Source organism: Globicephala melas, chromosome 1 (genome assembly GCF_963455315.2).
Source record: "Globicephala melas chromosome 1, mGloMel1.2, whole genome shotgun sequence".
Taxonomy (NCBI): domain Eukaryota; kingdom Metazoa; phylum Chordata; class Mammalia; order Artiodactyla; family Delphinidae; genus Globicephala; species Globicephala melas.
The window spans coordinates 140,212,526-140,451,917 of record NC_083314.1 but is presented as its reverse complement, the minus strand read 5'-3'; the positions used below and the strand labels follow the sequence as shown (position 1 = coordinate 140,451,917).

Below are 239,392 nucleotides of genomic sequence, written 5' to 3'. Positions count from 1 at the left end.
TGGACTGGAACCTTGGCCGTGGCTCTGTGCCTTGGTTTCCTCATATGTAAACTGGAGATAATAACTGTTTCTCCTAAATAGAGTAATTGTGAAGACTTAAATAGCTAACCCATGTAACGCCTAGAACGGTGCCAGGTATATAGGTGTTAACTATGACTTTTATTCCTGTTTCCAGGGTGAACGAGTCCCAAGCCCTACAACCCCCTGCTAGTTCAGCTGGCCCCCAGCCTGCTTGTACAACTACGAGGGGTAGTTTTGGGGGCAATCTAATGCTTTGCCTTAGAGGTTGTCATGTGCTTTTAAATTAGTTATTTTATGTGAATTAATTTTTCTTCCAGGTAGACTATAATCATTTCCAAGGCAAGGGCCTTTCCTTCTATCTTCTGTAGTGCCTAGCAGAAAACTGGGCACACAGTACAATAAATAGGTATTTCTTCCAGATGTCTCTTTTTGTACATCCAGAAACAGAAATAGTTGTAGCTTCTTTATATGTTATATTGTTCATGTTCTTTTTTTATCCTGACTTGTTCTGGGGTTCAGTAACCCTATATCCAGCCACCCCCAGCCACTTGACCTTTCTCCAATAGTCCTTTCCCACTCCACACCCCGTCCTCCTTTTCCCTCTGCCTGTAATGTACATCCATCCCTTCTCTAACTAGCAAAATTCTTCTCTTGCTTTAGGGTACTCTGAAATGTCACCTTCTCTCTGAGCCCTTTCTTGATCTCTAGACAGAATTAACTTCACTTTCAACACTCTATTTATAAGACTCTTGTGGCACTCATCACAGTCTGATTTGGCGTTATACTTAGGAAAGACTAGTCCACTCTACAGATTATCAGCTCCAAAGCATCTCCCAGGTACCTCGCACAGAGTCTGATGCCTGCAGAATTAAGCTTAAGTCCAGACTGCACAGCAACCATTGGGCTGGCAAAGAAAGGCAAAATCGCTGTCTTCTGGAAGCAAGAGTAATTGAATCTCTGAGACAGATTTGGAGCTGCAGTATCTAGCGGCAGATCAGACACAGCATTCTCAATCAAATAGCAGCAAGTCAAAGCCAGGGAAACCAGAAGAACAAATTCCTTAGACGGCTTTACCAGGAGAAATACCTTCTCTTGACATGTTAAAATAGCAGAAACAATACAAAACCGATTTCACCATTACTGACATTCTGAAAGGAATTCTGGGCTCCTGGTGTCTTCCCTTTTGCCCACTCAGCACTCCTTGTCATGATAATCACCCTTGAAGTTCTAAGTCACCAAGCCACATCTTTGGAATCCCAAACGAAAAGTAAGAGCAAACCCCTGAAACTTCAGGAGCCCACTCTGATCTTTCCCTCCTTTGAGTTTCAAAAGTCCTAGGGCATCTGTGCCACTGACAGCCACGAATATTCCACTGTAGAGTCCTCTGTTCTATTATTTGAATTTTATAGTCACCTCCCTTTACATTTCCTGTCTGTTTTTCCTTCTCTGTGAAATGACTTTTATTAATTTAAGAACAGGCATTTTTAAAAGCCAGACTTTTACTGTAGTTAAATGGTATTATAACTCAGCAGTCACTGTTGGGCTCTTTAAAGTTACTGGGCAAGATTGATGGTAAACTTCAGCTGGCACTGGATTGAATACTAGGAACCTTTTTGGCTTCAAAGGTTCCCTGGATTAAATTCAGCTACTTATTAAGAAAGATAAAAATCTGTTATTCCAGGAGCGAATAAAAGGGAAAATAAATGGATGTTTAAATAAGAGCTTTATATTTCCATTCACAAGGCACTGGGGGCTATTTTTTTTCATAACAAAAAGATCATAGTGTTAATTGGTGCATGTAGTTGGGTGCAAACAATGATTACATTTGGATAACTCTTCAAGGGAACAGAACACTACAGATACTCATTAAAATGGACTTGAACTAGTCATAAATATAGTGTCAATATCATTCTTTATGTAATAGGAAATAAAACAGCCTCCCCAGATGCATCTGAAGGCCTCTTTGCTTTAAATCCTAAAATTGAAGAGTCCAATTAGCAAGTAAAATGCAACAGAACAGACTGGATAGTTTAGAATGGTGTCATTTCAAAGTAATTACATAATTTAAATTCCTGGTAAACATAGCCCACCAGAATGCACACCTGAAAATGACATCCATTTCACTCAACTAGTCTGTATAAAAACTATAACATCAGCGGGGATAAATGCCTTTTTAAGATTAACTTATTATGTGTGGCAACAACAGCACATCATTCTTAAATAACTGATACCTCCCAAGAGATTTAAAAGGCCTTCATTTCTAAGATCTCTCGTTACCTCATAATTTTATTTCTCTCTCTTTTTAACCCCTAACATTTAATAATTAATCATTTTTTATTTTTTGAAAAGGCATGAATTGGCTCTGGAAATACTTAAGGGAAAGGTAACTGAGTTCCTTTACATAAAATTGTGTAGTCAAAAGGTCAGAGCCCAAATTTCCCAAGCCATTGAAATTCACTTAAAGAAACCTAAGTTTGGCCTAACAAGTACCCACTTATCCAAGTTCTTTAAAAGTGTTCCATTCCATCTCTGGTTTTTACCAAACAAAACTTGTTGGCTTGCTGCTCTAAGTGTTGGATTCAATATCACAAGTGCTCCCACTGGACTGAATAGAGGCCTCCAGAGTAATACTCTGGAGAAAAGGCAGGAAGGAGCAGAAGCTTTGAGCATCTTGATGTGCTGTTTGATCTGAGATATGCTCAACAACCTCTCTGAACCTGAATTGCCTCAACTTTTAAATGGGACTGACATTTTTCTCTGGTTCTGGGGACTAAAACATTAATAATGAAATAATACATTTGAAAATACCTAGTACACAATAGGTAGTTGACAAATGTTAATTGAATGTTAATATTTTAAATGAGCACTTTGTTTCTACAATATACCTGTTTTAAACACAGATATTAAAAGTTATTCAGTATAGATTAAGGATTAAAGTCTTGGTGGTTCTTGTATCAGACTGCCTAGGTTGCAAACAAAGATGTGGCAGAGATCTAAAAAGGTGTTTATCCAGTACCAACTCTGAATGTACCATTTAATTTTATTCATTTTTCCCTAGATGCAAAAACACCTTCAGCATCTCTATATCTATCTTTTTTTGAAATGTGCAATTTCTTGAGAATTCTGAAGGTATTGAATCAAACAAGCTTATTTCTTTTAGACAATTTAGTTACAGATTATTTTCTTCAGGATTGTTTGTGAAACTCAAGAAAAGCTATTTACTTAAACTAATAATCTTGTACAAGTGGGAGTACTTTCATTTTAAAGGCACTTTCACATGTATTATTTTATTCTTACAGTTCACCAAAGTAGGTGGGGGCGGGTTGCTATCGTTAGCCCATTTTATAGATGACAAAACTGAGGCAAGCCCATTTAACTGGATAGAAATGGTTTTCCTTGAAGGTAAAATGGAAATGATTCTAACATTAGCTCATGCGGAGTAAAATAGAACCCTTCACAGTTTATAAAGGCATTTACATTCACTGATCTCATTTCAGGTAGATAAGGCAGAGATTATTATCTTCATTTTAGAAATGAAGGTAATGAATTTTTGAAAGATAAGAGATTTGCTTAAAATTGGAGGTAAGGAGATTCCTGAAGGACTAGAATTCCAGATCTCTTCATTTCTAAACTAAAATTCTTTTCTGTACATCCTCAAAAGTGCTCAGAAATTTCTGCTGCTCAACCATGGTTTCACAGAGTAATTTAGAGGGACTGCAGAATTAGCCTCGCGTCTTTACTAAAAAGACGGAGAAGTTTTATGTTGTTTTGTATTTTCTTATAGACTTGGAAAGGAACAACATTGTTGCACCTTGTGTCACTGAAAAGCAAGAATTGGGTTCATTGTGTGTCAAGCAGTTATTTGTTACAAAAAGGGAGCTTGAGAACACAAAACAGTAGTATTACTGTACAGTAGCCTCAGTTCATGTCAATATGTTTACCTTTCTACAAGCAGTCGTCTTTTCTTTAGCTAGAAATTATAGCAGTTAAGAGCTAACTTTATGATAATTCAAAGAGTGAATGCTGTTCATTAATTTTTTTTTTAAAAAAAAAGCAGTCTAGAATGGACAGAGGAACTTGCAAATAAAGATGTGGCAGTTCGTCTCCAGAATGGGTAATACTGGAGCATGGCTGATAACTCAAAAGGAGACTGATGCTGCCACCTTGTGTCGCTGTAGAAAAATGCTGGGACTCCCAAAGTGAAAATTGTCATGGTTGGGGGATGGGGAATGGCTGTAATGGGAATTCAGAATTTTTATATCATATGTGAAATAATAATAGCCCAGACTTTTTGATATTTTCCTGATCCAGTATTTATCATTCATGTGACAAGTATATATTGAGTATCTGATATGTACCAAATAATTTTAGGAGCTAGGGATATGTCAATGAACAAAGCAGACAAGAATTACTGTTCTCATTGAGGACGGATAATTAGGTCTCTAATTATCTCATATGTATGGACTCATTAAACAACTCTATGAGGAAGGTTTTGCCGTTTTACAGATAAGGTTACTGGGGCACAGGGAAGTTAAGAAACGAGTCTAAGATTATGAGGTTACTGAGTGGTAAAGCCTGGATTTGAACCTGGGCTGTCTGATACAAGAGCCATTGAGACTTTAATCATTAATCCACACTGAATAACTTTGTCCTCTGTCTAAGGTACACAAGGGAAAGATCAGTGGTTTCTCCAAGTGACACTTTAGCTGTGTGTGTCTGGGAAGAAGGGTAGAAGATGTGAACAGTTCTGTGTTTGTGTGTGGGTATACACAAACATACACATTTATGTGCATTTACTGAATTCATATGTATACATATTCTATATACCTATTCACATACATTATGTGTGTATTTATTCACTGTATATACATGGGTGTTTATTCATTCGTTTAATCACTCACACATTTTCATGAGCACCTGTTCTACACTAGAATTCATGCTAGATGCTAGAGATAATCAAATGAAAAGCTTATGGTCCCTTTCCTCAAATGACTCATTTTTAGTAGGAGAAAAACATAACCAAATACTGGCAATATTATCCTGACTCTCATCACATTTTATTATAAAGACTTAATTGATTTCTTCAAAAGCCTGTACTCGGGCTTCCCTGGTGGCGCAGTGGTTGAGAGTCAGCCAGCTGATGCAGGGGACACGGGTTCATGCCCCGGTCCGGGAGGATCCCACATGCTGCAGAGCGGCTGGGCCCGTGAGCCATGGCCGCTGAGCCTGCGCGTCAGGAGCCTGTGCTCCGCAACGGGAGAGGTCACAACAGTGAGAGGCCCGCGTACTGCCAAAAAAAAAACAGCATGTAATCTTCAGACAAAAGCCAAACCTTTGTGCTTAGCATGGTACGTAATAAGTCGTCAAAAAGTAGTTGTTGAATAAAAGGCTAGCAGAGAGTTATAAGTTCCACATAGGGCCATGAGGGAAAGTTTCACAAAGCAGATAAGGCAGGGCTGCATAATAAGGCTGGAAAAGACATGTAATAACTTGAATACATAGAAACAAAAGAGTTAAACCATTCATAAAACTTAATCCCAGAAGGATCATTGATATAAACATGAACGATAAAATACAGCTTTTAGAATCGAACAAAGGAGAACCTATTCATGACTGTGGGGTAAGCAAAGATTTCCTATATGGGAATAAAATACAATAATGACAAAAGAAGAGGTACAAGTTGAAATATTTTAAAATTAAGAACTTATATTTATGAAGTACATCCGAGGTCACCAAACTACGGCCTATAGGTTAAATGCGGCCCACTACACGTCTTTGTACAGCCTGTGAGCTCAAAATGGTTTTTACGTTTTCACATGGTTGAAAAAACTCTAAAGAAGAATGTTTCATGATATGTGAAATGTATATGAAATGCAAAATTTTGGTGCCCATAAATAAAGCTTTACTGGAACACAGCCGTGCTTATTCATTTAATTGTGTGGCTATCTACAGCTGCTTTTGTGCTACAAAGACAGAGTTGAGTAGTTGCAACAGAGATCACATGGCCTACAAAGTCTAAAATATTTTCTATCTGGCCCTTTACGGAAAAAGTTTGATGACAGCCAAAATACACAGGTAAGAAAGTGAAAAGGCAATTAGGACAGATTAGGAAAAGATGTATATCTGCAAACAGGATTTATATCCAGAATGTATAAGGAACTACAAATCAATCAAAAATACAGACAACCCCCCAAATTTTTAAAGGTTCAGGGGAGAGGAGCGAGTCTTGAATAGGCACTTCATGAAGGAGGATGTATGAACGACCAATAAGCATAGGACAAGGTGCTCAACATAATTAGACATTAGGGAAATGCAAATTAAAACCACTGTATTTCTATCAGAATGGCTACAATTAAAAATCCTGACAATATCAAGTGTTGATGAGGATGTGGACCAACAGGAGTGAAAACTGGTATAGTTGCTTTGAAAAATTCTTTGGCAATATCTACTAAAATTAAACATATGCGTATCCTATGACCCAGCAGTCCCACTCCTATGGATATGCCCAACAAAGATAAAGGCATATGTCTATCAAAAGACTTGTACAAGAAGGTTCAAAGCAACTTTATTCATGATAGCTCACAAAGAGAAGCAACACAAATGCCCATCAAAAATAGAATGACTAAATAAATTAGGATATATCATACAGTGGAATACTATGCAGCAGTGAAAAAGAATGACCTGCATCTACACAGAGGAACATGGATGAATCTCTCAGGCATAATGTTGAAAAGGAGAAATTGACACACAGAAGCCCTAAGAAACTAATACCTTGAGTTACTGAGTATATTATTTTCTTCAGTCCAACAAAAACTTTTCTTTCTTTCTTTAAATGTTAGAGGATGGGGAAATGGGATACAGAAAGTAGAGACAGGAAGATGCGGGACCTTTGTACTGAATGTTCCCTCTGTTGTAATGTTCCCCTCCTTCAGCCCTTTATTCACCATGACCACATTTCTCCTGATGCCATTAATTTATTTTTCTCCATAAAATTTATGCATCTTACTTGTTTCTTTCCTGTCTTCCTCCACCAGACTTCAAGCTCTATTAGAATAAGAACTTTTGTCTTTTTTCACCTTGTGTATCCTTAGCACCTGGCACTTCGCAAATATTTGTTGAATTAGTAAATAGTCAACTTAGTAACTAATTGAATTATTAAATAATCAAACAAGTGAGTAAATGAATGAATGACCAGCTGGGATGGCACACACGAACGCTTCGGGAAGAGTTAATGATAAGTTTAGATATTGTCAAGTCAGAGTCCTCACGGGAGGAGGCCTGCTTTATTGATGATATTCATCAGATAAAAGACACAGCTGTGGAGTTTCATCTCTTAGCAGCCAGTGTCCCAGACCAACCCAACTCTCCTTTTCTCAGGAACTATAGTGTCTGCTTCACTGTTTAAGCTGAATTCCAAATTTGCTAATTGCGTTCTATCTTCCCAGCCTGGACTGTGCCTCCTCTCTTAGACATTCCTTTATCCATTGTCCCCTCTTCGGCAATGTTAACCGGGCTTTATCTCCCATCTTACATTGTTGGGCGGTATAGTGGGCTTTCCAGTAAGGGAGGGTGTCTTGGGTTTATCTAATCTAGATAAAAGCTAAAAGTTTGATTAAGACAAAATTCAGGTGGAAAAATAAGGAAAGAAATTTTAGTCCCATTCTTTGAACATCTATTACACACTGGTGTCTTTCATGTATATTATCTCATCTCTTCATGTTAACCCTGTGAGATAATAGTAATAGTTACCACTTATATCGGGCTTAATATGCCAAGCCCAAAGCACTTTGCTTGTATTATCTAATGCAGCAGTCCCCAACTTTTTGGCACCAGGGGCCGGTTTCGTGGAAGACAATTTTCCCACGGACGGGGCTGGGGGGAGATTCAGGTGGTAATGCAAACGATGGGGAGTGGCAAATGAAGCTTCGCCGCTCACCTCCTGCTGTGAAGCCCTGTTCCTAAGAGGCCGTGGACCGATACCAGTCCGCGGCCCAGGGCTTGGGGATCCCTGATCTAATGCATGTACTATTTAATGCCCCTAGGAGATAGGTGCTTTTATTAATGAGATTCAAAGAGGTTAAGTAACTTGCCCAAAGTCACACAACAATAGTCATGGTGGAGCCAGGATCCAAAACAGACAGCTGGGGTCCAAAGTCTGTGCTCTTAACCAACAAGCTGTAATAACCCAATAGGCTATTATTTGACTATTAGAGGGTATTGCTATCTCCTGATGAAGGAATCAGGAAAAAATAATTTTACTCAATGTCACAGTGCTAGTAAATGGCAGAGCCAATATTTGAACCCAATTTAGACTTTATATCAAACTACCTATGTACATAGACGCTTTGTTGTTTTCAGATGCATCTCAAATTTAGCATGTCCGGAAATATACTATCCCAAACCACTCTTCCTCTAGGGGTCTCCACCTTAGTAAATAGAACCTCCATCTACCAATATCCTTCATGCCCTACAACCAACCAGTCACCAACTTTCATTGCTTCTCCCTCCAAAGTAGATCACAAACTCTCTCTCTTATCTCTGCCTCAACATCAACCATCCTTTCTTCCTTATCTATTGCAATAACCTTTTAATTGCTCTGGTTCTACATTTGCCCACTTCTAACTCTCCACACAACAGCCAGAATGATTTTTGAAATGGGAATTTGCTTATGTCACTTACCTGCTTAAATCCTTTTTAAACTTTGAGGCTTATGATAAAATTTAAAATCCTTCATAATGTGGCCCTTAACTAACTCTCCAGCTTATTTCCCACCTTGTTCATATACTCTAGGGACACTGGCTTTCCCTGTATTCCTCAAAGATACTAAGTTCCTTCCCAATTTGGAGTCTTTACATATACTGCTCCTCTTATTATGTTCTTTCCTCCCTTCTATTACCTTCCATTTTTTAACAGCTTTATAAAGATGTAATTCACACACCAAAAAATATGCCCATTTAAAGTGTACAGTTCAATGGTTTTAGTATATTCACAGAGACGAGCAACCATGACCACAATCAATTTTAGAACATTTTATCATCCTCAAAAGAAAGCTGAAAAAATATATATGTATATGTATATATATATAATCAATTTTAGAACATTTTTATCATCCTCAAAAGAAACCTGAAAAAAAAGAATATATATATATAACTGAATCACTTTGCTGTACAGCATAAATTAACACAACATTGTAAATCAACTGTAGTTCAATAAGATAAAATTAAAAAAAAGAAACCTGTACCCATTAGCAGTCACCTCCCTATTTCCTCCAATCCCTCCAGTGCTAAATAGTCACTCACCTATTTTCTGTCTCTGTGGATTTGCTTATTCCGGATATTTCATATAAATGGAGTCGTATAATATATGGTCTTTTTTGACTGGCTTCTTTCAATTGGGTAATGTTTTCAAGGTTCATCCAAGTTGTAGCATGTATTAGTACTTCACTTTTTTTTTCTTACCGAGTATTATTCCACTGTATGGGTACACCACATTTTTGTTTATACACCCATTGGGTGACATTTGGGTTGCTTCCACTTCTTGGTTATTATGACTACAGCTGCTCTAAACATTTGTTCCACGGAGGGACTTTAGCCTTTACTCAGAATGAAGTGGAAGACTATTTCAGAGCTGGGGTCAGAGGAGTGATGATCTGACTTGACTTTTAAAAGAATCATTCTGGATGTTTTGAGAGTAGACTGGATGTGGGCAAAGGTAGAAGCAGGACGTCTAGTTTAGAGACTATTGCAGTAATCCAAGAGAAAGACAGTTGTGGGTCAATTTAAGGCAGTGCTGGTAAAGAAGGTGATGACAGAGGTCAGATTCTGGAGATATTTTGAAGGTAGAACCAACAGGATTTGCTGACAAAATGGATGTGTGGTAGGAGAAAAAGAGAGACGTCAAAGATGACTTGGAGGCTTTTATCCTGGGTAACTAGAAGGACGGAGTTGCCATCCCTAGAGGTAAGAAGAACTGAGAGGGAAGCAGGTATGGGGAGAGAAGATGAGGAGTTCAGTATTGGACATGGAAAATTTGAAATATTTATTAGTTGTTCAGGATGTCAAGTAGACAGATATATATTATAGATATCATTTTATTTGTCCTTGTATCATCAAATAACATACTACTAATTTAATTTTTTACTCATTCAGTGAACAATTAGTGAAAGCCTAGATGTTTAAGGCACACCTGTAGATAGCCAATAAAGATAATCTAACTCTGTTTATGCCTCTGACAGTATTCTACATACTGCCAGTGAAAGCAGCATGGGGTGTGGAGACAAGAATGTTAGTTCTGTCTCAGTTGCAATCGATTATGTGACTTTGGGCAAGTATCTTCATTTGTTTGTGCTTCAATTTCTTCCACTTTAAAATGGGGGGTTGGATTTCCCTGGTGGTCCAGTGGTTAAGAATCCGCCTGCCAATGCAGGGGACACGGGATCCATCCCTGGTTAGGGAAGATGCCACATTGCCACGGAACAACTAAGCCCATGTGCCACAACTACTGAAGCCCGCGCACCTAGACCCCGTGCTCCGCAACGAAGAGTAGCCCCTGCTCGCCGCAACTAGAGAAAGACCCCGTGCAACAATAAAGACCCAGCGCAGCCAAAAATAAATTTTAAAATAATGGGGGGTGTGCAAGATGATAGCCAAGATCCCTCCCCCACCCCAGCCCTAAAAATCCTTCAATTTGCTTACCTTAATTGAAACCTAGTTTTCCCCAGTTTACAACATTTCCTTAAACTTTGCTGAGGAAGGCAGCTACTTTTCCTTCTGTTAATTCACTGAACAAAGAAAAAGAAGTTGGTCTATACATTCCTGACTCTCCATGGCCACTTCCATACCTTTGTTTCTCTTTCATAAATTTAACAATCCCTTCTTTAAAAAATAAACAAATGAATCTTTTTATTCTTATTACAAAAGTAGTACATATTCAATGTAGACAAAAATTTAAATTTATGTTGCATCTTCTTTTCCTTTGCTAATTTCTTTTTTTTTAAAATATTTAAATTTTTATTTTTTTTACATCTTTATTGGAGTATAATTGCTTTACACTGCTGGCTTACTTGCTGCTGTATAACAAAATGAATCTGCTATATGTATACATATATCCCCATATCCTCTCCATCTTGTGTCTCCCTCCCACCCTCCCTATCCCACCCCTCTAGGTGGTCACAAAGCACCGAGCTGATTTCCCTGTGCTATGCGGCTGCTTCCCACTAGCTATCTATTTTACATTTGGTAGTGTATATATGTCAATGCCACTCACTCTCTCACTTCGTCCCTACTTCCCCTTCCCCTTCCCCATGTCCTCAAGTTCATTCTCCACATCTGCGTCTTTATTCCTGTCCTGCCCGTACATTCTTCAGAACCTTTTGTTTTTTTTAGATTCCATATATATGTGTTAGCTATACAGTATTTGTTTTTCTCTTTCTGATTTACTTCACTCTAGGTCCATCCACCTCACTACAAATAACTCAATTTCATTTCTTTTTATGGAGTAATATTCCATTGTATATATGTGCCACATCTTCTTTATCCATTCATCTATTGATGGACACTTCAGTTGCTTCCATGTCCTGGCTATTGTACATAGGACTGCAATGAACATTGTGGTACATGACTCTTTTCGAATTATGGTTTTCTCAGGGTATATGCCCAGTAGTGGGATTGCTGGGTCATATGGTAGTTCCATTTTTAGTTTTTTAAGGAACCTCCATACTGTTCTCCATAGTGGCTGTATCAATTTACATTCCCACCAAGAGTGCAAGAAGGTTCCCTTTTCCCCACACCCTCTCCATCATTTATTGTTCGTAGATTTTTTGATGATGGCCATTCTGACTGGTGTGAGGTGATATCCCATTGTAGTCTGGATCTGCATTTCTCTGATGATTAGTGGTGTTGAGCATCCTTTCATATGTTTGTTGGCAATCTGTATATCTTCTTTGGAGAAATGTCTGTTTAGGTCTTCTGCCCATTTTTGGATTGAGTTGTTTGTTTTTTAATATTGAGGTGCATGAGCTGCTTGTAAATTTTGGAGATTAATCCTTTGTCAGTTGCTTTGTTTGCAAATATTTTCTGCCATTCTGAGGGTTGTCTTTTCATCTTATTTATGGTTTCCTTTGCTGTGCAAAAGCTTTTAAGTTTCAATAGGTCCCATTTGTTTATTTTTGTTTTTATTTCCATTTCTCTAGGAGGTGGGTCAAAAAGGATCTTGCTGTGACTTATGTCATAGAGTGCTCTGCCTATGTTTTCCTCTAAGAGTTTTATAGTGTATGGTCTTATATTTAGTTCTCAAATCCATTTTGAGTTTATTTTTGTGTATGGTGTTAGGGAGTGTTCTAATTTCATTCTTTTACATGTACCTGTCCAGTTTTCCCAGCACCACTTATTGAAGAGGCTGCCTTTTCTCCATTGTGTATTCTTGCTTCCTTTATCAAAGATGAGGTGACCATATATGCGTGGGTTTATCTCTGGGCTTTCTATCCTGGTCCATTGGTCTATATTTCTGTTTTTGTGCCAGTACCATACTATCATGATTACTGTAACTTTGCAGTATAGTCTGAAGTCAGGGAGCCTGATTCCTCCATCTCTGTTTTTCTTTCTCAAGATTGCTTTGGCTATTTGGGGTCTTTTGTGTTTCCATACAAATTCTGAAATTTTTTGTTCTGGTTCTGTGAAAAATGCCATTGGTAGTTTGATAGGGATTGCATTGAATTTGTACATTGCTTTGGGTAGTATAGTCATGTTCACAAAGTTGATTCTTCCAATCCAAGAACATGGTATATCCCTCCATCTGTTTGTATCATCTTTAATTTCTTTCATCAGTGTCTTGTAGTTTTCTGCATACAAGTCTTTTGTCTCCTTAGGTAGGTTTATTCCTAGGTATTTTATTCTTTTTGTTGCAGTGGTAATTGGGAGTGTTTCCTTAATTTCTCTTTTGGATTTCTCATTGTTAGTATATAGGAATGCAAGAGATTTCTGTGCATTAATTTTGTATCCTGCTACTCTACCAAATTCATTGATTAGCTCTAGTAGTTTTCTGGTAGCATCTTTAGGATTCTCTGTGTTTTTTTTCTCTATGTTTTTTTCTTATCATGTCATCTGCAAACAGTGACAGCTTTACTTCTTCTTTCCAATTTGGATTCCTTTTTGTCTCTGCTGTGGCTAAAACTTCCAAAACTATGTTGAATAATAGTGGTGACAGTGGGCAACCTTGTCTTGTTCCTGATCTTAGAGGAAATGCTTTCAGATTTTCACCATTGAGAATGATGTTTGCTGTGGGTTTGTCATATATGTCCTTTATTATGTTGAGGTAAGTTCCTTCTATGCCTAGTTTCTGGAGAGTTTTTATCATAAATGGGTGTTGAATTTTGTTGAAAGCTTTTTCTGCCTCTATGGAGAATATCATATGGTTTTTATTCTTCAATTTGTTAATATGGTGTATCACATTGATTGATTTGCGTATATTGAAGAACTTTGAATTCCTGGGATAAACCCCATTTGATCATGGTGTGTGATCCTTTTAATGTGCTGCTGGATTCTGTTTGCTGTATTTTGTTGAGGATTTTTGCATCTATGTTCATCAGTGATATTGGCCTGTAGTTTTCTCTTTATTGTAACATCTGTGTCTGATTTTGGTATCAGGATGATGGTGGCCTCATAGAACAAGTTTGGGAGTGTTCCTCCCTCTGCTATATTTTGGAAGAGTTTGAGAAGGATAGGTGTTAGCTCTTCTCTGAAAGTTTGATAGAATCGCCTGTGAAGCCATCTGGTCTGGGGCTTTTAGTTGTTGGAAGATTTTTAATCACAGTTTCAATTTCAGTGCTTGTGATTGGTCTGTTTATATTTTCTATTTCTTCCTGGTTCAGTCTCAGAAGGTTGTGCTTTTTTAAGAATTTGTCCATTTCTTCTAGGTTGTCTATTTCATTGGCATATAGTTGCTTGTAGTAATCTCTCATGATCCTTCGTATTTCTGCAATGTCAGTTAATACTTCTCCTTTTTCATTTCTAATTCTGTTGATTTGAGTCTTCTCCCTTTCTTTCTTAATGAGTCTGGCTAACTGTTTATCAATTTTGTTTATCTTCTCAAAGAACCAGCTTTTAGTTTTATTGATCTTTGCTATTGTTTCCTTCATTTCTTTTTCATTTGTTTCTGATCTGATCTTTATGATTTCTTTCCTTCTGCTAACTTTGGGGTTGTTTTGTTCTTCTTTCTCTAATTGCTTTAGGTGTAAGGTTAGGTTGTTTATTTGAGATGTTTCTTGTTTCTTGAGGTATGATTGTATTGCTATAAACTTCCCTCTTAGAACTACTTTCGCTGCATCCCATAGGTTTTGGGTAGTTGTGTTTTCATTGTCATTTGTTCTAGGTATTTTTTAATTTCCTCTTTCATTTCTTCAGTGATCTCTTGGTTATTCAGTAGCATATTGTTTAGCCTCCATATGTTTGTATTTTTTATGGTGTTTTTCCTGTAATTAGTCTTATAGTGTTGTGGTCAGAAAATATATTTGATATGATTTCAATTTTCTTAAATTTACCAAGGCTTGATTTGTGACCCAAGATATGATCTATCCTGGAGAATGTTCTATGAGCCCTTGAGGAGAAAGTATATTCTGTTGTTTTTGGATGGAATGTCCTATAAATATCAATTAAGTCCATCTTGTTTAATGTATCATTTAAAGCTTGTTTTTCCTTATTTATTTCCATTTTCGTTGATCTGTCCATTGGCGAAAGTGGTGTGTCAAAGTCCCCTACTATTATTGTGTTACTGTCGATTTCTCCTTTTACAGCTGTTAGTATTTGCCTTATGCATTGAGGTGCCCCTATGTTGGATGCATAAATATTTACAATTGTTATGTCTTCTTCTTGGATTTATCCCTTGATAACTATGTAGTGTCCTTCTTTGTCTCTTATAATAGTCTTTATTTTAAAGTCTACTTTGTCTGATATGAGAATTGCTACTCCAGCTTTCTCTTGATTTCCATTTGCATGGAATATCTTTTTCCATCCCCTCACTTTCAGTCTGTATGTGTTCCTAGGTCTGAAGTGTGTCTCTTGTAGACAGCATATAGATGGGTCTTGTTTTTGTATCCATTCAGCCAGTCTATGTCTTTTGGTTGGAGCATTTAATCCATTTATACTTAAGGTAGTTATTGATATGTATGTTCCTATTACCATTTTCTTAATTGTTTGGGGTTCGTTTCTGTAGGTTTTTTCTTTTCTTGTGTTTCCTGCCTTGACAACTTCCTTTAGCATTTGTTGTAAAGCTTGTTTGGTGGTGCTGAATTCTCTTAGCTTTTTCTTGTCTGTAAAGGTTTTAATTTCTCTGTCAAATCTGAATGAGATCCTTGCTGGGTAGAGTAATCTTGGTTTTAGGTTTTTCCCTTTCATCACTTTAAATATGTCCTGCCGAGCCACCTCGCGCCCGGTTCCGCGGTCGCAGCTCGAGCCGCAGCCTTCGCGCCGTCGCCTCAGCCCCTCGCTTCGTGGGTCGGTCCTTCCGGCACACGGGCTCCAGCCGCGCCCGCAGCCGCCCTCCGAGCCCTTCAGGCCGCCCTGGTCTCCTCGCCCGGCCCGACCCAGCCCGTGAAGATGGTGGACCGCGAGCAACTGGTGCAGAAAGCCCGGCTGGCGGAGCAGGCGGAGCGCTACGACGACATGGCCGCGGCCATGAAGAACGTGACAGAGCTGAATGAGCCACTGTCCAATGAAGAAAGAAACCTTCTCTCTGTGGCCTACAAGAATGTAGTTGGGGCACGCCGTTCTTCTTGGAGGGTCATCAGTAGCATTGAGCAGAAGACATCTGCAGATGGTAATGAGAAGAAGATAGAGATGGTCCGTGCTTACCGTGAAAAAATAGAGAAGGAATTGGAGGCCGTATGTCAGGATGTGCTGAGCCTGCTGGATAACTACCTGATCAAAAATTGCAGTGAGACCCAGTATGAGAGCAAAGTGTTTTATCTGAAGATGAAAGGGGACTATTACCGCTACCTGGCTGAAGTCGCCACTGGAGAGAAGAGGGCGACCGTCATGGAGTCATCTGAGAAGGCCTACAGCGAAGCCCATGAGATTAGCAAGGAGCACATGCAGCCCACTCACCCCATTAGATTAGGCCTGGCCCTTAACTACTCCATTTTCTACTATGAGATCCAGAACGCCCCAGAGCAAGCCTGCCACTTGGCCAAGACCGCTTTTGATGACGCCATTGCTGAGCTCGACACTCTCAACGAGGACTCCTACAAGGACTCCACGCTCATCATGCAGCTCCTCCGAGACAACCTCACGCTCTGGACAAGCGATCAGCAAGACGACGACGGTGGAGAAGGCAACAATTAAGGCCCCCAGGTGGACTGGCAGCACACGCTGATGCTACTACTGCAGTCTTTATTTTTTTCCCATGAGTTGGGGGTCAGGTGGGGGAGGGAAAGGGAGCGATGACCTTCCTAGGGAGAAACCCACGACCTGTCCTGTCTTTGATCGCCTCTTTGACATTTTTGCCAAAATACCACTAGTGGAAAGTCAGGCTAGCTGTGCTGGTATTGGAATAGCAGCCTCACACTGGCATATGGACTGTTCTGTAGATTAATGCAAGTGGAGCTGTCCTTAATTTAACTTATTGCTAGAAAATAGGGTTTTAAGATGAAAAGAAAACTTAAACGGAATAGCCCTCATTCAATAAGTTCTGTGGTTCCAGTAAGGATTTTTATGTACATATGCTCTTGTCTTTTAAGTTCTGGGTACTTTCTAGCTCATCCGTTTTAGCTGTGCATTTTGTTTTTCAGGGTGTACTCTACCAGACATGGAATAGTTAAAATCCCAAACTGATAGACTTAGAACATAAGGTATATTTATCCTTGTGGTTTAGGCCTTGCCAGTTTTCAGAAGTTTCTGATTAGTTGACAGTATTAACACTAAATTGCAGTTTACAGTATTTCTACATTACAGCCATATGTGACATCAAGCCATTGTGATTGTGTGTTTTTCTTATTTTGGCTTTTACATCCTTATTCAGCCTCATCCAGGTTGGTTTTGCTGTTATCTGTCTCCTAGGCCAAAAGGCTTGCCTGAAGAGAATCAAAGCTACTTTAGGTTTTGTTGAATAGGTGCTTGGCAGATGGCTGTGGGATTTTTGTCCTTCTTTCTTCTTAACTTAAATCCACCACAAAAATGATTAATCACTTTAATAGAAACGTTAAACACCACAAAAATAGAGAAAATTCAGGTCTGTATGTCATTTACTGTGCTGATATTTCCAGAGAAATCCTGATTTTTTTCAGCCGCCATAGCTTCTTCCTCAGGGACTGCACTGCTGTCTCACTCCTCACTTGAGTCTTCCGTACTGTACCTTGTGCCCAGGGCATGCACTCGGGTGGGTTGAAAAGCTGTTGGGTTGTAGAAGTTGGCGGTCGTTTTGAGAAAGTTTGTGGTGCAGTGTGTGAAAATTCAGGTGCTAGGAGCTTACTGGTAGAAAAATCCTAAAGGAAGAGCTCTATTCGTAAACATTCTGTCCAGTTTCAGGAGCCTCGTGTGTCAGTTTTTCCTCCCTGAAAACACTCCTTCCCCAAATAATCATTGTAGGAAAATAAACTAAAATCATTATCAGATAATAAATATTTAACTCCTATTTGACCAAAACTTTTTCTATGTATTTTTTTTCTTTTTAATGAAAGCATAGAATTTGGAAATTCATTTGTGCCATCTGTACACGTTTTAGAGTTGAAGGAAACCACGATGCTATTTCCACAAGTTTGTTTCAGTTAGCCTTAGGTCCTTGGTTCTCATTTTGGTTAAGTCTTAACACACGACCTGTTGCATGTGCATTCAGCCTTTTTTATAAAGTCAGTAACTGTGAACTGCTGAGATAGGTAATGACACCAGACTTGTTTGTTTGTTTTATTTAGGCAGGGAGAGGAATGAGTAGTAATTGAGGAAAACCTGACAGTTGCTTTTGCTAAAACGAAAATGGAGCTTCCAGTTGTGAAATGCACGTGTTGACCAGGATCCAGGTGACAGTGAAGATAGAAGAGTGTGACGATGCTCTGTAATGTGGCACAGTTACCCAGCATGACTTTCCTTAGAAGGCCCCCTCCATATGCTAGAGCGGAAGTCCCAACTAACCAAACCTACCAGAAGAACTAACAGAAGAGAGCTTTATAGCTTCTGTGCCCTAACAGGGGCCTAAGGTCAATGCCACGGATGGGAACAGATTTGCGGGGGTGGGGTGGGGGGTTGGTGGGGTTTTCCTTAATTTATCTTCATGTCCAGTGAGCAGTGCTGTGTCCTTCCTTGTAGCATTTGGAAATGATTTACTGGAATTACAAAACCTATTTTTCTTTTAAATTTTAGCTTTGGCTCTGGCTGCTTTTTAGAATAATGCAAGATAAAACCGTGTCTGAGGGCTAAAAATGAAGGAGGGAATGGGAGACTTGATATTTAAGCAGCTTGAATGGTTTATTTTCTTTTCTTTATTTTTAAAGAAATGCACTTGCCTATGATGCTGTCTCTCCAGTGAAATGATTACTCCTCCATTACTCTATTGATACAATATTGTGCATGCTAGTGTTGTATTTCTATACAGTAGCTTGAAATTTATTAACTTATACTGTAGGTGTTATGTATTCCTATGACAAAAAAGAATTAAGTCTTCAAATTTTCTGAAGTTTTTTTAATTTAATTTTTCCTTTTGGGGGTAAAGTTTGCTCTACCAAATAGTGATCGTAACAAATTGATCTGTTTTGGATGTTGCTATAGTGACATGCAGTTATATATTTTGTTTTTAAGGGTGGGGGGGAAGCAAAAGAAACACCAGTGTTAGCTTAATCTTAATGTCTGGTGTTTGTCATGGTGAAATTATAACTATTACAGTGTAGGAGAACAACGAATATGTTCTCTGAATGAGCCTTTGTGCTTTTTGTCATGTTATGCAGTGAACTATTTTTAAGGTCTAATCGGTGATTATTTTTCCAACTCCGTGTTTCTCTAAGGAATTATTTCACACACGGACCATTCTTAGCAGTTTTCCTCAGTGATGGAATATCATGAATGTGAGTCATTATGTAGCTGTCGTACATTGAGCAAATAAACTTACAGATCTGAAAAAAATAAATAAATAAATAAATAAATAAATAAATAAATAAATAAATATGTCCTGCCACTCCCTTCTGGCTTACAGAGTTTCTGCTGAAAGATCAGCTGTTAACCTTATGGGGATTCCCTTGTATGTTATTTGTTGCTTTTCCCTTGCTGCTTTTAATATTTTTTCTTTGTATTTGATTTTTGATAGTTTGATTAATTTGTGTCTTGGTGTGTTTCTCCTTGGATTTACCCTGTATGGGACTCTCTGCACCTCCTGGACTTCATTGACTATTTCCTTTCCCATATTAGGGAAGTTTTCATGTATAATCTCTTCAAATATTTTCTCAGTCCCTTTCTATTTCTCTTCTTCTTCTGGGACCCCTATAATTCGAATGTTGGTGCATTTAACATTGTCCCAGAGGTGTCTGGGACTGTCCTCAATTCTTTCCATTATTTTTTCTTTATTTGCTCTGTGGTAGTTATTTCCACTCTTTTATCTTCAAGGTCACTTATCCATTCTTCTGCCTCTGTTATTCTGCTATTGATTCCTTCTAGAGAATTTTAAATTTCATTTATTGTATTGTTCATCATTGTTTGTTTGCCCTTTAGTTCTTTTAGGTCCTTGTTAAATGTTTCTTATATTTTCTCCATTCTACTTCCAAGATTCTGGATCATCTTTACTATCATTATTCTGAATTCTTTTTCAGGTAGACTGCCTATTTCCTCTTCATTTGTTTGGTCTGGTGGGTTTTTACCTTGCTCCTTCATCTGCTGCATATTTCTCTGTCTTCTCATTTTGCTTAACTTACTCTGTTTGGGGTCTCCTTTTCCCAGGCTGCAGGTTCATAGTTCCTATTGTTTTTGGTGTCTGCCCCCAATGGTTGAGGTTGGTTCAGTGGGTTGTGTAGGCTTCCTCTTGGAGGAGACTTGTGCCTGTGTTCTGGTGGATGAGGCTGGATCTTGTCTTTCTGGTGGGGTGGACCATGTCCGGTGGTGTGTTTTGGGGTGTCTGTGAATTTAGTATGATTTTAGGCAGCCTCTCTGCTAATTGGTGGGGTTATGTTCCTGTCTTGCTAGTTGTTTGGCATTGGGTGTCCAGCACTGGAGGTTGCTGGTCGTTGAGCATAGCGGGGTCTTAGTGTTGAGATGGAGATTTCTGGGAGAGCTCTTGTCAATTGATATTACATGGGGCCAGGAGGTCTCTGGTGGACCAATGTCCTGAACTTGGCTCTCCCACCTCAGAGGCTCGGGCTTGACACCTGGCCAGAGCACCAAGACCCTGTCAGCCACATGGCACTGTATTAAATTCTCCCAGTGATATCTTATTCTTGAATAGTTGTTTGTTGTACTGCTTCTCTTTCCCAGAAGAGAATGTAAAATCCTTGAGTGATGTTTCCTAGTCTCCCTGATACCTGCTGGTCTTGGAAGGTCTCCTGGGAGGCGAGGAGGCAGCTGTTCATCAATTCACTCAGGCTGGGGAGGAGTACAGCAGCCACGACTGGGGTGTATACAAAGTGCCTGTGGTGGCAGAGACCAGCAGGCAGTTGCAACAGTCTCCTTTGCTAATGTCTTGTAACACTGTGCTCACAGCCTCTGGTAGCATCTGTAACATTTTGTCTGCTATTATAGTTACTTGTGTACTAGGAGATTGTACATCTCATGAGGTCAGTGATTGTGTTATACACATTTTTACAGTTCTCATCGTGTTCAGTTCATTGCCTTGTCGATAACAGACACCCCAAAAATGTATACTGAATTAATGAGCGAGTCAATCAACCAGCTATAACAAAATAAAATTTAAAACATTTAATATACAGGGGCTTCCCTGGTGGTGCAGTGGTTAAGAATCCGCCTGCTAGTGCAGGGAACAGAGGTTCAAGCCCTGGGCTGGGAATATCCCACATGCCACAGAGCAACTAAGCCTGTGCACCACAACTACTGAGCTACCGAGCCTGTGCTCTAGATCCCACAAGCCACAACTACTGAACCCCCGTGCCACAAATACTGAAGCCTGTGCGCCTAGAGCCCGTGCTCCTCAAGAGAAGCCACAGCAGTAAGAAGCCTGCAAACCGCAACAGAGAGTAGCCCCTGCTCACTGCAACTAGAGAAAAGCCCACGCACAGCAACAAAAACCTAACACAGCCAAAAATAAAATAAAATAAATAAAAAACATTTAATATACAATAAATAAAATTTCCCAGAAAGACCATTCTGACATCTGTGGGTAGTTTTTCTGCTCTTTTTGAGTTTTTATGTAATATCATTAAACCCCCTTTGATTTTATATATACCTCTGAGATCACTGGAATTATCTCTGGCACAGGCAAGATATTTCTAATTTTTGAAAAAAGTAGCATAATGGAAATATCACAGCAAGTAGAATCAGCAATTTGAGTTCCAATCAGTCACTAAGTAGCTGTGTGAGTTTGGGCAAGTTGCTGTCTCTTCTTAAGCCTCAGTTCCCAGTGTGAGAAAGCGAGAATTGCAGACCTTATATTCTGGGCTGATGTGGGAATACAATGAGATAATTAATGTGGAAATTCTTTGCAGACTGAAATGACCATATTAAAAAAGTCATCTTTAAAAAAATTAACTTCTGAGAAGATATACTATTATTACATTATTTTTACTGTTAAAAGGATCATAATTCTTCAATGGAATAGGTTAGCTGACTCCTAGTTTAATGCTAAGATTTGATAGGGATTTTACTAGAGAGGCATGTTTTGTAATTTTCAAATAAGGGGACAGAGAAATATGTCCATAAAGATTTTGGAAATGTATAAAATCTTAGGGTCACCACACGTGACTACACAATTCCAGGATCTGCATCCACATGGACATATATGAAGGCCTCTGGTCTTGTATAGATAGCATAGCAGTCCTGGTAGTCAGCCATGTGGTTAAAAAGCATGGAGAGCCTTAGAATGGAGCACCAGATAAATTCTGTGGATATTTTTAGAGATATATTTATAATTTATAGATGTTTAAGCCTCAAGGAAAAAAGGTGGTGGGGGGGAGATAAAGACCATCTCTAATTTTTATGGGGTAAAATCTTGAGGTAAGAAAGACTTAAGACAGCTTGGGGCTCAATATGATCGTTTGACAAGAGGAATTGTTTTAAGCAAGACATTGAATCACTGTCAAATATGTTTCATTCCAGCCAATGGGGAAAAACTTATAAAGCCCTTTGTGAGCCAAATTCAGAGCTATGAATGCTGGAAGGGGAAGACCCTTATCCATTCCCAGTGATACCAGGAAGGGAAGCAGCAGCAGTTTTGCAATGAGCCCAGCAAGTGTCAGAGAAGCAGGGAGACCTGGAGTAGCTGTAGCATCAGAAAGAAAACTTCATCCAGGACCCCATGGGAAAGGCAGCCACTTGGGGGCTTGGGATCCCAGTGACCTCACTGAGAAAGTTTAACAATGTTAAAGGTGGTCCCACAGTAACAAAAAGAAAGGGTTAACACAAAGGGACCTGTCACTCAATCTTTTATAAGAATGATAAGCCTGTTCATCTTTTTTTTTTTTAAGTCTTTTTTTTTTACAGTATTATTTAAATTCAAATTTTCCATTTTTTAACCCAATTCGTAATATAGTCATAAAGAATATATTATCTCACAGTTGAATCTGGGCAAAGTATTTTGTCTATTTCCCTAATCTGTGAGTTGGAGTAAAGGTTAAAGGTCACTGCCTCAAGATAATCACACATAAAAGTTTGTGTTCTTTCCTTGAGTATTCCTTCTAGGTCATAATCAGTAGTTATTCAGGTTTCAGGATTTGATACAGATACTCTCTCTTAAAATAGGGCAGGGGGCTTCCCTGGTGGCGCAGTGGTTGAGAGTCCACCTGCCGATGCAGGGGACACGGGTTCGTGCCCCGGTCCGGGAAGATCCCACGTACCGCGGAGCGGCTGTGCGCGTGAGCCATGGCCGATGAGCCTGTGCTTCCGGAGCCTGTGCTCCGCAGCGGGAGGGGCCACAGCAGTGGGAGGCCCACACACAGCAAAAAAAAAAATAAACTAAAATAAAATAATAAAAAAAAAATTAAATAGGGCAGAAAACAGGAGAAAATATTAGGACTAATGTTTGAGGAAGTGCCTTAACCCTTAATAGGTATGTTTCTGTATTTTTTTTTTTAATTTGGAGGATAATGGATGTCTTCCTTGAATTACCTAAATGATTCATTTGATTGAACTCGATATTATGATAGTACAGAGTCAGGATGAACTATTTACTAGCACGCGTGACCACGGGCAATTGACTTCAGCTCTCTGTCCCTAGAGTTTCCTGATCCGTAGAATGAGGAGACTAGCTCTGCTTTGAAGTGTTCCTGGGCAGACTAAATAAAGAATGTATATAAAGTCCCAAATAACATGCTCCATTCACAGTAAGTGTTTTATATTTCAGCAGTGTAATGGGAGGACTCCCTAGAAACTACATTCTGTCACGAAGGATTAATGCTTCACATTCAGTAACTAACTGAAATTTCTAAAATGTATAGACAAATGAGAAAGGAAACTTAGTATTCTAAACCAGGCAAACAGATTCATCAAAACAGAAAGAGAGCTAAGGAGGAAAACAAGACTGTGAGTTCATGTAGACCAATAAAAATCTTCCTCTGAAAAAGCCTGGGAGGCAGTTGAAATTCTTCCTAGGCTTTGTCATCTGACCTCTAGATTATTTGATTGTATCTAATAGGAAGAAGGGTGATAGAATCTACACTCCTCCCCTCTGCAATTTACAAGTTGCAAAACTGGTCTGTGACCACCTTTGCCACACAAATAAGGTATCTCAGCAGAATTAATTCTTTAATGCATAAACATCATCAAATTTTAGAGCCATAAGAACTCTTAGGAGTTGTTTGGACCTCATTTTATAAGAAGGAAGTTATTTTAGGAAGACTAAGGAACTTGCTTAAAATAGAGAAAGACCAAGATCCCAGATTTGGGGTGATCTGATTTTTGTTCTTCTGTTTTTTTTGTTTTTGTTTTTCAGTTTAAATGAATTGAATTTTTAAAAAATCCCAGATCTTCTCATTCCTGGTCCTGGGCATTTTTCACCACACCACATTGATTTTGTTCCTGTTTTGTTTTGTTTTACATGTAAAGGATTCTGTTTCACCAAAGAAACTGAGGGGAAAAGAGACTTTACATTCATATACCTATTCCTCTGCCTCCTAATCCATAACTCTTATACATGTGGTTTTCAATCAGAGATATTTAGAAACATAGGATGATATGTTTTAGTAGTAGTGCTAAAATAACTTAGCACTCTTTTTAAAAAGACATCAAAATTGATACCTGGCACCATAACATCACAATGTCTAGATTCCAGTGAAAAATTGCAAAGAAGCAAAGAAACGTGCAAAGAAGCAGGAAAATGTGACCCATAACTAGGAGAAAAATAGTATAAACAACTCAGAAATGACAGATGTAGGCAGGAGCTTTAAAACAGTTCAAGAATTTAAAGGAAAATATAAATACAATGCAGGGGAAATTAAAAATTTGAAAAAGAGTAGAATGGAAATTCTACAGTTGAAAAATACAATATCCCAAATTTTAAAAATTCACTGAATGGATTTAACAGCGTAGGTACTACAGAAGAAAAGATGAGTGAATCTGAAGACATAGTAAACTGAAATATCGCTAAGTGAAACACAGAGAAAAAAGACTGAAAAAGAGTGAGCAGTTACAATGGCTTGTGGGATAACACAGACATATCTCGTTTTATTGCACTTTGCTTTATTGTGTTTTGCAGATATGCATATTTTACAAATTGAAGGTTTGTGGCAACCCTGCACCTATTGGTGCCATTTTCCCAACAGCATTTGCTCACTTTGTGTCTCTGTGTCACATTTTGTCAATTCTCCCAGTATTTCAAAACTTTTTCATTATTATTATATTCGTCATGGTAATCTGTGTTCACTCATCTTTGATATTACTTTTGTAATTGTTTTGACATTTATTAGCAATAAAGTATTTTTAATTAAGATATAGACATTGTGTTTTTAGACATAATGTGATTGCACATTTAGTAGGCTACAGTATAGTGTAAACATAACTTTTATATGCACTGGGAAACCAAAACGTTTGTGTGACTCACTTTATTGCAATACTTTATTGCAGTGGTCTGGAACTGAATCTACAGTATCTCAAAAATATGCCTATTTGCCATGTAATATATACGTAATTTGAATCCCAGAAGAGGAATAAAGGCTGAAAAATCTCCAAATTTGATGAAAACTATAAATCCACAGATCCACGAAATTCAACAAATAGCAAACAGAATACACACACACACACACACACACACACACACACACACCCCAAAGGCACATCATAAACAAATTACTGAGCACCAATGTAAAAAGAAAATCTAAATGCAACCAGAGGAAAATAGACATATTACACATACGAGACATTGTCAGAAAAAATTCTAGCCAGAAAAACATATAACAATATACTGAAAGTTTCTTGGGAAGATGTCAATCTGGAATTATATACCCAGGAAAAATATCCTTTAACAATGAAAGTGAAATATAGATTCTTTCAGACAAGAACATGAAATTTATTGCCAACTGACCTGCACTACAAGAAATAATAAAGGAAGTTCTTCAGGCTAAAGGAAACTCATCTCAGTGGATTGGGGCAAGGATTGTCCCTGATCTGTGGCCAATTGCTAAAACCCATAGGTGGTAGCTTGAAAGAATGTTCTGGTGAAGGGGATTCCTTGTTTGGTGTAATGATTCAAGCATGGGAGTGGGAGGTGATGCATACAAAGACAATGTAATTGGCTAGTTGTTACTAAGCTGTATCTTACAGGTTCCCCCTCCTACAGAGGGATAATGAAAAGCTGAGGGCAATTAACAATGGAAAATTAATTGTGAAGGCCAGAGATCCTTTGTGGTATCTTAGAAAGAGTCCTACATCACCTGCAGTGAGAAGCAGAAAAAGTTAAAACCAAAAAGAACTAGAGAGAGTTCCTAACTTCAAAGACAATTGAACACATAACCAAAGAAGGTCCATCATGCCCATGTCAGTGCCCTGGTTGGGAAAGCCTAGGATCCTGACCCATGGAATAGAGATAACTGCATATCCCCTGAAGATTTTTGCTCCCCAGACTTATCTAAACCCTCAGAACCCACAGAGGTGGCCTACCCTTCCTCACTTAGAGCCAGCATGCTCTTCATAGAGGAAGACACTCGAGGGATCTCTTCTTGACGGGGCACCTGGACCCAGCTGCCAAGCCAGTCGCTCCACAGAGTAACGGCATAAGCCAGCTGAGTTCATGTTGAGCCTGGTAAGAGAGGATAAGGTTAGTACTCCAAATGCACTGTGAGAATTCATAAGCATGTTCCAGGTGGAGCCAGGGGTTACCTGTGGTACTGGATTTTAGAACATTTTATCAAAGGAACATAAACCTGAATAAGGGAGAGTTTATTAACTCAGTGGGAACTCTCTTGAGATATTGGATGTAACACCCTTCTAAGACACTCAAGCGACAGTGCAAACTCACTGCATGGGTGGCTGCAGGAAGTAATGGCTTATGCCAAGATAAATAGAAATGCTTGAATTTCTGTGTATATGGTGGGCAGAGAGGATAAAAAGTTCAGGCAAGGGACACGCTGGGGTAGACATACCATGTAAGGCTAAAAGACCCACCAGAAGACTTTGTTCCATGGAAGTCCTAAAGATCATGCAATTTACCAAGGCCATCAGGTATACACCAGTGAGAGAGGCACCTGCATCACCAAGAAGTTTAGTGGTGGCTTTCCTCTAAAGGGCAGGTCTGACAGTAAGAGAGGTATGAGAACTTAGCTCATTGTTAGGAAAGGGGATGAGGCCAACAGGTAGTGTTTAACCACCAGAAGTCAAAGGCTCACAATGATCATAATGGGCAAAGTTGATGTAGCATCTAAGATACTGACCCACAGAATTGTAGAGATGGTTAATAGAACACAGTGTCCCTGGAGGCAAAACAGATGGGCAGTTGAAAAAAGGTACTGCTTTATGCCTCTAATAAAAACAAAGCAAGAATAGATAAACAGGGAGCTGAAAACAGTGGCCTCAATAAAAGTCGATGATTCCTTGATCAGTCTCTGACCTGTGGCAGATACCAAACGTGGAGTCCAATTTTTTCAGTCTGGGTCCAACCAGGAGATAGAAACCACACTGTGATTTAAACAAGGGAAGTTCAATATAAAACATTATCAAGCAATGATAAAAGAGTAAGTATAAGATATAAGTATACCTTGGGGCTGAGGGAGAGTAATCAAGAAAGGACAAACAAGTACAGGAGTTCAGACCTCACTGGAGAATGTGTAGCTGCAGTCCACTAGATGACGAAAAATTCTCTGATTTCCCAGACCACAGCTGGTCCACAGTCGCTGGGAAAGCAGGAGACAACCCTCTGGAACATAGGCAAGCCGAAACCAGTTGGCATGCACAGGTTGTAGGAGAGAGCTACTTCCCTGAGTAAGGGAGCTGAGAGTTAGCTTGAGTTTGTCATTTTTTTCTCTGTTTGTGCTGAAGTGCTCTCAAAAGAATCCATGCCAGGGCTTCCCTGGTGGTGCAGTGGTTAAGAGTCCGCCTGTCGATGCAGGGGACGCGGGCTTGTGCCCCTGTCCGGGAGGATCCCACGTGCCGCGGAGCGGCTGGGCCCATGAGCCATGGCCGCTGAGCCTGCGCGTCCGGAGCCTGTGCTCCGCAACAGGAGAGGCCACAACAGTGAGAGGCCCGCGTACCACAAAAAAAAAAAAAGAATCCACGCCATACCACAGTCCTTAGAGTCGTCTGACAGTCACAGTGGTCAAACACAGTAGACACTCAAGTTTCCAAGGCACATGCTCCATCTGGCATTTTGTCACAATCGACCACAGCTGGATTAATTGTGATGCCATTGCATGTCATGGGTTCCTAGCATCCCATTTCCCATTACCAAGTGCTCAGCACTGCACTCAAGCCCATGAGCTACCCAATCCCCAAATCCTAAATTTCTGGGACCATTCCCATTCTATATCAGTCTAAGTCCAATTAAGAGACGGAAACCACACCATAATTTTAAGAGGGAACGTTCAATATGAAGAATAATTAAGCTATGATAAAAGAGTAAGTACAAGACATTAGTACCCTAAGGCTGAGGGAAGGTACCCAAGAAAAGACAACTTGTAAAGTGGGAGGTCTCTCCTGAAGACTGGGTTCAGATCTTGTTGGAAAAGGTATAGCTGCAACACACTGACTGGCAGGGACATGTGCTGATTTTCCCAGGCCAGGGCTGGACCAGTTTCTGGGCAAGCAGGGAGACGACCCTTTGGGAGTGAGGATGGCCTGCAGGGGGAGTCAGGGTGCCAGTGGAGATGCCATGCCTGGAGAGCACAGCGTCTGTATCAGGAAAGCCACACCATTGCCGGGGATGTAGAAGAAAAACCTCCGGGGGGGAGGGCTGGAGGCCAGCAGGAGGTGGGGTGCTGGTGCAGGCAGTATGCTTTGAGGGTACAGTGTCTGTGTGGAGAGGGCTATGGGAAGACCATCAAGCTAGGCTGGGGCCGTTCATTCATCTTAGTGATGCAGGTGCCTCTCTCACTGGTGTATACCTGATGGCCTTCGTAAATGGAGCGAGGCTGGGGCAGAGGACAGCATTGAGCAGCCAGAAATAGTGAAAGAAGCCCTTTCCTCCAGCGATGCCTCTCTAGCGCTCTCTACTGAGAAAGCTGGAAGGGTGGGATAGGGAGGGTGGGAGGGAGGGAGACGCAAGAGGGAAGAGATATGGGAACATATGTATATGTAGAACTGATTCACTTTGTTATAAACCAGAAATTAACACACCATTGTAAAGCAATTATACTCCATAAAGATGTAAAAAAAAAAAAAGAGAAAGCTTAGCATTTTGCTCACTGTAAAGAACAAATGCTTAAAAGGAAGGATTCCATCCATTTTCATAGAGTACGTATTAATGTGTAAATTTAAAGCTGGAAGGTAATAAGTTGATAACTAGTATACCACTGAATAAAGAGGTGATTGTCTTCAGGAAGAAGGATCCTGAAATACCACACTAAGTATATACTCAGATGTCCCAGACCTTTCCCAAAGGGACCTAGGGCCATTTGCTTGGGTGACTGTACAGTGGGGAAAGAGAAATACCAACACATTTTTTAAACTATTGGAAAAGGGTCTGACTTTTGACATCAATTCTGTGATGGTTAATTTTATGTGTCAGTTTGGCTAGGCTGTGGTGCCCAGATGTTTGTTCAAATACTAGTCTAGATGTTGCTGTGAAGGCATTTTTCAGATGTGACTAACATTCAAATTAGAAGACTTTGAGCAAAGAAGATTACCCTCCAAAGTCTGAATGGGCCTCAGCCAATCAGCTTAGGCCTTAAGAATAAAAAGATAGGTCCTCTGTAGGAAAAAGTAATTCTTCCTCTAGACTGCCTTTGGACTTGATCTACAATAGCAACCCTTGCCTGTGTGTCCAGCCTGCCAGCCTGCCTTGCAGGTTTCAGACTTACCAGTCCCTATAATTACATGAACCAATTCCTTCAAATCTCTCTTTCTCTCCATACACATACACACACACACACACACACACACACACACACACACACACACACACACACCATATTGGTTTTGTTTCTCTGGAAAACTCAGGCTAATATAGATACCTAGATACCCGATGTCATCCTAAACATCTGTACAGTGGATGCGAGAGTGAGCCAAGCAGTAAGTGGATTCTTGGCCAAAGTCTGACTTAAAATCTATATACTAGGCCTGTGCACCCACCCTGTGGTTATTTCCCCCATCCTTGAATGTATAATTGAGATTGACATACTTGGCATTTGGAATAACCCTCAGCCTGTGGGGTAAGGGATATGAAGGTAAGGAAGGCCAAGTGGAAGCCTCTGAAGCTTCCCCATCCCCACCCTTTAATCAAGATAGAAACAACACTGTATCCCAGGGAGGATGGAGTGGATTAGTACCACTCTTAAGGATCTCAAGGATGCAGGGGTGATGATCCCTACGATATCTCCATGTGTCCAGACAGTCTGGCCTCTGCAGAAACCAGATGATAGATTCTAGAGAATGACTACTATGAGCTCAACCAAGTAATAACCCTAATTTCAACTAACAGACTGGACATAAACCTTTATAAGAGCACATTAATTATGGCCTTAGGTGTATGGTATGTGATCATTAACTTGAAGGATGTATTCTTTCCTATTCCAACCAAGAAAAAGGACCAGAATCAGTTCACATGGAATGGACAACTACGTACGTACATTCACAATTTTGTCCCCAGAGCTACCTTACCTCTTCTGCTTTCTGACATTAATACAGTCAAGAGAGATAAGGGCTTTCCTTTCCGGATGTTCCACAAAATATCACGTTGATCCATTGCAGTGATGACATCATGCTGGTTTGGCAGGATGAATAAGAAGTAGCTAGCACACTAGTTATTCATGTTCTCCAGGAGGTGGGAGATATACCCCATGATAATTAAGGGGCCTGCTATTTCGGTAAAGTTTTTTTTTTTTTTTTTAGAAGATGTTGGGGGTAGGAGTTTATTAATTAATTAATTTATTTTTGCTGTGTTGGGTCTTCATATCTGTGCAAGGGCTTTCTCTAGTTGTGGCAAGCGGGGGCCACTCTTCATCGCAGTGCACGGGCCTCTCACTATCACGGCCTCTCTTGTTGCGGAGCACAGGCTCCAGATGCACAGGCTCAGTGGTTGTGGCTCACGGGCCTAGTTGCTCCACGGCATGTGGGATCCTCCCAGACCAGGGCTCGAACTCATGTCCCCTGCATTAGCAGGCAGATTCTCAACCACTGCACCACCAGGGAAGCCCTCGGTAAAGTTTTTAAAGCTCCAGTGGTCAGGTACTTGCCAGAACAACTCTTCCAGAGCAAAAGACAAATTGATGCATCTTGCACCTTTCTATAAAGATGGAAGCACAATGTCTGGTAGGTCTTTAGGTTCTGAAGGTAGTACACTACACACCTAGGAATACCACCCATATGTTGGTGTCATGAAAGTCTGTCAGCCTTGAGTTGGGCCTGGAATACGAAAGGGCTCTGCAGAAGATCCAGGCTGTAGGGCAAGCAGTTCTGCCACTTGGGTCAGACATTTGGTAGATCCTATGTGTTGGAAATAGTGGTGGAAAAAATTTCCGTGTAGAGTTTGTGGAAAGTTCTAGTTGTAGATTCACAATGCAGGCCCTAGGGCTTCTGGAACAAAGATACTCTATTCACAGCAAAGAACTATGTGCCTTTTGAGAAAGAGCTCCTGACATGTTACTGGCTCCTGCTAGATGTGGAATGACTTAGGTCACTAAGGACTTAAGGACCAGGTGTTCAGAACTGCCTGCCATGACTTGGGCTCTGTCAGACCCACCAACTTATAAATTTGAGCAATCCCAATAGTAATCCATCATAAGATGAAAGTGTTACGTCTGAGATCAAGCATAAGCAGAACCAAAGGGCACAAGTAAACTGCATAACTGGGTATCCCAAACATCCAAAGAACCCTGGAGGAGATATTCCCTAGGGACTGCATGACACAAGAGGTGGACTGTAGTGGTCATAGTGGTGCACCACTTAGCTCTCCCTTCAAGAAGGAACTTGTTGTCCAGCCACAGTTGCAAAGAGTGAAGTCAGTTGACAGCTTCCAGTTTCAGTGCCTTCAGGATTCATTTTGGCTTTTGAACTGAGAACTTCCTCTTTCCAGGCGACACCAAGCCAATGACTAAACACAGTGGAGGTGTGTTATGGACTGAATGTTCATGTCCCACTTCTACCAATTCATATGTTGAAGCCCTAACCTTCAATGTGATGATGCTATGGTCTGAATGTTTGTGTGCCTTCCAAATTCATATGTTGAAATACTAATGCCCAGGGTGATGATATTAGTAGGTGGGGCCTCTGGCAGATGCTTCGGTCAAAAAGCAGATGTTCTTTAGTCCTCTGAAGATTAGTGTTCTTATAAAAGAGTTCACTAGCCCCTCCTGCCATGTGAGGACACAGCACAAAGTCTATGACAAAGAAGTGGGCCCTCACGCAACCATGCTGGCACCCTGGCCTCAAGACTTCCATCCTCCAGAACTGTGAGAAATAAATCACTGTTATTTACAAGCTACCCGTTCTGTGGTATGCTGTTAGAGCAGCCAGAACAGACTAAAACAGATGGTACTTGGAGATGGGGACTTTGAAGTTAATTAAGGTTAGATTAGATCATGAGGGTGGGGCCTTGATGGTGTGATTTGTGGCCTTCTAAGAAAAGGAAACTAAAAGGACATGTGAGGATGTTGAGAGAAGGCAGCAGTCTGCAAACCAGAAAGAGAGCTCTCACCAGGGACTGAACCCTGTCCAACTTTGATCTTGGGCTTCCCAACCTCCAGAACTATGAGAAAATAAATGTCTGTTATTTAAGTCACCCAGTCTAATGGCCTTTTGTTATGACAGCCTGAGCAGACTACTGAATCAGAACCCTAAATCTTTGCTCTAGAGCTCCTCATTGGATTGATTAAGACTTTGTCAGCTCTACATTTCAGTCTTATGCCCTGCTTTATTGGTAACTATTCAAGATATATATGGTTTGCAGTTTTGTTTTTTCATATAAGCAAATACTAATATATATAGCTGAATCCTCCCCTCCCATTTTTAGATAAGTGGTAACATACTATATGTTTTCTCCTCCTTGCTTTTTACACTTAACACTATATCCTGAAGGTAACACCATAGTAATATATGTCTTTATTCCTTTCTTTTTACATTTGCTTGGTACTCTATTATATGAATGTGCTATAGCATGCTCATCTAATTCCCTGTTGATGACACTGGGTTGTTTTCAGTATTTTGTCATCAGTTTATCTTTAGGATAGAGTCTCAGAAGCATAATCGCCAAGTCGAAGAGCAAATAAATATGTAATTTTGCAAGATATTAACTGGCATTCATTCTTTAATTTGCCATGAAATCCCTTTCTGCTCTTTAATTTACCATCTTCCCACAAATAACCTCTCTCTATCCAGTCGAGCAAGTCAGACTTTTGGAAATTTCCTCCAACCTTCCTTTTATTCCCTGCCACCGTCAAAATAGGTATAAAATTAAAATAATTTTGCTTTCCAGGGAGGTTTCAAATTGGGTTCTGACTTTGAATCCCTAAAGCCACTGCTTTCATTCAAACCCTTGTAAACTGTTTGGACATGTTGTCTCTTACATCATATTATTGGTGTCTTGGTGCCTAGGATGGAGTGTACAGTAGGCATTTGACTTAGTTGGAAAGTCGGAGAATGCTTGCATTAAAAAGATGATTTCTAAAATTATACCGGAAGACTGAACAGACATTAACTAGAGAAAGGGCATTCTAGGCAGAGGGAAAAGCATATCCTAAGGTACTGTGGTAGGAGGGCGCATAAATATTGTGAGGAACTGAAAGAAAGCCAATGAGTTAGAAGCACAAAGCGAAATAAAATAAACTGAAGAGGTAGGTAGAGGCTAGAACATGCAGAATTTGTAGGCTAGATTATGGATTCCTTGTTTTATTCTAAAATATATAGAAACAATTTAAAGATTTTAAGCAACCGGGTGACTCAATCAGATTTGGAAATTTGAAACATTATTCTGTCTGCTGGGTCAACAAGAACTGGAGTAATCCAGGCAAGAGGTACCAGACTGGTAGCAGTGGTGGCGGCAGAACAGACAGATTCAAGAAGTATTTTTAAATAGATTTAATTGCAATTAAATGAATTAAAATACTTAAAAACTCTACAAATAGACACGCTTACTGATGGACTGGTTAAGGGGGTACTTCCCCCTTAACCATGTTTCTGCTTATATGACTTGATGGTCAGTCACACCAATCACTGAAACAGAGAACACCAAAAGACAACCAGGTTGGGCAGAGTGGAAGGTGGGCTGGAAATAGTGAGTTGCTTTTTTGGACATACTGAGCCTGCAGTGCATTTGAGATTCCAAGATAAGATAGTAAGCACAAAATGGAAATAAGGGTCAGAGGAGAGTTCTTCATTGATGAGATATACTTGTGAGTCATCTGCAAATAACATAATTTGAAATCAGGGGTGTATATGAGAATGCCTAAGTATGTAATGAGGAGGGAAGAGGCCTAGGCCAAGTCCTGAGGACTCACAGCATTAACAACCAGAAAGAGGAGGAGAGCACAAATGTAATAGAAAAATGGTAGCGTGTAAGTGGGGTTAAAAGGAGGCCAGGGAAAGAGAGTGTTTAAAGGAGAGAATGCTGAGTTGTGTTGACTGCTGCTTGAGGCTGAGTTAAAATGAAGCCATCAATAAAGATCATTAGATTGAGCAACAGAGAAGTCCTAGGTAACCTTTATAAGGGCAGTTTTAGTGAAGTGGTAGACGTGGAAGCCCAATTAAAGTGAGTTGAGGGGTGGATAGCAGGTGAGAGAGCAGAGACAGCTTTCCCTGTAGACTGAGAAACGAAGTACAGAAGCAGTAAACGACTACGTGCAGTAAGGGGTTGTCTTTGGAAGATGGGAGAGCATTTTGAATGCAGTCGAGTGAGAGAGATGATGGTTGCAAGGAGGAGGGAGAAATAACAAGGAACCAAGCCTGGGAGAAGGCCAGAGGGAATCAGATCTGTATTGAGGAACTGGCTGCCAACAGGAGAAGGGGCACTTCATCAGATGAAATGGGAGAGAAGGAGGAGATGTGGGCAGGGTTTGTTGACCTAGTGATAAGATTACGACAGAGGGCCCATCTGATGGTTTCTATTTTCCCCATTCAATATGAAGAGAGGTTATCAGTTGAAGGTGATAGCAATGGGGATAGGAAGTTGGAAGGTAGAGATTCTATGAAACAGATATCTCAGAGAATATGAAAGTGAGCTTATGAGAGAAATGTAGCCTTATGGTTGGAAGGTGCTGACAGCTCATTTTACTTGTCAATTGGCAACATTACTGTTCTTCTCAATTTAACTTCCTAGCTTGTAAAATTAATCCAAATTTATCTCTGCAAGAGTTTGGTCTGAATTAACCAGATGATGGTTTCAATTTTCCACTTTATTTATGTCCTAGCCTGGATCTCCCAGAAGCAGAGCCTGAAGCAGAGGGCTTAGGTGCTCTTATTGTGTTAAGGAGTGCAATCCCAAGGAAGAAGAGTGAAGGGCATTCTTAGGAAAGAATGCAGTAGAAGAGAGGAAGATTTTAGCCATTGGCTATAATCTGTGAGATCCTTGGTTCACCCCCTGTGCTTCCAGGTCTTATATGTCTGGATGTCTACACTCTAGTAGGGTCCAGAAGGGGCTGTAACACAAAGAAACCCTGGGATGGGAAGGGAGAGGTACCAGGCAGGGCCAGGAGGTGAAGTGCTTCCAACCTGGGCCTGTGTGAAGTTTGTCAGAGCCCATGCAGAGCTGGTTGGCCCCATAGCAGCTAGAATAAGAGACAGGTACGTCCAAAGAAGTATCTGATACAACTGGGAATATGGCTTCCTTGATTTGACTAAACTCACCTAATACTTTATTTTTTTTAAGATTTATTTATTATTTATTTATTTAATTTATTTATTCTTTTTATTTTTGGCTGCGTCGGGTCTAAGTTGTGGCACGTGGGATCTTTCGTTGCTGGCGCACGGGCTTCTCTCTAGTTGTGGCGTGCAGGTTTTCTCTTCTCTAGTTGTGGTACGCAGCCTCCAGGGCACGCAGTCTCTCTAGTTGTGGCACGCGAGCTCAGTAGTTGTGGCACGTGGGCTTAGTTGCCCCATGGCATGTGGGATCTTATTTCCCTGACCAGGGTTCCAACCCGGGTCCCCTGCATTGTAAGGCGGATACTTTACCACTGGACCACCAGGGAGTCCTTAAACTCACCTAATTCTTTAGAAACACAGACAAAAATGCAAATCAACTAGTCTGTTTCTAAAGTCATGATAAAGTCCTCTAATCCGGATGATGAGCTGACTAGAGATTTTTAAGACACTTTCAACGTAGCAGGAGGATTTCAGATTTGCATTGGGCAGAAAACAACTTTAAAATTGTTATTTTAATAGGACAAAAGAGTCTTATGGATTCTGAAGGCTGACTTTTTCCCCCTTAATCATAAAGCACTCTGTCCTGCCATCTAGCGTTCACTAGCTTATCAGAGGGAAATTTGTAAGGAGTTGCTTATCTGTTTCCCAGTGGCGGCACTACCAGCATTTTGTGGCAGGACAATTTCCAGTTATGAGGGGCCACCCCAGGCATTTAGGAATATTTGTGTCTCTGCCTCCACCCCACCTCCTCACCAAATAGCAATAATCAACCCCAGTTATTGTGAGGACTGAAAACACTCCCACACGCTTTCAAATGTACCACTGCAGGAGGGGGTGACCGTGAGTCCCCACTTTTCAGATGAGGAAACCAGGGCATAGAGAAGCTAAGTGACAAGGTCATGTTACAGAAAAGCAGTGGGGCAGGTGCTCAGTCAACACAAGTCCTTTTCTAACTTCCCCCTTTCCCTCTACAAAGGGTCTTGAAGTAACTTAAGCATTCTTAGTGCATTTGTACAATGACACGATTTATAAAAAAAATTATTTTCACATGGCTGTATTTCATAAAGTGAGGTTCAATTGTAAGATTATCAGGGTAATAAAAATAAGACAGTTGAGAGATCAAAGTCACAAAGTACAAAGATAATTGAAAGTTTGAGAAAGAACTTGTGAGAGGAAATTTTAAGCAAACTTGGCTATTGAGTCTAAAAATTAGAATAAGGATTTGATAATGGCCTTCTGGCATATGAAGGGTTTCACACAGAGAATGGTGTGTTTATGTGACATACTACATAGTCTGAGATAATGAATTCATGGTGATTGTATTGGGGTATTGTTTGTACAGCACTTAAAAGCTTATCGAGCACTTTCATATACATTATCTCATTTAGTCAAGTTAAAATGTCAATGCTACTTATATGTATCTTGTTATGTACATATGTAAAAGACTAGGAAAAAACAAACATTACTGATAAAAATGAGAAAAAGGGCTATAGAATACAAATATATCTAATGACCAGGTTTTAATTAGATAGGAAGATAGGAGTTCATATGAGCCCCTGCCTGACCACCTAATATCTAGGTAATGTAGGGAACTGATTAATTTCATTGAAGGTATAGGTATGCATTACAAGACTTAGCTAGCTGAACAAACTAATAAAACATCAATCAAAGTGAAATCAAGTTCAAAGAGAAAGTATATATGCCTGACATATTGCCAGTTATCTATGAAAAGAAACCAGAAAACAGTTAAATAGGGACACAGAATTACAGGGAATGCATGAGGCACAACAAAAAGACAGGACAAAGAAGACGATATAAGAGAAAAGCCTGAAAAAACAAGAGATTTGAGAACTTATGAGAACAAAACTACATGTAAGCTGCAACCATCTAATTCATTATTCATGAAGAATTGTCCATCCAACTACCCACGTTTGTTAGCCTGAATAACTAGAAATGGGCACCTGGTATGAGGTAAGAATGATTCACTCTGCATTGTGGATATTTGTTTTCATAGTCACAGTATCTGACCAACTTTTAAATCAAGGAATTATCTTCTGTGATGGTGCTGTTACACCTTCCTCCTTGCATTATTCATTCCACAGAGAGAGCACCCACTGTGTGCCAGACACTATTCTAGGCACTGGGAATATAGTAGAGAACAGGATAAATATATTCTTACCCTCATGGCGATTACTTTCTCATGTGTATAAGAAGCAGGGGAGGGGAGAAATAGAAGATAGATACACAAAATAAAGAAGTAAAAGAAGTGCAGCATGTAAATAGTATTACAGAATTAGTAAAGCAGGAAAGGAGGTTAGGGACTATTGGGGCATCAAAGAAAAAACAATATTTGTTGCTTAGGATAATATATTAGATGAAAAGAGCAGGACTGAAAACTGCATGTAAATACATTGCCTATTTTTATGTAAAAATATATTTTAAAAAGATGTATAGAAAACAGAATCAAAGGAAATATTCTTGAATATTAAAGTGATTATCTTTTTGGTTGGTGAATCTCAAAGTGCATCTCTTTATTCTTTGCTATTTTATTAGTTTTTCTATGATTAGCATATATTACTTTTATAAATCAGAAACAATAAAAATTTTAGGATATTTTTCTAAATATCTTTTTTCCATTGCCACTGAATATAATGGTTTATGTTCCAGCATAATATATGTGTTAGATGTATAGAAGAATCATTTACTCAAGGGATAAAATAAAACCTTCCCGAAATGTCCTGTATTATCTATCACTACTCACATTTCTGTTAAAATGTTATTAATTTTTACAGTTCTGAACCATATACCCCTGACTTCTCTCCCCTCATGCACTTACTGCTTAAACCACTCATAAGATGCTTATCATCTATTTTCTTGTATCAGTAGCCTCCCCTTGTGAAGCAGTATGATAATCTCTAGGTCCATCCATGTCGCTGCAAATAGCATTATTTCATTCTATTTTATGGCTGAGTAAAATTCTATTGTGTATATATACCACATCGTATTTATTCATTCATCTGTGGATGGACATTTAGATTGTTTCCATATCTTGGCTATTGTAAATAATGCGGCTAGGAACATTGGGGTGCATGTATCTTTTTGAATTAGAGTTTTTGTCTTTTCCAGATATATGTCCAGCAGTAAGATCGTTGGGTCATATGGCAGCTCCATTTTTAGTTTTGTTTTTTTTTTTTTGCGGTACGTGGGCCTCTCACTGTTGCGGCCTCTCCCGTTGCGGAGCACAGGCTCCGGACGTGCAGGCTCAGCGGCCATGGCTCACGGGCCCAGCTGCTCCACGGCATGTGGGATCTTCCCGGACCAGGGCACGAACCCGTGTTCCCTGCATCGGCAGGCGGACTCTCATCCACGGCGCCACCAGGGAAGCCCCATTTTTAGTTTTTTAAGGAACTTCCATATTGTTTCCCATAGTGGCTGCAGCAATTTACATTCCCACCAACAGTGTAGGAGGGTTCCCTTTTCTCCACACCCTCTCCAGCATGATTTGTAGACTTACTGATCAATGTGAGGTGATACTTCATTGTGGTTTTGATTTGCATTTCTCTAATAATTAGCGATGTTTGGCGTCTTTTCATATGCGTGTTGGCCATCTGTATACCGTTTTTGGAGAAATGTCTATTTAGGTCTTCTGGCCATTTTTTTGATTTGGTTGTTTGTTTTTTCTTGTTTGTTTGTTTTTTTTGCGGTAGGTGGGCCTCTCACTGTCGTGGCCTCTCCCATTGCGGAGGACAGGCTCCGGACGCGCAGGTTCAGCGGCCATGGCTCACGGGCCCAGCCATGTGGGATCCTCCCGGACCAGGGCACGAACCTGTGTCCCCTGCATCGGCAGGCGGACTATCAACCACTGTGCCACCAGGGAAGCCCTGTTTTTTTGATATTGAGTTGTATGAGCTCTTTGTATATTTTGGAAATTAAGCCCTTGTCAGTCACATCCTTTGCAAATATTTTCTCCCAACCCGTAGGATGTCTTTTTGTTTTTTTGATGAATGTTACTCATTATTATTCTAAATGTAATTTTCCAAAAGGCAGGGACCATGTTTTATATTTCTCTATATTCTTAGCTACAGCTAAGCACATGGTAAATGCATCCATCCATTTTATTTCCCTAGGACCTAACATGTGGGGAACAGGTGAGATTTGGGGTGGCAGTGGGGGAGAATTAAATGCCAGTTTTAATTAAAAATTAAATGCAGTTTTATATGTTATGTTTTTAATCCACTCTATTATTTTGTGAGGTAGATAGCAGATATGAAAATGAGGCTCTGAGAATTTAAACAACTTGCCCGAGATCACCCGGCTTTTAAGTGCAAATTAAATCCATGTTTGTTTGACTCTTTCCATTGTACTGTGCGTTTGAAATAAACGCGAAAAACTGGATGAGTGAATATGAGAAGGATCTAGAATTGTCTTTTGGCTCCTCCTGTGTTTATCTCTTTACCACCGTATTCCCAGAACTTCCCACAGTGCCTACCTCACAGGAAGAGTTCCATAATTATTTTTTAAATGAATGAATAAATAAATGAAGAAAAGGACAAAGGAACAAATCAAGGAATGAATGGACAATATAGCCACTCAAAAAGTCTCCTACATCCAGTATATGACATATTTATGACAAATTCTTCTATTCCGTACCTACAGAAAGTGGAGGAAGTAATTCATTACCTATTTGCCACATGTACAAATTCAGACCAACTGGTACACAATCACCTTTGGCTTTATTTTTATAAAATGAAGAAGTAATAAGTGTCCAGCTGTGTCACCATAAGCTTCATTTATTTGTCTGTGGGTTCACTTGGAATAAGCAAAGGAATTCAAATAAATCTGTGTAGTGTATCCCAAACATATTTTTTCTTTCTGATTCAAGGAACTTTGGGAAAACACACATTTGTTTGTACTTTAGATAATTGTGTTCAACTCCCACCCTGCCCCACTCCAAAAAAAAAAAAAAATCAGCCGCAAGCTGGTAAGGGTCTACAGGGACTAGGGACTCCTGGAGGGACTATTACAGATACTTCTTTGGATTGAAAGTAGTCTCCCACTTCCTCTTAATATAAGCATGGGGGAAACACCATAAGCTTAACATAAAATGGATTTGTTTATAATAAGATGTCATCATGATAAAAACACATTAATACATCTGCAGGGTACAATGAAAAACTACTGAAAAAATCAGCTGTAAAAATCATACACATTTCGATGAAAAATACCGGATAGCTCAGGAACGAGCCAATACATGTCTTTGTGAAGGAAGTTTATATCCCACTTGTGCTTATAAAACATTTATCAATTTATAAAAATATGCTTTCTTGCATGATTTTAGAGGCTATAAAAATACTCACACTGGAACTGGCATGATATCACTATGTTTTATATGGTTACATTTTCTCCATTCACACATACAAATCTTCAACATTATAATTAATTTTGGAACGCTGAGGTTGTTCTGAGATAGCCACATAACTCAGAATCACACATACTTTGTAGTGAGAAGAGCAGAAATATAAATGAGTGTTAGTTGTAGATGATTTTCAAGTTTTGTGATGTATTGCTAACGCACAGCATTCAGCAAGAAGTCTTTCTTAGTGTTAGAACTACAACCTTGCTACAAATGAGGAAATTGCTCATGTTTGGTATGATTCTTATTTTTATTATCACACATATTCCAGTGTATAGTTATATGGCATTGTATTCATAAACATGGCTTTTTGATTTTGTTTCCTGTGGCCATTGGTGGATAATGAAAACCGTCTGAAGCATTTAATAAGCCTAAAGTTCTATTTTATTACAGTGAAGCTCCCTTACCTCATGTAATTTTCTGCATTGCATTAGATTAATGGCAATAAACTTTATTGTAAAAATGAATTGCTGTCCTTTTGAATTTTATAATCTAAGGAGAATCGTTACAGATACATAGCTATTAATTATTTATACAATCATACAGATATATAGACATACCTGTAGATTATTGCCTGGCTCCGAATATTTGCATTCTAATATTTACATACACTTTGGTACTAAAAAGTTGACATTCTATTAAGGGTGATCAAATGGAGCATATTCCACAATCTGTATATAACATTAGCTTGTTTTTTTGTATTGAAAATCACTTCAGATATCTTGCCTTTTGTTTTCACATATGTGTGCTCATAAGTTTGACTCTTTTTTTTTTTTTTTTTTGCGGTACGCGGGCCTCTCACTGTTGTGGCCTCTCCCGTTGCAGAGCACAGGCTCCGGACGCGCAGGCTCAGCGGCCATGGCTCACGGGCCCAGCGGCCATGGCTCACGGGCCCAGCCGCTCCGCGGCACGTAGGATCTTCCCGGACCGGGGCATGAGCCCGTGTCCCCTGCATCGGCAGGCAGACTCTCAACCACTGCACCACCAGGGAAGCCCAGTTTGACTCATATTAATCTTATTTGCTGCAGTAACAAACAGCCTCAAATTGCAGTGGCTTATACTAATAAAGGTTTATTTCATACTCATAGGTCTGTGAGTTGCCTACAGCCTTTATGTGCTCTGTGCGTTTTCTCAGTCTAGGACTATCTGAGGAAATCTCTTCTTTTGGCAGAGGTCAGAAGCTCAAGAGGCCTTGTCAAATTGTGCAAGCATACTTAACACCTCTGCAAAGAAGGGGTGTATGTCCCATCTGCCCACGTTCCATTGGCTGAAGCAAGTCACACGGCTAAGTCCCTGGGGAAGTACATTCCTCCCATTGTGAGGGAAGGGGGATTGGAGAGTTAATATTAACACACTCTATCATGACTACCGATTATAAAGTTAAGTCATATCCCTGAGTTACAAAAAGAGTTAAATACTAAAAAATCATTGCAAATGTAAGTAAAAGTTTAATATTTTTTTGAACAGCTACTTACCAAGGACATTATTGTTTGGGAGCCAGAGTGGAAGTTGAGAGAAAAAAGTCCAGTACATTAATTAAATCTAAGAAAGTACAAAACAAAACACATTCATTCCTCTTTGGGGCTTCCTTAGCACCTGTGCTTACCTCTATCATGCTGCTTATCACTGTGCTTTCTGATTGTTCATTTCTAAGACAAGAGCACTACTGATTGTCTTTGTATACCCGAGGCCGAGTAAAATTCCTGGCAGAGTAAGCACTCAATGACTGTTTGTTGAATGACTAAATGAATCCATGCACACATAACCCAGAAGACATTGTTCTATTGTTTCTTTTTTTAAGTGTGAAGTTATTTATATTTTCTGACATGGGAGAACTAACATATTTGCTTTTCTATTCCCCATTTATTTTTCTACCTGGGACTTTTCATGTTTCCTTCCCTCAGTGAGGTTATTTTATTTTACTTTATTTTATCTCTTTTCCTTTTATTTATTTATTTCTTAAATTTAATTTTATTTATTTTTAATACAGTAGGTTCTTATTAGTTATCAATTTTACACATATTACTGTATATATGTCAATCCCAATCTCCCAATTCATCCCACCACCATGCCCACCCCCCACCCCCGCTTTCCCTCCTTGGTGTCCATATGTTCGTTCTCTACATTTGTGTCTCTATTTCTGCCCTGCAAACTGATTCATCTGTACCATTTTTCTAGATTCCACATATATGCGTTAATATAGGATACTTGTTTTTCTCTTTCTGACTTACTTCACTCTGTATGACAGTCTCTAGATTCAACCACATCTCTACAAATGACCCAATGTCGTTCCTTTTTATGGCTGAGTAATATTCCATTGTATATATGTACCATATCTTCTTTATCCATTCATCTGTCGATGGGCATTTAGGTTGCTTCCATGACCTAGCTACTGTAAATAGTGCTGCAATGAACATTGGGGTGCATGTGTCTTTTTGAATTATGGTTTTCTCAGGGTATATGTCCAGTAGTGGGGTTGATGGATCATATGGTAATTCGATTTTTAGTTTTTTAAGGAACCCTCCATATTGTTCTCCAGAGTGGCTGTATCAGTTTACATTCCCACCAACAGTGCAAGAGGGCTCCCTTTTTTCCACACCCTCTCCAGCATTTGTTGTTTATAGATTTTCTGATGATGCCCATTCTAACTGGTATGAGGTGATAACTCATTGTAGTGTTGATTTACATTTCTGTAATAATTAGTGATGCTGAGCAGCTTTTCATGTGCCTCTTGGCCATCTGTATGTCTTCTTTGGAGAAATGGCGATTTAGGTCTTCTGCCCATTTTTGGATTGGGTTGTTTGTTTTCTTATTATTGAACTTCATTAGCTGTTTATATATTTTGGAGGTTAATCCTTTGTCCGTTGATTCATTTGCAAATATTTTCTCCCATTCTGAGGGTTGTTTTCTCATATTGTTTAGAGTTTCCTTTGCTGTGCAAAAGCTTTTAAGTTTCATTAGGCCCCACTTGTTTATTTTTGTTTTTATTTCCATTACTCTAGGAGGTGGGTCAAAAAAGATCTTGCTGTGATTTATGTCAAGGAGTGTTCTTCCTATGTTTTCCTCTAAGAGTTTTATAGTGTCTGGTCTTACATTTAGGTCTCTAATCCATTTTGAGTTTATTTTTGTGTATCATGTTAGGGAGTGTTCTAATTTCATTCTTTTACATGTAGCTGTCCAGTTTTGCCAGCACCACTTATTGAAGAAACTGTCTTTTCTCCATTGTATATCCTTGCCTCCTTTGTCATAGATTAGTTGACAATAGGTGCGTGGGTTTATCTCTGGGCTTTCTATCCTGTTCCATTGATCTATATTTCTGTTTTTGTGCCAGGACCATACTGTCTTGATTACTGTATCTTTGTAGTATACTGTGAAGTCAGGGAGTCTGATTCCTCCACCTCCGTTTTTTTCCCTCAAGATTGCTTTGGCTATTCGGGGTCTTTTGTGTCTCCATAAAAATTTTAAGATTTTTTTTCTAGTTCTGTAAAAACTGCCATTGGTAATTTGATAGAGATTGCATTGAATCTGTAGATTGCTTTGAGTAGTATGGTCATTTTCACAATATTGATTCTTCCAATGCAAGAACATGGTATATCTCTCCATCTGTTTGTGTCATCTTTGATTTCTTTCATGAGTGTCTTATAGTTTTCTGAGTACAGGTCTTTTGTCTCCTTAGGTAGGTTTATTCCTAGGTATTCTATTCTTTCTTGTTGCAATGATGAATGGGATTGTTTCCTTAATTTCTCTTTCTGATTTTTCGTTTCAGTATATAGAAATGCAAGAGATTTCTGTGCATTAATTTTGTAGCCTGCAACTTTACCAAATTCATTGATAAACTCTACTAGTTTTCTGGTGGCATCTTTAGGGTTATCTATGTATAGTATCATGTCATCTGCAAACAGTGACAGTTTTATGTCTTCTTTTCCAATTTGTATCACTTTTATTTCTCTTTCTTCTCTGATTGCTCTAAGAATTCCAAAACTATGTTGAATAATAGTGGTGAGAGCAGACATCCTTGTCTTGTTCCTGATCTTAGAGGAAATGCTTTAAGTTTTCACCATTGAGAATGATGTTTGCTGTGGGTTTGTTGTATATGGCCTTTATTATGTTGAGGTAGGTTCCTTCTATGCCCACTTTATGGAGAGTTTTTATCATAAATGGGTGTTGAATTTTGTCAAAAGCTTTTTCTGCATCTATTGAGATGATCATATGGTTTTTGCTCTTCAATTTGTTAATATGGTGTATCATATTGATTGATTTGTGTATATTGAAGAATCCTTGCATCCCTGGGATAAATCCCACTTGATCATGGTGTATGATCCTTTTAATGTGGATTCTGTTTCCTAGTATTTTTAAAAAAATATTTATTTTATTTATTTATTTTTGAGTCTTCGTTGTTGGGTGCAGGCTTTATCTAGTTGCAGCGAGCAGAGGCTACTCTTTCTTGCAGTGCTCAGGCTTCTCTTTGTGGTGGCTTCTCTTATGGCGGAGCACGGGCTCTAGGCACGCAGGCTTCAGTAGTTACAGATATGGCATGTGGGCTCAGTGGTTATGGCATGCGGGCTCAGTAGTTGTGGCTTGTGGGCTCTAGAGGGCAGGCTCCTGTAGTTGTGGCACACAGGCTTAGTTGCTCCATGGCATGTGGGGTCTTCCTGGACCAGGGCTCAAACCCGTGTCCCCTGCATTGACAGGCAGATTCTTAACCACTGTGTTACCAGGGAAGCCCTGTTTGCTAGTATTTTGTTGAGGATTTTTGCATCTATGTTCATCAGTGATATTGGTCTCTAATTATCTTTTTTTGTAGTATCTTTGTCTGGTTTTGGTATCAGAGTGATGGTGGCCTCGTAGAATGAGTTTGGGAGTGTTCCTTCCTCTGCAATTTTTTGGAAGAGTTTGAGAAGGATGGGTGTTAGCTCTACTCTAAATGTTGGATAGAATTCACCTGTGAAGCCATCTGGTCCTGGACTTTTGTTTGTTGGAAGATTTTAAATCATAGTTTCAATTTCATTACTTGTGGTTGGTCTGTTCATATTTTCTATTTCTTCCTCATTCAGTCTTGGAAGGTTATACCTTTCTAAGAATTTGTCCATTTTTTCCAGGTTGTCCATTTTATTGGCATAGAATTGCTTGTAGTAGTCTCTTATGATGCTTTGTATTTCTGCGGTGTCCATTGTAACTTCTCATTTTTCATTTCTAATTTTACTGATTTAAGTCCTCTCCCTCTTTTTCTTGATGAGTCTGGCTAAAGGTTTATCAATTTAGTTTATCTTCTCAAAGAACCAGCTTTCAGTTTGATTGGTATTTGCTATTGTTGTCTTTGTTTCTATTTCATTTATTTCTGCTCTGATCTTTATGATTTCTTTCCTTCTACTAACTTAGGGTTTTGTTTGTTCTGCGTTCTCTAGTTCTTTTAGGTGTAAGGTTAGATTGTTTACTTGAGATTTTTCTTGTTTCTTGACGTAGGCTTGTATTGCTATAAACTGCCCTCTTAGAACTGCTTTTGCTGCATCCCGTAGGTTTTGGATTGCGTTTTTCATCGTCATTTGTTTCTAGGTATTTTTTTATTTCTTCTTTGATTTCTTCAGTGATCTCTTGGTTATTTAGTAACGTATTGTTTAGTCTCCATGTGTTTGTGTTTTTTACGTGTTTTCCCCGCAACTGATTTCTAATCTCATAGCGTTGTGGTCGGAAAAGATGCTTGATATGACTTCAATTTTCTTAAATTTACCCAGGCTTGATTTGTGACCCAAGATGTGATCTACCCTGGAGACTGTTCCATGTACATTTGAAAAGAAAGTGTAATCTGCTGTTTTTGGATGGAATGTCCTATAAATATCAATTAAATCTATCTGGTCGATTGTGTCATTTAAAGCTTGTGTTTCCTTTTTAATTTTCTGTCTGGATGATCTGTCCATTGGTGTTAGTGAAGTGTTAAAGTCCCCCACTATTATTGTGTTCCTATCAATATCCTCTTTTATAGCTGTTAGCATTTGCCTTGTGTATTGATGTGCTTCTATATTGGGTGCGTATATATTATAATTGTTATATATTCTTCTTGGATTGATCCCTTGATCATTATGTAGTGTCCTTCCTTGTCTCTTATAACATTCTTAATTTTAAAGTCTCTTTTATCTGATGAGTATTGCTACTCCAGCTTTCTTTTGATTTCCATTTGCATGGAATATCTTTTTCCATTCCCTCACTTTCAGTCTGCGTGTGTCCCTAGGTCTGAAGTGGATCTCTTGTAGACAGCATATAAATGGGTCTTGTTTTTGTAGCCTTTCAGTGAGCCTGTGTCTTTTGGTTGCAGCACTTAATCCATTCACATTTAAGGTAATTATCATTTTGTATGTTCCTATTACCATTTTCTTAATTGTTCTGGGTTTGTTTTCGTAGATCCTTTTCTTCTCTGGTGTACCCCACTTAGAGAAGTTCCTTTAGCTTTGTTGTATAGCTGGTTTGGTGGTGCTGCATTCTCTTAGTTTTTTCTTGTCTGTAAAGGTTTTAATTTCTCTGTTGAATCTGAATGAGATCCTTGCTGGGTAGAGTAATCTTGGTTGTAGGTTCTTCCCTTTCATCTCTTTAAATATATCGTGCCACTCCCTTCTGGCTTGCAGAGTTTCTGCTGAGAAATCAGCTGTTAACCTTATGGGAGTTCCCTTGTATGTTATTTGTCGTTTTTCCCTTGCTGTTTTTAATACTTTTTCTTTGTCATCAATTTTTGTCAATTTGATTACTATGTGTCTCAGCATGTTCCTCTTTGGGTTTATCCTGCTTGGGACTCTCTGCACTTCCTGGAGTTGGGTGCCTATTTCCTTTCCCAGATTAGGGAAGTTTTGACTATACTCTCTTTAAATATTTTCTCAGGTGTTTTCTCTCTCTCTTCTCCCTCTAGGATGCCTATAATGTAAATGTTGGTGCATTTAATGTTATCCCAGAGGTCTCTTTATCTTCATTTCTTTTCATTCTTTTTTCTTTATTCTGTTCTGTGGCAGTGAATTCCATCACTCTGTCTTCCAGGTCACTTATCCATTCTTCTTCCTCAGTTATTCTGCTATTGTTTCCTTCTAGTGTATTTTTCATTTCAGTTATTGTATTGTTCATCTCTGTTTGTTTGTTCTTTAATTCTTCTAGGTCTTTTTTCTTTAATTCTTCTAGGTCTTTGTTAAACATTCTTGCATCTTCTCGATCTTTGCCTCCATTCTTTTTCCAAGGTCCTGGATCATCATCACTATCATTATTCTGAATTCTTTTTCTGGAAGGTTACCTATCTCCACTTCATTTAATTGTTTTTCCTGGGGTTTTATCTTGTTCCTTCATCTGGTACATAGTCCTCTGCCTTTTCATTTTGTCTCTCTTTCTTTGAATGTGGTTTTTGTTCCACAGACTGCAGGATTGTAGTTCTTCTTGTTCTGCTGTCTGCCCTCTGGTGGATGAGGCTATCTAAGAGGCTTGTGCAAGCTTCCTGATGGGAGGGACTTGTGGTGGGTAGAGCTGGCTGTTGCTCTGGTGGGCAGAGCTCAGTCAGTGAGGTTATTTTAAATAAAATAAGTTGAACATGCTTGGTTTGATATACCTCAAGTGTGTTCCTGCAGATAAGCTTTGTGAACGCACATGTGTGCACCTGGGTGTGTGTGTGAGTGTGTGTGTGAGAGAGAGAAAGACATCTGTGTTTTTATACATTTAGGAAATATCTTTAGGGTATTCACTATATATTAATGAATATCAGTTCTTGAACTGAGTTCTTGCCACATTTATTTCTTTTGTGATTTGCTTACTGGGAAAACCTTCAGAGAGTCACATTATATAGTTATGAACCTTTCAGAAGGACTATTACCATACTAGCACAGTTAAAAAGATTTCAAGTAGGTTGTATAATGCAGTGCCTTCACAGTAAATATCAGACAACAATAAAGGAATGAGAAAGCTATGATAATTCAAAAGAAATGAAAATGGAAATAGCAGAATGCCAACTGGTTTCTATTACTATTCAACACAAATAATAAACTTTTCAATTTCTATAAAATTATTGTTAAACTCACTTGGCTCAATTGTGTATTTTTAAACTTCACACTGAAGTATTTTCAAATGAAGTTCATAAAAAAATTGCATCTTTGCAAGTCATCAAGAAATAATATAGAGATATCATCTTTACAGTTCCCCACGACTTTCCAATTCTGTGGCTGGTTTTTTATAGACTATGTATGTGGCAAGAGTAGACAATATTTCAATGTAGCTACAGAAAAAGAAACAGAATTTGCTCTTGATTTTTACAAATGCATATCATCTTACTGTGGAAAACTTAATTGCTCATGACAAAACTTTTGACCTCCCAGAGGGATGATTTCTCAGTTCAAGTGACCTTGGGTTTTCTTTCCTTATAGGTTAAAATGTGAGTAACAGTTTAGAGACTAAATGAATAATCCAAAGCACAGAGCAAAGCCAGCTTGCCGCATGAAATATCAGATGTATAAGGAATATTCAGAAGAAAATTTTAATTTTGGAACTTAGACATATCATGGCAGGGATACTAAAGTCATTAAAAATAGTTAACATTTGAAATCTCAAAATCTTTGCTGACTGCTGAGAAATATTAGCAATACAATAAGATTGTCGTTTTTACTTGATGATTGATTCTATTCTAAGGATGTTATCAAATACAGACTCAGCTAAGACTCATGACATAAACCTATGATATACAGCTTCCAACAGCAAAGGAATGAGCATGTACAAATTCTTGTAGGGATTTATTTCTTAATTTATATTTGAAAAATATTTCTAACAGATGGGAAAAAGTAAGGAGCTATTCATAAAACCTTTGGATTATTCCCACTAAAATGCTCCATTTATTGAAGAGGAAACAAGGTGTTGAATGTACTTTTAACCAAACTGAGAATTCATTTCTCCAATTTATAAAAGCTATTCATTCCTTCTACCAATCCAAACATTTCCTCATCTGATACCACTCAATATGCTTGACTTCTTAAATCAAGCTCAGGAAGAGAAAAAAAAAAATTCCTTTCCAAAGTTGATGAATTCTAGTGAGGGACAAGGTTGGGGATTACTTGGTGTGACAAAAAACTTGCCAGATTGGCATGTTCCTGGTTTATTTGATACTATGGCAACCTTTTACTCAGGCAAAAGCCTGGAGCTTGCTAGGGGGTGCCCAAAATTTTTAGAATGAATTTTGGACCTGTGAGGATGAGCCAGATGTTTTTGAGACCTTTAGACTGTGGATGGAACAGAAATGGAAAACAAGAGTAAACATCAAAAATGTAGAATTAACTGGCAAACTAAGAGGGAAAGTAAGGAACCACTGGTGAGCTGGTGAGCATGTATTTACGACCAATGCAGAGAGCCCTTCCAGCAATAACTCGGAGTTGAAGCTGAATTTTGGATTCAAGGAACATAATCAATGTCAGGATTTAGAAGATTTATTACAGACAGGTTTGATTAATTCTGTCTCAAAAAACAAAAAAACCCCCAAAACCTCTTTGCCTTCCAGCTTGTTTTCACTAAGTAATCACCATATCATTTAGTTTTTGTCCTGTGGGCATCATAAAAACATCATTAGATTTTAGAATGAAGAAGTAAAGAAAAGGGTGGAAAAAATGTATAATCACAGTCTCTCTCTGTCTTTTTTTTTTTTTTTACAGGTCTATGTTTCTAAGTGTATTTATGTTAAATGTAATGAAAGTAGGTAACAAAAATTGGGTAACTTCTTTCTTATGTAACTAAAGCGAGTTTTGTGAAAGAAATATAATGAGCCGCCGTTTTCATCCATGAGTTAAAAGATAAGTAACTTGTCTTTAAATTGTTTCCTGGGTATAAGTCTTCTCCTTGAGAAGGTAAGAGCCTTCAGGGCATTGTTCATGAGATAATTCTTTTGTATCTAGCATGGTAGGCATTAAAAAATCCTAGAGGCTTGACTCATACTCTGAAAAATTAGCATTTAACTTACTCCAAAAATTCCTCTAATGATTCAACTTTATAATAAGCCAAATAACTAACTGAAAAAAAGTCATGTTAAAGGTAGTTGTAAATTTGAGAAAAGTGAATTAGATCAGCTAAAAAAGTGCCTCCAATTTAAAAAAATTAATTGTTCCTCAAACAGCCTTTGAAACAGTTTGTAGAAGGCTTGACATGTACTTTATAAAATGAGAGGAAGATACTTAAGGTGCTTTTTTTTAATTCCTTAGGAGGAAAACCTTAAAGCCCTATTTCTAAGAATATAGTTAAAGATAGCTTTGAATTCTTTTTTTTTTCCCTGGAACAACTCATGAGAAATGTTGTGATAAGTTTTTCATTATACATCATAATTGTTAGCATTTCCCTATGTCTGTAGCTAAGTACGCCTGAAATTCTACACAACTTATTACATAATCTATGTGAGATATCAGGTAGATCAAGTAATGAAAGAGTAAAGGAGAAGGATCCCTGTGGAGATGCCAACCACAGGCTCACTTTCCGAATTCTGGCAAGGGCACCAAAGTGTCAAATTTGCACAGGGTTCTCCCCACGACATGGCTTGTTCTCCCTTCTCCCTTTATCTCAGTAACAGGAGAAGCCTTCTGGGGCACTAGGATGATGACAGAAAAAGAAAAAAAAACAAAGTGGGAGAAATAAAAGCTGCCTCCAATCTTTGGAAAAGTAGATGTTCCCTGCGAAGGTAACCCAAGTGGTAGAAGAAAGCAGAAAAGACAGGTACAGTTGACTTGGGCTATTCAGTTATGGCTTGCAGGGATACTGCTTATGACTACTTGTGGATGATGTCCTTAGTATGTTGCTGAGTTCTTTCCCTGAGAAATCTGTTGCAAGCTCTTCATTGCCAGGGGCTGTGGACTAAAAGAACAAAATCACCTCGTCAATTGTTAGAGTCGTCACAGTGAGGAGAAAATAAAAATCCTTCCTCCTTAATTTTGAGAATCAGGATGGCAGCAGAGGGCGCCAGATGGACAAACAGTGCTGAAGATCACTGGGAGATGGAAATGAGTGTGGGTCACATGGGTTCCACAGAGAATAGAGGTCAGAACTCAATAAAACCTCAGGGTAAAGTCAGTTCCTGAAACATTTCTACTTGATTCCAAGACTAGCATGACCTGGGGAAAGAAGCATCATTTTTAAAAGTAAAACTGTTGTTTTCTTGAGAATTTAGTTTATGAAGGACATTATTGTCTTCCCCTAACCTGCACAAATAATTATTTCTGGCTCTAAATAGTAATAGGTTAAATGAGTGGACTTATTTTGTACAAAAGACAAAGTCTGAATTCCATCTGAACTTGGTAGTAGAAATAATGCTCCTTCCTTCCTTTTCTTATTCATTCAGCAATCATTTAAAAAATACCTACAATGTGTAAGCCTCAGTGGAGCAAAAGATAATCATAAATAGTTACTAATGACAGTGTAAATGCAGTAGAATAATTGTTTATTTGAACAAAATAAACCATATCAGATCCAAGAGTGTTGATTTACATTCCTCTCCAGTGGGAAAGGGTAGAATTATACCAGGTGCTCTAGGAATTGGTAGGGGTGTGTGCTACCCAAGTGCGGCAGTACATAGAAGAGTTGAGAATCACAACGTATGCGCATACAATGAAGAATAAAAGTTTTCTTGTTCTTAGGCTTTCGTAGATACTGTATATCAATAATATCCTAGAAAGTGATAATTACACAGAAGAGATATAGCTACAGTTTAATAGGATGCCAGAGGAAAAGATTAATTCTAGCCAAGAGTGATTAGGGAATTCTTTGTGAAGGTGGAAAAAGATGGGCATGATTACATGATATAAGACTTTAAAAGGTAAGATAGCTCTTTAATTATTAAGTACTACATTCTTAAAACATTTATTGAGAACCTAGGTGCTTAGGATACAAAGATAAACAGGATAAAACCCACGCCCTTGAATATTTCAGGCAGGGAGAAATGTTTTTCTCTCTCAAAAAGGGAGAAAAAACAATCCCACAGAACAAATACAGTGTTATATCACAACACAGTGCTAGAACAGAAGTGATAGAGGGCCTTATAGGAATCAACCAAAAGAAGCCTTCAGTGCTGCCTAGGAGGGGATAGGTAAATTGAGATAAAGTTTTGCCTGAACTGAGATTTCATTCATTTGTTACTCATGCCTACTATGTTCACAGTGCCTGCTCTCAAGGACTTAACAGTCAAATGGTGGCCCAGACATAAACAGATAAGTACAGTGATGGATCTAATTAAGTGTAATTTACACAGCATTATTACATGCAAGTGGTCAAATGCATCCGGGAGGTTGAAGAAAGCCTGCATAGAGGAGGTGAATTTTGAAACTATGTCTTTTAGGCAGACGGATTGAGAGTACCAAGGACTAAAGAAGTTACAGACAATGAGAACAATGGAGAATGAGTACAGAGGCTTACTATAGCTTGGTGTGTACACAGAATGGAAAGAAATTTGATATGAATAGAGCTTTGAGTAAGGAAGATGAGGTTGGCAGAGACCAGATAGAGGGCCTTGAACGCAGAGTTAAAGACTTTGAATTTGACTCTGTAGACCAGTACTTTTCAAACTGCATTCCACTAAGTCCTTGAGTTCCAAGGAAGTACCTCAGGAAGATGAAGGGCAAAAGGGCAGATTTTAGAGGTCCATGAATTCCAGTATAGAGTTTTAAACATTAAGTTTTAGGCAATGTAAAGTCTTTGAATATTTTGAAGGAAGGAAGTGATAGACTAAGAATGGTTTTTGGAAGATTCATCTATCACAATACCATCATCCAGAATTGCCCCGTTTCTCTCCTAATTTATAAATAAGCACCACTAAATCCTATTCATTCTCTCTCTTAAATATCTCTCAAATTCATCCATTCCTCTCCTTCCCTACAGGAACTGCCAGTGGTTCGGGTCCTTATTGTTTTTCCTCTGGTTAAATACAAGAGCCTTTTAACTTCCTGCTCTATACTCTTCAGTCAGTCTTATCCACGGCTTTGTCATATCACTCACTGTACCATTTTGAAATTTATTAATTTAAATGTATATGTTTTCCATTAGAGTTTAAGTTCCTTGAAAGCAGGTATGGGTGTTCCTGAAGGAATGTCAAAATGGGATCCACAGCTAAATGTTCTATAGTATTCATTCTGTCACACACCATCCTTTTTTCTTTTTCTACACGATCATTCCTATCAACATACAAGCATGTTGAGTTTTTCTTCACCCTAAAAAAATCTACCCTTGCCTCCACATCCCCGCTTTGCTACTGCCCCCTTCATAGCAAAACAAAACTTTCTCTGCTCCCTTTCATGGCAAACATTAAAAGAATTGTATAGAATCACCTCTCTACTTCTTCACTGCAACTTTCTCATAAACTCAGTCCACTTTTTATCTCCATCATTCCACTACAAAGTCATTTGTCAAGGTCATCAAATCCAACTGTCAACTCTTCATTCTCATCTCACTTGATCTTTTGGTAGCATGAGACATGGTTGATAAGTGTCTTGAAATAGTTGACAATAGTTTCTTAAATTTCCTCCCACTTTAGTGGATATTCCTTTTCAGTATCTTTTGCTAACTCCTCTTCCTTTTACATATCCTTAAACCTGGGATATCTCAGTCTGAGAATCTCTTCCTTTTGCTGTTTCTATTTACTTCCTAAGGTATCTCCAGTCCTATTGTATATATGCTGATGATTTTGAAACTTACATTTTCAGTCTGGACCTCTCTCCTGAAGTTCACACACTTGTGGTCAGCTACCTACTTGACATATCCTTTCGAATTTCAATTAAACATCTCACACTCACAATGATCAAAACAGAATTTTGTCCCCCATCATTCCCTTCTTCCCAACTTATTTCTCATGAAGTCTTTTGCATGACAGTCTATGGCACCCTTGTTCATCTAGTTGTACGGGCCAAAACCCCCAAGTCTTTGATCCCTCTTTGGTGATTCTTCTTACACCTCCCATCCAACACTGGCAAATCCGCATGGTGCTAACATCAAAACATGTGCCAAATCTGAATGTCTCTCACCATCTTCATTGTAACCACTGTGGTGTAAGCTACTATCAGCACTCAACTGATCTACTACAATGGGCTCTTAATTAGTTTTTCTTCCACTTTTGTCCCCTTAGACTCTTTCCCACACAGCCAAATAGAGAGATCCTTTATGTTTATAATTCATATCATATCATTCCCCTGTTCAAAAATGTTCCAAAAATATGTGATTACACTTTAAAAGAAAATCCATAGTTTTTAACATAGACTACTCTAGATGATCTGGCTCCAGGCATTTTAATTGTAAACCCTGCCATTCTCATTCTTGTACTTACCACTCTGAATACAGTGACTTTCTTGCTATTCCTCCAAAAAGCTATTTGTACTGTCTCAGGGCCTTTGCACTTCCCCTTCTTTCTGTCTGGAATGCTCTTATCCCAGATATTTCAATGACTCCTTCCTTCACAGAATTCTCAGGTCTCTGCTCAAATGTTACATTCTCAGAAAGACTTTCTCTGACAACCTATATAAAATGCCTATTCAACCCTCCCCCTTTCCCCACTTTCATCTTTGTATGCATTTACTCTGCTTATTTTCCTTTACAGCACTTGTAACTAACAGTACATTATATTATATATTTGTTTGATTGTTTATTGTCTGGCTTTTCCACTAGAATGTGACAAAGACTCTCTCCTTGACCTAACTCTTGTCAGGCTCCTCTGAGCCCAAATAGCCCCCATCCTTGGGCACGTCTTCAAGAGCCCAGTTTAAACAGGAATCCTGCTAAGTCAGTTTAGCCAAAATAATCACCCTTGATATCCAGCAAAATTCCTCATCCTCACCATCACCTTGGCCTTCCTCTGGCACGGATCCTGTTAGGTTAGTTTAACAAAGAATTACCCTACCCTCTTAGTAATTTTCTACCCACCAATACTCCCACCCTGCTCCTTGGCTGTAAATCCCAACTATTCTTTGTTGTATTCAGAGTTGAGCCCAATCCAATTTCTCTCACCTCCTGCAAAACCCTATTACAGTAGTCCCTATACCTATAACAATAGTCCTGAATAAAGGATGACTTAGCTTCTTTAAAATTGGCATGAATATTTTTTTCTTTAACCAATGTTAACACTACGAGTGGTAAACAAGAAAGACACCAGGTTGTCTTGTTCATTACCATATCCCCAGTATCTAGAATAGTGCCTAGCACACAGTAGGCATTCAATACATCTTTTTTCAATGAATGAATATATTTAGAACAAGGAACAATATACTCAAAGATTCTGGGAATCTTTAGTGAAATAGCTAGTTTTATACCACTTTTAAAACATTTCAGTATTTTAAAAATGAGAGTGAAAAGTTTATTAATGAACATTTAAAAAAATTATTAACACATTTAATTTCATAAAATCAGAACCTCAGAGTTAAGAGCCCTTAAAGGGCACCTAGTGAAAGCCCACATTCTAATTAAAAAAGAAATGGAAATCTCTGGCAATTTTTAAAGGTCTTTATTCTCGGAGGGAGAGTTATTTTATTATTTACAGAGCATTTGCAAAATTTGAAATTAGCTAATTGATCTTAAGTTTGCACTAATTAATCATGTTAAAGCTTTGTAGTTAATGTTCACAGGACTGAACCTAAAAGCCAAAGCATTAACACCTGCTGGAGGTCATTAAAAGTGTATTATAAAAGACTTCAAATAATGTATATACTGTATAGTTTTGTCAAGGGTTGTTTTAATTCCAAAGCACAGCCATAACAAAGATGATAATCGTTTCAAGGTGACATTGGTATCTCTTTATTCAAACCTCACTAGTTTAAAAGCACAGTATAGATAGGCACTGAAACCATGCCAGGGGAGAAATAATTGATTTAACTGATTTAAAAGTATGTTTGAGCTTTTTTCAGACAAGCTGTCAACACACACATCAAAGCAAGATTCTAAAAATGCTGTTAGATCCATAATGTTTATACAGCAAAGCAAACAACCTTTGTTATTCCAATTAATGAATCTGCTCACGGAGGAAATCTGATCCAAAATGTTTTATTTTTTTCTCAACTACGCTGAAAAAATGTTGACTCATATTGAAGCAATTTAGAAACTTACTAGGCCACAAAATGGAAATGGATTACATTAAGCTTAATATTTGTTACTAGGCTATCTGCTAAAAATAACATCGCAAAGTTTTACACTTCCTTGAAAGGGTTTTAACGGTTGTCACATGTATTGTATCTACAAATCTTTTTGGAGAATGTTGGGCCAGGTAATATCATTCTCTCAAACTTACAAACCAGTAATAATAAATGTCAAGAGGTAAAATGTATGCAGGGAAAACAATGTAGCAAGATCAGTTTGTTGAGATACCTTGGCCTATAGCCTATAGCACTTCACAGTAATCTCCCTTTTTCCTTTGATAAAATGGGGAGTGGGATTTGGGAATTGAATTGCCTAACAGTTGAAAAGAACTTGAAAAATAATCTACTTCAACACTACTAGTTTTACCAATGAGATGTAAATGATCTGTTTAAGGACACACTGTTAAGTGACTAAGCTGAGACATGAGCTCAGGATTTTGTTTCTAAATGCTACGCTTACTATAACACCATACTACCTCTTATGATCAAGAATAATTATTGAGCTAAGTCCAACAAGGTTTATGATATTCCACAGGTAAAATGACCCACTTTTTCAGCAAATAAATGACATTTTTTAAAAAGAGGGAAGAAAAAAATCATAGATTAAAAGAGATATAAGATCCATCACAACAAAGTGCTAACTGTAGACTTTTAAAAATCTTGTTTAGAATAAACTAAATGTACAATTACATTCTTAGACAATCAAGGGAAATTGAACACAGAGTGGGTGTTTTATAATAGTAAGGAACTATTGTTAATTTTGTTAGATATGATAGTGGTAGTATGGTTATGCTAAAAAGAAGTCCTATCTGTTAGAGGTATATACTGAAGTATTTACCAGTGACATAGCAAACAATATGTTTGCTATAAAACACCTTAGGAATCAAACAAATTAAAAAGTGCAAAGATAGACTGGTAAATGTTAACGATATTGATAATCATTAAGGGTGGGAGTTATTTATCCTACTTTGGTGTATGTTTGAAATTTTTCATAATAAAAATTAAAAAGAAGGAATTATTGAACTTATACCACATATAAGACACCATCGACACACTTCATTAATCACTGAGTGTCCAACTTTCTTTTTATTTTAAACTGCAGAACGATAATAGGAAGATCTTGTCATGACTCTCTAAGGTCCTACATGTTCTAGGTTCTGCCTATCGCCAACCTCACTAATGAGTGCGACACAGAGATGGGAAATTCTACTTTGTATTTAACATATGTATGCATGAAATGAAACATTAATTTTGACTTATTTTTAAAAATACTTTTCCCAGAGACTGGTTCAAGATGGCAGAGTAGAAGGATGTGCACTCACTCCCTCTTGTGAGAACACCAGAATAACAACTAACTGCTGAACAATCATCGACAGGAAGACACTGGAACTCACCAAAAAATATACCCAATGTCCAAAGACAAAGGAGAAGCTGCAATGAGATGGTAGGAGGGGTGCAATCACAATAAAATGAAATCCCATAACTGCTGGGTGGGTGACTCACATACTGAAGAACACTTATATCACAGAAGTCCGCCCACTGGAGTGAAGGTTCTGAGCCCCACATCAGGCTTCCCAATCTGGGGGTCCAGCAACAGGAGGAAGAATTCCTAGAGAATCAGACTTCGAAGGCTAGCGGGATTTGATTGCAGGACTTCGACAGGACTGGGGGAAACAGAGACTCCACTCTTAGAGGGCACACACTAAGTAGTGTGTGCATCAGGACCCAGGGAAGGAGTAGTAACCCCATAGGAGACTGAATCAGACCTACCTGCTAGTGTTGGAGGGTCTCCTGCAGAGGCAGCGGGTGGCTGTGGCTCACCGTGGGGACAAGGACACTGGCAGCAGAAATTCTGGGAAGTACTCCTTGGCATGAGGCCTGCCAGAGTCCACCATTAGCCCCACCAAAGAGTGGGGTAGGCTCCAGTGCTGAGTCACCTCAGGCCAAACAACCAACAGGGAGGGAACACATCCCCACCCATCATCAGACAAGCGGATTAAAGTTTTACTGAGCTCTGCCCACCACAGCAACAGCCAGCTCTACCCACTACCAGTCCCTCCCATCAGGAAGCTTGCACAAGCCTCTTAGATAGCCTCATCCACCAGAGGGCAGACAGCAGAACAAGAAGAACTACAATCCTGCAGTCTGTGGAACAAAAACCACATTTAAAGAAAGAGAGACAAAATGAAAAGGCAGAGGACTATGTACCAGAGGAAGGAACAAGAAAAAACCCCAGAAAAACAACTAAATAAAGTAGAGAAAGGAAACCTTCCAGAAAAAGAATTCAGAATAATGATAGTGATGATGATCCAGGACCTTGGAAAAAGAATGGAGGCAAAGATTGAGAAGATGCAAGAAATGTTTAACAAACACCTAGAAGAATTAAAAAACAAACACCTAGAAGAATTAAAGAACAAACAAACAGAGATGAACAATGCAATAACTAAAATGAAAAATACACTAGAGGGAATCAATAGCAGAATAACTGAGGAAGAAGAACGGATAAGTGACCTGGAGGACAGAACGGTGGAATTCACTGCTGTGGAAGAGAATAAAGAAAAACGAATGAAAAGAAATGAAGACAGCCTCAGAGACCTCTGGGACAACATTAAATACAACAACATTCGCATTATAGGGGTCCCAGAAGGAGAAGAGAGAGAGAAAGGACCCAAGAAAATATTTGAAGAGATTATAGTCAAAAACTTCCTTAACATGGGAAAGGAAATAGCCACCCAAATCCAGGAAAGACAGAGAGTCCCAGGCAGGATAAACCCAAGGACAAATACACAAAGACACATAGTAATAAAATCGACAAAAATTAAAGACAAAGAAAAACTATTGAGAGCAGCAAGGGAAAAATGACAAATAACATACAAGGGAACTCCCATAAGGTTAACAGCTGATTTCTCAGCAGAAACTCTGCAAGCCAGAAGGGAGTGGCACGATATATTTAAAGAGATGAAAGGGAAGAACCTACAACGAAGATTACTCTACCCAGCAGGATCTCATTCAGATTCGGCAGAGAAATCAAAAGCTTTACAGACAAGCAAAAGCTAAGGGAATTCAGCACCACCATACCAGCTCTACAACGAATGCTAAAGGAACTTCTCTGAGTGTGGAACACAAAAGAAGAAAAGGACCTACAAAAACAAACCCAAAACAATTAAGAAAATGGTAATATGAACATACATAATGACAATTACCTTAATTTTGAATGGATTAAGTGCTCCAACCGAAAGACACAGGCTCGCTGAAAGGATACAAAAACAAGACCCCTATATATGCTCTCTACAAGAGACCCACTTCAGACCTAGGGACACATACAGACTGAAAGTGAGGGGATGGAAAAAGATATTCCTTGCAAAAGGAAATCAAAAGAAAGCTGGAGTAGCAATACTCATATCAGATAAAAGAGACTTTAAAATAAAGAATATTATAAGAGACAAGGAAGGACACTACATAATGATCAAGGGATCAATCCAAGAAGAATATGTAACAATTATAAATACTTATGCACCCAACATAGGAGCACCTCAATACATAAGGCAAATGCTAACAGCTATATAAGAGGATATTGGTAGGAACACAATAATAGTGGGGGACTTTAACACTTCACTTACACCAATGGACAGATCATCCAAAATGAAAATAAATAAGGAAACACAAGCTTTGTCCGTTTGGGATGGGATGAATTGGGAGATTGGGATTGACATATATACACTAATATGTATAAAATAGATAACTAGTAAGAACCTGCTGTATAAAAAATAAATAAAATTAAATTAAAAAATAAAAAAATTGCTCTTCCCTGTATTCTGTTTCTTGGTTCTACAATTTGGTAATAATTTTCTTTATTTCAATTCAATAAATATTTCTTCAATAACGTACCAGGTCTGTTAGGCCCTAGGGATAGTAGATGGGGTATGTCATTTTCACATGTATGTGAAATATTAATTTATATATGAAAATATGTGAAAGACATACGAAGTATTCATATATATAACAACAGAATTGATAGATGCTGTATTAACTATATGAAAAAAGCACTATGGGAATCCTAAAGAGGAAGATGTGAAGTGAAACTTGATCAATCATGTTAGAGGAAGAATGGAATTATCTTTCTTCTCTCTATAAAAATATAAAATATGAAGAGGCAATCAAAGAAAACATAGCCCAAAAAATGTAGAAAATAAGTATTATAGAGACATGTGGAATAGCTAATTTATAAAAATATTGTTATTTTTCTGGATTTAGGGATGTTTGTATTATTTGTTAGCTTCAAAAATTTTGTAGATAGTTGTGTTTTTTTCATTTCAAATATTCACTTTCATGCCCAGTTTTGTATTTTTTAATTAAAGAGGTTCCCCCTCACCCTATAAACTTCAGGTGCCCCACCAGCTGAATCCACTGGAGGTTCTGTAATTTGCTAGGATATGTCAGTGCTAAGAATATATCCATCAGTGAGCAAAAATAGAGGGGAGAAAACTCTCTTGTGAAGCTTACATTCTAGCTGTGAGAGACAGACAAAACAAAAATGTAATAAACAAGGAAATTAAACAGTATGTCAGAAGGTAAGTGCCATGGAAAAAGGAGAAGGGTTAAGGGGATGAGAGTGCAGGGCAGGGAGCATTGGGGGTGGTCAGAGTAGGTAAGCCTCATGGAGAAGCAAAGAATTGAAGGATCTGGTAATTGATAATATCAATGGAGTCTAGTTAAGTATATAAGTTTAGTGGTGCTTCATTATTCTATTACTCAGGCCCCCAACTTAGAATATTTGAAGTAAAATAATTCCAAAGTCACAATAGTAGGAGGGTAAAGCAGTAACAGTTGGACTGGGGTTAAGAATTGAATAGCTGCGTGGGACATTAATCTTAGAGACTGGTACTGAACAACAGAGGGACACTAAAACATCACTGGAAAATAATAAAATGGGGAATATTGTATTTACTAGAACTTCTTCGGAGCGGGGAGGTGAGACCCCCAAGTGGCACAGCTCTTAAGGAGATTCAGTCTGATGAACCGTCAGGTTGTATTGTGGGGTAGGGTGAGACAAATATGGACCCATATCTGAAATATTCAGGGCAACAGAAGACTGAGTGCTGCCACCAAGAGTTGTCCTTTCCCTCCCTCCTCACCCACCTAGCATTCGATCTTTCCTCTAAATAAAAGTTGGGAAAACAGTCAAAAATGTAAGTTTAAAGTATATATTGTTAGTCTGCCCTAAAAATAATAAAAAAATGAGAATTGGACTTTAATTGTGAAAAATGTAAACGTTCTTAGAGCATCACATATTCTTTTTTATATAGGTAGCTGTTGTATAGTAGAAAGACAAATGGACAAGTCAGAACTGGATATGAGTTCTGACTCTGCCACTTAGCTGATTAGCCTTGGGCAAATCAGAAAGGGAAAAACTAAGATTTATCATCTATGAAACGGGGATAATAATAAGTTTCTTTTATGACAATTAGTGAGATAACTGTGTTTAAATGAACTTTTTAATCAACAAAGTATCAACCCACTTGTTTGGCATAATAATAAAGCTACAAGGTAGTTCATAGTTGCTAGGTAAGGATCACAGTTATGAGGTGTATAATAGTTCAAGTTGCAATTATCAACCAATAGTTAAGACCGTGCTGAATGCTTTAAAATCTCTATTTATAGGCTGTCTTCATATAGCTTCAAGAAAGCAATCTAACACTCTTTAACATCTTTTACTAAGACGGTATAACAAGAGACACATACTTCTTGTACCTCAAAAGTAGAAGAGGTATTTTTTCTTACTAACTTGAATGAATACTGAAGGAATGACCCTTAACCAAATGAAGGTTCAGTATCAAAAATAACTGGCTATTTTCCCCGAATTGTCGGCTAGGTAGAGTGATTCTTAAATGATACTTCTTGTCAGCAAGAAAGATGATCCCAAGAATGAACAAAAATAGCCTCTGTTCAACAGCTGTGATGTCTATAATTTATAAGCTGTGATCATCTCTCATTGGATTGTCTTGGTGTCCAAGCAAGAATGGATGCATGTTTGTCATTTGTATATTTATCACTTCTCAGAAAACAAATTTTTGTTGCATCTTATTCTTTCTGATCAATACATTTTTCTCTTTACCTATAAATAGTGAGATGAGACTTACTGTTTGGGGAATGTGACCTTGAAACTCTACTGTCAGACACTAAGTTAAAAATGTTCAACTAATCCTTAAACATTTATTCCCAATCACTAAAGCACTAAAAGACAGGCAACACTGAAGAATAGGGCATGCAAGTTAGGAAAGAAAGAAGAAAAGAAGGAAGGGAGGGAGGAGGGAGCAATAATCATTTCATTTACTATACCTCGGCAGTCTTTAAATGCTCTGCCTGGATGTCACGCTTCTAGTTACCTCTTACCGGTTTTCTCCCCCCTTCAATCTTTACCTTTAATTTGTGTCCTTATATTGCTCTTGCTTTTCGTAATTCTTTGTCCCTTAGGTATCTTACTTCCCATGCTCACCACATTCAGTTTCCCTCTCCATTTCTTTCACTGTTTCCCTCTTGTGCAGCTCTACCACAAACTATTCCTACTCTATATATTTATGTAAGTATGCGCTAAAATACAATCGAGCAAATATTGGGACTGGTTGACCGGAGAACTTTGTGCAAACTAGTTAAAATTGAGAGCTCTGGGAGAGGGTCTCCTCCATCTCTAGGACAAAATAATTGAGAATTAGAAAGTACGAAGAGGAGGACCACTGAAGCCAGCACAGAATCGGGTTCTCTATTGCGCCGTGACCTGTATCAAAACACTCAGCCCGTGACTCAAGAAACTTCCTTGTGGCTCTCCTCCGACTGACCTTCGATCAATGCCCTTCCCCACCGTCTCCAGCCCCACTTCCCTTGCACCCACACGCTGCTTTTCACGTCCCTCTCTCCTCACACTTCAGGCCTGTTTCTTCTCCAGATTCAACTTCCATCTCTACATTCCCTAAGATTCGGCCCAAATCTCACCCTCTCTTTTCCACTCCCTCCGGTTCTCCTGCTTACGGGCCCCCTAACCCGGCTCCCGCCCTTGGGCCCCTCCCCCAGGTAGCTGGGCGCCTTCCTGCCCCCACCCCTCCCGCGCACACCTGTCTGCCTCCGACCCTCCCCGCACGGAGCTCGGGCCCTCCCTCCACTCCTCCCGCAGCGCTCGGCTTCCCGCGCCCACCCCGGCCGCCCGCCCCGGGGTCTGGGCGCGCACACGGCCCCCGCCCCGCCCACCTGCTCTTGGGGGCCACCCCCGCCCCCGCCCCCGCCTCGCCTAGTCCCCGGCGTCTTGGGCCCCCGCCCCCCCGCGGGCCCGCTGAACTGTGGGTAGGCGGCGGCGGCAGCACAGAAGAGCTCGCGGCGGCGGCGGCTGCGGCGGCGGCGGCGCGGGCGGCGGCGCGAGGTTGCGCGCCCCGAACATGGCTGAGAAGCAGAAGCACGACGGGCGGGTGAAGATCGGACACTACGTGCTGGGGGACACGCTGGGCGTCGGCACCTTCGGCAAAGTGAAGAGTTGAGTACGCGCCGAGGCCACCGCGCCGAGCTGCCAACCTCGCGGGAGGCCAAGCCCCGGAGCCCCGGAGCCCGGGAGCCCCGGGCCGCGGGCGGGCGGCTGGCAGCGGGTGGCGGGGCCTGGCGGCAGGTGGAGTGGCCCCGCCCGGGCCGCGCGGAGCCTGGGGACCCCGGGAGGGCAGCGTGCAGCGCCTCGCCCCGCGGCAGCTGTGGGCGCCGGGCGAGGGGGCGCGGGCTGGGGCGCGGGCGTCGCGGGGTCCAGGGCCGGCGCCCACCGCGCTTCTCCCGGCCGACCTCAGTGCCTTCCTCTGTGAAGCCGGGAGACTGTGCTGTAGGGCGAGGTGCCTTCCAGCTGGGAGGCTGTACGGATAGGACTGGGGAATGACCCACGTTCCTGATGGTGGAGTTTCCATTTCGTGCCAGGTGCCCAGTTAGGTGCTTCACGTGTGATCTCCTTTAATCCTTATAGCAGGTGCAGGTGTTATCTTCACCTTAAACGTGAGAAAACGGGGACCCCTGGGGTATAGGAACGTGCTCAAGGTCACACTGAAATTGGCAGAACCGTGATGAAGGTCTAAAATGTCCTCTAATTTTGGCCAGGCTGGGCGGTTCCTGACATTGCGATTCTTTCGTGCTCTCAGACTCTGGGTTGGGTGGGGATGACAGTTTAGGGGATGCTCCCGGGGCAAGAGCGGGGTGGGTCTTTCTGATGCCTGTGTGAAACGCTGGAATGCAGCTGGCTTGGGTCAGGGCTTAATCAGAACTGGGAGGTCTGAAGGTTGGTTGGTGTTTGTAAAATGGTTCTAGGAAGGCTTCTGGGATGGGGAGGACGGTGATGGGGATCTTGGAGTATGTAGGGCTGAGGCCAGAACTGCTAAGACATGCTCTGCTGAGGTCTGTATTCTTGGTGATGGGATCCCATTTTGGGTGTAGTAAAGCAGGCTGGTTTTGAAATTTCTTTACTTCTTACTAGTTAAGTATTGAACTTTCCTGTTTTTCTTGTTAATAAGGGTCACGTGGGATTTAATTAATTTGTCCTCTCTCCAGAACTAGAACGAGAAGTATTAAAAATACTTCTCTTTTGATTGTTGCAAATCCAATATTATAAGTAAAATGTTTGCTTTTTTTTTTTTTTTCTTTTTGCAGGGGAAATATTAGGTAGGCACTTTGGAGATTTTACTGAGGCCTCTATTTCCTTAAAAAATCATATTTTAACCTTAAATCAAGGCTGTTAAATGGATAGAAGAGACTCGTTCATTCCTGTGGCAAGGATTGGCTCTTACTTACTTCCACGTGTCTGATACCCTATCGTTTGTTCAGAAAACACTTACTGAGTGCCTACAATGTGCCAGGCATTGTTCTAGGTAATGGGGATACCCTAGGAACAAAATCAGATTAAAATCTCTCCTTTTGTGAAGCTTCTCTTCTAGTAGGGGAAGACAAACAATAATTGCAATATGTATATAAAATATTCAATATACAGTATTTTTAGTGCTATTGAGAAAAATGAATCGAGAAGAGAGGATAGGGAGTTTAGTGAGGTTAGCAATTTTCAATAAGGTTGTCAGGCAAGGCCTCACAGACAGGGTGGTATTTGTGTAAAGACCTCAAGTTGGTAAAATTCTTTGAAGTCCCGTGAGGGCTGTGAAGTCCTGGCTTAGGTTTGAAAGACATCATAAAGTGGACAGTTAGGAGAATATATTTAGAATGAATATAGGAGGATCCAGGAAGTGGATTAATGCCTGTGCCATTACTAAGGACTATTGTGTTTTGACGTTATACCCTCAAACCTTTGCCATCTAGACATGTACACTCTCCAGGTTATATAATGTACCCTACGCCCTTTCAAATTGTGTTAAAATTTTGTCCTTTTAAATTCTGTAATCTGAATGTTGGCTAAAACACCCATCAGATCAATCGGTCCATTGTCATAGGACAACTTAAATATCTTTTGTATATATTCTTGAGCTGCTTCTAGGCACTTCTTAAAATATAAACCAACAGAAGGTACTTTGATTTATGAGAAATCCTTTTCTTGGAGGACCCCTTCCCAGTGAGCAACCAACTGGAGGGGTGTTCCTAACACTATATTAGCACTTCTCCAAAGTTAGTCTGTGGTTTCCCATCCAAGGTTAGAATTAGTACAATTGCTTAATAAAAATTATATAAGTTGCTGCAGTCTAAAGTTATTCATTTACAGTTGACCCTGGAAAAACACGAGTTTGAACTGCACAGGTGTACTCCTATAGCAGACTTTTTTCACTAAAGACATACTACATCCAGTGTTATACAGTCCCAGGCTGGTTGACTCCTAGAATGCGGAATCATGGATACTGCAGGCTGACTGTAAAGTTAAATACAGGTTTTCAACTGCTTGGGGTTCAGTGCCCCTAACTCCAGTGTTGTTCAGGGTCACTTGTAATTCTTTAAGGGACTAGAAACAAAAGCACATGCATTTTAAACACAGCTTTATTCAGGTGTATTTTACATATCATAAAATTCACCCATTCCAAGTGTACAATTCAGTGATTTTCAGTAACTACCGCATGGTACAGCCATCATCATAAATCGATTTTAGAACATTTTCATCACCGCAGTAAGATTCCTCTTGCCCACTTATAGTTAACCCTAAGCCCTAGGAAACTGCTAATCTGTTTTCTGTCTGGATAAATCTGCTTTCTTTGGACATTTCTTATAAATGAGATCATTCAACATGGAGTCTCTCATGTCTGACTTCTTTAACAATGCCTTTGAGGTTCATGCATGACATGGCATGTGTCAGTAGTTTGTTCCTTTTTATTGCTAAATAATATTCCGTTGCATGAGTATGCCGTATTCTGCCTCTGCAGTCACTTGTTGGTGGCCATTGTTTTCCATTTGGGGCTATTACAAATAATGCCACCACAAACGTTCACATGCAAATGTTTGTGTAGACATATGTTCTCGGACACATTGGGTAGATAGACCTAAGAGCAGAATTGTTGGGTCATATCATGGTTTTATTTTTAGCTTTGGGGGAAACTGCAGACTTTTCCAAAGTGGTTGTACCATTTTACAATCCCACCAACAATGTATGAGGGTTCTTATTTCTCCAAATCCTAAGATTTGTTTATTGTCTTATTATAGCTGTTCTAGGAGGAGTGAAATGGTATCTCCTTGGGTGAAATGTCTGTTCATATATTTAGTTCATTTGTTGAGTTGTTTGTTGTAAGTTGAGTTTATAAGAATCTTTTTTTATAAATTCTGGATACAAGTCCCTTACTGCAAATATTTTCTCCAGGTCAGTTGTTTGACTTTTCATTTTCTTAATGTGGTGTCTTTTAAAGTATAAATGTTTTGAATTTTTATGAGGTCCAGTTTATTGACTTTTTTCCTTCTATGGACGATGCTTTTGGTGTTATATTTAAGAAATCTTTGCTTTGGGTTTCAAGGATTTGCTCGTATTTTTTTTTTTAAATAAATGTTTTATTAGCTCTTAACATTTACGTCTATGACCCATTTTGAGTTAAAATTTGAATATGGTGTAAGATGAGGTTCTAAGGCCAACGTTTTGAATATGGATATCCAATTGTCCCAGCACCGTTTGTTGGAAATACGTGCATTTTTATTTGGTATAGAGTTAGACTTTGTAAATTTAATTTATACTAAAAAACTTAGTAGTAAATGATTTAGTTTTATGTGGCTATAAAAACATGGAAATGGAGGAGTGATGAATATTTTATGTGCCTTCTCTCTTAACTGTTGTTATTTACAGATATTGAAAGTTTAACTTCAGTTGTTGATGTATCAATTTACAGACCAAAGTTAGGTACAGTAAACAAAAATGGAAATAACTAGTTTTCATTTAATAGTACTGGTTTCAAGCTATTTTTAAAAAGCATATGGAAATCCTTCTATTTGTTGATAAATAATTGAAGCCTTATTTAAAATATTTTAAACTGATTTTTCTCCATTGTTCTAGTGTAAGAGTACAAGGGGAGTGCTTATGGAAACAGATTATGTGGGCTGACAGGGTTTAGAAGTAATGCTTTTTATCTACTTAATTTTTTTTCTGTATATTGATTGTTTTGGTTCTTACTCTTTCCAGGGTAAGGTAGAACTTCTGTTTAAGAGCTCTTGTAATTAGACTTGCTCGGTTCTTATCTAAATAATGAACGTGATAGAAATTCTAGAATAGATCTGGTGTTTGTGTTATACACTGGTTGGAGAAAAAAAATGTTTTTAATATAATGGTAATTATTTGTTTAAAAAGAAGCCTGTATTTTTGAGGTGAGGACTGATAGATTTGATTTATGAAATAATTACTCTTCATTGGAATTGTACAACATAGGATCCTTTGTAGTCAAAGTAGCCTTTTCTAGTCAACAAGGTCTCATCAAGGCATTACTTTTTCTGTTTTTCAGATAGTTATGTGCATGGCTCACAGAATTGGCTTTCAAGAAATTAAGTAAATATTTTATTAATACCCCACTTATTTTTTAGATAACAGGAAAGATAAGCAAATGGAAAAATTTTTATTAATTTTTTTAAACAAGTAGTGTTACTTTTTTGAAATGTAAGTAGCAAGTCCTAAATGGTAAATTAGATTTTGGACAACTACCTGGTCAGTTGGTGGGCCTCAGAGTTACACCTATGGTATTTGGGGCCCACACTGGCATTGTTTTTGACTCTCATGTAGTATCAAGGCCCTAAACACTCTCTGGGCTTTGTTTTCTTCTTCTCCTAAAGCACGGCACTAGAACGTGAAATTTGTGAGGTCTTTTACAACTTATTTTTTAAAGATTTAATTTCAAAAAATGGGAACGTTTAATTGTTTCCTCTGGCTTAATGGAAATTTGAATTACCGAAGACCAGAGCTGAAATAAAGATGTAATATAAAGATGTAATATAAAGCAAAAGAAAAGGGAAACGCATTTGTAACACTTTAGTGATAAAAGCTGCAACTTGAATCAGTTCTTACTATGTTTACTATATATGCAATTGATTTTTATTTATTCCCCAGAGTAATCCTGCATTTGATATTATCTCCATTTTACTAATTGTAGATATTGAGAATCAGCTACTTTAAGTAATTTGCCCAAGGTCATGGTGCTAGTAAGTGGCAGAAATGGCACATTCAGGGTTCTCTGATGCAAGTCTGTGGTATATGGAATGGAAAGTAAAAATGCATAGTGTGATATCTTGTGAGTTTCAAACCTACAAGGATATAAGTTTTACATGTCCATAGATATTTATCAGGGATTAAGAAAATAAGATTTAAATGTATTTATTTTAATCCAAATTTACAGCCAATAACAGTTTTTTTGAAACTCCATATGGATGGTTAAAAATTATATTTTCATATAAATTTTACTCTGGTGCCTTAATCCATTCCATTTTTTACATGATAAATTTACTGAATTCTGACAGTTTTCACCCAAATTTTAAAAAAATACCAGGTATTTCAGGGTTCCTCCCCATTATGAAAATAACCTTGACTAAAGATTACCAGTAACCTTTAGTAAACAGACTAAAGAGAATTTGTAAAAAAATAACTTGATGTCCTAGGAAGAAAGAACATTGGTTTAGGAAGGCATTAACTGGGGATTTTTAATTCCATACCACACCCAGTTATATGAATTTAGGAAAACCCTTAAACTTCTCTGAGCCTGTTTCCTCCTTTGTAAAATGGCCATAACAACACTTGGCCTACCTGCTTTCTAGAATGTTTTTGAGGATTAAATGAGTTGAGGCACTGAAATGGCTTTAAAAAATAAATTGCCGTACAAATAGATGGCACTGTTGTGGAGATGACTAGATACACGGCCATCGTGAGTGAATCCTGCACCCTGTGTGAGGTGTTAATAAGTGTTTGCTGATTGCAATTCTGATTGCAACATTGAGACAGAGCTTTTATAATCTGCCCCTATTTTTTGGTTGCCTGCATTGGAAAGTTCCCAATGACTAATTCATTTGTGCTATATGATAATTATTAATGTTTATATTAAAAATGCAGTATCATTTTTGGTTAAGCCATGAAATTTGTTTTTTCACGAATATGGAAAATGAATAAAATAAAAATGAAGTGGAAATAACTGAATGTTCATGTAAGTTGCTAGCTGAACTGATTTTACTTTTGAAAATATGCAAATTCTAAACAACTGTTAAACAATACTTCCAAATAAGGAAGCTATATATTTTCTGAAATACTAGAACATTAGTGTTGGAATGAAGATCAATTCATTGTATCTCTCAATTAAGTGAACAGTGTGCTATTTAGGGTTTTGTTTTTTGCTTTTGCTGATCTATATATTGTTTTTTATGATTTCAACATAGGTAATTTTGTCCTTAGTGCTGCATGGATTTTGTTCATTTTGTGTAATCCATTGACTCTCAAAAGATATTTTTCCATAGGAAACAATGTTATAAATGATGGATAGATTTCAGGTGAAGTCCACAAAGGCAACATGGTATATAGTATAGAGAACACTGGATTTTAGAAGGCCTGGTGTGGAAGTTTGCTGTTATATAAGCCAGCTATGCGGCCTTAAGCCAAAGTCACTTGATCTCTGAAAAAGGGAATAAGACTGTATGTTCTTTTATACTGTTGAGAGTAGTACAGGAGAAAATGTAGGTGAAAAGATACAAGTACTTAACTTTTAAGTACTTTATATATACTTGGGTCCTATTATGTACTTAAACCTGTAATTTGCTGAACTCTGAGAATAATCTGTGATCTGGTTCTGAGACCAGAATTTATTTGATGATGATGAGGAAGAGTTTACTATCTCCTGTTTTATTTTTCCCTGGTCTTCTTTCCTACTTCATTTGAATATGTTCATTAATCTAATTCTCTAGACACTGCTCACTTATCACCATCTTCTGTACACCATGCGTATGCATGCAATGCATATATGCAAACATGTAACAGATGTATATTCCAGGTCTCATGGTAGTGATCGTAGAACTCTTGGAAGAAGGAGGCAAAGCTGGAACAGGGAGGAGGATGTGAGCAGCAGTTGGCAGTTTTTACGTGTGGCTTGTTGTCAAGGTTCTACTTACAGTAGAACCAAAATAATACATGCAGTTCATTTTTTGTAGAACTATGGAAAATGCAGACTCTGAACTAAAAATGCCTTTCTACAAACTTTCTCCTAACATATTTATGTAAATTAGAAAGGATTTTTGTAATTGATCATATACTGAGGAAATTACTTCAGTTCTGTGGCCTCTCTCCCTTTCCCATGCTGACACAGCACTGCTTTATCTAGGTTTTTTTTATTTTTTGTTTTGTTTGTTTGTTTTTTGTAAGAACATGCAAAAATATTCACTTACCTCGTGGTCCATGTTAGCCTTCCTTAAAGCATTTCGTACTGTTTTGTAATGATAACACTGCCCCATTTATTCTGAGATTCCTGTGGTTTCCTTGATAGAGAAAATATTTTATAGAGAAAGCAGTTAATTTTTTGAAGCCAGGTAGGTAATTTAATTGGATCTAACAGAAGATCTAATCTCAAATCCTTTAAGAGATAATGAGAAAGTGGGGGCACAAGACCCCTAAAATACTGAATGGATTATGAAAGTGAGAGCCAGTCTCCCTAGTGTATTTATTAGATGCAAATATAAGAGCAAACACTTTGAATCAAGTTGAATAGATTTTTATCTCTTATTTAAACCATTGAAATGCATGTGCAAAGTAATGTGTTTATTTTGAAAGGTGGTGAACCATTTTATTTTTAGTTTGGTGTTATTAAGGAAAGAATTTGAGGCAGCTCTTATCTCTGCTAATAATAGAAACCTTCACCCCTTCAAGGGAACAGTATTCTTGCTTAAGTGGTGTCTTATGGTTAACAGTGTTTGCCTCTGATAAATTTTACTGTATTTCTTTTGGTGGTGCTTTAGTTTTTAAAGTGTTAATAATTCTTTTTTTAATTTGCCCTTAGTTTTTTTAAACAGCCTTTTATATAATCATCAAATCTTGCTGTAATGTCTCTTATTCTGAATGTTTATGTATCAATTTATTAAAATACTTTTTTTAGCATCTTTTTTCTTCATAGTATTTTGTACATTTTACACGCTATTAAAAACATAATGAGCAGTATGTTCTCATTTAACATCTCTCAATTTCTAAATTATAAATTAATTATAAGTTATCTAGCTATCATAATTGAAAATAATGGAATTAAAATTTTAAATATACCATAAATTTTTCTAAATTCTTACTTTACTTGATAAATACCATAAGTATTAGTTATTTAATTTTTGTTTTTAATGTGTTGGAGCATAACTTGGTACCATATGTATTCCATAATTGACTTCAGTTCTTCCAGATTTAGTTAATGAAATAATAGACCGAATATATATTAAGCATCTACCATGTTTAGTCATACTGGATTTTAAGCAAACTATTTTTACCAGTGTTAAAAATGTGGCAATGATACTACAACAAATGATTTACTAATTTAAAATAAAGAGGAAAATATTCATCACAGAATTTACTTAAACGATTCTTCTCTCACATTTGAATTCTAAGTCAAATATGATATGATGAATCCACCTGTTACTTAGATTTATACCAGGCCCTCTTAGTGCTCTACTGATTCACAGTTGGATAGTGTAACAGTTATACTATATGCTGTAAATTTGCTTTTAGTAAGAAATTTGACTTTGTGTCTTATGGTAGCTTTTCGGATAAGATAAAGAAATGTGCTCTGAATGTCTTATTGCTGATGAACAACTATTCCCAAAGAATTTAGGAGTCATTCTAAAGGGAAATCTTTGTCGTTTATTCTATTTAACAGGTATAGTAAGATTTCCTATTTGGGGTAGTACAAAGCTAGATGATATAATTAATAGACAAAGAATCAGAATTTAAATTTGTATCGACTGCTTGAATTGCTAGGTAGAATTTAATAGGGATAAGTGTCAAATCTAGCACTTGGTTAAAAACAGAAACAAAAAACAGGTGCATAAAAGAGTAGAACAGTTGATAGCAGTTCCTAAGATGTTGAAGTTCTGTCTGACCATGAGTTTTGGAAACATATATTATGAGTGCTTAAATGTAAAAATTGTTATTGGATAGAAAATAGACATATGGCGGCCATATTAGTTGATAGCTGTAGAGGTAGTATAGTTCTGTACTTCATATTAAGCCAAATTTTGAATATTGGGTTTAGTTCTTGGTTCCACAATTTGGAAAAAATCTTAGCCAATTATGTTTCATTCAGAGAATGATCATTATAACTAGGGGAGTTCAAAAAGTATGCCATATGAGGTATGGTAAAGAATATTTTTCATACTATGAGAAAACCTATTTTAAGTGTGATAGCTGTTTTTAGACAATTAAAGTACCATCATCTGGAAAAAGGAGTCCCCATATTCAGTGATGCTTTGGAGGATAGAACTGTGACTATTGAGTGAATGTTTTAAGGAGGCAAATTATAATCCAGAACAATGAGGATCTTTCTATCAAGGAGACTGTCTAGGAATGCTACAACTTATACCACACGTCAGTTTTATTTCTGTTATTGACATACTTGCTTGGGTATCAGATGGCTACCAAGATCGTTGCCATAAAATTTCTAGTTTGAATGGAAAGTTGGTGTAGATAATCTATAAAGTTCTTTTTAACTTTAACATTCTGTTATTGCATATACATTTTTTTTCCAGTGTGATTGACTTCCATATCTGGCTATGATTTCTAACTTGCATCAAATCAATTTTCTAGTTACAAACAATTAGAAAATCTGGAGAAAATTAAAAATCTGAAGGCAGGTAGGACTTGAGTGATCACTATCCCTGGGAGAAGAAAAATGCATTGGAGGGAGTCTGACATTTTATTTGGCTTTTCTCTTTGAGTCATTTGCCAATTTGTAAAAATGGTAACTGTAAGAAGCCAAACAGAGAGCAGTGGCTAAAAGGCACTGCAGAGTTTGAATCCTGGGGAGAACAACAGCTGGAGTTCATAACTTATCAAGGAGGAGAGTCCCAGGTAACCATTTGGGTTTTGGTTGCAACCCCGTGAAGACTGAAATCCTTAGAATCAGCTTAATCCTAGACTTATTAAGATGATCTGCCTCCTATCTTTATTCTCTGTAGGGAAATAAAATCAGGTGGACCCTCTACAGTTTTTCACACACAGTGTTTAACATTCCAGGAGACAAGGCCAAGACAATAGAAAAAAAACCCCTAGGGATTCAGATATTAAAGCTATCAGACATGGACGTTAAAATAACTGTGATTGGAGTTATGTCAGCGTCATGGTGGTGTGAGTTGTTCCTTTTTTCTCTGCCCTTCAATTTACATCTAACTGGACATGCATAACAACAACAACAACAACAACAAACGCTTCTGCATAGCATACCAGGACACTCCAGAGATCCATCCATCTGTGTACCTGAAAGTGGGTAGATTGGACTGCAGAAGAGGCTGTGGAGTGAGGGAATGGTGGCAGCAGGTCTAGCCATGGGCCAGCACAGACCATTTTGGCAGAGGAGGTGAGGGTGAAGGTGGTCAGTGGGGTCTGCCCACCTCTGCATGCTGCAGCTGCAGGAGCTTGTTGCTCTCTCTGAGGAGCGACCTCAGTGACTGGGGGAGCGGAAGGAAAGGGAATTAGGCAGACAAAGAAAACTGAAGGAAAGCATCTCCCACTGTTGGTCCTAGGATTCTGGCAAGAGGACTGCCCACGGTTGCTGGCTGCCCATCCCCCCCCAGCCCCAAACTTGGGGATCCCTCTACTAGGATGTGGGCACACCCAAAGTCTGAAGTGCTTAATATACAGCTCCCTCACTGTGCCGCCAGCCACCCTCCCCTCTTTCGTTTTTCTCCGACAGTTTTTGTTTTGTTTTGTTTTTATTGCACCACTCCCAACTCCCAACCTTAGGGATGAGTTAGCACTGGTAAGAGAAATGAAAAAACCTGTGCTATAGCGCCACCTTCTTGAAAACAAGAGGAAGTCTTCTAATTGCCAATGTACTGAACTGTTAGGAGCAAAGTAAACAAAGCCTTGCCTAAATAAAGGTGTTGCTACTTCAAATGTGGCAGCAAAGGCTCTTTTCATCAAACACCATGGAAAAAAATCATTGTAATATGATATCACAAAAAGAAAATGACACTTTTCTAGCAACCAAACCCAAGGACATGGAATATTGTGATCTAACTGAGAAAGAGTTGAAATTAGCTGTTATGAGGAAATTCAATGAGCTACAGGAAAACTTAGGCAATACAGTGATCTCAGGAATAAAATTAACAAACAGAAGGAGTACTTTACCAAAGAGATTGAAATTCTAAAAAGGAACCAAAGAGAAATTCTGTAGCTGAAGAACTCAATAAGTGGGATGAAGAATTAGAATGCAGTGGAAATAGAGCAGATCAGATGGAAGAAGGAATTAGTGAGCTCAAGGACAGGAATTTAGAGATGATTGAGGTGGCAGAGGAGAGAGAAATAAGATTTTTTAAAAGTGAAGAAACCCTGCAAGAACTCTTGGACTTCATCTGATGAGCCAAAAGAAGGAGAAGAGAGAGAAAAGGGAGCAGAGGGTATATTAAAGAAATAATATCTGAGAACTTCCCAGACCCGGAGAAGGAACTAGATATACAAGTCCACAAAGCTAATAGAACCACTAATTATTTCAACACAAAAAGACATTCTGCAAGACAGATTATATTAAACTTGTCAAAGGTCACTGATAACTTTAAAAGGTGGCAAGGAAAAATAGTAGCCTACAAGATTACCCTCATTAGGCTATCAGCAATTTCTTAGGAGAAACTCTTATAGGCCAGGAGAGAGTGGAGTGACATATTCAAAATATTGAAAGATAAAAGCTGCCAACCAAGAATATTCAATTTGGCAAAATGATCCTTCATATATGAAGGAGAAATAAAGGCTTTCCCAGACAAACAAAAGCTGAGGCAGTTCACCACTAGACCTGCCTTACAGGAAATGTTGAAAAGAGCTCTTCAAGCTGAAATGAAAGGTGAAAGTACACAAAGCTCTGATTAAGATGTTAGACAGAAAACTAACCTTTTTTAGAATAGTATATTAAACTCTTAATTAGAGTATAAAGTTTAAAGGAAAAGAACTGTAGCTGCCACAACTTGTAATCACTGCATAAAAAGATAATTTGTGATGTCAAAAATGTAAAAGAGGAAGAGTAAAAGAATGGAACCTTCACAGGCAAATGAAGATAAATTGCTATCAGCAGAAAAAGGACTATTTTATCTATGAAATGTTTCATGTAAATTTCATGGTACCCACAAAGCAAAAATCTAGAATGGAGATTGAAACATTAAAAAAAAAAGGGGAGGGACTTCCCTGGCAATCCAGTGGTAAAGAATCCACCTTCCAATGCAGGGGACGCAGGTTCGATCCCTGGTTGGGGAACTAAGGGATCCATGGAGCATCCATCCATGCCGTGGAGCAACTAAGCCCGCGTGCCACAACTATTGAGCTCATGCGCCTCAACGAGAGAGCCCGCGTGCCACACACTACAGAGCCCACTCTCTCTGGAGCCCACATGCCACAACTACAGAGCTCAGGTGCCCTGGAGCCCGTGCACCCAGGATCTGCAACTAGAGAGAAACCGAGCAGACCATGCACCGTAATAAAAAGATCCTGTATGCCTCAACAGAGATCGTGTGTGCTGCAACTAAGATCCAACGCAGCCACAAAAAACAAGGAAAATAAATATTTTTTTAAAAATGGGAGACTGAGCAAATCACCATGAAAAATCACCAACTTATAAAGTTAGACAGAAACAGAAGGAAAAAGAAACAGTGGTGAGATAAAAATAACAGAAGATAAAAATAAAATGGCAGTAGTAAATTCTTACATATCAGATAATCACCCTAAATGTAAATGGATTGAACTCACCAATCCAAAGGCACAGTGTGGCTGGATGGATTAAAAAAAAAAAAAAGACCCAATTATATGTGACCTACAGGAGACTCTTTAGCTCTGAAGACACACAAAGGCTCAAAGTGAAAGGATGGATGATGATATTCCAAGTAAATGGCAACCCAAAGAAGGTGGACGTAACCATACTTATATCAGACAAAATAGACTTCAAGTCAAAAGGTGTAAGAAGAGACAAGGTCACTGTATAATGATAAAGGGGCCAGTATATCAAGAAGATATAACAATCATAAATATATATGCTCCTAACATGCAAGCACCAAAATGTATTAAGCGAATAATAACAGATCTTAAGGGAGAAATAAACAATAATACAATAATTGTAGGGGACTTCAGTATTCTATCAACAGTGGATCATACAAACAAATTCAACAAGGAAATGTTGGAATTGAATCATACTTTAAAACAAATGGACATGTACAGAACATTCTATCCAACAGCAGCAGAATACACATTCTTCTCAAGTGCACATGGAACATTCTCCAGGTTAGATCATATGATAGGCTACAGAACAAATCTTAACACATCTAAGATTGAAATCATACCATCTTCTCTGATCACAATGGTATGAAACTAGAAATCAACAAGAAGATAGTGAAAAGATCTAAAAATATATGAAAACTAAACAACACACTTATGAGAAACCATTGGGTCAAAGAAGAAATCAAAAGGGAAATAAAAAGTCTTGAGACAAATGAAAATGGAAATCAGTATATCAAATATTGTGGGATGCAGCAAAAGCAGTTCTGAGAGGAAAGTTTATAGCAATATACACATATACTAAGAAATTAGATCTCAAATAAACAACCTAACTTCATACCTCAAGGAATTAAAAAAAAAAAGAGCAAATTAAGCCCAAAGTTAGTAGAAGGAAGGAAATAATAAAGATCAGAAAGGAAAACAATGAAATAGAGACCAGAAAAATAATAGAAAGGATCAGTGGAACTGAGAGCTGGTTCTTTGAAAAGATAAACAAAATTGACAAACCTTTGGCTAGACTAAGAAAAATAAGACTCAAGTAAAATTAGAAATGAAAGAGGAGACACTACAGATGACTACAGAAATATAGAATCATAAGAGACTGTTATGAATAGTTATATGTCAACAGATTACATAGAAGAAATTGATGCATTTTTAGAAACACAGAACCTACCAAGACTGAATCAGTACTGGAATCCTAGCTAGAGCAGTTAGGCAAGACAAAGGAATAAAAGGCATCCAAATTGGGAAGGAAGAAGTAAAATTATCACTTTTTGCTGATGATATGATCTTACATAAAAATCCTAGAGTCAGTCAAGAAACTGTTGGAATGAATCAACAATTTCAGTAAAGTGGCAGGATACAAAATCAATATACGGAAGTCAATTACATTTCTTTTCACTAATGGTGAAGCATCTGAAATAAAGAAATAAAGGAGACTCTCCCAGTCATGATAGCATCATAAACAATAAATGCTTAGGAATAAACTTATCCAAGGAAATGAAAGATCTATACAGTGAAAACTGAGCCTTTGCTGAAAGAAATCGAAGACACAAACAAATGGAAAAACATCTTGTGTTTATGGGTTGGAAGAATTAATAGTGTTAAAATGGCCGTACTATCCAAAGCCCTCTGCAAATTCCATATAGTCACCATCAAAATGCCAAAGCCTTCTTCACAGAAATAGAAGGAAAAAATCTTAAAGTTTATGTGGACCCACAAAAGACTCTGAATGGCCAAAGAAATCCTGAGGAAAAAAATAAAGCTGAAGGTATCATACTTAGGAATTTGAATCAAAACAATATTTTACTGGCATAAAAATAAGCACATTGACCAATGACACAAAATAGCCCAGAATTAAATTCCAGCATGTATCGTCAACTAATTTTCAACAAGGGAGCCAAGAATACCCAGTGGGGAAATGATAGTCTCTTCAATAAATGGTGCTGAGAAAACTGAAGAAACGCATGCAGGACAATGAAATTGGAACCCTCTTTCACAAAAATTAACCCGAAATGGATCAAAGACTTAAAACAAAAGACCTGATATTATAAAACTCCTAGAAGAAAATGTAGGGAAGAAGCTCATTGATTTTGGTTTTGGCAATGATTTTTGGACATGATGCCAAAAGCACAAGCAACAAAAGCAAAAATCAGCAAATGGGACTACATCAAACTCAATAGCTTCTGCAGAGCAAAAGAAACAGTTAACAAAATGAGATAACAGATTTGAAAAAATGTTCATAGATGTTCTCACTCCAGATGAACAAAAGAATCTTCCAGAAACACCCCCAAAGCTTCTTAAATCATCTGTAGGTTTATAGAATGGGAGAAAATTTTTGCAAACCACATATGGGATAATGGGTTAATATCCAAAATATATAAAGAATGCAGTCTCCTTAATAAGAAAACAAACAATTCAGTGAAAAAGTGGGCAGAAGAACTAAATAGACATTTTTCCAAAGAGGACATGAAAATGGACAACAGACATGAAAAGATGCTCAACATTGCTAATCATCAGGGAAATGCAAATCAGAACCACAATGAGATATCACTTCGCACCTGTTATAATGGCTGTCATCAAGAAGACAAGAGACAACAGGTGCTGGTGAAGATGTGGTGAAAATGGAACCTTTATACTTGTTAGTGGGAATGTAACTTGGTCCAGCCACTGTGGAAAATGATACGGAGGTTCCTCAAAACATTAAAAATGGATCTACCATATGATCCAGCAATTCCTCTTCTAGGTATATTCCCAAAGGAAAAGAGAACAGGATTTTAATGAGATATATACAATCCAATTTTTATTACAGCATTATTCACCATAGCAAAAATATGGAAACAGCCCAAATGCTCATCAATAGATGAATGACTGAAAAATTGTGGTACATGTACATAATGAAATATTATTCAGCCATGGGAGAGGAGGATATCCTCCAATTTGTGACAATATGAGCGTATTATGCTAAGTGAGATAAGTCAGAGAAAGTATTGTATCATGTCATTTATATGTGGAATATAAAATGTTAAACCTGTAAAAAACAGAGTAAAGTGGTTGTTACCAGAGGATTGGAAGGGGGGATAAGAGTGATGGTATTAAGGGTACAAACTTGTAATGAATAGTAAATAAGCCATAGAGATCTAATTCACATTATAATTAATATAGACAATGATACTCTAATTATATAATGTAATAAATATTGCTGTGTTGAAAAACATATTACAACATCTAAGTGTATCAAAGTAACATGCTATACATCTTAAATTTACACAATATTGCATGTCAAATTTATTCAATTAAAAAATAATTGTGATTAATATGTTCAAGGTGGAGAATTTTAGCAGAGAACGGGAATCTATAAAAATAACCCAAGGAAAACTCAGTGCACCCCTTGTGCAGGACTTAGAAGCTGCATGCATTTGATGTGGTTACTGTTTGAGACTTCTGAATGCTGGAGTAGATTGTATCCATCTACAACCTAGTCTCCCTGTGTGATTGATTAAGGGTCTGGGAAGCAGCGACTGATCTTTTAAGGACTGCTGATAAAGATGTGTTTGATCTTGCCATGCTGATAGACTGTTTCCAGTCCTAAGTCCTTCCAAAAAGCTAAGTCTTCAGATTACTACCTGTTGTGTCCTGTGAGTATGAATGTCATTTTGAACCCAAGACCACTGATGATCTTGCAGAGTAGGCACTTCCACAGTTCCAGAAGTGGAAGGGAGAGGGAGTGGGGCAGAAGCAATATCTGAAGAGATAATGGGAGAAAGTTTTCCAAAATTGATAAAGACATCAAGCCACAGATTCAGAAGATACATGAACCCTAAGCAGAATAAATATAAGAAAACCATTCCTAGGCACACCATTGGAAAACTGCTCAAAACTGTTTTTTTGTTTTTGTTTGGTTTTGTTTTTGCTTGAGACTCTCCTATAATGGAGTGGCCTTCATCTGTCTATGCAGAGATGGGGGAAAATGTTCAGAGAAAATGTTAAAGTAGCCAAAGGATAAAAAAAAGGCATATTGTTTTCCAAGGAACAAAAATAAGCAGACTTTCTCAACAAAAACAATGAAAGCAAGGAAGCGGTGGAGTGATATCTTCAGAGAGGTGAAAGAAACAAACTGCTAACCTATAATTTTGTACCCAATAAAAATAGTCTTCAAAATTAAAGGCACAATACATTTTCAGGTAAGCATAAACTGAGAGAATACGTCTCCAGCAGACCTACAGTAAAGGGAACACCAAAGGGAATTCTTCAGGCAGAAAAATAGGTGATGCTTTCCCAGATGGAAGCAAGAGTACAAGAAGAAATGAAGACCGTTGGAAAGGGTAAATATGTGGGTAACTAAATAGATATTGACTAAAGTAATAACATCTTACGGGATTTAAAATACATGTAGGATTAAAATACAACAACAGAAAAGTAGGAGAGGAAGCATAGAGTTAAAGTGTTCTAAAGTCCGTGCATTGTCTAGGAAATGGTGAAAACATTATATTAGATTCTATTAATGTCCAAGATGAATGTTGTAATCTCTAGGGTAGCCACTAAAAGGAACACTTGGAGAGACCTTTAAATTATTCCACAATTCCACTTTCAGGAGAAATTTTATGGAACATAAAATGATATTCAGTAAATATATTCAAAAACAAAAATTATTCAGGTAGGGGCAGTTGATGGGCATAGAAGGGGAGATGTTTGAAGACAGGAAAAGGAAGGAGAGTGAACAAGAGTGAGACAAAGCATGTAGAATAAGAGAAACACAGAAAGAGAATAGACACGTAAGGACCAGAGTTGGAAAGAGAAGAGAGGGGATGATTTAAGAATCTTTGGGAGTGTTTCTGGAAGATTCTGTTGTTCATCTGGAGTGAGAAACATCTATGAACATTTTTTCAAATCTGTTATCTCTGACCTGAATGCTAATACTTTCTCCAGCAGTTTTAAATAATCTCTTCTATACCAGAAAACTTTTTCCCTGACTCTATGTAAATGATTCATCTTAAATGATTCTGTGAAAAGTAAGTTGATTCTCCTATGGAATTCTTGATTGACTTAAGTTTTAAAGAAGTACTTTAAAATTATAGTCCAAGCCAGTATAAACACAGGTTTCAAAAATAAAGCAGAATACAGCATATCATGTAATCAGTTCTCAAAGAAGGTAGCTTCAGAACAAGTCTTTGCTAAAAAAGAAAAATCACATCCTCAGGCCCTTACTGATCTGTTCAAATTAGTTTTCCCACCTTCACCCCAGTCATTCTTGTTATTCCCAGTACTCTGCTTGATTTTCATTTTTTTTATCATTCTATCACCATTATTATATGTTCGTTTATTGTTTATATTCTCCTCCAGAATACAAGTTCCATTTATACCTGCATTTTCAGCATCTGGAGCAATGGCTAGTACACATTAGACCCTCAGAAGATATTTGTTGATTGAGTGAATGAACAAATGAATGTTCAGGCCAACAGGGAGTAAAAACAACTAAGAGAAGAAGGTCTTCAATGATATGTGAGTTTGTTCTCTCAGTAAAAATCTAGTGCATGTTGCATATTGTATTATGGGATTATTTCAGTCTGCAATTTATTTTCTTGACATTAGGCAGTTCTTAAAGAACAACTTTCATGTATCTGATCCATAGCATAGCAAAGGCCACAGCCCTACCCCAGCCTGCATTTGAGCTGAACATAGCAATTCTTCTTCCTTGATTTTTCTCACTCCATCCCTTTACTGTGCCCTGATTTCTCTGCTGAAATGCTGGACATAGAAGGATAAACATGCAAGTAAGCACTCTTGACGTGTTATCATCAAGAGAGCCTGGTTATTGGGAGGCAAAGTAATGTGAGTTTTGAGCTTGTGTGTTGGAGGCAGATAAACCTTGCTCCTCATTGTTCTCTAATTCTAGTTTCTTCATCTGTAAACTAGGGGTAATGTTTACTTTTAGGGTTCTAGGGAATAAATAATATTTGTATATAAGGTGCCCATAGTACTTTTTTAATCAGTGGTATATCAAAACAGGAAATCTTTTGCTTCCTGTTCATAACTGTCCTTTAGAGAATTTTAAAGGACTTTCAAGGAAAGGAAATTTTGAGAAAAGCAATGAGACTGTTTTGTTTCACCGTGGGCAAAGAAGAAAGGAGGCTTGTGTTATTTTGGCAGGAGTCTGCTGAAGGTAGGGGTCAGACCATGTGTGCATCAGATGACACTCCTGACTCCCAGAATGAAGGCTCTTGATACAAATGAGTAAGGGTGGCTGATGCCACACAAGGCCCTGCTTGCTGACACATGGTGTCCCTTGGCTTGTAATAGCCTAGGTATGGATATAGTGTCATCCAAACATTCTTTCTTAACGTTTTAAATTGAATTGTACCATGTATGTAAAGCGGTACATACATTCCAAGTGATTTCTTACATAAATCCTCAATGAATTTTCACAGACTGAACATAGACATATAACCACTACTTAAAGGCACAAAATATGACCAGGATCACCCAAGCCCCCCACCTTTGTCCCATTTTAGTTAACGTTTCCATCTTCCACCCCCACCAAAGGTCACCACTATCCATGGATTATAAATAGTTTCATCTATTTTTGAACTTCATAGAAGTATAATCATATTTCTCTCATTTATTTAACTTAAGATTATGTTTGTGAGATTTACCCACGTCATTGCATGTAGTTGTAATTCACTCATTCTCATAGCTGTATAGTATTACATTAAGACTATACCATTATTTATACATACTGTATAATAATAATAATTCAAATTATTATACATATTATACAGTTTGTAGCCTTTACAGAAGAATGACATTTTGACAGTTCTTTGAGCCTCAAATATAAATAGATTATAATTTAGACCTAAAATACACAATAGTTTATTTTTTGATTGTTCTTTTATTGGATTTTAATAAAGGATTTCTATTCAATTAGATTTTATTAAAATATTTTCATAAATCTTAATTAGATTTAATTGTTTATTAGCTATATTACTGTTCTAAATTATGATATTAAAATTGAATGAAGTATTTTAAATGAATTAATATGGAATAATATATAGGAAGAGAAGTGTTCCAAGTTATTTTTCATAAAATTATAGGGTCCATGCTTGTGGTAAAAAACGCTAGACTTCATTGGGAATGATACTGGACGTTAGAAAAATTATAGTCTTCGTGCAAAACAATCATGTATTTACAACTCCATAATACAGCCATAAGAAGTCCTGCGTCTTGTGTATCAAGAAAAGCTGGAAAGCATCCAGAAAATGACAACTAAAATCAAGAGGCTAGAGTGGCTTAAAAGATTTATACCCTTAAAAGATGTAGTGTGGAATGATCCCTGGGGATATAATTACAAAAATCTTAGAATTGGAAGGGGAATTAGGCTTGATCTAGTCCAACCTGTTAGTTAATGCAGGAATTTATCTTATGGTGATCTTGACAAATGGCTGAGCTTCCTCTGTTTGAATATTGGATGGTGCATGCTGCTGGGTTTTAATTCCAGCCCTGCTACTTCATAGCTGAACGAATGTGGGCAAATCCGTAACTTTTCTGTGCCTCATTTTCTCGGCTTACCGCTTATCGCCAACCCTGGCAATAGAAAAAGACTACAGGGGACCTGACCTCCAGCCCCCTCCCATCTAGTATTGAGAGATGAACTGAAAAATAATAAATGTTAGTGTTACACATCCTGTGAAAAAAAGGATACTCAGGGTACAGTAGTAACATTAAAAAATTTTAATGTTTTAATTTTCAGTATAGGCTTGAGTGGTGAAAAAGGAGGTGAGAGGGGCTTCGTAGAGCAGAGGACTCTGTTGAAAGAATTTGTATTGATTATTCCCAGTTTTGCTCCTAGAACAATATAAAACAGTTTTATTCTTTCTTCTGTATAACAACTCTTCACCTTATCAAATGTAAAATTCTAAAAGGATAGATTGGGTAAGTATAGATTTTTCAATCGCTTTAGAGAGTATTTTGTATAATTTGAATAGAGTTTGGGAAAAACAAAATGGACCACTAATGAGTGATAATTTCGTAGAATCCTTTAATCCAAGAAATTGTATGGGCTATAAATTATAGTTTATTTCCATTAGTTCATGGATGGTAGTTCAGCAAAATGGGAAATTTGAAATAAGTTCAAACATTTTGCATTTTAAAGTATTCTGAATAGGGTATTATTGAGGTTCAGCTGTGAATGACAAGAATTTTCAAAGTTAAGAATAGCTTAAACAAGATAGTATTTTACTCTCTTGTAACAGTCTGAGCAGGTAGTTCCAGGCTTCAGGATGGAGGAAGGGATGAAGAAGCTGCTGCTAGAGACATTTCTGCTTGCATGTCATTGGCCAGAACATAGGTCACATGGCCGTACCTAGTTACAGGAGATATTAGGATGCAGTCTCTACTCTGGGTAGACACGTGCACAGGTGTAATTTGGGAATCACATGTCTGGGAAGGAAGGCTGGAATAGATATTGGGGGACACCTAGCAGTGTGACAGAACTAATTTGTTCACTGCTTACATCCCAAGTGCCTATTAACCTCACTTGGTATGGAATACACCATAGTAGGCATTCATTAAATAGTTGTTCCATGGATGAGTGTTCTTTATTGCTCCTGTCAAAAGAGGTATTGAGCTGGATATTTACTTATATACATGATAAATTATGGCAAATTTGTCCATCCTTGGTTTTTAAAAATGTTTTGTTTCTCATCTATGTTCTCCCTTCACAAATAAGGTATCCCTAACAGTTTTCAGACAGATTTGCTACCATACAGAATCGATTTTAGCTCCTTTATTGCTGATTGTTTTTCTCCCTACTAAAACTTGGAGACCTATTAAATCTCTCTTTACATGTGTCTTTGATCAACACAGTCCTGGCATGTAAATGGTGCTCAGTAAATGTTTTTAGATTGAATAAATGAATGTTAGTTAAACATTAATGAATCCAAGCCTTTTTTCCCCTGTTACTTCCATAGAAAATTTATAGCTGTAATACACAAAAAGAAATTCTTGGTGTTAAATCTGTTTATATTACAAGATTTTTAGGAATATTCATTCGGCTTTCAGGTAGGATGTGATCATGAGACAACTATCTGGATTTAATTAATTATAGCTAAGTACTAATTCACTTAATAAGTTATTAGGTAATAGAGGCTAGTATATTTCAGCAAAAAGAGGAGGTGTTCTTAATGCATTTGAATCTTTTGACCTCAGATAACCAATTAGCTTATCAGTGTGCTTAAGTGTTTCAAGGGATGATGCCATTTCTTTTTTTTTAAATTTTATTGGAGTATAATTGATTTACAATGTTGTGTTAGTTTCAGGTATACAGTACAGTGATTCAGTTATACATATACATATGTTCATTCTTTTTCAAATTCCTGTCTCATAAAGGTTATCACAGAATATTGAGTAGAGTTCCCTGTGCTATATAGTAGGTCCTTGTTGGTTATCTATATATAGTAGTGTGTGTATGTGTATGTTAATCCCAAGCTCCTGATTTATCCCTCCCCCCAACGTTTCCCCTTTGTAAACCGTAAGTTTGTTTCTGATATCTGTAAGTCTTTTTCTGTTTTGTACATAAGTTCATTTGTGTCATTTTTTAAAAAAATTAGATTCCACAGATGAGTGATATCATATGAAATTTGTCTTTCTCTGTCTGACTTACTTCAATTTGTATGATAATCTCTGGGTCCATCAATGTTGCTGCAAATGGCATTATTTGATTCTTCTTTGTGGCTGAGTAACATTCCATTGTATACATGTACCACATCTTTATCCATTTCTCTGTCGATGGACATTTAGTTTGCTTCCATGTCTTGGCTACTGTAAATAGTGCTGCAGTGAACATTGGGGTGCATGTATCTTTTTGGATTATGTTTTCTCCAGATATATGCCTAGGAGTGGGGATTGCTGGACCATATGGTAGTTCTATTTTTGTTTTTTAAGGAACCTCCATACTGTTCTCCACAGTGGTTGTACCAATTTACATTTCTACCAACAGTGTAAGAGGGTTCCCTTTTCTCCACACCCTCACCAACATTTATTGTTTGTAGAGTTTTTGATGATGGCCATTCTGACCAGTGTGAGGTGATACCTCATTGTAGTTTTGATTTTCATTTCTCTGGATAATTAGTGATGTTGAGCATCTTTTCATGTGCTTTTTGTCCTTCTGTATGTCTTCTTTGGAGAAATGTCTATTTAGATCTTCCACCCATTTTTTGATGTTGGTTTTTTTTTTCATTTTTGATCTGCATGAGCTGTTTGTCTCTCTTGGAGATTAATCCCTTGTCAATCACATCATTTGCAAATATTTTCTCCCATTCCGTGGGTTGTCTTTTCATTTTGTTTATGGTTTCCTTTCCTGTGCAGAAGATTTTAAGTTTAATTAGCTCCCATTTGCTTATTTTTTATTTTCATTACTGTATGTCATGGTTCAAAGAAGAATTTGCTGCAATCTATATCAACGAGTGTTCTGCCTATGTTTTTCTCTTAAGAGTTTTATAGTGTCTGGCCTTACATTTAGGTCTTTGATCCATTTTGAGTTTATTTTTGTGTATGGTGTTAGGGAGTGTTCTAATTTCATTCTTTTACATGTAGCTGTCCAGTTTCCCCAGCACCACTTATTGAAGAGACTGGCTTTTCTCCACTGTATATTCTTGCCTCGTTTGTCATAGATTAATTGACCATAGGTGCATGGGTTTATTTCTGGGTTTTCTATCCTGTTCCATTGATCTATATTTCTGTTTCTGTGCCAGTACCATACAGTTTTGATTACTATAGCTTTGTAGTATAGTCTGAAGGCAGGGGGCCTGATTCCTCTAGCTCCTTTTTTCTTTCTCAGGATTGCTTTGGCTATTTAGGGCCTTTTGTGTTTCCATACAAATTTTATAAAATTGGGGGCTTGTTCTGTGAAAATTGCCATTGTAATTTAATAGGCATTGCACTGAATCTGTAGATTGCCTTGGGTAGTGTAGTCATTTTGACAATATTGATTCTTCCAATTCAGGAACATGGTATATCTTTCCATCTGTTTGTGTCATCTTCGATTTCTTTCATCAGCATCTTATAGTTTCCAGAGTACAGGTCTTTTGTCTCCTTAGGTAGGTTTATTCCTAGATATTTTATTCTTTTTGATGCAATGGTATATGGGATTGTTTCCTTAATTTTTCTTTCTGACCTTTTGTTCTTAATGTATAGGAATGCAACAGATTTCTGTGTATTAATTTCATATGCTTCAACTTTGCTGAATTCCTTGAGGAGCTCTAGTAGTTTTCTGGTAGCATTTTTAGGATTTTCTATGTATAGTATCATGTCATCTGCAAACAGTGACAGTTTTACTTCTTCTTTTCCAATTTGTATTCCTTTTATTTCTTTTTCTTCTCTGATTGCCATGGCTAGGACTTCCAAAACTATGTTAAATAATAGTGGTGAGAGGGGACATTCTTGTCTTGTGCCTGATCTTAGAGTGAATGCTTTCAGTTTTTCACCATTGAGAATGATGTTAGTTGTGGGTTTGTCATATATGGCCTTTATTATGTTGAGGTAATTTCCCTCTGTGCCCACTTTCTGGAGAGGTTTTATCATAAATCGGTGTTGAATTTTATCAAAAGCTTTTTCTGCATCTTTTGAGATGATCATATGGATTTTATTCTTCAGTTTGTTAATGTGGTGTATCACAGTGATTGATTTGCAGATACTGAAGAATTCTTGCATCCTTTGGATAAATCCCACTTGATCATCATGTATGATCCTTTTAGTGTATTGTTGGATTTGGTTTGATAGTAGTTTTTTGAGGACTTTGCATGTATGTTCATTAGTGATATTGGCATGTAATTTTCTTTTTTTGTGATATCTTTGTCTGGTTTTGGTATCAGGGTGATGGTGGACTCATAGAATGTGCTTGGGAGTGTTCCTTCTTCTGCAATTGTTTGGAAGAGTTTCAGAAGAATAGGTGTTAACTCTTTTCTAAATGTTTGATAGAATTCACCTGTGAAGTCATCTGGTCCTGGACTTTAGTGTGTTTGAAGTTTTTAAATCGCAGTTTCAATTTCAGTATTTGTGATTGGTCTGTTCATATTTTTTATATTTCTTCCTGGTTCAGTTTGGAAGGTTGTGTATTTCTAAGAATTTGTCCATTTCTTCTAGGTTGTCCATTTTACTGGCCTATAGTTGTTTGTAGTAGTCTTTTATGATCCTTTGTATTTCTGTGGTGTCCGTTGTAACTTCTCCTTTTTCATTTCTAATTTTATTGATTTGAGCCCTGTATCTTTTTTTCTTGATGAGTCTGGCTAAAGGTTTGTCAGTTTTGTTTATCTTTCTGAAAAACCAGGTTTATTTCATTGATCTTTTCTGTTGTTTTCTTTGTCTCTATTTCATTTATATCTTCTCTGATATTTTTGATTTCTTTCCTTCTACTAACTTTAGGTTTTGTTTATTCTTCTTTCTCTAGTTGCTTTAGGTGTAAGGTTAGGATGTTTATTTGAGATTTTTCTTGTTTCCTGAGGTAAGATTGTATTGTTCCTAACTTCTCTCTTAGAACTGCTTTTGCTGTGTCTCATAGGTTTTGTATTGTGGTGTTTTTGTTGTCATTTGTCTCTAAGTATTTTTTTTAATTTCCCTTTGATTTCTTCAGTAATCCATTGTTTGTTTAGTAACATGTTGTTTAGCCTCCATGTGTCTGTCTTTTACAGTTTTTTTCCCCTGTAATTGATTTCTAATCTCATAGTGTTGTGGTCAGAAAAGATGCTTGATATGACTTTAATTTTCTTAAATTTACCAAGGCTTGATTTGTGGCCAAAGATGTGATCTATCCTGGAGAATGTTCCATGTGCACTGGAGAAGAAAGTGTGTTCTTTTGCTTTTGAATGGAATGGTCTATAAATATCAATTAGGTTCATCTGGTCTAATGTGTCATTTAAGGGCTGTGTTTCCTATTGATTTTCTGTCTGGATGATCTGTCCATTGATGAAAGTGGGGTCTCCCGTTAGTATTGTGTTACTGTTGATTTCTCCTTTTATGGCTGTTAGCATTTGCCTTATATATTGAGGTGCTCCAGTGTGGGGTGCATATATATTCACAATTGTTATATCTTCTTGTATTGATCCCTTGATCATTATGTAGTGTCCTTCCTTGTCTCTTATAACAGTCTTTATTTTAAAGTCTATTTTGTCTAATACAGGTATTGCTACTCCAGCTTTCTTTTTATTTCCACTTGCATGGAGTATCTTTTTCCATCCCCTCACTTTCAGTCTGTATGTGTCCCTAGATCTGAAGTGGGTCTCTTATAAACAGCATATATTTGGGTCTTATTTTTGTGTCCATTCAGCCAGTCTGTCTTTTGGTTTGAGATTTAATCCATTTAAATTTAAGATAATTATCAATATGTATGTTCTTATTGCCATTTTGTTAATTGATTTGGCTTTGTTTCTGAAGGTGTTTTTTCTTCCCTTCCTTTTTTGTTCTCTTCCCTTATGATTTGATGTCTAGCTTTTGTGCTGTGTTTGGTTTGCTTTTTCTTTTTTGTATGTGTATCCATTGGAGATTTTTGGTTTGTTGTTCCCATGAGGCTTTGATATAGCAGTCTATATATGTACAAGATTGTTTTGAGTTGCTGGTCTCTTAATTTCCAGTGCCTTTTCAATATCCTGTGTTTGTACTCTTCTCACAGTTGCTGGTTTTGATATCATATTTGTGTGTGGGTGATTTCCTACCTTTGCTTTGTGTTTGCCTTTACTGGTGAGCCTTGTGATTTGTACTCTTCTTGTTTCTGGCTGTGGCCTTTTATTTTCTGCCTAGAGAAGTTCCTAGGATTTGTTTAATGCTGGTTTGGTGGTATTGAATTCTCTTAGCATTTGCTTGTCTGTAAAGATTTTGATTTCTCTGTCAAATCTGAATGAGAGCCTTGCTGGTAGAGTATTCTTGGTTGTAGGTCCTTCCCTTTCACTCTGAATATATCATGCCCATTCCCTTGTGGCCTGCCAGGTTTCTTCTGAAAACTCAGCTGATAACTTTATGAGGATTCACTTGTGTGTTGTTTGTTGCTTTTCCCTTGTTGCTTTTAAATTTTGGGGGGGTTTTAATTTTTGTCAGTTTGATTAATATGTGTCTTAGCATCTTGTATGGGACTCGCTTCACTTCCTGGACTTGAGTGAGTGTTTCCTTTCTCATGTTAGAGTAGTTTTCAGCTATAATGTCTTCAAATATTTTCTCAGGCCCTTTCTCTCTCTCTCTTCTCCTTCTGGGACCCCTATAATGTGAATGTTAGTGCATTTAATGTTGTCCCAGAGGTCTCTTAGACTATCCTCATTTCTTTTCATTATTTTCTTTATTCTGTTCTGTGACAGTGATTTCTACCTTTCTGTCTTCCAGCTCACTTATTCGTTCTTCTGCCTCGATTATTCTGCTATTGATTTCTTCTAGTGTATTTTTCATTCAAGCTATTGTATTGTTCATCTCTGTTTCTTTGTTCTTTAAACCTTCTAACTCTTTGTTAAACATCTCTTGTATCTTCTCGATCTGTGCCTCCATTATTTTTCTGAGATCTTGGAACATCTTTACTATCATTACTCTAAATTATTTTTCGGGTAGGTTGCCTATTTCCATTTCATTTAGTTTTTCTTGTGGGTTATCTTGTTCCTTTGTCTGGAACATTTTTCTCTGCTGTCTCATTTTGTCTCACTTTGTGTGATTGTGGTTTCCATTCCACAGGCTGCAGGATTGTAGCTCCTCTTGCTTCTGCTGTCTGTCCCCTGGTGGGTGAGGTTGGTCCTTGGGCTTATGCAGGCTTCTTCGTGGGAGGGACTGGTTCCTGCCCACTGGTGGGTGGATCTAGGTCTTGTCCCTCTGGTGGGTAGGGCCTTGTCAAGGGATGTGTTTAGAGATGGCTGTGAGCTCAGTATGGTGTTAGCAGCCTGTCTGCTGATGGGTGGGGCTGTGTTCCTATCCCGCTCGTTATTTGGCCTGAGGCATTCTAGCAGTGAAGCCTGTAGGCTCTTGGGTAGGACCAGGTCTTGATACCAAAATGGCGACCTCTGGGAGAACTCACACTGATCAATATTTTCTGGGGCCCATGCCACCAATGTCCTTGCCTCCACAGTGAACCACAGCCAACCCCTGACTCCCCAGGAGACCCTCCAAGACCTGTAGGTAGGTCCAGCCCTGATTCCTATTGAGTTACTGCTTTCTGCTGGGTCCCTGTGTATGTGAAACCTGTGTGAGCCCTCCAGGAGTGGAGTCTATGTTTCCCACAGTCCTGTGGAGCTCCTGCACTCAAGCCCCACTGGCCTTCGAAGCCAGTTGGTCTGGGAGTTCCTCCTTCTGATGCCAGACCCTCAGGCTGGGGAGCCTGACAGGGGCTCAAGATTTTCACTCTTGTGGGAGAACCTCTTCAATACAGGTATTTTCTAGTGTGTGGGTCATCTACAAAGGGGTATGGGGTTTGATTATGTCATGAAAGCACCCCTCCTACAGTTTTGTTGTGGCTCTTTCTTTGTCTTTGAATGTAAAATATCTTCTCTGGTAGGTTCTGGTCTTTTGTCAGTGGTTATTCAGCAGTTAAGTTGCGATTTTGGTGTTTTCATGAGAGGAAGTGAGCTCAAGTTCTTCTCCTCCACCATCTTTTCCGGGATTGAGGGGCTGCTCTTAGTCTGGATGGTGGCTGTCTCTTTCCTCAGTGTGTGTTGGCTATTATCCCCTTGATACAGCGTATGCAGGTGCAGTGGCCCTTGTGCACTCTGGGGAGAGCGGTGGCAGGGCTCGTTGCTTGCTTGCAGGTCTGCTAGGGGCAGCTGCCATTCCCACACTCCCGGGACAGAGCTTGGCACCTGCTCACCAGTCTCCTAAGGGTGGCTACTACCCATGCACTCCTGGGACAGCACTCCTCTGGAGCCCAGGATGGTGGTGACAACTTGTGCCCACCCCCAGAGTTGCTGTAGGTGGTGTCCTCTTGCCTGGGAGAGCCCACAGGGAAGGAAGCTCTTATGGTGTTCCTGCCTCTCTCCTCGTGAACCCCCAAATAATGGCACCTTGCCTCTCCAGTGAGCTCTGGTTTCTTCTGAGTACCCCCTCAGTTGCCACAGTCCAGCCTCTTCAGGCTGTCTCTGCACATCCAACCCCGGTCCTCTTCCTGGGTCTGACCTCTGAAGGCTGAGCTTCAGCACCCAGCCCCCACCCACACTGACAGGCAAGTGTCTAAGGCTGGGGAGCCCAGGGTGGCAGTGACAACCTTCTGTGTTCGTTACTCTCCATTTTGCCTTCCACAAACCGGTTGTTGCACTCTCCAGCTAGGCTCCAAAGCTCCCCCTCCATGCAGGCTGATCTCCACACTGGTGAGGGTACTCCCCAAGGGGCATAAACCTTTCTTCCTTCACAGCTCCCTTCCTGGGGTTCAGGCCCTGTCCCAGTTCCTTTCTTTGTCTTTTTCCTTTGTCCTATATGGTTACATGGAGGTTTTCTTGCCCTTGCGGAAGTCTGAGGTCTTCTGCCAGTGTTCAGTAGATTTTCTGTATGAATCATTCCACTTGTAGATGTGCTTTTAATGTTTCTGTGGGAGAAGGTGAGCTCCCTGTCCTACTCCTTTGCCATCTTGATCCTCCCCCAACTCCATCGATGCCATTTCTTTGCTGTTGCTTTGCGAGGAAAAATTTCTTCAGGTATGAAGATAAATGAGTGTGTTATTTCTTCAGATATCATAGACAAAGCAATGATTTGAAAAAACTTTAATTAAAGATTCAGCTTTATTGGGGTATAATTGACAAAATTATAAAATATTTAAAGTGTTCATCACGGTGATGTTTTACATTAGATCCTCGTATCTTATTCATCTTAGTGCAGAACGTTTGTGCCCTTTTACCCACTTCTTATTTCCCTCATCCCCCAGCTCCTAGCAACCACTCTTCTACTCTCTGTTTCTATGAGTTTGACATTTTTTCTTTGATACCCCACATATAACAGGATCTCATGTAGTATTTCTTTATCTGGCTCATTTCACTTAGCATAATACCCTCAAGGTCCATCCATGTTGAAAATAGGATTTCTTTCTTTCTCATGAACTAATAATATATTGCACTGTGTGTGTGTCTCTGTGTGTGTGTGTACATGAGAGAGAGAGAGAGAGAGAGAGAGAGAGAAAGAGGGAATATGCACACCACATCTTCTTTATTCATTCATTCATATGTCCATGGACACTGAGGTAGTTTCCATATCTTTGCTTTTGTGAATAATGCTGCAATGAACATGTGAGTGTAGATATTTCTTTGATATGCTGTTTTTATTTCAAGTATCCAGAAGTGGGATTGCTGGATCATATGGTAGTTCTATTTTTTATTTTTTGAGGAACCTCCACACTGTTTTACATAGTGGTTACATCAATGTACATTCCCATCAACAGTGCACAAGGGTTCCCCTTTCTCCACATCTTCACCAACACTTGTTATCTTTTCAGTTTTAATGACAGCCATTCTGACAGGTGTGAGGTGATAGCTCATTGTGGTGGTGGGTTTGATTTGCATCTACCTGATGGTTAGTGATGATTACCTGATGATTTTGTGTATGTGGCCATTTGTATACTTTCTTTGGCAAGAGGTTTATTCAGTTTTTCTGTCTATTTTTAAAATCAGATTGTTTGGTTTTTTGCTATTAAGTTGTTAAGTAATTTATATATTTTGGGTATTAAAACCCCTTATCAGGTATATAATTTGCAAATGTTTTCTTCCATTCAGTAGGTTGCCTTTTCATTTTGTTGATGTTTTCTTTTGCTGTGCAGAAGCTTTTTAGTTTGATTTAGTCCCACTTGTTTATATTTGCTTTTGTTGCCTTTGCTTTTGTTGTCAAGTCCCAAAAAATCATTGCTAAGACTAATATCAAGGAGCTTACCCCCTTCTAGAAGTTTTATGGTTTCTGGTTTTAAATTTAAGTCTTTAATCCATTTTGAGTTGATTTTTATGTACTGTGTGAGATAGGGGTCTATTTTCATTCTTTTGTATGTGGCTATCCAATTTTCCCAACACCAATTATTGGAGAGAGTATGTTTTCCCCATTGTATATTCTTGATTCTTTTGTCATAAATTAATTGACCTTATATGCATGAGTTTATTTATGGGCTCTTTATTCCATTAATCTCTGTGTCTGGTTTTATGCCAGTACTGTGCTGTTTTGATTACTATAACTTTGTAATGTAGTTTGAAATCAGGAAGTATGATGCATCCAGTATGTACAAAATACTGTGCTTATATACTTCCTAGGAGATTCAGATGAATACTGACTGTCTTATTCAAGGAGGATAAGAGCTAATAGCTCATGTCATGTGATTTTTCAAAAATACAAATATATAAAATAGCCTCAAAATGATGAATGACACATGAGCTTTATAAATATACTGTGAGGGTTTGAAAGAAGTTCAAACCCTCAGTATTACATCATTTGAGATTCCATCAAATAGGGAGAAAATGGGAAAGCTTTATAGAAAAAGCAAAAAAAAAGGGTTACTTGTGGATTTTCTGATGGAATAGTTTTGAAACTAGTTATGGGTTTTAGTTTATTATAGCAATTATTTATTCTTCAATAATACAATGACTGGATTAACCAGAAGAGGAGAAAGAAAGAGATTAACAAAACATAGTAAATTCTATTCTATTCTATACGAAAGATGTTTCAAATTTGATTATACTTTTAGGTAAGAATTTGGACTTCAGTCATCCTTTCCACAAAGATTTAATTAACATCTCTGTACTAGGTGTTGAGGATACAGAGGAGACTAAGATATAGTTTCTGTCCTCAAGGAGTGCATACTCCAATAGAAGAGACAGACATGAAAAGAGATATCTTCTGTTCTATGCAATAAATGATATCAAAGAGGCATATATGAGTAAAGAAGTTTGGAGTTACAGTGGAAGGAAGCATGAATAAATAATTATGTTGCTATGACAGCAAGGTTATTTTCCTTTTTCTTTTCTCTAGTTGGAGAACATCAATTAACAGGCCATAAGGTGGCAGTTAAAATTTTAAATAGACAGAAGATTCGCAGTTTAGATGTTGTTGGAAAAATAAAACGAGAAATTCAAAATCTAAAACTCTTTCGTCATCCTCATATTATCAAACTGTAAGTATTTTTGCACTTGATAATATAAAAGAGAAACTGTCTTGAAATATTATATTTAATAATTATTTATTTTTAGTTAAACTTTTATAAATATACAATTTTTTCATATTTATATTTAGCAAGTGTTAATTCATTTAACCATATCAATCCTTTTTGCATACTTCTGGTTTAGAATTAAAAGTCTAATTGTAAATTGGCTCATCGCTAATATTCGTGTTGAAGGTCATTTAGTACTTTGCTATTTCTAGATTTCTTTTATAATTATTTTCTAGTCACTTTTAATTAACATACCAAGATATTTTCTTTATGGAAAAGGTAGAAAGTTACTATTAAAGATTATCTGCCATAGTACTGAATATTATTTGCCAAACTGCAATCATTACTTTAATTACTGATTGTAAAGCCCTTAGGAAGTCAAATGAATTTTTTTCTTTTTGGATAAGACAAGTTACAAACTTAGAAGATAAGTAAATTAAGAGTTTAATAAATACACTAAGTAATTAAATTGAAAGATAAATAATAATTTAAAATCAGCTAGACCCATAGAAAATTTAGACATTAAGTATGCAGCAGTGTTCCTTTACATCATTTGAAGTTATGTTTAATATTTATTGTGAAAATGTAATATGCTAAACACTGAAAACTGTCTTTACTTTTATCTTAAAGCTTGGATAGAGTTTAATAAAATAAATATTAATTTTATTGACTACCTGATAATGGCTAGAAACTGTACTGAGCATTCTACATACATAATTTCACTTCATTCTCACAATAAGCATATAAGGAGTATTATTATCCTCATTTTATGGATAAGAAAATTGCATGTCTAAAGAGGACCAGCAGCTTGTCCAAGGTTGAATAGCTAGTAAGTTGCAGAGCTAGTAGTTGTGTTCATATCTGATTTCAAATGCCATGCTGTTAATTTCTACTCCAGTACTGAGAAAACTGAGATGACAAGCAGTAGTATTAATATCTTTGAGGCTTTGTTTGCTAGGTCATTATAGTCAGAGGTTATATTTAGCCTAAACTTCGTTAGTGAGTCATCTTTAGATGTCAGCATTGATGGGGAACTACTTGATAACCCTCTAGAGGTATGTTGTCTACCTAATAACAAGGCTGCGTAGTAGCTGTGGTAGGGAATAGTGTCCCTCAGTCCCAAGATGTCCTAATCCCCAGTGAGTATGTTATATTACATGGCAAAGGAGAAGTCCAAGGTTATGGATGGATTTAAGGTTGCTAGTCAGCTGACAAAAATAGGGGGATTTTCCTGGGTTATCTGGGTGGTCTGAGTGTAATACAATGGTCCATAGAAGTGGAAGAGGGAATCATAAGCCAGAGGAAGAGATCTGAGGATGGAAGCAAGGTCAGAGTTATGGGATATGAGAAGGACTGAACTGGCTGTGGCTGGCTTTGAAGATGGAGGAAGGGGGCCATAAGCCAAGGATTGCAGATGGTCTCTAAAAGTTGGAAAATACAAGGAAATGGATTTCTTTTAGAGCCTCCAGAAGGCAATGCAGCCCTGCTATGTCTTGATTTTTTAGCCCAGTGAGGCATGTGTCAGACTTCTACCCTATCAGACTTCTTACCCCTATGTAAGATAATACAGAATACATTTGTGGTGTTTTAAGCACTAAGTATGGCAACAATAGGAAACCAATACAGTAGCATTCTTGAAATCCTTAAATGAATGGCTGATCCAGTTATTGCTGGGATTTGGAACATGCATTTATATATTTCTAGTATTTATAGTATTTCTATAACTAGATACATTTATTGCTAGAGAACCATTGCAAATTGGTATGTTAAATGAGGGTCCCACTCAGTGTATCTTACCAACAGCATGAATATGTCACTGACTGTTCAAAGAAGGCTTTTTTTGGGTTTGGTGTGCCATTGGGTGACCTGTGATGACTCTTTTCTCACATCACTATGATGAAAACTTCATTCTAACAGTAAGCTTCAGTGTCATTTGATCTTCATTTGAAGTTCACTTGATCATAAACGTAAACAGGAAATGAGGCCCCTGAAATTGTATGGCAGTACTTGATTATGAGGTTGTCGTCTAGGACCTGTATTCTAGATAATCCAGAATATGTATATACAGGCTTTTAAAGATTATCATAGGAATTAAAATATCACCTATGAGTTCAGTGACTCACTCTTGTATTCTTTGTTTCCTTAACTTTAAAATGGGGATACCCCATGGTGCTCTTTGAGGATTAAATGTGTTCTTACTGTTACAATGCCTGCTATTAGATGTGCATTGGCTCAGAAGCAGGAATTGGCAGGCTGCAAGCTGATTCCAGTCCTCTCATGATTCCGAATGATTTTCAGTTAATTGAAACAGCTCATGTCTGACTTCAGCTCCATGTTAGTAATGACTTTATTCTAGTTACTGAATGACTTCTAAGCTAAGTCTCTTTGCTCTTCCTTACTGAGTGGTCACTTCCTATAAGAGGAGAAAACTGGGAAACCAGACTAAAAATGTCACGTGCCAAAGTGAGAATGGAGAGGGGAGAGATCTCTGTATTTTCCTTGTTTCCTGACTTCACCACTTTTAGAATGCCAACCCTGAAAGATCCCAGGGAACCTTTGTCCATTTAGGGTATGGGTTCTAGTTCCTGTTCTGTTCCTATAAACACAAAGCAGATTTTGTCAATAAGCAGTTGCAGTTGTCGTGAGGATTTAGAAGCTTATTTTTGATGTTATAACTACTAGTGTTTTCTTCCTTCCATTTCTGTAATTACTTATAATTGTTTGATTTTGGTTTGATTACTTATATCATTCTGTTTTAGAATTATTTAATTATTTGCTGTTTTGTGAAGGAGTTATAGAATGTTCTCAATATTACTCAAAGGTAATTGGCAGAGGTGAATTTAATGTTTAAAGCTTCTGGCTTCCAGCCTTGAGCTTATCCATTCTGCCACATTTCCTCTTTAATTGTGGATCTGAATTTTTTTAAAAAAGGCACTCATGTATTCTTGCTACACAACAAGCTTACTGACATAGCCTTTAACAGCGTCAGTGATTTAAACAGGGAGAGAGACCTGATCCTTTTAGTCGTTTTGTTTGTTCTCTGCAGTCTTGGACTAACTGCCAAGAATAGTTTCCTTGCTACAGAATGGGCTTCTAGAGTAAGCAAGAAAGTTTGAAAAGTAAATACTAAGAATGAAGGTTATATATTGCACAATTTCTCTATTAATTCCAATTGAAAAAACCCCACTGGGAGAAAATTAAAAGGAATAAACAGGATTGAAAGGAAACTCCAAACTTTCCCATGAACTAGAATTTGTTGAAATGACTTTTGTCCTTGTTTTTCATTCCCCCATGGTTCTTAGGGAAACTTCATTTTAACTGGTCAAAGGATCAATACTTTCTAATTTGGTAGAGATGGTTTTGCCTGCCAACTCTTAAAAATGTTTATGTTATCCGACCTACGGACAGCTTTTAACATTATTCACCACTACCACCTTGAAATGTTGTAGTCTCTAGGTCTCCATGGGACCACAGTCTTCTGATTTTCTTTTTACATTCTTGCCTCTTCTTGAGACTTTCTATTCTGGGTCCCTTGTTACCTGCCTGGCCATTAGATATTGATGTATTTCAGCATTCTGAGCTAGAGTAATCTTAGTGAACCCTTTTTGGGTGTCATTCGTCATCTCTATCTTAAAAATTTACAAATCTATATTGCTCCTGAATTCTGGACACATTTATCGAACTATTTATTGGGTGTTTCCATTCTGGAGTCACACAGTCATCTGAAACTAAGTTGAACTTTTTATCCCATATATACATATTTTTTGTGCGTGAATGAAAATACCATTCACACAGCTTCCTAAGCCTAAAACTTGGGCATCATATTTAACTCCTCTTCCCTCGCCCCTTACATATAATTGATCATTAAGTTCTGCCAGTCTTAATCTTGAGTGTCCCCTAAATCTTGTTCATTTCTCTCTGCTTTTATTGTCAGGTCACCATCTTCTCTTGCTTGCTATATTTCAACTGTTGCTTCTGCTTGGAAAACTTTACCTATATCTCCCTTCCTCTAGGCTTCCAATTCCAACGTCCTTTAAATATCAGCTTTTAAATGCAACTACCTCTAGAAAAACTGCTTTGCCCTAGTCCTAACACTGGGTTAGGTTTCATCCTCTCGGTCCTGGAGCACCCAGAATTTCAGCTTTTCCAAAGGCCTGGGCATTATATTGTAATTGGTCATTTTCTTATTAGTATCGCCACGAGACTGAATTCTTTAGGAGCAGAAGCTATGTTTGTTTTTTCTTTTATTCAGCAAATTTTTATTGGGCACCTAGTATCTGATAGGTAAGGCATTGGGGGTACAGTGGTAAAAGACAGCGTCTCTGCCCTTGTGGAGTTTATGTTCTAGGGGTATCTAGCAGTTCTCGATAGTAAGTAAACAAATTAACCAGACTGTTTTAGGCACTGATAAGTGCTATGAGGAGAGTGAAACAGGGTGCGGTCCTAGGGTGTGCCGAGGAAGGAGGAGGTGCTAATTTAGATTGGGTTGTTAAGAAAGCTTCACTGAGAGGTAAGGTTTGAGCTAAGACCTAAAGGATGATGCAGATCTAGCCATTTGAAAATCGGGGGACAGAGTGTTTTTAAAGCAAGCGGACCAGCAACCTCAGAGTTGCTGAGGTTGAAACAAAGTTCGAGTATTATAGGAAAAAGAAGATTGCTGTAATGTCTGGAGTGGAGTGAATGATGGAAAGAGAGGTAGTTCATGAGGTCAGAGAGTAGACATGGACCACATATCATAGAATCTTGAAGACCTTGCTGATTTTGGATTCTGTTCAAAATGGGAAGCTTTCAGAGAGCTGGGGGAGTGACATGATATGACCATAGTGTGGAATGGGTACAGAGGCAGAAGTGGAAGCAGAGAGACCAGTTAGGAAGCTGTTGCTATGGTCCAGCTGACAGATTAATGGTGGCTTTAGCCAAGTGGTGGTATAGATTTGTGCTGTCCAATACAGTAGCCACTAGTCATATGTGACATAAATTTAAATTAAATGAATTAAAAATTTTGGTTCTCTGGTCACACTATCCACATTTCAAGCGCTTAATAGCCACATGTGGCTAGTGGCTATCGTATTGGACAGAGAAGATATAAAATATTTCCATCATTGCAGAAAGTTGTATCTGACAACACTGGTCTAGCTGGAGGTAAATCTGTCAATTCAATATATATTTTGGAGGTAAAACTAATAAATTACTGAGGAAAAGAAAGGGAGTGAGGACCCTCCCCCCACTTTTTTTTTGACTGAGCAACTGGGATTTTGGGTTTTGGCTTGAAAAACTAGGTGTTGATAATGATACCATTTTCTGAGATACGAAGAATGGAGGAGAACCATGTTGGGATACAGGTGAACATTAATGGTCTGCTTTGGCTGTGTTAAGTTGAGAATCCCATTAGATATCCAAGTGGAGATGTCCAATACCATCTTTATCTCTCCAACACCTAGTATAATACTAGGTGTTCAGTGATTACTTACTGCATATATAAGGAAGTAACATGTGAACAAGGTCCTGATGATTCTAGGAGGACAGCAAAGCAAAAGAATGAAAGTGTAAAGAACATGGTGTGGTGGGAACAAACAGTCTGGTTTGTCTCATGTGCAGAGTATGTATAGGGAGATGGAGGAAAATGAGGCCAGAGTGTTAGCTTGTTGATCCATTCATTCAACAAATGGTACCATTTAGGTACTGGGGATACACCAGCAAACAAAAAGAGACAACAACAAAATTTCTGCTATTATGAAGCTCATATTTCTGTGTGTGTGTATTTTTTGTGTGTGTGTGTAGTGGGTGGCGTTGAAGAGATAGACAATAAATGCTATGTCAGTAAAATATGTTATATGTTAGACAGTGAAGAGGAGAGGGAATATGCCTGCAGATATCTGGAGGGGGGAATAACAGATGGTGAGAACAGCACATACGAAGGTTCTGAGGTGGAAATTGCTACAGGCAGTAGTAGGTAGATCATAGTAGCAGAGTGATCTAGGGGGAATTGGAGTAAGAGATGTGGTCAGAGACATAAAGGGGAGCCAGATTGTGTAGGATATACTAGACCACTGTAAGAGCTTTGGCTTTTAACTCTGAGTAAAAGAGAAGCCATTGGCAAGTTTTGACCACAGGTGTCATGTGACCCGACTTACATTGAAGCAGGGAAATCAGTTAGGGGTCAATTGCAGTATTCTGAGCAAAAGAGATGGTGGCTTGGAATAGAGCGTAGTGTGGAGGGTGTTGAGAAGTAAGCATATTTTGTATATATTTTCAAGATAGAGAACAGCGTTTGCTGACAGATTAGATGTAGGCTGTGGAAGGAGAGAAGTCAAGGATGACTCCAAGGTTAGCTGGCGTGGGCAAATAAAAAAATGGAGTTGCCGTTAATTGAAATGGAAAAGATTGTAGGAGGAACAAGTTTGAAGTGGGATGTTAGGTATCAAGAATTCGATTTTGGTTTTTTTGAAGTTGAAATGTTTATTAGGCATCCAAGTAGAGATGGAAGTAGGTTATTTGATATGTGAGTCTGAAGTTAAGGGGAGAGGTATAAACCAGAGATAAATTTGGAAGTCATCAGCGTATAGATGGTATTTAAGATATTTAAGGCCCAAAGACTAGATGATGTCACCAAGGATGTGCATATAAATAAATAAGAATTCTAGGGAGTGATCTCTATGGCAGTATGATGGTAAGATGTCTGGGAGATGAGGAGGAACCAGCAAAGGAGAATGAAAGTGAACAGTTAAAATGATTGGAGGAAAACCAAGAGAATTTGGCGTCTTGAAGCCAAGGGGAAAATGTGTTTGAAGAAAGAGAGATTATTAACTGTTGCTATACTGCTGAATATTGAGTAAAATGAGGCTGAGAAGGAAGAGCTAATTGTAGAAACCAAGTCCTTTAGTAGATGGGGCAAAGGAATCCAGTGCATAATTGGAGGAGTTAGTCTTAGACAGTATATGACCATGGAATGAGTCATTGTGTGTGGTAGAGGGAAAGAGAGTTAGAACTGACGAGTGAAGGAAATTAGAGGGCATGTATTGGACAGATCATCTAGATGGATATTTTGTTCACCCAGAATGATGACAGCATTAGCAGTGGGGAAAGAGACATTAAGTCAAAATGGGAGGGAGTTGACAATGAGGTTGGTTGATGACTATAACAAGAAAAGGTATTGGGTAGTGTGATCTGGTGGCCTGCACTTCAGAGACAGTGAGTTTTTGAGGGAATATTTCCTTTAGACCGTAGTTCATTACTAGACTATGGAAACTGGCCAGCATTTAAATTTTCATTGTGAGTTAATAAAATCTAGGCTGTGATCAGTAATGACTGCTAATATCTCAAAAAAGAGGCAGATATCCTGCACCTGTGGCTGGAAGCACATACCACCATCTAGTCTTTAAGAAGAAAATTAAAATCAAACTGAAATCTGGTCAGGCCTCTGGATCCAACAGTATTTACTGAAGACTGCAGTATACTCAGAGGAATCAGCAACTACATTTATTAGAATTGTATCACTTTTCTCTTTTACCCCAAAGATGTACAGAGCAGAAAAGTGACTGAAAATTGTTACTAAATCAGATCAGCCTACAGTGAAGTGACACAGCGGGTGGTCCGGCCCCTCAGTATTCATTTTATTCAATTAGAGTTTGCTGGGCTTCCCTGGTGGCGCAGGGGTTGGGAGTCCACCTGCCGATGCGGGGAGGGGGGGGCGCGGGTTCGTGCCCCAGTCCGGGAGGATCCCACGTGCCGCGGAGCGGCTGGGCCCGTGAGTCATGGCCGCTGAGCCTGCGCGTCCGGAGCCTGTGCTCCGTGGCGGGAGAGGCCATAGCGGTGAGGGGCCCACGTACCGCAAAAAAAAAAAAAAAGAGTTTGCTGCCTGTTAGGGCTGCTCTTACAGAACCATCTTTTTTCTCGAGTTCTCAGGGAAGATTCCCCTTTCACAGTTCATTTGAAGTAGACTCAGCCTTATTTGCCAGTTAAATTAGTTTATTCTGTGTGAAGTGGGGTACCTTGTCATTTTTCATCCCCAGGACTGACGATGGCTATTATAAAAATTTCTTCTGAAAGTCTGTAATCATTTTCAATACTACAGCCTTAATTTTTACTTTTTTCTATTGTTTTAATTGAAGCATAGTTTATTTACAATGTTGTGTTAATATTTTACTTTTTGCAAGTGTTTAATTTATACATGATGTGTCCTCTTTTAAAATATATAGTATATAGTTATATCACCGACTTCCTGGTCATTTTTACCCTCCTCTTTAATGAAGACTAGTAACCAGAACCGCCATTTCGAACATACTCTCTTTTTTTGCACATTAATAATAAAAGTTGCCTCATCTGGGTGGACTAATTACCAAAACGTTCCCCTGCTTCTGGCACATCCTGTGTCAAGGTATACGGCCTACAGGGGGGCATCTGAGCCACTTCTCAGCCCCTGCTTGTGCCTTCCACTGGGTGCCTTTAAGGCATGCAGAACTGCCAGCTACACTTAGTGGCTTTAAATAGCAACTCAGTGTAAATTAGATACTGCTCATGATTAACCAGATTATAAGTAATTCTTTATAAATAAAGCAGAATAGAACAATTTTTCTTTTATATGTGTTAAATGCAACCTTCATTTAAAACATTAATGTTATATTTAACTTGTATTTAAAGTTTTCAAAACTCTGGTACAATTGTGTGTGTATGTGGAAGTTGTAGTTTTTTAGGAAAAATTTTATTTTGTCAAATAGAGCTAAGGTTCTATATTGTTTTATGTGCTCAGCTTTGAGTGCCTAGAAAACGTACATATACATTTTCACACACATAAACACATACACATGCGTAAATACATACATCTATTTAATTTTTTATTATGGATATTTCATAATGAATACAACAGTAAAGTGATGAAGCCTCATTTATCTGTCATTCAGCTTCAGCAGTTATTAGTGTATTGTTTTATCTGCTTCCTCCTACTTCTCCCACCCCAAATTATTTCGAAGCAAATCCCAAATAGTATGTTTTTAGTCTGTAAATTCTTCAGTATCTACTGTGGAATTTAAAGGCTCTATTTTAATAAAACAAGCACAGTTCAGTATCACGCCTAAACAGTTAGAATATTATGAACTCTCCAGTCAGTATTCAGATTTTCTTGATTGTTTCATAAATGGTTTTTAAAGTTGGTTTGTTTGAACTGGAATGAAAACAAGTCTATACAGTATAATTGGTCAATATGTCTCTTGATTTGCTTTTAATCTATACCTTCCCCTCCCTTTTTTTGCATTTCATTTTTTTGAGGAAAGGATCATTTGTCTACTTTATAGATTTTGCTGATTTGTATCCCTTTTGGTATCATTTTACCTTTCCAAGAATATTTTTCACTTATGTTTAAATATAAGCTACCTCATCTCTATAGACTACAAACAAATTTTTGTTTAAATGGAAAAATTGATGCTTAATTTAGTTGTTGAGGAATGAAGGATTTCCTAAATTTTATAAACATGAAAGGGGGGATCTGGAGGGAAGTCTGTAAGCCCTGGGAAGTAATTGAGTTTTGTGAAGCTCCGTGTTTACAGCTCTGTGATTATTTTGATAACATTATATAATTTGTTGCCATCTTAAAATATTGTAGAATACTGGAATATCAATTTATAGCAAGAATGGATGTACTAGGTTGATTCTGGTTAAAGTAACATTTTTTATTAAATTTTTTCATTTACAAAAAAGATACCAGGTGATCAGCACTCCAACAGATTTTTTTATGGTAATGGAATATGTGTCTGGTGGTGAATTATTTGACTACATCTGTAAACATGGACGGGTGAGTAACATGCTGTTTAGTACAATAAGCCCTTAAGCTAAAAAAGAAGAAAGTAGTGAGAAATAGCAAACCACAAATGTATCTTCAGAGTCGGGGTTGCTTCTGTAATAATGTCTAACTAAACATACAGGGTATTAGATATATTTTTCCTTAAAAAGTACGCCTTATGAAATACTGATTTTAGGAAATATATTCCACTTAACTGCCAACGTGAAAAGCCTGTGCTTTTCAAAATGAAAAATCTGTTCCATAACATCGTATCGACGCTTCACTTATTTCCTTTTCTTAGCAATTTCACGTAAGTTCTGTTTTAGATTATGTTATACTTGTTGATTCCCTGAAACACTGTGCACACTTAGTAATATTAATTGAAAATGAACTGCCTAGCAGCAAAGAAAAACCTGTTGATTGACATGTTGAGCTTGAATGCAAGTTTTTGGCTTGTTTGTCTCATTTGTTGAGAATTCTGGCACAGTTCTAATTAGTGTACTCAGTTATATTTAGGCTGATTATGAAACTAAAACTTTTGCTATGTAGATGTCCCCAATGTTCTTAGTGCAGTTTCTTTTATACCTGATAGGTTGAAGAGATGGAAGCCAGGCGCCTCTTTCAGCAGATTCTGTCTGCCGTGGATTACTGTCACAGGCATATGGTCGTTCATCGAGACCTGAAACCAGAGAACGTGCTATTGGATGCACACATGAATGCCAAGATAGCTGATTTTGGTATGCAGCTCCAGGGTTGTTTAGAAGTGTGCTAGCTGCCTTTGCAGGTGTGTCAGTACCAACTCTTAATGAACTAAGAACTTTCAACTTCATTGATGTAAATCCTATACCATGAAAAGGGGTTAGCTGGACAGGCTGCACACTAGCTTGCTCTATTCATTTAAACCACTTTTTAAAAATGCAAGTATTTCTAGAGACATTCAGAGGGCTTGCGTCAAGGTAAGTCCACTCAATCTGCGTTGCTTCCTCAGGAAATGAGACTTAACTGTTTTTTTGTGAGGGCCACAAACTCCTTTGAAAATCTAATGAAAGTATGGGCACTTTCCCTGATAAATGCACTTAAATGGAGGTACATGAAAATTTGCACGCAGTTTTGGAGCGTTGCAGTCCTTCTGAATTGATCGAGGAGGAATGTCAGTGGACTACGGGTAACAGGTAACAACTTGGTAGAAGAATAGGAGTTTTTGTTGGTGGTAAAATAAGAGGGTAAAATGTAATTTTTATGCCCCAAACACTTTCTGGGATAAACATACCTGGACAGGGTGCCATAGTAGAGGAGAGGATCAGAAAGTGAGAGATTATAGAAAGAGATGAAAAGGTATCAGAGTTCAGCATTACTTATTTAAAATTTTTGTCTGTACCTTGTCTTTAATCTAAAAGCCAGGGAAGTCATTTTCCTATTTCTCTTCCTTCTCTAAATCACAAAGCTCATTTACTGCTGTAGTGCAACTAGATTTCTGGTTCAATGGAATGTTTTTCTATGTTGAATTAAAGCTCTGCAAATTAAAAACTTTTGGAACGTAATATTTATAAATTGGAGCCTATCTGATTTCTACTTAGAGATATTTAAAAATGCCTTTGAAAGCAGAGTATAAAAAAGTAATCGTAGTCTCTATTTTCTTTCATTTGCAGACGTGGGTAAATAATATTTTGGTGCTTTTATGTTTGGAAAAGTGCATATAATTTAGAATAACCTCATATTTGTGAAGTGAATCAACATTCTTATTTAGAAAAGGAGTTTAATTTCAATCTTAGGCATGGTGTGCTTTGGCTTTTTTGTCATGTATGAGCACTCTGAAATGGAGTCTTTCTAGTCCAACAAATGCTTTCTACTGCTTTTAAAAATAAACATTATGATATGTGAGGCATTACAGGCTTGGCGTTTTTCCTTATGCATTTGTCTGTATTTAGTTTTAAACATATGTAGCACCAGGTAAACATATTACTCTTATTTTTAGGATTATCTAATATGATGTCAGATGGTGAATTTCTGCGAACTAGTTGTGGCTCCCCAAATTATGCAGCACCTGAAGTCATCTCAGGCAGGTAATAATATATCAGTGAAGAGTAAGCTTTTTGTAATGCTTTGTTCATTCTGATAACATTTAACTATAATACATTCTCTTTGGAAGATAAGATTTTTAACATAATAGAAACATATTGTCCCTTTAGTTTTTCTATTGTTGAAGAGAGATTACTTATATTAAACAGTTTTTTAAAACATTTGATTTAGATTTTGTTATGAATGTATTTAAGGAGTTTTTCCACTAAAAACTGAAACAAAACTTGATTTTTTTTTTTCATTTTAGAAAATTGCAGCTAGGAGAGCAAGCATTTGCTGCATTTAAGCTAGTGTCATTATTTACTTCTCAGACATAGTCCTTTAATAATTCTGTATATACTCTTATAAAGCATACAGAGTATTATTTTTATGTTTTGTCTTTAGAAGAATGAGGTTTTCTGGGGGGACAGTATTGTCATTTCATGAAGTTAACTGCACAAGAGAAGACTGTGTAATTTATTCATGTAACTTACTCATTGGTACATTTTTAAAATGTTTATACAGAGTGCAGTGATAAATTCAAGTCTTCTATGGTGACCAATGTCTGATTTTAAAAGTTTACAGAATTCTATGAGAGAAAATAAAGAAAAGGTATTATTGCAGATATAGCAGTTTGGACTATACAGCAAACAATATAAATAATGGACAGCAATTTTTATTGAAATGGAGTGTATTTTTTTAATTGGAATTGTAGAGATCTACTTTGTTACCTCAGACTTAGGTTTGAGTTTGGTAATGTGCTATCAGTGGAATCTTAATAACGTAGAAAGGTGAGAGGAAAAAGGAATAACATTCTAGGCATAGGTTTTCTGGATAAAGGTAATCTTAGTCCCAGGGGCTACCAAGTGGTTGGAATGAAAGTAGAAGGTACCCAGGATAATGTGATACGGCATGAATACTGTGAAAGAGATTGCAGTAGGACTAGTTAGGTACTTTACTATTCCAAATATTCTTTAAAATAGGTGTGCCAGGCATAAACATTCTATTACATATGCATTTTCTTTTAATAGCTTTATGGTAAGAAGATTTAGCCTATACACTATGTAGTATTGCTTTTCTTCAAATTTATGGTCGTCCACTTCGATGTTTCTATCAAAAATCAACCATAGAAAGTTTTATATTTTTTAATTAGTCAATTAGTAAGCTCAGTTTAGTTTGTGTCAAAAAATAAAAATACTGTTTTCTCTTGGGAAGTTTGAATAGTATTTGGTTAGATCACTTATTCTTTCTGGGGAACAACCATTGAGTGTTGTGGAGTGGCCACGGACTTCACTAAAGACCTTGGGAAGCAATACATATACAGTCCGTACTGTGTATATAGGTACACATAGAAACAGGGTACACGTAGATGGGAAGTGACACTTGCATTTCAGCTTTGTGCTGTCATCTCTTCCCCTAGATTGTATGCAGGTCCTGAAGTTGATATCTGGAGCTGCGGTGTTATTTTGTATGCTCTTCTCTGTGGCACCCTCCCATTTGATGATGAGCATGTGCCTACGTTGTTTAAGAAGATCCGAGGGGGTGTTTTTTATATCCCAGAATATCTCAATCGTTCTGTTGCCACTCTCCTGATGCATATGCTACAGGTTGACCCCCTGAAACGAGCAACTATCAAAGACATAAGGTGAATATCTTTTTGTTGCTATTAAGTACATATTCTAGTATTAATATTAGTACCACTACCTGAATGGCTGCTTTATGTTAGGCACTGTAACACTTGATTTTGTACGAATTTTACTTTCCTTATTACATAAAGCTGATCCTGTCACTCAACTTTTAAATATTTCAGATTGTTTCCCAAACTTTTCAGTTTAGGTAGCAAAGCCTACAAGGCCCTTCATAGTTAAGGCTCAACGCCGTACCCCTTATACCAGAGCTTCAGCCACAGTGAACTTTTCCTTGTTCCTCAAACATAATGCATATTTTATGCCTCATGTCTTTGTTTATATTATTCCCTTTGCCTCTGATGCCTTTTCTGCATTTTTGGACCTGAAAGATTTCCATTCATCCTTTAAAATTCTGCTCACTTATCACCTTCCTTGTGAAATCACTTCTGATTCTCCTGAGCAGTTTTAGTTGCTTCCACTTCTGAGATTTCCACATTTTGTTCATGCTTTCATTCTTTCATTCTCATTCTGTATCTAGTTGTTTTCAGTGTATCTTTCTCCTCTCTTGTAACTATAAAAGGGTAGAGAGAGTGTCTTATCATCTTTGTATATACAGTGCTAGAAGGCCTAGAAATATAGTGTACACTCAGAAAGTATTTGAATAAGTTTCAAATGGAAAAACAGGGTGAGAGTTATATATTTTACATACGGTTGATGAAATAAACCATAAAAATTTTTGCTAAGATTTTGAATCCAAAAATAGCCGCTAGTGGGTTTGCTGAGAAGGATTTCTTGTTATGTGAGAAACTTTGGAAAGTGCAGTTGCTGGTGTTACTGTGAATATGACCTTTATATAGCACACACAAGTCAGGATGATTCATTGCCTTCTACTTTTTATTTATCAGTCATGTTTCTTAGAGGGTTTTTTGTTCTCACCTAACATTTCATCAGGTATTTATTTGCAAACGCATTCTTTTGACATCTTTCCAGAATACTTTGCCTTGTCTTCATAAGCCAGAATACGACTCTTGGAACATTTCAATGGTGGCTGAGGTAGTTGTTTTTGTGACTGCTGCTGATCTCTTTGGCACTCCCGTTGCATTCGTGTACTGTTTTCTTCCCCCAGCCTCTCTTAGTGTTCCAGGCCTCATACCTAAAAATGTAAAATTGTAAATTAGAACCAGATTTAGTTATGGAAATGGACTTAGCAGGGAAAAACTCTGTTGTGTTCATAGTCCTTTAGAATAAATAGTTCAGGGGCTTCCCTGGTAGCACAATGGTTGAGAGTCCGCCTGCTGATGCGGGGGACACGGGTTCGTGCCCCGGTCCGGGAAGATCCCACATGCCGCGGAGCGGCTGGGCCCGTGAGCCATGGCTGCTGAGCCTGTGCGTCCGGAGCCTGTGCTCCGCAACAGGAGAGGCCACAGCAGTGAGAGGCCCACACACTGCAAAAAAAAAAAAATTAAAAAAAAAAAATAAATAGTTCACTTAATTGGCTTTTCCTTAGAAAGAAAATTGGCTTTTCCTTAGAAAAGAAAGTTAAGTATGCTAATATATATGTACTTGCACCTGTTTGTATCAGCACATACGTTGAGAATAGTAAAAGTACTGATTCTGTTATATTAAACAGGTGTCTGTATATTTACACGTTTTAGAAGAAAAATGTAAATAAAAGTCTACTCGGATGAGTTAATTTACACATATGTAGGTGGTATAAAATAGTGGCAACCATCTCTGTACTTAAAATAATAACTTGAATTTATAGTTTTCATCATTTTTTTATTTATCCATATTCTGTTTATTAACGTTTGGGAATTCTTCATTTGACAAAATATGGTTCAACAGAGTTACTAATTATTAACGATTATTATATAACAGGTATTTTGCTAGGTACTTGACATATTTTATTGCATTGATTCTTAACAGGTAACTATTATTATTCTCATTTTACAAACCGTGAAACTGAAGCTTAGAAAGGTTATGTTTTGATTTATGTATCTGTTTGTCCCTATTAAATTTTAGGGTCCTTTAAATTAGGGACCAAGTATTAATATGTTCTAGGCATTGTGCATTTGATATGAATTAGGTTTTGGGTAAATGTGTATTTGTGAAAATTACCCAGCTAACAAGAGGCAGGCAGAAGTAGGGCTCAGATATTGCCTTACTCAGAACCTGTACTACTTCCACTAATCCAGCTTGGCACACCAGTTCTGTGGCATCCAGCCTTTCTCCAAAATACCATGATATGTTATATTTCTCTCATGTTACCACATTCCGTCTTATAGTTACAGGGACACCTAGTTTTACTGCGCTTCGCTTTACTGTGCTGTGTAGATACTGTGTTTTTTACAAATTGAAGGTTTGTGGGAACCTTGTGTTGTCAGATGATGGTTAGCATTTTTTATCAATAAAGTGTTTTTTAATTAAGGTATACACACTGCTTTTTTAGACATAGTGCTGTTGCAAACATAATAGACTACAGTATACTCTAAATGTAATTTTTATATGCACTGGGAAACCAAAATGTTGGTGACTTGCTTTATTGCAATATTCGCTTTATTGCAGTGATCTGGAACCAAACCAGCAATCTCTCTAAGGTATGCCTGTATTTTTGTACAGATCTTTTTTGTCTTTTAAGATGGTAAGCTATTGGAGGTTAGAAAATATATCTCAGTATTTATTCGTTCATTTAATCATTTTTGCTTTTATTTCTTTAACAATTATTTATTTAACATCTACTCTGTTTAAGGTCCTATGCTAGGTGCTGGGAATGTATTGGTAGGCAAGACAGACATTGTCTTCAGGAAAATCACATCTTTAAGTGCTGTAAGCTTAGTATTACTGTTAATGTTATTGTGGTTAAAAGTGAGTGTCTGAAGTTCAACTGTCTAATTACAAATTCTGATTCTTTGTTTACTAGCTATTGGCATATTCCTTATAACTCTTCATGCTTTAGCTACATCATATACAGTGGATTTGTTTGGAGGATAGCCTTAGGTTGAACCATATGAATTGACTATTTCTGTAGGTCTAAGCACAGTTGAATATTAGAAACTGCAAACATTCATCCTAATATAATTAAAGCTTTTAGACTAATGCCCAGCATACAATATTAGCTATTAATATTATTTTAAAGTTAATATATAAGGACCTTTTAGCTGCACTTAAAGAAGTTTGCACACATTGTGAAGTTTCTAAAATTTGATTGGTAGTCATCATAACTCATTTAGTCTTAAGTCATATATCAAAATCAGGTACTAGGCAATAGTGACAGAAAGACATAATTTCTGGTGGCTGTGTAGTAACCCATATGAAATGAATTGATTTTGTCTCAGGTGAACCTTCATAAACATCCTGGTTACTGCTTACCTTGGTCAAGTTAATTTAGAAATTGACTCCTGAAAATTAAAAGCTGAAAGTATGGCTTTTTTTTTTTTTTTTTACATGTGGAGGGTTGCTTTATTATTATAATTAGTTTTTTAAATTGAAGTATAGTTGATTTACAAGGTCATGTCAGTTTCAGATGTACAGCACAGTGACTCAGTTACACACACACATATATGTATATATATGTATGTATATATTCCTTTTCGGATTCTTTTCTGTTACAGGTTTTTACAAAATACTGAGTATAGTTCCCTGTGCTATACAGTAGGTTCTTGTTGCTTATCTATTTTATATATAGTAGTGTATATATGTTAATCCCAACCTCCTAATTTATTCCTCCCCCAGCCCCAAAGTATGGCTTTTTAATTGGCACTGTTATTATTATGAAGAACTGTGGTTCTTTTTCTGAATTAATTGGAAATGAAAATTTAGATTACTTCTCTATTTATTTTTTTAAACATTTATTGGTATAATTCACATACCATAAATTTGCTTCTTTAAATTGTATGATTCAGTGGTTTTTAGTATGTTCACAAAGTTAAACTGTCATCACCACTGTCTAATTCTAGAACATTTTTCTCATCCCCCAAAGAAACTCTATACCCATTTCCTCCTCCTTGCAGCCCCTGGCAACCACTAATCTACTTTCTGTCTTTATGGATTTCCCTCTTTTGGACATTTCATATAAATGGAATCATACGGCATGTGGCCTTTTGAGTATGGCTTCTTTCACTTAGCATGATGTTTTCAGTGTTCTTTCATGGTGTAGCATGCATCAGTACATCGTTACTCTTTTGCTTGAAAAATATTCCATTGTTTAGATATACTAAATTTTGTTTATCTATTCATCACTTAATGGATATTTGAGTTGTTTCCACTTTTTGGCTCTTATATAATGTTGCCATGAACATTTATGTATAGGTTTTTAAATGGTCATATGTGTTTATTCCTCTTGCATAGATGCCTAGAATTTGTAATTGTTGTACGTTGTTGTTGCTCTTGTTTGTTAAGTGATTTTATTGAACTAATTCCATAAGTCTATATTCTTTGTCATGGGTGGCCACTGAAGTCTCTGCTTGGTTAGCTTAATGGTCAGCTAATTATTAGACAAAGCTTTCCTTAAAGGCCTTGATCTAATAAGTCTCCCAGCCTTTGCTGAGGGACTTCGTGTGCATGTTGGGGTATGTCTTCAGTGCTTTAATGAAAAGCTCATAACTCTGCATTTGTTTTCATTCCTGCTAGCACAGAGCCTCAAAGTCAACCAGTGATGAGAAATCAGGGCCTTTCTTGGAAATGAACACAGCCCTGCATTTGTGAGTCCCAGGATTATGTAAGAGTATTTCAAGGACCCCTATGGAATTTACTTCCCTAACTTTTCCCTTTTAGTTTTTTGACGAGCTTCTTGTTTGCTCCAACTCTTATTGCTGCTTTTAGCAGCTGGGATGTTAGACAGTTGCCATTGATTGTTTTTGACAAATGTTCTGGGGAGAAGGCTTTGTAGAGGGAGCTCTGAGTCAGGTCAGATGAAGACAGGGCTTGAGTGTAGAGGTTTCCAGAGATCTGCTAGCCATGTCAAATAACGACAGTTCTCTTGGGATAGGACTTTTGGAGAACTCTAAACCTATTCTTCTCCCCATCCCCCCACCAGTGGTTGCTAGATGCTGGTTTTTTGGGCTGCAATGATTGTGAGGCTGTTGGTTTTCAAGGCTACCGTAGAAATGGGGAAAGGAGATGGATATGGAGTAACTTAACGCTTTATTGACTGGGGGATTTTTGCAGAAACTAAGACTAACACCTGTGGCTGCAATACGTCTCTGGTCAAAAATGTGTTAAAGTGTCACAGATCTCGCTGTTCTTACTGAGACTCGGCCAATTTTTTAAACAAACACTCCTCAGATTATTACAGGCCTTTGGTTAATTTCCAGAGTTCTGAAAAAGTTGATTTTGACAATTTTCACTAGTAATCTCATTTCTGTTATGGAAGAATGAATTTTTGGAGTTCATTCAAAAGTGTTCATCTTCCCTATTTGATATTGATGTTTTAAAAACGTTAGATGTGTAACAATTTATTTTTTTCTATTATTTCTTTTGAAAAAATTAGTATTCACCAGTCATTTTATTACTAAACATTTATTTAAGTGCTTATTATTATCATGATATAGCAATTAAACACATTTATGAATTCATTTTTGACTTCATTGGCTATTCATCATTTATTCTGCATTTATTGAGCATTTACTCTGTACTGGGTACTGGAATGCAGGTGAATAAGGCATGGTCCCTGTTTCAAGGAGTTCCCAGTTTAGTGGGGAGGATTAAGAAAAAAACACTGTAACAACTATAAGAAAGTATGAGTGTTATAATAGCATCATCTACTAGAAGCTGTAGAAGTTTCATCTCTGTGTGTATACTCAAGGCCTGGCACACCATCATTTCTCACTTGGGCTATTGCACTAGCATCCTCCTCATCATCATCATTATTACTCTTATCTTTTCAATTCAATTTCTTTATCACAAGCAGAATGATCTTTACAGAATGCAAGTTAGATCATGTCACGCCTGTCTCTTTAAAATCTTTCAGTTATTTTCATCACCCATAGTTTTGTCCAAAAACCTTTTTTATAGCCTACAGCTGTCAGAAATACCTGATATCTTTTGCCACTCCAACCCGTAACTCATTATGATTTCATGAGTGTGGCCTCAGTTCAGTTCCTTGAACATGGCAAAATTTTTTCTTATCTCAGAGTCTTTGCATGTAATGTTTCTTTTGCCCTGAATACCTGTTCCCCAGCTCTGCTTAGCTGACTTCTAGTCATTCTGGTATCTTCTTAAATATTACTGAGAGTGGCTTCCTTAATCACCTACCTCCCATTCTGAATTATATACTCTTATTTTACCCTGTACTTTTCACTCATAATCTTTATCACAGGATTTTTATATTTGTGTATTTGTAACTATATATTCATTTTTGAGAGTGTTTGTTTAATCTGTATTCAGCTAGAATATAATTTCTGTGAGAAGGAGTGTGCCTTTTTACCATGGTATGTCCTTAGTAAATATTCATAAATGAATTAGTCAATAGAAGGCATTCAGGTAAACTATATACTGATCTAAATTTAGCTTAGGGAGTGCCCAATTTACCATGTAGCAATGCTTACACAATCTTGACGGCATAGTACATGTTGGTTAAATGAAAAGGGGTGGGATATTCTAGGGTGGCAATAGTAACATCATGTGCAAAGGCCCAGAAGAGTGAGAAAATAAGATCTAGGAGACTGGTTCTCAAACATTTTGGTTTGAGTGCCCCTTTACAGTCTTAAAATTGAGGACTCCAAAGAGTCTTTTTTTAAATATAGGTCGTATTTATCAATATCATATTAGAAACCAAAACTGAGAAATTTTAAAAATATTTAATTCACTTAATAATAATAAACCTACTACATGTTATTCTGAATAATATGTCTCTTATGAAAAATAACCTTATTTTCCAAAACAAGAAAATATGGTGACAAGAGTACCTTTATTTTACATTTTTCAAATCCTCTAAATCAGAGACAGCAGCTAGGTTCCCATTATCTGCTTCTTCAGTCATCTGTTGCAATATGCTGTATTAGTTGAAGTCTAGGAAAAATATCAGATCTCAAATAAGTGGTGGGAAAAGGGAGGAACATTTTCATAGCCTTTCAGATAGTTACAGATATTTTTCTTTGATATTAAACCAAAGCTTAACATGTTAATTGTAATATCAAATAAGAAAACATATCAGTGAACTTTCGTACTTTATTACATTAAAATCCACTGGTCTGTTCTGTAATTTGAGTGGATCTTTTGCCCATGTATGATTCTGTAACATCTTGCATTGGTCATATGGAAAATATTGGGTTATTGAGGTAGACTGATGTTCCAAATGGTGACACATTTTATTATATAATATCAAATTACAGTCATTATCCTCTTCATGATAAACGTAGTAGTCTTTAAGTATTGAGAAGCTGTCAAACTCCTGGAGACAGACACAAATTATACAAAATTCTAACATTTTGCTTGAAAGCTTGAATTTTATGATTGGCAACAGGTACTGCCAGTTGTTTCCTTTGACGTGGCAGGCTCATTTCATTTATTTTTGAGAAAATGTCAGCCAAATACCCAAGTCTGAATAATCATAGTTATTCAAGAGCAGGGACGAATCAACTTACCCAGGGTCCAGTAGCTAGTAAGTGACTAGAGACCAGGTCTTTCTGATTCTGTTATATTGTATTACCCCATGTCTGAATTGTTCGGGACTTGCCAAAGCATGTTCTTACAATAGTGTATTGTGGTATTTTTCCTAGAGAGCATGAATGGTTTAAACAAGATTTGCCCAGTTACTTATTTCCTGAAGACCCCTCCTATGATGCTAACATCATTGATGATGAGGCTGTGAAAGAAGTGTGTGAAAAATTTGAGTGTACAGAATCAGAAGTAATGAACAGTTTATATAGTGGTGACCCTCAAGACCAGCTTGCAGTGGCTTATCATCTTATCATTGACAATCGGAGAATAATGAACCAAGCCAGTGAGTTCTACCTCGCCTCTAGTCCCCCAACTGGTTCTTTTATGGATGATAGTGCCATGCATATTCCCCCAGGCCTGAAACCTCACCCAGAAAGGATGCCACCTCTTGTAGCAGACAGCCCTAAAGCAAGATGTCCGTTGGATGCACTGAATACAACCAAGCCCAAATCTTTAGCCGTGAAAAAAGCCAAGTGGCATCTTGGAATCCGAAGTCAAAGCAAACCGTATGACATTATGGCTGAAGTTTACCGAGCTATGAAGCAGCTGGATTTTGAATGGAAGGTAGGAAATTGTAGTATATGAAGATCATTTGTAGAAGCCATTTTTTTGTGTAGTAAGCTGCTCTGAGCTGCTGAGTTGAGTACTAAGGTCAATAAAAAAAGTTGGTTTTGATTTAGATATGAATTTAGTGGTCTTGATGCTTCTGGCTGATAAATCCCATTCTTTCCAGTAACGTACCATGTGCATTCAAAACAAAACAAAACAAATCTCTGTAAGGATGAAGAACTGTCAGTGTTGGAGACCTATGTATTTTTTTAATTATAGAATAGCATTCTTGGCTGAGAAACAAAGTTTTAATCAACTTGAAATCTCTTGAGAAATTAATCTCTTGAATTCAAGAGAATTTAATCTCTTGAATGTCTTGAGAAATCTCTTGAAAACCTGTTTCAGCATGCATCGTAACAATAAAACGTCATGTGTCTTCAAAGACACTGTGTTTTTACTTTTCTCTCTCCTTCTTAAGGGAGGGTTTTTTTCTTTCTGCCAGTAGCTGTAACAGCAAGCGGTTGACACAAATTATACCATCAGGACAATTTATTCAGTAAACAAATACGTTTCTGTAAGTTGAGAAAAATCTGTCTTATTTGGCTTGTTCTTTTAGTCCTTAGTTGCAGTTTATTTTTCCTATTCTCAGCCCACATTTTACTTTTTTATTAGTACTCAAATTCATTTCAGTTCTATTTGAGTATATGTGGGGGAAAAATCAGTTTTTTATTTTCAGGCATCTTTTACTCTTGTTCCTTTCTCGAGGACTGTGAATGTACTTTTAACGGAAGAAAAAAATTTTCAAACATATCATGTGAATATTCATTTGACATGTTTTTATTTCATTATTTGTACCTGGAATGAATAAACAAAATAATATTTCCTTAAAACCATTAAAAAAAACAGATCTCCCTTTTCTGAAGCAGTTTTATTTAGTTTAAAAGGAGATGTTAATGTCTTTAAAATTCTTACTGAGGGGCTTCCCTGGTGGCACAGTGGTTGAGAGTCCGCCTGCCGATGCAGGGGACACGGGTTCATACCCCGGTCCGGGAAGACCCCACATGCCGCGGAGCGGCTGGACCCGTGAGCCATGGCCGCTGAGCCTGCGCGTCCGGAGCCTGTGCTCCGCAATGGGAGAGGCCACAACAGTGAGAGGCCCGCGTAAAAGAAAACAAAAGCAAAAGCAAAAAATTCTTACTGAGAAATTTTTGGAACTAATTTGATAAGATGTTTTGAAAACCAGAATCTTCTTTATCTGAGTTGCGGTTTTATTATCTTCAAAAGGCAAACAGTATCTTCTTTACGAGATTACTACGATACTTAAATTTCGTGGCAGTACCTGTTAACAGTTCCTGATTCAAACCATTGACATGTTATTTGTCCTTTTTCTGTCTATTCTATATTCATAGGTAAAGGTATCCAAGTTGATACCTTTGGGCAACCAAAATATTACTGATGGTTTAGAGTGGAGGCATATCTGGAAAGAAGGCCGGACTCTCTAGAGTCTCTGAGTTCCCTTTGAATTTTAACTGTTGTACACAGTACTGTTAGTGGGATTAAATAAATACTAAACTACTATGTAATGTTAAAAAAAAAAGATCATTCAGGAATTCCCTCTCTACCCCACCTCTATCAGTTATTTGTTTTGATATTATTCTTTGCAATAAGAATAAGGGAGATATTTTGCAGTTTGTTATTTCGAATGTTTTTCCTTAAAGATTTTTCATTTTAGGTAGTGAATGCATACCATCTACGTGTAAGAAGAAGAAATCCAGTGACTGGCAATTATGTGAAAATGAGCTTACAGCTGTACCTAGTTGACAATAGAAGCTATCTTTTGGACTTTAAAAGCATTGATGGTAAGGAAGCCATGCAGGCATGAGCTCTGAGAAGATAAAACTTGGCACTAGTTGACAAGATATTAAACCATCTCAAAGACATGGTGGGTAGGTCTTCTATACCGGTTTTTAAGTAATCTAGTCTTAACTAAAAATGTAAGTGAAACAAAGAGGATTGAAGACGTGGAAAATCTCTAATCTAGCACTTCTCCAAAAGAAGTGCTTCCTTGGCATAAAAAAAGTCATTTGTAGTGTTGCCTGTGGAGAAAAGTAAGGAACAACAGGAAAGCAACTTTTTACCTAAAATTAGTTGATGTTGTTAGATTCTTTGTCACACTTCTCCATTCATCTTTTATCAGTAAACATTACAATATCTAAACTTCATTCTTCATCAGCTTCTTTCATCTTGGGTGGCCAAGGTATCCAGATAGGCCTTTCCTGAGATTTGGGCTGGATTTTGGTGCCCATGGCCATCCAGGAGGCAGAGGAGTCAACGGAGGTGGTCATGTCCAAGGACCTCGTGTGTGCCAAGAGTCAAACCTGGCTGAGCAAATGTGCTTATTCCACGCAGGGGCCCAAGTGGGATACAAGCAGAATAAACCAAGAGTCCACCGCTGGATGGAACCAGAGGAAAACGGAGTGCATAGTTAGGGAAGTTGTTTTCAACAGCATTTAAACTTCATTCTTAAACTGCCATCAGCTATAGCTGTGTTTATATGGTCCCCAGACCACCTTCATCAAAATTACCCAGAGTTCTTATTAAAAAGAGGATTCTTAGGAACTCTCCCAGACCTAGCAAATCAGAATCTCTGGAGATGGGTCCTGGGAAACTGGGAATCTGCCTTTTAAACAAGATTTCCCTTGCCCCTTCCCCTAGGCAGTTGCAATGTACGCTGAAGGATCAGTGCAATGGTAACTTTTGTTTTTATCTTAATGATTTTTTTCTATTGATACAACGCAAGAAAATAATCCTCCAAAGGTGTGCTTTCTTCAACTGAAAGGGATATCAGTTTGATTTCAAGGTTACTGTCGAATACTATGTTGAGAAGGATTTAGGAGTCCCATTTTGACCGTACGGGAGTGTTGAGATTGGTGAGTGATGTCTGTTACGTTGTGGGAGGGAAGAGCTTTTGCCACCCCTGCTCCCAAAACACTGAAACATGACATTTGCTGTCAGGTTGCCCTTGCTCAGATGTGTTTACTTAATATTCTGAATAAGGTATCTTCATAGGAAGGGCTCGGGCAAATATACGTTTCATATAAATTGCTCTTCTTTGGTCCATTTCAGATGAGGTGGTGGAGCAGAGGTCTGGCTCCTCAACGCCCCAGCGGTCCTGCTCTGCTGCTGGCTTACACAGACCGCGATCCAGTTTGGATTCTGTAACTGCGGAGAGCCATTTGCTCTCTGGCTCCCTCTCGGGCTCCCTGATCGGAAGCACATCGTCTTCAGTTCCACCTCGCCTGGGCAGTCACACCATGGATTTTTTTGAAATGTGTGCCAGTCTGATCACTACTTTAGCCCGTTGATGATCTTTCCTTAGTTTCTATCTTTCTGTTTTTGCACTGTGAAAATCAGATATATTCTTTAAATTATTGTTTTACTTATGGATATCACATACTCTGCAGTACTGGTTGAGAGCTGTGACTATCTCCAGGGGACGCTCAACGCCACTGAAATGACTGAAAACGTAAAAGTCTGACATTTCATTTACTGTAGATATCTGTAATTCTGTTCTGCCTATGATAAATTTACATAGGTAGTATCTTTAATACGTGAACATTGATGAAGATTATTGTTAATCTAAAATTGTGGATTCACTACAGATGATTAATACACCTTTACTGGTAAACCATCTCAGTCAAAGGGTGGGTTGGCAACATCTTCTTGCTTTACTATTTAGTGTAGATAAATCCAGTTTGCTTCCTAAATTTCAGCAGGCTTTAAGCTGTGTTTATGCACAAGAAGATTAAAAAAATAGCCCAAACATTAGTAAGATAGTAATTAAATTTTGAAATCTTAAGAGCCAGCCCCCCAAATTTCAGAAACCAAGTTCTGCTAGCAGTTTTTGCAAATGTTGCCCAGTGTTAAACAGAAGGGCTGTGGTCCTGAAACAGGTAACGGTCATTTCCAGGTTCCTTAAAAACAGCTATAACCAACTAGAGGTTTTATCTCGAGATTTTCCCGAATAACATATTTAAGAGCCTTCAAGGTTCTACTCAGTACTGGAACATACGGAATTACAACCACCTTTGTCTTTTTCATAAACTTATATCATTTTACAACATGCCTTCAAAATCTACGTTTCTCAGATTCTTTTTCACTCTATTATTTATTTTTGTACTTCACCAAGCATGATAAAATAGACAGTTAAATGAAACAAAGCAAAATGTCAACAGTCTCTAAAAGAGGACTCTTATCTTTGATCTCTTATTGTGTGTGGTGGTGTGGAGCCGTGTGTATGTGTGTGTCCTGTTGCATCCCATAATGCTAATTATTCATCAGAAGTTTGTTACTGTATTCACCCCCCTCCCTCACCTTCCCTAGTCACCTTTGTCTTTGTTTATTGTTTGATCCTTAGTGGCTGATTGACTCAGCTTTGAAACCTTTTCTGGTTCTCTTTCTTTCTTCTATATCTTGGTTGCTAGCCATCCAGTTTGAAACACTGTTCTGGCCCTAAGGGCTTTTGTGTACTTCTTCCAAAGTTTGGTAGGCTGTGACTTTCACTTTTGAACCTGGTAGGGCAGGGAAGCCTTAAACATTAAAAAAATTCTCTCTTGAATAAATGTATGTGTTGTTTACATATATACATATATGTATTCGCACCAGTGCTTTTAAATGAAAAACCAAACTTTTTTTTTTTTTGGCTATGTGCAGGTTTTTTTAAGGCTTTTAAAAAAACAAACAACCTATATACAGCAGGGTAGATAAGAGCCCATTGATTATATTTTGTTTTAGTAAAAATATTTAATTTTAAAATTATGTATAATTTATCGAATTTGTATTTATTCATTTGTCTTGTCTAATATGTTATAATTAACAATCTCATTCACCTGACTTACCCTATAAAAGATTAAGCTCTTGAAAACAAAAAGTGACATTGCCTTGACAGGTTTCTCTTTGCCAAAAATAATGTGTTTTCTACCAAGAAGCAAATGAGAATGTTAGACCAGATTTCTCTTGTGTTTATGAAAGACAAGTATGTCTGTCTTTCTTTAAAGAGCGTTGAGTCAGGAGTTTGCGGTGTGTCACATCATATTGTTTTGCAGAACTTTTTAAAAATGGTGTTATATAACTTTTAAGCCTGACTTCTTAATATCAAAATACAAGGAATCCTTATTAGCCAATTTGGGAAAGAGGGTGGGGTTGCAGGCAGTTAAGATGTGTGAAGTTTAAACCTTTGAAAGATTGCCACCTAGTGGCATCGAAGGATACTTTTTTGTGAATATTTTTATAGGGAAAAGCAGTCCTGCTGCATATAGGTATGGCATAATTTTGGCCTCAACAAATGTGTAAATACTTCTTTAGGGAAAAACAGGGCCACCTCATAATACTTGCCTATGAATGGGGTGACCTTCAAAATAAGGAATTAATCTGATTCCTTATTCCCAAGGACAAAATCCCTAACAATTTTGAAGACAGAGAAACGGTAGGAAGGAATCCAGTGGCATTTTAGCTTCTTTAGTCTAATGAATCAAATGTTAGAAACTTATATCAAAATTGCTTTAAATGGATGACTGTCATGTTTTTTAAGAGTTAAGAAGTTATTTACTATTTTCTCATTCTTGCCAGTATTTATGAATATCTACATTTTGATAGCCATCTGTTGAATTTTAGGAGAACCAAGGGTCACAGTTTGGGTTCTTGTGTCCTTAAGGTTTTAGAGCACAGCTCTTCTGTGAATGTAGATGGCGTAGTACTTTGTTTGTTTGTAGAGAGAAGATTACAGGAGGCTCAGCCCAGCATAACAGGGCTAGAACATTTTCATAGGAGGCTCTTTGTTGCTAATGAGCAGGGAGAGGGAAAGAAATCAGTTGCTAAATTCCCACATTTCAGTCTTGTAAACTGGGTAATTGTGGATATGGTATGTGGTAGACAGACCTGGGGTAGGAACAGTTTCTTCATGTTAAGATTCTGGAGGAGAGCTTCTATTATTAGGCTACAGATAGATAAAGTCTTAGCTATATCATGGAAATGGAGTCCACACTGGTTCTAGAACAGCATTTCCCAAACTGCATTCTGTCAGATGCTCTGTAGAAAAGGGGTTTCATTGAGCAAAGCTTGGAAAATGATGCATGTTACTCTCCTGCTTGAAGATGACAAAGGATGCGGGCATAAAGCCTTTGACCAGTCCTTCTGTGAAAAAAAGAAAACCGTTTAACTTTGTTTAATCCTGCTTTGCCCAGATTAATGTAAACATGGTTTTAAACTTACCATCCCCTGGGAAAAAACATATTTGAAAAATACTATTTTAAGAAAATTATTGTACCAGGTTGCCATAATGGGTAGATAAGAATAAGATTTCCTTTTCCCTTATCAGTTATTGGAGAGAATCTGGTTCAAAATCAGAATAATTCCATTTTAGCCTGTAGACATATTCATCTTGAGCGAATGCTGGATTAGTAGAATTTTATATGTCTACAACTTGTTTCATAGCACCTTGATTTTCTTAATCAGGTTGTGGTATTTTGTGGAGAGCAAAATTTATTCTTTTTTGTGTTGAATGGAGAACTGAAAAACCTTAAACAAGATTACTTCTAAAAATTGTCTAAGAGACTAGTAACTAATGCTTATGGCTCTATGGGTAATGAGTCAATAACATTGATTCTTACTTTCAGAAAGTATAGTCAGTGAACATTTTCTAAATACTTTTATATATAGAACACCATATTTAGATCGAATTCCTGTTATTCTTTAATGAAGGAACAAACAACATCCCAAATTAGATATGTTGGGAGGGAGGGAGGCAAACTATTATAAGTTGGGCTTTTGTTTTCATCAACAAATTTTTGAGACACTTTTGTAACCGCTAGTGTTTGCATTCCTTGATACTTGCCAGCTATAAAGAGAATCCAAGAGCCTAAATTATTCAGAAATAACAGTATTCCATGTCAGGGAATTGGCCATATGTAGTACAGACAATTCTCCCCTTTCTGCAAATAGGTTTCCTGGGACAGTTACAGAATCCTGGGCTTGCTTTCTCTTATTCCCTAGCCAGTTTGTACTCAGGGAATACAGATTGATTTTTTATTAGATGAGACGTAATTGAGACGATAATCATAGACAACTGTTACAGATTTGTTGACTATTTGGATTTATCTGTAAATGTACAGTATATTGAGTTAATATAAGCAATGCACCTTCCATTTATAAAATACAAGATCTTGGAATGTGCCTACCATAGACACTGCATGTTTGTCTATTCACTGGTTAATAATTTAAATCCTGTTAATGGCTGTGAAATCTCAGTATCTAAATGCTAGACGTGTTCACAGTTTTGTCTGTTTTTCTTTCTTTTTAAAGACCTCCACGTTTTCAATTTGGCACTCCTTTACCTGATCATTCTGTCACCCTGTGACTTTGAAAATAGGGAATGTACTTTAATAATAGTTCTCAGAAACTCTAAAATTCTGGATGAGGGATCTGTGCAATCTGTCTGTAAGTCACATCCTGTGTTGGGCCTCATTTTTGTAACCTCTAAAGTGGGAGGGATAGATTAAAAGACTTCCGAGTTACCTTTCAGCTTTAAAGTTCGGTCTTCTCTGCCTTTTCATATGATGTGTATTAGTGATCATTTTTTACACGTTTAGAGATTTTATACTAGTGCGAATGGTCTGTATTTGTTTGGCGAGGTGTTTTGAAGGTATATACTAAAATATTTTTCTAAATACAGCTGCCTCCCTGGAATACAAATGGTAAAAATCATCCAGAAAACCAAACATGTTCAAATGTCATGTGTACTTGCCATAAAGCAAAAGATTACTAATTTGGAGTGATGGAAGTGTTCCATACATTTTAATAGTGATTTTTAGATCCAGAGACCCTCCATATCGTCTATTAACTTATTTAATACGTTACAGTAACCTTGTGAGTTAACGATTTTCCAGATGAGAAAGCAGGACCAGAAAGCTCTTCACAAGGCTTTAATGCCATACAAGTGTTCAGTGATGATCACTGCTCTTTATATGCCCCCTTCCTCTGGGGGAAAACAGTCTGAATCACTGAAATATCTGCATAATTGAGTAATAAAATAAAGATGTATTGCTTTCAAGTCTTAGAGTGACATGAAGTAGTCTTAACTGAATATTTTTTAGTTTAATTATTTGAACCAGTTGATTGTACTAACTAGATGTAATTATCGTAAGTATTTATGATTAGCATATTGATTTTTGTTAAGTACTTCTAAGTTATTGAGGGTGCTTAAAAAATACTGAAGAAACTTTTTAGGACATGATTCTTCCTTTAACTTTATTTATATGATTCTCATAGCAAAGATTTTTTTAGAAAGTAAAACTAGCCCCAACTCCTATCTTAAATTATCATAGTTTTTGACTATTAATCTAAATTAGGCTTATCTAAATTTCATATACAGATTGATAATTTTTCATTTTATATGCATATTAGATGATAAGATGCTATTTTCATAGAGTATATTTCTATTCACAAACTACCTAATTATTATTGGCTTGATATGGAGTCTTTTAAACCTTATAAAAATTTGAAATGTAATTTATGTTTGAGCTTTTAAAAGTGTATCTTATTTAAGCAAGTTGCTGGCATCCTTACCAGCATAAATATAATAATTATAATGCATTTGATGCCACTGGACAGTAATAACATAAAGAACAGGACCCACAGTCTAGACTATGCTGAGTTTTAATTAAACTTTTTCAGTCATAACCTGATGAGAATCAGGCTGGGTCTAGAAGTTAGACTGCGGGGCTGTATTAATTTCATGAGCCAATGTTAATGTTTACTGCCAGCCTGCATAGCAACGCCAGTTTGCAGCCGTGATTGTGTATGTGTCTTTTGGTAACTACCGTTTATAGGTCAAGCAGCTCAGATGTTATGGAAGTAGCTCGTGGTTATTTGGACAAGCAGGGTAAGTAAATTTAAGTTACATTTGAAAAAGTGCAATTAAGGAAATCCGAGAGCAGAATGCTCTTTCCAGGAAAAAAGTGAAGTGCTTATAGAATATCCTAGCATGACAACTCTTTTGAACATACAGAGAATGTTGACAAGGTTCATACAGTGGGAATTCTTTAATTCGCTGTTTGCTACTTTGTGTCGATTTAAAACTTCAAGGAAGGATGGGAGGGAGGCTCAAGAGGGAGGGGATGTGGGGACATGTGTGTGCACATGGCTGATTCGCTTTGTTGGGCAACAGAAACTAACACAGTATTGTGAAACAATTATACTCCAATAAAGATGTATTAAAAAAAAGACTGAAGAAAAAAAAATTTCAAGGAAGGAATAGGAACATTCTAGCCAAGGATAACTGCATATTTAATTTTTGCTGCTAATTTAAGCATGCATTTTTCACAGCTAAAAGTCCTTTTTAAGTTTTGTTACAAAGAAAGTCCATTTTTCTAGACAGATAACATTTTCCTAAGATGGAAAAAACAGATCCACTAAAAAAACAAAAACACCTTAATTAATTGTGCCTTTTCTCTTGAGTTGTAGAACTAATAATTAGTCAAAAACTTGTTTAAACTGTTTTTTCCCTAATTCCTCTCATTTTTCCTTAAATCTGTCCTCCACAAACGGTCACATTGTTTGCTTTTGCCTGTTTGTTTTCAGGTTCCTTTGGCCAGACCTCACTATCATTGTCAGAAATTGTTCACTAAATGTGTTTTTCTGTTTGTTTTATGTTGTTTCACTTTTTAAAGTCACCTTGGTAAAAGTATGGCTGCCTTTTCGTGTTTTTAAAATGAATGCAATGAATAGCAATCTTTATATTTCAACCCTTTAAAAAGTTTGTAAAGGAAAGAAATAATGCGGAGCAAAGAACAAAATCTAATTTTGAATCTGATTCTCAGTTTGGCTGCTTGACAGCAGCAAGTCATTTAACCTCATTTAGTTTTTTTAATCTACAAAATGTGGATAATAACCTACCTCACAGATGTGTGTGAGAAACTGAAGGCCCTTGCTTAAAATACAGGGTTTATCATCATATTTAATGTAAATCCCTTCCTTTTTTTTAATAGATATCTTTGATACTGATAGGATGAGTATCTTGATTTTAGGTAAGTCTTATGTGGTAAGAATATAGTGGTAAAAATGTTTAAGACCACAGTTTCACAAATTATGGTATTCTTATTTTAAGGGACTTTAAAAATTTCTTTAAAGTATCGAACATCCAAATATCAAATTTGTCTTTTGTTGCAGCAGATATTCAGAACTTCTTAAACTGTTGGCTGAAGATGCCTTAATGTACCAAAATACAGCTTTCTCTCCAGACTATTCACAAATATCTATGGTTGTATGATGTTTTGAGTGTTTAATGTAAAATTGTTAGAGAACTGTGAACTCTAAGCATAGTAATCTTAATGTTTTAGGAAGAATGTGTTCTGTATCATGTATGCTTAAATATCATACAGTGACTTTTTGAGTGCAACAAACAAAACTGAAAGTTGACAGCCATTAGGTTGTCAGACAATCATAAGAAAATGTAAGATTGGATATTAATTGTTCAGAAAATTTTCAAGAACACTTTGCATTCATTCTTTCTTAGCCCATCTTTGGAAAAAAAAATCCCATAGGCTGATGCACTTACTTACCCACCGAAGCACTTGATTACATATCTATTAAAATAATTTTTTTAACTGTTGAAATTGGGATCATTTTCTATAATTCATTTCAGGAAGGGGAAAAAAGACCAGACTCTTAGTGCTTTTGTGTTTTAATAACCATAGATTCAAAGTTCAGTTTTGTTTGTTATGTATTTTTTGTGAGTGTTAAATGATCAGTGGGAAGAACGTCTTCCAGCAACTGTGTGGTAAAGATGTCTTCTTGAATTACACAGCATTTCGTAGTTATAGGTTCTCCCTAGTTAATACTTGCACTGTACAAACTCATAGGTAACAAACACAAAAGAGAAAAGCAGCCTATCTGATTACTTATAAGCTTTTTTCACAAAATCAAATTAAAGTCTCTGGTTAATTTGAAAGCTGTTTTGTTTCTGTTCAGTCGTTAAGCTAATATTCTGCAACTCAATTAATAGTTACAAAGCCATTGTAGTAGAACTTTGCTTCCTGTGATTCCTTGGAGATTCCATACCATCTTTGCCCACTTTTGTCTTCCTTGTTGTACACTGTAGTTTCTAACTTCAGCCATTGTATTAGTTTCCTATTGCTGCCATAAGAAGTTACTACAAACTTAGTGACTTAACACAAATTTATTGTCTCACAGTTCTGTGAGTCAGAAGTTCGGTGGGCTTATTAGCTGGTGTTTCTGCATCAAGTTACACAGGCTGAAAACCAAAGCATTGGTAGGGCATGGTTCTGGGGCAGAGTCTGTTTCAAAGCTCATTCGAGTTGGTGGTGAATTTAGTTCTGTGCTGCTGTGGGATTGCAGTCCCATTTCCTTTCTGGGTTTGGCTTGTAGCTTCTAGAGACCAGCATCATTCTCTGGTCCATGGCTCCCTTCACCTTCAAAGCCAGTGACAGGGGGCTTATGCTTCAAATGTCGCCTGCCTCTTCTTCACTATATCTCTGGCTGACTCTTCTGCCTTCCTCTTCTGATTGTAAGGGCCCATGCTAGTAAATAGGGCTCACTTCGATAACCTTCCTATTTAAGGCCAGCTGGGTAGCAAACAATTTCATCTATAAAAAGTCCCTTTTTTACAAGTCACATTAACATATCTACAGGTATTAAAACCAGGACACGGAGATCACGGAGGCCAAAATTCTGCTTACCATAGAAGACCTCAGGTTTACAACAAAATTTTACACTGAAGGCTGCTGAGAATAGAGAACAAGCAATGTAGATGTGGTCCTATGTGCTTATGATGGTCACCTCCCATATTTATATATCTAAAAGCAACTTTTTGAAAAATATATGCTAGCTCTCATTAAAAACACATCAAAGTCAAGCTATATAAGATTTCAATTTGCTTTATTCAAACTTAGAAGAACAGATTTGTTTTTATTAGTGAATACTTTTTTTCCTTTATTTCCTAAATTGTATGGGTAATACATGCTTATCGTAGGAAATCTGAGTAGGAAGTTTGAAGAAGCTGAAAAAAATCATCCAAACCCTGTTACCCAGAAACAACCACTTCTTAGGAATTTGTCATTATATATTGACTTTTTGCCCTTCCTCTTCTTCCCCTCAGAATCTATGTTTTAAAAGTTCTGAACATGTGCGGGAGAGGCCCTGCTCAAGAGAAAGCTATGTCGACTTGGAAGACCAAGTGTGTCAGAGGTACTCAGAAGGAGGAAGGGACAGCTTTGGTGGTGCATGTTAACAGGTTGCTGGTGGCCCGGCCTATAAATGAATGAGAGGCCCAGTGGAAGCCTCTGTTAGGGTCAAGTCCCTTTGTAAGCTGTCTTTTATCCACAGAGTGTTCTCATCTTTAATGATTTCTTTTTATGCAAAATTAAACAGTAAAATAGACAGTTTTTCCATTGAAATGTTCTGCTAGATGAGGGTTTCTAGGAGACAGATGACATTTGCTTGAGCCATTACTGAAACTTTAGTTATAATGTTTGCATTAAAGAACCTTGTAGATTAATAGTGTATGAAGTTTAGTTTCAGTGCCGTGATTTAAAGAATGGAAGAAATGTGGCTGATAGCAAAACAGAAACAACTACTTCGATGTGGATGGAATGTTCTTCCTAAAAATGTATTCCATATCAATAAATAGTAATTAGGTACTAGTTTATGTTAGACCAAATGGTTTATACTTCAAAAAACATAGAAAAGTGTTCAGTTTCAAAAGCCTGTTAAGTATATCTATGTAAAATTATTACATCCTAGCCATTCTTTCAAGTCTTAACCTTTGAATTTCAAAAACCTGTTTTTGTGTTCAGCATCTTCCAACTTCAGAAAAGTCCAGGTACTAAAAATAACAACACTTAGTGTTTTGTATTAAGGATTTTAGGACACTTTTATTTATATTATTACATTACAGCCTGACAACAACCCTGAGAAGTAGACAAGGTGAGTGTTAGTAGCCCTGCTTTACTGATGAGGAAATGGAGACACAGAGCTGAGTCATGGAATTAGAATAAGAGACCATGTGATGTGATGGAATGTGCATGGGACAAACCTATGTCAGGTAAAATGTAGTCCCCCTGCCACCTCAGGATTTAAGATACGTCATGTTTTGGTGCGGTGGCAAGTGTGCTATGTGGGTTTTGATCCTCGTTTGTACACGATTATTGCAGGAATGGTGTCTGCTCAACAGCCCGGTACTCCCTCTGGCTTTGCCCATGGGCCATACCTGTCCCGTGTCGTCCTCTTCTACCGTGCCCACAGTGTGGGAGAGGGCTGCTGTTGCCCGGTTGCCCGGCCTCTCACTGAGAAGTAAATTCAATCCGGGGGGGGGGGGTCCAAGCAGAAATATATTCTAAGAAGTCTTTCTTTGGTGCCAGCCTTAATCTCATCTCCCAGAAAAGAAATCTCAGTGTCACTTCCTAATTCCTTTTCTCTCTCACTTCTACCTCTAATGGGGCTCCTGAAACTATATATTTCTGTTGCTGCTGTCTTAAGGTCTACTGGTCTTAACGCCTCAAAATATTGCAAAATTAACTAGTCTCCTCTCGTTCTAATCTGTCATCCATAATCTTTCACCCATATTGCCATGATTTTATTTTCCTTTTTTTTTCCGGACACCTGGCATTGTCTTCCTGCTTAAGACCTTTGAATGCTTCCTACTCTCTAAAGGAAAAAAAGTCCAAGTGAACTCTGTCACATTCTAGCCCTGACTTACCCCATTCTAGCACTTGCCATTTCCTATCAGATACACTGTAGTCCTTTTACCTTGAATTTCTTCCTGGTCACCAGGCAGAGCATGCATTTTTCCATCTCTGTGTCTTGTCTAACAAATATATGTGTTTAAAGGCCAAGCTTCAGTGTCACCTGTATGTTGTGTGTTATAATTGTTATTGTAATAACCTCTGTACCTATCTTCCTCTCTAAACTTTATGAATACTTTTGATCCCTGTCTTCTAGAATAAGCTTGGCCTTTATTGACACGTGCCATTTGGAACAAGAAAAAGAAGATAAAAAAATATAGAAGCTTAAAAAATAGTCTCACAGTATAAAGGATGAAGCCACGTATCATACCCTTGAAGGGCAGGATCACCCTAACAGGCAGTGTACATCATCTGAAAAATAGAATGTTATTTACGGCTCAGATTATTTATGTTTCTTTACTTTCTGTAAGTAAAAATACCTGTGAATTATTTTAATAGATAATTTGGGCATAAGCAAAATAATATTCTGTTGTTTAAAATAAGTAAAATGGTTATTTTAAACTGATAACAGCATATGTATTATTTAAATTTTATTAAATATATTTAGGCAATTCTCAAAATGTTGGGTGAATTTAGGAAAAAACTACTTTTCAGCATACTATTCCCAAAGAAACCAATTTTGGGCAGCATTTGTCTGATTTTAGTTTTGTGACAAAGCTGGTATATAAATGTCCTTCTGCTTTGAGATGATACCTTAAATCGGAATATTTAAAAGATGTTGGTTATACTATTTACTTTTCAGAATTAAATTACACCCAGTTTAAACGCACAACATCGTCTAGAAATTATAAACACTCGTGTACTAACATTAGAAGCATTAGAAGCAAACTAACCATCTGCACAACTGGCTAGGTGCCATAAGGCGTGATTTCTGACTTTGGACATGGCTCATTAAACACGTGCTGGAATGCCAACACACACTGTTTCACATTCTCTTGAGCCAGCAGTGAAATAGATACTGAAATAGACATTGAAAGATAACTGCTTAGGAGCAAAATCTGCATCTAAATGTGGAGGGTTTGTTTTTCTCCTCTAAATTCCTGATGAAAGTTTCCACAGATTCCACCATCTCATGCTGACACGTAAACTGATGTGAGGCAGGACTGAGACCTTAGAACGAGTTCTCACTTGTGCAGGCTGTACCATTTGATCTTGATCTTCCTAAGGTGACTAAACTTCATGCCTGAGAAAAAAGAAAAATAGACAAACATTTTGAAATACAGGTCCATGGAATAGTGAGTAGGAGATTTCAGGGGAATTTTTTATCCAGTTTAATTTTTTTTTTTTTCGGTACGCGGGCCTCTCACCATTGTGGCCTCTCCCGCCGCGAAGCACAGGCTCCGGACGCGCGGGCCCAGCGGCCATGGCTCACGGGCCCAGCCGCTCCGCGGCATGTGGGATCCTCCCAGACCGGGGTATGAACCCGCAGCCCCTTCATCGGCAGGCGGACTCTCAGCTGCTGCGCCACCAGGGAAGCCCCCAGTTTAATACTTTTATGCTCCTTTAAAATGCTTATAAATATGCTCCGTAGAGACGTTTGATAACCTCAGGAGCGGCAGACACAAAAATAGTCTCTTGCAAGTAATCCTTACAGAATAGGGCATTGCATATTGAAAAACTTTTCCTGAATTTAAATACATGAAACAGTCTTTCCTTGAGACTTATAGACATAATAATGTATTATGTATTTAGAATTTATTATTTAAAGTATAACATCAAGCCACTTACTTGAAATCTAGATGTTCAATTAGCACATATCCATCTATAGAAATAAAAATCACTATTACTAATCTGAAAGTTATAATGCTTTGAGGTTTTTTTAAAAAACAGTGATTGAAATCTTATGGGCAATAAGCCAGTAACTTACATTTGCCTTTAGAATTGCGACATATCACTAGATTTTCTTCAGTGATATCAATGACTTCCAGTTCTTCTCCAGGGGTTATTGGCAAGTCGAATATTCCATTTCTTGAATTATTGGAACATGCCACTGCTGTGTTCATGACAGTAATTTCTTTGTCATACTGAAAGGAGAAATTCCTAATCGGAATGTGCTTGCATAGTTTTCATTGTAACAAAATTAACGGAAGACATACTAACCTCAAAATAAACTCAAGATGCTAGATATTAATTAGTTAACTAATGACTAAGGGACAGAAAATAATAGCAAGATATTCAGGGAAAGAAAAGTTATTTAAGGAAATAATGGTACATTTATTATTATCACAATCTTTCTTACATTTGTTTGTTACATATTGTTACATATTTTCAAAGTGTTTTCACACCCATTATCTAATTGTACTAGAATGAATTCTGGTGGGTGAGAAGGTGTTAACATTGGTATAAATTAAGTACCATGAATGGTACGTTCACTGTTGCAGTAATAAAGGCACCACCAAACCTGGGAAAGGACCAGTTAAAAAAGGAAAAAAAAAGAGGGAAAGAGAAAAACCTCTTTCTTTGTGTAGTACTTTAGAGTTTATAATTCTTTCTTACACACAGCATTTCTAGCTGTTCTTTCTACCCTTCCTCTCTGGTGGGCTCATATATTCTTATATACATACAGCTGTAGCACACACATTTTAAAGATGTGTGGGGCAATTCCCACTCTCGCTTGGTGGTTAAAGATGAGCATTTGTGGAAAAAACTGAGGAATTTGATTTCTGACCTCAGGGGAGTTTTTTTCTGTGTGGTAAACTAGCCAACCCATACATCAGCAGGTACACCACCTTCTAATGTAACTGAAATCCATTGACTGGAAAATAATAGTTCCAGAATATGTAGCTTATATTTACAGATGTCCGCTTCACCAAATTAGGGTGGCCAAACATCTTCCTTTGCTTGGGATAGTCTCTACTTATAGTTAATGTCTCTATTTATAAATACTTACTGTGATTAAGTGTGCCTCCTTCCACTCTCAGAAGTGTCCTGAATTTGGATGATAAATTATGATTAACCTATACCAAATGGGATCTAATCCACAAAATTTTTCTTTTGCCTAACAGAGTGATCTTACCCTTTCCAGGCCATAGTTCACTGTGAATGCACAGTGATCTCTTAAAATGTAAACCTGATTAGGTGGTCACCTTCTTTTTTTATAAAGTCCTAGAAACTCTTCATTCAGGGTAAGATCCACATTTCTTAGTTTGACATTCAGAGTCCTTTGCCTACCGTCATTCCCCGTCCCCCCGTTTCTGTCCCCTTTATTGAAGCCACATCAAGCTATGTGATAAGCCTGAATGTGCCGTGTACCTTACATATGTCCATGCCATTGCTCCTACTGTTTTCTCTGCCTGAAATACTCTTCTTTCTTAGGTACCTTTTGTGAAGACTTTCATGACTGCCATGTATAATTTACTATTTTAACTGCACTTTGTATATACCCCTATTGTGGATTCTGATTAACATACTGTCTCATACATTGAAAATGGAAAACAGTTTTATCCATCCTTGTACCCTCAATGCCTGGTACAAATGGGGCACCCAATATTTTGTGATTTGAGCTGAATAAAAATTATTGAAACTGTATAGTTTTTCTAAAGATATATCAAGGAAACTCATCATAGGTGATTAGGAAGAATAGACTCACGTACATATGAGAATGGGGATTTCTGTCCCATATGAGAGTGTCACAGAGTGTCCCAGCTACAGTGGGGGGCACTAGATGGAACGTAGGGTCCTTTCAACAAGTAATTGTTACACACTTGTTTTTCAGCTAATCAAATAACGTCACAGTTTGCAGTAAATCATTTCATATCACAATTCCCAGATATAGTAACCCTAATCAGCTTTGGTCCAAGTAGAATTTATTAATGATTATGAGGGATTTGTATATGTTCCTATGTTCAGTCCAAAAACGTTTTTGGATATTTACACAGTGTTAGGTACTCCTATTCTGCTCTGTGTATGGATATAAGGATAGATAATATACCCTTGTCCTCCAGGAGCTCATAGTTTAATTGATGAACATGTAATTGCAATAATGCTAATGTTTTGTGATAAGCTAGAGGTTTGCTCAGGTATATAGGTATGTAGTTTCTTTAATCAGGAAGTGTGGGTTCCTAGAGGAGATGCCTCGATTAGGTCATCATAAATGAACAGGAGCTAGTCACATGGAGAAAAGTAGCAAGGGTACACCAGACAGTCGGAACGGACCACATAAATGCCTAGAGGAAGGAAATAGCAGGGCAAGGATAAAGGTGTACGTTCATTCAAGAAAGAGAACTATGAACAATTTGTGGCCAAGGCACAAAGTGCAAGGTGAAGAATGGCAGGAAATAAAACCAGAAAGACAAGCAAAGGTCATGACATGAACGGCTTTATATCTCATGTTGAGAAAGCCTAATCTTTATCTATTTGGCAATGGGGAACTTTTGAAAGATTTTAGGCAAAGTAGTAATTTGGACAGATTCCATGAGCAGGATGCATACTTTCTCTCAAACCAATGTCTGGTACATGGAAGGTGTTCAATGTATGTTTCTTAAAATTAATAAATTCTCACTGTGACAGTATATGAAATCAAAAGGGAGGAGTGTTTGAACCTTGCCATTATAGAAAAATGCTCTATGGACTCTAAATGAAAGAAGTTTTTGATCATTTAGTGTGACCATTTTTATGTTGGGAGCTGGAGGGAAAACTTGAACAAGACAAAACTCTCTTCTTCAGAAGGGACTCAAGACTTTAGTTCAGAATACAGACACACACACACACACACAGTAATATCCCTGATCAGTGTTATAATGGATACTGTATAATAGATGTATGAAATGTGCTGAGGGAGTAACTTTGCCTGGTTGAGTTAGGGAAGTGTGGGTGACATTTGAACAGAGCCTTAAAGAATGACTTAGCAGTTTTTCCAGGCAGAGGAAATAGCATGTACGAAGGCATGATAATATAGAAATGTATCAGGAAAAAATTAACATATCAGATGTTTAATCAAAGATCATGTCAATCCCAGTGAGGCAGACGTGCAACACACTTACAGAATCTTTAAAAACAGAAATTCCTCTTATTGTTAATTTTTACTTTCAGAGGAGAACGTACCTCGAATCTTTCTCTAAAACGTTTTTCTTCTCTTTCCATTCTGTTCTTTTCTAAGTTTTGCTTCTTGGTTTTGAAGAAATTCCTGGGAGATAAGCAGGCAGAAATATGCAGGTAGAGTGAAGTGTATTATAATAAAACTCTAAGCTTCCAAAGCCATAAACTCATTCTGTTTCAGGATAAATTCAGATATAATTTTATGTGTTTAATTTTATACCATCTTCCTGTTGCCTCTCCTTCCTCAAATCTATCTGCATACCTTCCTCCAGAGTCATCTTTCTAAAATTTAATTGATCATGTCACTCTCTTGCTTAAAACCTTTCAATCTGTCTCTACTGCCTATAAGATAAAGTCAAATTCCTTAGTGTGGTACACAGGGCATTTTATAATCTGGCCCCAACCTACCTTTCCAGCTGCCCTTTTCCATATACATTCAAAGTCTACATGGAACATCTTGGAAGGTGGGCTGTCATTTCTATGCCTTTATACCAGGGATACCCTTCCCCAGACTTCTCTGAAAACTGGTCATCATCTTTGATTAATAAAGGGATAATAAAAGGGTTGCACTAATATAGAAAGTAATTCTTATTGGTAGAGTAAGTTATGGTAGAAACCATTTAAAAAGGAACAAAGAACACATAGAAAAGTGATACATCAATTTACAGGAATAATAATAGACTCAATATTGCATTTTCAAATTTACTCAGTTGAGAAAAAAAGTAAACCATTATATCAGTTTGTTTTAAGAAATAAAAAAGCACGAGAAGATTGTTTCCTAAAAAGACTTAGGTATAGACATTAAAATACTAGAAAGCTTTTTTTGGGGTGGGGAAGGTAAACAATTTCACTGTTATTTCATCTCTTGGAATTCTGTTTCGTTATGCTACGCAAAAGTAGAAGTGTGAAGTTTAAGGTAGAAAGATGCTCTTCTTGTCTAAGGAATACATCTTTCCAACTTGGGAAAAATAAATTACATCCAGTCTAAACTTAAAGAAAACAAACTTAAGGGAAGGGCCATCCTATGCCATCCTCTGAGTTTAAATTTGGTACAGACTGATGTCTGATTTCTTTTGGGGTGCCCATGTAGGACTTTTCTAGACAGATTTCCCAGAGCAGACAGACCATGCAGTGTTCCCAGCTCAATGACCGTTTAGACAAGGATTTCCCCAAGACACTTGTTAAACGAAGTGCCTCAGCTCCTGCCCCATATCCCAGCAACTGAGAAGACTAAAGCACAGAGCACTAAGTGACCATCAGAGATAGTAAAAAACATGACCACCCCACCAAGCCAACTGGGAATTTGAATCACATGAATAAAGGTGAGATCTTGAATCAATAAAACATTCTTTTTTATTTCTAACACTAATGTAGTGATAACTAGAATTATATTGTATTTTAGGAAAATCAGTCTTACTATATGATACCTAGTTTCTCTTCTCAAAGCATCATTTAAGTACTAATTGGTGTATTATTTAAGTTCTGTCTTACTGGGGAGAAGTTCCTACTGCCCAAAGGAAGACTGGAAATTTTTCATCATTTGATAAGGAGTGACTAGAATTCTTCTCTTGCTCCCTGTCCACCAAAAGCAGGAATGATAAGATAAATGTGTGGGACACTTTACATTTTCATATTCTTTTTCTCTTTTAATCCTCTCAGTTGTACTATAATGTAGGTGTTAATATTCTCATTCTGTAGATGAGGAACCTGAAAGTCAAATTTAATGACCTGCCCAAGGCCACACAGCTAGTAAGAGGTATAAATCGCAGCAGATAAGCTGTAATTTAAGTGTACTTTTGTGCTTACCTTTCTGATTCTTTAGCACCATTTTTCTCTTTTTTTCCCTTTGATATCAAAAACTTGGGCTTCCAAGTCTTTAGTTTATCTTCATCACTGAGAAGAAAAATATTTTGTGCAAGTAAATTAAGATTGAACTAAAACCCTTATGGAACAATCAGTACTTTCTGGGAAACTGTGTTTTACCAAAAAATTAATTAAAAAGTCATCTAGAAGTATATTTTGATAATCTATGGCAAGGCCAGAGCGTAAATATTGTAGGCTTTGCAAGCCATGCCATCTCTATGGTAACTACTCAACTCTGCTATTACGACATGCCATCTCTATGGTAACAACTCCGCTATTGCGACTGTATTTACAATAACAAGTGGCCGGCCATATTTGGCCCCCAGGCCACAGCTTGCCAACGCCTGATCTGTGGCAATCCAAATTTGAAGCCAGAATCTGAAAAAGAATGGATATATGTATATGTATAACTGAATCACTTTGCTGTACACCTGAAACTAATACAACATTGTAAATCAACTGTACTCCAATATAAAATAAAACTTAAATTAAAAAAAAAAATTGAAGCCAGAAGCAAGAAATCAACCTGCTTATAATCACACTTCCTCTCCTTTCTGAGCCTCAGTTTCTTCACCTCTAAAACGTGAATGATAAAATGGACTTGAACTGTGGGACAAGACTAATGCAACTAGTATTTAGCATTAGCAGAAAAGGATGCAGAGAGGAGAGAGGGTATTATAGAAAGAACTAATATGTTTTGAGCCCCTATGTGTCAAGTCTTATGCTAGGCATTTTACATATGTTAACTAATGTGGTTTTTATAGGAAGTATTACAACAGTCCTTTAAAGTAGTCTTTCATAAAGTTTTACAAAGGGGGAAAGAGATGATCTAGGTAACTTACTATGGTCACAGAAATAGTGGCTTTGAACCCAGTGGCTTTGAATCCAAGTGTGTTTGACTCCAAAGTCTATGGTCTTTCATCATGCCTGCTGCTTTAAAACTTTACTTTGCTGGTTTGACAAAGTAACCAATATGTTCATCATTGATGGGAGCAAAACTGGCCCCTCCTCTATCAACCGTCTGTATGTCTATGGTGTCTGCACATCAGAACACAACTTTTCACTGGATAAATTATAACCACAAGAATATTACGTCAGAGGAACTTAAAATTTTTTCAGTGACATTGTGTCACAATTCCCTTCAGATTATGGTCACGAGGTCCAACAGAATATCAGGGACTCAGCATCTGACCAGCATTAAAGATAAGGCCTAGGAATATGGGTTTAACAGGTACAAACTACTATACATAAAATAGATAAGCAGCAAGGATTTACTGTATAGCACAAGAAATTATATTCAATATTATAATAACATAATGGAATATAATCAGAAAAAATAACCGGATCAGTGTGTTGTACACCTGAAACTAACACAATATTGTAAATCAACTGTACTTCAATAAAAAAGAAAGATACAGCTTAGGGAAAGCTTTTAAGAAGACTTCCAGGACTCGTCTAGGGATCTCCGATCACTCTCTTTTCTCAATGTCTGTTGCCTTTGGAGTCTATAACAAGGAGCTCCGCAGATACTTCTTTTCTAATTGTCTCACGTTCACTCATTTTATCTCTTCACTTTAGGTTCGCAAAAGATGGGATCCAGACACACACATTCCAGATATACCTACCACAAGCTCAGCACAGTGCTAGGCACAGAGCAAGTGTTTAATGAGAACTTGTGCGTGGACTTCTTAGGCAGGAGCTATAGCTGTGAGGGCAGGGAACAGGCAAAGCAAATGCCTGCCTAACAGTTTATTTTCTTTAATGATTATAAAACAACATATTATTTTCAGAAAAGTCATACTAATTTTTACCCATGCTAACCATGTGACCATTACAGTCAACTCTTTGTCAACTTATTTTAGCTTTTATAGGGATCTAGTTAGAGAGCTTAATTAATTTGGCAGGATGAGGATTGTTTTTTTGCCATATCACGGGTTAAGAAACTAAGATTCAGAGAAGTAACATGACAGCCATAGGGCCCACTGGGACCAGGTTGTGGAAGCTGTTCCAGTGTCTTTTTCAAGATTCCCTTCTTCTTCCTTCCCTTGCTGACTCTCTAGGGGAAATTCTAATGAACAGAAGGAAATGAAAATCAGAGGTCCGGATTGTCTAGCAACAATGTAATCCAGAGTTGTTTAGGCATCTCTTCAACCTAATACGTACCAGGACATGACATGCAAACTAGCCAAGCTGACAAGAACTCAGATATCATCTTCCATCTCCCTTCCTATCCCCAGTTCTGCTATTTTCCATCAGTGTTCCATCTGCTACAAATGTCTTTAATAATTGATTTCTCTGAGGCCAAACCACAGAAGATTTACTCTATCCCATGAAAAAGAAATTGGTCAGATTTTGATAGGGTTAAGGGACTTGGTAAATATCATTTAATCTTAAAATATCTTCTTCATTTTTTTCACCACCCCAAAACACATTGTGATCATCTTTCATCTGAGCACCTTTAACAATATTCTAACAAATGTTCTACTTCCGACCTTCCCTTCAAAGCACTCTGCAGAGAGTCTAGGTCTAGTTACTCTTCCTGAAGTGTGGCTCTGATTACATTGTCCTCTTGCCCACAGTTCTGGACTTCCTTATTTGGCAGTAGGGCAAAAGAATTTTCTGATAGGGCCCTCCCAGTACAAAACTGCTAGATCCTGGATAAAGGTTTTTTTGGTTTGCTTTAACAAATTGCCACACTTTACACTTAGATTAATTCCTGTACGCTATACCTTAATAGCCCCCAGCAAATAAACTGAAACCAGACAGAGCAGTAAGCAGTATGCAAGCACAGAAGACAAGTCTGTCCTGAGGAAAATGCTATCAGCACCACAATATTTCAGAAGATTAAACAATCATGCTAGAACATTTACCCACATGGAGTTAAGACGTATCGTCATGTTAGATATTTTTAAAAGCCAGTTCAGCTCTATGCTATTTATATAAGACATATTGAACAAGAATATGGAAAGCAGAAAAAGGATGAAAAATGTATACTAGGGAAATACTAACTAAAAGAAAGGTCAGGTAGGTATAAGATTGGGCAAATTAGACTTTAAGACAAAGCATCACTAGGAAATTAGCTTAGTGTTGTAGTAAAGAGAATGGTTTGGGAGTCTAGTTGCTGGGGTTTGAATCCTGGTTCTACCACTTACAGGCGCTATGAGCTTGGGCAAATAACTTCACCTCTGTGTCTCAACCTCTCTTCTACAAAATTTGTATAATAATAGTGTCTACTTCACAATTGCTGTGAAGATTGAATGAGTTAATACATGTTAAATCTAAAAACAGTGACTGACTCACAGTAAGACCTACATAAGTATTATTTTTGTTATTAATAGTGTTGATATTAGGGAGAATGGAGATGGCTACAACCTAAAAAGAAACATTTAATTCACCAGAAAATATTTAAAATTTTGTATGCAACTAATAAAAGAGCCTTAGAATATATATAAAGATATAAAGAAAAAAAAATATATATAAAATATAGAAAAAAGAAATATATAAAGAAAAAAATGATAGACTTTTGGAAGAAACTGACAAATCTACCATCTTTCTGTGAGATTTCAACCCACTTCTTTCATATATTAATGGATCAAGCATCTAAAAATCCATAAATCTATAAACGATTTTATTAAGAGAATTAACACATATTGTGTTGGCCAAAAAAGTCGTTTGGGTTTTTCCATAACAGTAGAAAAACCTGAACGAACTTTTTGGCCAAGCCAAATATTTGATTTAGAGGACATAAGTTGATCCTTGTATCAAACAATTAGAGAAGTCATATTTTTCTAAAGTACACATGGAACATTTATAAAAATTGACCATATACTAGGCATGAATCATGTCACAGAATATGTCAAAGTACTGATATCAGCTACTTCCTCAGTGTACTAATACCATATCAACTACTCTTCCAGATCACAATTCAATTAAGATAGAAATGACACATGGGGAGGGGGAAGGGTAAGCTGGGATGAAGTGAGAGAGTGGCATTGACACATATACACTACCAAATGTAAGGTGGATAGCTAGTGGGAAGCAGCTGCATAGCACAGGGAGATCAGCTCAGTGCTTTGTGACCACCTTAGAGGGGTGGGATAGGGAGGGTGGGAGGGAGATGCAAGAGGGAGGGGATATGGGGATATATGTATACGTATAGCTGATTCACTTTGTTATACAGCAGAAACGAACACAACATTGTAAAGCAATTATACTCCAATAAAGATGTTTTAAAAAAAATGACAAATAGAATACAGAGCATGGAAACAGATCTTCAGATTTTTGGAAACTTAGTATGACAAAGATGGCATTGTAGAAATGGGGAAAATAGGGGCTATGCAATTAATCATGCTAGAACATTTACCCACATGGAGGAAAATTTAACTGGATCTCTACTTCACTAAAAATGCCAAAATCAGTTCCAGGTAGATCTAAGGCTTATGTGTAAAAGGCAAAAAGTTACAGTTTTAGAAGAAAATATGGGAGCATATCATATGATCTTGGGATAAAGATTTCTTTAAAGATATAGAAAGCAACAATCTTAAATCACGTGCATACTTAGAAGGGAAAATACAATAAATGCAACTTTTACAGGGAATGCAAATTCATAAGAAAATGCCAGCTTATTTTCCAAAGTGGTTGTACCAATTTACACTCTTCCCAGCAGTATTTAAAGGGAATACTGATCCACATTCTCACCAACACAGAAAGAATTCTTAATTTTTGCCTATTTATTGGGTATAAGATACTATCTCATTGTGGTATTAATTTGCATTACCTTCATTACTAACAATGTTGAACCTCTTTTAATATGTTTATTCACCCCTCATGTCTTTCTGTAGAAGACCTATTCATATCTTCTGCCTATTTTCCTTTGGAAAACAAGTTGGCATTTTCTTATGAATTTTCATTCCCTATAAAATTTGCATTATTTTCCCTTCTAAGTATACATATAAATAAGAATATTTGTAGCGGTATTGTTCAAAAGTGCAAAAAACATGGAACTACCTCAGTACTCACAAGAAAATGGATAAATTGTGGTATGTACATAGAATATTGTAGAACAGTAAAAATGAATAAATTAATAGTGGCTTAAAAAAGGATGGATTTTGAGTAAAAAAGAAGTTGCAGAATTCTATATACAACAAACCGTTTTTACAATGTTAAAATACCTAATGAAACAATATATTTTTATCACCTGTGCTTGATAACAGTATTTCAGTTTTGAACAGGAAGTGAAAGACAGGAAATGTAGGAGAGTGTTTACCTTGGGGGAAGGCAATGAGACAGACCAAGGGATGTGCACAAGGTAGAGAAACCAAGGCACTGGATATGTTCTAGTTCTGAAGTTGAGTTATGGGTTGAGGGAAATTTGTTTTATCTTGCTTTAAACTTACATGTTTCTTATTTTCATTTTTACAAATATATAATTTATTTTTAAGAAAGAATTCATTCTTAACTCTAATTTTATATTCCAGGGCTCTCCTCTCCATCTCCTGCCAAATTGCATTTCCTGCTCGTAACACCCACTTTCTTGATCACATGCCTTATGGTCCAATGAAACTTCCCAAACACACTTGTTTTCCATTTACACAGCTGTCCACCCCTCTCCCTCCAGCAAACCTTCCCCACTTCTCTCTCTCTCTCTCTCTCAACCCCAATCTCCAACTGTCAAAATGTTTCCTATCCTTGCTTCTTTAACTTGGCACAGAGACTTTTCTGATCCCCTAAATAATGGAAATTTCTACCTATTCTGAGCTTCCAAATTATTTTGCACATTTTTTGGAGGCAGGTCCTTCTTTGTTATCTGATTTAACAAACTATGTTTTGGTATGAGGCCACATGATAGAGATCAGAAAGCCACAGCCCCTACCTCAGGGAGTTCCCGTCTAGAGGAGGAGACAGGCAAGAAATAAGACAATACAACTATGAAAAGAATGTTCTGATAAAAAAGGGGACCTAACCCAAATAGATAAACTCAGAGAGGACTTCCTGGGGAAAGCAAAATATGAATTCAGTTTTAAATAATGAAGGATAAAATAGTCAGCCAAGCAAAAAGCATGGCAAACTGTGTTACAGACAGAACAATTCTTTTGTTCTTAAATTCTCACCTCCTTGGAAAGGCCTTCCCCAGATACCTACTTTAAAATGACTATCAGTCTCCTTCCAACACACACACCATATGTCCACTCTCTTTCAAAATATCCAAAGCAATCAAATCCCTATGTTTAATTATAGATTTTTTTTTTTCTCGGTACGCGGGCCTCTCACTGTTGCGGTCTCTTCCATTGCGGAGCGCAGGCTCCGGACGTGCAGGCTCAGCGGCCATGGGCCCAGCCGCCCCACGGGCCCAGCTGCCCCACGGCACGTGGGATCTTCCCGGACCGGGGCACGAGCCCGTGTCCCCTGCATCGGCAGGCGGACTCTCAACCACTGCACCACCAGGGAAGCCCTATAGATTTTTTAAATTAATTTATTTATCTGCCTCTCCAATCGGAAAGGAATAGGAATTACATCTGTTTCACTCACTGCTTTATACCAACACTTAGCATAGTGTCTGGCATATAGTACATGCTCAGTAAATATTTGTTGAATGAATTGAAGAAGTTGGAACAAATGTGAAGGTTTAGAAATGCTGGAAAGCTTGAAGAGTTCAAGGAACACCCAAATGTACAGTATGGATGGAACACAGGAATGGTGAGTGAGTGGGAAGTACAGCTGAGGCTGAGAGTTTGCCAGGAGCTGGATCAATAATGAATTTTATGCCTTCTTAAGCAGTTTGGATTTCATTTTGAGAGCAATGGACAACCACTAACCATTTTTAAGCTGGTGAATGGTGGTTTTGTGACATGATCCTATTTGTACTTTAGAAAGTTTGGAAAATAAACTGAAGTGGAGGTGAGGTGGCCATTCAGGAAGTCGTTGCAATAATCCAGCTGAGAAGTAATGAGTGCCTTCATGTGGCTGTGCAGTGGGGATGGGGAAGCAGGAACATTTTGAGAGTTATTTAAACAGAAGAGGGTGCAGGGCACCAGAGGAGGATGAGTCAAGGACAGTGAATGCTTAGGGTTTTGGTTTGAGCAACTGTGTGTTTATTGAAACAATCACCAACATAGAGATTAGAAGAAAGGGATCATATTTGGATGGGGACAGTTGAGATTATGAGTTATGGAATTCTGAGTTTCAAACAGAGTTATCTAGCAGGCTTATTAAAGTGGAAGAGAGAAATCTCACCTCAAAAGTGTAAATTTTGATATCTTTACTATAGTGATCGTAATTAAAGCCCTAGATGTAGATGAGACCATTCAAGAACATATAAAGGAAGAAGGGAAGAGAACTGATGCAGGAAATCTGAGAAACACATCATTTTTAAAGAAATGAATTAGAACACATACATGCACACAAAACCAAAACGAACCAATCAAACAGGAGGGGCAACAGCCAAAGATGAGGAATAAGAAATAATGGTAACATAGAAACCTGGGGGAAAGTTAATATTTTTTTCCTTTGAAGGATGGCATGATCAACAATTTAAGATATTACAGAGAAGCCAAGTATAATAAGGACTTAAATGTATCCACTGGATTTAACAAAGGAATTAGTGACCTTACCAAAAACAAGTCCACTGTCATGGTGGAACAGAACCCCAGTTGCAGTGAGCTTGGAAAGATGGGTCCAAGATGAGCAGAGGAGACCTTTATTTTCAACCATTTAGTTGAGAGGGAAAGGACAGATAATAAGTAGCTAGAGATAAGGGTATTGAGTTTCAGGATGTTTCTCTTTTTTGATAGATTTTAGTTATTTAGACCTTGAGAACAGAGCTTCTGTCAGGTAGTGCTTGCCATCCTCCACAGGAGGCATTTAAATAAGTATGTGTTATGTTGAAATGAGTTTCAAGTCTATAGATTCAAAGGTAAGAAACAAAGCTCCAGGGGCTTCCCTGGTGGCGCAGTGGTTGAGAGTCCGCCTGCCGATGCAGGGGACGCGGGTTCGTGCCCCGGTCCGGGAAGATCCCACATGCCGCGGAGCGGCTGGGCCCGTGAGCCATGGTCGTGGAGCCTGCGCGTCCGGAGCCTGTGCGTCCGGAGCCTGTGCTCTGCAACGGGAGAGGGCGCAACAGTGAGAGGCCCACATACCGCAAAAAAAAAAAAAAAAAAAAAAAAAGAAACAAAGCTCCAGTGAGTTTTGAATCACCTACCACTGTTAGGTCATCTACATTACTCATTATTTTCCTTCCTAGTGGGGGCAATATATCACAACTTGACTTTTCACCCAGTAACCAAGGATCTGAAGGGAGGCCCTCTGACCCTATTTAACAAAGCACCAGGAAATGGGTTAAATATCAGTAGGGATGACCAATGCGGTAAATTGACTTACTTTGACTTTTTTTCTTTTATGTCCACATCATCATAGATAATAACTTCCTGAGACCTAAGTTCTAGGGTCAAGATAGGATCAAAATAGTCTATTATTAGGTATGGTTTATACAATCCCCAGCTTTCCAAATTATACACAATTACTTAATTATCTAGGTGCATCCCCATGCCTGTTTTATCAAAATCTGATCATAGGATATAGAAAGGATCAAAGAACAAAACAAGTATCCATTTGGGAAAAAGTTCAACTAAGGAATAAAAAATAGTGAGATGTCCTAGTATCTCAAACACATGCATAAATATTTATATCAATTTGATTTCATGTGGATTTCCAGAAAATATGAGTTGCTGAAAGGATCATGTTTAGACTAGGTTCCCATCATTCTGGAACTGGACAAAGATGTTATAATGCTAGAGCAGTGAGAGGGCTTAATTCCTAGGGGAAAAAAAACAACTTAATAGAACATTAATGTTGATTTTTCTTCCCTGATTTTTATTTCAAAACACTGACAACTGCTTCTTTATAATAAGCTTGCATAAAATTGAATCTGACTTAGTACATAATCATAATTAGACGTTTTCAGTTTAGGATATTCACATTCCTTGGTGCTCTACATAGAATTCCATAATATTCAAGTGACTCACCATTTGAACTAGTTAGAAACCTTTTGGCATAATTATTCACAATTCAGTTATTCATATATTTGGATGGGGTACAATGTGTGCCTATTCTCACTTTTTTTTTTTTTTACATAGACTGAGGATATTTTGGGAAAGCTGTTATTTTTTTATTTTATTTATTTTTATTTTTGGCTGCGTTGGGACTTCATTGTTGCACACAGGCTTTCTCTAGTTGCGGCGGGGGAGGGGCTACTCTTCATTGCGGTGTGCAGATTTCTCATTGCGGTGCCTTCTCGTTGCAGAGCGCGGGCTCTAGGCGCACGGGCTTCAGTTAGTTGTGGCACGCAAGCTCAGTAGTTGTGGCTCACGGGCTTAGTTGCTCCGCGGCACGTGGGATCTTCCCGGACCAGGGCTCGAACCCATGTCCCCTGCATTGGCAGGCAGATTCTTAAGCACTGTGCCACCAGGGAAGCCTGGGAGAGCTGTTATTATACCAGGTTTATGTAACTATTTGTTATTTAGTACAGCAAACTTATATTTGTGGAATATAATATACATTTGAATTGTCAAGTCAGAGTAAAATCAAAGTAGCCACCATCGCTAGAGCCCATAAACTAAACCTGACAAACAACAAAACACATGGCCCTCTCTCATCGATAGATTCAACTTACTGAACGTGATTGAGAGCGAGCGCACTAGATGTCAGGCACTGTATTAATTTGTGCACTGTTGTTTTTATAGCAAAGCAAAAAGTATTCCAATGACCCATCCTTGATTCAGTTAGTATGTGTACTGCAAAGTGGTCATGTTCAAATTACTATGTCTTAATTCCGGTGAGCTGGCTGTTAAATCCTTCAGAAGGTTATGTGGTATAATGTCAAATGCACGAGCTTCGTATTCAGAGACTTGAGTACAAATCCTAGGTCACTAAAGTATGGATGTGAGTCCTAGAGCCTTCCTAAAAAGGGATGATGCATCTATTTCTCGGATTTTAAGAGGCCTGGCGTACAGGAGGCACTTGAGAAATGTTACTCATCTTCCCCAATGTAAGTACTACTATTGTGTAAAATGTCTTTGATTTTGATGTATCAATTTTTCATTAAACATGGAAGGCAGGAAGGATTACTACTTCTCTTTCTCAGACTGTGAATATGTCAGTTCTGAATAATTTTGTTCCAGCAAATAAGCGAATGTCACTTACCTAAATCAGGCAGCGAAATGGAAAATGCACTGTTAATTGACAAAAGACACAAAGGGTTAAGGGAAAAAGCCATGTTCAGAAATATTAGCTGATACATCTCAAATAACATATTGATGACTAGGTTTCTTGATACAGATGCTTTGGGGGAAAGATACGAAGCAAACCTTTCCTGCAGCTTTGTTCTGATCACCTCCCCTCTCTTGTAAATGAGCTCATTTATCCCCAGTGACCACCCACACCCCCTTTCCTAACGAGACAATCTCAGGCTGTCCCTTAGCCCTGCCACAGGATTCTGTTTCTGCCTTCTACCTTCCACGATGCCAATTCAGTGTGGGGTAAGTATGGTGAGAGAGAACCATCTGGAGACGCTGGACCCTGACTACGTTTATGTTTAACCAAAGAGGTGACTTGAGGGGAGAGTTCCAGGCTAGGTGGAAATGGAAGATGGTAAATGTGCTTAGTAGGAGAGGACATTGGCTAGGTAGATCATCTGGTTTTCCTCATATCTCACAGTTAAGATTACATGAAAGGAAGCATGATGTGGTAGGAAAAAAATCCATGTATTTTAAGCAATTAATTTAATTTCAGTCCTACAGGTATGCTGGGGACACTCATCACGGGCCAGGCCCATGTGCTGGGTATACAAAATGATTAGACACAGTTTCTGTCCTGAAGTAGCTCGCGGTTTAGTGAGGGGCACCAACAGTAAGTTAATATAACACTCTGTGATAACATGATAAAGGGCTGACCAAAGAACAGCACTAACCTTCACGGAAGCTTCAGTTCTCCATTTCCAAAATGAATACCAGCACCTATCTTGTAGAGTTCCCTTTGTACGGGACGAGCTTTCCTAAGTGAATGTGCCTGGGACAGGGCTGCTACTCAGTGACCCCTTCCGTTGGTGTCTATGAGACCAGGACTGTGATGTGCAGGGCGCAGTAGGAGAAATACATACATGGTCACCAGAGTCAGAGCTGATATGACTCTCACTTCCGCCACTTAGCCACTTACCCTGGGCAAGTCACTTAACTTTTCAAAGCCTTAGTTTTTCATCTGTAAAACGGAGGAACAAGTTTCTAACTCATGGGTTATTGTGAGGATTAGAGAGAACACATGTGAAGCCTTAGTGCACTTCCTGCCCTCCACATCTAGTGAGCACATATCCTTGGGGCCATGGCTTAAGCAAGCGGTCCCTTGCTTAAGGGAGCCTTTCTTAACACCCATTCCCTTCCTCCATTTTAATTAGGTCAGGGTGCTGGTAGCTCCTGTTTAAACACAGAAACCGAGGCCACAAAAAGAAAAATCTATAATGATATTTCCTTCCTTTAGGTCATCTATTCATTCAACAGATATTTATTGAGTGCCTATTATATCCCAGGCACTGTTTTTTTTTTTTTTTTTTTCCTTCCAGGCACTGTAATTTATGTTGGAGATACTGCAGTGGACAAAACAGTCAAAATCCCTGCCCTCATGGAGTCTAGTAGAGTGAGACAGACAGAAAACAAACAAGGAAATTTATGATCTGTCATGTACGGAAATTTATGGAGATAAGTGCAATTAAGAAAAATAGAGCAGGGTAAGGGGGGAGGGGGACTGGAGGTGAGAGCTGGTTTGCCATTTTTCAGAGGACGTTCAGGGAAGGCTTCACTGATAAGGTGACTTTGAAGCAGAGGCCTGAAGATAGTGAGAGAATAGGCCAGCTAGATATCTGGGGTAAGAGCATTCCTAGGGGAGGAAACAGCAAAGAGACCCTCAGGCTGAGGAGTGCTTGGCCTGTTGAAAGAAGAAGTCAGAACATTTGGAACAGAGGGAGTGAGAAGAGGCTTAACATTTAATTCCCATGTAAAACTCATAGCATAGCTAAGACCCGTGGCATTTAATTCTTGGTTTATTTATGCCTAAATCAAGCCATTTAATAATGACTATCCTAACAGGCAGTGTGTGCGTGTGTTTGTGAGTGTGTGTATGTGTGTGTGTGTGAGAGACAGAGAAGATTGAGAGCCCCAATTCTTTTTTTTTTTTTTTTTTTTTTTTGCGGTACGCGGGCCTCTCACTGTTGTGGCCTCTCCCATCGCGGAGAACAGGCTCCAGACGCGCAGGCTCAGCGGCCATGGCTCACGGGCCCAGCCGCTCCGCGGCATGTGGGATCTTCCCAGACCGGGGCACAAACCCGTGTCCCCTGCATCGGCAGGCGGACTCTCAACCACTGCGCCACCAGGGGAGCCCCCAACTCTTTTTAAAGGTCACATTTTCATGGTTGCAACCTCCTTCTGAAGAAAACGCAACAAACTAAGAGTTGATGTTCCAGAGAGGAGCCCTCAATCAAAAGGCTCAACAAAAGGTAAACAAAGAAACAAATAAATAAAGTTCTGTTGTTACCTTGGTATGTCTCCATGCTATTAATTGAAAAATTAAGGTAGAGAGGCAGATTTTGGCAAAATTTAAGGGGAAAAAAGGCTTTTTAGACCTTCCTACAAATGGCAGATTTCCCCCTGCACATAGTGAATTTCTCTTTATAGAGGTGTGCAGGCATAGAGATTTGGCTTCTTAGGAAATCTGCAGAGAAGCTTGTGTAGTGGGTTGGATTACGTATATGGATTTCTCTTCTTATCCTGATTCTCTGACTCTAAGAAAAAGGGTTTCTCAGTAGTATCAATAGATGTTACAAGATGTGCACGGGATGTTACAGAAACATAGAAGAGAAACCGGTAATACAGGTTTGGGTAGAAAGGTTCATGGAATGCGTCCCAGAAAGGATAATATTTGACCAAACTTTAAGGGAAGGCTAGAACTTTGATAATCAAAGGAAGTTGGAGAAGGGCAGGTACATTCCAGACCAACGGAATGTCGTGGTCAAAAGCAAGGAGGCATGAAACGCCAGGGCCCTCATATACAAAGAGGGAATGTGTTAATGGGCTGGTGATGAGAGCAAATCTGAGCGAGAGATGGAGCTGGACGAGTAGGAAGGGGCTGCCATAAAAGTACTGACTTGCAATGAAAAGGGATTGGATATTTGTTCTAAAAGTCATAAGCAGTCACTTACAGTTCTAAGAATAGCTCTAAGAAAAAGGAAATAACATTTGAATTTTAAAAACGTCAGCATTGGGACTTCCCTGGTGGTCCAGTGGGTAAGACTCCACGCTCCCAATGCAGTGGGCCCGGGTTCAATCCCTGGTCGGGGGAACTAGATCCCTCATGCCTACCACAACTAAGATCCTGCGTGCTGCAACTAAAACCCTGTGCAGCCAAAATAAATAAATAAATATTATTTAAAAAACAAAACAAAAAAACACGCATCAGCATTCTCACCTGGATCAAATTTTTAAGGGACTGCAGGTATCACACTAATAATTTTTGTCAGAAACATCTAACCTGCTAAGGTCGGGGTCTGCCTTTAGGTCTCGTTGGCCACTGGAGCTAGACTCCCTCTTCTTCCATGGTCAGGACTACAATTTGTAAACCCCATATTCTATATAAATCTCTTGGTAGATCTACATCCAACAGAAAATTAGACTTAAAGTCATGTTACTCTGAGGTTTTATAATTGAAAAGAACTTCAAGGTAGAATAACATAATTCCGTGTCAAGATATGTAATAACCTGGGTCAAATTATTTTACCATCCTCTGCCCTCGTAAAATACAGATCTATGTTTATGTTTTTTTGTGTGTGTGTGTCTCTCATACACACACACACACACACACACACACACACACACACACACATATATGAGAGAAGTACCTCCAGAGACCACACAGTCTCCCTCCTCCCTCCCATTATACGCAAGAAGAAACTTGATCCCTATGAATGCAAAATGGAAGTGATTTGCCCATGGTTGCACACTGAATAAACAGAGAAGCTGAAACTAGAATCCAGAACCTAGGCCTCTTGTTTCTTTCTCCTACTCATGAATTTCTAACCTTCCCAATTCCCACTGGTAATTAGCTAGGGTGATCTTGGAGGGTCCCTTCCAGGTCTAAGACTTTGAGAAATTCATCTTCCATTTCCACACACTGCCTCTCTCAAGAGAGGCAAATTAGAATTTGGAAGTGTAGACAAATAAAACCACTGGAACTTGTAGGGCTGAGACAGCATAATAGGATGTAATTAATAACATAATGCTCAGTAACAACAACAGGAATCTATGCCAAGGATGATGAGGAAAGTTTCTTTCCTGGACTTTGTTTGATTAAGACTTTCCCTCTACGCTTGTTCACAGCCTTTTCTCATCAATTTTTTCAAAAGGGACATTGTCACTTTCTCATTAGCATCTGTGGGTGCAGTTCACTCAGATATTGGCAAGGAGGTGGTAGGTGATAACCAGGGCCTTTGGTTTTAGTTTCTGGTACCGCTTCACTAGAAGAACAGGATAGAGACCATCAGCTGTGTAACTAACCAGGCCAGCACTGCTAATACTCTCTGGGAAAGAGAAATAAAAAGGGACCTTTTACCTTATATTTTCTTTCGACTTGCTTTTCTTCATTTTAAATCTATCCTTTTCTTTCTTGAAGAACCTCTGCAGTCTTTTAAGTGCTTCTTTTCCATCTAAACTAAGAGGAATCAGAGGATATAAATAACACGATGTTTGAGAGAGTACTGGGGATGGAAACCTGCTGTAGTAAAAAGGATCAGAGACTTCAGTCTCATTTCTTCAACACACCCCACTCAAGGAAGAGCAGGAAAATGCCTTGTCAGCTTCTATGCTCTTCTTCTTTCTTTAGATGCTGATAGGAAGTAGCACATATCAGCTATGGATGGAATTACTATATTTCAATACAAACTTTCATCTACTCCAAATGGTTTCTATTTTAAAGACTTTATGGAGCAAAGTCTTCCTTTTAGAGACGATGACTCAGGGACCCATAGTTTACAAACTATACTAGAAATACATTATAGAAATTCCTAGCTTCTGAAATTCACATCACTAATCTTTAATTTATGGAATGATAATATAACAATGATGGTACAATGACTGCCTGGTTGATGATTAAAATTTTTCCAAATATGCTCTTGATTGGGGGCCGGGGAGCGTAGGGAGAGGGAATGATACACTCACATCATCCCACCCAGCACGAATGCCCTCTTTTCCCTTCAACCCTCAAACTTCTTGCTTTTGACTACTGCTGTTTTCCTTCCCACAATGTGTGCCTAATAACTGAATTTGATTAATAATGCCCATTTGAACAAATACTGTCCTTGATAACACTGAATTATTAGATAATAAATTAAGCCCCAATCCCAGAGATAGCCTCATTAACTTTCAAAGATACAGGTAAATCATAACCATTGATTTCTTCCTGGAAAAGCAATTACAGAATTGAAGCATTTTATTGATATTTACTTCTCTTTTCTCACTTATTCCCTAACACAGTATCAAAGTCCTCTACTCTGGGAGATGGACATTTTCTCAAAAGAGAAAGCAATGTGATCAAAATGATTAGATATGATTGTACACAATTACAAGTACCCTATTGATCACAATGTTGTATTACAATAGCTTATCTCCATTCTCTATGCATATCTTCCCTAAAGATGGGGTGGGTAGGGATGGAGGTCATTTGTTAAACTTTGGTTTTCCTAGACTAACAGGAAATACCCTTAGCTATGAAGCCAAGAAAAAGAGAAACTCACTCTGTCTTTGGGTAGTTGCTCTTTGTTCCGTAGACCTCTTCATACATTTCTTCACTATTTTCTTTTGAAATTAAAAAAAAAGTATTCATTATAATGGCAATAATTCAGATTCATATTTGACACAAAATTATTGGATACCTACCAGGTGCTAGGTACTCTAATCTTTTGTTTGTGAAGTAGTTTTTATTGAAACATATGCACATGTTTTTACAAGCACGTGGTAAAAATAAGTAACCTCTATAAAAGTACGTACAAACAAAAATTAATTTTTGCTTCTACCCTGTTTTCAAGTCTGTCTGATTTAGTCAAAGAAAGTTAATTTATTAACAGATTCCCGCCTTCAACCCTCCCCCTTTGCGTATTTTACATATAACAATCAGTCTACTAAACAGCAGACATTGTGCTGAATGCTGGGGAAATAATGGAGACAACCAGACACATCTTGAAAAATCTTCCCCCATCATAGCATGGCTTTCACCTAGTCCAACACATAAGCTTAAAATACACAGTTATACTTTGAATCTACCCTGGCAATGGAGGATTTTCAAGTTCAGAACTTGATTCACAATGAGTTTAGGACAGTCACTTAACTTCTCTGTGCCTCAGTTTCCTTTTTTTAAAATGAGGGTACCATGTTTAATGATCTCTAAGATTGTTTCTCCATCTGAAATTCTAATATTCTAAGAAGGACAAAAACAACCAGAGTAGCATTTGATTATCCCTCCTCCATTAACTTTTCATTCATTCAACAAATATTTTTTGAATATGTAACATGTGCCTGGCATTATGACAGGGGCTAGGGAAAATGGTGAGCATAGAGAAGGAAATCATCTAGGAGGGAAAAGAATTATTAATCAAAGAACCACATAAATATAGAATTACAACTGTGGCAAGTGCTATGAAAAAGAGGGTCATGGTACTATAAGACTGTATACCTAAGAGAATATTCCCTGGGGAATAAGGATTGAGCTGAGATCAGAAGAAAGATTAAGAGTCACTTAGACAAAGGGGCACAGGGGAGGAAAGAACATGCCAGGAAGAGGGAGTAGAATATGCAAACACCCTGCAGTGGGAGCCTAGAAAGTCAGAGAAGCTAACAGGTCAGCATGACTGGATCTCAAAGATGAAGACTAAGTATGTATGAAAAGAGGATGGAGGGGTAGGTAGGGGCATTCAAGTCCTCTATACCATGTTAACGTCAATCTTAAAAGTATTGGGAATATACTACCAAGTTATAGTAGTCAAAACAGTATGGTACTGGCACAAAAACAGACATAAATCAATGGAACAGAAAAAAAGCCCAGAAACAAACACACACACTTATGGTTAATCTATGACAAAGGAGGCAAGAATATACATGGAGAAAAGACAGTCTCTTCTATAAGTGGTGCTGGGAAAACTCCTAGAAGAAAACACAGGCAGAACATGCTTTGACATAAGTTTTAGCAATATTTGTTTTTGGATCTGTCTCCTCAGGCAAGGAAACAAAAGCAAAAATAAACAAATGGGACCTAATCAAACTTAGAAGCTCTTGCACAGCAAAGGAAAAAATTAACAAAACAAAAAGACAACCTACTGAATGGGAGAAGATATTTGCAAATGATATGTCTGAAAAGGGGTTAATATCCAAAACATATAACAAGCTCATACAACTCAATATCAAAAAAACAAGCAACCTGATTTAAAAAATGGGCAAAGGCCTGAATAGACATCTTTTCAAAAAAGACCTGCAGATGGCAAACAGGCACAAGAAAAGATGTTCAGCAACACTAATCATCAGGGAAAGGCAAATCAAAAGCACAATGAGATATCACTTCACATCTGTCAGAATGGCTATCATCAAAAAGAGGACAAAAGGGGCACCTTCAAGTTGGTGGAGGAGTAAAACGTGTAGATCACGTTCCTCCCCACAAATACATCAAAACTACATCTACACGTGGAACAACTCCTACAGAACACCTACTGAATGTTGGCAGAAGACCTCAGACTTCCCAAAAGGCAAGAAACTTCCCACATACCGGGCCGTGTGGCTGACAGGGTCTTGGTGCTCTAGCTGGGTGTCAGGCCTGAGCCTCTGAGGTGGGAGAGCCAAGTTCAGGACATTGGTTCACCAGAGACTTCCCAGCCCCATGTAATATCAAATGGTGAAAGCTCTCCCAGAGATCTCCATCTCAATGCTAAGACCCAGCTCCACTCAACGACCAGCAATCTACAGTGCTGGACACCCTATGCCAAACAACAAGCAAGACAGGAATACAACTCGACCGATTAGCACAGAGTCTGCCTAAAATCAAAACAAATTCACAGACACCCCAAAACACACCACGGGACGTGGTCCTGCCCAACAGAAACACAAGATCCAGCCTCATCCAGCACAACACAGACACCATTCCCCTCCCCCAGGAAGCTTACACAACCCACTGAACCAACCTTACCCACTAGGAATAGACACCAAAAATGAACCTGCAGCCTGTGTAAAGGAGACACCAAACACAGTAAGTTAAGCAAAATGAGAAGACAGAGAAACACACAGCAGATGAAGGAGCAAGGTAAAAACCCACTTGGCCAAACAAATGAAGAGGAAATAGGCAGTCTACCAGAAAAAGAATTCAGAGTAATGATAGTAAAGATGATCCAAAATGTTGGAAATAGAATGGAGAAAATACAAGAAACGTTTAACAAGGACCTAGAGAACTAAAGAGCAAACAAACAATAATGAACAACACAATAAATGAAATAAAAAATTCTCTAGAAGGAATCAATAGCAGAATAACTGAGGCAGAAGAATGGATAAATGATGTGGAAGATAAAATAGTGGAAATAACTACCACAGAGCAGAATAAAGAAAAAAGAAAAGAATTGAGGACAATCTCAGAGACCTCTGGGACAACACTAAACACACCAACATTCAAATTATAGGGGTCCCAGAGGAAGAAGAGGCAAAAAAAAGGGGCTGAGAAAATATTTGAAGAGATTTTACTTGAAAATTTCCCTAACATGAGAATGGAAATAGTCAATCAAGCCCAGGAAGCATAGAGAGTTCTACACAGGATAAATCCAAGGAGAAACACGCCAAGACACATATTAATCAAACTATCAAAAATTAAATACAAAGAAAAAATATTAAAAGCAGCAAGGGAAGCAAGAATTAACAAACAAGGGAATTCCCATAAGGTTAACAACTGATCTTTCAGCAGAAACTCTGCAAGCCAAAGGGAGTGGCAGGACATATTTAAGGTGATGAAAGGGAAAAACCTACAACCAAGATTACTCTACCAAGCAAGGATCTCATTCAGATTCAGTGGAGAAATTAAAACCTTTACAGACAAGCAAAAGCTAAGAGAATTCAGCACCACCAAACAAGCTCTACAACAAATGCTACAGGAACTTCTCTAGGCAGGAAACACAAGAGAAGGAAAAGACTTACAATAACAAACTGAAAAAATTAAGAAAATGTTAATAGGAACATACATATCGATAATTACCTTAAATGTAAATGGATTAAATGCTCCAACCAAAAGACGTAGACTGGCTGAATGGATAAAAAACAAGACCCATATATATGCTGTCTACAAGAGACCCACTTCAGGCCTAGGGACACATACAGACTGAAAGTGAGGGGATGGAAAAAGATATTCCATGCAAACAGAAATCAAAAGAAAGCTGCAATAGCAATTCTCATATCAGACAAAATAGACTTTAAAATATAGACTACTACAAGAGACAAAAAAGGACACTACATAACAATCAAGGGATCAATCCAATAAGAGGATACAACAATTGTAAATATTTATGCACCCAACATAGGAGCACCTCAGTACATAAGGCAAATGCTAACAGCCATAAAAGGGGAAATCAACAGTAACACAATCATAGTACGGGATTTTAACACCCCACTTTCACCAATGGACAGATCATCCAAAATGAAAATAAATAAGGAAACACAAGCTTTAAATGATACACTGAACAAGACGAACTTAATTGATATTTATTGGACATTCCATCCAAAAACAGCAGATGACACTTTCTTCTCAAGTGCTCATGGAGCATTCTCCAGGATAGAACATATCGTGGGACACAAATCAAGCTTTGGTAAATTTAAGAAAATTGAAATTGTATCAAGTATCTTTTCCGACCACAATGCTATTAGACTAGATATCAATTACAGGAAAAAATCTGTAAAAAATACAAACACATGGAGGCTAAACAATATAGTACTAAACAACCAAGAGATCACTGAAGAAAACAAAGAGGAAATCAAAAAACACCTAGAGACAAATGACAATGAAAACACGATGACCCAAAACCTATGAGATGCAGCAAAAGCAGTTCTAAGAGGGAAGTTTATAGCAATAAAATCCTACCTCAAGAAACAAGAAACATCTCACATAAACAACCTAACTTTACACCCAAAGCAATTAGAGAAAGAAGAAAAAAAAAACCCAAGTTAGCAGAAGAAATCATAATGATCACATCAGAAATAAATGAAAAAGAAATGAAGGAAACGATAGTAAAGATCAATAAAACTAAAAGCTGGTTCTTTGAGAAGATAAACAAAATTGATAAGCCATTAGCCAGACTCATCAAGAAAAAAAGGGAGAAGACTCAAATCAATAGAATTAGAAATGAAAAAGGAGAAGTAACAACTGACACTGCAGAAATACAAAGGATCGTGAGAGATTACTACAGGAAACTATATGCCAATAAAATGGACAACCTGGAAGAAATGGACAAATTCTTAGAAAAGCACAACCCTCCGAGACTGAACCAGTAAGCAATAGAAAATACAAACAGACCAATCACAAGCACTGAAATTGAAACTGTGATTAAAAATCTTCCAACAAACAAAAGCCCAGGACCTGATGGCTTCACAGGCGAATTCTAACAAACACTGAGAGAAGAGCTAACATCTATCCTTCTCAAACTCTTCCAAAATATAGCAGAGGGAGGAACACTCCCAAACTCGTTCTACAAGGCCACCATCAGCCTAATACCAAAATCAGACAAAGATGCCACAAAAAAAGAAAACTACAGGCCAATATCACTGATGAATATAGATGCAAAAATCCTCAACAAAATACTAGCAAACAGAATCCAACAGCACATTAAAAGGATCATACACCATGATCAAGTGGGGTTTATTCCAGGAATGAAAGGATTTTTCAAATACGCAAATAAATGTGATAAACCATATTAACAAATTGAAGGAGAAAAACCATATGATCATCTCAATAGATGCAGAAAAAGCTTTTGACAAAATTCAACACCCATTTATGATAAAAACCCTCCAGAAAGTAGGCATAGAGGGAACTTACCTCAACATAATAAAGGCCATATATGACAAACCCACAGCAAACATCATTCTCAATGGTGAAAACCTGAAACCATTTCCTCTAAGATCAGGAACAAGACAAGGTTGCCCACTCTCAACACTATTATTCAACATAGTTTTGGAATTTTAGCCACAGCAATCAGAGACGAAAAAGAAATAAAATGAATCCAAATCGGAAAAGAAGTAAAACTGTCACTGTTTGCAGATGACATGATACTATACATAGAGAATTCTAAAGATGCTACCAGAAAACTACTAGAGCTAATCAATGAATCTGTTAAAGTAGCAGGATACAAAATTAATGCACAGAAATCTCTTGCATTCCTGCACACTAATGATGAAAAATCTGAAAGAGAATTTAAGGAAACACTACCATTAACCATTGCAACAAAAAGAATAAAATACCTAGGAATAAACCTACCTGAAGAGATAAAAGCCCTGTATGCAGAAAACTATAAGACACTGATGAAAGAAATTATAGATGATACAAACAGATGGAGAGATATACCATGTCCTTGGACTGGAAGAATCAACATTGTGAATATGACTATACTACCCAAAGCAAACTACAGATTCAATGCAATCCCTATCAAACTACCACTGGCATTTTCCACAGAACTAGAACAAAATATTTCACAATTTGTATGGAAACACAAAAGACCCCAAGTAGCCAAAGCAATCTTGAGAAAGAAAAATGGAGCTGGAGGAATCAGGCTCCCTGACTTCAGACTAAACTACAAAGCTATGGTAATCAAGACAGTATGGTACTGGCACAAAAAACAGAAATATAGATCAATGGAACAGGATAGAAACACATAGAGAATGGACTTGAGGACACAGGGAGTGGGAAGGGTAAGCTGGGATGAAGTGAGATAGTGGCATAGACTTATATAGACTACCAAATGTAAAACAGACAGCTAGTGGGAAGCAGCTGCATGGCACAGGGAGATCAGCTCAGTGTTTTGTGTCCACCTAGAGGGGTGGGATAGGGAGGGTGGGAGGGAGATGCAAGAGGGAGGAGATATGGGGATATATGTATATATATAGCTGATTCACTTTGTTATAAAGCACAAACTAACACACCATTGTAAAGCAATTATACTCCAATAAACATGGTAAAAAAAAAAAAAGATGACAAAAGATGTTTGTGAGGATTTGGAGGAAAGGGAACCCTCCTACACTGTTGGTGGGAATGTAAATTGGTGCAACCACTATGGGAAACAGTATGGAGTTCCTCAAATAATTAAAAATAGAACTGCCATATGATCCAGCAATTCCACTCCTGTGTCTATCTGAAGAAAATGCAAACACTAATTCAAAAAAGATGCACCCTAATGTTCATATTAGCATTATTTACAATGGCCAAGATACGGTAGCAACCTCAGTATCCATTAACAGATGAGTGGATAAAGAAGATGTAGTGTATACACACACACACACACACACACACACACACACAGGAATACTACTCAGCCATAAAAAGAATGAAAATTTGCCATTTGCAACAACATGGATGAACTTGGAGAGTGTTATGCTTAGTAAATAAGCCAGACATAGAAAGACAAAAACTGTATGTTTTCACTTACAAGTGGAATCTAAAAAAGAAAAAGAAATATAAATGAATATAACAAAACAGACTCACAGATATAGAGAACCAATTGTTACCAGTGGGAAGAAGGGTGGAGGAAGGGGCAAGGTAGGGTATGGGCAAGATGTGGAAGGGGATTAAGAGATACAGACTACTAGCTATAAAATAAATAAGATACAAAGATATGCTGTACAGCACAGGGACTATGACCAATATGTTATAATAACTTTAAGTGGACTATAATCTATAAAAATATAAAATCATTATGTTGTACATCTGAAACTAATGTGTAAGTAAACTATACTTCAATATTTTTTAAAAGTATTGAGAATCCATACAAGTGTTTTAAGTAAAACACATTCCTATCTTCAGACTTGGATTGTGAAGAGATCAGGAAGAAAGCAAGTTCACATCAAAGTTGCTTTCTTGCCACAAAAGACCCATTACCAGCATCTTCACCTTCATGATTCTAAATGCATTTATTCACACATACCTTGAACCACTTCTATTAGCTTATCATCACCCCACCCAAATGGCATTAATAAAAATATGTAAATAAAAGATACCTTACTACTAATCTGCCACAGAAACTCTTAGCAATTCCTATTGACAGTTTCAAATGTTTTCTTAAACTTACCATTATCTGAGACAAATGAGTTAGAGAAATCTGACTTTGCTCTGTGGGGAGAAAAGATACAAAGACCATTGACCTGTTGTATTGTACTTTTAAAGTCTCATCACATTCATCTCACTGAAGGGCTGGCACGTATTTACCCCTCTCTCCCAGGGTACTCAACATCATCATACGTCTCGGAGATGGAATTTGGCTTAAAGGCTCCTTGGCCTGGGGTCTCTTTAGTCATCTCCAAGGCCTTCACATACCCCCCTGTAAGGAAAACAGAGAACACCCTGAGAACATCTCATCAACTGCTCTCATAAATGCATTCACACAGGTCACTGGCAATGGAGACAAAAATAGGAAAAGGCAGATTAAATATGGTAACACTGGATTATAACCTTGACATGCAGGATCCTTTGGCAAACCACTTCACCTTGCTAAGCCTCAGTTATGATTCTCTCAAGTTGGGATAATGACAGTAACCCCTCTTGGATGATTGTGGCAAGGATTAATACATATTTATGAAGGGGGCTAATTACCCAGTAAACCAGTGAGTCCTCCCTCTTCTTGGGTGTTTCTTCCTCTAATCCCTGACCTCAAATGTTGAAGTCTACCAAGGTGCAGCCCTGGGGCTTCAATCCCTACATTTAGATGACTTATCCACTTTGTGGCTTTTTTTCTTGATGAGTCTGGCTAATGGTTTATCAATTTTGTTTATCTGCTCAAAGAACCAGCTTTTAGTTTTATTGATCTTTACTATCGTTTCCTTCATTTCTTTTTCATTTATTTCTGATCTGATCTTTATGCTTTCTTTCCTTCTACTAATTTTGGGGGTTTTTTGTTCTTCTTTCTCTAATTGCTTTAGGTGTAAGGTTAGGTTTTTTATTTGAGATGTTTCTTGTTTCTTGAGGTAGGATTGTATTGCTATAAACTTTCCTCTTAAACTGCTTTTGCTGCATCCCATAGGTTTTGGGTTGTCGTGTTTTCATTGTCATTTGTCTCTAGGTATTTTTTGATTTCCTCTTTGATTTCTTCAGTGATCTCTTGGTTATTTAGTAGTCTATTGTTCAGCCTCCACGTGTTTGTATTTTTTACAGATTTTTCCCTGTAATTGATTTCTAGTCTCATAGTGTTGTGGTCGGAAAAGATATTTGATATGATTTCAATTTTCTTAAATTTACCAAGGCTTGATTTGTGACCCAAGATATGATCTATCCTGGAGGATGTTCCAAGAGCACTTGAGAAGAAATTGTAATCTGCTGTTTTTGGATGGAATGTCCAATAAATATCAATTAAGTCCATGTTGTTTAATGTATCATTTGAAGCTTGTATTTCCTTATTTGTTTTCACTTTGGATGATCTGTCCATTGGTGAAAGTGGGATGTTCAAGTCCCCTACTATAACTGTGTTTCTGTCGATTTCTCCTTTTATGGCTGTTAGCATTTGCCTTATGTATTGAGGTGCTCCTATGTTGGCTGCATAAGTATTTATAATTGTTATATCTTCTTCTTGGATTGATCCCTTCATAATTGATCATTATGTAGTGTCCTTCTTTGTCTCTTGTAATTGTCTTTATTTTAAAGTCTATTTTGTCTGTTATGAAAATTGCTACTCCAGCTTTCTTTTGATTTCCATTTGCATGGAATATCTTTTTCCATCCCCTCACTTTCAGTCTGTATGTGTCCCTAGGCCTGAAATGCGTCTCTTGTAGACAGCATATATACGGGTCTTGTTTTTGTATCCATTCAGCCAGTCTATGTCTTTTGGTTGGAGCATTTAATCCATTTACATTTAAGGTAATTATCAACATGTATGTTCCTATTACCATTTTCTTAATTGTTTTCGGTTTGTTATTATTAAGTCTTTTCCTTTTCTTGTGTTTCCTGCCTAGAGAAGTTCCTTTAACATTTGTTGTAAAGCTGGTTTGGTAGTGCTGAATTCTCTTAGCTTTCGCCTGTCTGTAAAGATTTTAATTTCTCCGTTGAATCTGAATGAGATCCTTGCTGGGTAGAGTAATCTTGGTTGTAGGTTTTTCCCTTTCATCACCTTAAATATGTCCTGTCACTCCCTTCTGGCTTTCAGAGTTTCTGCTGAAAGATCAGCTGTTAACCTTATGTTATGTTAACATAAGGTTATGTTATTTGTTGTTTTTCCCTCGCTGCTTTTAATATTTTTTCTTTGTATTTAATTTTTGATAGTTTGATTAATATGTGTCTTGGCGTGTTTCTCCTTGGATTTATCCTATATGGGACTCTCTGACTTTTGTCTATTTTGTTTGTTTGTTTTTTGCAGTATGCGGGCCTCTCACTGTTGTGGCCTTTCCCGTTGCGGAGCACAGGCTCTGGACGCGCAGGCTCAGCGGCCATGGCTCACGGGCCTAGCCACTCCGTGGCATGTGGGATCCTCCCGGACTGGGGCACGAACCCGTGTCCCCTACATCGGCAGGTGGACTCTCAACCACCACGCCACCAGGGAAGCCCTGACTTTTGTCTATTAATTAAAGGCACCAAGCAACAAGATTTTATCCTCTGACAAGAAGTCAGTTTGCATATAGGCCCCAAACTGTCTCAATGAATGTCAGCTCCCAGAGGCATAAAGGCCCTACTTTTTCTTACAGAGTTATCGGTATGTTTCTCCAGCACAAAGCAAAGATGCTGAACACACAGTTGCTTAATTCTTACTTCAGGACAATTTTTTTCTTTCTTACTCCTTCCTTTTTGAGGCAGATGTATTGAAAAATGTTTATGGCTTCATTTTAAAAACACAGACAACTCCCAAGTTACATCCCTAACTTAGACATCTCTCGTGAGTTCAACCTTCACACCATTTCCATTTGGTCGTCTCAACACATTACATTCCAAACCAAACTCTTGCTTTCTCTCTGTGAATGTGCTCTTCCTGAAGTCTGCCCCATATCAACAAAGAGTAGCAACCCCAACCTTTCAGTTGCTCAGGTCCAAACCTTGAAGACATCCTTGACTCCTTTCTCTCTCACGTCCCACCTCCAATACACAGCCATCTGTCAGCTTGACTTTCGATCTAAATCCTGAATCCAAGCATATCTCAACAACTCAACTGCAGTACCCTCCTCCAAGCTACCATCGTCTCTCAGTTAAATTCTTGCAACAAACTCCTAACAGGTCCCAGATTCTTCTACATTCTTCTTTCAAGACAGCAGCCGAGATATGATTCTTTAAAATACAAGTCAGATCATTCTATTCTTGTGCTCAAAACCTTTCAATGTTATTAAAAAATATATATATCTCATAATAAATGCCAAAGTTCTTGCAATGGTCTACAGAAGCCCCTATATTATCTGGCCCCTTGTTATCTCTCTGACCTCATCTCCTCCTACAGTCTCCTTCAGTCACTGCTCCAGCTACACTGGCCTCCTTGCTATTCTACCAACACATCTAGTAGACTCCTGCCCTGGGATATTTGCACTCCTTTTCCTCTCTCCCTAGAACATTCTGGATAGCCATGGCTCTATTCCTCACCTACTTTACATCTTTGAGGTCATCTATGCGCACTTTAAAATTGCAACTTCCACTTCCTCCACCTGCCTCCCTAATTCTCTTTATTTTCCTTTTTAAAAAAAAATGTATTTATTTTGTTTTTGGCTGCATTGGGTCTTCGTTGCTGCGTGCACGCTTTCTCTAGTTGTGGCGAGCAGGGGCTACTCTTCGCTGCGGTGTGTGGGCTTCTCACTGTGGTGGTTTCTCTTGTTGCAGAGCACGGGCTCTAGGCTTCAGTAGTTGCGGCACTCAGGCTCAGTAGTTGTGGCTCGCAGGTTCTAGAGCGCAGGCTCAGTAGTTGTGGCGCATGGGCTTGGTTTCTCTGCAGCATGTGGGATATTCCAGGACCAGGGCTTGAACCTGTGTCCCCTGCATTGGCAGGTGGATTCTTAACCACTGCACCACCAGGGAAGACCCCTAATTCTCTTTCTTTGCTTTATTATTTTTTTCTATAGTATTTACTACCACTCCACATAGTGAATATTTTATTGTGTATATATTTATCATCCATCTCCTCAGATCAGAATGTAATCTCCATGAGGACAGGAATTTTTGTCTGGCTTATTGACTGCTAGATCCCCAGCACCTAGAACAATGCTGGGGACATAAAAGCTACTCAAATATTTTTTAATATTGAATGATTTGAATGCATATGTCCTCTAATTAGAGAGTTTCATGTTTATAGGGTTTACTGATATTTTGAAATTTATATCTAGTATTTTATTACATATTTTTTATTTGTTCTATTTTTCCCTCATTTTCCTTGTGCTTGATTGACTGAGGTTTCTTCTCTTTTCTTCATTCTGTTTTTCTTTTTTATTTATTTGGAAAGTTTACATGCTGTGTCTATCTTTTGACAGTTACCTTAGTAAAGTTAAAATTATAATTACAGTATAACATACAGGAAAGGGCACAAATCATAAGAGTATAGATCAGTGAATTTTCCCAATGTGTGCATGAGGATCAGCTATGGTAACAGATTTTTTTCCCTTTACCCAGCACCAGGGGCAAAATGGGCAAATTTCCTTCTGCTCCCTGGGGTTTGTCTTATTAATTCTTCTTTTCTTTCAATGGAAGGAAGTAATTCTTATTTTTTTCAAAAGAGGCCCATTTGTATAGAGGGAGTATAGAAAGACACTCAATTGTATTTTTTTTCCTCAAAACTTTCCTCTCTGTTTTCACGCCCACTTTCCTTGACTAAACATTTTGTGCTTCTCATCACAAGAGAGTAGGGAACTATTGCAGAGAACTATTAAATGGGTTTAGCACAAACTCCCTTTGTACTTTAGCAGTATGTATAGATTACTTAGAAGAATCTTCTTCAGACTGTTTTCAACATAGTGTAATTCCCAAATCTATAGTGACTCTTCATGGACAGTACTTAATTGCTTGAAAATGGTTTTCAGACCCATATTTAGGCCTCTCCTTTAACTCTTTTATTCACTTCAGCTTGTTTTCCCCCCTTCCACTTTTTTCTACACTCCAAATTAGTCTATCCACTTCTAATCTTAAGGTGTGGTTTTAGATTCAACACTACCTCTGTGCTTTTCATGTGTCATTTATCTCATTAGAAATGTCTTTTTTTATTTGTCCCATTTCTTTATTTTTTCTAAATTTTATTGTGTTAATAACACTTGAGGTCTACTTTTATAATAAATTTATAAGTACACTATATAGTACTGTTAAGAATAGGCACATTCCTATTCATTCTGTGTGGACATAATTCTTTGAGGTATCTGTTATAAACTCACTTTGGGCAAGCCCTGGGTTATAGCTCCTGTCCTCTGTACACCATGCAGTCAAAACCAGAGCTCAAGGGATTCAGAGCTCAGTGAAAACCCTCAGGGCCAGTGTAGCTTTGGCACTCATTCATTGCCCAGGGTTCCTGGTTACTGCAGGTATGTGGATGCTTCCTTTTAAATCAGTTCTGTTATACTTTTATGAATTTTCCAAAAAAAAAATTATTCTTTGCTTGTTTTAGTCAGGAGAATCATTCAGATGATCAAATCTACCATTCTCTCTCACTGAAGTTTGATTTATTCTTTCATTCCTCCCTTTAACAAAGTTCTGTTGGGTATATCCACTGTGCCAGGTTGCAGAGATACAGAGAAAAATATCAAATGGTCTCTGATCCCATGGTGCTCACTGTGTACCGTGGGAAACAAACATGTACACCATGAATTATAATGTAAGGCATACTGTAATTTTTTTTAAAAAAAAAGGAAATAAAGAGAACTGACAGTTATGTAGCAATGAACCACGTACTTTATATGCATTGACAAAGAGCCCTGGGAAATAAATAGTACTACCCCCATGTGTACATAAAAGTAAGTAAATTTCCCAAGGATGTAGGATTAATGCATAGTAATTCTGGGTCTCGGAAATGCTTGACTCTAAAACTTAATATGGAAAAGTGGTCATTTGGTTGCTGTTAAGAGTGAGCGATTATGGTCTTTGGAGAGTGGGAAAGAGGAGGATGGAGGTAAGGAAGGCCTCAGAAGAAGTGGCTTCCGAGATAGATCTTGAAAGATGACTAGGACATCAGCAGGTAAAGAATTGGCATAAAACCATCTCAGACAGAGGAAAGAGGTCAAGCGAAGTTATAGGGGCACTAAAGCACATGACATAGTCAGTTAACTTAGAATAAAGAGTATATTGGGAAGGAGGTGGGTGGCAGGGATGCGGCCATCTAGCCTGGAGGCAGACTTTATAGGGCCTGAGTCCATCTTATGATTGCAATGTATTCTCATCACTCTGATTATAGCACATTATGAAATGTTTGCCATGGCTTATTGGGCTGGAGTAGACATCTGTTTTGCCTACCCAGTGTCTACTGTTTTTTCATGATAACAGCTTTCTAATTTTCCTTGGGAAATCCTTCAATCTAAAATGATACCGTTTGGGTAGAACTAATTCTACCTTCAGCTCCAGATGTGAATTTATGACACTGGCTGGGTCAGTCAGACCATCCTATCCCACATTCATGATAACTGGATAGGGGTTGGCATGTGACACAATCAAGCCAACAAGACTCAAATCTGGGCCTTTTCTTGAATCTGTTGAGAGGATAACCACTTCTAGTTTTCTTCTGGGGCTCCTAAGAGGACAGATAGTACATAAGCCTGTCACTGCTAGATGCCATCTTGCCTCCACAAGGGTACAGTCTGCTTGAAAATGGAGACAAGAGGGAGGAGAGCAAAGCCAGGAGTAGAAAAAGTAATACTGAGTCCTTGTGATACTGTTTGTGTCCCTGGGTCCAGCCATGCCCAAACCTTCTGCTAGGTGAGCCTCCTTTTCCTCTTTTGCTTAACACACTATGATTTGATTACTTGCCATCAGAGTCTGGACTCACATGAAAGTAAAATGCGACTTGAATAAAGTCAAAGAATAATGTCATACTATGTCATCAGTGTCTACAAAGAACAATAGGAGCCGGTACATATAAGAAGAAATCAGCAACATTTGCTGAGTACCTATTGTGTAACATATGTCAGATTTGGTCCTCACCAAACCCCAGTCTGATCTATATTATGATCCCCCTTTTTTTATGATCCCTTTTTATAAATGAGGAAACTGAGGAATATGAAGGAATATAGAGTTACTATGTAACGTAGCTAATAAGTATGAGAGCCTAGGTTTGAACGCAGGCCTTCTACTTCTAAATCCAGTGATTGTTCACTCTTGCACAGCTGCCTCACTCAGGCAAGTGACTTTGTATATAATAGATGCTCAGTACATATTTATAAAAGAAATTAAAATTTTGGTCACACACAGCTTTAAAATAATTCGATAATGGTGAAGAGAACCAGGAAGAAACACAACTCACAGTGGCCATCGGAGTGTCTGGCCAGCTTGGGGTCCATGGGGCAGTCCTCTGTCTGGATGACGTCAATCTCAGCGTCCTGCTTCCCGGCCGGTGTGCTCCTCCTACCCCTGTGGACTTTCACCATCTGTGTTTTTCCAGGTGTGTCTTCATAGGCACCCACCTAAACACATGCAACAGGGACAGTCTGGCAGGGCTTTGGTTTATCTGTTGGTTTTTTGCTTACTCATGCTGTTCTGTATTCATTCATTCCTCCCAGGTAGCTGCTGTTTATTCCTTTATTTAACAGAGTCTTATCTCTCTAAGTTTCACAGGAGCACATATAATGTCTTTTGTTGCCCTCTGAACCGCCAGTGAATGCCTGGCACAGAGGCAGGCCCATAGGACACAGTCAGGATATAATGGAGCTCTGACCGCAGCATAGGCTCTTGATATATTTTATCTCACTTACTCTGCATGACACCCCATTCAAAAACTATCATGATTCCTCTTGATAAAGAATTTAGAAAGGTTAAATAACTGACTTCTGGTCTCATAGCTAGTCATCTGCCCAGGCAGGACTGGACCCCAGAGCCCTGTGCTCTTGCCTACCAAAGGATGCTGTGTTCCTTTTGCCTGACATTTCATCTTCCCACCCTCCATTCTTCTGTTTCCCCCCGCTTCTTTCCACACTTCCTCCCTCCAGCATCTGTCACGCACTTACTGAAGGAAATAACATGCTAAGCCCTGGAGAAAGAGAGAGATGCGATGGGCATAGTGGCTTCCACGCTGGTCATGGAGCAATACATGCAAACAATTAAGGTATATTGCGGTGAATATCATTTACAGCAGGATTGCTCACTGAGGTGGAAATAGGAGGGGCAGGTCAGTTCTTGTGGCTAGGAGACAGGGTGGGGAAGACTTCAGAAGCAGGTTTTATGAAACTATTTTAAAATTTAAGTAAGAGACTGGTTGAAGGGATAAGGAATACCTGGTAGATAAATCAACACAGGCAAAGGGACAGAAGTGTTAGTGTCCTCATAAGGGTGGGACAGAGGCTATTGATGAAGGAACAGTGAAGGGGACAGAGGAGGAAAGACTGGAGGCGAGGCTGAAAATGTCAGCTAGAATGGAGCTGAGTTATGAAGGGTCTTGCACACGAGGCAAAAAGTGTGGGCTTTATCTCCTAGTCTTAGGGAGCTAGGCAGGGGAGAAACCTGACCAGATTTGCATTTCAGAAAGATCTGGATAGATTGGCAGGAAGAGACGCTGGAGGCAGAGGCGAATTGGGGCACTTCTGGCCATCCAAGTATTTCATAATTACGAGATGACGATGGGAGAGGAGATTACTGTCCTTTCGACTACAAGTGGACACAGGGTTCACTGTGACAATCATCTGAAAGTATTTGCAAAAAGGTAAAATAATGAATAGATACAAGGCATGGAATTTCCTGAGTTCTTGGCGGGATCTGGGCAAATGAAGAGGAAAAGAAGAGGAGGGGCATTCTTTTAAGTCACACAGCCAAGAATGAAATTTTTAAATGGGGAAAAATGACAGCAAAGTAATGATATCCTTCCACAAATGACACAAATATGGTGTTTCACGCAAATATAGTGACCACCGACCTTCAGCAGAGCCCCTACTGCAGCAGTGCATGGATTCTCTGAGGGCTGTCCTGGGGAATGGTTCCTACAGAGTCAGTTTGAATCACAATGGATCGTATTCCTTCTGATGTACCATCTACATTTGACCCCAAAGAGCACTGCCTAGCTAGACTACCCCCCACATTTACCTAACACATTCCAAATAACTTAACAATTTCCCAAACTCAAATCCACTCCATGAAAGTAGGACTGTGTCCCTTTGGTAACCTGACCCCACCTCTGGCTCTTGGTCAGCACTGAAAAAGGGCACATCCCTGCTTTTGCCCTTTCATGGTCAGTATCCCTTTTTCTTTCTTTTTATTTTTTTGGATGTGGACCATTTTTAAAGTCTTTATTGAATGTGTTACAATATTGCTTCTGTTATGTTTTATGTTTTGGTTTTATGGCTGCGAGGCATGTGGAATCTTAGCTCCCCAACCAGGGATCGAACCCGCACCCCCTGCATTGGAAGGTGAAGTCTTAACCACTGGACCGCCAGGGAAGTCCCTCATGGCCAGTGTCTTTAATCATGTTCCTCTGCTGCCTTTCTCATACGGTCCTGATGACCCCCTTCCTGATCTCTGGCCTCATTACCCATTATGGCCTTGCTCCTGCCCTCTGTCCTTGACACACCATGCTGCCGCACTGGCTCTGGTCCCTGTCTTTTGTTATTAATGACTTACTTCTTTGAATTATGCCATTTTGTGACCCTCTGTAAACACCCAACCTGGTCCAGCCCAGCCTCTGGGCCTACACCCCAGTTCAGGCCCACACCACCACCAAGGCGCTTGATCGACCCAAGCCCTGGGTGGAACTGGAACAATTTGGTAGGTTGAGCTAGGCACATCTCAAACAGGCATCTCGAATGTTTTGAGCCCTGGTAGTAGCCCCAGTAGTATCTATTGTTTAAGCCTCTGGTTTTGAAGGGGATAGTGTCCATTGGATATGGATACACACATATACAGTGTTTACTATTAACAAACAATGTTAATTAATCCATTAATTTATTAACAATATATTTCATTTTAATGGTAGCTTGTGGCTTACAGCACACCTTCATCTACATTATTTCATTTCATTTCATTTTCCCATCACAAATGAGGTAGAATCAGGATGGGAGCGGGGATGGTAGAATCAGGTGTGGATTATTTATTCTCACTTTACACATGAGACGCCTGAGCTCAGAAACTAACTCCCTGTTCTCAGCAGGGCCTCAGAGCACAGAACTTAAGGAGCCCTCCCTCCAGGTTCTGCAAGAGCAGGGTGGGCACCTGAGTGACTGTCTCTTTGTAGTTTGCCCTCTGGGTACCTTGCTGAACTCATACCCATCTCAGCCCTGCTTATGAGGCCTGCTTCCTGGCTAATAAGTCCAAGGCTAGTTCAGTGTTAGTGTCCTGTCGATTTCTTTGATAAAACACCCAACACCCACTGCATCTTCGGACTGTCTCTCTGTCTCTCTGGAGAGTTACATGGCTCAGCCTCTAAAAAGTCACCCCATGAACTGATCCTATTACATGGCTGACGTGGACTGTTTGGTCTGGAACCCTAGAAAACAGATACCTTGGAAACATAGTCTGAACATAGATCCTTTTCTGTTTTCCGTGGTTCCAATTTGCACGGCTCTTTTTCCTTCATTTTTTTATCTTCGTCTTCATGCTTCAGGCTGAAATGTGAAGAGATACCAGGGAAAAAGTGAAGGCGAGAGTATTTTGATGATAGCGTGCCCCTAACCCTTTTTTTTTTAAAGATGAGGGGACCAGAATCAAGTCAAACATAGAACATTTCCCTGAGTTTCTGCCTGCACCAATCAATGCCAGAGTGAATTCCTGCTTAAAATCTCTTAATAACTTCCATTGCCTGATGGATAAGATATCAGCCCCCACCTTTCTTTCCAACCCCGTCTCCGTCTGCACCTTCTATCCACGTTTATTCTAGTCTACACTCTCCTAATTCCCCAATCTTTCCATCCCATCTTGAGCAACTCTCCCTTCGTATTTGCTATTTCCCTTGTCAGTCATGCCTTCCACACCTTACACTGCTGAGAAACACAGTACCCTTTCCAATCTGTCTAAATCAGCTTACCTCTGAGAAGCTTTGCTTGATCCTCCCAAGCAGCCTTTAATCTGTTCCCCTAACACGCTGTCCCTCTATCTTGTATTAAACTGTAGTGTCTATGGATCTGTTTCCAGTTCCTCCACTTTCCCTTGTCAACTAAGTAAAAATCAGAGCTCTGTTATTTATCTGTATCCCCAGCATTAATGCTGTGTAACCTGTGGTAGCAAAGTGATCCCCAGCCAGTATTCCTTCATAAGAGGCATGACTGCCATGCACCAGTAATATGGACACCAGCCACAGTGGAAGAGCAGAGGAGGGAGTCGAGGTGGAGAGTTTAGTGAAAAAGCTGGAAGCCGGGACAGAACACTGAGGAGCATCAGCCTCCACGCGAGAACTTCTGTTTCTGGCATCAGAGTGAAGTAGACAGTCCTACAACCACATTCACATGGAAAGCAGAGACAGAAGAGCCCTCAAAGAAAACCAGAGGGCTTCCCTGGTGGTGCAGGGGTTGAGAGTCCGCCTGCCGATGCAGGGGACACGGGTTCGTGTCCCGGGCCGGGAAGATCCCACATGCCGCAGAGCGGCTGGGCCCATGAGCCATGGCTGCTGAGCCTACGCGTCCGGAGCCTGTGCTCCGCAACGGGAGAGGCCACAACAGTGAGAGGCCCGCGTACCGCAAAAAAAAAAAGAAAACCAGAAGAGGTGGTCGTGAAGGAAGGAGAAACACCAGGAGAGAGTGCTGTTCCCAAAGACAACGGGAAGAATTTTAAAGAGTTTCACTCATCCATTCATCCAATGACTGATGACTCTTATCCACCATTAAGGCCACTAGTTCTAGAACATATATTAGAACAGGGGCTTTGTAGGCAGGGCTGGGTTCCAGCCCCCACTCTGTCTCTTTCCAAAAGCCTAAGATGAACTTTTCTAAAAATCAAATTTTTCCAGAATGGAGATTATATATATATATATATATATATATATATATATAAAACTGTCAAATTACATTTAATATTGTGACTCGTAGGAATGCTAGGGGAGAGGAGTACATTACTTCTGCTTTAAAACTTTTCCGTGGTTTCCACCGACCTATAGGATAAGGTCTAAATCCGTGCCATCAAGACAGTGGCCACTGTCCACGTGTGGCTATTGAACACTTGAAATGTGTCTGGTCCAAACTGAGTTGTGAGCGGGGCTTCCCTGGTGGCGCAGTGGTTAAGAATCTGCCTGCCAATGCAGGGGACACGGGTTTGAACCCTGCTCTGGGAAGATCCCACATGCTGCGGAGCAACTCAGCCTGTGGGCCACAACTACTGAGCCTGAGCTCTAGAGCCCACGAGCCACAACTACCGAAGCATGCGCGCCTAGATCCCGCGCTCCGCAACAAGAGAAGCCACCGCAACGAGAAGCTCACGCACTGCAACAAAGAGTAGCCTCCGATCAACGGAACTAGAGAAAGCCCGTGCGCAGCAACGAAGATCCAAAGCAGCCAAAAATAAATTTATTTAAAAAAAAAAATTGAGCTGTAAGTATAAAACATATCTGGATCCTGAAGACTTGGTATGAAAAAAAGGATCTAAAATATTTCATTAGTAACTTTTGTGTTGATTACATGTTGAAATGATAAGGTTTGGGATCTATCAGGATAAATAAAATACATTATTAAAATTCATTTCACTTTTTTTTTGCTTTTTAAAGATGGCTACTAGAAAAAAATTAAGTGACATATGTGGTTTGCATTACATTTCTATTGGACAGGGTTGCTCTGAATTTAATTAGGGAGCCCAGGCCCTCCTGGATCCAGCTCTGCATATGACCCCGGCCTCATTCCTGCTGTTCCCACACCGCACTTTGTGCTCAAGCATCACCCAGCTCTTTGTGGATCCCTGTACTGGCCTCACGGTTCAACACTATGTCTTTGTTCCCACTTGTCCTTTGCCTGGGGCATGCCTTCTGCCATTTTCACCTGGCCAGTTCCTACATGTTTTCATGATTCAGCTCAGTTGTCACTCTTGAAGGAAGCATGCCTGGTGCCTCACCTCTGTGTTTTCACAACTGCCTTAGCAGTGATTATATGATATTATAATTTCCTACTTACGTGGCCATCTTCCCTCCAAGGGACCCCCTCATCCCAACCACTCTGGTCTCCACTCTCATCTTGCACTAAGCATTAGAGATATATTCTATTCATTTTTGAACCTCAGAGTCTAGCAGTGTCTGAACAGAGAAAAAGCTCAATAAATATTGAACTAAATAGGTAATCATCTGACACGTGCCTCCTATGAGCCCAGCACCATGCCAGGTGCTACAAGGTAATTGCAGGGGTCATGAATTTAGGGTCAGGCAAGAACCCAAGGAGAGAGATGAAGCAGGGCTTTCCCCCATGATTCAGCTCGTGTGTTTTTAGCCTCAGCCAGGAAATGTTGATACTTGCTCCTCCAGAGCTCATGGACCATGTTTATTTTAATGCATTAAAAAGATGCAGACATAGAGAATGGACTTGAGGTCACAGGGAGGGGGAAGGGGAGGCTGGGACGAAGTGAGAGAGTAGCATGGACATATATACACTACCAAATGTAAATCAGATAGCTAGTGGGAAGCAGCTGCATCACACAGGGAGATCAGCTCGGTGCTTTGTGACCACCTAGAGGGGTGGGATAGGGAGGGTGGGAGGGAGACGCAAGAGGGAGGGGATATGGAAACATATGTATATGTATAACTTATTCACTTTGTTATACAGCAGAAACTAACACAACATTGTAAAGTAATTATACTCCAATAAAGATGCTAAAACAAAATTAAAAAAAAAAAAACCTCCAGGGAGACAGAGAGAGAGAGCGAGCGCCGGACTCTGAAGAGTCAGGTGAAAGCACTGTTATGTGCCAAGGCCCTGATCTGGACCAAGAATGAGAAAAATGGGACCTGCCCACAAGGAGCACACAGACAAGAAGGGGAGGGGAGAGTGAGGATGAACTGGAATCTTAGCAAACAAATGATATACGTGACATTAGTGCAAACGTGTGTGTGCCTTACAGCAGTACTGCAGGGAAGGGACTGATTACTTCTGAGGAGGGGAATTAGGAAGGCTTCTTACAGGCGGGGACATTTGATGGTTAGCAGAAGTCTGCCAGATCATTAAGTTGGGGTGAATGAATTAAATGAGCAAAGGCAAAGAGGCCTGAAACAGCATGGTGCATTTTGGAAACTGTAAATTCTTTGGAATTCATGGGATTGTTACATGCCTGTTTGACTGTGTCTCTCCTGCTGGGGAACCCCTGAGGGTAGTGGCTACGTCTCTGTCTCTGTTCCAGCCCTAGTGGTTAGCAGATGGCCAGCATGCTGGGGACTCAGCAAGCCTCTGCTGAGTGAGTGCAGTGTGCTGGAACGAGATGAACCCGAAAGGCCAGGCAGGACCTCTGAGCACCGTTTCTGCACCAGGCACCTTGAAAGGTGCTAGGGGTGTTGAACGAGGTCAGGCACTGGAAACAGCTGGCCCATTAAGGAAAACCGTGCAGTGCAGAGTGTCAGCAGCTGATTCATGCTTTTCCTTTGGACGATAAAACTCACCTGAGTCCTTGATGGAGAAAACTCTTCCAAGGCTGAAAGTAAAGAGGAAAACGGTCATTTTCAGAAACCTACCCAAGTCAAACCCCAACCAGGCCTCTGTTGTTTGGTTACAGATCATTAGAGACCTGACCGGCCAGTGAGGTCTCAGTACAGAGCAAAGGTAGACACTGACAACAGAACATTCCATGAACTGCTGCCAGTGTAACTGAAGATCAATCGAAAAGAAAACAGGCGTTTCTGAAGTTACGGCGCGTGCCAGCGGGAACGTGTAATTTGACTTAGAAAAATAAACTGTTCTCTGCACACCTTTCCAGGAATGCATCTGTAGAATAAAGAACTTTTAAATCTTATGAGCAAACAGGAATGTGCGATATTTGAGCAATGTTCCAGTGGGCAAAATTGGTACAGGCAAGTGTGCAAGCCATGCTGGGAATTCCCCGTTCCTGATCACGTACCACCTGATCAAAATTCAGCTCTCACGTAATCTAGACTTGGTGCCATTAAAACTATGTCCCAATGACCATAACATAGCTCCTCATTTAGTCAGTTGTCACATATCTGATGCCATTCCCTATCTGGATTCTAGCCAAGAACCTGAAGAGAACAGAAAATATCTAAGCATCTAAAATGCTGCCACAAAGTCCAGACCCAAGAGCTCATATACCTTCCTTTGAGGACAGCCTCACAGCTTTCATTCAGGGATGACTGGCTCTCATTTTCCATATAATCCTAGCAGATTGGATGACAGCACTGGTAGAAAGACAAGTCAGACAGACCTTGCTTTGTATCTTTGCTATATTATTTATAGGTTATTTAACCTCTCTGAGCCTTGAGTTCTCGTCTGTAAAATGCAAGCAGGGATACCAGCTCACAGGGTGACTGGGACACACACACACACAGGCACAAGTGCCTGTCCCCAAACAGGGACTTGGTGTGTGCTCGACCACATGAAAGACACTCACTGCTGGACACAAGAGGCTGACAGGAGAAGGAAATAATAATTGATAGAGATAAGAAAACAACTACAGCAAACAGACCGTGGTGGTTTGGTGTGAGGGCAACTGGCTCTGAACACCTATGAGGGCCCAAGAGCATCTCAAAAGAAAAGCATGAACAGTGCCCATTCAGCCCCTTATGTTCCAGGGGACTCCAAGTCATAAAGAAAGGGTGAAATCAGATTCCAGCCACCAAGCTCAAAAACACTGAGATGAACATAATGCATATCTGAAGGCTGAAAGATTAAAAAAAAAATACTTTCATGCTTTTTATTTTGAATGAGATAAAATTTGGTCATTTGGAAAGTTCCCTTGTGCAGAGAAGTTTATTATTTGCTGATACTGCCAGCTAAGTGAAGCATCTTAATGAACTGTTTCTGCTTTCGTTAATAGGAATAATAATCATTTAAAGTTTTCTATCTATAAAGTGTATCACAAATGAACAATCCTTTCCAGTAAGCATTAGAACCATGAAGCAGAAAGACGAAGGACCTCAACTAAATGTACCCAGTGATAAAGGAGTAGTACCTTAACTGTCCCAGTTAAAACATTAGGTAAGTGCCTACTGTGTGCCATGTGCTGTACTAGGTGCTCATCTACTTTGTCTGGCTTAGTTCTCTCAGCAATTCAGTGAAACAAGTATTGGTCCCTCATTTATTGAGCCTCTACTACTGCAGATTAGGTAACTACAAGGCATATGCTTCCTGCCCTCATGGGGAACACACCGTTTTACAGAAGACAGCTGTAGCTCAGAGAGGTAAAATGCCTGGGATAGATTCCAGCACTTCCTATTAAACTGTTTACCTGAATTTACCTCTTTTCATTCTCACAATGACTTCTGATGGGGATGCTTCTATGACCACTATTTTACACGTGAGGAAAGGGAGGTTCAGGGTCACACAGACAGGAGCCGGGATCAAAGCCCATGATTCTGCTTGAGCCCTAAATCAAGTTGCTAGCACTGTGCCCACCAGAAGCCCAGAAAATATGCCTTCATGAGTCTGGTCATTCGTGTGAAAGCTCAGGAGCTCTTTTCTCTGAAGGGACAGTTATTACAGGCCAGTTGGTGCTGGCCACCCTAGATAAGGGGCCAGGAATGGATTAGGACCACCTTCTCCCATCCTAACACATTTTCTGTCTCTGACCTTATAGGGCCTCAGGCTTCAGAATCTTAGCAGCTAGAGTCTGGAAAAGCCCCCCAAATCAGGGGAAAACCCAAAACAAAGACCATTCCTCCCTCATGAAAGAAACTACTTCAGAATCAACTCTGCACACTTGCTTTAGTTATGAAGCTGATAAGAAGAGAAGAAACAATACCTTTTGGAGTTCTTCAATTCTGACTTCATAAGTTGCTAAAATAAACATGAAAAAATTATTTCAAGGCAGTTTCTTATAGTACCCATTTCTTATACAGTATGCAGGATTAAAGCAATTATAGAAGGTGGCAGTGTTCAGTTTTCTCAACCTCCAGAACAATCTGCCTATGGGAGACTTCTCCACGTGGTTTGGGAAATTCTCAGGTCATTGATCACGGTATCACTTCTGGGGGATTTCTAGGATGGAATGGACAGTGAATTTGTTTCAAAAACATTTGAAACAATTTTCAGTTTCCTTTTTGTTAAGCAGATTCATACTCTACGATGAAGAGAAAGTGCTGCAATTTAGTGGTAGCAATCAGAAGGCAAACTTGAAAGGAAAGGGAAAGGAAAAAGGCCAACAAAAGTCCAAATCCCACTTCAACAAGTCAAACTCCACAGCACGCCTAAAAGTGTTTGGCTCCCTGAGCGTTTTGTTTCCTTGGTACAGCTTGGAAAGAGGAGACTGACCACCAACTAAGGCTCGAATACCTTTTGATTTTTTCAAAGCTTTTGTGGATTTTATTTAATGACGATGCCAAATTTAACCATTAACAAATACAAGTAGTAGCAAAAACTTGGGTTCACAGCCTAGTCCTGCCACTTCCTACCTGTGGAACTGCAGACAAATTACTTCATTTCTTCGAGCCTCAGATTGCTCATCTGTGAAATGGGGACAACTGGAACCTGCCTTCCAGAGTTCATGGGGAGATTAAAGGAAATGATGTAGGTCACGTATACCTAGCAGAACACCAGACGTTGTATAGAAAGTGACATGTATTTTGATAAAATTGTTAATTTAATTTTTCTTTGCTTATAAGTTATCTATAAAAGTTTTCCCCCTACTGTTAATGAATATGCATGCATAATAAACAGGACTTCCCTAGTTCCTTTTCTCTTTCTTGCTGCTAGAGTCCTAAAGCTTTAGTTTACAGAACTGACCAAACAATAACATGCATTTCTTAGTCATTATTATTCTACACATAAAATCCATTAATAAAGTAAATGAAATCACAGTTTTTCTTTAGGGACTATGTGCATGTGATTGTTGACACAGGGACCTAAAATTCTGTGTGGAGGATTAATAACATGTACTTCAGCTTCGGTAACTGTACACTCTTATTTTCACCAGTTTTTGAATCAACACATTTTATTCTGCTATTACGTGCTTTAAAAACATTTAAGAATACCTGTTTATAATGCAGTCTGCCTCATCCTTTTCAAACATAAATTTATTTTCCAATTTTAAAAATGATAATCTCCTTCTGTCTCCCTCCCCCTACTTATTTACTGTTCTGTGTTTTTGAAAGAATTAACAAATCATGATCTCTTTGCTTCTACCTGCTACTTGGTGGGGAGGGAGATACTATTCTGTCCTAGAAATGGGAAAACCAAGGCTCAGAGAGGACTTGTTCAATACTTGCTAAGGCTAGTAAACAAAGATAATCTACACACAATTAATAATGCATTCATAATCTGATACTGTTTTTTAGCAAAGTGGAGGTTCTCCCAATAGTAAGTGTTGCCATCAAAACCTGCTCCCAATGTAGGAATATAAAATACAAATATCACATCCCAGGGGGTCAGGAAAGGACTAGGAATTATAACAGGAGGATGTAACCCAAAGCATTAGAGCCCTCACTTACTTTCCATAGGGAGTTATATAATTCTTTCCACTGAATAGCTTTGTCCCAGCTGGGAGAAAAAGGACAAATATCAGAAGATGGTCCTCAGCGAACCTCCAACTGCAGTATCCTATCATGGTCATCCTCCAGGCCTCAGCTCTTTTTCCATTTACTAACTCCCTGTGTGACTTTGGAAAAGTCCCTTCACCTGTTTTATACCAGGAGGTGAGACAATTATTACTAATATTATAAAGACAATAATAAAAAATAGCTAACTATTTTTATGAAAATCACTACTAAGATTCTGATTTACCAATGAGGAATAGACACCAGAGAAAGGAAGCAACTTGCCCAGCTTCGCTCAATAGGAAATGGCTTTCAAACTTTCTTCTAGCCATGGAATCATTCATTTAAACGCAGTATTACAGGAGCATAAACAGAACTTCTCTGGAAGTTATCCCCGAGGGTCTCCAGGACCCCTTAGGACAGCCCTTGGTCCAAGGAAGCACAGTCTGAAAGGCACTGGTCTAGATGAGCTCTGAGGACAATTCTGCAGAGCTTCCAGACAAGCCTAAATCCTGCATAAACATCACCAAGTTCTGTACGAAAAGGTGAAGCTTCAGAAAGGCACCTATGCCGAACTATGCACCTCTGAGGTGATGGCCTTCTGTTTTCTGGGCATTGTTTAAGGGACAGACTCACCCAAAAGCGATGTCAAAGCCTCTTTCTCCTTCCCTTCCTTTCCCCCTCATTCTCTTTGTCCCAGAAAGGTAGCATTTAGATTCCTCACCATTGGCAGGCAGAGGAAGGAAGAAACCCATTTTAAGCTAATTTTTTTAATAAGATGTGAGACTTACATTGAGGTTTATTTATTTATTTTTTACCTATGGATATCCAATTGCTCCAACACCATTTGTCAAAAGGCTATCTAAAAAAAAAAAAAAGGCTATCTATCCTCCATTGAATTGCTTTACAATTTTGTAAAAAAACAAGATCAGTTGGGCTTATTTGTGTAGGTCTTAATTCTGAGTTCTCAATTTTGTTCTATGGTTCTATGTGTTTCTCTCTGACAATACCACACAGTTTTGGTCACAGAAGCTATAATTCTTAAAATTAGGTAGTCTGATACCTCCCCCACTTTTTCTTCTCCAAAACTGTTTTAAGCTATTCTAGTTTCTTTGCCTTTCCATGCACATTTTAGGATAATATTATCTATATCTATAAAAGAATCTTGCTGGGATTTTACTAGAAATTGCGTTAGACCTGTATATCAACTTGGGGAGAATTAATATTTTTACTATATTCAGTCTGCCAATCCATAAATGTAGCATAACTGTTTCTCCATTTATTTAGATTTTCTTTGATTTCATCAGCATTTTGTAGTTTTTAACATTTAACTCTTATACATGTTTTGTTAGATTTTAGTCCAAGCATTTATCTTTTTTGAGTGATTGTAAATGGTATTACATTTTTTTCATTTTTAGTGTTCAAGTGTTCATTGGTAGTATATAGAAACACAATTGATTTTTTAATGTTTATTTTGTATACTGTGACCTTGCTGAACTCATTTATCAGTTCTAGAAGGTTTTCTTTTTTTTTTGTAAATTCCTTGAGATACCCTACTTAGACAATCATGTCATCTGCAAATAATGACTGTTTCTTTCTTTTTGATCTGTATTCCTTTATTTCCTTTTCTTGCCTTATTGCACTCACTAGAACTTCCAGCACTACATTGAATAGGAGTGGTGAAAGTGGACATCCTTGCCTGGTTCCCAATCTTAGGGGTAAAGTATTCAGAGTTGTATCATTAAGTATCATGCAGACTTTTTGTAAATGTTCTTATCTAGTTTAGGAAGTTCCCCTCTATTCTTATTTTTCTGAGAGTTTTTTTTATCATGAATTGGTGTTGAATTTGTCAAACACTTTTCCTGCATTGATTGATATGTTTGTGTGTTTTTTTTCTTCTTTAGCTTGTCAATATGGCAGATTTAATTGATTGATTTTTGAGTACTGAACCAACTTTACAATGAATAAATCACACTTAGTCGTGGTATATAATTATTTTTCTATCTTGATGAAATCTATTTGCTAATATTTTGTTAAGGATTTTTATGACTATACTCATGAAGGATATTGAGCTGCAGTTTTCTTCTTTTGTACTGATATCTGGGTTTGGTATCAGGTTAATGCTAGCTTCTACTTCTATTTTTCAGAAGAGATTGTGTAGAATTGGTATTAATTTTTCTTTAAACATTTGGTAGAATTCCCCACCGAAATTACCTAGACTGAGATCACTTTTTTATGTTTTTAAATTATGCATTCAATTTTTAAAATAATTACAGGGCTATTCAAATGATTTATATTGGGTGAGTTGTGATTTTGGGGGAATTGTTCAGTATTTACCTAAGTTGTCAAAATTTACATGTATACAGTTGTGCATAATATTCAATTATCCTTTTGACATCTGCAGGGTTTGTAATGATATCTCTGTTTTGCTCTTAATATTGTTAATTTGTGTCTTCTTTGTTTCTTTGTCAGTCTTACTAGAGGTTTGTTAATTGTATTGCTCTTTCCAAAGAACACACTTTTGATTTCATTGATTTTCTCTATTGTTTTTCTGTTTTCAAGTTTATTTAAGTTTCTTTATTGCTTCTTCCTTTATACTTGCTTTGAATTTATTTTGCTCCTCTTTTACTATGTTCTTGAGGTAGGATTTTAGATTTGAGGCTTTTCCTACTTTTCATATAAGAATTTAGGGCTAAAATTTCCCTCTCAGCATTGCTTTAGCTGTGTTCCACAATTTTGGGTATGTTGTATTTTCATTTTCATTTAGTTCAAATGTATGTTTTGATTTCCCTTGAGACTTACTTTTTGATCCACATTTAGAAGTGTTGTTTTGTTTCTGAGTGTTTGGAGAATTTACTATTACCTTTCAGTTCTTGATTTCTAGTTTGATTATATTGTGGTCTAAAAACATACTCTGCATAATTTCAATTCTTTTAAATTTTTTAAGCTTTGTTTTATGGCCCAGAATATGGTCTATCTTGGAATATGTTTATGGGCTCTTGAAAAGTATGTGTATTCTGCTCTTGTGTGTTCTATTGATGTCAATTAGATCCTACTGGTTGACAGTGTTGTTGAATTCTATTGTATTCTTACTGATTTTTTGTCTAGGTGTTTTGTCAATTGTGGAGAGAGGAATATTAAAGTCTCAAACTATAATAGTCTATTTGTCTATTTCTTTTTTCAGTTTTTGTTCACATATTTTGCAGCTCTGGAATTTCATGCGTATACATTTAGGATTGCTAAGTCTTGTTATTGCTCCCAACACAGCCTTTGCTGATACCACAGGGAGAGGGTGGCTGCCTTTACTACTGGGTGTTTGTGAAAGTCCTGACTCTCCACGAGGTCTGCTCTGACACCAACCCAACAGGGAGGGGAAGGGATGCCTTGTTATTTCTGGGTGGAGGGCTGGAGTCTATGCTCCCCATATGGTCTTCACTGGCTATCACTGTAAGTGGAGTTTTGTTACCCTGGCAGGGATGAAAGTCCCAGCTCTCTACTTGGCCTTCTCTGAAAACACCTCAGTGGAGGGGCTGGGGTGCATCATTGTAGCTTGATGAGGGTGGATGTCCAGACTCCCCACTCAGCATTGGCTGGTGGTGGTGGGCCAGTTTTGTTTTGTTTTGTTTTCTGTTACATTCAGCTGGGGGAGAACAGTTGTTGTCTAGAGGCCTTTCTAGGCTCCCCTTTTCCTGGTCCTTTGGTCAGAAAGAGAAGCCTTCTGTTGGAGCTGTTTTGTCTGTGCCCATAGGTGTTTCTGGGTTGGCAGCTACTTCAGCTCCAAGTCTGGGATATATGAAGCAAGAAGAAAAGCCAAGGATCTCACCACTTATCCTTGTTGGGTCCAGAGGTCCCTAGCTGGTCTACCTTCTTCTTTCTACATTTTCAGAATGTTCTAGTTTTCTTATGTTTGAATATAAAAAATACTATATATATATATATATATATATATATATATATATATAACTTTTATATAGAATATCTAGGGGTTTTAGTTGTACTTAGCAGGGGGACCAGGGAAAAGTACATCTGCTCCATCATCTCAGAGCAGAGTTCGCTTGACTTTAAATGTATTACCTTCTCAAACATACAGAACAATTACACAAAGGAGACATTATACCAATTTGGTAGATGAAGAAACTGAGGTTCATATATCATTCAACCAGTAAGTGTAAAGAGGATGAAATACATGGGAACAGTCAAACGAACAGGGACAAGTGGGGGTCAAATAGTCCACTTCCTTCCCTTTTTCTCCTGTAGGGTAATTGTATCTTGACTCTTTAGAGAGGGACAGAGAAAGGAGTGGGGGATATAACAGAATCTTTTTGATCCCAGGCTGCAGTTCCCCAGCTTCTTCAGCCCTGGCAGGCCTCTTCCTAACTCCCACAAGATGCCATTCTGGCCTGGGAAGCTCTCCACACACTCACCCTTCTCTCACCCTACCGCCTTCCTACTGCCCTCTGCTCAGTTACCTCTCAGTTGCAACAGTGGGTTATTTTCTGAGCCCTGTCTCTTTTCAGTCATAAACACTTGCTTCCTTAGCAGCACGGAGGGACACAAAGAATTCCTCAGTTGAAGACTCAAGAGAGGCCTGGGTTAGTGGTTCCTTCTTTGGGTATCTCAAATGATGTCCCCCACAGGCCCACCTTGGACATCTGTGGCCTGGAGAGAACAAATGCAGGCCTCTGGTCCAGCTTCCTTCCTTCCTTCTTTTCAATCCTCAGCTTCACCCTACACAGGAGGGGCCTTGCATATGTCAACCCCATCCTCTCCTGCCCCCCATGAACAGATGTCTCTGCAGCCCAATATGTCCTGAGGAGGAAGGACCTAGGGAAGAGGCCCAAGCAGGATCTTAGAAAGCCACTTGTGGGAGGGCATTCTGGGGGTCTCCTGTAATCCAGAGAAAAGGTGCAGGCTCTGACTGGAGAGCCCCCTTGGCCCTGTGAGCTCTTAGCTTTGGAATGTAGTCCCAACAGAGCCCACAGCCCTTCTATTCAAAGTGTGGTCTGTGGACCAGCAGCATCAGGATCACTAGGGCACTTGTTAGAAAAGAAGAATCTCAGGCCCAACCCAGAGCTACTGAACCAGAATCGATGTTTTAACAAGATCCCCAGGTGATTCATGCAAACATTATAATTTGAGAAGCCGTGCCCTTAAGGCAAGGGCCTGGACACCCCAAGTATGGAGTAGCACTGCCTTCTGGGTTGATGGGGACAGGAGTCCTGCTTCTTATGTCTAGTACTTTACAAGCCAAATGGGAGAACCTAGAGTTTGCCCAGTCTAGGAGAGAATTTTTCCAGGAGTTCTTCAACCCCTTATTTCCCAGGAGAGGGGAGGGAAATTTCAACGGGTTCTAACTGTTACACGTGAACTTCCTAAGTGTGTGATCCCAGGCAAATGACTTCCTCTCCCAGAGCCCTGGGCTTCTTGTCTACACAATAAAGAGGTTGTAGCAGAGGATCTCTCTCTAACTCTCCTTTCAGGGAAGTCAACATTCCTGACTGAGAAGCAGCATAAAATTGTGGAAAGAGCATGGATCTTAGAGGCAGTCTGAACCGTTGCACATTACAGCCCTACCGTGTATTACTTGTGTGACCTTATGCAACTCAATCTCTCTGATCTTCAGTTTTCTGTCTCTAAAAGTGGGTTCATACAACCTCTAGATCAAAAGGGATGTACACAGAGGTCGTGACAGAACTGTGGCCCATAGTACAGGCTCCATAAATACTAGTGTTTATTCCAGCACTAATATTTATGCCTTTTGTAGAAAATTGGCTGATCCTATAGGCAGAACAAAGATATAGAAACCTGTAGAAATGCTCTGAGTCCCTGCTTCTTCATCATCTTGGCTGAGGGGTTCTCTTTTTTCATTGAAAGTTCTGAGCTTTGTCGGAAGACTTAACTCGGAACGAGCGGTCAGATCCTTTTAACGCATCCTCTGCTTCTATTCAGGCTAAACAAAAGGACCTCATTCCCACAGTCTCTTATCTCCCTCTCCACACACTGAGTTACCAGGGGACTTCAAGTCAGACACCACGAGAAAAGAGATGACGTTTCCATGGGAGGAGAAGGAAGAAAAATGAATCGCCATATCTTGATTTTCCCTCCCACGTATCTATAAAAGGCAAAGCATCTAAGCAGATTGGTGAAGGAGAGAATAGAAGAGGGTAGAGAGAAGGCAGCACTAGGGCTGGGAGATAGCCTTGATGCCCAACTGGGTTTATTTATGTTTTTAAGAGACTAGACAAGGACAAAATAAAAGGAAATGGGATAGTAAAGCAACATGGCTGTGAATTTTTAAACTTAGAGTTAGCTGGGGGGAAAATACCATTTTGGACACATTTTCATTCCATACAGGGTTACAATATTAATTGGCTTAGCAGACTTACAATCAGCCATCTCTTTTGTGGTGCACAGGTTAATGGAGTTGCTGGAGTGTCTCAGACAGGAAATTGTTGCCTCAGAATTATGTGGTTCTTCAAATTCAGCACTGAGAAGTGTGGAGGAAAAAAGTTACTTAAAGCAAAACATTTTTAAAACATATTTTCAAACTTTGGGTATTTTTTTCCTCATTAGAGAAGGAATATAAGTAAGTCTGGTCCATATGGTGACCTAAACAGACATGGAAGGCATTCCACCCCCACTTTAAATACAGAGGAATTCTGGATGAAGTATAACGATGCAAAGAATTATAACAAGAACCCATAACTAACCTAGAAATCAATAAGGTAAAATTCCCCAGGTGCCAGACATAAAGAGGAAACTTACAATTAAAGATATGAGTGAGAATTGCATCCAAGGTACTCCATGGGAAATTGGGATCAAAGAAAGATCTCACTGATTGGGTGGCTGGGGATTTGATGGCTGGGGATTTAAGTTCAGTGTGAGCCACAGGCCTCACCTGAATGGGAAGCTGGAACTGAGCTAAAAGAATAAGGTCCAGGGTCACAAAATGCCATCCCATCTCTAAAATTAATTCTAAAAAGTAACTGTGCACTCTCCCAGGGAGCAAACAGGGAAGTTTGCTATCTGACCAGGGCCACTGGAGCTCAAAGAGTCACCCACGAGAAGGCAGAAACTCTACAACCCAGCACCGAGTAGGGGTTCTAGATGCATACGATCTGTGTATTTCTGAGACACAAAGCCAAAACTGCTACTTGAAATCCACCCCCAACCTGCCTTGTAAAGGAAGTCTGAAATCGTTCTGTAAACATGCTCCCACACCCATGGCACCTATGGTTTCCAAAGGAAACAACTCCCACTCAAAACAAGTGTATAATGAAAAAGTGCAAATCACACAAGGAGATGAACCACCATAGGTAGTCAGAAGATGTAACGAATGGGAGAATTAAATATTAGAATGATATGAAAGTGACATTAAAATAAGCACGTTTTAAGTGTTCAAAGAAATAACGTGAGGAATAAAAGCCATTAGGAAAAACAATAGAGTGTGAAAAAAATATAGATTTGGGGGCAGGATAGGAGTTATGGAAATCATAAATATAGTTTTTTTTAAATTAATTTTTAAATTGAGGTATAACTGATGTACAATATTACATAAGTTTCAGGTGTACAGCACAGTGATTCACAATTTTTAAAGGTTATATTCCATTTATAGTTATGATAAAATATTGGCTATATTCCCTGTGTTGTACTATATATCCTCATAGCTTATTTATTTTATACACAGTAGTTTGTATCTCTTAATCCCCTACCCCTATCTTGCCCCTTTCCACTTCTCTCTCTCCACTGGTGACCCCTATTTTGTTCTCTATATCTGTGAATTTACTTCTTTTTTGTTATATTCACTAGTTTTATTTTTTAGATTCCACATTTAAGTGATTACATACAGTATTTGTCTTTCTCTGCCTAACTTATTTCACTTAGCATCATACCCTCCAAGTCCATTCATGTTATTGCAAATGGCAATATTTCATTAAATATAGTTTTTGAAATAAAAATGTAGAAGTTGAAAAGTAGACTAGACACAGCAGAAGAGAGAACCGGTGAATTAGTTAGACCTGAGGAAGTCACCTAGCATGTAGCACAGAGAGATTAAGAGATGGAAAGTATTAAAAGAGAGCTCACAGTAGGGAGGATAGAATGAGAAAGTCCGATCTATATATAAAAGGGATTCTAAGAGCAAAAAAGAAAGAAGATGATGAAAGGGAGCCAATATTCAAACGATAATAGCTAAGACATTAATATTGAAAAGGGAAATAAATCTATCTATTGAAGCAGCTTTAATAATAAATCCACAGGTATACAGTTTTTAATAAATCAGAACAAGTGAAAGAAAAAAAATGTAAAAGCTGTGTGAGAGAAAAGACAGATTATCTACAAAGGAATAGCAGTCAGACTGGCAATGGACTTCTCATTAGCAACAACAGATGCTGGGTATTGTGGATATCTTAAGGCAATGAGCTAAGATAGCTGTCAATGTAAAATCCTCTCCAGATATACTATCATTCAAGGGCAAGAGAGAAACAAAGACATTTTCAGAGTACAGATACGTGTACTTACTGCTCGCAGATCCTTGCTGAAAACATCGAATGAAACTGAACTAGTAATGAAATATCATATAAGAAACAATGGTGATCAAAGAAATTAATAAAGCTATTGGTAAATCTAAATAAATACTGACTGTAAAAAATAACTAATTTGTAGAAGTTTAAGAATAAAATAGACTTAAAATACTAAATAATAATATGGAAGATTGTGAAAGAGGGCTATGGGAGTTATTCTCAGGTATCATTTAGGAGCAGGATAGAGATTTTGATTATCATTAGACTTGGTTAATTATGGATGCCTTTCATTGTAATTACTAAAAGGAACAGAAATAGAATATTTAACTTCTCAACTGGTAGAAGGAAAATATTCAATGAGAAAGCTTAAATATTAAACAAGAAGGCAGAAAAGGAAAAAAATGCATGTAAGGGAATTGCATAGTAAATTTAAAACATAAAATATAATGGGAAAAAGTCCAAATCGATCAAGAATCACAATAAATGTACATAGATTAGTCTACTCCAATAAAAATGGAGAGGATCTGACAGGACATTGTAAAAATCTTGCTAATGCAGCTCAAAACCACCAGGCAAACCAAAGCTCCCATATCAATGTATGGAGAAAGAGATGCAAAACAAACTATCCAAAAGAAAGCTTAAGTAGGTATATAAATATTAGACCATACTTTAGCATGACTGATCAAGAAAATGAGAGAAGTTACACACACGTGCACGCATACACACACACATACGTAAATCACAGATACGAAAGGGGACAAAACTAAAGTTAGTTTTAGATTTTCAGAAATCTAAGAAAATGTTAAGATCAGCTCTCTGCCAATAAATTTGAAAATGTAGGGAAATTTGGCAAATTAATAGGGAAATATAAAATTACCACAGTGACTGAAGAAGAACTAGAAAGACAGATAGGCCAATAAGCCATCAAAGGGCTTGAATCAATAGTGCACACACCCGCCTCCACACTCGGGTCACCTCTCTCCTTTTCGTCTGCTAAGTAGTTTTATGGGCAACTTTTAGCAAAGTTTCAGGGGATAGAAAAACAGAAAAGCTACCCTACTCATTTTCAGAGGACAGTGTAATTTTGATAGGAAAACCACAAAATGACCAAACAATAAAATAAAAATAAAGCTCAATTTCACTTAAGAAATTTTAGCCCAAACTCACTAAATACTAAATAAATGAATTAGTCAGTATTAAAATTAACTCAAGAATAACTAAAATTTATTCCAAGACTTCAATGATGGCTCAACATCAGAAAATCTATCTGATGCAAATTATTGCAATTAATCACACTGAAACAGTAAGAGAGGAAAAAAACCCAAATTATTTTAGTAGATGCAGAAAAGCATTTCACATAGATAACTCTCTTAACTAGATTAAATACTAACAAATAGCACACTTAATGGCAAAGTGTAATAAACTTCAGCTGATATGTAAACTCTGTTGGGAACTCCTGAAATACGAAAAAAACCAAATCCATAGAAAATTGGACAAAAGGATATGATAGACATCACAGAAGAGAAAAAGGGAATAGTTTATAGAAGTAAATATGCAATCTTAGAGTCAACAGGGAAATGGAGTGAAGACAATGAGAATTTGGTTCATATCCAACAATTCAGCAAGAATCCCCAAACTGGAAAATAACATCACATTTGGCAGGAACATGGAGAAATAGAAACTCTTTACACGGGTTTGAGGGTATGAATTGACACAGCCATTTTGGGAGACAATTTTTCAATATCTAGTAAAACTGAAGCTCCTTATTTACTATTGTTTAGCAATTCTACTTTAGGTAAATAACCTAGTGAAACTTGCTTATATTCACCTGGAAATACATGAGGATTACCATTGCAGTATCATTGGAAAAGGTGAAAATATAAAACAATCTAAATATCCCTCAGTAAGAAAATACACAAATTGTGATACATTCATATGATGAAACATATACAATATGCAATTATAATGAATAAACTAGATGTACATGCATCATCATAGATAGAATATGAAAACAGCTTTGAAAAAATTCAAGTTTCAGAAGGATAAAATGAGATGCTGTTTATACAAAACTATAAAATCCTGCATCTTTAACAGATATCTGAGTTTGTAGCTGAAGAATAAGAAATACCCTAACTGGATTCACTCCAACATTCACAGTTGGAGTTGCCTCCAACTGGGAAGAAAGAATGAGAAATGGGACTAGGGAATGAAACAAAGGGGACTTCAACTGTATCCACAGCAAATGAAAAACCACTTCTTCACCCCAACTGTGGATAGGAGAGAGAGAGAAAAAAATCACCCATAATTCTCCCACCTTCACACTAGTGAGCTCTTTGCATTTTGGTAATCTTCCTGATTTTGCCCATATTCTTATAGTTGTTATAGACAATGAAAAGGTTGGAGTTCGCTTTACATTTTTCCCTCTATTTATTTTATAAGCATATTCCACCAACTGTTTTCCCATCTATGTTTGACCACTTTGAATATTTCAGGTTTTTTTTTTTCACAATCTCTGTAATATTTTAATAGACGTATATGAGTAGTTCATTTTGCTGAAGAGGAAAAATATGAACTCTGATGCACCAGTAATTTCTCCCCTCATCATTTTGTTCCCCTCCCCCTCCATGAAATAATCCAGAGAAACGGTCTTAAATTATAGACTATGCCATATATCTTATGCTCCAATGGCCTAACAATCTCAATGTGTCTACGGTAAATTAACTTTATTAATAAGAAACAATTTGTGGAAATATTGAAAGAAGATGTGTAATCAATTTCTTGGACTATTTTTGTCAGAAATGAATAAATATCTGACTTCAGATGATCTGAAAGAATTTCAAGAGAGTGTAAAAAAAAAGTCGTCTTTCAGATCAATTGTCTTTGTAGAGACGCAGTCCCAGGATTAATGTTGAAAGGGAAAAAAGATATTGTACATGTATTTAAACTTCCCTTTTTGTTACCTGAGGATGTCTTTTATCTTTTTCCCGGTCCATTAAAACCAGATCTGAGGGGCTTCCCTGGTGGCGCAGTGGTTGAGAGGCCGCCTGCCGATGCGGGGGACACGGGTTCGTGCCCCGGTCCGGGAGGATCCCACATGCCGCGGAGCGGCTAGGCCCGTGAGCCATGGCCGCTGAGCCTGTGCCTCCGGAGCCTGTGCTCCGCCACAACAGTGAGAGCCCCGTGTACCGCAAAAAAAAAAACAAACCGGATCTGAGATCTACCTTGACTTAATACAACATGGGTCAATATAATGAACTTGGATTGCTGGGAAGAAATAACTCTATAATTTAAATACATCTATGCTTCAATTTCATTGTTTCCACATTTATTAAAACGTTCATGTCTCCAGGACTTCAGACGTTATTGGGAGGCAACACAGAATTACAGACAAACTCGGAGCTTGGGGTCAGACTTATGAATTTGAGTCCTATCTCTTCCATTTTCTAGTTTTAAAGTATTGAATAAATACCTTAAATCCCCACTTTCCTACTCTATACAATAGTAATAATAAAATCTACTTTAAAGGTATATTATAGATATTGAATGAAATATTTGCCCTCTGTATATAGGCATATCACCAAAATTGGGCTAGTAATTTTATTATATTATCAAAATTACAGTATTTTAAAAAAGAAGTGTGGAGGTTTGCATTTTGGAAAGTTCCTTTTATTACTGGCATAGCATCAGTTTCTATCTTTTCTGACTTTCTTATAGAAAACCTCTAGTAATTTAAATATTACATAATAAAACACGAATGTTTCTTAATGATATCTTCAACAATATCCATGTTCCTGGAGAAACAAGAGCTCCATAAATGCAATGGAAATGTTACAGATGATTTACAAAAGCAGGTATTTTCTAATTGTGTTTGGACGCTTGGAAACCTAACTTCAAAATAGATTTTTGAACAACTAGGGGTCTCTCTGGCTAAAACACAGACTTGTGAACTCCCCTTGTGGTTGTTTCCACTTGCCATGTCCACCCCTGGGCTACCGCCTTCCTTTGGAGAAAATAATTCGTCAACCTCTGTATCAGACTGTACATGCTAGGGAAGCAGCTCACGCAGCTCATTCAAACATCTGCTCATTGTTCATGGCAGGATTAGGTGCTATTTGTTGAGGGTTTACCATGTGTTGGGCACTGTACCTAGATTCATCCCATCCACCTCTCATTGGTCGTGTGGCCTCGAACAGTTAGCTCCTCTGAGCCTTCATTTCTTCATAGGGTCATTGGCAGTTTGATGGGCGAATAACTGAGTTAACATGTGAAAATGCCTGACGGGTATGTTTCCTTTCTCATCTTCTCCTGTGCCACACTGCATGAGGGTGGGTCGAAAAGTTTCAATGCGACAGTTCTGGAAAATCTAAAGAGCTTGCGTTAAAGTAGAACGATTGAGACTTGAACAGCAAAACCAGTGAGGCTTTTGCATTTGTTTTATCAGGGGTGTGGACCTAAGTTGAAAAATCCAGCTTCTTCCACTTATGTCAATGGCCCACATGTTCTGGAAACAGGAAGAACACTTGTAGCTTAGCCAGCAGCTGCTCTCTGTGACATTCCACAGGTTCCTGGTGACAAGGAAGGATGAGACCATCTGATTTCTCAATTACTCAAAGTCCCAAACTGGGAAAGTTCCTGTTTCCAACAAATACTTCTTGTAAGACTACTCTCCCCATAGGCTTTTCACTTAAGAAATTCTTGAATGAAAGAATTAACTCTTGGGCTTCCCTGGTGGCGCAGTGGTTGAGAGTCCGCCTGCTGATGCAGACAGAGGACACGGGTTCGTGCCCCGGTCCGGGAAGATCCCACATGCCGCGAAGTGACTAGGCCCGTGAGCCATGGCTGCTGAACCTGCGCGACCGGAGCCTGTGCTCCGCAGCGGGAGAGGCCAAAACAGTGACAGGCCCACATACCGCAAAAAAAAAAAAAAAGGAATTAACTCTTGAATCAAATAATTGATAATTAGACTTTAAAAAATGGCATCCGTTCTATCTAAAATCGATCTCAAAATGCATTCATGCCAGGTTCACAAAAATGCACGAGAAATTTTAAAGGATTTTTTTTTTTCTCATAAGCTATTCCAACCTCTGTCTTCTACATATAAGATAGTGGTTAAAGACGAAGCAGTTAAGCAGAATGCTTATAAGGAGACACAGGCTATGGAAAGAGAGGAGTGGGGTTGAATCTCAGCTTTACCTGGCTGTGATCCTGGATTGGTAATTGGACCCAAGTCACTTCTTCCTTTAATCCTCTTTTTTATGAGGACGAGGTGACGTACATTATGCTGTGCTTAGTGCAGTGCTTGGCACAAAGAGTTCACTACTTCCACTTGCACTACTACGTTTACTACCACTTCCACCTCTACACACATCGACCACTTGGACTTCAAGTTCTCCCACCTCTACCACCAGTTCTCCCACTTCTACCATTTTTACAGAACACACACACACCTCTGCATACACATCTTTGTATATCATGCCTATATTTTATGAATCATATATGTTTATGCATATACACATGTATACACGTGTTTGTATGCAGGCCTAATTCTACTATTGCATGTTTCATAACCTTACGGATTCTACTATGACGTCTACAACCAACAGCAACAACAAACAACATATACAAGGCCTCCAATGTCATTCAGCCCTGGGCAGTAGGTATTTCTTTGTTCCCAATTCATGAATGGATAACCCAATTCTTTCTATAAAGAGCCATAAAAGTACGACGACTGGGATGGTTAATTTTATGTGGCCACAGGGTGTCCTGATAAATATTATTTCTGATGTGTCTGGAGGGTGTTTCTGGAGGAAGTCAGCATTTGCATCAGTGGGCTCAGCAGAGCAGACTGCCCTCCCTAATGCGAGCAGGCATCATGCAGGCCACTGAGGGTCTGAATAGAACAAAAGCAGAAGCAAAGAATTCGCTCAATTTTTCCTGCCTCACTTATTGAGCTGGGACATGTCAACTCATCTTCTCCTGCCTTGGACTAGGATTTACACCATTGGCTCCCCTGGTTCTCAGGCTGTTGGACTTGGAATTACACCACTGGCTTTCCTGCTTACAGATGGCAGATCATGGGACTTCTTAGCCTCAATAACTGTGTAAGCCATTTCCTCATCCTTCTTCTTTTTTTTAACTTATTTATTTATTTCTTGGCTGTATTGGGTCTTCATTGCTGCACACGGGCTTTCTCTAGTTGCGGCGAGCGGGGGCTACTCTTCGCCACAGTGCGCGGGCTTCTCATTGTGGTGGCTTCTCTTGTTGCGGAGCACAGGCTCTAGGCGTGTGGGCTTCAGTAGTTGTGGCACGCAGGTTCAGTAGTTGTGGCGCACGGGCTTAGTTGCTCCGTGGCATGTGGGATCTTCCCGGACCAGGGCTCGAACCCGTGTCCCCTACATTGGCAGGCGGATTCTTAACCACTCCACCACCAGGGAAGTCCCTAATTCCTCATACTTAATGATTAAATAAATATTATATATGTAATATATACAATCTAATATAAGTATATAAAATATATGTGCTACTACTGGTTCTGTTTCTCTGGAGAACCCTGACTAATACAATGACCAAGTAAATGTTATTAAAGTGATCCCAGTTTCGGGAGTATTACTAACTCTGAAGCTACTTTGTCAAACCATTGATCTCATTCAAAAGGAGGGCGTGTCAACAATAATGATAGCTAATAATTATTACACACTTACTAGTGCAGGCACTGTTTCAAGTATACGTATCAATTTGTTTGATTCTCATTTGAACCTATGAAGATACTGTCATTCTTTCCACGTTCAGATGAGAAAACTGAGGCACGATCCACGGTCACAGAGTAGTAAGCGGCAGAGCAGAGATTAGAAGCCAGATATGTGAGTCCAGAATCTGGGGTCCTAACCACTCTGCTGGAGACCGTCTCGGAAGGGAACGGAAGTGCCAGCGGAAGCCAAACAGAGCATGAGCAGCTCCACTGCCATGGAAGTCACCACAGGAGGAGGTCATTGGCACACACAGCAGAGAGGCCCCCAGACGACAAAACAAACTACGAAGCAAAGCCATGATGAGAAACAATCACATGTGCTGAAGATGGGAAAGTACAGAAGATCTGAGATTTCCATTCACTAACTCACACGCCCTCATTCCCCCTTTGACCAAACTCTTCATGCTAATGTTATGTATGTTCTCTCCTTGAATCCTCTCAGTAGCACTATAAGGCATTTTACATATGTGAAAACTAAGCCTTGGAGATATTCAGTACTTGCCCAAGATAGCACCATTGTGGGTCCAGAAACCAGGCCTTCTAATTCCTAGTCTATGCTCTTTTCCTCTAAACTACTAGTCACTCTAGAACCAAGGAGAAACTACAATGAAAATGATGAAGCCCAGGTTGATGGTGAAAGTCAAGGAGCTAACAAGTGAGTTTGGGATGATATTTTTCAAAATATCATTAGGCTGATCCAATGGTTTCACAGATCAATTCCTCTATATAATAGTCACTTATATTGGGAACATGTGAGAGGGAAGTTACTATACTTCCCTATGCCTGACATTATCATCTATAAGAGAACAGTATTACTTAACCTGTATTTTGAGGTTAAGGCAGAATCTATGAAATCACTGCTGAACTTAGGAATGACTCTTTAAAAGCACCCTGACTTCTACTAATGCAACCATGAAAGCAATTTCTCAATAATCCAGCGGCAACTTCCACAGCATGAACAAAAGATGACCTCAAGCCCTCAATTTCATTGTTAAGCTCAAGCTTTAAAATATCTGAATTTCAAATTTCAGGGTGTCTGCTTTGAAGTGCACCATCATATCTGACAGCATTTGTTTTAAGAAGGAGAAGGCAAGGTCACCCTCTGAGCTGCTGGCAGACTTTCCTAGGAGACCAGCCTCCTGACTCCCAGCTGCTTCCTGTAGCCCTACACCTCGTTACAGACAAACCCTACCACTTGAAACACACGACAAATCGCTACCATTTATCAAGTGTTTACAACATTGCTGGGTACTTTGTAGAATTATAGATATTTATCTCAATCCTCACAGCAACCCTAAAAGGTAGGATTTATTGATTTCTCCATTTTCCCATGTGAAGAAATAGGAGGCCCAGAGATATTAAATAACTCTCCTAAGATGACACAGAGACTGTGGTGCTCAAAATATAAACCCAAGGCTATCTGACCTGACCCCAAATTCTATGCTCTTAACCCCTTATAACACACTCCCTGGATCTTCTCGTTTTCAAGTATTGCTATGTCATTCGATTTAAACAAATTTCATTTATGTAGCTGGTAAGAAAGAAGTATTTGATTCTCCCTCTGCTTTCAAAGAATTTATAATTTAGACAGGGAGGTGAACTACACCCAAGGATCTGGAAACTAACAAAAAACAGACTGAATATAATAGAGTCACAAGCTAAGAACCATCTAAGTCCATTCTATTATTCAGCCAGCATTTGTTGAACTGTTATTACATGCTACACTGCCTTGTATACACGCTACCACTATACATTCCAATTATGTCAAATTATCTGTGATTCCTGGACACACCAGGAGGTTTCCTGCCTCTGTGCTTTTGTATGTGTGGTTCCCCTGCTTGAAATGTCCTAACCTCCAATGTCCTTTTCACAAACTCCCACTTGTTCTTTAAAGCACTAAGTGTTATTTTCTCTGGTCCTTCTACAGTCTATTCTCCACACAGCAGCCAGGATGATCTTTTAAAAAGATAACTTACATCGACACATGAATGGATAAAGAAGATGTGGCAAATATATACAATGGAATATTACACAGCCATAAAAAGGAACGAGATTGAGTTACTTGTAGTGGATGGACCTAGAGTCTGTCATACAGAGTGAAGTAAGTCAGAAAGAGAAAAATAAATACCATATGCTAACACGTATATATGGAATCTAAAAAATATAAATGGTTCTGATGAACCTAGGGGCAGGACAGGAATAAAGACGCAGATGTAGAAAATGGACTTGAGGATACTGGGAGGGGGAAGGGTAAGCTGGGACGAAGTGAGAGAGTGGCATGGACATATATACACTACCAAGTGTAAAATAGATAGCTAGTGGGAAGCAGCCACACAGCACAGGGAGATCAGCTTGGTGCTTTGTGACCACCTAGAGGAGTGGGATAGGGAGGGTGGGAGGGAGACGCAAGAGGGAGGGGATATGGGGAGGTATGTATACGTATGGCTGGTTCACTTTCTTATAAAGCAGAAACTAACACACCATTGTAAAGCAATTATACTCCAATAAAGATGTTTGAAAAATTTTTTTTTAAAAGATAACAGACCTTGTCACAATCCTGCTTGCGATTCTTAATTAAAAACAACAACAGGGCTTCCCTGGTGGCGCAGTGGTTGAGAGTCCGCCTGCCGATGCAGGGGACACAGGTTCGTGCCCCGGTCCGGGAGGATCCCACATGCCACGGAGCGGCTGGGCCCGTGAGCCATGGCCACTGAGCCTGTGCGTCCAGAGCCTGTGCTCCGCAACGGGAGAGGCCAAAACGGTGAGAGGCCCGTGTACCAAAAACAACAACAACAACAAAATCATCAAACGCTTCACCTTTACGATCTCATTCTTAGTAACCTCTCCAAACCCCTGTCCTGCCACCCTCTCCCTCCCTCATTACACTCTAAGCACACTGGCCTCCTTTCTGTTTTGCAAGGACACTATCCTCTCTCCTACCTCAAGGACTTTGCAAATAGTGTTCCTGCTTCCTGGAATGCTCCTGTATGGCCAGCTGCCTCTCAACCACGAGGTCTCACCTTAGATGTGTGGACGAAGAAAGTCACCTGCTGTATCAGTAAAAAAAATGATGTTGCGGCCATCAGGCCACTGCACCCCGCCCCACCCCCACCCACCTCCTGACTGTGGACCCTGAGGGGATTAAAGATGGAGAAAACAGGATTCTGGCCTTAGGTAAGTTAAGGTGCATATCAAAGGAACAATTTCAATGAACCCAGGCTCTTGCACCTTCCCATACAGAAAAGCGCTAAATTCATTCACTTGAGATTTTTGTTTTTCCTTTAATTAGTAGAAATATTTTGATGTTCAACTACCTGATGTTTGCAAAACTCTTCTATACCCTGGCTCTTCCCTTACCTCTTTGGAACAGTCTCTCAGAGCTATCTGAGAGGCTGTCAGCCTGGCTTCAGTCCTCAACAAGTCCGCCAAATAAAACACAATTCTCAGCTTTTAGGTTGTGCATTTTTTTTTCAGTCGACAGACATCACCTTCAAGAAAGTCCTTCTCCTGCTACCTTTTCCCGAGAGCCCTCTTCCCCACCTGTTTCCGTCTACCATAATTCTTTGCTTTATACCATTCTTAATAGTTGTCATAAATCTTTAAATTATTTCATTACTTTTATTAGTTTAATTGTCTCTTTTACTCTGGGGTCTTATACTGTATCACTCACAGCTGGGTCCCCAGTGACTAACACTACAGGCTCCAGTGATCTGGGTGCTCCTCTGATGCTCACAGAAATACTGAAAACTACTAGATGGACAGGTAGATGGTGTCATATCATTAATTTTTTCATTGAGCTCCTCTGTGCCAGGCACTGTTCTAGAATATAAAGGCAAATGAGAGACAAGGTCCTTGAACTCAAGACTCTCATGGTCTCAAATAACACAGAAAATAAATAACTAGGATAAATATTATCATTGGAAGCATTAATAAATACTAACAGAAGAATAAAGCAGCCTTATATATGGAATAGATAGTATCTTGGGAAAGGAAACATAAGCTATAGTCAGGGAGGCTGACATTTCAGCATTTATCATCACCTTACGTTATACCATCATTTGCATATTTATTTTTCTTCCCAGCTGAAATGTATGCGTCATGAGGGCAGAGATTCTTTTGTTTTCTGTTGGATTACCAGCATCTAAATGATGTCTGGCACATACTCGAGGTGCAAAAAAGATTAATTGAATGAATGAACAATCGAACAAATCCTGCATGATGAGAAGGAGTCATCAGGTGAAGATCTGGGAAGAGGCCATTCTATACAAAGGAAAAAGCAAGTATTTCTGCCTGGGAAGAACATGCTTGTTGTATCTGCAGAGAAGCCAAAAGGCCAGTGGGCTGAAGACAGTGAACAAGGGAAAGAGGAGGTTAGGAGAGGGGTAAAGGGCAGCCAGAATGACGGGACCTTCTTGGCCCTTGTAAAGAGTTTGGGATTTTAAAATTTTATTCTAAATGTAAAACGGAGGTGAAGTTCTCAATGATTAGTTTGATTAAATAAATATCAATAGTTAATTCAGAGTGTAATGGGTCCGCAGAAGAGAGGGAAGAGAGGAGAGAGGGCTAAAATAATAAGGACAAGCTTGTTGGCGGAGTGTCACTTGCTGGATGCTAGACTAAAAAGGAGAAGAGAAGAGAGAGGATTTCATGTAAATCCACATCTTCATACGGCAGGAACCCTTACGTGATACACAACGGTAAATGAAGAGGTCAGATCATCCTCCTTATTCGGCTTTGTTTAAATTAGAAGGATATGATATCGCATGTACAATCAATGCAAAATATACAGATAGAGTCTTGGAATGTTTAGTTATATCAAAGTCCATAGAGGGTAACTCATTCTATCTGTCCATCCTTCTCCCCATCAGTCTGCTTATCTGTCACTCCATTGGTCCATCACCTACTTAGTTATACATCATTATTACTTGCATGTCTACTTCCTGAGGAAACAAAGGTGAAAAAGACATGATCCATTGCCTCACTGAGTTTACAGTCTAACAGAAATGTCCCAAAATCCCTCATGTTGAAAAACTTTTGACACAGGACACTTGAAAATATTTATAAACACACAGTTCTGAGTTCACAACCTGGATAAGCTCTGTATTATCTTATACTTTAGGTCAAGTCATGAAATGTCTCTGAGCTCGTGGTTTCTCCTCTACAAGACGGGAATATTAGTTTTGCCCTCTTAAAATGGTTATGGGGTTCAAATGAGTCTAACAGATATAAATAAAGGGCTGAGCAATGCCCAGGACGTGCCCAGTAACCAAAGATTAGTTTTCACTCAAGTTTTCTGAATATACCTATGTACAAAAAAAAGGCTCCAAGTCTACAACTCGTGACTGTCTGATTTCTTCCTAAATCATGACCTTTTCCTTATCAATTGAATGCTACCAAAGAGAGAAGGCACTGCTTGACTCTAAACACTTTCCACTGTAGCCAGCCTCCCTCACACAGATCTTTCTGCAAAGAGAAAAAATGAAATCCTAAGGCCACAAGTCTGGTTTTTTATATATAATTTTATTTCCATTTTATTCACAACCTCATTTTTAATTAGAAAGAACTGGACAATAGGCAATGAGGACAGCGTGAGGGGTGAATCCACAGCTATGCCACACATAAGATGCTGTAAATATTTGTCAATTACCAAACAAAAAACAAGGAGGCCAGGAGTCTCTTAAACCTTGCCCTCTTTTGTCACAGGTAAGAGTCCCATGTGAATCCACAGTAAGACACCTGGGAGGCTGTGCTCTGGAGTCGGGCTGACCAGGTCAGACCCTGGCACTGTTGATCCAGTTGCATCTTCCTGGATTACTTAACCTGACTCTATGGTTAGAGAGTCCACTAACCACTTACTTCATGGGGTGGTTGCAGTTGGGAGTTTTAAAATGAAAGTGGGACATAAACATAGGGCACAAGGCTTTGTCTGTAAAAAGTGCTCAATAAGTAGAATCTTTAGGTGATTTTTTTTAAAAGGAGGAAAACTTAAAAACATGAAAGAAGAGAGAGAGCTTAAATAAATCCACTGTTCCCACCACCCTTGCCCTTGTGAAAGGCAGAGCGAACAGTGGCCTTGGTAAGTCCCTAAAGTCCAATTAAAAAGGGATAATAAGAAGTTATTGAAGTGGGTTGAGCTGAAGCCACCTGAGTGTTCTGGATCTAAAAATTAATAAAGGCACAGGCTTAAAAAAAAAAAAAAGTCCTTCTCTTTATTTTTGCCCCAAAGTGACTCAGTTTAACACACTGAGATCTTGGGGCCAATTTTCACATTCCAGATAGCATTATGAGGAGCCTACTTTGCTGTTGGTCATTGGGAGCAGATCTATACTAGTATTAACTACCTAAAATGCAGCCATTCATGAAATAGCACTGTAGTTACAAACGATTTAAAAACTAGCCTTCAGAAGTTCTAGTGTTACATGCATACAGTACAAAGACATGCTTGTTTTGTTAAATAGAAACCAATCCCCAATAGCTTTTAGGAAAGTACCATCTTGTGCTGAGCACTGGTGATGTGCCAAGCACATTGTTAAATATCAACAGGGATGGAAACAACACATCACCTACAGGTTCTAGATTCCTCTCTTTCCCTCCCATCTCACTCCCCACAGCTGATCCAGCAATTGCTGGCTTTCCTTTAAAACATAACTTGAATCCGTTCATTTCTTTATCTCCATTTCTACCCCCTTGTCTGTGTCAAGTTACTTAACCTCTCTGTGACTCAGTTTTCTCATCTATAAAATATATAATAGCTTCATCTACTTCTTAAAGATTGTCACAAATGGAATCACTTATGCTTAGAACAGACACCATATCAGTGTTGATTGCTATTTTTAATGTTATTGCCATTGTTTCATTGTCACAATGGCTTCCTAGGCTGTCTGCCTATTTCCACCTGCTTCTCCACTAAATTTAGTATTTAGACAGCATCCAGATTGATCTTTACAAAATAAATGTCAGCTCATGTCACTGCCTGGCTTAAAAACTCTCCTCTGGCTTCCCAATGCATTTAGAGCAAAATCCAAACTCATTCCACGGTTCCCAAGAACCAGCACCGCCATTCCCCTAGAGCTCTGTGTTTTAGCTGTGCTCCCTGCCGTTCCAGTTCTTGAAATGTGTAGAGGGCGGTTCTTGAGAATTCGCCCAGCTGTTCCCTCTCCTGGAACATCTTCTAGACCTTCCATAACTGGGTCCTCATCATTCAGGTCTCAATCCAAATGTCACCACCTCAGGGAGGCTTTTCTTGATCATCCTACACCTCCTTTATTTCACTCCCAACCCCCTGTTATTATCCTAATATGCTTTAAATTTTTTTCTTTATAGAAGCAGACTCACAGAGATAGAAAACAAACTAGTGGTTACAATTTGGGGGGAGCAATATATGGGTGGGGAAGTGGGAGTTACAAACTATCGGGTGTAAGATAAGCTACAAGAATGTGTTGTACAAAAAAGGGAATATAGTCAATATTTTGTAATAACTGTAAGTGGAGTGTAACCTTTAAAACTTGTATAAACATTTTTTTTCTTTATAGCACTTACCACTATTCAAATAAGGACTACAGCTTCATCTTATTTGGCCACGATGTCATTTCTCTGTTATCATCATTATTTTACTTGAACGCTTTAGTAAAGGCATTTATTCCCCAGGTTCTATTCTTCCCGGTTGTCTAATACAGGTCCTAGACATAGTCACATAATCTGCTCAGCCCTAGAAGATGCTTGTGTTTCCCACTCTGCATGGGAAAGAAATATCAAAAACCAAACACAAAAGTATGTCCCAAAGTATTAGGTTGAAGGAGGCCATCCAGAAGATTGAAAATAGGCTTATATTATCTTTTAAAGATGATCATCAAAATGAAAATACAAAATTAAAAGTCCAGAAGAGAATATGGTGGAATCCTGAGATCCAGGCACAGACCCTCACGCGAGAAACAGTGTACTGTCTGAATCTTTTCTACTCCTGAAATAAATAGCCTCTCCCTGCCTTAGTGTCTAAGTCAGAGATTCCCTGACTCAGGACTACCCTCTGACTCTTCTTAATAGGAGAAAACCCATATTGATAGCTAATGAATAAAATATTAGCCAACTCTGCTAAGTACTGATATAGACCCAGGGCTGCTTACTGCCCTGGGACTACCCTGCTTTGCTCACAAACACAAATAGGAGCTGCTTATTCAAGAGGCATGCCAACCAGCTTGGTTTGCATGAAAGAGTGATGACAAAGGATAAACTCCACAGAGTCAATTCATTAATGCGATATTAATATTCCAGAGATAAGAAGAAATGGAGAGGCCAAGAGTTGAAGAAACTAAGACTCATTGATCATCTTCTGTGTACTCCATGCTTTATATAATTTATCTCATTTAGTCTTTGTGACCATCAATGAAGTAAATATTACTATGTTCACTTTACAGACGCACATGTCAAAACTCTGAGCTGTTGAATGACTTGTGTAAAATAGAGTGGTTGAACCCATGCTAATCTGACTCCAGACCTGTACTTGCTCCATTACACAATGCTGCTTATATTTAATACACAATATAGAGAGGCTCAGAAGTAAAAATGGCTATTCTAAATGCACTGAGTTCCTAACAAGAGGATTACAAAATATATCCACAGAAATACAGTGAAAACACAAAGACTCCCGTTTTATGAGTAATGGTTGAAAACAATGACCGTTTGAGATTAGAGAAGAAAGTAGTCCTTAGATGTTTTAAAAACTGTCACGTAAAGGAGGAGTAAGGACAACATCCATAATACCAATGAATAGATCTTGGAGGGATGGTTGGGAATCTAGAGTAAGGAAGTCATTTCTTTTTCCAGCCCAACTTGAAGGACTTTTGAATAAACAAACGAACAAATGTGTGTGTGGGTACATGTAAGATATTTTATACACTGCTGTATTCTCAATGTATATAAGAGGGCTTGGCATATAGTAGATGCTCAATAAATATATGTTCAGTGGATAAAATCTGGCCCAACAAAGAAAAACACTGGACTCTCCAGGCAATGAGGTCCCCATGAAAGGATTTTTGAAGAGACTAAGCTTCTGAGCATGAATTCTTGCCTTTGGTGGGAGGTTGTATAACAGCCAAGTAAATGGTATTGAGCACTCTCTAGATGCTAGGTAATGTGCTAAACACTTTACAATCATTACTTCATTTAACCAACACCACAATTGCATGAGTTAGGATCTATCAATATCCCATTTTACATAAGTAGAAACTGAGGTTTGCAGAGGTTAAGGCATTTGTCCAGTACTACATAGGTGTTAAATGGTAAGGCTTAGATGAAAAGCCCAGATTTTTGTTAACATTATGCTGTAATGGCCTGGCTGCATTAGATAATTGCCATGTCTCCTTCCAGTAATAAGATCTGACATATTCTATTTCTAATCTAATATCTTTATTGAAAATTAATACCATGAACATGGAAGATGTTCTTCCCAAACAAGCGCCAGTTTCCACAGAAGTTGTATCTAAGGCTGCCTAGCATCATGGCATTTACTTGTTCAAGCTAATTTCTTATCATTGACAAGATAAAATTCAAAATCCTTAGCATGGCACTTAATGTATTTCAGGATCTAATGTCATCTCTTACTTTTCCACATCAGCATACTTCTTTTGTCTCTTTATATCCTCTTTTTTATTACTACCACCTTGCTTTCAATCATGTTCTAGCTCTATACTGACCAGCCATTGCTCTGTCCTTTAGTCCATCCATCTGTCCGTCCATCCATCCATCTACCAACTACCAGTCAAGAATGTGGTTATTTCTGGGGACAAAACCCTGCCCTCACCTATCTTACAGTCACACAAAAGGGAACAAATAAGTAAGCCTACCTAATCCTGACCTATCACACAGGATACATCTCAAGGTGTTTTTCCTTCTATGAAGACAGGCCTAAGTATTCTGGTGCCTCTTCATCTCTTGTCTTTCACTCTTATAGCAGTATGGCCCATATCATAACCGAAGTATAGTGAGCCTCATTTTAGATGAGGCTAGATTCTAAAGTCAGTGTGAAAGGACAGAATAGTGAAACTGTCCTTGTAAATCTCTTAGGAAGAAGGTGTCACGTTAGAGGCTGACTACAGTTTCCCAATACTTGCCCATCACAGCAAGTTTGCCCCCCATGTTGAAATGGATGATTCAAGTGCCAGAGAAGGAGTCAGCTTAGTTTAGAGCCAAGCTGTAGGGAAAATGCATATCTAGCTGAACACTAGCTTATGAGTGTGCTGAATCACACTCATAATCATACTGAGGTGCTCACCGTATTTGAGGCAAGAGGGAATTAAGACTGACTCAGAGCACAGCAGAATTACATTCTCCCCTCAAACTGTGATACTGAGGCCCATGTTCACTGAGTAAATAGTGCAAATCATCTCCCAAGCCTTCTAAATTTTTTTCCCTCTTTCATATAAATGCACATAGAAGGCAGTTCCACTGACCTACCTCATGCCATCCTTGAACTCTTTCAAACAGACAACTGAACCAGGAGTTCCTAGAGCACATGAATCTTTTCTAGCATCATTCGGTCTGTTCCTTGTTGAACAAGAGCATCGTATCAAGTCATTAGTGTACGAGATCCTCCATGATTTGGTTCCTGTCTCCCTCCCATTTCTTTCCATTCCTTACTATACTTTCTATACTCTAACTCAAGTAGTTCTAGTTTCCAAAAGAAGACTTGTTACTCCACACTTCCTGCCTCTGCCTATAGTGTACCTTCCCACATTTTCCAACAGATGTTTATCCTCAATACTTATTTCAAATGTTTCCTCTTCACTGTTAGGTTGATTGAGTTAATGCCCCTATTCTTCACCCCTTCATGGATCCCTGCCCACTGCCATGTAAAGCTTCAATGCCCTTCCACTCTGACTCAGTATCAGCAAAACTGTCTAGATAGTCTTCAACATGTGAGCCACACCAGCTGAGCCCAGCCCAGATCAGCCGAACCCACAGTCACTTTGTATACTGTTGATGTTCTGTTGGTATTATGCAGTATTACTGTAGCAATAGACAACTCATATGTTTTCTATAAAGACTTGCCTGACCCTCCCAAGGAAAAATGATCCCTCTGCATTTTTGCAACCTCTGAAACTTATACCTTTCTCTATTACAAAATGTAACACATTCTACTATTATAAACATTTAATGAATGAATAAGTAGTATGATTATTTATTTTTATGTTTAGTTCTCCTTCTAAGACTGACCTTCTAGATAACAGGAGCATCTTTGTGAAGGAGTTTGTATAGTCAAAATAGTTTGGGCGTACCGGTTAGTACAGCTACTATGGAAAACAGTATGGTGCTTCCTTGAAAACTTAAAAATTGAACTGCCATATGATCCAGAAATCCTATACCTTGGTATACACCTGAAGGAAACAAAAATAGGATCTCAAAAAAATACCTGTGCTCCCACGTTCATTGCGGCATTAGTCACAATAGCCAAGATATGGATGGACGCCTAAGTGTCCACAGATGAATGGGTAGAGAAGATATGAGATATATACATATATATATATATAAAATCCACATATTATATATATAAATGTGTAAATGTGATAGATAATGTTATAGATATATGAATGTAATATTATAAATGTGATATATATATATATGCACACATTTATATATGGAATATTATTCAACCTTGAAAAAGAAGGCCATCTTGCCATCTGCAAAGACATGGATGAACCCTGAAGGCATTATGCTAAGTAAGATAAGTCAGACAGAGAAAGACAAATACTGCATGATATCACTTATATGTGGAATCTTAAAAAAAAAAAACAGAACTTGCAAAAGCAGAAAATAGAATGGTGGTTACCAAGGGCTGGGGGATGGAGAAATTGGAGATGTTGTTTAAGAGTACAAACTTGCAACCTGTAGATAGATAAGTTCTGGAGATTCAATGCACGACATAGGGATTACAGTAAAAAATAATGCTATATTATAAACTCAAAGCTGCTGAGCGACTAGATTTTTAACTATTTGCAGCACAAAAAAGAAATAATTATGCAAAGTGATAAAGGCATTAGCTAATACTACCATAGTAATAATATTGTAATATATAAGTGTCTTGAACCAATACACTGTGCACCTCAAACTTATACAGTGTTATATATCAATTATATCTCAGTTAAAAAAATAGTCTGGGCACACCTGGGTTGGAGTCATGCCTCTGCAAGTGACAAACTTTCTGAGGCCAACTGTCTTTAGCTGGAAAATGAGGACAGGGGCAGCAACTTCACAGCGTTCTTGAGAAGAGGAAGTGAGAACATCTGTATACAGTAGCCAGCTTGATGCATGACACATCAGAGGGCTCAACAGATAGTATGTGGCTGAGTGATTAATGGGCTGACACTTCATGGCCAAAATCTTACAATGAGTGCACCAAAACCAGAAGGTCCTTTGTCCCATTACCGATTCCTAACATCACACTGGCTGCCCACAGCACTCTGTGGCCTGTAATCTGATTTATTACTACAGAGGCTGATGTTTCAATTTACTGAACCCAACTGTATCATAAGTAAAAGGACCTCAGATGACCATCTTTGCAACTTAACGCCAGCCTGGTTTTTAAATGCAGTTTATTTAATCTCTCATTTAATCTAAAGTTGCAGTTCGGTGCTTATAAATCTGCTCTTCCTGCAACTCTTCTGAGAAATACAGACACCTGGCGTGTGCTCATTGCCTGCTTTTGGGCAGGCTAAGCAGCCTCCTTGATGGGCTACGCTCCTACACAATTGAAAAACGGGTACTCACCTCTCTGGAGGCATGTCGCCTTCCTCCCCAGCTGCTGCAAGAGCAAGAGGCAGGGTGAAAAAGAGGGGTTTCAGTGGCAGCCTGTTTACGTGAATTGTTTGTGCAATGACCACACCCCGCCATCTCCTCCCCCGACCCAGAGACAAAATGTAGAAGGGCAGCTTACCTGTGCCCCAAGCCGCCCCTCCCCCTGGCACCCAGGGACCGTCAGTCCTGCATGCAGTGTTCACCTACACTTTATGGTGCTTATTTATGAGTGCAATCTCCTGTATTAGACTTTGACCCCCTGGAGCCCTGGAGGGGCTTACCTCCAGGTAAGCCCTGTGGGGTTTACCTCTTAATCCCTTGTTTCTATCACGGAGCCTGGCAAAGAGAGTATAGCTGCTCAGCGTGTGCTTGAGTGAATGATAACAGTGCCTTTATTGAGCATTTACTGGAGTGCCGAGCACTGTTCAAAGTCTCCCCAGGCCTCATCTCACTTCTCCTCACAATCATCGAGGGTTATTATCATCCCCATTTTATAGATAACGACAATGAGGCTCAGTGAGTACCATGCCCAGACTTACATAGCTAGCGAGGGGGGAGCTGGGATCGACAAAGCCCATTTTATTCCCGAAATCTTAGTCCTATGTTCTCTGTTCTCTGACAACCTTCTTTTTCAGAGAGATGGTTTGAGGCCTGAATTATTTAATGCTTATAAAAGTCATACTGAGCCTTCTTTGATATGGAGGTGGCCATATTATCAAAGTATACTTAGCAGAGCTCGATTTCTCGCTATAGGATTTTCTTTTAGGATAAAACTTCAGATGACTTATAGCAGTGGTTCTCGAAGTGTGGTCCCTGGACCAGCAACATCAGCATCTCGCCGTGAACTTGTTAAAAAAGGTAAATTCTCAGGCCCCAAACCAAGACCAACTGAATCAGAACTCTGGGGTTGGGCCCAGTAAGCTGTGTTTTAACAAGTCCTCTAGCTAACTCTGATGCATGCTGAAGTTTGAGAATCACTGAGTTAAAGAAATTTCACCCAAAGTTTGCCCAAAGCAGTCTAATGAACAGACAACAAACTAAGAATAAATGAACGAAGAATTAGCTCTTTTAGTGTACCATCCACAGGCACTCATGGCCACAGTAAGACAAATGCTAGCACAGCACTACGCATCACCCCAAAGTGTATGTTCACCTTGTGTTTCACTAGAGCAAATGTAAGCGAAGGTGTTTACAGTGTCAGCAGGATCAAGCTGCAGTGGGGGAAACGCGGGGTGAGAAGGTGTTTCCCTTTACATAGTAGAGGAAAACACACAAGAGCACAGGAGGATGGCTGCCAAGGATGCAGGTCCTGGAAAGGACTAATGGGGGCAGGGGTAGGGGCCCTTCAATTCATTCCTGAAGGCAGATCACAGAGGCCCAAGGAACTCCCAGCAGGATCCCAGGTCAAGTTCACACTGACTTTCCTCTCTTCACTCCCTCCCCCTCCCCTACGGCACTTGGTTGTGTTGACAACATGGGCTTTGTAGGAAAACAAAGACTCCCTGCCTCCCTCCTCAGCTACTTTTTGTTTTCTTCCTCTTGGACAGATTCCCAGTGATCAAATGCAGTGCTCTCAGGGGAAGCAGGCTGGCCCAGCAGCGATAAGGGGCCAATTCCCACAGATGTGTCATTTCACAGGCGAGCTGCCACAGCCTCTACGTGAGAATAAGCAGTGATGGATGTCGAGCCCCACAGAGAAGCAGTCCAGCACTGTCCCCTGGGAGACGATGCTGCAGAGCGGGAGGTGACGGGGGTCCGGCCACGGGAGCCGTGACTTCTGTTGGCTGGCTGTGCACGGGGCCCTGCGCATTTCCTTACCTTCCCTGTGGGTCTTGGGAAGGGCAGCTGCCTGCGTCTGGAAGGCCTGGAGGTTCACGACCGGGGGCCTCGGTGGCTTTGCGGGAGGAGGACCCAGGGACTTGACGGAAGGCAGTGGCTTGGTGTTGGGAAGTTGTGGATGACTGACATCTGGCTGGTCCTCTGAGCATAAACAGTCCAAAATGTAGGTTAATATTTCCATTTCATGGCTGGCCTCAGCCGCACTCCCCTACCATCTATTCTCCACCCAGCAGACAGAGTGTCCTGATCAAAATGCAAACCTGACCTTTTTTTGTTTTTGTTTTTGTTTTTTTAAATTTTTATCGAAGGGACATCCCTGGTGGTCCAGTGGTGAAGAGTCTGCCTTACAATGCAGGGGACGCAGGTTCAATCCCTGGTCGGGGAACGAAGATCCCACACGCTGCATGGCAGCTAGGCCCACGCGTCACAACTACTGAGCTTGCGCGCCCCAATGAGACAGCCAGCGTGCTGCCAACTACAGAGCCCACGCGTCACAACTAGAGAGAGAAAAACCCTGCACACCACGACTAGACAGAAGCCCACACACCGCAACGAGGGAGAAGCCCTCACGCTGCAACGAAGACCTGATACAGCCCCCAAAATAAAGAAAATAAATAAATAATTTTTCTTGAAATATAGTTGATTTACAATCGATGTTGTGTTAGTTTCAAGTGTACAGCAAAGTGAATCAGTTATACATACACATATAGTCACTCTTTTTTTTTTTTTTTTTTTTAGATAGGGTTCCCTGTTCAAACCTGATCTTGCCACCATCCAGCTGCCCAGAGGATGAAGCCCAGTTTCCTCAGCTGCCGTCCACTCACTCCATACTCTGGCATTTAAACACCATACAGCCTCAATCTACATTTCTTTTCTTATCACACTTTACCACCCTCCTTCCCCAACCTAAAGCCCTAACATCTTTCACTCACAACCACTGGCTTCTCCGTTTTCCAGATTTGATTTTTTTATAGTTTCTATTTTTTTAATTTACTTTTTAAATTGAAGTACAGTTGATTTACAAAGTTGTGGTTGTACAGCAAAATGAGCCATATATATATATATATATATATATATATATATATATATATATATATATATATATATATCTGGAACAGCATTCCAGATTTAACTTTAAAAGCCTTAAATAGCTCTCATATATCCAAGATTTTGTTCATGCCATTCCTCCTGGTTCTGGAATGCTGTTCCCTCACTTCTCCCTTGGCGAACTCTGACTCATTCTTTAAGGCCCTGCTCCAATGACACCTCCTCTAGGAGGTCTTTCTTGATTTCTACCAGAAAACAAACTCAGAATCAACCACTCTTTGTTCTGTATCCCCTAGCACATTGTTACCACTTCTCCATCGGTGTGGTGGCATATTAAAAGAGCTGGTCTATCTTCCCACTGAATGTAGGCTCCTCGAGGGCAGGGACTAGGCCCCAGTGACCTCCCCCCAGCACCAAGCACAGGGCCTGCATCAGGGGAAATGGACAATGATTATTCCCTGAAAGGATTCTTCAAGCACTGATGACGGGCAACTAACACGGGAGCCATGAAGAGGAGTAACAATTCGTCAATGATTTCCGGGGCTCAATGCCTAGAACAGGCTTCAAGGCTGGCTTTGTGGTACCTGGGCACCTGTGGATTTTGTGTCCTAGAATTTTCCAGGACCGTCCCAATTTCATGTATTTTGCCTTTCTGCACTGATAAGCCAACCAACAGAAATTTCAACATTGTATATAAACATTGTATCTGCCTCTTACACTGAAAATAGCCCCAAATCTTATATTATTCAAGATTCTTTAATATTCTCAATACTATTCAAGAATAATATTATTCTTATATTATTCATTATTCAAACCTTGATTTTTCGGTTTACATAATACAGTGGTTGACTACATGGCAAAACTAGAGAAGTTGGCTAGTGTTTCACAAGTACCTCAGGGCAACCTCCTCAAAGCCCTGCTATCTTTTGCAGGCGGGAGCGGGGCTTCCTTCTAGCCCTACCAGCAGGGGTTACATAGTCAGGGCCAGAGCTGCATTCTTCTAAGGCTTGAATTATAAGCCGCAATGTCAGAGATTTTAGTCTTTATCAACTTAGGTAGAAGACAGTGAAAGTGAATGATCACTTACTAACTGAGCTCCTAATTTTTACCAGGCACTGTGCTAAGCAGTTTACATAGGTTTTCTCACTTAATCCTCCCAACAGCTCCATCAGGTAGGTTATCTAGCCCTTTCTCTCCTCCCATCTCTCCTTCCTCCCATTCATCCTCTCTTCATTTCCATCCCTTCATCAATAACTATCTACTATATTCCAAGCATTGTTCTAGGGGCTGCGGCTAGAGTTAAGAGCAAGAACATATAGAGTTCTGCCCTCAGGAATTTTCATTCTAATACGAGGAGGCTGATGATAAACATACAAACAAATAAACAGATAAGAAAATCACAGACGGCGGTGGGAAGCAGGGGGACAAATTAGGAGTTTGGGATTCATATATACACACCACTATACATAAAATAGATAACCAACAAGGACCTACTGTATAGCACAGGGAACTCTACTCAATATTTTGTAATAACCTATAAGGGAAAATAATCTAAAAAAGAATAGAAACACATATATATGTATAATGGAATCATTCTGCTGTACACCTGAAACTAATACAACATTGTAAATCAACTATACTTCAATAAAAAAAAAACGCAAAAAAGAAAATCATAGCAATCTATTAGTTCTATAAAGGAAATAATGATGATATGAAAGAATGTGAACTCTTGGTGGTGAGGTAGTGGTCTTTAGATGGAGATCTCTGGCTAGAGAAGGCTTATCTGGGAAAGTATCATTTGAACTTAGATCTAAAGGCAATTATGCAAAGATCAAAGAAAAGAGTTGTCTAGGAAGAGGGAACAGCAATTGCAAAGGTCCTGAGTCATAACAAAATCTGTTCAAGGAACAGCAAGAAATCCAGGGTGCTACCTGTGGGCTAGTGAACCAGGGAAGAGAGCAGGAGGTAAGTCAGAGACATAAGCAGGGACCAAAAGCAGCAGAGCTATGAAGTCAGTAAGTAGTTTAGATGCTATTCTGAGTGCAAAGAGAAACCATATAAGATTATAAGCAGGACATCCATCTATCCATCCATCCATGCCTTCAATCATTCAAAAAATACTTTCTTGAGGACCCACTGAAACTGGCCTTGTTCTTCTAGGTTCTGGGGATACAGTGGTAAAGAAGACAGTTTTTATCCTCATTTAACTTATATTTTACTCAGATAAACAAACAAATGCATAATAATATACCAGATAGGGATAAGTGATACGAAGAAAACCAAAGCAATGTAGGAAGATAAAGAATGCTGGCGGTGGGGTGGCTATTTTAGATAGAGCGATCTACAAGGTCCACTCACAGCAGGTGACATTGAGCTGAGATGTTGATGAAGTGAGGGAGTGAGACATCAAAGTCCTAGGGGAAACATGTTCCAGAAGAGGGATCTGCAGGTGCAGAGGTCCTGGGGTAGAAGTAGTTTGGCGTACCTAAGGAATAGCAAGAAGGCCAATGTGGTGAGAGAGGAGAGGTAGTCAAAGAGCAAATCATATGAGCCACTGTAATATGGCTGTGGTTGAAATGAGCTGGGGAGTGACATGATTGGATTTATGCTTTAGAGGATCACTGTGCCTGCAAGGAGGAAAGTACAATATAGGAGGGCAAGAGTGTGAAAGCAGGTCCAGGCAAGAGATGGTCCATGGTGGTGTAGACATGGGCAGAAGGCAGAAACGGGAGCAAGTAGAGGGATTCAGAACATAGTTTGATGATAGAACCAAGAGCTTGCTGATGGATTAGTCACAAAGAATGAGGAGGAGACAGGAATAGAGCATGACTCCTAGATTTTTGGCCTGAGCAACCAAGACATGGTTGCACTATTTACCAAGACAAGGAAGATTGGTGATGGATCGATTGATAGGAGAGCAGACCAGGCTTTATGAAGTTAAGCAGATTGTCCAATTTCATGCATCTTGTAAGAAGTAGAGCTAAGATTCAAATCCAAGTTTGCCCCAACTGTGTCTCCATATAATTCCAGGAGATTAATCACTTTACCCAAACCTGAAATTATAACCTAGCAAATGGGCCTAGAATACCTGTGCTGGAGTTTGAAGCAAACATTGCCCAGCTCACGTATGTGACCATCCCAAGCCAGCAAGCTCTACATTAGAAACACGGTGCCCCTTCCCCCCAGGCCTGTGGGGATTCGATTTCTCACCTGGGGCCTGGCTGGTGAGCTCACCATCATAGACAGGGTGGCAGGTGCTCCCTGCCGGGCTCTTCTCAGGACTGGGGTTTGCTGGGCTCCTGCTGCTATGTTGAGAAAGTCGAACAGTGGGATCTTCAGAGGTGGCACACAATCTTCTTTGGGCCATCAAGCGCCTCTGGGAAGGAAGGGTCTGGCCTCCTTTTCTTTCCATCTTTTTCCTGGGCTCCTCTGGAGTAAGCCCCATGCTTTTCCACTCTTCCAGATGGAAGGCCCTGATTCCACAACTGGCAGGGATAAAGACTGATGACATCTTACTTTTCTGAGATAAAACCTCCCAGTTCCAGAGCTTCTTTCTGAAGCTGTTGTTCACCATTACTTTCTTCTTATTGGTTATCTCAGCATTTGACTGATTCACATCTAACAGCAGAGAAGCCTTCTGTGAATTTACTGAAGAACCAGAAGAACTCTCAGGAGGTTCCAGGGAATTAGAACATTTCTGAGTGTCACTCTTCTGAGCCAACTTCACTTTCTGGGGTTTAAGAATCTGGGAGTCACCACTGGCACAGTTTGGTAGGGGCTCATTGTGGTTGGAAGAGGGGTATTTCCCACTGGCCAAAGTCTTTGTGGACTGTCTGCTTCCAGTGTCACCCTTTTGAGAAACACCTTCTGGGAATTTAACAGGTCCTGGAAGAGATGGCGCATCAAGCTTTTGAAATTTGGCTCGAAGTTCCTTGAAGTTTCTTAACGCTTCCTAGAGCATAAAAGAAAACCGTAATGTCTTTTTATTCGAGGAAGAAAGCAGCATGATTAGCTGACTTCACTGTGCCTGCTAAGAGGCTGTAGGGGCTGATGTAATGCCATCGCTTATCTATTGAGTCATACCAGCCAGTAATGCTATTGTCTATGTGAGGCAGAGTGAAAACAATTGTGTGCTCTCTGAAACACTTCGGGTATGTTTAATTTCTTCACAACATACAAAGAACGCTTGTAAAAGAGACAGTACCAACAATTACTGATAAATCCCTTGATATAAACTTTGGGTGGCCCTCTGTTGCCTATGCAAATAAATCCCTTTGCATGACATTCAAGAACACTGGCAAAAGTTGTGGAATTATGATCTTAAAGAGGGCAGAATTATGATCTCCAGCCATAGGTCAACATAATCACACTTAAACCAAACAGGATAATTTACAGTTTTCCTGTAACTTTATACTCCCCACCACCCCGACTTCGCTCACGTGTTCTTGCTTCCCCCAAGTGCATCCCCCGTATACTTGTCAACTGCTTTCTTCCAACAGTAACGCCCACCTTCTCCATCAACATTCCCCCTGTGGCTGACACGTAGAGCTAACTCCTCCCTGACTCCACATTGCTTCCACAGCTCCTCGTAACTTGGCTGTTGAACTTAACACCATAGGGTGGAAAAAAGAGCAATCTTTGGAACTAGACAGGTCTGTGTTCAAATTCAGACTCTGCTCTTTTATCATCTAGAAAAATACTTTGGGAAACTTGGTATCATCAGTGCAGTCTCATCATAGAAATAACTTGCAAGTGGCAGAAGGATGAGGGGTGCCATATGTAAAGTGTCCATCACAGTGCCTGACACATAATAAATAAAAGCTATTCATAAGAGACGAGATGATGCTCTTGTATTTTTGACTCCCCTTGGGAGACTGTGTTCCACTTTCTAAATTCAGCTCAAATTCAGTATACGAAAATGGGGGTAGTAATAGCAGCGCAACCCTTTGGGCAGAGGAAGGGACACACCTGGGATTATACGGTGAGTTGGTGGTCTACTACATAGGTAGGATTAGGCTTGACTCCTGCTCTGTGCTCTTCCCAGTTTCCCCCTTTCTCTCATGAGATTTAATTTACTTTTGTAAGTGCGTTTGTCATTTTCCGTCTTCAGAGGAGGTTGGAGGGGGAGGACATAGAGCGTGGGAGGACATCTAATAGAGCCATTTCCAAATTAAGAGCCACCATCTTCTCTTGATCATCTTAAAGGTCTTAATTTCATGTATACAGACAACCTCCATGCTAGTGACTTCTGATTTTGCCTGCTGAAGGAATGACTGTTGGGTGACGTTTTCTCACTGTGCTTACAGTTGACTCACACTATAGATTAGTTTACTCACACCTTCCTCTGAAGATTTAGGAAGGGAGAAAAGTTGAACAGGAAATATGAAGCAGGTGTCTGGGAGCTTGCGTGCATGCTCTTCCCTCTTTCCTCCTCTCTCTCTCTCTCTCTCTCTCTCAACACACACACACACACACACACACACACACACACACACACACACACACACACACACACACACACACACACACACACACACACACACACACACACACACACACACACACCATACCCACATTTATAGCTTTCCTCACAAATTGCCCAGGGTTAATTTCTTACATTTCAACCAGCAGTCAAGTTGATTCCATTGACCTTCCTTTCCCCTGATATGGTAGAAGCCAGCACTGGGCATGGAACTTCGAGATCTAAGTGTGAGGCTCAGCTTTGCCATTTTCTAGTCACATGTCTTGGACGTTCACTTTGCTTCTCTGAGCCTTATGTTCCTCACTATAAAATGGGACGACGCTACTAACAGTTCAGGGTTATTGCAAGGGTCACATGAGATGACAGATATACATACCTCAGTGGTTAATATTTTTTAAATTGTGGTAAAATACACCTAACTTTAAATGTACCACCATAGCCATTTTTAAGCGTACAGTATAGTAGTGTTAAGTACACTCACATTGTTGTGAATGTCCAGGACTCTTTCATCTTGCAAAACTGAAGCACTATATTCATTAAACAACAGCTACCCATTCCCCCTCCCTCCAGACCCTGGCAGCCATCATTTTACTTTCTGTATCTACGAACTTGACGACCCCAGGTACCTCATGTAAATGGAATCATAGGTACTTGTCTTGTTGTGACTGACTTATTTCACTTAGCATATTGTCCTTAAGGTTCACACATGCTATAGCATACTGCAACATTTTCTTCCTGTATAAGGTCAAATAATATTCTATTGCATGTATATAACACATTTTGTTTATCTATTCATTCATCAATGAACATTTGGGTTGCTTCTGCCTTTTAGTTACTGTGAATAATGCTGCTATGAACATAGGTGTCCAAATATGTCTTTGAAACCCTGCTTTCAATTCTTTTGATTATATGCCCAGAAATGTAGTGGCTGGATCATATGGTAAAGCTATTTTTAATTTTTTGAGGAATCACCATACTGTTTTCCACAGTAGCTGCACCATTTTACATTCCTAATTGGCACATGAGTTCCAATTTTCCCACATCTTTGCAATACTTGTTATTTTGTTTGTTTGTTTTTTATAGTAACCATCCTAATAGGTGCAAGGTAAGCAGTGGTTAATATTTTTGAAGGAATACAATAATGATAATTTTTAGCTCTTCACTGTAGGAAGCCACGTGAACTACAATGTTACTGTGATAGATTTTAGTCTCCATAGGAATGATTAGGAAAAACCCCAGCAGGAAACAGAATTAAGGATTGATAACCTTCAAACCAAGGTCCTGGGTAAAGATCGCTGGTTCAGGAGGAACTAAACCTGATTATACCTAGCTCATTCCTCTTTCAGCAAATGCTCATTAAGTATTTACTATATGGGCAAAACACTGTTTTACACAGTCACGGGCTCTGCTTTTATATATCACATTCTAATGTCAGGGAGAGACAAAAAAATAAGCAAATACACCTGAAAATATTAGAGATAAGTTCTATGTGGGGAATTAAATAGATGACTCGATAAAGAGTGACTGGGTGCCTACCACTGATTTTCAGAGGTACCGTAGGAAAGTCATTCCCTTCTTCTGAGTTCAATCATTTATCTACTCAAGGAACTGCCTGGGTGATCTCCAAGACCCCTTCTATCACTAACATTTGGATTTTATTTTTCTTGCTATGGGAAATAAAAGTTACACATACTATCATCTATCATACATCATCCATTGGTGGGAGGTCAGGGTTGAGGGTATGAAGCAAATTGAATGAGGATGGGTTGGGAGGTGGCCAAGGGGACATTCTGGTTAAAAGCATGCCCCACTTTTCTGGGCCCACAACTAGTCAGTCACCACATCCTGCTTATCTTAATTCTTAAAAGCCCATGAGCCTGCCCCTTCTTCATGCCATTGCCACTGCCTTTGAGTCTTCCTTACTTTTTGCTTAAAATGACTTCTTTCTGGCCTCCCTGCCTCCACTCTAGGCCCCTCTAATCTACCATTTACCCAGCTGTTAGACAAATCTGACTGAAAACATGAATCTGATCATGTACATCCCAGTTTAAAATCCTTCAATTTGGCATCTTCAACGCTTTCCAATATAACTTAAACTCTTGCTTACTACCTAAGGACTCCCAAATCCCAACTCTGTTAATTTTCTGACATCATAATGGCCCCCTGCCTGACATGCTTTCTTCCTTCTGACTTCACTGAATTACTTACATTTTCCCAAACTTATTTTGCTCTTTCATGTCTCTATACCTTTGAATATGTCATTTTCTCTGCCTGGAATGCCCACCTTTCACCCAATTTCTTGAATTAGCAAATTCCTACTTGTTCAAAATTCAACTTGTGACACCTCAAAATATTCATTGGTTTCCTATTATGTGCTAGACAATAGGGTTACAAAGATGAATAAGACATTTCCTGAACCCTGATATCAAAGCCAGACAAGGATGCCACAAGAAAAGAAAATTGCAGGTCAATACTGATGAACATAGATGCAAAAATCCTCAACAAAATATTAGCAAACCAATTTTAACAGTCCATTAAAAGTATCATGCACCGTGATCAAAGTGGGATTTATTCCAGAGGTGCAAGGATGGTCAAACATCGGCAAATCCATCAATGTGATACACCACATTAACAAAAGGAAGATAACAAAACATATTATCTCAATAGATGCAGGAAAAGCATTTGACAAAATTCATCATCTATTTATGATAAGAAAAAAACTCTCAACAAAGTGGGTATAGAGGTTACATGCCTCAACATAATAAAGGCCATATATGATAAGCCCACAGTTAACATCAAGCTGAATGATGAAAAACTAAAAGCTTTTCCTCTGAGATCAGGAATAAGATAAGGATGCTCACTCTCACCACTTTCACACAACATAGAACTAGAAGTCCTAGCCAGAGCAATTAGGCAAGAAAAAGAAATAAAAGGGATCCAAATCGGCAAGGAAGAAGTAAAACTATTACTATTTGCAGATGACATGATACTATATATACAAAACCCTAAAGACTTCACCAAAAACTGATGAAATAAAATTTATATTTTAAGGCAGGACAAGAAAAAAAAATCAAACATAAAATTCTCTCTGTGTGTTTGTTTGGGCTTTCTCCCTCCCTAATATGCAGTGTGCATCTGCATTACACATTAACCAAAGCTCCTCAAAGATGGGAGTGTCTGCTCAACCATAAAGATCATTTTTTCTTTCTTCTGACGCAAGCAGTGTAACTTCTTAAAAGAACAGTGTTCTTAGCCAGCTCTGTAGGGGGTCATGGTGACTTGCTGCTTACTTTGTACATGCTTACCTGGACTATGTATCCTTGGTGACCTTTCTGTAAAATATCAGTATGTCATTTTGATGTATGATCCTTTATCTCAAAAATGTATATGACTAAGCCTTTGACTTCTAAAAGGTGGAACAGTTTTCAGAGCTTTCTGAGAATCTGCTTTCTGGGTTATAATCTGCAGTTTGGCTCAAATAAAATTCCCTTCTTTCTTCTTAACTTGATAGTAATTAAATTTTTGTCAACAGAACTAATAAACAAATTCAGTAAAGTTGCAGGATACAAAATCAATATACAAAATTCTGTCACATTTCTATGCACTAATAAGGAACTATCAGAAAGGGAAATTAAGAAACCATCCCCATTTCCAATTGCATCAAAAAGAATAAAATACCTAGAAATAAATTTAACCAAGGAGGTGAAAGACTTGTACACTGAAACTATAAGACATTAATGAGATGAGGAGTCAAGATGGAGGAATAGGAAGACGTGGAGTTTGCCTCTCCCCACAAGTACATCAAGAATACATTTTAAAATGGAACAATTCTCACAGAGCACCTGCTGAACACTAGCAGAGGACCTTGGACGCTAAAAGGACAAGAAAAATCCTTACCAAACCAGGTAGGACAAAAGAAAGAAAAAGGAGAAAAGAGGAAACGGGATGGAACCTGCACCCCTGCAGGGGCAGCTGCAGGAGAGGAGAGGTTTCTGCACTCAGAGAAGCCCCCTAACAGGTGGGGAGATCAGCTGGGACAGAGAGGGAGCTTCAGAAGCTTGGAGGAGAGCACAGTAACCAGTCTGTGGCAGGTAGGACCAAGTAAGACCTACATGGATGGTCCATGCTGCAGCCCTGCACGGCCCAGCCTGAGTCATGTCTGCTGGCATGGAGTGGGGCTGGGTGCTGCAACATGGGGTTTGGAGAGCAGACTCAGGGAGAGGACAGCTGTTGGCTGGGAAGAGACAGCCTAAGGGGCAGGTGTAAGGAGCTCCACAACCGGGAATGTTTGTGGAAGAAGCCTGGGCCACCATAGTAGCCAGGCGCCATTGTTGAGTGGCACACAAGGAGCTGGGCTGCCATTGCAGCCCCCTTTCCCTTGTGCCAGCCCCTGCCTCCATGGGCACTAGGAGGGTTGCCCGCCTAAGCAGTCTTGCTCACCCTCCCACCAATGCCTCCTCCAGCTCTGCTGGCCCCCAGTGGGTTCGCGTGCCCCGCCTGTCTCTGTCTCCACCCCTGCCTGCCTGGGCAGGTGCATGTGCTCTGGGGCAGCCTGGGAAGCAGACACCAGTGGGAGGAACACATGCAGAGGTGGGGCTGAAACCACAGCTGAGCCCCAGGGGCCATGCAGCTAAGAAAGAAGAGCTGAATTCTCTCCTCACAGCTGCAGGAATCGTGGATTTACACTCCCGCTGCTGGCTTTGTAAACCCAGCACCTGCAGAACATCTGAATGGATGAGTGATCCCGCAGCTGAGATTGGTTCAGCTCTAGTAGGCACGTACATGCAGGGATGGGACCAGGCCAGAATCTGAGCTGTCTGCATAGCTCCCACAGGGGATCCAGGTACATGATTATTACAGTCTTGGGACCTGACTTTGGTGGATCCGTGTTGGTGGCCTGGTGAAAACAACTCCTTAGAGACACTAGGGCCAATTGCTGGCATACCCACAGTTAAGGTGGGGCTGAGAGCACTTCCAACAATAGTGTAATTTGTGAGCCAGCACAATGGGTGAAAAGTGACACAAAAGAGTACACTCACAGGTGAACAGCTCCAGAGAAGGAAAACTCAGTGGCTTTTCTCCCAGTGGGAGTGCTCCAATCCCACCTACCTCACACTGCAGATCAGAAACACAGCCCAGAAACAGATCTGGGGGCCTCTACTCCAGCAACCAGGGAGCAGACCCTGCCTCTGACAGGGCAGTAACAACCACAGAGCAGAGGGGAGGCCCTGCTGAATATCTGGTGCAGGCTCAGTTCACCACAACATCAGTCACACCACCTATCAAGGGGATAATGGCCAGCATACAGAGGAAAGAGGGGGCAGTCATCCATACTAAAAACAGCCCTTGCACCAGGGACGTTCTCACATAAAAATAGCCCTCCAAGACAGTCTGAGGGTCAGGCATCAGGAGGAAGAACCCCCAGTGCATTTGGCTTTGAAGGCCAGTGGGGCCTGAATGTAAGAGCTCCAGAGGGCTGGCAGGAACAGAGACTCCACTCTTGGAGGCTGCACACAAGACCTCACATGTGCTGGGACACAGCACAAAGCAATACTTACATAGGAACTGGGGTTAGACCTAACTAGGGGTCTGGGAGGGTCTCCTGGGGAGGCAGGGGTTGGCTGTAGTTCACTGTGTGGGCAAGGATACTGGTGGCAGAGGCCCCAGAGAATATTGTTCAGTGTGAGCTCTCCCAGAGGTCCCCAGTTGGGAACCAAGACCTGGCCCCACCCAAGAGCCTACAGTCTCCAAAGCTGGAATTCCTCGGGCCAAACAACCAGAAAGGTAGGAACACAGCCCCACCTATCAGCAGACAGGCTGCCTAAGTCATAATGAGCTCACAGTTATCTCAAAACATGCTCCTTGACACAGCCCTGCCCATCAGAGGGACAAGACCCAGCTCTACCCATCAGAGGGCAGGCACCAGTCCCTCCCACCAGGAAGCCTGCACAAGCTCCTAGACCAACCTCATCCACGACAGGGCAGACACCAAAAGAAAGGGGAACTACAATCCTGTAGCCTGTGGAATTGAGACCACAAACACAGAAAGTTAGACAAAATGAGATGAAAAAGAAATATGCCGCAAACAAAGGAACATGATAAAAACTGACCAGAACAACTAAATGAAGAGGAGATAGGCAATCTACCTAAAAAAGAATTCAGAGTAGTGATAGTAAAGATGATCCAAAAACTCAGGAAGAGAATGGAGGCACGGATCGAGAAGATACAAGAAATGTTTAACAAGGAGCTAGAAGATTTAAAGAACAAACAAACAGAGATGAATAATAAAATAACTGAAATGAAAAATATACTAGAAGGAATCAACAGCAGAATAACTGAAGCAGAAGAACAAATAAGTGAGCTGGAAGACAGAGTGGTGGAAATCACTGCCACAGAACAGAATAAAGAGAAAAGAAAGAAAAGAAATGAGGACAGTCTCAGAGACATCTGGGACAACATTAAATGCACCAACATTTATATTATAGGAATCCCAGAAGGAGAAGAGAAAGAGAAAGGGCCTGAGAAAATATATGAAGATATTATAGCTGATAACTTCCCTAATATGAGAAAGGAAACACTCACTCAAGTCCAGGAAGTGCAGAGAGTCCCATATAGCATAAACCCAAGGAGGAACTCGGCAAGACACGTATTAATCAAATTGACGAAAATTAAAGACAAAGAAAAAATATTAAAAGCAACAAGGGAAAAGCAACTGATAACATACAAAGGAATCCCCATAAGGTTAGCAGCTGCTTTTTCAGCAGAAACTCTGCAGGCCAGAGCGGACTGGCACAATATGTTTAAAGTGATGAAAGGGAAAAACCTACAACCAAGAATAGTCTACCCAGCAAGGCTTTCATTCAGATTCAATGGAGAAATCAAAAGCTTTACAGACAAGCAAAAGCTAAGAGAATTCAGCACCACCAAACCAGCCTTACGAGAAATGCTAAAGGAACTTCTTTAGGCGGGAAAGAGAGCAGCAACTTAAAACAACCTTTTACATACATAGACTGCTATATCAAAACTTCATGGGAACAGCAAACCGAGAAACTACAATAGATACAAACACAAAAAAGAAAAAGCAACCCAAACACAATACCAAAGACAGTCATCAAATCACAAGAGAAGAGAATGAAAGAGGAAGGGAAGAAAGAGGACCTACGAAAACAAATCCAGAACAGTTAAGAAAATGGCAATATAATTACCTTAAATATAAACGGTTTAAATGCTCCAACTAGAAGACACAGACTGGCTGAATGGATACAAAACCAAAATCCATATATATGCTGTCTACAAGAGATGCACTTCAGATCTAGGGACACATACAGACTGAAAGTGAGGGGATTGATAAAAAGATATTCCATGCAAATGGAAACCAAAAGAAACCAAAAGTTGCAATACTCATATCAGACAAAATAGACTTTAAAATAAAGACTGTTACAAGAGACAAGGAAGGACACTACATAATGATAAGGGATCAATCCAAGGAGAAGATAAAGCAATTGTAAACATATATGCACCCATCATGGGAGCACCTCAATATATGAGCCAAATGCTAACAGCCATAAATGGGGAAATCAACAGTAGTGCAACAACAGTGGGGGACTTTAACACCCCACTTTACACCAATGGACAGATCATCCAAACTGAAAGCCAATTAGGAAACACAGGCCTTAAATGACACATTAGATACTGATGGACTTAACTGATATTTGTAGAACATTCCATCCAAAAGCAGAAGAATACACTTTCTTCTCAAGTGCACATGGAACATTCTCCAGGATAGATCACATACTAGGCCACAAATCAAGCCTTGGTAAATTTAAGAAAATTGAAATCATATCAAGCATCTTTTCCAACCACAACACTATGAGATTAGAAATCAACTAAAAGAAAAAAAAACACGTAAAAAGCACAAACATGTGGAGACCAAACAATATATTGCTAAACAACCAATAGATCATCAAGGAAATCAAAGAGGAAATAAAAAAACACCTAGAGACAAATGACAATGAACACACAATGACCCAACCCCTATGGCATGCAGCAAAAGCAGTTCGAAGAGGAAAGTTTAGAGCAATACAATCTTACCTCAGCAAATAAGAAAAATTTCAAACAAACAACCTAAACTTACAACTAAAGGAACTAGAGAAAGAAGAACAAACAAAATCCAAAGTCAGCAGAAGGAAAGAAACTATAAAAATCAGAGCAGAAATAAATGAAATAGAGATGAAGAAAACAGTAGAAAAGATCAACAAAACAAAAAGCTGGTTCCTTGACAAGACAAACAAAATTGATAAACCATTAGCTGGACTCATCAAGAAAAAAGGGAGAGGGCTCAAATCAATAAAATTAGAAATGAAAAAAGAGAAGTTACAACTGACACCACAGAAACACAAAGGATCAAAAGAGCCTACTACAAGCAACTATATGCCAATAAAATGGACAACCTAGAAGAAATGGACAAATTCTTAGAAAGGTACAACCTTCCAAGACTGAACCAGGAAGAAATAGAAACTATGAACAGACAAATCACAAGTAATGAAATTGAAACTGTGATTAAAAAACTTCCAACAAACAAAATTGTAGGACCAGATGGCTTCACAGGTAAATTCTATCAAAAATTTAGAGAAGAGCTAACACCCATCCTTCTCAAACTCTTCCAAAAAATTGCAGAGGAAAGACCACTCCCAAGCTCATTTTATGAGGCCACCGTCACCCTGATACTGAAACCAGATAAAGATACCACAAAAAAAAAAAAAAAGAAAGAAAGAAAATTACAGGTCAATATCACTGATGAACATAAATGCAGAAGTCCTCAACAAATTTCTAGCAAACTGAATCCAACAACACATTAAAAGGATCATACACCATGATCAAGTGGGATTTATCCCAGGGATGCAAGGATTCTTCAATATACGCAAATCAATATGATACACCATATTAACAAATTGAAGAATAAAAACCATATGATCATCTCAATAGATGCAGAAAAAGCTTTTCAAAAAATTCAACACCCACTTATGATTAAAAAAATCTCCAGAAAGTGCGCATAGAGGGAACCTATCTCAATATAATAAAGGCCATATACGAGAAGCCCCCAGCAAACATCATTCTCAATGGTGAAAACTGAAAGCATTTCCTCTAAGATCAGGAACAAGATCAGGATGTCCACTCTTGCCACTTTTATTCAGCATAGTTTTGGAAGTCCTAGCCATGACAATCAGAGAACAAAAAGAAATAAAAGGAATCTAAATTGGAGAAGAAGAAGTAAAACTGTCACTGTTTGCAGATGACATGATACTATACATAGAAAATCCTAGAAATGCTACCAGAAAACTACTAGAGCTCATCAATGAATCTGGTAAAGTTGCAGGATACAAAATTAATACACAGAAATCTCTTGCATTCATATGCACTAAGAACAAATGATCAGAAAGAGAAATTAAGGAAACAATCCCATTTACTGTCACATTAAAAGAATAAAATACATAGGAATAAACCTACCTAAGGAGACAAAAGACCTGTACCCAGAAAACTATAAGACACTGATGAAAGAAATCAAAGGTGACACAAACAGATGGAGAGATATACCATGTTCTTGAATCGGAAGAATCAATATTTTCAAAATGACTATACTACCCAAAGCAATCTACAGATTCAATGCAATCTCTATCAAATTACCAATGGCAGGTTTTACAGAACTAGAAAAAAAAAGTCTTAAAATTTGTATGGAGACACAAAAGACCCCAAATGGCCATAGCAATCTCAAGAAATAAAAATGGAACTGGAAGAATCAGGCTCCCTGACTTCAGACTATACTACAAAGCTACAATAATCAAAAGAGTATGGTACTGGCACAAAAACAGAAATATAGATCAACGGAACAGAAAGTCCAGAGATAAACCCACACACCTATGGTCAACCAATCTATGACAGAGAAGGCAAGAATATACAATGGAGAAAAGACATCCTGTTCAATAAGTGGTGCTGGGAAAACTGGACAGCTACATGTAAACTAATGAAATTAGTACACTTCCTAACACCATACACAAAAATAAACTCAAAATGGATTAAAGACCTAAATGTAAGGCCATATACTATAAAACTCTTAGAGGAAAACATAGGCAGAACTCTCTCTGACATAAATCAAAGCAAGATCTTTTTTGATCCACCTCCTAAAGTAATTAAATTAAGAAAATATAAACAAATGGAACCTAATTAAACTTAAAAACTTTTGCACAGCAAAGGAAAGCATAAACAAAATGAAAAGACAACCCACAGAATGGGAGAAAATATTTGCAAACAAAGCAATGGACAAAGGATTAATCTCCAAAATATACAAACAGCTCATACAGCTCAATAAAAAACAAACAACCCAATCAAAAAACGGGCAGAAGATCTAAATAGACATTTCTCCAAAGAAGACATACAGATGGCAAAAAAGCACGTGAAAACATGCTCAACATCATTTCTCCAATTATTAGAGAAATGCAAATCAAAACTATAATGAGGTATCACCTCACACTGGTCAGAATGGCCATCATCAAAAAATCTACAAACAATAAATGCTGGAGAGGGTGTGGAGAAAAGGGAACCCTTCCACACTCTTGGTGGAAATGTAAATTGGTAGAGCCACTATGAAGAACAGTATAGAGGTTCCTTAGAAAACTAAAAATAGAACTACCATATGATCCAGCAATCCCACTCCTGGGCATATACCTAGAGAAAAGCATAATTTGAAAAGATACATGCACCGCAATGTTCACTGCAGCACTATTTACAATAGCCAGGACATGGAAGCAACATAAATGTCCACTGACAGAGGAATGGAAAAAGAAGATGTGGCACATATATACAATGGAATATTAGCCATAAAAAGAAAAGAAATTGAGTTATTTGTAGTGAGGTGGATGGACCTAGAGTCTGTCATACAGAGTGAAGTAAGTCAGAAAGATAAAAACAAATACTGTATGCTAACACATATATATGGAATCTAAAAAAAAAAAAAAAGGTTACGAAGAATCTAGGGGCAAGACGGGAGTAAAGACACAGATCTACTAGAGAATGGACTTGAGGATATGGGGAGGGGGAAGGGCAAGCTGTGACAAAGTGAGAGAGTGGCATGGACATATATACATTACCAAACGTAAAATAGATAGCTAGTGGGAAGCAGCCGCATAGCACAGGGAGATCAGCTCGGTGCTTTGTGACCACCTAGAGGGGTGGGATAGGGAGGGCGGGAGGGAAGGAGATGAAAGAGGGAAGAGATATGGGAACATATGTGTATGTATAACTGATTCACTTTGTTATAATGCAGAAACTAACACACCACTGTAAAACAATTACACTCCAATAAAGATGTTAAAAAAAAAAGATGTGGCACGTATATACAATGGAATATTACTCAGCCATCAAAAAGAATGAAATAATGCCATTTACAGCAACATGGATGGACCCAGAGATTGTCATACTGAGTGAAGTAAGTCAGACAGAGAAGGACAAATATAGTATGATAACACTTCTATGTTGAATCTAAAAAAATGGTACAAATGAATTTATTTACAAAACAGAAATAGAGTCACAGATGTAGAAAAAAATCTTATGGTTACCAGCAGGGAAAAGGGGGGGAGGGGTGGGATAAATTGGGAGTTTGGGATTGACATATACACACTACTATATATAACACACATAACTAATAAGGACCTACTCTATAGCACAGGGAACTCTACTGAATACTCTGTAATGACCTATATGGGAAAGGAATCTTAAGAAGCGTGTATGTATGTATATGTATAACTGATTCACTTTGCTGTACAGCAGAAAGTAACAACATTGTAAATCAACTATACTCCAATTAAAAACATTTTTAAAAAGAATCAAGTAAGAAAAAAGACATTAATGAAAGTAACTGAAGAAGACACAAATAAATGGAAAGATATCCCACAGAAATCTATGAATTCAATGCAATCCCTATCTAAATTCCAAAATTCCAACAAACAATTCTGAAAATTTTATGGAACCACAAAAGATCTCAAATAGCAAAAGCAATCTTGAGAAATAACAACAAAGCTGGAGTATCATATGTCCTGATTTTAGACTTTATTACAAAGCTATATTAATCAAAGCAGTATGGTATTGGTATGAGAACATACACATAGATGAACAGAATAGAACAGAGAGCCCAGAAATAAATCCACACATATATGGTCAATTATTTTACAACAAAGGAGCCAAGAATATACAATGGGGATAACAGTCTCTTCAATAAATGGTGTTCAGAAGAATGGACAGCCACATGCAAAAGAATGAAATCAGACCACTATCTTACACCATACACAAAAATTAACTCAAAATGGATTAAAGACTTGAACATAAGACCTGAAACCATAAAACTCCTATAAGAAAACATAGGTAGTAGGCTCCTTGACATCAGTCTTGGTGATGATTTTTTGGACCTGACTCCAAAAGCCAAGGCAAGAAAAGTAAAAATAAACAAGTGGGGCTACATCAAACTAAAAAGCTTCTGCACATCAAAGGAAACCAACAACAACATGTAAAGACAATGTACTGAATAGGAGAAAACACTTGCAAATCATATATTTGATAAGGGGTTAAAGTATATTTAAAAACTCATACAACTCAACAGTAATAAAACAAAGAATCCAATTTTAAAATGGGAAGAAGATCTGAATAGATCTTTTTCCAAAGAAGACATACAGATGGCCAACAGGTACATGAAAGTTTCTCAACATAATATATTAATAAGCAGGGAAATGCAAATCAAAACCACAATGATATATTACCTCATGGCTGTTAGAACAGCTATTATGAGAAAGACAAGAACTAAGAAGTGGTAGCATGGATGTAGAGAAAAGGAAACTCTTGTGCACTGTTGGTGGGAATGTAAATTGGTGCAGCCACTTAAATTGGTGGAAAACAGTAAGGAGATTCCTCAAAAAAATTAAAAATAGAACTACCATATGATCTCCAGCAATTTCACTTCTGGTTATTTTTCTAAAGACAAGGAAAACAGTACCTCAAAAACACATAAGCACCCCTATATTCACTGCAGCATTATTTACAATAGCCAATATATGGAGACAACCTAAATGTCCATTGACAGATGAACGGGTAAAAGAAAATGATACACACACACACACACACGATGGAATACTATTCAGCCATAAAAGAAGGAAATCTTGTCATTTTTGACAACATGGAGGGACCTTAAGGGCATTATGCTAAGTGAAATAAGGCAGACAGAGAAAGAAAAATACTGTATGATTTCACTTATATTTGTAAGCTAAGAAAACAAAACAAAAACCCCATCAAGCTCATAGATACAGGCAACAGACTGGTGGTTGCCAGAGGTGGGGGGTGGGAGGTAGAAGAAATGGGTAAAGAGGGTCAAAAGGTAGAAACATCCAGTTATAGAATAAGTAAGTCATGAGGATGTAATGTACAGCATGGTGACTGTAGTTCATAACACTGTGCTGCATGTTTGAAAGTTGCTATAGGAGAGCAAATCTTAAAAGTTCTCATCCCAAGAAAACAATTGTAACTACGCGTATGGTGATGGATGTTTGCAGACTTATTGTAGTGATCATTCTTCAATGTATACAATTATCAGATCATTATGTTATATACCTAAAACTAATATAATGTTTTATGTCAATTGTACTTCAATTAAAAAAAAAAAAGAGGAAAAACAGTCCCTGACCTTTCTAAGCTTGTGGAATGAGGGAGGCAGACGCAAATTGATCATTCTGGCATAAAACAGAACGTTATTAGGTACACAGCACAAAGCCTGTTCTGAGAACATAGAGATCAGAAGAGATCATGATGCCAACGGGGGCGGGGGGGGTACAAAGAAGGCTTCCTAGAGATAACTCCTCGGATAAAACAGGCAGTCAAGCAAAGAACAGCAGGAAAGGCAGCTCAGATGAGAGAAAGGCATCAACAAAGGAGGCATGGCATGTGAAATAACAGATCACATATAGGAAGAATAGGAATTCCACCTTATTGGAGCCCCAGTGTTCAGTGTGTAAGGCTGGAGAAGGAAGTACAGATCAAGTCTCCTTAAAGTAGCTGAGCTTAATTTTCAGAGTGGATGGAGAGATACTGATGAGTTTTACATGGGGATATGACATGGTTCGATTTCTATTTCATGCTGATTAGAGACCAGAAACCAATTAAGAGGCCACTACAATGGTCAAGTAAAAATGATGAGAGGCTGGACTTGGGCAATGTTGGCGGGAATGGAAGAAGGGGACAGATAAGAGAAATGTGCAGACAGTGGTATGGACTGGACCTGGAGATTTACTGGGTCTGAAGGAAAGGGGAGGAAGGACTCCAGGACAATGCCCAGGTTTCTAAATTGGGTGAGAGATGAATGTTAGGACCTGAAACTAACACTAAGGACTGGAGATATAGATATTGGAGAAAGATGATGAGCCCAGTTTGGAATGTGATGGGTTGCATGTTTAGGGAAGCCATCTAACAGGTGAATCCTATAAGGGTTAGAAATTTAGATTTGGCATTACAGTATTAGTTTATTGGTTAGCATGGAGCTTAAGAGCATGGACTCTGAAGTCCAACTAAGTTTAAATGCCAGCTCTGCTATTTATTAGCTTTACGACTCAGAGCAAATTACTTAACTATTCTATATTTGTTGCCTTATCTGAGATAATAATTGCATTCCTCAAAGGGTGGATGTCATAAGTAAGATAATGCCACCTCACAGATGTCCACATCCTAGTCCCTGAAACCTGTGACTATGCTACCTTGCATGGGAGAAAGGACTTTGCAGATGTGATTAAGGTAAGGATCTTCAGATGGGAAGCGTATCCTCTATTAACCGGAGGGCCTAATGTAATCACAAGGGTCCTTATAAGAGGGAAGCAGGAGAGTCAGAAAAAGAGATGTGTCAATGCAAGTAGACATGAGGGAGGTAGGGGCTGAAGATGCTACGTGCTGGCCTTAAAAATGGAGGAAGGGGGCTTCCCTGGTGGCGCAGTGGTTGAGAGTCCGCCTGCCGATGCAGGGGACACGGGTTCGTGCCCCGGTCCGGGAGGATCCCACATGCCGCGGAGCGGCTGGGCCCGTGAGCCATGGCCGCTGAGCCTGCGTGTCCGGAGCCTGTGCTTCGCAACGGGAGAAGCCACAGCAGTGAGAGGGCCCGCGTACCGCAAAAAAAAAAAAAAATGGAGGAAGGGTCCACGAGCCAGGGAAGGCAGGTAGCCTCCAGAAGCTAGAAAAGGTAAGGAGAGGGATTCTTCTCTAGAGCCTCCAGAAGGAATGACATTGGCAAACACCTTGATTTTAGGTATCTGATCTCCCGAACTGTAAGATAATAACTTTTTAATGCTATTGTAAACTACTAAACTGGTGGTAATTAGTTAAGGCCTCACTAGGAAACTAACACATCTGTTATAAGGATTAAATTAATAAATACACATAAAGCATTTAGAAGGCATAATAAGTGCTCATTAAATTTTAACGCTTGCTGTTATTATTAGAAGTGGTTGTTGAGGCCGTGAGACTGGATGGGATCATGGAAGGGAATGTGCGGTGAGATCAGAGTCATAGGACAATAGCAGAGGCCAAGAAGAAAGTCTAAGAAGAAGCAGAGAGGTATGAGGTTAGGAGAGAAAGAGAAGGAGTGGGCAGTATTAATGGGGAACGAGTGCCCACAGTGGCAAGTGCAGCAAAGAAATTCTGTAAAATAAAGATGGAAAAGCGTCTGGTGGAGTCTGTCAAGATGGAAACCATTTCATGGACACTACAAAAGAATGTCATGGCAGAAGCAAACCTGCAGTAGCTTCCAGAGTGAATAGGAGGTGAGGGAGTAAAAAACTGACTGTAACTTTTCTTTGAGGAAGCTGGCATGGCAAAGGAAGGAGAGGGGAGTAATTAGAAGGGGATTCAACATCCACCAAAGGTTTTAAATTAATTTTTCTTCCCAGTGAGCCTTCCCCTAACACAGATCTTGGAAAGCTCAGAATTATATTTCCCAGGCAGTCTTTCACCTAGAATTCTGCCAAGCACAGGTGTCTGTGGGGTGTGGGAAATGAGCACATGAGGGTGTAGCCACTCAGGGGGAGAGGGGATCCCCTGTGGAGCAGCTGTGACGGATGTTTCCATGCTGTGCACTGGGCGGTAGCATCGATGAGTTCCCACTGGAATGGTCCCACATTGGACGTTTCCCTTAGTTGTAGCATACAAGCTCATCCCCAGCCTTTCTGGAGGTCCCTAACATAACCTATTAAAAATCCTTTCTGCTCAAACTGGCAACTACAAATTTGGTTGTCTACAACAAAACCCATTGACAGTACATCTTCGTTTACACTTCTTCATAGCATCTATCAATGCCCAATATACCATCTATATCCCTCCGTCAGAATGTAAACTCCTTGAGGACAGGTACTTTGTCAGTATGTGTTCACCGCTATAGCACCAGTGCCCCAAAGCATATTTGGCCCACAGCAGGTGCTCAGTAAAAATGAGGCGAATGAATGAATCCTTGATTTACAAGTCTTTCAACATCCTTTCAAGACAAGGATAGTGTCTCATTTATTTTGGTACCCCCAGTACTAGAGCCCTGGGGAGCACCAAATGTTTGTTGAATGAATGAATCAGTGAATGAACATTTAGAAAAATTAGGCTGGTTTATATAATGCATGCACTGTAGCTGTACAGAATTTAAAACTTTTCTTTCCCACGGACAGCTTAGGATGCACATAGAAACAAGTTATCTACATGCTTCTGATCTGGATAGAACAAGACTCAGATACCCCATCAGGGAAGCAAAGACCAAAACAATTCCAGATATCGTAGGAACAACCGAAGGTAAGAGACGGTGGTGACCTCTTAACAGAAGGGATTTATCTCTTTGATATGGAAATTAACCAAAGAGGTAGGAATCGGCCAAGAAAAACAAAGACATTGCTATTCTAGAAGGACAGGGAGACCAGTGTGAGAAGGTTACAAGTCTGAACTCCCATTCTCTACATGTGGTATTATTATACCTACATGAATATGTACAGTCAAACTAGGGGGAAAAGACTCCATCAAACAGACGTCTCTCATTCAGTATTTCTTTTTCAGGAATCTAAGGAATGATCATGATGATGATAATAATAATAACCAAGACAGGCATTACATGCCTATTTGACATACACATGCCTTACATGACATCACTGTGGGCCAGGCACTGTTTAAACACTTAACTAAACAACAAAAAAGCAACCTAATCAACAAATAGGCAGAAGACTTAAATAGACATTTCTCCAGAGAAGACATACAGAGGGCCCATAGGCACATGAAAAGATGCTCAACATCAGTAATTATCAGAAAAATTCAAATCAAAACTACAATGAGGTATCACCTCACACCAGTCACAATGGCCATCATTAAAAAGTCTACAAATAACGAAACACTGGAGAGGGTGTGAAGAAAAGGGAACCCTCGTACACTTTTGGTGGGAATGTAAACTGGTACAGCCACTATGGAAAACAATATGGAGGTTCCTCAAAAAACTAAAAATCGAGTTGACATATGATCCAGCAATCCCACTGCTGGGGCTATACCAAGACAAAACTATAATTCAAAAAGATATATGCACCCCTATTTTGATAGCAGCACTATTCACAATTGCCAAGACATGGAAACAACCTATGTCCATCAACAGATGAATGGATAAAAAAGATGTGGTATATTTATACAATGGAATATTAGCCATAAAAAATAATGAAATAATGCCATTTGCAGCAACATGGATGGACTTAGAGATTATCATACTAAGAGAAATAAGTCAGAAAGACAAATACCATATGATATCACTTATATGTGGAATCTAAAATACTATACAAATCAACATTTCTATGAAACAAAACAGACTCACAGATATAGAGAGCAGACTTGTGGTTGCCAAGGGGAAGGGTGGGTAGGAGAGGGAAGGAATGGGAATTGGGATTAGCAGAGGCAAACTATTATATGTAGTATGGATAAACAATAAGGTCCTACTGTATATATAGCACAGGGAAGTATATTCAATATCCTGTGACAACCATAATGGAAAAGAATATGAAAAAGAAAAAAAATATATACATATGTATATACACACACACACACACACATATATATATATCTGAGTCACTTTGCTGTACAGGAGAAATTAACACAACATTGTAAATCAACTATATTTCAATAAAATTTAAAAAATAAAACCACTTAACTATATTACACCATGACCAGGTATCTTGTATTTTCAAGGCAGTGGTTTAACGTAATTTAAAAGGTGATAAAAAAATGCAGAACCAGATAACAAAATACAAGTTAGTGTTGTTATAACCTTTCAAAATAGACCTGCAAATGAGAATAAATTCTGTGTCAAATCACATGTCCTGACTTCTGGTTTATAAAATATGGTACAGGGAGCTGCTCCACCTTCTCTGGAGTTTGCCCTGCTGTGGCAGCCGCTCCTGCGTCACAGCTCCCTGAGTTTATATCTACATGACATATATCCCAGCACAGTGAACGAGGACTACAGGTGCTCAGTGGATTCGCAGTGACTCAGGAAGTGAAAGTCGCCATCAAAATATACATAAAATAAGTTCCCAAAGGAGAAGACACTGTTTAGATGCTGATTTAAAAAGAAAAGTGAACTCATTCCTGAATTTCTGCAGATCACTGAATAGTGCCTTCCACAGGGAGAAACAATGACCAACATCAAATGGCAACAGTTTATAATGTTGAACATTCTTCTGGTAAGCAAATGCAAGACTCTTAAAGAGAATGCAGACTCAAAATCCAAGGCTTGGGGAAGGCAGTAGAAGTCAAGAAATTACAAGCCCAAGAAAAGAGCTGTCAAATCCTACCTAAGATGTAAAGAAGTAAAAGTTGATTAATATTAGCATCTGAGTCAGCCTTTATGAATAAAAGGGCTTTGATTCAATCCTCAATACTACAAGAGCTGTAACAAGGGAAAAGTGGTCTGTGTTCTTGGTACCAATGATTGATTCCAAAGCCCCCAAGGAAGGGGTAGGAACAACAGAGCATAGAAGTGCTGTTTAAAATCCTCCCACCTGCCCTCTGAACAGACCTAGGATAGAAAGGTTAAAAGCTTCCATCATACACATGCAAGAACCAATAACTGCACATACCATCTCTCCATTACGCATCAAGTCAATTCAGTACTTTTCATCCTTCACGTTAGATATGGGCAAGAAGCCCAGCTCTGCCAGATGCGTGATCCTGAGTAAGCTACTAAATTCTCTGCATGTATGAAATGGGGCTAATAATGCCCGAGACATGGAGTTATTGTAAGGTTTCAGTCAAATGGGTACAAAGCCTAGTAAGTGCCCAGCCCCAGGCCAGTGCTCTTGGTGAGACTGCCCCTCCTGTGGTTGCAACCACATGTGCTGCATGGAGGCATCTAGAGCTCCCCATGCTACTTGTAAAACCCCTCCTGCCCCAGCCATGACACTGCCCACCGCCGCCTTTAAAAGCAGCCCACAGAGTCCCACGTGGTCCTAATAAGACTACCGTGTCTCCCTCACGACAATATCCCCTGCATCACCATGAAAGCTGTAGTGGGCAATAGTTAGCCAATGACTCAGCATCCCCTAAAACAACAGGCCATCATGCCTTATATCCCTGTTTACCTTGGTCATTGTTGGAAAGCCAAGCTAGCCCATTAGCACAGGGCTTTACCTCCCACAGACCTTTACAACATCTGCAGTTGAATCCCATTTCTCACCCTTCCCTCACCTCCCCGATCCTTCCACTGAGCAATCTGGAAATCACAGTCAGTGGTCAGGAAAATTCCTCAGATCTTCAGTCTCGTTTAGGAACACGCCCTCTGCCTCTTCACTGTAACTCAAACTGCTGTCTCCCCTGAAGACACAGCTTCCCCTGAGGCTCTCCCAAGTGTGGCTTTTTTTCGGCCACGTTCCTCTACTCCTGGGCCAGGAGGTGGGTAAAGTGTTCTCTTAGCTCTTCACTGTTGCTTCCAAATCACTTCTTCTTCCTTAGAGATACCAACTGCTACTAACAGGATACCAGACTAAACCCACTGCTCCCTATGGAAGTCATCTACAACATCCCTGGCCAATCCTCTTCATTAATGACGATTTTAGCACCTGGCTCATTCCTCTCCCTTCCCTACGACACCCATAACAACAAGTAAATTCAGAATCCATAGAGATAATCCTTCCAACACCCTGGCTTCATTTCTGATGACCTTGTCTTCACCCCGACCTCAGCCACTGGTTTCCATGGATACACCTTAGACTTTGTCTTTACCAATAACTGGACCATCTCCAACACATCAATTTCAAGTATCTTACTCCTGCATCACCACCTCCTATTTCAGCCTGCCTATTCTGGTACCTCAACTCCAACAATTTTTTGGCCCCATCACGTTAATCCTCAGGCCCCAGTACTTCTTCCCTGTCTAGTCTCCCCTGCTGTCTTCATTTCCCCGTATACCCAGATTAGATCCCATAGATGGTCACTGTAATCACTCTCATGTATATCAATTCTCTTGCCTCCCTCCCACTTCCCATTACTTATGCCTAGATGAAGGCATAAAATGTGCCTATAATTCTATCCCTGTTTAAACTCTCTTCCCACTCTTTATCTGTACCTGTAGCGTACCCACGGTAGCTCCTACCTTGCAGTATATAAAAAGCTGGAATTATCTATTAGAGTAGGAGCATGCAGAAACTTGGAGTCTGAGTTAAGGATTTAGGATTTTATTCTGTAGGTACTGGAAAGCCTCTAAAGATTGTAAGCAGGAAAGAGACACAGTAGGTAACCCCTACACACTCAAGTCTCATTCAAGGCATTGTTTCCCAAACCTCCTGTCCTCTCTCAGTTCTAGGCCAAGTGCCTCCCTCTGCTGACTTCTGTCTCAGTGCTTATCACACTCCAGCTTATCATAATGGTTTACTGACCCGTGGGATCTTTTTCCAGGGCAAAGACAATGTCATTCCATCACTGTGACTTCAGTTGACTGCTAGGCTAGCTAAACAGACCAATTCAAAACTTTTGATCCCTGTTTAGTGAAGGCACTTAGGTAAACAATTACCTAACAAAGTCTGTGTATGGGACCCATGAAAATACAGTGAGATGAAAAATTAGTTTGGCCTGGCGCATTCAAGGAGTCTTTCCCAAAGGAGGTAAGATTGAAGGATAAGTGGGTTTTCATTGGAGAGAGGCAGGGGCTCTGAATTCGAGGCTAAAGGAACAGCATAGGCAAAGGCAGGAGGCATGCGGGTCCACTGTATTTTCAGGCGAGTAGACAGAGTGAGTGAGGTGGAAGGAGAAAGGCATTATTCTTCCCTGAAGCCCTTCTCACTTAGGGCCTTCAAAGCTTTCACTCAAAGAAGTAATAAGAGAACTTCCCTGGTGGAGCAGTGGTTAAGAATGCGCTGGCCAATGCAGGGGACACGGGTTCGAGCCCTGGTCTGGGAAGATCCCACACGTTGTGGCGCAACTAAGCCCCTTCACCACAACTACTGAGCCTGTGCTCTAGAGCCCGCGAGCCACAACTACTGAGCCTGCGTGCCGCAACTACTGAAGCCTGCGCACCTAGAGCCCGTGCTCCACAACAAGAGAAGCCACCGCGATGAGAAGCCCGCGCACCTCAACAAAGAGTAGGCCCCACTCACCACAACTAGAGAAAAACCCGTGAGCAGCAGCAAAGACCCAATGCAGCCAAGACAAATAAATAAATTAAATTTTTAAAAAATATATATAAGAGAAACTTTCTGGAATTACACAACTATATTAAAAAAAGAAGAAGTAATACGATTTTTTTTAAGTAGTAAGAAATATTTTTTTAAAAAAGAAGTAATAAGAAATTTTAGTTGCCTTTGATGGACAATAAGAGAGAAAAGATGTTTTGGTGCAGAGAGCCTTTTGGAAGATTTAATATCCTATCACTTTGCTACTTTCTTATCTACATCTACCTA

The 239,392-nt window shown here is 38.8% G+C and overlaps 3 protein-coding genes across 5 annotated transcripts; 2 read left to right on the top strand and 1 right to left on the bottom strand.

The window, feature by feature from the left end:
- The first annotated feature begins 15,437 nt into the window (after positions 1–15,437).
- Positions 15,438–16,980, top strand: LOC115860463 (14-3-3 protein gamma-like). Its single transcript, XM_030870280.2, has one exon. The coding sequence runs from the start codon at positions 15,612–15,614 to the stop codon at positions 16,353–16,355; it is 744 nt and encodes a 247-aa protein (XP_030726140.2). The 5' UTR covers positions 15,438–15,611; the 3' UTR covers positions 16,356–16,980.
- A 47,541-nt stretch (positions 16,981–64,521) lies between these two features.
- PRKAA2 (protein kinase AMP-activated catalytic subunit alpha 2) lies at positions 64,522–135,627 on the top strand. 3 transcript variants are annotated; one of them, XM_030870283.2, is made up of 9 exons: positions 64,522–64,616; positions 96,436–96,577; positions 106,307–106,400; positions 106,981–107,125; positions 108,364–108,451; positions 109,867–110,091; positions 117,793–118,297; positions 120,015–120,141; positions 121,409–135,627. In XM_030870283.2, exons 1-9 carry the CDS (start codon positions 64,523–64,525, stop codon positions 121,645–121,647), a joined length of 1,659 nt encoding a protein of 552 aa, XP_030726143.1. In that variant the 5' UTR covers position 64,522; the 3' UTR covers positions 121,648–135,627. The 3 variants fall into 3 exon arrangements, with proteins under 3 accessions (XP_030726143.1, XP_030726146.1, XP_030726144.2); XM_030870284.2 differs by lacking the exon at positions 64,522–64,616 and adding an exon at positions 82,984–82,989; XM_030870286.2 differs by lacking the exons at positions 120,015–120,141; positions 121,409–135,627 and having other exon boundaries at positions 118,089–118,263.
- On the bottom strand, positions 131,037–215,891 carry FYB2 (FYN binding protein 2). The gene is given in 20 exon segments (XM_060305037.1): positions 131,037–133,282; positions 133,828–133,861; positions 133,967–134,123; positions 137,143–137,237; positions 138,944–139,029; positions 147,376–147,436; positions 149,197–149,225; positions 153,646–153,744; positions 154,826–154,886; positions 162,383–162,421; positions 162,512–162,631; positions 169,706–169,865; positions 172,886–172,988; positions 176,945–176,976; positions 179,257–179,291; positions 187,372–187,472; positions 203,234–203,242; positions 209,018–209,051; positions 210,863–211,024; positions 215,141–215,891. Coding segments are annotated over 20 exon segments (2,181 nt in total). The 3' UTR covers positions 131,037–133,269.
- Positions 215,892–239,392: the final 23,501 nt, after the last annotated feature.

What these genes read in the sequence shown, in the direction of transcription:
- LOC115860463 (XM_030870280.2), top strand. Translation starts at nt 15,612, where the DNA reads ATGGTGGACCGCGAGCAACTGGTGCAGAAAGCCCGGCTGGCGGAGCAG.
- PRKAA2 (XM_030870283.2), top strand. Translation starts at nt 64,523, where the DNA reads ATGGCTGAGAAGCAGAAGCACGACGGGCGGGTGAAGATCGGACACTAC. An exon ending in GCAACTATCAAAGACATAAG is followed by an intron (nt 110,092 to 117,792) that starts GTGAATATCTTT and finishes TATTTTTCCTAG; the next exon opens with AGAGCATGAATGGTTTAAAC. An exon ending in GGACTTTAAAAGCATTGATG is followed by an intron (nt 120,142 to 121,408) that starts GTAAGGAAGCCA and finishes GGTCCATTTCAG; the next exon opens with ATGAGGTGGTGGAGCAGAGG.